This window comes from Diabrotica undecimpunctata, chromosome 8 (assembly GCF_040954645.1).
Source record: "Diabrotica undecimpunctata isolate CICGRU chromosome 8, icDiaUnde3, whole genome shotgun sequence".
Taxonomy (NCBI): Eukaryota; Metazoa; Arthropoda; class Insecta; order Coleoptera; family Chrysomelidae; genus Diabrotica; species Diabrotica undecimpunctata.
Genome location: NC_092810.1, coordinates 30071413 through 30359770, shown reverse-complemented (window position 1 = coordinate 30359770; position 288358 = coordinate 30071413). Strand labels below are relative to the sequence as shown.

The 288358-nt window shown below is 33.8% G+C and overlaps 7 protein-coding genes across 7 annotated transcripts in view; 5 read left to right on the top strand and 2 right to left on the bottom strand.

Moving 5' to 3' along the window:
• The window catches only part of LOC140448752 (rab GTPase-binding effector protein 1-like), a 35356-nt gene extending 12763 nt beyond the window's left edge, over window positions 1–22593 (top strand). Inside the window, exons 8-10 of the mRNA XM_072541866.1 lie at window positions 4662–4797; window positions 7919–8035; window positions 22199–22593. Coding sequence (XP_072397967.1) covers window positions 4662–4797; window positions 7919–8035; window positions 22199–22471 — 526 coding nt within the window. The 3' untranslated portion in view covers window positions 22472–22593. The remainder of the gene's footprint in view (window positions 1–4661; window positions 4798–7918; window positions 8036–22198) is intronic.
• A 6145-nt stretch (window positions 22594–28738) lies between these two features.
• On the top strand, window positions 28739–31165 carry LOC140447366 (uncharacterized). The gene is made up of 3 exons (XM_072539973.1): window positions 28739–28971; window positions 29372–29497; window positions 29870–31165. Exons 1-3 carry the CDS (start codon window positions 28755–28757, stop codon window positions 30247–30249), a joined length of 723 nt encoding a protein of 240 aa, XP_072396074.1. The 5' UTR covers window positions 28739–28754; the 3' UTR covers window positions 30250–31165.
• Window positions 31166–46632: 15467 nt separating this feature from the next.
• On the top strand, window positions 46633–67437 carry LOC140447365 (DNA repair nuclease APEX1-like). Its single transcript, XM_072539972.1, has 4 exons — window positions 46633–46827; window positions 49443–49677; window positions 54209–54518; window positions 61681–67437. Exons 1-4 carry the CDS (start codon window positions 46783–46785, stop codon window positions 61796–61798), a joined length of 708 nt encoding a protein of 235 aa, XP_072396073.1. The 5' UTR covers window positions 46633–46782; the 3' UTR covers window positions 61799–67437.
• A 15290-nt stretch (window positions 67438–82727) lies between these two features.
• LOC140447371 (uncharacterized) lies at window positions 82728–98546 on the bottom strand. The gene is made up of 4 exons (XM_072539982.1): window positions 98433–98546; window positions 93762–94745; window positions 89290–89613; window positions 82728–82824 (listed from the first exon to the last, which is right to left on the bottom strand). The coding sequence occupies exons 2-4, from the start codon at window positions 94732–94734 to the stop codon at window positions 82766–82768; spliced, it is 1356 nt and encodes a 451-aa protein (XP_072396083.1). The 5' UTR covers window positions 94735–94745; window positions 98433–98546; the 3' UTR covers window positions 82728–82765.
• A 17354-nt stretch (window positions 98547–115900) lies between these two features.
• On the top strand, window positions 115901–272127 carry sn (fascin domain-containing protein singed). The gene is made up of 8 exons (XM_072539981.1): window positions 115901–116181; window positions 167070–167317; window positions 174911–175070; window positions 190383–190660; window positions 198508–198741; window positions 268225–268381; window positions 268544–268842; window positions 270221–272127. The coding sequence occupies exons 2-8, from the start codon at window positions 167092–167094 to the stop codon at window positions 270421–270423; spliced, it is 1557 nt and encodes a 518-aa protein (XP_072396082.1). The 5' UTR covers window positions 115901–116181; window positions 167070–167091; the 3' UTR covers window positions 270424–272127.
• Window positions 225736–226227, top strand: LOC140448640 (uncharacterized). Its single transcript, XM_072541738.1, has one exon. It carries the CDS (start codon window positions 225736–225738, stop codon window positions 226225–226227), a length of 492 nt encoding a protein of 163 aa, XP_072397839.1.
• A 1600-nt stretch (window positions 272128–273727) lies between the features above and the next one.
• LOC140447364 (facilitated trehalose transporter Tret1-like) lies at window positions 273728–288018 on the bottom strand. Its single transcript, XM_072539971.1, has 2 exons — window positions 287692–288018; window positions 273728–275102 (listed from the first exon to the last, which is right to left on the bottom strand). Exons 1-2 carry the CDS (start codon window positions 287822–287824, stop codon window positions 273781–273783), a joined length of 1455 nt encoding a protein of 484 aa, XP_072396072.1. The 5' UTR covers window positions 287825–288018; the 3' UTR covers window positions 273728–273780.
• Window positions 288019–288358: the final 340 nt, after the last annotated feature.

Genomic DNA, 288358 nt, shown 5'->3' with positions numbered 1-288358 from the left:
CTTCAATCTCCATATTTTCCCCAAATTGAGTTATTGCTGTCATCTATATCTTTGTGTTTATCTGTACAACTTCACAAAATACTGTGTAGCAAAACCCTCAATATCAACGCATTCCTATATTTACAGATATTTAAAGTTGACGTTTCTTAGTAATTTTTATAGGAGAAAAAATGTACTGTCCTGAAGTGAAAAAAAATTTATTTTTGGAAACTGTAGCACCAAACCAATTTCATGAGTGGTTGTTAAAAGTTTATAAGGATTGTTTGGACTCTCTCCCTCGAATTTTATGGAATGCATATCAAACTAGCACGATAGAACGAACTTCGATCGTGATTGTTAAGGGTAGTGTATAAAACATTTTATAATAATATGAATGGCCTTATGACATAATTTTGAATATAATTTTTTGAACATAATTCTGAATATTTTGAAGAGCTCCTAATATCCAAAATTTCACTGATGAAAACAATGAAGATGGTGAAAATAACGTAGAACATGAGTATCAAACAGTCGAATTAGAAATACCCCCACCAAGCATGGAAGAAATTACGCATGCCATAAAAACGCTTAAAAACGATAAATTCCCTGGTCTGGACAATATTGATGCCGACCTCTTTAAAACAGGCGGTCATGAACTCATAAGTAAAATTCATCAATTAATAGAAATGGCCTGGCAACAAGAAATAATGCCGAAAGAATGGTGTGGTAGTATTATTGTACCAATACACAAGAAAGGAAAAAAGGAATCATGCATGAATTACAGAGGAATCTCACTAATCAACACTACATATAAAATATTGGCTTCGATATTATTAAAAAGATTAGTACCATACGCCGAAGAAATAGTTGGTGACTACCAGTGTGGTTTCAGGCCTGGCAGATCGACTATTGATCAAATATTTACAATAAGACAAATGCTTGAAAAGTATTGGGAATATAATCACGACGTGCATCAGATTTTTATAGACTTCAAACAGGCTTATGATTAAATTAATCGTGCAACATTATGGAAGGCAATGATCGAGCTCGGCGTACCCAAGAAACTAGCTGCGGTAACACAAATATGTGTAAGTATTTCTTTTGCACAAGTTAGAATAGGGGAAAAATATCAAATGCTTTTTGCGTAAATTCTGGACTGAGACAGGGAGATCCGTTGTCCCCATGGTTATTTAACCTGGCCTTAGAATATGTCATGCGAAAAATATATCCAAAAATCAAACCAGACATAACTCCTCGGGGATCAAAAATCATACTCGCCTTTGCCGATGACGTAGACGCAGTAGCACAATCAACATTAGAAATTAAGGATATTTTCTCGAGCTTTGAAGAAGCTGCATTAAACATCGGTCTAAAAATAAATGAAGACAAAACAAAATACATGGTCGTCTTAAAACAAGAACGACGACGAATAAGGCTAAACATCACTATAAATGATCACAACTTCGAAGTGGCTAAAGAATTTAAATATCTAGGAGCAACAATCACAAATGACAACAAATTAGAGCGAGAAGTTGAAACGAGAATGATGGCAGGAAACAGATCTTTCTTTGCAATGCAACATCTAATGAAGTCAAAACTTCTTTCACGAGATACAAAAATCTGGATATATAAGACCATAATACGACCAGCAGTCGCGTATGGAAGCGAAACATGGACGCTAACAAAAAGAGAAATAAATAAATTGCTGGTGTGGGAACGTTAAATTCTTCGAATGATATATGGCCCTTGCAGAGACAGCGTGACAAACGAATGGAGGGGCAGATACAATAACGAGCTAGAGTCTCTATTCGAAAAAGAAAATCTAGTCAGATATATAAAGGCCAATAGACTCAGATGGGCAGGGCATGTGATACGCAGTAACGACAATCGACTTATAAACAATGTGTTCTGGGAAAGGCCAGAGGGAAGAAGGTCTGTAGGATGGCCTAGAAAAAGGTGGAAAGATGCAGTCAAAGAAGATCTAGAGAAAATGGGAGTGCGAAAATGGGAATTACTGGCACAGGACCGACAAACATGGAAGGCAATAGTAAACGCGGCAAAGACTCACGAAGAGTTGTAGCGGCATTGTTGATGATGATTATGACATAATTTGCATACAATATATATGGAAATTTTCCGACTCTTTGTAACATTGTTGAAAGTCAAGTTGAGGTGATAGCCATTTTCTAATCGTTGATTGTTGTTAACACAATTTTTACTTACTATTCGGGACTTTACATGGTTTGTCTTTTTAGTTTTCCATATAACCGCTTAGAGAGCGCCACCAATAAAACCTTTCAACACAAAAGTAACCTCAATCTTTTGTTCACATAAATCGAGAGTTCTATTGCGATACAACAAGTGGTGTAGATACAGTGAATTTTTTAAATTAGAAATTCGGTCGAAAAATGGATCTTAGCCAAGAATATTTTCGAGCAATAATTTTTTACAATTTTCGGAGAGGATTATTCTAACAGCAATGTCCCGCTGAAATGGTTTCTGTGTTTGGGAATGAAACATCACACCAGCCAACTATTTCCCGCTGGTATTGCGAATTTCAACGTGGTCGCTCAAGTCTCAGCGACAAATCCAGACCAGGTCCACCCAAAACAGCAGTGTCACAGCAAAACATTGATCCTCACGCTTAATCAAGCCATTAAGAGCGATGCTGGGAATATTTATATTCCACTATCGCTCTTAATGGCTTGATTAAGCGTGAGTATACAGTTTACTTTAATTGCTATCGACACATTTAACTTCATCTTTCATCACTAGATGTCTCTAGTAGCATACTCTGGTAATTATTTTTTCTATAATTGCTAGAGTAGTCGGTGCGTTTTGGTTTAGTTTGAGTTTTCTTACAAGCTCTCTTTGATGACGGGAAGACCCAGAAACGCGTGTCAGGGAGTGGTAAGAAACTCAAATTAAATCGAAACGCAACCATTTTCGTATAAACATTGATCCGCTTCGTCAGCTAATTGAGGATGACCACCGTGTAACATACCGGGCATTTCAAAGACCTCTATCCTTCATTCTACATGAAGAACTGAGTGTTACGAAGTTGATTTCTCGTTGGATCTCTCATTTGCTCACAGAAGAGTAAAAAGCGGTTCTCGTCAATTGGTGTCGAAAAACATTGGAACGGTTCAATAAAGGAAGCTCAAAAAACGTTTATAGTATTGTTAGTGGCGATGAATCTTGGAATTACTCCTACGAACCGGAAAATAAACAAAAGTGATCCGTTCTCGAAGTGTGTCAAAGAAAATCACAACTTCGAATTTTTTGTGTCAAAATCTGATCATGTGGCAACAATTGCTTTAGAAAATCGAAGAACGGTTACTTCTGATTGGTATATAACCGTTTGTTTACCAGAAGTTACCGCGAAACTCCGACAAAGCAACACACAACGGCGAATCATCCTACATCAGGACAATGCAAGTGCTCACACTGCCCAAAAGACAATAGAGTTTTTAGAGCTTCAAAACATCGAATTGTTAAACCATCCACTGTATAACCCCGATCTAAGTCCCAACGACTTCTTCACGTTCCCAAAGATCAATAATTTAATGCGTGGGTAGTGGTTCCAGTTGCTAAAAGAGCCATGGATGCTTTTAAAACAGCGATTATGCAGGTATGGAGTGGAATAACTGTTTTACCAATGGGTTTGAATGTATGCAAAAAAGTGTATCGATCTTCGTGGGACATATTTTGAAAAGCAATAAAGTACTTTAAGTGTGTATATTTTTGTCATTAGAGCTATATGCAAAACTAAAAACTCTCGTACAAATAGCAGACGTAGGCCTTATTCCAAAGTTAAAAAAATCCGAAATTTTGGAAACACTTTACCATGTGCACAGCTCTAAAATCATCTCAAATTCAGCGAAAAGTGCAAGTTGATGGAACATCCACCCTAGTTGCCAGATTTAGCATCTTCTGATTTTGTCTCTTCACATATATTAAAAATACATGCTTGGAAAGCGGCTTTTATGGAACACAGAGATAATGGCAGCAGTAGAGATATGTTGATAATCTTACGGATTCTTACTTGTATGAGATCATACAAGTAAGGAGATCATCATAAGTATGAGATCCGTGGATTAGAAGATTACTGAAACAAATATATAGAAGTTCAGGGAACGAATATGATCCAGAAATTGCTAAGAAAGATTTAGTCAGTTTTTTGGGGTGCAAAAAGAAATTTGTGGATTGCTTGAAGCGGGTAAAACAATAAACTCAACTAACAATTAACTGTATCCTTTTGAATCATCTAAATGTAAATACTCGTGAGGAAAGAATTAATTTAGAGAAGAAAACATTATTTGTCACCAAGACAACGTACAGCTTCTAAATCATCTCGAAAATCACGTACAAATTCACGCAACATCCACCCTATTCACCAAATTTAGCTCCATCTCACTTTTGGCACCTGTCATATATTAAAAATGCATGCGTGAAAACGATGTTTATCAGAGAAATAATGGCAGCAGTGGAAGCGTATTTTCAGTTTAATTAATCTTAGAAAAGTTATATTTGAGTTTGGTAGAATTTGTCTAGTGATTCTAGTCCATCTGGCCATATGGAAAAGATATCATTCACCATATTGGGGTTTTTAAATCTTTTTGTACAAATATATCCTATATTATAAAATACTAAACATTGGCTAATAAATGCTTTTCTTACAGGAAACAGGTGGATCAGCTCCAAAGAGAGAAAAAACAGATATCAACCCATCAAGAAAAATTAGCCAATTCCGATAGTGTTAATCAAGAAAAAATTAGAGAACAGAGTAATAAAATAGAAGAACTTAGCGAAGCAATAGTAAGTTAATTTTGTATTGCTATAATTTTGTAGCAAAATTAATATGCACAAACTGGCTTCATAGCCCAGTCTGGTTAAAAAAAAGGTCGAAAAATTTCATAGACATAGGTGGGGGTTACTAGATGACGAATAGATGAAAAAGTACTCGTATTTTTACCTTGCGTTTTTTTAAACAATAATTTATGGTCACAATTTGATTTTTTGTCTTTTTTCCCTTTTTTACATAAACAATATTTATATAATTTTTTTTATATCAAGAATATCTTTATTTTCCCGTTTTGTAAATTCAAATTGATAAATAATTTACGGGGATATTTGCAAAAAAGCAGTTTTTTGCACTAATTTATAAATTTCATTAATTTTTTTATTAACAAAATAAAATATTAATACATTTGAACATCTAGGAATTACCGTCTTTTGAATTTGTGCGAAATTTCCCCCCGATCGGTCAAATAGTTTAAAAGTTATTTAATTTATTTATCACCAAGGCTAAATATTTAAACTATTGAACTTGCTCTATTAATGAGGCTAGACACATTTAGCAAATTTCATAGGATTCTTTAAGACTTAAACTATCTCAGAAGTTAAATGCATATTGCGTTTTCATCGAAATTATTTACAAAATAAACGTTTGAAAAAGGGGTATTATTTTTACTTATAAAAAATTGTAATAACTTTTATATTTTTCAAGCTACAGACTTGTATGCACAACCATTGGTTAGCTGGTAAAAAAACTCACATTAAAAAAAAACCTTCTATGACCAATAGTAACGAAGTTAGGGTCTATTTTTTAAAAAATCGTATCCCCATTGCTTATAAACATTAAGAATTAAAATGTGCACAAATTTTGAATGAAAATCTAAACTTTATATTGAAACTTATAGCTATAAAAAATTCATCCAATTTTTCGAACGAAGGTACTTTCGAAAGAAACTTTTTAATCTTATTCCTTTTTTTTTTAATCTGGTGTAGCTCGTCGAAATATGAATAACTACTTTCACTTTCCAGGAAATATCGGAAACCTCGGAAAAATTGAGTCCATTTGAAATTCACCGTAAAAACTTACTTTTTTTTTTAATTTGGCTCGAAGAATAGAAGTCTGTCGCAGTATTAATATGACATAATTTTCACCCCCATCCCCCCTTCCCGGGAAATCTCGGAAAATCCCATGAAATTAAATTTATAAAGTATATAAGTATTATTACATCATTTTCCGGGGGGGGGGGTGAAAATTATGTCATCATTAATAATACTGCGTCAGACTATTACAGACAAATTTCTCAATTTTTCCGAGGTATCCCATATTTCCCGGCCAAAACTATGTAGTTATTCATATTTCGACGAGCTACCCCAGATTAAAAAAAAAGCTTCTAGCTGCAATGGAAGCCGAGATAATGTTAATTTTTCCTACGTGTTTCAATTTGAAGTTCCGATCTCGAAAAAAAAAACGGAGCTGAAACAGTTATCCCCTCCACTTTCCTATGTCGATCTTTCGAAAGTACCTTCGCTCCGAAGGGCTGTAAGTTATTGAATACATTTTATAGCTATAAGTTTCCATATAAAGTTTAGATTTTCCTTCAAAATTTGTGCAAATTTTACTTCTTAATGTTTATAAGCAATGGAGATATGAGTTTTGAAAAAATAGTTTCTAAATTCGTTCCCATTGGCCATAGAAGGTTTTTTTTAAATGTGAGTTTTTTTACCAGCTATCCAATGGTTGTACATACAAGTCTGTAGCTTGAAAAATATAGAAGTTATTACAATTGTTTATAACTAAAAAAACATGCCCCTGTTTCAAACGTTTATTTTGTAAATAATTTCGATAAAAACGCAATACACATTTAACTTCTGAGATAGTTTAAGTCTTAAAGAATCCTATGAAATTTGCTGCATGTGTCTAACATCATTAATAGAGCAAGTTCAATAGTTTAAATATTTAGCTTCAGGGATAAATCAATTAAATAACTTTTAAACCATTTGACCGATCGGGGAGAAATTTCGCACAAATTTAAAAGACGGTAATTCCTCGATGTTCAAATATATTAATAACATTTTATTTTGTTAATAAAAAAATTAATAAAATTTATAAATTAGTGCAAAAAAACTGCTTTTTTGCAAATATCTCCGTAAACTATTTATCAATTTTAATTTAAAAAACGGGAAAATAAAGATATTCTTGATATAAAAAAATGATATACGTAAAAATACGAGTACTTTTTCATCTATTCGTCATCTAGTAACTTCCACCTATGTCTTAAAAGCTTCAGATATCTGCGAAAAATTTTGCCGTGAAATCGATGATTTTTGTATAACCAGACTGGGATATCAATGTTCAACACCCTCAATATAATTTTAGATCTATATTTCATTTAGGGGGCTTTGTAATATGTGTCTTAATATATTTCTCTAATTTTATATAGAGTAGTTTATGCTCAGTAAATGTTAAAAGGTAACTTTTACTTTATTTGTTATAGTTGTAGTTCACTGTATATGGTAGCAACAAAACACAGTGTAAAATTACATGTTTTACAAATATAATGGTAATTATATCATACCAACAGTAATGAAGGGGATGTGCATATAAACAGTAGCTGGATCTTACCGTTACCCAATACAAAACATCTCTCCATAGAATCACAGTACCGATTTACATTAATCGACAAATCCCGAAAGGCACAAAAGCTATAAATATCGAAGATATTCATGGAAGATCATCAATAACCAACGAAAAGTTATGACAATTTGCGCATAATCTTTGATAATGCTAGCCACAGTTGCAGCCGAAACGTCGGGAAGAAATAATTCCATACCACGACCTGTAAACCATGAAAACGGTGTACTATTACAAAATCCAGGCCTACATTAATTAATTACTAAAGCGTTAGGCATTCCTTTTGCTTTATTCCTTCTTAAAAATTGGAACTCGATTGTATGCTTAAATGTTTCTTAAGTACATTAAAGGCGGTCTGGAATTTGATGTAGTTCTTTAAGCTAAATGTCTGTGTAACTAATTAACCCAAGAAAAATAAACTGAAAAGCAAAATATGCATTTGCCTTAACAAATATTTTGCTTTTCATGTACTATAAACATTTTAAACCTAATATCACTTTTTATTTGCAGAAAACCCTGGAAAAACAAAATAGTGAATTAAAATCGAGAGTATTTTCTTTGCAACAAGAATTAGATAACACCGAAGCTGTTCAACAAGATTTTGTTAGATTATCTCAAAGCCTACAGGTTAGTTTTTTTTATTTGCTTACTTTGTTTAATTATTTAGTTGAGTAGTAATTAGACAGTAATCAAACAGGAGAATGGGTTAGGTTGGGTTTAACAGTGTATACAGCGTTATATATTATTAAAAAGTTCCAAAAACCGTTAAAAGGTATCGAAAAGGGTAAAACACTTCAGTACCATTTGACCCTTGATCCATAAACAGTAACTTGCGCATTGAAGGTGACGCGTCGTTGACGTAAAAACGTTGTAAACTAGAAAAAAGCGTTGTAAAATTATCGAAAAAGCGTTACACAATAATAAAAAGCTTTAAAAATCAAAGCAAAGAGTTGTAAAAAGTTTTAAAAAGAGTTTAAGGGCGTCGAAAAGGATAAACCATTTCAGTACACTTTGGCTCCTTAAACTAAAACCTTAAATAAAAAACGGGTGTGGCAGTCCAGTGGGACTGTCGGTAGAAGTTATACTTCTATACACGCGTTCGCCGTTACAAATTTATATGGGAGTCAATCTGCACAATCATTACATATTTAATGCTATAGGTAAGAGAGAGCAGAAAGAGAAAAAGAATTAGGTATATAGGTATATGGTGCATCGTTTGCTGTATATAAACATTTGACCTGTAATAGGAGTATAGTAAATGAAGGATTGTATCAATATTTTTATGAAAATATATATTTTTATTTTCATATATGTATAAAAGGAGTTGAACGCAAAAAAAATTTTTTACACATACTCTGCAGTAAAATTCATTGTTTATTTTGTTATTAATATAAAAATTACAATACAATAAATACACTGCAACATAATTCAATATAATAATACAATATAAATTAAAATGTAATATTCATAAGTATTTAAAACTGCCAATATACATAACTTACTTTACGAAGATAAAAATAAAAAACCAACAACTCGGATTATGTTGTAAATTTTCATTTTATTTTAAAATTTATGTTTTTTGCGTATATTACATATATTTAATAAGATTAACGTGAGGTTTTTAAATATTTCAAAAATAAAAAAGGAAATTCATAATTGGGATTCGAACTCACAACCACCAGCGTATGAACCAAACACGTAAAGGATTTGCCAATTAGACATGACACTAACGGATTTCAAAATTTACAGTTCTGGGTAAAACAGTGATTATTTTGAAATACAAAAGCCTAAAATAATTATAAACGTTTAATTTTAAATAATACAAAACATATCACATAAATAATAATATTAATACATATTATATTATATATAATATTATATATATATATATATATATATATATATATATATATATATAAATATATATATATATATATATATATATATATATATATATATATATATATATATATGTATATGTGTGTGTGATTGTGCATTATTGGCTTCGGAGTCTCTGTCCATTCGCCATCTTACCTTTATGGGATTATTTTGTATTTTTTATTCGGAAGCTATAAAGGAGTGACCCTTGCTTTCTTCTCGTTTGCTATACAATCATAGTCCTGCTCTAATTTTACAAAGAAATATTTCCTATATATCTAATTTTACAATTATACCTTAGATTTTTATTTCTCTTATAACATATTCAGCTTGTTTTGAATAATTTCCTTTTGTTGTGTTTTTTTTTTATTTTTTTTTTTTTTCTTTTTTTTTTTTTATTTTTTTATATATACATATATATACACACATATATTTATTTATTTGTTTTTTTTCCTATCTTTTTATCTTATATAATTTGGGATATTAGACTAGGATACAATTTGACGCTCAGGGGTCGATCAGAGCATTTAGACGAGACAGGTGGACCTCGGATAGACTTAGGGCTTTGCACAAAGGGAAAAAAACATAGGCTATAAACTTAATCTAATACATAAAATATGTTTATACAAAATTTGATAAATATTACAATCTTCTAAACTTAATAATTGGGTTAGGTTATATGGTTTGGTGATTTTGGGTATTTTGGTTATTTCTTCATTTAATACTTTTACTTCATTACTTATTTTAGAACAGCCTAATATCATGTGCTCTGTTGTACCTTCTTCTCCGCATGTACAATTAGGAGAATCACTTAATTTTATTTTATATTTATACTGCGGAGTTAAAACATGGTTGAACCTTAATCTGCACAATACAGAGAAAAACCGCTTACTTCCCGACAGTCTTGAGAACCAAGATTGGCTAGGAGGCTCGGTAACTATGTTTTTATAAAATTTTCCTTTTGGACTGCTTCTATACATTTCTCTCCATTCTGATAGTAATATGGGCTTTACGTGGCAAGCAATTTCATTGTGAGGACATTTATACTTTAAATATTCTCCTGTTCTACTTCCTATTTTAGCTTCTTCGTCTACTTCTTCATTTTCTTTTATTCCACAATGCCCTTTAATCCAAACAAGTGATACATTAACCTTTTGAGCTTGTAGTTCATGAAGTTTAGTAATTATTTTGGTAAAAATATAATTACTATTGACCTGGTGGATATTTTTTATTTTGATAACAGCACTTTTACTATCTGAACAAATTGCAAATGATTCTTCTGTAACTTTCATATTACTTATATATAGAAGAGCTTCTAATATAGCGATTAATTCTGCCGTATATATTGTTAGTTTTTCATTTAATTTATAAGATTTTTTAATGTTATTATGTGAATCAAATATAGCGCAACCTACTTTATTGTTACTCTTTGATGCATCGGTGAATATATAGCGACGCCTGGGAAGATACTTTTCTAAATCTTGCTTAAATATGTATTGCCTAATTCTTGGGTGAAATTTTGAATAATCTTGGAGAAAAACACAGTTAATTGGATGGATGTTGTAAATATTTATACTATATAATGGATCTATATCTGAAGAGTGTATTTCTTCTATTACGTTATGTATTACATAATATGACTCTGTAATAGTTAAACTTTTTTTCGACTTCCAATAACTGTGGGTAAGATCCGATGTCAACAGTATATTAATTTTTTGGACTAAGTCGCTTTTTTTGGAGCTTAATTTAGCTATAAAATTGGAAGCTAAAATCTTTCGGCGATATTTTAGTGGAGTTTCCGCTACTTCTGCAAATAAACAATCAATTGGTGTACTTTTTAAAGCCCCTAGGCATAGTCTTAGACACTTATTTACTACGTGGTCTATTTTTTCTAGTTGACTTTTTGAAGCTTGGTCGTAGAAGAAACAACCATAATCCAGTATTGACCTAATGTAGGATTTGTACAGAAGGATTGCTACATTTGGATCTGATCCCCATTTTGTTCCACATACTGACCGTAAGATGTTAATTCCTTTTTCTGTTTTCTTGATTAGATAATCTATGTGATTTTTCCATGTCATTTTTTTATCTAAATGCATTCCTAGGTATTTTACTGATGCACGTACGCTATACTTTGTTGTATCCAATGTTAATTCGGTTGGAATGTTTTTTCTTTTTCTCGTGAAAATGCAAACTTCTGTTTTTTTCCTGGAAATTTTTAGTCCATTTTCATTACACCATTTATTGAGGTTCTTATAAGCTATATTTAATTTTTTGCACCCTTCTTCAATATATTGACATGGTGAATATATACAAATATCATCGGCAAATTGTAATATAGAAATGTTCTCAGATTTAATTTTACATTCCAGATCTGCTGTGTATATTAAGTATAGTACAGGGCTTAGTATACTTCCTTGTGGTAACCCAATATTGGTCGTTTTAGGGCCCAATATTTCATCATTTATATTTATTGAAACTGTTCTATCGGAATATAGTAATCTGATACGTGAGGTCAAAGCTTGAGAAATTCCCATTTTTTCCATTTTTTCATAGAGAATGTCTAATATCACATTATCATATGCTGATTCTATATCTACAAAAATTGCTGTAAGTGATTTGTTGTTAGTAAAAGCGATATTTATATCACTTACTAGGTTACCTACATTTTCAATGGTTGAACATCCTCTTCTGAAGCCAAACTGTAATTTAGGTAATTTTTTATTGTTTTCAAGCCAATGAACTAGTCTGACTTTGATCATTCTTTCTAAAGTTTTTAAGACACAAGAAGCTAGAGAAATTGCTCTATATGAATCTGGATCTTCCGCATCTCGATTTGGCTTTAGAATTGGGATTGCTGAATATTCCTTCCAGCTTGTTGGAAATTCTGCCCGATTCCATGTAGTATTTATTATTTTGCGAAAAATTTCTATACTTGATTCTGACAAACTAGCGAGCATTTTATAATAAATGTTATCAACTCCGGGCGCTGTATTATTGTTAGTTTTGAGGCTTTGTTTTATTTCCATACTTGAGAATTCCCTATCTATATCATCCGTGCTCAGTAAACTAATCGGCCGAATATTTGTTTCCACCCAACTTGGAGCAATTTTATTGAAGAACATTTCTACCCACTCCCCTTCCTGGGTCCTATTTTTTGGAGGATTAAATGTATTTTTTATTTTCTTTATATATTTCCATATATCTTTTATAGGTGTGTTTCTGTTAAGTTGTTTACAAAAATTTTGCCAAGAATCTTTTTTGCTTTGTAATATTATTTTTTTGGCGACTGCTACTGAATTTTTATATTTTAAATAGTTAGTTAAATTTGACTGCCTTTTGTAAAGCAAAAAAGCTTCTTGTTGACATTTAATGGCATTTGCACATCTCTGATTCCACCAAACTTTGCTAAATTCTGATTTGATCTCTGTTCTCTTCTGTGGGATTGCTAGTTTTGTAGCATGATTTAGTGACTCTATAAAACTTTTATAAGATCTTTCGTTATTACTTTCATCTAAGTGTTCATCTACTATCTGAGAGAAAAGGGACCAGTCAGCTTTATTTAAATTAACTTTGTTTTTACACTTAAAGGATACTTGAGTAGTATTAAAATGTGTTTTAATTAGAACAGGAAAATGATTGGAAGTACCTAATGGTATAATATCAGTTTTCCAATCACAATTTAAAGTTATATCTCTAGAACATATTGTTATATCTACAGCAGATTTATTATTACTTCCAAATCTAGGTATTAATGTTTCGCTTCCTGTATTTAAATAATTTAAGTTACACTCCTCTATAGCACCGAGAAGCCTTGAACCCGATATATCTGAATAACTATTTCCCCATGCAGTATGATGACAATTGAAATCGCCTCCTACCAAAAATGGCTTTTCTAGGCTATCAAAAAAGGCAACCCAATCTGTTTCTCTAATGTTTAGTTTTGGTTTGGCGTATATAGAGTATAGGTGGATTTTGATATTTTTATTTATTGACACTGATACCGACACACATTCTACGAACTTTATTGGAGTAAATTTTGGCTTAGGAAAAAATGTAAGGAATTTTTTTAATAAGATTGCAACTCCTCCATAACCGTCATTACGGTCGTGTCTAAATATATTAAAATTATTAATAAAAAAATGTGAAGATTCCTTTAACCAGGTTTCCGAAAGCAACACTACATTAATCTTATTATCGAAAATGTATTTTTCAAAATGACCTTTATTACACAGAATTGATCTAGCATTCCATTGCAGTATATTTAAGTTACTCATAGTCTGATAGAATTTGCGTTATACTGTCTTTTATATTTTCAATAAGTGTACTATTTTTAATTTCTATATTTGAAAAAGTTAAAACATCTTTGATAAGATTTAATATTGATTCGCGAGTTTTTATCTGTTTACTTAAAGTGCTATTATCATCACAACTATTATTATAATTTGGTATATTTTTAAATTTATTGAAAACAGGTTCTGTTAAAATTTTTGGATTTGAAATTATTTCTTTGTGTTTTTCGAATGTTTCATCGATCTCTGGGGTTATAGCTAACCTCTTTCTTTTTAAAGTAACAGTATACCGGTTTGAATTTGTGTCAGTTTTTGCTACACTTGAAAAACTTTTTTCGTGCTTAGAAGAAGCCTCAGCGTATGATAAGTTTTCATATACCATAGTTTTTTTTATACTCTTTTGTCTACTAAATTCTAAACAATTTTTTTTATCAGTGGCGCAATGCTTTTCTTTACAATAAATGCATATTGGTTCATTTTTTTGGCAATTTTCTACTTTATGGTCTTCTCCACAATTTTGACAGCGTTCTTTTGATCTACACTGTGTACTAATATGGCCGTATCTTAGACATTTAAGACACTGCATTACTCTTGGCACGTATTTTTCGACTTCATACACCATTTTTTCTATTATTACCCTAGTAGGTAAAAGTTGACCTCTAAATGTAACTATAATTGTAGTTGTTGGAACAATTTCATTTTTGTCATTTTTACGTGAAATTCTTTTTACGTGACTTACTTCTAAATTATATCCTAATTTCGGTTTAATAATTTCTTTTAATTCCTGTTCCGATAATTCTAAATCTATTTGCCTTATGACTCCCTTTACGTGAGTAAAAAACATTGGAATGTATGTATCGTATTGTTTATCCTTTAATGACTGTGCTGTTAATAATTTATTTGCGCTTGCATAAGAAGTTAATTCAACCTTTATTTTATTAGCTCCTATTACCGATATGTTAACTATATCATGTTTAATTTCTGGTATTGCATTAATTATTAGTCTAGCCGTAGCTATTTTATGTAAATTGCCTATTTTACCTGTTTTACTTTGAATATAAACAAAAAATGGCCCATTATCTTTTGAAGAATATTGATTTATTGTGTTAATGACCGTGTTTACGTTTAAATTTTTTCCGGAAACAATTTCAGAAACATGATCAGTACTTATCTGTGAAATAGGGTTGATATTTTGAAATCCTCTAAATTCCTCCACTGGAGAAGGTGGAAGATCCGGATGGGACACATCCATATCACCTTCCAACTCATCTTTTTCGGGGGGTTTTCTACCCCCGCTACTAACACTCATGATCTTTAAACCACTTAAATTTTTCTTTTTTTTTTTTAAATCGATATGTGTAATTTTTATATGAATACACTAGTTTTTTTTAATTACAAGGTGATAACACCGATTTCGTTAATTAGATTTTAAGTATCGCACGTCTATTCGCTTTGACGAACCGAATCCAACTGGATATATATGTATATATATATACAATATTATATATATAATATATATAATATTAAATATATATACAAAAGGAACATTTTTATTCTCGAGAGAGGAAGAGAGAGAAAATATATCTTCTGTCTCTCTCTTACTCATTATCTTACATATGTAATGGTTTCACAGATTCACTCTCATGCAAATTTCCAACGCCGACCGTGCGTATAGAAGTATAACTTCAAAAAGAAAGCGTTATAAAAGCATTAAAAGTACCGGAAAATCTTTAAAACGTGTTATATACGATTAAAAAGATTTAAAAAACGTTAACATACGCCAAAAAAGATAAGACAGTTCAATATGCTTTGACTTTTGACTCGTAAACCGTCAAGGTCACACGATGTTAACAGAAAAGCCTTGTAAAACAGAAGAAAGCGTTGTAAAATCATTAAGAGTATCGGAAAAACTTTAAACCGTGTTACATTCAATTAAAAAGTTTTTAAAAACGTTATCAGGTTTAAAAAGTCACACAATGCTAAGAGCAAAGCGTTGTAAAACAGAAAAAAACATTGTAAACCCAAAATCAGCGGATTTAAGGTCACGTGTTGATAACAAGGAAGCGTTGTTAAACAGAAAAAATGGTTAAAAATGGTAAAAGTATCGGACAAGTTTTTATAACAGACCGCTTTCATAAAAAAGGCTTCATAAAAGAGTACTTCGTTAATGCAAAAGCGTTGGAAAAGAAAGAAGCTTTGTGGAAGCGTTAAAAGTATCCGAAAGGTTTAAAAAGCATTACACAAACTATAAAATAGTGTCAGTTTACCTTTAAACTTTAACCAGCGCATTTAAGGACATGGGTTGTTAACAGAAAAGCGTTAAAGCAGTGCAAAAGGCGTTACACAATAAAAAGGTTTAAAACGCGTTAAAATGTATCGAAAGAGATACACCACGTCAGTACTCTTTGACATTTGACTTCTAAACCTCAACCAGCCCGTTTTAGATCCTACGTCGATGATAAAAAAGAGTTGTATAACAAAAAATAGCGCTGTGGCGATTAAAAACGCAAACAATACGGATAAATGACTTCAGTATGCTTTGACTTTTGACTCTTAAATGTACCAACGCCTTTAATATCACGCAACGCTAACACAAAAAGTTGTAGAAGAAGAAAGTGTTGTTAGAAGCATCGGAAAATCTTTAATCCTGCTGTACCGTTCGAGTCAACTATGCAAATGTACTGTTCGGGTGAATATAACCCAACTATGGTTAACGGTAACAAATCTTTATTAACAAAAAATTATAGTTAATTAAACAAAAATTATGTTGCTAATGTAAATTAAACCTTATTAACAAAAATAAAAGGCATTTTTTTCTTTCCCAGAAAAGCCTAAGAACAAATACCTACAAAATTTAATTTAGTTTACCACTGGGACACTAATAAAAAGAATGGGTTTTACAAATATGTTTGTGACATATACAACATAAAATATTAGTCTTGTTATCGTTTTTAGAGCAAAATTTACAGCGTGCTCGTTTAGCAGGCGGAGTTGGATTGTCCATAGACGATTCACTAGAATTTCCATCTTCTCTTCTCGCTTGTGTTCGTGTTCTTTTTACCAGTTCTTATGAGTCTTAGTTCTTGGTAAATTTTTCCTGGAAAGGATAAGTGGTTTCACCAGTGTTTTTCCCAATTCCTCAAGAAAAATTTGCCGTTTTGTAAGTTTGTAGGTGGGGGTTTATTGATGTCCATAAAACGAACGCGTTGTAGGCAGAAATGTCCAGCATATTATAAAAAACAATCATAGGCCAGCGATTTGTCTTCCTCTTACATGTATGTATATGTACCAACAAGCTGATCTAGAGTATCCACTGCTCCCTTACTGGAATTATAATCTAAAATGATTTGGGGCTTTTTGTCATTTCTGTCACTAATAGCCTTATCATGATGTAAAGTACTCATAAGAATAACATTTTTATTCTTTTTAGGAATATATGTAGTTAACAACAGTGGTATCTTGCGTGAAGTAAAAAGACGAACTATGAACTTCTTTATTCGCAATTTGTGCTGGAAGCTCTGGCTTATTTTTTCTTATAGTCCCCAGCATTGTATTTTTTCTTTTTAGAAGAAGATGTCCTAAATTGTATGATGTAAAAAAGTTATCACAATATTGTGGCCTTTCAACTCACTACACAACTCGCACACCACATGCATTCCCTGATTCCGTTCCGACGCGGCACCTGCTTCCTTTCCTGTATAGATCTGCAATTTTAGTACTATACGAGCAACATCTGCTTCAAACTCTTGCAAAGTTTCACTTGCTCGTTGAATTCTACTTCTTAGTTGCGCCTTGTAGACTTGTTGTAGATGAGCATCTCAGTAACGTTTGTCTAGTCGAGTGAACAAGGTCTGGTAACATTTTTCTTGGCCCTTAGGAATTGATCTTAGGATATCCGCAGCATCACCTCGTAAAGCAGCAGTCAAGGAAACAGCTTTTTCTTGTTCTGTCCAATGATTGGCTGTCGCAATAGCTTCAAATTGTCTAAGGTATATGGACCAAGAAGACTTTCCATCAAAAAATTTAAGTAAAAATCCTTTATAAAAGGTATATAAATCAAGTCCTCGTAGACACTTCGTCTCAGGACCAGCAAATTTATTATCATTTTTTTTAGAAGTTTCTTCGATCTTAATTAAAACTGCTTCTTCTGCTGATTGAAAATCGAATGTCTCTGGGAAATATCCATTCTTGTTAAGAACATTCTTCAGTCGTTCTTGGAGGATCTTCTTGGACCCGCTGCAGTCTTCATCGCGTTCTTCTAGTTGCTCACGCAACTGTTTTACTGAAAGTTGAACTAGCAGCATCTTTGGTCAGGCACACACGTATTTTTTAAATGTTCTTTTTTTTACAAAGATCACTGCCGAACTACGCGGCTGTTCCCGACGAACAATACCTTTCAAAAGTTCAAAAGTCTTTTTTTTTTATTTAGCAATCACTGCTGAATTTATTTCTAAATCTCACACCGTAACACCAACTGTAACGTTTTTTAATAAAACGAGCGGTTCAAATTTATATAAATATATTTATTTATAAGTTTACAGTTCGGTAATACCTTATCAGCTAAACTTAACTCCTAGAAGGTAGGCTTTTATATAAAAGTCACTATGTACTCGAACAATCTGGAGTAGCCCACCTCCAATTCGTCTCATCGCTTGTCGGGTCAAACTTTCCAGCGGTCGACAGTTCCCGTCGCATCTAGAAGGACAGATCATTCTCGTCCCGGGCTGCAACCGTTATATGGGCTACGTAGAATGCATGTTCGTAACATTATTATAAACTCAGATGAAACTATGCAGCAAAATCAGCACTCTATAGGTCAATGTGTAGGTCAATCCATGACTCGCGTCATTAACAGAAAAGCTTTGTAAAATTAAAATAAAGCGTTAAAAGAAGTTTTTAATACCATGCGTTACATGGTATTAAAAAGTATTAAAATGCGCCGTAAAAGATACAACACTTCAGCACACTATGATCTTTGACCCTTAAACTCAACCAACCATTTATAGGTAATGCATCAATAACAGAAAAGCGTTGGAAAGCAAGAAAAAAGCATATAGAAGCATTAAAAGCGTTAAAACGCGCCAATACGGATTAATTACTTCAGTACTTTGACTTTTGACCTCTAAAGAAAAAAAGAAAGTGTTGTTAAAACGTTAAAAGCATCGGAAAAGCTTTAAAAAGTATTACACGATATTAAACACAAGGAGGTGTCAGAAAAAGATAAATCACTTCAGTAAGAAATCGCTCTAAACCACAATCGACGTTTCCGATGTCACGTGTCGTTGACAGAAGAATTGTAAAGCGTTACACAAGGCGTCTAAAATGGTAATATTTTAAGTACAATTTAACCTTTTACCTAGGGAACCGTATTATTGTTCTAAAGCTATTTTATTGGAACATATAATTTTTTAAATTTTTATACTCTTTGGGAATTTTTTTAGTTTGATCTGCCGCCAAATAGTTCACGTAACGTTACCCTTGGTGCACCACTTTGAGATGAAATTGCTTTAGACCCTGAAAATAACTTGATAAGTCACATTTTTTGGTTTTGTGCAGGAGAACATTTTCAAAATTTAAAACTCTGTGATTATGTTAAAATACGTCTTATAATTAATCAGTAATAAAAAGAAAAAAATTTGTTATATTGATTGTTGGTTAACGTTTTAGTTTTTTTTTTATTTATATCGCATATTACTGGTATTAATTGTTTTTTATTCGTCTACAAGGACTTAACAAATTTTTCCCCTGTGAATAAGGACATCACAGTATTTACCTACAAAATAAAATGAAACAAATATATTTTTGATGCAAAAAGTATCAAATGAAACATTGTCATAAAACATTTTACAATATAATTCCAGTTTTCCAGGTACTGACGATACCCTGTAGTCTTCTTGTAGTCACATACTTTTGACTATGCCCTGTATATATGTTTCGACATGCCCATGTCTATCAGTGAACGTTACCCTTTATATATGTTTACTCATACCTATCAGTGGACGCTACATACTTTGACATAATCTTGTTTTTCATTAGCTTTATTGTATTCGCTCCGTGCGTGACCATGGTAGGGGTACTTTGAAACGATAACAGCGTGCGTAGCGGCGAAACATGACAAAATTGGACCTACCTTTTTACACATAAATTTTATCAAAAATGTGTGCAAATACATATTGCGTATTTAATTGTGCTAATAATAGCAAAAATAGTAAGTGTAGTTTTTCTAGGTTCCCAAAGATTACATATAAATTATAGAAAAGAAAAAGATGGATCCGTGCTATTAATATGAAAAAGTAAATATCACATAACTTCATTTTTATGCAATTGAAATAGGAAAAATTTTAATTATTTACCTTAAATGATATTTTATAAGGCTTCAAGCTAACTGCAGAGTGCCTGATGACTTTAGCTTTTATTATCATAACTTTTACTATTACTGTTTTTAAATATATGCTCTTTCGCGTGAAAAACTTGATTTGCCAGTACTAGATTTTTCCTTTCTTTTCCGTTTGTGGTTGAAATCATATATTATGATGAATTTTGAGAAACCCAGTTTTTAATACTACATTTATTTTGTACACAAACTGAAAAAATATAATTAAAAAGTTAATTATTAATAATTGTCAATTTCGCATGTATTTAACAATGTCAAACATATGTCATATGTTTAACCTGAAAATTGGTAGGTCCAAAACTGTCAGATGAAGGCGGTAGGTGTCGCGTCAGTCACGCACGGAGCGAATACAGTCCATCTAATTTACTTACCGTTGCACGTCATTATCATTGACAGAGATCGAAGTTGACATAGTTGCCAAAGTATAAAAAAATCCTGAATCCATTTTAAATCAAATAGATCACATAATTATTGCAAAAGTGGATTATACAACAAAAGAAATTAATATTTAATGTAAATAAATAGAAACAAAACAAGAGTTAAAAAATAATCTTGTTAAAAATAATTTGAGCCGCTTGTAAGCGTCGTATAAAGATGTAAAATGGAGTACATAGATATTTATTTTATTTTATGTAAAATGTAAAATAAAAAGTGTCAACACCGCAACTGTCAAATAAGTGTTACCAATTTATGCCAAAATATCACCTTCGTTCGATTACAGTTACAGTGTGGTCTGATCAAATGTTCTTCATAAAAACGCTTTATAATGCATTTATACAAATTAAATACAAATACAAAAAATACAATTAAAAACATATTATTGTGTATTTCTTTAAGTTAACATTAATAGAAATCTTAAAATATTATTTCTACGCGTATATAATAAAATATGTCTAGTGGCTGTAATGCCAGTGTACTCGGCAAAGTGATTCTAAAAAAGAACACACCTACCGCCTAAATATTTCGTGTTGGTATCATGTGACCTCACGGGCTATGACGCGGATGACGTGCAACAGTATGTAAATTAGATGAGGTATACATAATTCCAATCGTTTGATACCTCAAACGATACGATCCAATAAAAATATGTCACAGTGGCTTTTTGACACGACGCCATGTTTGTTTTAATAATCGTCTTCATCCACCCTTTCCATCGGTACCTCATATCTTATGATCCGTCTAGCTGTTTCCGAGCTGTACGACTTTGTGACCAATTTTAACCTTAGATTTTCTTATGGAGATTTACTTGAGATAATGATCAATTTTGTGCTCGGATTGACGTTGTTACGCTTCTTTAAAGACCTTGTAGGTTCCTGGAAGTTTCGTTTGATTTTTTAAATTTATTTATAAGAATATCAACTTTACTTCATGCTGTACCATGAAATGACACAAAAGCAATCTTGTACACGTGGACATCTTCCACACTGGTTTCCCGTTTTATTTTCACATAAAAAAAACTTTGTAATCTCGGAAACTAGGTAACCAAGCCCGCTAAATATAAGTTTATTTCGTAATTATTTTTGAAAGAGTTCATATTTTTTATAGTAAATTGTCTTTAATGTTCAGAGATTGCATTAAAACATTTCTTAGCACATTTACAAGGTTCGCTAGTTGCATGAGACTTGCATGAGTTTTTCCCACGAACACAAGGTAATTGATCACTCGAACACTCAACCGTACCTGCCATGATTATTTTTATTATCAGATAAAAGTACCAAACGTAAATAATCACTTTCACTTTAAAATAAAACAAACTGAATACTAACATAACCTTCAGAACAAAGAAACTAAAAGCATCTGTAGAAATCAGGTTACCCAATGTAGCATTTCATTGTTGCTAAGTACTAGGATTATGTGGACCTATCAACGTTTTCCCCTGTTTGGAATGGTTATGTCAAGTTCGTTTCCTGTACAGAGTATTTTCAAACACTTATATCTTTTAACTTATTAAGATATTACTCTATATTGTGTTGCTAAAAATTGGTATTAAAACCGAGAAATGTCAAAAATTGAACTTATCAAGTTCTTTCCCTGTGGTCTTCAATTGTCGGAGGGAAGCATGTGGAGCCATACATGATAAGCAGCTGCTTTGTGAATAGTAGATGTTTAAAATCATCTCCAGTCATATGATTCTCGATGCGACCATCTCAGACAAAACGTACTATGCATACGCCGCTCTCTGGTAACTGTATGAAAATTTAAACTAATTCCACTGTTTTTTTGCAGGTCCAGTTAGAAAAAATTCGAGAATCAGACACGGAAGTGCGGTGGCAGCATGACGAAGACGTAGACGAATGTCCGAACTGCCGCCAGGGTTTTTCCTCGTCGAGGCGCAAACAACACTGTCGACACTGCGGTCAGATATTCTGCCAGAACTGTCTGGCGCGAACGGTGCTCTCCGGTCCGAACAGTCGCCCTTCTAAGGTATGCGACGTCTGTCACACGTTGCTGGACAAGTCGTCGGCGCCGTATTTTAGCGAAGCTGCGCCAATGACCTAAGGGCGGTCGTTGTCGTTTCGGAATTGTAGATGTGATGTTAATGTCTTTAAAGTCTAAGCGTGTATAGATTTATTAATTGTATCTATTTAAAATTGAAGCATTAAAGTTTTAAATTACCGATAGTCTGTGTTTTATTATTGGAAAATTCGTAGGCAATCAGGAGGGATTTAAGGAAATTTAAAACCGATAATATTAAATGTACTATACGAGAAAATAACAGCCTAAAAGTTCTACGTAGAAAGCTAACGAATGGGAAATGCAAAATTCATAAATTAAGAAACAAGCAAAATGAAATAATATCACGTAGACACGAGTTAATACAGGTCCTCGAAGAGTTTACTTACAAAGAAGATCATAAATCAAGGTTCCGAACTAAGCCCAGAAATAAAGGTAAATGAGATTCGACAAGCGTTAAGAAAAATGAGAAATAACAAAGCCCCAGGCGAGGATGGAATTGTAATAGAAGCTATCGTAAATGGAGAGATATTGTATTAAATAAATTAAGGAAACTATTAATTCTATGTTTGCACCAAAGAGAGGTGCATACAGAATGGAACAATGCTATAACCATCCTTTTGCATAAAAAAGAAGATAGAACGGACCTAGAAAATTATAGACCTATTAGCCTGTTGAACCACATATACAAGCTCTTCACTAGGTTAGTGACATCAAGATTGGAGAAAAAATTTGATTTCTACCGACCGAGAGATCAGGTAGGATTCAGATCAAATTATGGTACCAATGATCACCTCCATACAGTAAAGACGCTCATTGAAAAATCTATAGAATACAACAAACCTCTTGTACTCACTTTCATAGATTTTCATAAAGCGTTCGACACGATCGAAATATATAGCCTTATAGAAGCAATGAATGACAGCAGGATTGACCATAGGTATAGTGAACTTATTTACAATATTTACAAAAATGCCACTATGACTGTTAAGATACACGATAAAACCCTACCAATAAAAATAAAACGTGGGATAAGGCAAGGAGATACATTGTCACCGAAATGATTCATAACGGTATTACAGTATGCCTTTAAAATGGTAAATTGTGACCACAGAAGAGTAACAACAGACGTCGAAAAGCTTAACCATCTCCGTTTCGCAGATGACATTGTACTTATCACAGATAATTTAGGAGAAGCCACAGATATGTTAAATAAATTGGACTTTGCATGTTCGAAGGTGGGCTTCAGAATGAACTTGACCAAAACTAAGTTTATGACAAATAAGTTCCCAATAACCATTTAACTATTCAAAACAAAGTGGTAGAACTGGTGGAGAAATATACGTATTTGGGTCATGAAATAAGAATCAGCAGGGATAACCAAACATGCGAAATCCAAAGACGAATTACTTTTGGACAGCGTTTGGAAAACTACGAGACACATTTAGGGCCAACATACCAATTAGCCTCAAAAGAAAAGTATTTCACCAATGCGTATTACTGGTCATGACCTACGGGGCAGAAAATATGACTCTAACCAAGACTTTGTCTTCGAAATTGGAACTACAGTATACACAACCTTGGAACGATCTCTGCTGGGGCTGGGAGTGACGTAGCGGTACCGAATAAGAAACGAAGATCTGCGAAGAAGGACGAGTATTGCTGATGTTGTGGAACGCATAGCGGAACTGAAATGGAACTGGTCAGACCATGTAGCGAGAATGTATGACTCACGATGGACAAGCAAAATCACAAAATGGAGGCCAAGAGCAGACAAACGTAGTAGAGGAAGACCACCTACACTTTGGGCTGAGGACATCAGGCGTATCACCAAAAATTTGCAACAAAGAGCACAAAATCACAAAGAATGAAGAAGTTTAAGGGAGGCCTATGGCCTGCAGTGGACGTGATAAATGAAGGCTGGACGATAATGACGATGATAATTGAAAATTTTTACCCAATAACCTTCACAATTTTATGAAGATATGCTGCAAAGATTGTTACTGGAGAGATAAAGAAGGTACATTAGGATTTTTTCTTCTTTATCCTACAAAATTGTCCTATCAGGGTTTTCTGTACGTAGAAAACTTTATTATTTATTAATATTATTATTATACATAAGCGAGGACAAAGGAACAGGTCCCTATTATGCCCAAAAACAAAGAAATTTCATTAACTTCTAGTAAATAACAAAATTACAAAAAAAAAGAAAGAAAATTACAATTTTTGGTTTAACAGAAAAACAACATTTTAACTATAATATAAAACGGTCAAGTCTGTTTTTAAACGAGTTGGTAGAGGGAGCAGAGACAATGTTATCATTAAGGTTATTCCAGCACTCAAAAAGTCTATTTGGTAGAAAGTTCTGTCTTGATCTTGTAGAAAAATTTTCTTTCTTTACTTTAAACTGAAGATCTCTGAGGCGTTCATTTTGATTTATGGTAAACATTTCATCGAGATTTCCAAAATTTAATTTTAGTATTTTAAATGTTGTAGTTAAGTCTCCACGTTGTCGGCGAAGTTCAAAGGAAGTTAGGTTAGCCATACTAAGTCTTTCTGCATAAGAAGGTCTTCCCGGTCCCAAAGGAATTCGAGTGGCTTTTCTTTGAACGTTTTCCATCAAAGTCTTGTCTCGAACCAAATCAGAATACCACGTTGGTCCAGCGTATTCAAGTATGGGTCTTACGTAGAAAGTGTAAAGTTTACAGAATGATTGCATTGAAACTCTCGAAAAACACCTCCGAATAAGATACAGTCTGGAGTTCGCACGTTTACAAATAGATGTAATATGGTCGGACCAAGTTAGGCTGCTGTTTGCGATAACACCAAGGTCGTTATACGAAAACACAGAATCTAACGGCTGCCCGTTAACAAAGTACGGCACAAGTGGGTTATTTTTACCAATTCGAAGCATTACACATTTTTCCGCATTTAAGGGTAGTAACCACTGGGAACACCAATAGAGTCCAAGTCCATTTGGAGGGTTAGCTGGTTTGTGATTGGATTGACATATATTTTTGTGTCATCAGCGTAGAACGATATTTTACTTGATACATGATAAGGAATATCACTGGTATAAACCGTAAAAAGCAGAGGTCCAAGGACAGAACCCTGAGGCACTCCACTTTCCACTAACCTGTCCTGTGAGAAAGATTCGCCAACTCTAACTTTGTAATATCGATCTGTCAGAAAATCATCTATCCAACGAAGTAAAGTACCGCGAACTCCGAAATGTTCTAGCTTATGTAGAAGTCTGCGCTTAGGTACATGGTCAAAGCCTTTAGAGAAATCTAGATAAACAACGTCAACCGGCTGCGAACTGTTAAGGGATGACGTCCAGTCGTTAACACAATGTAGGAGATTAGAGCGACCAGAGACAAATCCATGTTGTTGTGTTGGAATAACATGTTCCTGGAGAAGGAATTTGGTCATCTCCTCGGAAATAATGGCTTCCATAATTTTGGCAACTACTGGCAGCAAGGTAATCGGACGATAATTGTTGGGGTCGAGTTTGTTGCCTTTTTTAAAAATAGGGGTGGCGGAAGCTAATTTCCAACTAGGGGGTAAGGAGTTCTGGATGACAGAAGTTTGCATAATTAACGTGAAGCGGCTGTGCGAAGTTTAATGAAGTATTGTTTGACATGATCCATTGTGAATTCAACTTGCTGTAAGGATATGCCGACACGATTACAGTTAATAGCAGGTAGAGCCATCATTCGATTCTTTAGTAAAAACCTGTGAAAATGCTAAAGAAAGAGTTTCGGAAGATTCTTTGTCAGAAGAGCATAAAGTCTGATTGGGTTTTTGAAGTAGAGGAATAGAAACTTTAGACGTCATGGAGGAACATATGTATTTGTAGACTTTTTTAATGTTACCACTTTCAATAACATTTGCTTCAAAATTTTGTCTTAGAGTTTTTAGAGATGTTTTTAAGTTATTTGAAAATCTGCGGTGGCTTTGGAAATCATTAAAAAGCCCAGTGTGTTAAAATTTCCGCCATAGATGTCATTTGTGATTAATTTGTTTAATTGCTGTTCGGTTTATCCAGGGTTTAAGGTTGTGTGTATAAGTCTTACGGAAGGTGGAGTTTGTAGAAGTTATATTGTGGACTTTATCGAGAAATGCAATCCACATTAATGAGGGGTCGTTTAAGTCTGCAAAAAATAAATGCCAGTTGATTTAAGAGAGTTCAGTGTCAACTTCCAAAAAGTCGGTAGTTGCATATGTTACAATATCATTTTTGCGGGGTAGTATTTGATTGAATTGGATGTGAGCCGTTATAACTGCATGATCTGACTTTCCTATAGGAGAACTGACTTCGAGAGATGAAATCAGCTGTTCGTCATTAATAAGCACTAGATCTAAAGTAGAAGGTTGGTTATTATTTCTAAATCTAGTAGGTTCTGTAATGAGTTGTATCAGGTTCGAATTTACTACAAAGCTTTTAAATAAATTATGAGCGTTTTCGACGTCAGATAACGAAGTTATTGGCCAGGTGATCTCTGGAAAATTAAAATCTCCAGTAATGATAAGATTATCAAGAGATGATAGTTCTTGTCTCCATCTTTATCCCAATTAATAAGTATTGAGTAAACGTCAAGAACGAATCTGCGGCTTTGGAAATACGTTTTAAGGACTCAGTATTGTTATTAGTAGCAGAGTTTTTGCTAATGTAAAACCAAAGAATATAGACGCTTATATATTCTTTGGTAAAAGCGTCTATATTCTTTGGTAAAACTGTGTCCATAAATGTGTGAGAATTTTAAATACCTACAGTAATTTTTAACTTTTTATACGCAACCAACATTACAGATATATATTTTCGTACCCTGCCATCTACCGAGAGATTGTTGTAATTATAATATGTAAGTTAAAAAATTTTGTTGTGTTTAGAATCTCTAACATTCTTAGATTTAAATAAATGACGTTCTTATTCATCAATGATAGCTTTTCATGCATTATGTACTGGAATATTAGTTGTGTTCTCATTTATACATGCCACAAACTTCACCAACATTCTTGAGCATGTTGAACAAACATCGATGAACAAGTCATGCTTCTTGCTTCTTTTCTAATTCTTCCATTTCCGAACATTTATCCGACATCCACTTTTTTTTAGCCGCTCGTATTTTTGTTGTATTTCTCTTTGTTTTCAATATGTTCTTCTTTATTTCTGGGTTTTCTTAACACTTTCGATTCACATTTCTTTTTGTTGACTTATGAAATAGTAAATTTTCTTTGCTTTTGTTTTTCTCTATCCATTTTAGCCGTTCCTCGTGCGTTTTTAAGGACATATTTCTCGATTTCCGATGTGACGAAAATTTCTACTTCATTTATTTGCTTCATTTGTAGTACCCCTTGACCACCAGGGGCCAGGGGCTGCCCAGGACTATAGGCCGTGATTTTTATTTTACTCGCCGTAGCAATCTGGGAAAGAGTTTACAGTGTGGTTTTCCGTTACCTTTACCGTTTAGGGTTCAGCTAGCGCCTCTAACATGAAAACAGACGCTGTTTGCACCGCCTATTCTGGATAAGCTAATGCGTAATACGCCTAAAAGCCTGGTGGTCGGGATTTTAACCTAGTTGAATATTCTTGTTAATAGCCTAGATATGTTTAGATAAGGAGCCCTTAGAAAGTGGTATCAACCGGGCCAGCTGAACCCTGGATTTTTAAAAGAGATGTTACTCATCCATGCCCATTTTCTGGGCCTGAGACCGGCTTAAACGGTCAGTTCACCTCCCAAACATCGTAGACAGAATTATCAAATCCACTACTAATAAATATTACTTATTAAATACATTAAGCAAACATTCACTTTGTAAACTACTTCGTGAACACTTCAGTAATACAGCTAAAAATTCCATATACACATTAGGACAAGAAGGAATGGCTAAATATAAGAAATAAATACAGATTTTGGAATCAGGTAAGAAATGAAAGACGTAAAACGTTAATCAACTTCTTTTTGTAATTTTTATGAACTATTAACCACAGATTTACTCATAATCTCAATTATTTAAAAAGCGATCAATGATCTAAAGTCTTAATTGGTCGTAAATAAAGCAAAACTAATAAAAAAAATGGAACAAAGAAGAATTTAAAAGAACTATACAATAATTTCCATGGTAACTGCTATACCGAAGATAAGTGCAAAAGAAATTAAACACAAATTAAGTAATCTCACTATATATAACGATAACCAATTAATCATGAACGTGAATCCTATACAACACTGTTTAATTGGTTGCTTGAATTTCGACAATCTCATGTGAAAAGGACCTTATAACGGTTAAGTTTGCCAAACTGATATTTTCCCGGTAAAAGCATATGATAGTTGGCAGGCTCATTGTTTATAACGTTTATGCCTCTCGTATTTTTTCATTTCATCGAGGGTGTTTTCTTGTTCGCGCATTTCAGCCGACTTTAGTTTCTTTTTTTGGTAAAGGTAAAACTTGCAACAGAACTTTATTTATTAACATGCCACCTAAAAGGAAAGTAGTCAAAGCGGAAGTAGACGCTGCAGCTACTTCAGAAGCCGAGCCTGGTGAGTGAAGATACATTTTTATCGCATTTCGATAAATTTCATATTTTTAGAGACGCATATTAACTGCATTTGTTCTTGTAGGAGCCTATCTTATATTATTAACCAAAAAATTTAAGCAAAATATATTTGTACTGTTTTATGAAATATCATCCCACACCTAGTTTTATTTTTGTAGTGATCATATCTCTCAAGATTATGTATAAAGTAATAGTACGCTTTCAGTTCATATTTATTTCATATAATATCGGTTGGGCGCCAAGCCAACCTCCTTGGGCTTGGCGCGCGTAACCTCAAATTTTTGATGCTTGAATGCCGGCATTTTCATTACTGATAAGTTTCAATTCAGTTTCAACCAGCTGTTAGTTCTATTCCAAAGATTTTACATGGTTTTAATTTACAGTTAAACAGAAGAGAGGAAGGAAAGCTAAAGAAGAGAAGGTAGAAGAAGCTAATGGAAATGTAGATGACGACATCCAGGATGAAGTTCCTGAACTACCAAAACGTTCTGGAAGGGCAAAGAAAACAGGTAAACTGCAAATATTATATACAATTGGTGTGTGATAATTTATGAAATAATGTTCTATTTTTTTGTTATTAGTATCAGTTTGACTAGTCTTTCTTTACTCATTTTTCTCAATTCTTTCAAGGGTTTTTATTTGTTAATCTTTTTATCATATCTTTAGTCTTCTTAGCTATTTATTCTTGTTAGTTCATCATATTGTTTTCTCATCTTTGTTGTGTTCATATACCTATGAACACAGATTAGGTAGAACATGTCTTTGGTATCTGCCTCTTTCATAAAATCAAGTTAAATCACTCTTTCATAAAATGTTTGTTTAAATAATTTTACTTTCACATTTTTTATTAATACACTGTTGATCATGCAATTATTGTGCAGTTCCAGAATACAATGAAACTGCAACCAAGGAAGCCAAAGCTAATAAACCTAAACGTGGCAAGAAGAAGGCAGCAAAAAAAGAAGAATCTCCTGTTCCAGAAGAAGTTGCAGAACCAGAGGAAGCTGATGAACTATCAGAAGAAGAGCCCAAACCTGTGAAGAAAACAAAAAAGGGAGCTGCTGAAAAATCCACAAAGAAAACAAAGAAAGTAGCTGCTGATTCTTCTGAAGCTGATGTACCTAGTAAGAAGTCGAAGAAGCCAGCAGCTGAAGCTAATGGTGATTCCAAATCAGCTGAAAAGAAATCCAAGAGGGGTGCAAAATCAAAAAAGAATGTTGAAGAAGAAAACGAAGATGAGGGTAATGAACTTTTGGACTAAACTATTCTAGGTTTATTTTTTATTCTGTTTTTTCAATTATTGGTATGTTTGTTAAAATTAGTAAAGAATAACTGTAACTGATGCCGTACACATCTCTTATCTACTGACAAGCAACCACTAATGATGATTGTTACCGTCTTAAAAGTATGTGTTTCAACTTTTATTGCCTACTATTATTGTCATTTGCAAAATGATCCCATATTCACAACTTACATGATAGACAAAGACACTTAACAAGGCAGTTCTTACTGTACAGTATTTTCATTGACTTTTATGTTTTTATTTTAAGGGATCTTTGCTCACCAAAATTAACTTTCTGTCAAAAATTTGTTGAAACATACCTAAATGTCATGTTTTGTGTGTACATCACATCTGTATTATTCTTGTATTTTTTATTTTTTTCACAAATGTCCACTTCATTTTTTCTGTACCAATAGTCTAATATCCATATTTAGTGATTTAGATTTTGACATATTGTTTTTTTTATTTATATACTCACTTTCCTTAATAATTTTGCTGAGTTACTTTTTTTCGTCTGTCATTGCGTGAGAAATGATTATTTTAGAAAGAACCATCTGGAGGTGTTTGATTTATAATCATTGGCTTCTATGTATTGAAAATGTAAAAATCTTATATTTTGATTAATCAGTGTTTTAATATAAAAATGAACAGCCATAAGAGTATCATTTTTTTTTGCGTATTGGCATCAGATTGTATGTAAAACTAGCATTTGAAAGAAATTAAAGGTCTTAAGTGGTGTAATGATACAAAAAATCTCGAATTAAAAATAACTCTGCAAATAATTTTGTTAATATGTGTACCAAAGGCTTTGTGTTTTAAAATTTTTCAGTTAAATTCAAATCTGAGAACAGTATTATGTTAACAAAGTGTTCAATAAAAACATTAATAAGAATAATCTGTTTTATTTCTTTCATTTCTCAACTAGTCACAATCATTTCTGAACAATGGAAAATAATTTGAAACAAATTACCAGTCTGTATAAAAAGTATTTACAATCTTAGACAGGATCAGGTGCCGGGTCCCAATTTTTGTTTTGCTTTATAGTTTTTGGAGTTTTGAGTATTTCCTAACTTTATGAACATAATATTTATCTTTCTCGGGGTTCTTTTAAATCATGCTATATGTACATATCTTCAACTATATACAATTCATGTATTGGTTTTAATACACAACTATTCAATACAACGTCTTGAGTGATATTTCAGTGTTTTGAAGAGTTTCTTGTTCTTGAAGTTCAGGATTTCATAAATTTTAGTTATAAATAATTCTATTTACACTTCTTACAGTCTACTATATATTATAAGTCTTTTATATATTTCTTGTATATAATTGTGGGGGTATTTAGTTTACCTGTCAAACAATACCTACATAATTTGTTATTCAAATTGTAGATCCATAAATGGGGATGTTTTTTAATTCAATTTATTTTTCAAATCATTTGTATTGTTGCACCACTTTCCATTTCTTTCAAATGCATATTCTTGAAAAATAACTTATGGAAGTATTTTGTTTTCATGGGGTTTATAGGCTGCAGTTGAATTATTTCTTCCTGAAGTTTCATCTGCAATAATGGCAGACATCAAATGATCATAACTGTCTTTCACACAGTTATATTTTTCGAGTGTCTATTCTACTTAGAGCCTTCGTGTCACCCCCAGGATTTTCCCAGTTGGTCTTAATTGGTATTGTGATTTTCTATGCTCCTAGGGGGAGGCTTTATATATCATAGTGCTGAAATACATCTTATTTTGATTCAGATCTTCCTTATAAATAAAGTTCTTCTTTTTTATTGGATGGTTGTTGCTTCTATGGAAGATTGTCACTCCTCATAACTTGCGCGACCACATACTGACTTGTCCCTTGCTAGTTTAACAACTGTTGTGTTCGTCATTATGTTCTGTATATTACATTACATTACTCTGTATGATGGGAAGCTGTAAGTGATGAGAGAAGTTACTAGCAGCCACTGAATTCAAACAAGTTTGATTTTAGTGAACATTATGGAGTAAGTAAAAATTCCTGTGACCTATTAGCTGCTATTATTGGACATTTATTGTAACTACTAGGGGGGACCTACTTTATGATTGCTTGTGATTAAATTGGGATTATTTTATTTAAAAAAAGTACAAATTCTGATTATCCAAAAACTGAACTGAAGTGGAGTGTGGACAATATTGGCACATTTTTTAGATATCTATTAGTTATTGTGCCAACGAAGAAGAGTCCAACGGTCCAGTTGATATTAGTTGAATCATTCTAGCTTGCAAGCGTTTGGTAACTGTGCTCGCCAAAATTCTTAATGTAACGTCATAAATTTTTCCAGGAATTTTCTTCAACATATTGACAAATGTTTCACAAATAACGCACCAAGTACAGCATACTGTCCTTGTATGAAAGTGTAGAGTCTGGCCAGTTCATTGGCTAGAGCTTGTGGATTATCTCAACAGCTATGTTGTTATATATATTTTTCGACTACTGTATATGTTATTCAGTAGAATAATATTTTGTGGAATAAAGATAACACTTGATTGTTTGAATAAGAGTGAGACACAATCCACGCATATTGGAGTAGCGTCAGTAGCGAGTCTAACTTTTAAATAGTGTTGCAAAATTTCTGTTACATCATTCCTTCTAAAATATTAGTCAGATACATGAGTGTAACATAATATTTAAATCCACTACACTTTATTGTAGAATGGAAATTAATATTGCCCCAACAATACCTACATGAAGTAATCATGTAACTATTATTTTTTAAACGATTATATCGTCGGCATACTGCAGAAACTGACCAAGTCAAAAATTACTGTTTTCAAGAAATTTAAAGTTTAAGCTAAAAGTTTTATATAAAATCGGATATAAGCTTTATATGACTGCAATTTTGATATCCTGTTTATTAAAAACGTCAGTTTCTAACCACCATATTTAAACATTTGGGACTTTGAATAATTATAAAAAAATGTACTTGGTACATAAAACAAAATTAAAATCTAATCAGTTTCTGTGTCGTCGCTTTCGGAAGAAGCTGGTTCCGGTACCTTTTTCTATTATCTACTGTACTGGAACAGAGTTATACCACTCATGGAACTTTGGCGGAATAATTTTGTTTCTACACAATTGAAGGAGGCTGTTTTTCTTTTCCTCTGGTATAGACAATAGCTCATTGTATAACATTGGAATGTTCTTTAGAATAACAGCTGGTCTTCCTTTGCCATATACTCTAAGAGTCTTATAGTTAGGATTACCATAATATAATACGGAATACCGTAATTCTTGAACTCTGTAGGCACTGCTCTTTTTGTTGCGTCTTGTAGAACGGGCTAACTTAACAGATCATTCATGGTAAAAATGGTAACATTTTTTTTGGCAGACTCAATGGCACTGTGCATTGAGTCTACTTCCATGTACGAATGTCCTTTTTCCATAAAATTATGCTGCAAAATCAAATGTGGGTATGTATTACAACATACAAAAATAATGCGGCAATGAACTGATTACGGTTTTGGCCGCTGCAAGTGTCAGAATATAAACTGATCTTTGTGATGTCTTTTGGCAGAGTTTTTATCCACTTGATCAATGCTGTTCCAATTTCGGAGGTGCCGCTTCATATATTGTAAAGTTGTAAGCACACACTTTAAGAGAATAATATATTTGTGACACATCTGAGGATGGCTTTATACTTTGTAAATGGAATGAAGCACTTAAAAATGTTTTTTCTTCAGCTGCTCTAAGTTTGTCAGATTTTTTTGCCTCATTGCCTCATTGCCTCCCTTCTTTGTAGATGTTGCTTATAATGTTCTTCATTAATAGTTTTGTTCTTTTACTGGTTACAAATTTCATACCGGTCTTTCTTGGGATTAAAAAATGACATTTTAAAATGTTTTCCAAATATTCTACGATAAGTAACTTCACGGTTCACGGTGATATCTCGACTTATACACGGTTCCATATATAGCACAAACATTTTGCTGATTGACAAGTTGGGATCCAAATATAACCTATTTGAACTTTTCCGACAATATTGTGATTCCATATTCGGAAAGCTCTCAATGTGCTCCTTAACTTTCTGTACAAGTTTATCTAGACAAAAAAACATTTGAGTATTGCTGTGAAAACACAATACCCAAAGAAATAGAATGTTTAGACGTGTGTATTCTTTAAATTCACTCTTATCGACAAAACAACCGGATTGTGATAGGAGAATATGTCCTCTCTTGAAGTTTTGGATGATATAGAATTTTTAGATCTTCTGTTGACGATAATATAATCTATTTGATTTCCGACTATTTTGTTATTGTCAGCTGGTGACCTCCATGTGTATAATCTATGTTTAGCAATTTTGAACAAAGTATTTGCAATTATGAGTTCCTCATTAATACAGAAATCAACAAGCCGATCGCCACGTTCGTTCCTCTCTCCGAGACCATATCGTCCCACACAATTCTCCACTTCTCCTTGGCCCACTTTAGCGTTTAAATCTCCCAATATAATATTTATATAATGTCTTTTAGTCAGCTTTAAGCCATTGCCAATTTGCTCATAGAGGTTCTCTGTGGTGTCTGCAGTGGGTGCATATATTTGGGAGTAGGGAAGAAAATTAGAGAAGAGTACAGAAGAAAAAAGAGTAGGGAACAAAATTACAAACAGCTTTTTGAGAATTCTTATCAACTATAATGCCAACTGCCTGCCTGTGATTGGAGTTGTTGTTACTGGAATAATACATTGTTCCATTTCTGGTGTTATATTTTCCTGATTCAGGCCATTGTATATCGCTAAGCTCCAGTATGTTAAATGTTAATCTTCATTTTGCACATTTCCGACGACACAGTGTTATCTAGTTTGCCAGATTGGTATAAACTTATTCCATGTTCCAATTTTCAAGGCTATAGAGTAGTGTTGCCCAAATGCAAGAACAAGACGAGACTTAGACAGTCTTGGTCTTGGTATTGCACTCCCGGTCTTGGTCTTGGTCTTGCAGCAAGAGTCTTGCAGTTACCCATTAGCCTATTGCTATTTATTAAACGTTACTAGAGGAGTTTGAAGCCACGATCTAAGCGATCCGTGCCTATGCTCTAACTAACCTAGCTATCTACCATGCCCCACGAAAGTCAATCAAACATGGTTAAAACACAAAAAACCAAATTAATGACATAAACTTGACTGTATTTTAAAGAACATTTTCATTGATGGACCTCCACCATATATGAAATGGAAATCTTAAAAAAGATTGGTACGTGGCAAAAATCCACATACAAGTATTAAGAGCACATATTATTTAGGTGATAAGATAACAAACTATAATCCACTTATTAAAGCAACATAAATGTTATTAACAATCTTAGCTCTACTTTTATATAAAAAACTAACTTGAAAAAATAAAGAATAGGTAAGAAAGCAATGATAATCAAAAGAAGTTATTTTAAATTAAGGAGATATCTACTTAATAAATACATTAATTTACCAAAATACAGTAGTAGGAACATTTTTTAGGAACCAGAATTTTAGTTTTTCAGGAATAAATATTTGTAATTCTTTTTTGTGAAAAGATATTAGATGCTTCCTTAAACCTGAAGTGTTTCTGTTTTTCATTTTCATTTTAACCTTTCTATGTAGGCACAATTTAAACAAAGCAATTTGGGATGCATGAATTGTCAAATGAAGTTTAGTGATGTCGAAAAAGTAACTATTTTACTACTATAAATGTCCGTTACTATTCAATACAATAAGTATCTAATAACAAACCGAGAATTATATATCGTTACTTCGTTATTCTAAATATTTCGGTATTTTGTTTACACTGTAAACGACATTACTTATCTGTTATTAATAAACTTTTAGTCGCGCTCTTTCAGCAAATTTGGTTTAACCGAATGATCTCATCGCACACTCAGCAGAAACAATGTTTAGTCTTAGGCCGATAAGATTTGTATATTTAGATTCCTCCTAACTAAATTATAATGGGAAAAAAATTGAATTATTAAGTGGGTGTCCGTAATAATAAGTGTTATATTTTTTATTAGCTAAGGTGACAAATTTTTAGAAATTTCGATACGATATTACTGTCGGCGTAGCAATGCAAGATTATTTTATGATTACGGGGCAGCTACTCTAAAAATCTGGACAATTAATTTCAGAGCGAAGAAGTCGTATGCTGGAAAAGAATGTACAAAATATTTTATTTTTACATTGTAATTATGACCTCTGAGCACGTGTCAAATGTGTTGTTTTTAATGAATATTTTGATTGATGATTTTGATGTATGTTTATGGTATTGTTCGTAATGCGCGTCAAAGTCCAGTTTTTCAAATTTGTATTACATATTTTTTTTCGTCTCATAGAGTCTTTAAGCATATACCCGAACTACAATACTCGCTAAAACGACACCCCGTCCTAACTGCAAGACGCAAGAGTCTCGCAGGCTCAATCTTGTTCTTGCGTAAATCTTGCACGGTCAGTCTTGGTCTTGGTCTTGCTAAAATTAGGCGGTCTTGGTCTTGCGAAAACGCAAGAACAAGACTAAGACTGCAAGACCAAGACCGATTTTGGGCAACACTACTATAGAGTTAATCTTATTTGTTTGACAGGGATTTATCTTTATGACGACATGAGAGGCCCTGTCATCTAAATCTGATTGTCCTCCCATGCCAGATATTGGATTCCGAACTCCATGATCATTAAGTAAATTATCGATTAGTGGGGTCTATTATGATTTTTACTAAGAATATCCATGCGGATCTTTAATGTGGTAGTAATCACGCGGGTTTCCACATCTCAATGCTGTTGACTAATTTAGCTCTTCCGCCTTCGGAAGGCACAAAGCTGAACCGTAAACCTTTTTAATGAAAAATGATTGGTATTTCAAAGATTTTTATACAAAGAAAAACAACTTAATAAAGTTCAACACACGAAGCAATTTGACAAATTATACGCCCTAAAGAGTATTTCCGAAAAGCATGGACATCCTATATTGAGACTTTCCCCTATTTTTGTGTGTTCAATCCTATGGAGGTAATTTGGGGACAATTAAAATCAAGTATAAAGCATGCAAATACATTTCCTAAATTTGACAAAAAGGTAATTGAGGTAATTAAAAAAGAAGTATCTAAAATATTACCAAAGACGACTGACAGAAGAGAATCGCCAAAGTGATTGAAGTTGAAGAATACTATAAGAATATTAGGTATAAAAAAAATGTATTAAAAAACATAAATCTTACATTACACTTCCTCTATCTGGAACCTTCTTCTGAGGTAATTAACAAATATTTTTACTCTACTGTTCGTTGCAAGATATTTTGGATTTATTATACATTTTGGATTTAATCTAGGTATATTTGTATACAGTGTCGGACTTATATACTGATACATTTTATCAAAATTACGACAATTCCACAAAGTAAAAGAAAAATACATATAAGTAATACTTTTATATTAAAATATATATTTAACACAGTGAAAAAAAAAATTAAACTTAACTCTCGTCTACATTTAAATCGGTATCACTATCATCGCTATCGTTTAAAACTATAACTACTCTATTTATAATGTTTTGGAACTGTAAGTATTTTTATTCTAGTTTTTTGACATGCTCTTATTTTTTCCAATTATCTGCTGTAATATTATTACACTCGGTCTTAATTAAATCTACAACAGTCGAAAATGATTTAAAAAAATTATTATTTTTCCTCACATTACTTTTCAATTGAGACCACAACAATTCTATTGGATTCGATACAGAATAGTAAGGAGGTAATCTTAATACTTTATGGCCATCATTCTTAGCTAGCCTGTCGATAACATAATTTTTTTCACATTCAACTAATTTTAATAATTCTACAAGTTGTTTTTCTTGTGCAAGAATCCATAAAATATATTTCATGTTTTGATAAAAATTCTTGAATTTCAGCTTTGTTTGAATTAGTGTTTAGAATTTTACTCTTTAGTCTACAATGATACGGAGCAATATCCAAATAATAACGCTATTTCTTTTTTAATTTAGGTAGTAATTGCTGTTCAAACTATTTTCCAACAAAGTACTGTCCATATCTTGATGATAATCTATAGTCGGACAATTTTCAATTAAAGGTGACTAATCTACAAAATGAAGTAAACGGTAGCGGCAACCATGTAAAATTTCAGCAGTAAATTCTTACCGGGGTCATTTTTATTGTGTATGATTCGCCCATGTAAATAAGGGAAAAATAAGTTAGTCCCATAAAATTTGCTCCCGTAACAATATAAGTTGGTGCGATTCACGAGCGTATAGTTAGACAAGTTCATTGAATAGTTTGAAACATCGGTAAACTTATCAATATTTTTCTGGTCTATATATATTTACGTTCTTAAAAAGAATGGGAATGAGAGAAATTTGATATTTTAGTTTATTCGTTATACATTAAATATGTGCATAGGCGTAGTGTGCTCTATTTCTTGGGAATATATTTATTAAATAGACTTTATTATTAACTTTAAAATAGTTTTGAGGTAAGTAAAGTAAATTTGAGGCAAGTTTATTCTTTATATAGTATTAACCCATTAACGACCGCTCACTATACAAAGAGAAATTCGACAATTAATTTATTAGATTGGAATAAAAACGCATAAGTTAAGACTAATTTACAACCAAAAAGATTTTTTTTCGCATTTTCAAGGAAACGGTACAATTTTTAGTAAAGGAACATATTGTATCTTAAATGTAAATTAAATTGCATATTCTACATTCTTGCACTATCGTCTCTTTTTGTAATGTGGCCAATATTGTCGAATCTGGTTTCATCTAGTAAAGCAAATTTAGATTGACGTCCATATACTAAGTTTGACACTGATGTAGCGGTTTCTTCACTATTATAAATTATAAATATAAATCTATGTCGGCTCATGCTTTCTTTTATAATATGCACTTCTTTATCCTCATTATTTGACCAATGCATATCAACTTGAAGCAGAGTGTGAACGAGATAACATATATATATATATATATATATATATATATATATATATATATATATATATATATATATATATATATATATATATATATGCTAATAATTTTTTTTAATCTATGTTATTCATTTCAAAATCGTGACGGTTATTCTGCGATGTATAAATATTTGTAAAATACAGAATGCTCTCAATTACTTTTTTATCAAAAAAGAGTGAAAAAACTTCAATATATGACTTTCATGGTTGGCTTTTATATTGTCTAAATATCAATCAGACTGATATTGAATTACTACTGAACACGAAGGAATATCTGTTGTTACAACTTGAGAGAAATTTGGATTTACTATTTTTGCCTGGTTTTTTCTTTGGACGTTTTATCTGTGGTTCAGAGGAGTATCATAATCAGAATCGTCAGAATTCCCAATCACTTGTATTTCAAGTTAAAACAAAACAAATATAACGTTTATAGCAGACAGCAATTCTATAAATAGAGAATGAAGTGCAACGACGAGATCGTTTGTTAAAGTTTCAGATTGTTTCGTCTAATGAAAAAATAAGTATTTTGCAAAGATTTCTGTTTTTTGAAGTACTGCATTAGGTACTCTATAATAACAATAAAATTTTACTTTATTTTGTTAGACAACTATAAGATACCTCTCAAAAGACACTTGATAATTTAATAATTATATCGGTCTTAGATTGAATTTTTACCTAATTATGTGTTTAAATAAAAAATTTTTTTGGTACGCCTCTGCAAAATTGATATGTGGAATATGATTTCGTTGAAAAGTTATCGTTACGAGCTTCGTTAAGTGCTATGTTGCCAAGTAATCACCTTCAATTAAAAATTGTTTTAGTATAAGCGACAATTATTTACACTCTTAGCAGAGAGTAATAAAGCTTCTTCTACCCATCCTGATTCTCCCCACAATGTAAAATACAAATTCTCTTCCCTCTAGAGGGAGGAACATTGGTGACACAATTTTTACTACCATCGGTCCATTTTTTAACTATATCGTGGGTGTGGAACAAAGTTTCATCAAAATAATACAAGTTCTTCCCTTCACTCCTAAAATACTTTAGACTCTCCAAATAATTAAACCTCCACTTTATTAAACGACTGGATTCCGTAATTGCCTGCCGTTTATTCACTGTTTTAAACATAAAACCATTAGATTTTAAAACCTCAAAAAGTAGTTTTATGACACTCAGGGACTATTTCTTTGTTTCGTAATTCACTCAAAAGTTTATTTATTGGTAAGTTATTCACTGAATACATATGATATAGTGTTTCCCGTATAGCTGATAAATGAAAATTCGGTAATACTCGATGGGCACCAGAATTCTTTCTTTTTTTTTTTTCGCAACACTGGACCGTCTTTTATAAGTTCGTACTCAGTGGATCGTGGCACTTGTGTCAAAAAAACCGTCTTTTTGATCGCTTCTGATTTAACCATCGTCGAAAGAAGACCTAAGAAAAAATATGTAATTTTACTTTTTAAGGGATTTTGCTCGGAATTCTGAGTTTTTTATGAATTCATTAATCGGTAAATATGATTAACCTTCCTAATACAGGGTGGGGCAAATTCTCGCCAGAGGTCTAACGTTTTTGTTAATATCTGTAATTAAGTTTAATCAATCGCTTTGACGGTTTAGGACATTGGGAGTTGAATTATTAAGAGCACAAAGAAGTAGTAAAACCCAAAATACCGCGAACAGAAAATTAAATATTCTCGTCGGATTTCACGGAAATGTATGTGGGACGAGAATTCGCCCCACGTGGTATCGAGTGTTTTCACGTTCTAAAAATTTGATTTTATCAGTTTAGACGAAAGTTTTGGAAAATGATTACTAGTGACTGTACTAATTAGTTGCCATGATGTGCAGTCGTATTCTTTACATATTAGCAGTTGATTGTAATGTGTTTATCTTTGAAATTCCATTCTTGCTATTACACAGTGGGAACTTCGAAGCATCACTTTCTAGTTGGGATTGTCTCTCTTAAGAATTTGCAAAGTGCAATTAGCCCTAAGTACGTCTGATATCTGATAACTGCTAAAATTACCTGTTTATTTGGTGAGTTTCTGAATGTGACTGTCTTCTGTCTTTGATTTTTAATTTGTTGAATTGGTACCAAAGTATACAGACAATAGAGAGTTAAAAAAATTGTAAGATTAATGAGATACACCTGGTACTGGTAGTTTTAAAATTCACCCGGCTTTAGGAAGGTTAACTAAAAAGTATTTTTAACTAGTACTTACCGTTGTAAACGTTAAGCACAATTTGCTTTGCATTGTGCGTGAGATGAATATAACCAGAACGTTTTTCAGGTTCAGCCTCGTCTTCACTTCCTGAAATAGTGGCAGGAATGTACAAAACATCGTCACTAATCATTTCTATATCACTCATATTTATAGTTATTACACTGACTTCTGTTCTAAATGAACGACAAAAGAAAAATGAAGTTCTTTTCAAATATACTTTCTGCTCACAGAAGCCCATTTAGTGATAATTTGGTATTAAGTAAACATTATCCTTTTACATGAATAAAATTCCAATAAATTTTCTAATCTCTCATAAACACTGGCTTTACGTACCTAGAAATTTGTAATTCTGAATTCCAAGTACAACACTGATTAAATTTAAATAGGTACACAAAATTATGCTTAAAATTTTATTTACCAATCGTTAACAACTCAAAATAATTGAAATACGTACCTGGCTACATCTACTTTGTATCATTTAGTAAAGTACCTTTAAACTTTGGATAGCATTTAAAATTGAACCTGATGTAACGAAAGACTAAGGGCGACTATTCGTTACAGCATTAAGGGAGTAGTCATTTTGTGCTTGATATCGGCCCATTCTCTTAATCTGAGGAATTCCGTCCGAATTATCTTGCAACGAATAGTACTTTGTTTTCTAGATAGAGGAACCGTAATGCAGTTTTATTTTTTAATAAATTTTTTAGTTTGAATGTAACTTTAATTTATTATTATTTAAAATTTATTTGTTTCCTTAAAACTAATTGTAATGTTAATAAAAAAAAGGCTTTTCGAAATTTTTGCAACTGCTAATAATAATAATAATATATTTGACTGTACTATATACCACTTCCATATGTACGATGACGATCATTCACTTTAGTCTCAAATCAAATGGCGACATTTTTAAAACGGTTAGTATAAGATCCACTACCTCTTAATATTCATCACTAGCGTCTCCGTCTGCAGGAGACATTATCTGCCACATTACTGTTAACTTATAAAAGTTGTGCGACGAAATTTCAACATACCTAATTGGAATTTTCTTTACCTACGTGGCACATAGCAAAATGAAACCGACGTATCATATATCTAGAGCTGTAGAGACAGACATTTCAACGAGAAAATGAATGTGATGGGTCCCAGACAATTGCCTAAAAACAGTTTCCCGAAAAACAATTTCCCTGAATAGATAATTGCCCGAATAGACAATTAGCAGATAAACAATTGCCCGAAAAGAGATTTGACCGAAAAATATATTTAAATAGTTATTACTTCATATGTATTTCCTATATACTAATACGGTAGCTTACGCGCTATTTAAATAGTTACTACTGCTTAGATTGTGTTCGACCTAGCTATCTCGTTAATTAATTTATTATTATAACATATATTTTGTATTCCATGTTCACTTCACACTTTACAGAGGCTTAGGACTGGCAGCGTACCGCTGGCGTGTTTAGAACTTGGAATAAACATCCAATTTGTCATTTTTTTGAGATTTTTAATTTTTTTGATTTTTTTTACAGTTTATTTTATTTCTTTTTAATATTTTTTAAATTTATTATTTTTAAAAATTTTTTCCCTCCACAAATGCCTCCACTACGTCTGCAGTAGGAACGAATGCTAAGGCCGCCAATAATCGGAGCTTTAAAGCAAAATCTAAATCAGTTTCATATTTTCTTTTTAAACCGTCTGACTGGATTCTTCTAAAGAGACATTGAGTGAAATGGAAAAAGCATCCATGATGTCTTGGAAAAACAATCTCTCTTCTATGAAGTGGTAAAGCCGGAGCGGCTTGCTGATTACTTCGTACATGCTTTATTGTTCTTTTAATGCTGCTCACTTTTGGAAGCGTGGCAGCTGTAGCTTGTCTAAGCTGAACATATGCAATGGATATTATATGATGTGGCCCATCTTGGGTTTGTGTAGCGTTTTCACGTATTCCATTGAAAAATTTTGTTTTTTCCACTCGCCTTACATCCGCTATATGGTTGTGTGCCCCACTTCTTTTTACTGCTGCATCTTGTAAGGTTATAACACGAGCTTTACACTTGAATGTCTTGTAGTAATCACATTTTCAATAAATGTTTTGCTTTTCTTTATCTTTCTGGTAAAGATAACCGTCGATCAATAATTTACTCTTACCCTTTTCACTAAGCACACACTCCAAAGCCATTTTGCATCGTGACCGTAGCTCAGAGTTGTGACAATAACGCAATAGAAAACTTTCGTATGTAAACGGAACACGGCTTTCTTTATTTTTTAATATCAGGCGTCTCGTCTAACCGACAAGACGAATCCCCAAGCTGAGGGCTGAGTCTCAATAGATCGCAGCGTGGAAACTGCTCTGCCAGGTACAACACCCTGCCAGGTACGTAAGTCGTCTACAGACAATTCCAAGTTCAAACATCGAAAAGATTATAATACCCATGTTCGTCCGTGTAAAGATCTGGTCTACTGGCAAGGATCGATCCCACCGTAAATCGATAATCTCAACGGAAATAAGGGCTCGTGCGAGAATCGTAGTCAACTACGATTGCCTAGTAAAGTCACATTGTTTTGAGCCTTTCGACTCTCTTCTTCTTCATGTACTATGTCCTTTCAGAACGTTGGTTACCATCATAGCTATCTTAATTTTATTCACTGCCACCCTAAATAGCATGCTTGTGTCAACACCATACCAATCTCGAAGTTCTTCAACCATGAGGTTCTTCTTCGTAATGGACTGCGTTTGCCTGCTATTTTTCCTTGCATGATATTTTGTAGCTACCTATATTTTCGACTCTCGGAACTTCAAGAGATATCGTTGCCACCTTTAACTAGAAAGGATACGGCCTTAGAGGCGTTGAGGCATAATCCCACGGATGGTAGCTTCGCACCATTACCCGCTCGAGTAAGTGCGTAAACCAAATGTCCGAACATGCGGTTCGTCTCATACTGAGCAGGATTACTATCGCAACGACGAGTCATCAGTAGCGTAAAACTAACCTGTCTCACGACGGTATAAACCCAGCTCACGTTCCCTGTCTATAGGTGAACAATCCAACGCTTGGCGAATTCTGCTTCGCAATGATAGTGTTATGATAAATATTATGACGCATAGAACTGTAAACATATTATTTTTAATTCTATTCTATTCTAGTAATTTCGCCGCTCAGCTGAAAAACCTGTTTGCCAACCTGACTTTTCGAGAGGGTCGCCGTTTGAATTCGAAGGGATTCTCGATTAACTGTATTTTATCTTTAAGGAGGAAATTTTGTTGAAAACAGTTAGTTCTAGTTCTAGTTTTGAATATCGAGTTTAAATTGTAAGCCGGAAATAAATATTGCGAAATAAATTAGTGAATATCGTAATAAAGACTTTAATAAACTTGTAAGTATTATAAATGTAGAACCTTTGATAATAAATAAAGACAATAAATTAGATTAATAAAAATATTACAATAGGAAGAGCCGACATCGAAGGATCAAAAAGCGACTTCGCTATGAACGCTTGGCCGCCACAAGCCAGTTATCCCTGTGGTAACTTTTCTGACACCTCTTGCTGAAAACTCTTCGATAGACCGTGCTTTCGCAGTCCCTATGCATACTGAACATTAGGATCAAGCCAGCTTTTGCCCTTTTGCTCTACGCAAGGTTTCTGTCCTCGCTGAGCTGGTCTTAGGATACCTGCGTTATTCTTTGACAGATGTACCGCCCCAGTCAAACTCCCCGCCTGGCAGTGTCCTCGAATCAGGCTGGAGGTAAGTTGACGCTCGAAACGAAGCACACGAACCCTAGCCAGGTATCCGAAAGGCGAGCCTTATCGGAACCACGAAACCGACGAACGGCACAACGCAACGAAACGTCACTCCGTGCCCTTGGCTCAAGAATACCGTGACAGTCGCCGCCTCGTGAGCGAACAACGCACTCGTTTCGCTTTACCGAGTAAGTAAAGAAACGATGAAGTATAAGGTATTTAAATGAAATGTAGTTGTTTTGGTTAGCATTAAGACTAAATGCACATATTGTAATCTCTGATAATGGGGTGTACTTATACTTATAAAGACTTTAAGAGTGGGATTTCCCAACTTCAAGTGATCAGGTAAAATATAATTTATTTTAAGATATTATTATCAAAAAGAACAGGAAACAAATAATAGAATATTTAGAAAGCTCGATATCAGTTTAATCACTTTGTTAAAGAAAATATTAAAATGCAATTATCAAGGGATTATTGAACATAACATAAATCATTTAAAAATCTGTGGCAAAAGGACTAGTTTCCATGCCAAACACACTATCATCATCATCATCATCATCAAGGGATTATTGCCCTCAATTCTTGCGGGGAATAGCACATAATTTATCGTATTAGTATATAGGAAATACATATAAAGATCAAATATATTATAATAATAAATTAATTAACGAGATAGCTAGATCGAACACAATCTAAGCAGTAATAACTATTTAAATAGCACGTAAGTTACCGTATTAGTTTATAGGAAATACATGTAAGGCAATAACTATTTAAATATAGTTTTCGGTAAATTCTCTTTTCGGGCAATTGTTTTTCTGCCAATTGTCTATTCGGGCAATTGTCCATTCGTGTTTCGGAGAATTTACATTCGGGAAATTGCTTTCTGGGATTTTGTCTTCCGGAAAACTGATTTCGGGCAATTGTCCTAGATCCGAGCTTGAGATAGAAACACGTGGAAAATAAAAGTATGAATGATTTAATATGTATGAAGAGTGAAATAGAAAAGAATGAAAAAAAAAATAGAGAAAACAGACCAAAACTTGTAAAAAAACACAAAAATCCGTACAGATTAAATCACAAATTTTGTTGAATGCGTACAGATCGTATAGTTCTCTTGTAATTCTGCAAATATCTTAGTATTTTCCACATAATGACGTTCAACATAACAAGGACGATCGATCCGGCCGGAACATTATCTCGTCCAACTGCTTTGCCCTTCTTTATTTATTGAAGTCCTTGAGCAACTTCATAGTTTGTTAATACATTAACATTTGCTTTACAATATATCACGATTGATAGAAGACTGAGAAGAACTATATGAATCTCTGCATATATGCCCTTATTGTTGTTCTAAAATTAATATTTATTAATTCCACAATTTTTTACACTTTCTTACAGAACCGCCGGTGAAAAAGACTAAAGTCCTTTTAAACAAGACTGCCACAAATTGGGAGTCGATAGATTTTGCTTGTACCAAGAAAAATAAGTATGATGTTTCCTACAACTTAATTGTAAGTACTTGGAATATTGGAGGCGTCAAAAGCTGGGTAAGCAAGGGCTGCATGGAGTATCTCAACCATGAAAGTCCGGACATATTTTGTGTACAGGTAAGTTTGTGTATTCCAAGAAGCAATGCAAATACATAAATTATAAAATAAGTTTGATATATTTCTTGTTTAAAACGAAAATAAATCTAGCAATATTTTTTTTATTATTTACAAACTCGCATCAGCCTGTAAGGCTATTAGCGATAAAAGAAAAAGTATTCACAATAATTGAATAGCGTAACAATTAAATTTTGTGTAAATAGTTTATTGCTTTTAGATATTGGATAATCACTTTGGCACCGCACTTTAAGAATAGTTCTCTCAAATTCCTGAGAAATACGATTGATGGAACTATCAGACCATGGTTGAAATATTGGTTTTATCTCAAGTAATTTTGCCTGTTTTTTGTGCCATCTGCTATTCCATATGTTAATCATTTTGCTGTGGAAATATGATTTGAGATCTGTCGCTGGAGTTTTTGGATAGAACTCAATAGTTGTGTCCTCTAAGGCTTCTCGTGCATATTTATCTGCCAGATCGTTTTCCGTGATTCCATGAGATTGCACCCACAGGAAAGCAATGTTTCTGTGATTTAGGTTGTGCAATTCTTGTCTAATGAGTTTGGCCACAGGACGGGAAGAATAGATTTTTCAGATGATTTCTAGAGAACTTAGTGAGTCAGTAATTATTAAGAAGTTAGTTTTAGGACATTTTGTAACGTGACATATGGCTTTATATATTGCAAAGAGTTTTCCTGTTAAAATAGTATTAGTCTCCAGTAGTTTATATTTCTTTATTTCATCCTTTGTTACAAAGGCAGATGCTACACAACGTTCTGTTCTAGATCCATCTGTGAATAACTGTTTGAAGGAAGAAAATTGAGAAATTGAGGTTTGATATTTAGAATTAATTAGATGACGATTGCTTTCTTTCTTATTTTCTGACAATAGATTCAAATTTATGTAAGGAGAAGATATTAGTTAAGGAGGGGAAGTGTGGCAGCCGTAGCTCAGTGGCTTAACAAGCTGGAGGGCCCGGGTTCGTATCCCGGCACCGACAAAATTTTCAATATCTAATTTAACTGAGCTGCCACCATGCTTCGGAGGGCACGTAAAGCCGTCGGTCCCGGCTACGAAAGTAGTCGTTAAGTCATGTTAGGGGCGCTTGCGAGACCTGAAAACCCTAACACTAGACCTGAGCTAGAAGGTTACACGAACTTTACTTAGGAGGGGAAGTTGGCATCTTGCTAGGATAGATTTCGGGGACTTTAAGGTTTAATTCATTTATGATTCGTCTGCATCTTTCATAAAAGGGAATGTGGGTTTTTGCGTGCTGGATATTCGAGCAGCGAATGGTTTGGTGATATTTTAAAGAATACAGTTTCGATGCATATGAGAGCATTAATTCCTGTCTTCTTAAATCTAATGGTAGTTCACCGAGTTCGGCCTGAAGACGTAACATAGGGGTTGTTCTAAATTCACCGCTTATTATTCTAAGAGCGTTATTTTGAATGGTGTTTACAACTTTTAAAGTTGTTGTTGAATCAGACGAGTAAGCGTGGCATCCATAATCGATCTTGGAGCGGATCAGATTTTTATATGAGTAGAGTTCTACCGCCCACTCCCCAGTTCGTACCAGAAATACAATTCAAGAGGTTTAGTCTTTTTTGACATATAGCTGATATATATTTGATGTGGTCCTTCCAGGTTAGAGGTTGATCAAATATTAAACCTAGATATTTAATTGTATTTACATATGCAAGTGTATGACCCCCAAGTTTTAAAGTAGGTATTTCTTTTATCTGTTTTGGTCTCTTTGAGAATATGATGCTGCGAGTTTTAGTTTGTTATATTGTTTAATAGATGTTTGGAAACTTCTATGTTTCCTTCTTCATGAAAAGAAAGTTATGTTTCTATATTTAAAAATGGTCAGAGAGACAACATTGAAAATTATCGTAGCATTTCTATACAATCTGCAATCCCTATGCTCTTCGACTGTCTTATAGTAAAGCAACTTTCTTGATTATGTAAAGGCTTAATATCTCAATCACAACATGGTTTTCATAGCAAAAAATCCACTGCAACACACTTGGTTTGCTATCAATCTGATATATTATCTCAAATGGAAGACCGTAAACAGGTAGATGCAATATACACAGATTTTTCTAAAGCATTTGATCGTGTAGATCACCAAATAATTTTGGGCAAATTAATTAATGTAAGTTTTTATGTCAGGTTTGTTGAATGGATTAAAAACTCTACATCTGGTAGAAGTCAAAGAGTCAAGATAGGTTGTCATCTGTCTGACAGTATCTCAGTAATATCTTGAGTTCCTCAAGGAAGCCACACTTCTTTTTATTATCTTCGTTAACGATATCACTTCCTGTTTCCTAAATAGCAAATGTCTAATGTTGGCGGATGACTGGACAGTTTTGGAAAGTTATAGATAGCTTAAAAGATATCTTAATTACTATTTAAATGGGAATAAGCCACAATTAAAGGTTAAAGTAAGTTTATTGACGTTTCAATTTCCATTTCGTAAATTGTTCTCAAAATACAAACATTTGTATTATACATGGTTTTAACCACTTAATAACTTTCCTAAGGAAAAAACATACTGCAGCGATGAAGTTTAAAAGTAGCGACGCGAGTACAAACTCATTCTTTCTATTTCAGGAAACAAAATGCAATGAATCTAAGCTACCCGAAGAGATAAAGAATTTAAAGCTTTACAAACAGTATTGGTGTTCTAGCAAGAAAGAGGGTTATGCTGGAGTAGGAATATTTAGCGTGAGAGAACCCAAAAGCGTTACCTACGGTATCGAAGATGACGAGCAAGACGAAGATGGTAGATGTATCACTGCCGAGTATGAGAAGTTTTACTTGGTTAACGTGTATGTTCCTAATGCAGGTAAGGTTGTGAGATTGTGACGTTTATTTTAGCTTTTATTTAGTCTTTTAACACTTAATTTATCTACAGTCTTTTTCCACTAACATTAAAGATACAATTACCCCAACTAATTTTAGACTAACCCCTGCAATTTAATTTATCTCTGTATATAGGCGCTTCAGTGGTTCGTTTTAATTATCTTTTAATTATCTCGAAATCGGTACGTAGACCCCTCGTGACATCGGGCCTTTGGAATCCCGCGCCTTCAATGAACACTTGTTTTGACGAGTATCTACTATAGTCCAAATTCAATAGGATTGTCAGGGTATCGCTTTAAAATGATAGACTCAGGAGGGGCACGAAACGAGAGACGAGTGTAGTTCAATGGTGGCGTATACATTTTTAAAATAAGGGAAATCATTGTGAGGATTAATTCGAAAGGAACCTTTTACATTAGACTTCTTTAAACGTACTGATATTGGAATAATAATCTTATGTACCTATTGATATTTTTAAAATAAAATTTATATTCAAATATAGACACCAACTGCTTTACAGAAAATAAACAGAGAAACATTGAGAAACAAATTTGCCATAATAATAATAAAGTTATTAGGTAAGTACTTCCAATAATATAACCTCGTAGGAGAAGGAAATGACAAAACAACAACAGCAACAAAAAACAAATTCACTAGAACTAAGTATATTAGTTATTATTAAAAATAAATCTTTTTATGCTGATTCACTTTACCAGATGTTAATTAAACATCACTACTGTCTTCTCCTGGAGTAATAATAATGGGCTCGATAATAACATCAACACGCGTGTCTGCGTCCCACATTTTATCTTATACTTTCTGTGCATGTTTAATGCATGACTGCCAGTTGGAAGCGGTTATATTTTGTATGGTTTGTTCTAATAATAATTTGACATCTTTTAATTTAAAGGGTATGTTTTTTTACGCTTCCTCATTTTTTATATGTGCCATATCATCAGTTTGATAGGATTTAATTCACAATGATACGGTGGAATCCTTAACACGGTGATGCCATGCTCACGTGCCATTTCGTCTACTGCAAATCTGATGTAGGAAGTCTTATGTTTCCGCACTACATTAAGTAATTGAACTTTTTTTCATGTATTCATCAAAATCTATATTTTTGCTTTTTTGTCAATCTACTATATCTGCCTTTCGAGAAACCTGAATCACTTCCTATGTGCATAATATTGAGGCGTCTTTCTTTGCCCGAAGGTGCTTTTAAGCCGGTTGAAAGTCCCTCATGAAAAGCCTGTCATGAACTTTTAATATTTAAGTCTTGCCATACTTAGGATTTCGTATGACCCTCATTTTACCACGTCTCGTCCAGATAATAAATTTTACGTCCCAAGACATCTAAAATCACGAATTTTTTGTAAATATTGTCTCCGCCATATCACTAGTTCGTCTCTCTCTCGATTAACAAACTTTTCCGACTTCTGTTTACATACCGAAAATCCATTTCACATAATGTTCTTTGTACTATCCGCATGGATATTTTATTTAAAGTATCATCTGCGTCTGCATTAATTTCTCGTTGAATAGCATTTAACGTGGGCATTTCGTTCCTAAGATAAAATCCATGAACTTTTCTTCGGATTATACTTTTCGTAGTATCGTCCTATATAATTTTTGTACGTCCTTTATGAATAGGTTTTTGAAGTGGTTAATTATCTTGAATTATTTGAAAAACCGTACGAGTCGCAATGTCCGACGTCCTCTATAAACATATCTTGATTTCTTCTACGTAATCCCTCATAAACCGATTTGATCATTTGTTTTTCTTTCACAGATAACCACCTCCTTTTATCCGGTTTATCAACAGATGTACTGCATGTTGGTTTTGCTGCCATATTACCCGACTGTGCGCTCATGTAATAATTCTGACTACCTGATTTTAATATTTATTTTCACTATTTGCCGTCGAGTTTTAACAATGTTGCCGTATTGCAATAAGAATATTATTTTCGAAAAAGATAACAATGTCCGCCTGTCCCTTTCTTGATATTCAGGTACACCTCAACGACACTGATAAGCTGCACGCGGTACTAAATAATAAATTTCGCAACAAAGCGAGTATTCTTTATCCAGTTCGGACTTATATCAGATGTAACCGGCAAAAACGATAATTGAGACGTAAATTTATGTGCTAATAAATAAATAAATATATAGCCGCTTACTATCAAGTGTTTAGGAACTACAAAATGTCTGCCCTGACAATCCTATTGAATTTGGAGTATAGACAGTCGTAGGTGTCATTGAACGCTGTCATAGGCAAGGGGCTGGCGTAACAATCTTTTATAAAATTATCTTCCTTCTGTCTAATTTTTGAGCATTTCCAAATTTTGCATCCATAACGTTCTTCTACAAAACTATTATGTATTGCTTTTTTAATTCTTTTTATAGTCGGTATGGCATAACTCCCGGTTCTTTCCCTTTTTTAATTTTAGTGAAAGTAGTGCCACTTAAGTCAATTTAAACTGTAAACTAATGATCCGATTGGGCTCAAATTTTGATAACTGAGGTTTGAATGTTGCTACTTTCTAGTTACTTCATGTGGCATTTGTGGTACTCATAAGGGTACTATATTCCGAAAATTTTTAGTATTTGTGTTTGCTGTTGCATTATAACAAACCTTTATGTAAACTAGGAAGTATACAGCACCTGCTCATATTATTACACCCATTTAGCAAATTCGGGTTTTCTTTTTTTCATAATCAATTATTAAACCTTATGAATCTTATACCAATAAATCAATACAATACTAATATTTTCTTAAGCTTCCCTTGGCTTTAAGAAGTTCAGCTATTCTCCTAGGTATGCTATTTATTCATCTTGCTGTCATATGTTTTAAATGGTCACTATGGTTTCAATGAAAAATGATTTTCTCTATCAAGTAAACTTTGTTCGTCATTACTTCCTCGGCCAATTTCCTTTTTAAGCACTCCCAGATATTTTCGATGAGGTTTATGTCTGGTAAGTTGCCGGGTAATAGAGGAATTTCTTACCGTATTAAAAACTTTTAGCCTGATGGTAAGGTGCTCCATCCTACATAAAGACCTTGTGACCATTACCATCCATTCGTTCATTTGTGGAACCAATCTTGTCTTCAAGACTGTTGTATACTGGCCCTGTCGAATGGTTCCTTATACCACACTGAAGTGTCCGATTACTTTGCTACTCATTACAGACCAGATCAGAGGTCCGACCGACTGAGGTGATATATTTAATTGTTTTTATTACACATCCCTTCTCAAATTTTTATCCTGAACTTCTTCAGACAAATTGGGCCTTATCATTTATAATTTGAAATGTTGCTCCATAACTAAAACAAACGTGCAAATATGATTAAAAATTATAAAGTATGATAACAAAATGATTTGTATTAACTTAATGTTTTGCCAATCATCAATAGCATCCAGTCTTTATGCAAATTTGCCCAAGCTAAGCGGTGACAGCTTCTAATGTATTCATTATATCTCTATGGGTGGCTCTTCTGTGTTTTATAGCCAATTTATTTCAAATTCGTTGCCCTCTGGGGATTACCGAAAGCTTTCTGTCACATCGACTCTTCTGGACGTATCTCTGTAAGTTTTTGACAACCTTCGAACTGACGATTGAGATACGCCACTGTTTCTTGCTATTTTCCTTTGACTATATATCAGGTATCTCCTCTAACCGACAAGACGAATCCTCAAGCTGTGGGCTGAGTATCAATAGATCACAGCGTTGAAACTGCTCTACCAGGTACAGTACCCAGCCAGGTATGTAAGTCGTTTACAGAAATTCCAAGTTCCAACATCGAAAAGATTATAATACCCATGTTCGTCCGTCTAAAGATTTGATCTACTGGCAAGGATCGATCCCACCCTAAACCGATAATATTAACGGAAATAAGGGCTTGTGCGACAATCGTAGAGAACAGCGTTTTCATAGTAAAATCACATTATTTTGAGCCTTACCATAGAATAATATCATCACTGAACTTCGCAAAATTGACAAAAGTTGAACACAAATCACTAATTTAAGTAATACATTGTTGGAAAAAGTCGAGTTACTGCACACTTTTAGCACATTATATTCTAATTTGTCGAGTTTCACAAACCAATTAAATATTTCCCTCATTTTAAACTTAATTATGTAACTTAGTTATTCCCTAATTGTTATGCAACCCGTTCAGCAGCTCTGTATCACTGATACTTTTAAGGCGCTTGAAATTAAAAAAAACTGAAATTTATAGGGTCTGTATAGGTCTTGAGCAGTAACTATATAGATCTACTACTAAATATCTTTTATTAGCAATTGTTGTCCTTCTTAAAGTCGATTATTATATCCGAACGACTGCAGTACTCGATCCAGTACCCATCCGTTAAAGATAACATTTTTTAAGTAAAAATTCCCATCCTGGCCATCGTGTTCAAACTCACGACTCCAGAGTTTTTAACTCAGTAAGTTGACGCTCTTCCACTGTGTCCTTGAGACGTATTTATTATATTTGTTTTAACGTTTTTTAGGAAGAAAATTGGTTACACTTGACAAAAGACTGAGGTGGAACGATTCCTTTAAAAAATATATCTTGAAACTTGACGAGAAGAAGCCAGTTATAATTTGCGGAGACATGAATGTCTCTCATCAAGAAATAGATTTAGCGAGACCTAAAAACAACACGAAAAACGCTGGATTTACTCCCCAAGAAAGGGATGGTATGACGGACTTCCTGAAGGCAGGATTTATTGACTTATATAGATATATTTACCCAGAAGAGAAAGATGTTTATTCCTTCTGGACCTACATGGCGAATGCTAGATCGAAGAATATTGGATGGTAAGTTGTTCATTAAACTAAATGTACATTTTGTTAACCATTCGAAAATACATAGTTAAATTCAAATAGAGACCAAATAAATTCTAAGAAACGGGGCGTAAAACAAATGATATTATTTAAATCAAATAATAACAACTATTTGCAGAAAGAACTGGCTACTTTTACCTGGAAATATTTAAATTTTAATAATAAATGCATATACAGGGTGAGTCATGAGGAACTTTACATACTTCTACCATATGTAGAGTCCCTCAGGGAGCATATCATGTTGCCACTAAAAAATGTCAACTCCTCTTCTTTATTAATTAACAGGGTGATTTGTGTAATTGATCATTTATTTCATTTTACTGTAGTGTTTATACGGCTCATTTGATTTTTTTAATTTTTGCATGATACAGTACATTACTATCAAGCATTCGACTGGTATTAGCTAAACTAAAAAATTCCAGGACTGGCTTTGGAAAAATTAATTTAGGAATTCGTATTAAATAATACACCCTGTATATATTTTTTTTAAAATGCAATAAGTGATTTTCAAACTACATAAATAGCCAATGAAAACGACATATGCGACAATGTTGTCGCACTTTTATTAAATTTTTAGTGAACGATCAAATCTTACCAAAAATAGAACAACCATAATGAAGTATCAAATTATAAGGTAATTAATTTAAACAAATGTTATAAATTTCAAACATTTTAATTGAAATGATAAACTGAGTCACTGCACAACAAAAAACAGTAACTACTAACAATAACGAAGAACAATTTAAAAAAAAACTAAAAATATGTACATAGTTATGATAAACCCATAAATTAGAACTGGAAAAGATACAACAATGGTAACAAAATAAAAATAATTCAAAATAGATTTTCGAAATGGAACCCTGCAGCCTGTACACATTTTTGTTGCCGAATTGTTAATTGACGTATTGAATTACGGATACTCTGGGGATCGTTTCTAATAGTATTACAACAATGTATAATTCTATCAATTAATTGTTGTCGGTTATTAATATTCACTGCGTAAACTAGTTGCTTCAATCGTCCCCAAATATGGTAATCAACGGGATTGAAATCAGGGGATCTTGAAGGTCACGAAATAGGACCTGCACGTCCTATCCACCTGTTGCCATAAACATTATTGAGATGTTGTCTCACTGCCAGTAAAAAGTATGGGGGTGCCCCATCATGCTGAAAATACATCCCTCGGATAGCAACGTTCGCGTTGGCAAGCAAATTCGGCAAAATATTTTGTAGAAAGTTCAAATAGACCTGCCCTGTTAAAGGACCATCAAAAAAGTGAGGACCTACTAATTGGTTATTTATGATACCAATCCACACGTTAACCGAAAACCTTAACTGAGAACGACGTTCTCGAATAGCATGGGGATTTTCTTCTGCCCACACATGTGAATTTCGTGAATTATTTATCCCGTCTCTGGTAAATTGGGCTTCATCTGTAAATAGTGTCCTGTATAGCGTTGGTCGATTATTGTTAATCCATCTACAAAATTCCAACCTATCGATCTCATCTCCAGCATGTAGTCGCTGAACCATTTGAATGTGATATGGGTATAGATTATTTTTTTGTAAGACTCTACTTACTTTTGATTGAGTAACATTGAGTTCTCGACTTACTTGTCTAGTGCTTATTGTAGGGTTCATAGTAACGGCGTCCATAATGTCATCTTCCTGCGCTTCATCTATATGTCGCTTTGTTGTTCCACTAGGAAAAGTGCCATTTTCTCGCAAATAATTAAAAACTGACCCAAATGTTGGATGACTGGGAGTTCGACGATTAGGAAATCTCCTGCGATATTCTCTACTAGCAGCCCTACCATTCCCATTACAGAATCCATAAACAAATATTATGTCTGCATATTCTGTGGTCGAAAACTGATGTGGCATTTTGAACGAAAGTAACAAAAGCTCTACCAAAACTAACACAATGTACTTAACGTAGATATGACAGAAGAAATATGTATTCTTGTACACATAAATAACAATTGATAATGACAATAATGACAATGGGTATAAAATATCAAGAAACGTCAAACGGTCAACGCCAACCTTCATTTTAAACTTTTTTAGATTTATTTTTATTTAGTACAGTTGATGCAATGTATTATTATTTGACATAAAATTTTAATCATTTACAATCAACAAAAACTAACACATACAAGAGGTTTGACTTTTTAATCAATTTAATTTATTATTTATCGAAAATAATGCCCCAATACGATCTACGAGTAAAAATTTAAAATTGAAAAACAATTGATTCTATCGTAGAGATAATACAAAGTGACAGTAAAGATGGTAATCTTCTACGTATTAGATTATGTTGTAGGAACTCATTTTAATTAAAATGTTTGAAATTTATAACATTTGTTTAAATTAATACCTTATAATTTGATACTTCATTATGGTTGTTCTATTTTTGGTAAGATTTGATCGTTCACTAAAAATTTAATAAAAGTGCGACAACATTGTCGCATATGTCGTTTTCATTGGCTATTTATGTAGTTTGAAAATCACTTATTGCATTTTAAAAAAAAATTATACAGGGTGTAATATTTAATACGAATCCCTAAATTAATTTTTCCAAAGCCAGTCCTGGAATTTTTTAGTTTAGCTAATACCAGTCGAATGCTTGATAGTAGTGTACTGTATCATGCAAAAATTTAAAAAATCAAATGATCCGTATAAACACTACAGTAAAATTAAATAATTGGTCAATTACACAAATCACCCTGTTAATTAATAAAGAAGAGGAGTTGACATTTTTTAGTGGCCACATGATATGCTCCCTGAGGGACTCTACATATGGTAGAAGTATGTAAAGTTCCTCATGACTCACCCTGTATTTATATACTCGTAAATATATGATATTAATTATAAATTAATACTCCAAATGTGTTTTTTTAATTTAAAATATGAAACGACTTATTTTTATAAGAAGTTTTTACGCTCTCTGAATAAATGGTTATAAAATAAATTTTGAAACGAATCTTTTAGTACTTTACAAGAAGAATTAATAATTATTATTATATATTTATATAGATAATATACAATAATCAATATAAAAACAATCAATGAGAATTTGGCAAATTTACTTTACACAACTTCTAAACAAAAACGAAGAAGAAAGGGGAACAATCCAGGAAATTGAAGATGATCATATAGCAATAGAAACACCTACGAGGGAAGAAATAGAAAATATAAATAAATAGGAATAACAGAAATATCGGCGGAAATGATAAAGGCAGGAGGAAAAAGACTACACATACATGTACAGCCTGATAAAAAGTATATGGGAAACAGAAAGAATGGAGATTGCCAGAAGTCGTGTACAAAATATTGACAAACATCATAAGAAAAAAGCTGAATCAATACACGGAAAAGATATTGGGCGAATATCAGGCAGGATTCAGAAGTAATAGGTCGACGACAGACCAAATATTTGCGTTAAAAGAAATCCAGACTACGTGCTACGAACATAGCAGTATACGCCCTGTTCGTCGACTTCAAACAGGCCTACGATACGGTAAAGCGGCAATAGATGTACGCACTAATGAAAGAAATGGGCCTACCAAGTAAAATCGTCAGGATGGTAAAGATGACTATGGATAACTCCACAAACGAAATAGCATGGAAGGCACATAAATCAAATAATTTTGAAACAAAGGAAGGATTAAGACAGGGAGACCCACTATCAACGACTCTTTTTAATGTAATACTGGAAGGAATAATTAGAAAAAGTAAAATAAACACACAGGAAACGATTTTTAAAAATGGCTATCAATGTATAGCATTCGCAGATGATCTAACACTATTAACAACAAGTAAGGAAGAGCTAAAAAATTAATGAGCAATATAATAAAAGAAGAAAAAATTTTTGGTCTTCTCATAAATAAAGAAAAGACAAAATACATGATAATGGGAGAAACAGATAAAGAAAAAGAAGACAATTTCACATTGGAGGTAGAAGGAGAAAATTCATGCGCGTTTAAAAGAGTTTCAGAATTTACTTACCTGGGTGTAAAAGTAGATGAAAAGGGACATGGGGAAGGGGAGATAAAAGCAAGAATAGCAAACAAAAAGTATGGAACATTGCGTCCATTAATGAAATCCAAATATGTCTCAAGAAAAACAAAAATAAGAATCTACAAAACAGTTATCAGACCTACAGCTACATATGCATGTGAAACATGGGTGCTTAAAAAATCAGAAATAGACCTTTTAGAAAGATGGAAGAGGAAAATACAACGAGCAATATATGAAGGCGTGAAAATAGATGGACAATGGAGAAGAAGAAATAATAAGGAACTTGAAGAACTATATAATGAACCAAAAATAACGACGGCAATCAAAGCACAGATAATCCGATACTTAGGACACATCAAAAGAATTGGAAAGGCGAGAATGCCAAAAATGGTTCTATTACGTAAACCAATACAAAAAAGAAGAATAGGAAGACCAACAAGGAGATGGAAGGACAGCGTATATGAAGACTTAAAAAAAAGTAATATTGTAAACTGGAAAGAAAAACCTTTGGACAGAAAACAATGGAAGTGGTGAAGAAATGTATGGAAAGACTATAAGGAATATTAAGTGTAGTATTAAGTGTTTTATATAAACAAATGTAATGTACATATTATAGTAGTATAGGAATAAGCATTATATATAATATGTAATAGTATTTGTGAGACTGATCCACTCAAGAAATAGGATCTAGAAAGCATTCGCGGTTTAACCCACGCTGGTGTATAGCCATTATATATATATATATATATATATATATATATATATATATATATATATATATATATAAATACGTTCAAATTTCATAAACGACATTACTTTTATATAAGGTTGGTACTGGGTCTTTGATTTTTGAAAATAGTTGTTTGCTGTTCATGGTATTATATTTAGCTATACTAATATTAGGAACATTTTTGAATATGGATATGACAGAATGAGTTAGACCATTAACTCAAAAATGTTCCTAATATTAGTATAGCTAAATATAATACCATGAACAGCAAACAACTATTTTCAAAAATCAAAGACCCAGTACCAACCTTATATAAAAGTAATGTCGTTTATGAAATACCGTGTTTAGGATGTCAAAATAGCTATATTGGTCAAACATCACAATGGCTAAAACAACGCATCACACAACATAAAAGTGATTGCCGCTTGAGAAAAAATACTTGCGCAGTGGTTGAACACTATGAAAACACTGGTCATATGCTAGACTATAACAAAGCTCACATTTTGGCACAGACTGATAACTACAAAAGTAGATTATTTCTTGAAATGTATTACATTAATAAAAATAAAAACACTTTAAATTATAAAACGGACACTGGACAGTTAAGTAACATATATTGTAACATATTGAACAAAATTTATAAATATTAAAAATAACCAACATTCATCTTAATAACAACTAACCTTAATAATTCATCAAATAAATATTATTCTTCTAACTTTTCTTTTATTGTTATTTTTATTTTTACATTTGAAATAATTTTAATTTTTTATCGTATAGCTGTAACGAACGTGCTTAAGACAATTTAATCTTGACATTCAATATTTCAAATACTTCAATGTCAGTTTTTATTTGCAAAATCTTTTAAATTCTGTAAGTGTTTTAAAATGTATTTGTACGCCATTTTTTGTAATGTTCAAATTGTTTTTAGTTTACTCCTGAGGAAGCTTTTAAATAAATAGCGAAATATTGAGTAATTTAGAAAAAAGAAAGATTTTTATTATAGACCACTATACCCGATAATTTGAACGTATTTATAAATTATTTTTTGGTCGAAATAATCACTTCTAATATATATATATATATATATATATATATATATATATATATATATATATATATATATATATATATGTCGTAGGCAAGTATGAAATGCAGGCATTCTCGCAAAGGCCTAGTCATTTTCGTAATGACTTGGCAGTTTGTATAACGTTTTCATTTTTACGAAATGACTTCAACCTTTTAGGCATTTGCGAAACTACCGGAAACGATAATTTCATGATATCATGGGTAATAATTCTATTTTGAAACAGTGTTGAAAGTTAGGCACAGATCATATAATATAAAAAAGGGAAGAGAAAATTAATTAAATTATTATTATATACTTGTATTTTTGTATAATTATTTTGCATTTTTATTGTTTTAGTCCTCTTTACGAAAATCACCCAAAGCATTGTTTCGATAGTTTTTAAAAGGTGCCAAATATTCTCTAGAATCAAGGACATTTGCACTGACTTTAAATTTTTATTCACCAAAAGAATATGATTTTGGAAGAGCTTTTAATAATTCTTTTAGGAAAGGAAAAAATTTCTTATATTATATGATCTGTGCCTAAATTGCAACACTGTTTCAAAATAGAATTACCGTTTCCGGTAGTTTCGCAAATGCCTAAAAAGTTGAAGTCATTTCGTAAAAATGAAAACGTTATACAAACTGCCAAGTCATTACGAAAATGACTAGGCTTTTGCGAGAATGCCTGCATTTCATACTTGCCTACGACATATATATATATATATATATAATATTATTTGTAAGAAAAAATTAAATCTTTCAGCTCTAGGCCTTCAAGGCCTGTTGAGCTTAATAAATAAATAAATATACAATAATCGATAAAATTTAAATATTTCGTACGAAATAATAGTATTTTGAAATTCCATTTAAATAAAAAAAAAATGAGCTCTAACAGACGGTATTTTATGAGAACTATCACTTTAACGGGTTATATCTTTTACACCTCGGCATATGCAATCACAAAGTTTATAACCCGTTCAATTTTCAGCTCTTAATGTTAATAAACGATTGAAATATGATTTTAAGAAAAACATTGTCATCTTGGTTACTGTTGGTCATATAAGGTTCTCTTTTTTAAGATTGTGTTTTCTCACCGTCTTTTCAGTGAGCCTACTTATAAGCGAATGTTTATAAGCTATTACTTTGCTCTCCGGGATAAACAAATTGAATAACAACGCCATTTGACAAAGAAAATGATATATTTTTTAAAACTTTTCTGTCTTTCAATTTGAATTTAACCTTACCAATTATTGTCATACCACATACTACAGAAACGATGTATTGATCTAATAACATTTTTTTTGTATTTTGCAGGAGATTAGACTACTTTTTAGTTTCCGAAAAACTAATGAAGGGGGTCTGTGATGTTAAATATAGAACAAAGGTATTAGGGTCCGATCATTGTCCCGTAACACTTTTCATCAATGCATAAATTCACGCCGAGCCATATTGCTAGCTAGATGCCCTTCAAAAGGTCATTTTTAAAGTGTTACGTGTACAGTAAAAGGTCTTTATTTGCGGTAGATACGTTCTATAAATGTAAAACTAATGTAGTAGAACATATTGTTACATTGTTCTATACGTTCAGAGATGAAGTGAAGCACAACTTGGTTTAAAAAACTTTATTTAACTCAAACTTAATTACAAATATCACAATTACTAATTACATTAATAATTATCGCTTAAAAGAATTCACTTCAGAGCCAGCCCCTGTTGGCTTATATAATAAGATAAATTCTCTCGAAATAGCTGGCGGAGGGACGGTCGAATCATCGCAAAATCCGGAATTCTTGAAGGTCATCTTTTTATCGGAGTTTTGCGACGGAGAGGCTTCTGGAATTTCTCTAACGTACAGGGCCGCAACCAGGGGTATGTGACTCACAACAATATGTTCATATTTTTCTCGACTATACTAATCGCTAGACATAAGTGTATTTTGTCAGACTGGACAAATGTCTAGTATTTCTTACCCTTCTTTTAGTAAGTAGAGAAATTATAATACATTAATTTTAACCCTGTATGGTATTTGAAAGTTTTGTCTAATATACTGTGTCTACTTTTCTTGGAGTCGGAGTAAAAACTTGAGTTTCATCAAATTAAAAATTAAATGCCGAAAATCTGCATTACCAATTATGCGTTTTAGCTGTTCTGGACGGAGAGATACAAACAGGACCACATAACTAAAGGAACGACTTTTTTTAAGTTTGAACGATAACCAGGGATTAGGATTTTCCCGTTTTGCTATTTTTTAAAAGTTCCTCCAAAAATCGTGATATATATTTAGCTGTAAAGGTATTTTGTCATCGCCTTTTGACAGTCACATAGCAATCTCGGAAGAAGAAACAGAAATAGGGAGAATGTGGACTGAGGCTCCACGGCAATCAGATCACTAGATTTCATAATGGAAGACTTATACAAGGATAACCGGATCATGTATACTCTCTCTCCCTTATTATGAGCTATGAAAATCTGAATCCTCCTCGAAGATTCTGCCATAATGCCCTTTGTTTCTATTTTTTCTTCCGAGATTTCTATTTGATTTCATCCAATTTGACGTAATTATATCACACCAACGTCTTCCCGTAGATGTCACCTCTTGTGGTTGTCATTTTAATATTTTTTGTACATTTTGCACATTTTCTTCGTCTTTAAACACGTTCAAACCAGTAGAGTCTTTATCTGCCTATCGGTATCTTCTCGTTTTGTTTGATTTTGTATCTAATGACAAATAGGCCATATTCTCCTTCTTGGATTTGTTTTATCCTTGTTTATTTCAGAATGTTTTTTTCTAGAAGTCTTAGTTTATCTTCATCTATCTTCTTTTTACACATTAGTTAAAGGGCAATACGGTATGACATAATTTCTCATATAAAATACCGTAAGGAATCGCTAAGGTTCATTCTGGTCATTTTTGGCTCTTTGTGGTTGGGGTAGAATAGTCGGATCGTGATATTTGTCACGTATTATGTCAAATGTCACGTTTTACGTCAAATGCCACATTTTATGTCAAATGTCACGATCCGACTATTGTACACCCGCCACAAAAGAGCCAAAAATCACCAGAATGGACTTTAGCGATTTCTCATGGGATTTGTTGCCCTTTTACTCACAGTTTTTATAGTTACAGTGCCCAATAACAACGATGGAATTAAATGGAATAATATGGTAACATTCACACAATTGCCATTGAATATGGAACGGTCGTTAATTGGAAACAGCTCGGCAGTATCGCACGAAAACCAAGAAGTATACTAATTGATACAACAGCTTTCAAATACTTCCATAATCCTGTTTAAAATCGTTTTCTAAAATGGCGCCTGTTCGTCATTTTGAATGATTACGCTACTAATACATCAGAAACACAGCATTAGTCCTGTTAGCCTCATATATTTTGATTTGGTATTGGCACATTACCGAAAAATAAATAAATATTTTAGAAATACAATAAATGTGTACTGTTAATGTTAAATTGGCGAGTAAGAAATTTTCGACGACGAATACATGAGCGGCTACCTATTTATACTCAGCTAATATTAAGACTGGAGCAACGGAAGCCTAAATAAAGATCTTTTACTGTGTACATGATATAAAACGGCTGCTTTTATCCTGTTGCTAAATAATGTAATCTCTGATTAACACAAGAATATCAACTTAAAAAGTAGTACCAATACATGGCACTTAAAAGTCTATTGGCTAAGTATTATATTGTTTTGCTCTATAGTTGTAATATATTTAGTGTTTGAATGGGCGAACGAACCCATATTCTTTATTTCTGTGAAGTATTCGAATAGCAACAGGAAAGTAAACAGTTGTTCTGTCTAGATCGGAAACTAAAATCCATTCCATTCAATTTGCTCATCCCAAGTGACAGGTACAGTAGTGATTTTGTTTTTTATTTTATAAATGTTGTCATTAGTTGAGAGTGGTTACCGACCAAAGTTAAATATTTATAGTGGGTAGCCCATGAAGATCCGGATCTTTATACTCGCCTGCATTGGAATCATTCGTCTGTCATCATAATTTTAAAATAACTGTCTGTAGGCGAACAATTTTTACACCTAAAACTTTTATGTTTTTAATATTCTTGTACTATTTTGTTGCTTTTATTATATATATAATTTTTCATGGTTAATTGTTAAGATTGACATTAATATTTTAAGCTTAATAATACATATAACCTAATCTAACGCAAGCTAACATAACCTAACATTTACATAACCTAAGCAATCTATTAACCTGCCGAGAGTTGGTTCATTCAACGAAAATCATTTACCTTTATGAACTTTTCTAATAAAAACAATAAGACAAAAGGTATATTTCATGTGTCCGTGAAAATAAAACATTTTTAACACTATTAGATTTGGCAAGTGACAAAGATGACGAATATTTATATTTATGTGGCCATAAGGTTATTTTTGACATCCACAAGGAGTTGCTATACAACCGAGCATGAGTGTCGAAACTAGATTTTAATTATTTGTGTGAAAACAAAAAGAAAAATAGGGAATGAGTACTTATTTGTATCTAAAAAGACTGATTATTTATTGCAATGTACTTATAGTGATCTTTGTGATATCAAAGTATAGTAGGTGTTCGCTTTATAAGCCAATGTTCCTAAGTTCAAGTTGTGTAAAGATTTGAGTGTTGCAGTTAAAATTTCTATGAAAATCTGCAACTTCAGTTATGCTCAAAAGATAAATTCACTGCCATCAGGCCTACCAATGCACAAAAATCACGAAAATTGATTGAAAAGCTTATACATAACACTATACTTATTTACAGTGCTTATTTTTTCCTGTACTTACACTTTTCTGAATATTACAAACTAATTCTACTTTGAATTTTGTTAGACAAGGTAGTATAATACTTTTAACATCATCTTGATGTGATATTAAATATCAACTTTTTTAATTTTATCAACTGTATGGCAATAGAGCCAATTTTTTCAATCCCCAAATTTTCCAGTAATTCTATCTTTCCCATCACAGTCCTTTGTTTTTTTTCTATATACTAGTCTTTTCAAAAATTTGCGTTATTCACTACTCTTCTTCATGTGAGGCTCCATTATAATATCTGATATATTTGGTACGAGCGTGCTGCCAGAGTATGTGTTGCTTTACTTAATATTCCACCTCTTTTTAATGTCTTCATTGAGATATTCTTTGCAAATCATGAATTCTTTTACCTATATTCTTTGCACTTTATCATCTTTTTCGATATTTCATTTCTTTATTCCGCTTTTTTGTATTTAAACTAGTGGTAGGGACCCGTAGTTGGTCTAATAAAATAATCAACATCTTTGTTTAACGCTTAGGCTTTCACAAAAATTATTTTTCCTGATCCCTCTTTATTAGATGTGTCGATATTTGACAGATATATAAGCAATAATAAATATCGTCTGAATATATATAATAATATTCTTTATTTTAATTCAGTTCAATTCCTACCCGTGTATTTGATATGTAGGATAAGAATTAAACGATGATTTTTTAATAAAAAAAGTGTTCTTACGAATAATTTAAGAAAAATCATGTGACAATCTAAAAAGTTACACAAAATACCCTAAAATAAGGACTGTGTAAACAATCTTACTATACACTTCCATTTAAAATGAATATATAACTAATTGTCATGTTCGGTCAATTTTATTATTAATACTCTATACTCAGTGCCAGATTTTACGGGTTACAATGGTATTATATGTATTTTTATCAATGGTATTATATGTATAACCTCGTTTCTTTTATAAAATTGTCCTACTTCTGAATGCTTGCTTAGCCCTTTATGTTGTGCACATCGTAAATCGTCGACGTATTTTGTCGAACTCGATAATTCTTTTAGTCCACCTGTTATCGTTAATTCATTGTTATTTGCACGTCATATTGTACTCCGGTTCTTTTTGGAATTTCTGTATTTGGAGTCCAACATTGCAAACTGTGTGATTAATAATTTATTAACTTTTTATCGGGATTAGGATTTCTGCACCGTAAGAGCAGACGGGGAGGACACATCGATTGAAACGTTTCCGTTTAGGAGATATGGGAAGCTCTGGTTACCAAAGGTGGCCCATGTCAGTCTTATTATTTTGTAGGATTCGCATGTGTCCTCTATTTGAGTTCCACCCAAGCTGAGAACCAAGTGTTTTTGAGAAATTTTTCTTTCGGCCTTCTTATTGTGAGGATTCACATAATATTTTTTATAATTTTTTGACATTATGAACACCGCCTGCGATTGGGACTATGTCATCGGCGAATCTCAGATTTGTTAGCACTTCTCCATTGATATTAATGCTCAAGTCATTCTAATTTGTCTATATTTGCATATATTTTCCAGTTTTGTGATAAAGAAATTGTGGGGAGATAGTGTTTCCTTGTCGTACATCTCTTCCAATTAAAAATTTTCTTAATATCTTCATGTAATCATATCAATGTAATTTCAAAAATTCGAATTTATCTTTGACAACGAACTATGTAGAGTCTCATATTCGGAATGTAAATGAAATGCTTATCCAAAAATACAAATCTTTAGATTACTTGCAAATTTGTGCCTATTAAATATGCAACCAGTAATACAGTGCAGCAACCACTTACTGCTAATTTTAACTTTTACTTGTAATAGCTAAAAAATACTGCCTTGAAATGAACATACTGCACAATAAAATTGTATCGCGAAGGTATTATTGTGCAATATATTGACGACAATATTGGTTGTCAAAAGAGTGCGTCACAAGACGTATTTGCCGCTCATTTATAACTGCCCTTTAGAATAAGACTGTTGTTATTTTTCCAGCTAAATGATTATATGCCAATCACCTATTGTTAATGCCTATTATGATTTTTTTCTTATGAGTTTTAGTGATATTGAAATGTAAAACTTCACTTGGGGTAGCGAATATTCTGTACTTTGATGTTTAACTAGTTGTTAAGGATTTTTTATCAAGTGATGTTCATATTTGTTGTATTTTGTAGTTCGAAATCTCCTGAATATTATCTTTTAGATCTGATGGTTGAAGAGTATTGTTCATATATTAACTTTTTTTTGCAAAAAAACTTAAATATATTTTTAGTAGAGCTAAAACAGTCTTTAATTTATAGTTACCACAAATTTAGAAACCGATTGATAGATATGCCGACGATACAGTAGTTTTTGCAGATAGCTTGCATGGTTAACAATAATGTCGTACATATCAGATATAAGTGATAGATAATATGGACTAAAATCAAATGGTAGCCAGTAGGCGCGAAACATTAAATACACGACTTTTGGTTAACCAACAGCCAATTGACAGGGTAAATAGCTACACATATCTTGGTACCAACATTAACAGCCAATGGCACCATTCTACTGAAATAAAACAGCGCATAGGGAAAGCAAGATCAGCGTTCGTAAATACGAAGTCTCTTTTCAGAAGTCGCGATGTACCACTTGGTACCAAAATCTCTATCATAAGATGCTATGTGTTTTCTACCTTATTATACGAAGAGAGGTTTGGACACTTTCCGAAGCTTCTTTAGAAAAGCTGGAGACCTTAGCAAAACTCTGGAAGCAAAGCTGAAAGCGATTTAAAAACCAAAGCGCCGCTACCCACGTTTTTGTTAATCTAAACCATGCTGAAAATAGACATATGAAATAGAGTATCTTTTAAACAATACAATTAAAATTGAAGCGTCAATTGAAATGGAACTCCAAAAAAGTCCATATACTACAATGCTCCTCATGCTAGCATTATGGATATACCAAGGCGTATTGTCATCTAAGACCACGATGTATAAAATGCACTGGTGATCATGTCACGAAAAATCTACTGATGGTAAGTGTGTTCTTTGCAAGGGATCTCATCCGACATACTAAAGGTTGCGTTTATAAGGAGTTGTATAACAAAAACTTTCTTGTACTTAGACCTAAGCAAACTCCGGTAGCCACTTGTAGTATTCTTGCACAATATGGAAAGCCTCGCATCAGCTTTCCCCAAATCACTAGTAATAATAGCACACAAGATACGTGTAGTATTTATATGGTTAAACAGAAACAAGTGATATGAAGAACTAAAAAGTATGTTAAAAATGGTAATGCAACAAATGAGCAAGAACAATGCTGTTTTCTCACCACTGTCTTCATAAAAATTAATTACTTCATAAAAAGAGCCAATAGACCAATTTAGCCTGTGCAGGAGGTTTGTTTATTTAGCGTCTGACACAACCACCGGCGTAGTCAGAAGAAGGTTTTTGAGAGTTCAACCCCCATCCGAAATGTTAATATATTAACATTAATAAAATTAAATGGCTTAACAGGCGAAAAGCCGTTGTCTTCTGAAAGAAAGATAGCAACAGGAAAACCGAAAGAAACCAGTCCCTATCGTAAAAGGAATAATTTTTTGCGGCGAACAAGGTATAACTTTAAGAAGTAAAACTGATTAGGGACGAATCCACTTTAGATCAGACTCTGAACAACCACTTCAGCCATTCAACCATTTTAACACCTGTGTTGGCAATGATATAGTTCCAGGAATAAAACAGCGATATAATGAAAATATCAGAAATGAAAACGGAGACCTTCTGACGGACCTCTGCAGCATAAACGAGGTAGGTATTAATAATACATTTTTCCCTCATAAAGAACAATACAAATACACGTTTGAAAACAGTACGATAGACTAGATTCTATCGAATAGAGAGTTACAGCTCTCTCAAATCTTGGATGTAAGAGCACATCAGCAGAAATAGGAAGCGATCATAAATTGGTATTATGCAAAATCCGAATGAAAACACCACAAAGATAAAAGTCAAAGTCGAAAGCTTATACGATGACTCCACAAGATAAAATACATATATCACAGAAAGTGATGGAGTCGAAGAAAGCTGGGCAAAAATTAAGTCTAATATCTGATCGGCCAAGGAAGTTCTTGGTGAAAGAAAAATGTAAAAAAAGCTTACCTGAAATACATGTGAACCAAAACTCAAGAGGCATACCATAATTACAAGACAATTAGAAACGAAACATATGCACTTGTAAGAAAAATAAAAAATGATCACTCGGAACGCTTTTCGAAAGAAATGGAACATAATTTTGCGGTCTGCAAAAGGAAATATGGCGCTTCGTAAGAGGTCAAAGAACGAAGGTAAAGGAACTAATAGAACCAAAACACATAGAAAAGGATACGTGGATTGACTACCTAAAAAAGCTGTATGCAGAGGAAGAACACACGACGCTAGAACCGGAAACACCAGAAATTACCACAAATGAAGAACTTAATATAAATGTTTAGGAAGTTCGGAAAATACTTGAAAACCTGAAGAAAAGAAAAACAGCAGGTAAGGAGTGGATACAAAACGAATTACTGAAATATTGTGGAGCAGCAATGACAGAACAATTAACAACATTAATTATTAAAATTATAATATACAATAAAATACCGGAAGTATAGAGAATGAGCGACCTAATTCTACTATTCAAAAAAGAGATAAAAAACAGCCGGAAAACTACATAGGTATAAATTTGTTAAATAATACGCTAAAACTTACAACTAAATTTTTACAAGTGCTAATAAATCAGAGGATAAGTTTAGCAGATGAACAACTGGGTTTTGTAGTGGAAGATCGTGTACAGATAGAATATTCGTAATAAAGCAAGTTACTGAGAAATCACTAGAGTATAATAGACCAGCATTTCTGTGCGTTTGACAAAGTAAGACCCAAAGATGTAATCCATCTTCTGTATAATAGAGAAGGTCAGCTAAATATTATAAAATTTTTCAATAGTCAAAATAGCAAGAGATAAGTCACCAATGGGCAGAAGAAGTATGGAGTGACAACCTTCCATAGAGGGATTGATCTGCCAATGAACAAGCAGATAAAGCAGATTGCTTATAAATAAAAAAGAGAAGAAGAAGATCATAGGTGAAGTAAAGGAAGCTAAACTTTTTGCGATTCTCGCTGACGAGTCGACCGACATTGCGCGTAAGGAGCAAGTCTCGCTGTGTTTGTGATATATTGATTTAAAAGATGTTAAACAACATAAAGTTAAGGTGTTCTTAGAGTATATTCTAACTGTTGATGTGAGGGGATCCGGTCTTGTAAATCTAGTAATTACAGCTCTGAAGAAGCATGGACTTGAATATTTAAATCTTATATGGTTGGTTAAGATCTTATTATCTTATATTGGTATATCCGTCAAGAATGTCCCCTTGCTCCTTATTTACATTGTAGTGCACTCTATCAACCTTGCTATTGCTGATTCATGTTCACAACCAGATGTGCGAAATTGCGTTGCGATCGTGCAGTCTGTTGGTTCCTATTTTAGATATTTGAATCAATATACTGCCATTCTGAAAGAAAAAATTCGAGATCTGTCACTGGCTAATCTTCAAAAAACAAGGTAGGTTCACAAGCATGAAGCCATTATCAAATTCAAGAAAATTTATTCAGCGATTGTGCATGCTTTCAAAGAACATCAATCTAGCCGTAATAAGGAAACATCGCAACAAGCCGTCCAAATGCTTAAAGCACTTTAATCTTCGAATTTTGTTATGTGCCTAGTCATTCTACAAAAACTCGTGAGATATACATTGTCGCTATCAAAATAACTGCAGGCAAGTAACACAGCCCTCATAACAGCATTCAGGTACGTGTATGATGTTATTCATGCTTTGCAACTATTGAGACATAAACTTGACGAAGAGTATCTCCATCTCTATGAAGAAACAAAGGTGTTGCTCGAAGAAAATTGTGGTAATGCTTATGCCACGTATCGTCGGAAAGCAGTTGAACTGCTCTGAACATTCCTGCGTCGGATATATCCACGTATTACAAAATAAATCTATTCATCCCATTTCTCGACTTAACAAAACGATTAAGTGGTTTACAGAACACCGTAAAGTAGTATCGACACTATTATTATCAAATTTTACAGCCGGTTGTGAAATTGAAGAGGCGTTTTTTATGTAGTTGGCAGTGTTCCCGAAAAAATTACATCTGTATCAACGCATAATTTGAATTGTGGAAACTAGCTATGACTCTCAGCTCCCCTACTCCAAAATCAGCTTTAAAATGCTTAGATAAGTACAATCAAAAACTAAGTATATCAAAATATTTATACATTGTTAGAATGTTCTGTCCCACAAAGGATGTTTTTAACCCTAAAAATATCTAAAAAATATGTTACGTATGCGGTACAGCAGACGAGCGCGAAGCTTGATGATACGTTTTCTATATTTCTAAAATTAAATAAAGTAATTTTATTATTTATATTTTAAACAAATTATATTCAAATAATTCAATGAATTACTATGTTTGCTCCTAACGCCACCTGTTGACGTATTAACAAAGCATACGTTGTTCACTTCTGAAAGCTCTGTCAAATAACTGTCAACTTCAAACATTCAATTATAATAAAATATAAATAACTCTCATTGGAAAGTAAATTTAATTATTATATAAACTAAATATTATGTTTAAAAATAATAATTAAATTAATATAAAATTATTTTAAACGATGACTTTTAAATTTTGACAATCTTTGCGAATCAAATCTTTTAATGACAAATATTCTTGTAATTTTTTACTTCTAATTAAATGTCTGTATTTTGTTAGTTCTTTTTCATGCAGTTTTTAATTTAAACCTGCTTATAATTATATGATGACTAGAAACGAAATGATCGAGAGTAGTGAATCGATGTGAGAGATTAGTGACCGCTATTTTGTGACGCTACCTGTGACGACGCCATCTTGTGGCGCTAGTTTCATGACGCTCGCCCCAACATTTTACCATAGAGAAAAAAGCAATACAACTTCAATATAGAAGCTTCGCTTCAAAACTACTTGCGGAAGACAACCAATAACAACAGACTAAATGGCTTGGCTTTTATGAACAGAGACTGATAGATAGATATGGGATAGAAATTGATGCGAATGTTATATTATGTTATGTTTTTTTATTTAGCCTGTACTGTCTTACTGCTCGAAAAAGATCTCCGCAATTCCGTCCAAGAACTTTTTTTATCTATTTTTTACATCTTTAAGATTTTTCTTATGAATATAAATGAGGGTTACTTCCTTTACTTCCCGTTCTCCTTCCTTTATTACTAAAACCTGAAATGTAGTGTTTACTTCATTTACAACCGAAGCTACAACTGAAGGTAGAGAAAGAAAGACAACAAAAAAGAACAGAGACAGTATATATGATGCATAATATTAAACTGAGGGAGATATAAAGAATAGACTAGTACAAACACAATAATGTAAGAATATCAGTTACATTTTTACGATGGCTTATTTAAATTTGAATTCACTGTCAACTTTTAATGTGTATAATACGTCAGTAATCATTATTTGGACGTGTAGTCATTTTCCATACCTCCTAATAAGAACTCAGAAAGTAATAATTAAAAACAAACTCCTATAAACGTTAAATTCAAATATACACCTCTATTAATGATATTATCTTTGCATGTGGAGTTAACCCGCTGACCGTGAAATAAAGAAATAAATTTTATAACCGTTTTTTCAAAGCTAACAATTCACAGTCTGATTGATTTACGTCGTTTAATTTGTTGTTAATTATTAATAATTGGGAGTGTTAATAACATATCGCATGTAAACGGAATTATTTTCCGGCCAAAGAAAAACTCTTCACAGAAATATCGCACAACGTTTTATAGATTCGAGAAAATTGTAATGTAGTATTTGTGCTGTCTCTTACGCATTTTTACGTATTTTTATTATAAATACATCGAATTGCCGAAGCTATATTCAAACTATTTTCAAACAGTTCAAATTACTCAGTGCTTTAAAAAAACTCTCAAAAGATTAAAATTTTCCAAATATATCTACCAACAATAGATAACGATGATAAGGAAAACGAATCACTTCTTGTTTATATACATTTTCTGACATTCAAAACCTTACGAGACATTTCTGGATTTTTCGACAACATCTAGAACATTCTAGAATTTTAATGCTTCTTCTCTTTCGTCAAGGGATTTTTCTATATGGAACCAATCTTACGGGAACTGTCGTAACAGTGCTCCTTCCTTTATAGTTATTCGCGTCGAATAACTAGTCTATTAGTGACGGACTGAAGCCATCGGGGTGGATCAGTTCCATTGTATGGTTATGAACTATATTGAGTTTCCTTCTAGCCGAAAACTGGATGCGGTAGATTAGATAGATTATTTTCTGCAGGGCGGTGTACAGGCCCTCCCAGTTTCGTTAAAGTTTCAGACAAAGTCCTTCCTTACGTTTGAGATTGTATAACGATACTGGGTCGCCTCTTTCGAAAGTTATCCCGGCAGCATGCATGTCGAGCCTGGCCTTGAATCTATTAATGTGAAGCTTCAAACTTTTACGAGCAAATTCGTAGACTTTTTTCAATTTCTCTTTAAAATTTTCGGTATACATCAGGGATGTAGGTTCTTTTTCACAAGGAGGTAATCTTCCGAAAATAAGATCTTGTGGAAGCTTCATTTCTCTTCCGGTGATCACCATCGATGGGGAATAACCGGTCGCTTCATGTTCGGAACTTCTATAGGCTAACAGGAATCGAGGAATTAAAGTAACCTAATCTTTTTGATTATCAGCGACTAACATTGAAAGGTATTGAAAAACAGTTCTATTACTTCTTTTGACCATTCCGGCTGATCGGGGATGGAGATGCATAATGCAAGTTTTCTAAATACCCAAGATTTCCATTAATTTTTGCCATGATTGTTTTCTCGCATGTTTTCTCTCTCTCTCTCTGTTATCGAAAGTGGAGCGGGAATCTAAACTACAAGTCGTTAAAAAGACTCTCCGGAAAGATATTGTGAAATTTTATCATAAATTCTTGTTCTAGGACCTTCTCTACCATTATATAAATCCTATTGCTTACACCAATCTCCTCATCTGGGTGACAATTGATCCAGTAAAATCTGTCTCGAACTGTGGCAAGTATTCTTTTGACTTCAATATGTCCTCGGATACGGACATATTGGAGTCAAATATGTCCAATATGTACGGACTAAATTGGGACTCTCCATTTCTGTTAAAATAGACAATTGAAATTATACAGAGATTTCGATTGAGTCCAGTATACCTTTATAGTTTCTTTGTATTTTTTTATTTCCTTCCAAATAGGTCTTACTTCATTTTTAAGCCATTCTCATATGACTTAAGTCATTATCTGTGATTTGACTTTTTTTAAGGCTTTCCAGGTAAGTCTGATCATTATCTTCTTCCAGTTTAACTGTGGTCATCTGGAGACTTATTCCTTCAGTTACATTCTTTTTTTTTTTGAAGCTGACACTGGCTTTGAACCTTTAATTCATTCAAAACATCTCGAAATTCTTGTAATTTTTTATGTAATACATTCTTCCCCTTCACCAAGTTCTGGCATTTAGATTCCAGACCGGGCTGTGTAATTTTTGCATTTTCAGTAAAATAATTTTTACTAATCGCTAGTTGTTCCTTTAAACGTGCAACTTTATATTTCAGAGTATCTTTTTTCTTTCTGTGGTCAGTTATGTGAACTCGATTTCTTAAAAACCTATATCTACTAGTATTTCTAGTAGGACTATGTGATGGCCTTTTGGATGTCGATCTAGGCGACCTTCTGACCTCATTCTTTGGTTCTTCTTTCCTTGTTTGGGGTCTGCCTCTACAATTATTTTGCAAACGTCCGCAATTAAACCATTTGGAATAAAATAGGTTATCGGTTATCTGCGGTAGTGACTTCCTCATTTTCTCGAAATTTTATTTCTTTTAATTTTGGGCTAGATCTGAAGATACTTTTCGCTGCTTTATATTCCTGGGCTGAGATGTGTGATATTGTAAACGGAGAGCTTGTTGCATTTTAACATCCTCTAGTCCATCTATGAATGCCTGTATACCAATTTGTTCCAGAAAATCTTAGGGTGCCTGAGGGTAAGCCAAATGCAATAATCTTTTAATATCGGCTTCAAATTATTGCAGGTTTTGAACTTTCAGCTGATTTTGGAAAATCTGCTTTAGCTGGTGCTGGCCATATCTTGTCTATAATGCTTAAACGAGAGAGGTGTAACTGGGTGCATCATGGGGAAGAAATTTCAATATGGTTGCTACCTGTCTTCGAAGCTACACTACCAAGGAAGCTCCCATTTCTTTCTCAGTCCAGCTATTTGGTCTTTGAATTGGAAACGATAAGTTTCCCATGCTGTTTGACCATCGATTATCGAATATGGATTGTTTTAAAATTCTGCTAGTTATAATTGTGCCTGGTTCAACCATGGAAGATGATGAGGCTTGAAACTTGAAACTTGAAACTTGAACTTGAAACTTGAACTTGAAAAACGTAATTCTGAAATTCAATCCAGAAGTGGAATTTGACCAAGAAACTCCTGATGGCCGTAGGATAAAATCTACCATTACCATTAATTTTAATTGATAGGGCATTTTCCGCTGACGAAATTAACTGTGAACAGCTTCAATGCTATCAGAATCTACAAAAATCAAGCCTATAGTTTATGTAGGTAGGTATTATATTGTTTAATAATGTTTTTGTATCGTTCTGTTGTTCTTCTAATTTGTCTATTCTATTTGTAATTTGACTTACCTCTAACTTAAAGTTTTCGTGAACTTGAGATAAACTATTTATGATTTCTACCTCTACTTTTCTACGCCTCTTCTCTTTATCTTCCTCTTTCATTTTAAAAACCATGCGGCGTGTTCGAAGGTATCCATTTGTTTATCAAATTCAGTAGATATGGTATGAACCGTTAACAATCACTTAATATTTCTTTTATTTCGCCCCCGTCACTAATGTTACACTTCTTTAACATTACTTTTAATGAAAAAAGCAAACACTACTACAATGTTTGATAACAACTTTAACTGAATGACAGAACTATTCAAATACTCCATCATTACTGTTACTTGAACTGTTGAACTGCCAATTTTCTGTATACATATATACATTTTATGACGTTCCAGACATTACTAAACATTTCGGGATATTCCGATAACACCTATAAGATTCTAGATTTTTTATACTTCTTCTTTTTCTTCATGGGACTTTTTCTATATGGAATAAATCTTACGGAAGTGTCGTAACAATATTATATAATACCCCGGAATGTTTGCTACACTAGTTTTTCTTGTACTTCATTTATTACATAAGATTCTGGAATGAGAAACTTTGTTATCGGTTATCTGTATCACATATATGTATATTCGGCATCATATTGAGGTATCTTGAACATAAGCGTTTAGCCTATGGGCCCTACAAACACTTCTGTGATGTCATTGGTTACTGTAATGATTTTGAAAGGATTAATATAATTTTAAGATAAAAAAAAATTAAAAGGGAAAATCTCAGTGGTTGGCTGTATATTGTAGTTTAAAAAAAACTTACAATAAAGAAACTTCTCATGTAAAATGGTATATATTTATTATAATTTAAATTTTATAATAAATATATACATTTTACATCAGAAGTTTTTACTTCATCGTACGTTTTTTTTTTAATTTTAAGATAGTTTTTTAGTATATATTCTTCTTAAGGTACGCGCGCAATTGACCGAATCGGCGGACAACGGAAAGCGCGGCTACCGTCCAGAATTAAATGCCGTAACGCGCATTTACTGGCAAAAGCATGCCAACTCAGTCAGTGAATTTATATTTACGATTCATGGAAGATAGATCCAAAAATTACTGCTGTTAGTTTTGTCGTGCGAGAAGGAAGAACAACAAAATAAACTTTCCAAAAGGAAGTGTAATAAATGGATTTATGAAACTTGTAAAAAGCGAAACATGGCAAATGAATTAGTACTTTAAAATGAGGTATGAAAAATATCTACAACTCTTATCTATCATAAAAAACTGATTTCACAGAACAAAATACAACATTTAAAAACTATTTCGTCCTGTCCGCGAAAATACTTCATTACGATTTTTCGCCACGTTGTGATGTGAATCGGTAAAGTGCACGCTGATTCATTTACCTAAATACAAAAATATATTAAATTGTCGATCGTTGTGGTGCGCTCCGTTACGGGCCGATCCGGACACGTGCGCTCTTACCTTTATTAGCCTCTACGGAAAGCAACATTCATCGTTAATCTCGTTTTCGGCTGACCACCTCGGAAATCGTTACCAAAACAGAAATTATTTCTTAAAGAACTTTCTCGAACTGATCATTATCTGAGAACGTCCATTTCCTCTTATTTATTTGCAATTAGAATGATTCTTTCGCCGCTCGCACATTTATCAAATTTAAACATTTTTAGCGTACATGTGGGATATGTTAATCTGTCCAATTAGCGAGATTTGAGGTAGCACGTGAATCAGAGTGTGAACTATTAAAAGCTTCTTAAAAATGTTTACTTATAATCTTCAAATTTATATTCCGGAAGTTCAAAAAAATTTGTTACCAGTAAATATTAATAAAACATCGATTAAAAATTTCTTACTCAGTAATTTAAACCTACTGGTATGTTTAAATTACTAACCCTAATGTTATTATTTGCGACAGTCGTACAAAGCTTTTTGAGGTGGATCTAAGACTAAATGCTAATTGGTATAATAAACAACATCCGTATTTGGTATATAAATCGTTTTCATGATTTCCCACTAACACTACATCATCAGCATACACTAAATATCAGGGACTGTTACTTTTTTTTCGTGAATTGCTCAACTCAAACTTTACAAACGTTTGAAGTGTTCGCTTGGTAGTTCGCTGTTAATATAAAATAAATTCTCATTTATTTAACACGTTAAGCACGGGTGTACTAAGTAAAAAAAGTTCCGCATGGACGGGAGTTTTTTTTTAATTTTTTGTTAAATAGAATGCTCAATAGGTAATTCTGACATATAGTTCAGTTCCAATATTGCAAAATTTTACGTATTTTTTATCATTTTTCTCGTGACACCACATTAATGTCTCGCCGTCTTTCCGAAAATATCGGCCTACAGAGACGGCGAGACATGAATGTGATGTCACACTTTGCGCATGTCAACAAGTTGGTTGTTTGTTTCTGATTTCATTGACTACGCACATTTCATCATTCTAAATTCTAAGTCGAAACATCAAGAGAGCAGCATGACTAACGGTGATTATGAACAAGAGCAACGTAGGCTGTAAACATTGTGGGATGAATTGTTATCTGATTAAGATGATAAAATAAGTGAATTTGGGGACGTTTATTTATTCGATGAGTATGTACCTGATAGTAGTGACACAACCTGTAGTGACGAAGAAACTCATACAAAACATGCAAAAAATTTTGAAACCACTGATGCGATCAATCTTGAAAGAGAACTTGCTCCATCCACGTCAGTTGAATGTATCAGTGAACCTACAACTGAACACGACGACAGTATGGTGAGTAAGCTAAGTTCAGATCTTTCTTTTTTGTTGGCGACATTGCTATTATAAATCAACTGAAAATTTTTTGGATCACAGCAGTTATTTTGTTACAGATTGATCAAACTATTGAAGATGTGATAGCTCGAAATATATCCGAAGACGCCGATGAAGAAAATAACACTACCTAGGGTACTCAAATAGTATGGGGACTCGTTGATGGTACTTCAGACCCGTTGATGGTACTTCAGACCCGTTGATGGTACTTCACTAAGAACGTTTGATTTCTCTAGTGTTGATATTGGAATAAAAGCTGAATTCTATGATAGATATGAGCAGACTTCATACGACTTTTTTAAACTATTTATTACAAATGAGATTGTTGACCACATGGTGTACCAAACCAATCTTTATGCCGAGCAAGTGTTGAGAGAGAAGCAGAAGCCAAAAGGCCACGTAAAGGGATGGGTTCCCACTGATAACAAAGAAATGGAAATATTTCTTGGTGTAATTATTTGGATGGGTTTAGTTCAGCTACCACGTCTAAAAGCTTATTGGAGCACTAATTTTTTATACGTTAACAAGGAAAAAGATCTCATGCCAAGAAACAGATTCGAGCAACTCCTTCAAATGTGGCATTTCAATAATAACGAGGATGTGAGCTTTGCAAATGATAAACTTAGAAAGTTGACCCCACTGATCAATAAGTTGATAGAAAGATTTCAGTACGTTCTTGTGCCAGGACCAGATGTTTGTATTGACGAAACTCGTGTTCCTTTTAGAGGTCGACAAATTTGGAATCAAATTGTACAAACTTTGTACAACTGGTGGATATACCTATAATCTACAAGTGTATTGTGGAACTGATGGTATCAGTAATGCAACAGCGAATATAGTCATGAGTTTGATGGACAATCTTTTGGACAAAAGGCGAACCCTCCATACGGATAACTATTATACTAGTGTGTATTTAGCATCTCAATTATTGAACAGAAAAACACATATTGTTGGAACTGTAAGATCGAACAGAAAACTGAACGCGGAAGAAGTTATGGAAAAAAAACTAAAAAGATATGAAGTATTTGCCCAGGAAAGTGGTACAGGTGTCGTTATGACGAAATGGAAAGATACGAGAGATGTGCTGCTGTTGAGCACAAAACACACCGATGAGGTAGTGGGAGTGAGACAACGTGGAAAACAGAGAGAAAAACTAAAAGCCATCGCGAATTATTACAAAGCCAAAGCTTATATTGATCTTTCGGATCAATTGAAAGCATATTCGCATTCTCTTAGAAAGGGAACGAAATGGTACCGGAAGTTAGCGCGATCGAGCTAATTTTAGGTTCTGCTTTAGTGAATGCATACTTGTGTTATAAGGGAATAACAAAAAATAAATTACAGATTACTGAATTCAGAGAGCATCTTGCCTTGACACTTTTAGATGTAACCGTTGATTGAATAACCCAAATGGGGTTATTCAGTTTGGGTTATTCAATCAACGATGTAACTCATGAGCTTGTATCGGCCAAGAACATCGGCCAAGAGCACGCTTAAGGTCGATGTGTTGTGTGCTATGCTTTAAAAAAAAGAAACTTTAGGATGGCAAGAAGCACAAAGCAAAACTCCAAGAACCAAATGGCAGTGTACATCTTGTAAAAAGAGTTTTTATGTTACATGTTTTTTTGAAACGCATTCTGCTACAAAATCAAAGTAATGCGATTTTTTTTTATTTAAATAAAAATATCTCTTTATTTTTGTAACCAAGTTTTTGCTAATAAATGTTTTGTTTACTTTATATCCATTTTATTTTTGAAATACAATATCTCCTCATTGATGCCACTCAGTTGACTAAGTACTGAATGTGTCCAAACATTCCAGACCTGTTCACATTAGATGTTTCTATAGATGGCTATTTATCGCCTCCCATAAATTTATCATTATCGTGTGACTTTACAGTGAGCCACGCCGTCTTATTTTCTGTTTGACATGAGACGTCTATTGATGTCACGCCGGCATAAGTTTACCGGATAGTGAGACATTGCGTTGATGTCTCACCATGCTTAACGTGTTTTAACAACGTGATCAAAGGATGCTACCTAAAGTCAAATATAAAACATAAACTTTATAAACCTATAAAATAAATGTTTAATTAATAAACAGTAGCAGTGCTTTTGGAATTCTGGTTGTCCTTCATGTTAGAAAGTATACCTATCCCATTTTTTATACTTTCCCTTATCCTTTCTCTTATAAAAAAAAAATGAACGTTTTTATTACTTATAGTTCATAAGTTAAGCTATTACACCAATTCCAACTTTTTTGAGCTATATATCTTTGGTAAAATAAATATCTTGCAATTTTCTCTATGGGTGTATGCTCAATTTATTACTGTTAGATGAACTGATGATTTGCTTAGATTCTTATACAAAAAGTCTTCAATAAAAGGATGAAGTAGCAGTGTTCTTTCTTTTATTCTCCAACTTTTAAACAATAAGTATAACAGTGTCCAGTATCACAATGAATTAGCTGCTTTGGTTTTTGGTTTTTACAAAAACCATTTTCTTGACGACGGCGACGTTTTCTTCAACGTTTCACAGGTCATTCTCAATCCAGATTGAACTGGTTCTTGTCGATTCTCGAAGAGAACTGATTCAGTTTGCCCACTTTGCTTGTTTGATTGGATTTTATCTATTTTATCGTCCAATAAGCTTTGAAGGAGATGACCTAGGCGAAAACAATCATCTTTGAAGAACAAGAAAGAGCCTGCAGAGAAATTAGTCTAAAAATAATTATCTCCAAAACAAAATACATAATGAATCTCGTGCCCAGTAACAATTTAAAAATTCAGAAAAACGAAGTAGAACTTGTTAATAAATACCTTGGAGACAAAACTAGAATAACATAATGGGGACAAGGATAGCCAAACAGGTGAGATATCATGAAGAATAGCACATAGATGAGCAATATAGGGAGCTCTTAAAAACGCATTTAAACGGTAATATACCCGATAACCTAAAGCGGAAAGTCTTCGATCACTGTGTTTTCTTCAAGATCTACGAAACATAACCAAAGTTACAGATGTTGGGGAGAGAGCTGGCAGATTAAAATGGACCTCTCCTGGAGAACTGGGTAGGATGCAAGTAAGTCATTAGAATGCAGACCAAGAACAGATAAATGAAACAGAGGAAGACCACCTACATGTAGGCAAGATGATCTTCGAAAGATGGCGAAAAATTGGATCCGTACTGCACAAGACCGTGCACTCTGGATACAAACAGGAGAAGCCTATGTCTTGCAGTGGTCTTAAAACTGGCTAATAATGATGGTGCTGACTGTTTGCTACAATTTGTAATGATGTCCCCCCGCTAAGTTCTACTTCCATCGATCGGCGATAGAGGTGGAAGACAGCCAACGGTATAAAATAGGGTATGCCGCAAAAGAGAATCACTTCTGCTAGAGTGTTGATCTATTGGTAGCTAGCTCCGAACCGATCTTAGAATGTTGATTTGAGACATACCTGTTCCTTGTCTAAGTGTTGATCAGTCACTTCCCGCTCCTTGCCGAATCGAGTGTTGATCGATCCGTCTACCTCTAACCCATCATTCCTTCTCTTCAGCCTATGTATATTATAACACCGTATTTTCGTTTCGATTTTTACGACATTAATTATATTTTATTTTTCGTAGATATTGAACAGTGGGTCATCGAGACGACGATAGTAATCCGTGGTCGCTAGTATTGACATTTAAATTATACATATTATCTAAGATATAATTGTTATTTTTTTATTATTTTATTTCGAATATATTTTTATTTAAATTAAATATGTTTTTTACTGAGTGTGCACTCTAAGAGTGCTACCTGTCACCAGTTGGAGCGATGTGCCAATTAAGTTTTCGACTGGCATGTATCTATTTTAACGGTGTTGATTTTTTGCAACTTGTTTTCTGACCACTATTTTTTCCTTGTATTTTATCCTGGTTTCAATACTGCGTTCAATGAAATTATTGTTGAATTTATCTAATACTCAAGTGTACAAATAAAAACAAAACAAGGACTGACAATTTATTTTGTGCGTACATTAGAAATATTATTTTAAAACCTTCTGTTTTTGAGTTGATCCTCTCTTACAATGTACTCGAGAATTTCCTGAAAAATAAATTATACAGTAGTTAATAACGTAGGTAGATATTTTTACTAGTTATAACATCTTTTTTATATACCTACTTTAAAAGATATTTTGTAATTCTCATTATTATAATAACAATAATTATTTTGTAAGCTGTGCATGCAATAGAGCTAATGATTTCTTTGTAAAATGACACTTCGATAGGTATATTCTGAGATAGAATTTTCTTGACGAACAGTCAGTGGCGTAACCTTACCATCTGTCCTTACAATCGTCACGTTGTAATTTGATTTTAATAAATCATTTATATAGGTACCCACAGTAACATTGCGTCCATTTTAGTTAAATATCTAATTTTCAAAAGCATAGGTATTACATATATTTATAATAAAATAATAGGTTTAAAAGATATTTATTAATAAAATTGTCCATATTTCTTGCCGTAGTTGTCTTCATAAGACGACTACGGTCTTATGAAGACGACTACGGCAACTACCTACTTCATAATACCTCTCTTCAAAAAGGGAGACAAATCGGACCCGGAAAATTACAGATGAATTAATTTATTAAACACAACACTAAAATTAACAATCAAAGTGATAACAAATAAACTGAATGAAATTATAACACTAGCAGAAGAACAACAAGGTTTCAGGAGGAAAGATCATGCACCGACGCAATATTTATAATGAGGCAAGTGCAAGAGAAATCGTTAGAATTTAACAAACCGGCACATCTATGTTTCGTGGACCTTAAGAAGGCATTTGACCGGGTCAAATTAAAAGACATTATCCACTTACTGCACGCAAGAGAAATACCTCTATAGGAATAATCAAAACGATCGAAAATATTTACCAAAACAACACAATAAAAGTAAAAGTAGAAGAAGAACTAACCGACCCTATTCAAGTTGGCACTGGGATAAGACAGGGAGATTCCCTGAGTCCTCTATTGTTTAACCTGATTATGGATGAAATAAAAAAAAAAGTAAGAACTAAAAAAGGATACCAAATGGGAGAAAAACAACTTAAAATAATCTGCTATGCAGACGACGCAATACTACTCTCTCAAAGTGAAGATGATTTACAACGTATGCTGCACCAATTTAATAGAACTGCCAGAAAATTTAACATGTTAAGTTCCCCAAAAAAGACAAAATGCATTGTTAAAACAGCAAATTTACTAAGATGTAAATTGGAGCTGGAAAGTCAGATAATAGAACAAGTGATGGAGTTTAAATATCTAGGCATCACATTATCTAGCTACGGAAAGCTCGAAACTGAAGTGGAAGATCAAGGGAATAGAGCAAACAGAACCGCAGGCTGCCTGAATGAAACAATATGGAGAAGTAAAAATATCGGGAAAGAAATGAAAGGCAGAATTTACAAAACAGTCATCAGACCAATAATGACATACGCGGCAGAAACAAGACCTGACACAGAGAGAACAAAAATGATATTAGAAAAAGCAGAGATGAAAACACTTAAAAAAATTGATGGTAAGACACTATGGGTCAGAGCTAAAAAGTACAGATATACGACGTAGATGCAAGGTGGAGAACATCAAGAACTGGATAAGAAATAGAAGAGTAGAATAGAACGCGAATGATAACAAATAGAGTAGTAAAGACGGCAAGAGACGATTCCCCAATAGGAAGACCACGAAAACGATGAAACGACGGACGACTTACTGGAGGCACATTGAAAAACAGACAGAGTCATGTATATATGATAAAAAGAAGAAGAAGATTAATAAAATTCTTTTTACGAGCTTTCGGTTCCGCAAACTTATTATAACATCATTAAAGTTTAAAGATCGTACAATAGATATTTCAATAGACAGAATAGCGAAGTTACGTAGCGCGTTTTGTCCAATATAGTTTCTTAAATAGGTTTTTATTAATTTCAGTTTCGAAAATGTCCATTCAGCACTAGTTGTAGTCACAGGTATTGTAACAAACAACATTAACCATCCGTTAGTCGCGGGGGTGTCAGACGTAAACTACGCATATATTTACGCTCATTGTACTCAACTGGCTCGGTTGGGCCTTGTCACCGCGCATGTACTTTTATATTAAGACTGAATAAGTAAACTCATCGTCTCAATTGTTTGAGATCAAATTGCCGCCGGGAATTAGTTGTTGTTACTGGATAAAGGTTATTGCTTGACGCTTGTCACCCGTGTGCCTAACTATGTTACGTTTTGATGTCAGGTACATATTTTATAATTTATTTTTCGAAATATTTATATATTATTCATATTTTTTCTTCAAAAGACAAGGTTCGTGCAACACGCAATGAACTAGATATTTTTGAGCTATTTTTGGGAATTATATTCACTTGTACGAATACCTTTATATATAAAATGGGAGAAAATTTTTTTCGTGAAAGAGATTCAAGACATACTAAAACTTTTGGAATAAAAGATTTCATTGGATTGCTTCATCTAATAAGTTCGTTGTGGTGTTCTAGAAAAGATCTCAGGGACTTATGGGATAATTCAACCGGAAAGGTCTAGAATCCTGTTATTTATCGATGAGCGAGAAGCGATTTAGATTTTTGTTGCGATGTATTCTGTTGGATAATATACACGATAGAAATCAGAGGCGAGAAATTGATAAATTAGCTCCCATCAGCGAAGTTATGACTATATTTAACAACAACTGTCAAAAATATTACACTGCTGGCAACTATAGTCGGTTCGCTATATTTACGCAGGTTTCGGATTAAAAATTTTATTGTAAGTACCCAGTTTTAATTACCTGCTCTTTGGCGAAATATCAACTGGTCAAATGAAATGAAAAATAATCCATAACTTTTTTTAATTAAATAATAATGGAAAATTCTTTTATATAATTGACAGTATAATAAGGAGAATTACTTCATTAATGGAGTCTAATGTGGCTAATATAAACCTAATAATAATTTTATATTACACTTCACACAGAAAATATGGTCTATGTATATTTGTTCCATGGAGAGAATTTCTAATGAAAAATAAAAAAATTTAACTTGCCAACCAAAATGAAAATCAGTCATTATCATCAAAAATATCATAATCGTCATCATCATCACTGTCATCACCATTAATTGTTATTATGATTGGACTTATTTCGTTTATTTTATTTTCACGAGTCCACCAATTCTCTATTAGTTTCTCGCACTTGAATATACAGTTGCACCACACTTCTGGAGTTACAATTGAAAGTGCCTTTCGACAAGTTTCCCGAACTGCGTCGTCGCTATAACCGTTAGGCCCAATATGGTTGTCATAATATTGTTTTGCTATTCCCCATATATATTCGATGGGATTAAACTGGCAATGATACGGTGGCAGACGTAAAACTTGATGACCGTAACTTTCAATAATCTGATCCACAACAAAGGTTTTTGGTTTTGCGTGGATATTTGCCAAGCGTAATAATTCTGATTTTAAAATATGTTGTGTAAATGGTATATGTTTTGTCAACCATTCTTTAATTTTATTAACAGTCCAAGAATTCGTTGGACTTTTGTTTAATACTTCAGATAAGGTGCATTGTCTAAAATAATTACGCTGGGCTCACTTAAACCTGGGAGAAGTTTTTCATGTAACCATTTTACAAACATTTCTGTGTTCATATTATCGTGATAGTCACTTGATTTTGATTTAGATAAAAATATTAAATCAGCACCTTCTATAAAACCCGATTTCCCCCCTGCATGTAAAATTGTGTGTCGCTTCCCTTCTCCATCAGTATGTTTGATGGACTTTACGTTACCATCTTGCCATATTCTCTTGGTTGCACCCCTAGGAAATATCCATGTTTCGTCTAAATATATAAAATTTGCCCTTTCTTCTTTTAATTTAGAATATTTTCTTAGAAAGTTAATTCTTTTATGCACAACAGAACTTCTTTCACAAAGGGCTTTTCTGTTATCCTCCTTTTGAAATTTGAAACCCAAATTATGTATCACTTGCCATAGACTTGTTCTGCCAATTTCGTCAAATTTTCTATCTTTTAATTCCGAGAGAAATGTATTTAAGATCACATGTTCCTTGTTGGCTCGCATTCGAGAAATGGTATCACGAATTTCAAATTTTTTTCCATCTGGAATATCTTTCGTTTTCAATGATAGGCGAGTTTTTCGGTGATCTTCTTTCGGCCGTTCATTATTGCGATTTTGTAATACTCCTCTTAGTTTGGTTTCACTAATTCCTAGAGCATCACATACGCGTTGTTGAACAGACATTACCGATTTTAAAGGACCGCCATTTTCTTTTTCATCCGTAAAATACTTATGTACACTACAAATTAGACTATCTACATCTAACACACGTCTAGGCATTTTTAAATATTTCCACCAAACATACAATATCAACACTGGCAAAGAATCAATTCAACTGCAATATTGTAACAAATTTATACCTACACTAATGTTATTTTAATGTATTTTAAAATATGACCATTAATGCAGTTTTTACCTAATTTTCTGGGAAGTCGTTTACTGCAACTGGTTATCAATAAGTCATAAGCATAATTTTGTTAATCCGAAACCCGCGTAAATATAGCGAACCGACTATATACAACAGTCGACTAACAATTACTGGCATTTGGAGGCAAGTGTTCATTTCGCCAGTACATTCTTAGTAAACCAGCTAAGTATGGTTTGAAAGTTTTTGCCTTAGTTGATAGCATACAGCCTATACTGTCAATCTGAAACCATAAGTTGGAACAAAGCCTGATTGACCTTATTTAGTAAGTAATTCGGCAGAAGATATTGTTTACGCTTGATAGAACCGATAAAATATACAAACAGGAACATTACCGGTGATAATTTGTTTACTAGGAAGAAATAACAAAAGAACTGTTACCAAGAAAAGAAAGACAACCATTGATATCCGTTTTTGGTTTTCACAATGATTGTACAATAGTATCATATTGTACTGTACCCTTAACAGTGGTTCTCTTATTATCTAGTATGACTTTTGACGATGCAATAGATAACTCCACATATGGCAAACAAAAACTAGAGATAGTCTCGTTCTATAATATAGGTAGGCGTTGATCTTGTTGATCAAATTTGTGCAAAAAATGGGTACTTTTGCTACTCTGGTTACGCTTTGCTACGCTTTTACGATATTTTGTATATAGCCGCAAATAAATTCTTTATACATTTATACGTACTATGCTACAGCGTAAGCGTTAAATAAAAAGGTGAAGAGGGTTGGTTTTTTGAAAGAGTTAACTTGGCAGCAACCGCTATACAATTTTGGCTCTTCCAAGCTAAAATTCGTAGACGTGCAAAACTATTAATAAATGCTCCAGAACCAGAGCTCCAGGATGCACCTATAGCATCGTCACGTGGGAGATGTTATGGTTGTGGATGGGGACGTGACCAAACAACCCGAAGATGGTATATAAAGTGCCGCAAGTGGGCATGAGTTGATCATTTAAAAGACATTTGTAATCAAAACCTAATAATGGACTGATAATATTTCTTGTTTTCATTTTTCTCAGATTTTTAATTGAAATGTGTATTGTTTTTAACTTTATGAATAAAAATTGGTTATTATAACCAGTATTTACTTATCTTTCATCCTATTTTATTTAAAAACATCTTTTTTGCAAAAATACGACAATTTAAAATGAGTGACGACTGTCCCCCACACGCCCAACCAAGTCATACTTAAACACGCGCCTAACGCAGGGTTAATGTAGCACATACTTTAGGAAAGCTGCGTGACATAAAATGATTCTTTATTATTAATAAATCAGCAAGTTCTTTAATGCACGACTACATTGACTTTTCTATTTCATCTCTGAAGGTGGACCGAAAACTGAGAATTTCTCTGGCAAATGATTCAGATATATCTTATTTATATAGTTCAACAAACTCTAGTACTTTATTTAATAGATGAGTATTACACTAAAATTGGAAACAATTTCATTCTTTGGTACTTTGAAAGAAAGCAATTTAATAATGTCCAATAACCATAAAATATTTTCATTTTGAACAAACTTTCTGGATTTTGGAAACGTTTATCTTCGCAAGGTTCGTCAAAATGGCCTCTTTAGACAGCTTTTTATCTTCTTCGAATAATCTTTTAAGTGAAATAGCTTAATTTATTTCACCTGATTTGCAATTTAACAAAATCGTCTTCGTTAGCGCTTTTTAAACTTCAACAAATTGAACTTTTAAAGCAAATATAGCAAATATATCCTGCTCATCTCTTAGGGTTCAATTTTTTTTACATGTTGTTGAAGTTGAAAACTCCATTTCTTTATCAGATATAAAACTTGATCCATCTTCTGATTCGATGTAATCAAAAAAGTAGATAATAGAGAAAAAGAAGACAGCTGAGGTTAGTGTCTGAAGATTAAGAACACTATAAAAAAAAATAATAACCCCACCGCAAAGAACATTGTAGACTTCAGGCAAAAAAAGAACAAACTTGCAATCATATTTGTATAATAAAAATAATAAAATAATTTTTCTGTTTACCTTTTGACGAAGGCACTCTATTTGCATAATGGTCTCCGATCGCGCAGTTCTCCTTAGAACTAGAAACACGCTCCATTGGAGTAGACACTGTAAACGGACCGATCTTCTTTTCCGCCCTTTTTATCGATATTGCTGGTTGTATAGTCAGCTGATCGTCGTTTTTTAAATACTTCGCTAAAGGTGTCCTTAGGAATTTTCTGGAGTTCTGTATCATTATTTCGACGGCTTCTTTTGTTTCTTTGGGGAATTTGATGTCTTCTGGCCTATTTACAGGCACGTCTGAGATCGACCAGCCTGTTTCTGTTCTGGACCATTCGAAGTGATCTGGAATGTGTTTTTTTGTCAAATATTAGATTTATTGGTACTTTTGAAAATAAAAAACAAGAATATTTCTCTATTACAATGGAATCTGGAGAACTCAAACTTATTTTTATCGAAAAAACCTTAGTACCACTAAATGTTCAAGCCCTAAATATGCTACATGTAAAATTGATTTAGATTTTTTAATTAACTTGAGCAAAACAATATTTTCCTACGACGTAGTTTTATCCATGATACTATGATTAAGAAGATAAGATATTGCGCATAAGTCGTGACGTAATTGGAGACTTGCACGTTCGTAATGTCAGTTTTTTGTATGTGTCAATAAATAATCTTTATTAAATAGTTTGGAGATATCCTTTTGTGTACGATTATTGTAATTATTAAACCTTTATTTAATATTATTATTTTGCTAATTAAATAATTTCATCACAGAATGCATAAAAATCCCATTTAACTTTAACAAGAATTCAAATCTGATCTCCAATGACGGCATGCGCGAACACGACCGATTTTGTGCTACGGGAAGATCCTATCTTGTTAGTCATAGTATCATGGTTTTATCCATTTAAATTTCGATCCAATAGACTACTAATCTACAACTAATCTTTTTAACTGTTTTCTCAATTTCCGAAGTGGAGATTGAAACGTTAATAAACGTATTTTAACCTTCAATTGTGGCTTATTCCCATTAAAATAGTAATTACTGGCTTAAAAGCTTTGGACAATCAATAAATCCATGTATGATCTTATGTATAAATATAGCTCCTGACATATCACGACGGTTCTTGAGTGAGGGTAAAGATAATTGGTGTTCGATACGGGAATAATCATGGTTTTCAATAGTAGTCTGGATATGGTAAGCACAATATCTCAAAAATTTATGCTGGACTCTTTCTATGGTATCAATATTATTCTGAAAATAGGGTGACCAAATAACTGAACAGTATTCCAAAATAGTTCGAACCCAGCAACAATACACTAATCTTGTTGAATCGATGGAAAAATACTTGAAATTCCTAGTAACGAAACTAAGAAGTTTAGATGTCTTTATTGAAATAGAGTTTATGTGGTCACAGAAAGTAAGCTTCTCATTAAAAATAATAGCCAAATCCCGAATAGAAGAAACCTAATTCAGTGGCTGATTATTAATAGTACAGTTTGTTTCAATTCTATTGACTTTACGAGAAACACTTATAAAAGAACTTTTTTTACATTTAAGTGGAGTTTGTTCTGATTGCACCAATTTTGTAGTCGGCGTAAGTCTTCTGCAACAAAACTTGATCTTTTAAGCTATCTATAACTTTCCAAAATTTTAAGATATCTGCCAGTATTAAACATTTGCTATTTAGGAAACAGGAAGTGATGTCGTTAACGAAGATATTAAAAAGAAGCGAAGAAGTGTCGCCTCCTTGAGGAACTATAGATATTACTAAGATACTGTCAGACAGATGACAACCTCTTTTAACTCTTTGACTTCTACCAGATGTAAAGTTTTTAATCCATTCAACAAATTTGACATGAAAGCAAACAATAATTAATTTGCCCAAAAGTATTTGGTGAACTACACGATCAAATGCTTTGGAAAAATCTGTGTATATTGTATCTACTTGTTGTAGTCTTTCATTTGAGATAATATATTAGATTGATAGCAAACCAAATTTGTTGCAGTGGATTTTTTGCTATGAAAACTATGTTGTGATCGAGATATTAAGCCTTTACATAACCAAGAAAGTTACAAAATGTCTTTCTGACCATTTTTAAATATAGGAACAACATAACTTTCTTTCTATGAAGAAGGAAACGTAGAGGTTTCCAAAGATCTATTAAACAATATAACAAACAGCATTACAAGGGTTCAGACACACTTTTTTAATAAAAAATTAGGCACTCCATCTAGGCCAGCAGTAAGCTTAATGTGCATGATCGGTGCGTGACCGATAAAAATATCGGTCATGATAATCTTAGAAGGACAAATATTTGTACTAAAGTTGCTATTTAATGGATGGATAGGTATGTAAAAGTTGTTGTTATTTGGTGAATACACAGTTTGGAAGAAGTTCATAAATAAATTAGCTATGTCTTGACCATTTGTAGCAGATTGGACCTAATAAAATTAGGAGTAAGGTAGGTTATGACTAGATCGCTTATCTTTGATATATTTCCAAAATGATTCTGGATCATTTTTTAGGCCAGTATCTATACCTTTGATATAGTTTCTGAAGCAAATTTCAGACAGTTGTTTATATTCAGCTCTTATGTGGGAAAATCTAATATAGTCATCATCAAAACGATTCATCATCAGTTGGCGCTACAGCCCTTCGTTAGCCTTGGCCTGCTTCAAAACATTCTTCCATCTTTCCCTATCGAGTGTCTGTCTTCTCCAGCCCCTCACTCCAATCTCCCTCAGATCTTGCTGTACATCGTCCAGATATCTGAGTTTAGGTCGCCCCCTTCTTCTTCTTCCGACCGGCATGTTTAGCATAGTTATTTTAGTGGGATCACTCTCATCCATCCGCATAACGTGGCCCACCCACCTTAGGCGGTTTATTTTGATGGTCTTCACAATATCTGCATCACCAAAAAGTCTATAGACTTCAAAGTTATATCGCCTTCTCCACAGACCCTGCTCGTTTACTCCGCCATATATGGTCCTCAATACTTTTCTTTCAAAGACTGAGCAGTAACTCTTCATCTCGGGTCGTCATTGCCCATGTTTCCTATCCGTATGTGAGCACTGGGCGTATTATTGTTTTATAAAGTTTGCACTTTGTTGCTATTGACATCAGAACGATTATTAGCATAAATATAGTGAGCATGTTTTTTCTCCATAGTCAGTCTTCTAAAACAAAACAAAAAACAAAATGCCGTCTATTGAACTGCTACATATTCACAGTTCTGCTCTACGGAATGGAAGCATGGACACTGACTGTTGCATCTATGAATCGGCTCGAAGCTTTCGAAATGTGGTGTTATAGGCGCATCTTACGTATATCCTGGGTTGACAGAGTTACTAATGTGGAGGTCCTGCGTAGAATGGGGAAAGAATGTGAAATTCTCATGACCGTCAAAACTAAAAAGTTGGAATATCTAGGACATGTAATGAGAAATCAAGAACGTTACGGCCTTCTACAGCTGATTCTCCAAGGGAAAGTAAATGGTAAGAGAGGACCGGGAAGAAGACGCATTTCCTGGCTTCAAAATTTACGAAAGTGGTATAACACGACTACCACTGTTCCGCGCTGCAATAAACAAAGTAAAGATAGCCGTGATGATCGCCAACATCCGGAACGGATAGGCACTTTAAGAAGAAGAAGAAGTCTTCTAAGATCAGCAGAGAACCGCTTGGGAAAAGTTGAAGTTCTATATTTCTTCAATGGCAAAAAGTAAGCAATTCCTATAGAAAGAACTTCATCGAATAATTCTGTAGCAATATCAATATCATTAACCATATATACCTGCCAGTCTATAAAAATAAGGAAGTTGTTAAGCACTATTTAATCGCCATTCCGAAAATCATAAAACAACTTATCATAAAACAACTTATTTCTATTTGTTTCTTTCACATCGAGGTTTAAGCAATATTCATAACCCACATGATGGATGCTTGGATCTACAAGGGAATCGCTTGCTTTTAAGATATTTAACTCTCTAATATTAGAAAAAACTACATTACGATTATTGGGTATATTATTATGTAGATACAATTTAAAAAAACCAAAGGCTTGAGCAATATTCACAGCTGGATCACCTACAGGACAATGCACCATCACATCAAACTCATCATCACTATTTAAGAAGTATATTGTAAATATAAACTATGCTGATGATTTATATAAAGCAGATTGCTCAATAACTAGGTGATACAAAAAACTAACCAACACTGGTGAGCAAAAAATATTAACTTAACTACCATTGATTGGAGACAAAAATTAAACGAGCTCATGAGCTATTATTAATTTAAGTAAGTCAAAAATATTGCAGTAAGACTAGGTTTAAGGCTTTTTAGATTTTACTAATACAAAGACTCTTTATGAATGCAGTTAACCAAGTCAAAGTAAATATGGTAGTCTCCAATGTGTATTAGGAAAAACAACCTGAAGAAGATAAAGAGAACCCTAGGAAGGGATAAAAATATTTTATAAATTTACCTGTATTAGTGACATCAGTCTTTGTCTCAATCTTTGGACAACTGTTCTTGACCGAATTCATCATAGCTATATAGTTTTTACTTAAATTCCTAGTTTTAGGCTCCAATTGCCGATGTATTGAATGTCTATTAATCTTTCTATTACCTATTTTATTAAGTTTTTCAGTTTGATTTCTGACAACATTCCTGTTGTTTTTTATTTTGGATTGCTCAATAACAAACGTTCCGTCAGATTTTTCACATAAAATTGGTTTAGATTTGACGAAGCTTTGAGTTTTTGTCGTTCTCTTTAGTTGTTTTTCTGTCGATACATGTGAGGTGTGCACAAATGATCGATTTCCTTGATGCAAGCACCGTCGGGTTGGAATCTTCGATGGTCTTTTCGAAACATTTCTCTTCTTATATACCTTTTCTTTTGTACCGCATATTTTTGCTTCAACTATAGGCCAGATTATACCCGTTGTACTTGTAGACTTATCAACTCTAGTACTTACATAAAAAGATTCTGATTTTTCGAAGTTTTGAAGAAGATCTTTCATAATTTTGTGATTAGGAATCACCTTGCCAAACGCCAGGTTTTTGTTTCTGTACAATGTTTGAACAGGCATATCTACGGTTGAGTTTATTTTTGACACATTTTTTGTAGACCCTGATTTCTTACCTTCAGGTCTTTTTGAATAGTTTACCATCCTCTTAGGGGTGGCGTTTTGAAAAGTTTGAATAATTTTCGGAGCTATATTCGTTTTAGGTTTAAGTGATATTTTGATCTCTTTCTCATTTTCTGGAATAATTGAATTGTTTATGTCATAATCAGATTTTATCGCATCTAGATGACTCATAATCGTTCGGAAAGATTGTTCAACGTGATGAAAGGACTTTCTTAATTGATTTCCATTCGTTTCTTTCTTTTTACGGTCAAACGGTGGCCTGTTGCTAAACTTCTGAACAACCATTCTTCTATTAACGTTATTCATAATCCAAAATACTGTAATGTAAAAGAAGAAATTAGTTTAGATGCGTAATAACAAGCCAACTGGAAAGCAAATCTTAAGGCAAGCTGCAACTGCAAATACTGCATGCTGAAGAGTGGTGTGAGGTTACTATAGACAGAGTCAGCACAGGTAGCCAGAGGCTGTCCACAGGACATTGCTTCAAAATATTTAAGTGCCATTAATAAATCAAATATTTTATTTTAATATGTGTTAATAAAGTACTTGTTCTCTTCATTGAAACGATTTCTGATAGGTTACAAATGTATTATTTTCGCGGAGTAATTAATATAAAAGAATCTTAAATCCAATTTTCTTTTTCTTTAATATGTTCTAAATTATATTTGTAGTTCTTAAAAATCTGTTTTTTTTTGTATAAATAAAGAATAGTACAATAAAAATATACCGCCTAAGATAGGTGGGCCACGTTATGCGGATGGATGAAAGTGATCCTTTTAAAATAACCATGCTAAATGGGCCGGTCGGCGGAAGAAAAAGGGGACGACCTAAACTTAGGTATCTGAACGATGTGCAGGACGATTAAATCCTTACATTACTGTGGGGTCATATATGTCCAAGCGGATTTCAAAAAATCTGCATATGTTTGTCCCCAAAACCCATGTTATTTGAACGCATCCGTATTTTTAGACATTCCTTCCTCATTACCTAGTAGTATGCAACCCACATATCACGTCTGTAACCTAGAAATTGATGTTAACTAAACACGTACAGAAAAAGTGGCTGCTCTGTTTTTTTAATCGATTATATATAATTTAAGATATATATATATATATATATATATATATATATATATATATACATATATATATATATATATATATATATATATATATATATATATATATATATATATATATATATATATATATATATATATAAAAATAAGAAAAAAGAAGTACTTGTGACTCGTTTGGAACAAATATATAACTGTTTTGGATGGGTTGGAGTCAATAATATTATTGATAATATTATTGACTCCAACCCATCCAAAACAGTTATATATATATATATATATATATATATATATATATATATATATATATATATATATATATATATATATATAAATGGGACTTTAGTAGTGTCCCAGTAGTAGTTTGTACCGGGTTGGATTTATCCCATTCGTATTGTTTGGATGGGGACTTACTATATCACGTAGACGTTTTGTAATACAAAAAGAGCTTCAAGAAGAAATTGAAAACCTCTCTAATATATCTGAAAATGAATCCGAGGAAGAACATTATGCTGCCTCAGATTCTGATGCAGTATCTGAGAATACTCCTGACCGTGTGGATGTAAACATCACTGCTTCCGACGAAGAAAGTTCTGATAACGGGGTAATATCTGAAGATGAGTCTGAAAGGAATCAATTGACTGCACAATGGATACCAAATACAAAACTTTTGTCCGAAAAAAGAAATTCCTACCCAGAGAAATGGGATAACAATATTAAATATTGATAAAGGTAATAATAATATAGATGATAATATAGATAAAGATAATATATCATGGTTATGTATTACAATAAATTACCATCTATCTCACACTACGAACCACTTTCGAATTCCCTCATAAAAAAAGCTCTTTCAATAGATCGCTGTTTACTCCTGCTATCTAAGTCCTACTATAATAACCCTGAAAGAAATGGTAATACATCAAAACCATACTACATCGATGAAGTTGTTTCTTGTTTGAAACTAACTTTTGTAATGGCAAGGACTGAGAGTTCCCATCAGTCCATCGACGAATCAATGACTAAGATCTGTCCTGAAATAGTATCTTCCCATGAAGCCAGTTAAAAGAGGTATAAAAATATGGCAACGAAGCGATTCTTTCACAGGATATATATACGATTTAAATATTTACTCGGGAAAAAAATCCACACCAACTACTGGAACTCTAGGAGAACGAATTGTTGACACTCTCGCCAGCACTATATAGTCACCAGATGTGTGTCTATGTTTTGATAGATTTTTCACTTTTAAGCTACTAAACACCCTAAATTTTCCATTTTGAAGAACCTATGTGACCAATCGATTAAACGTAGCCGGGTAATATGAAGTTTTAGTAATATCCGAAGGAATTTTAGCGACTAAATGGAAAGATACGAAAGAAGTGATGCGGATCCAATTGTCACAGTGCACCTATTGGAATTATCAACAGAAAGCTGAAAACTGGAGAAAAAGCTGAGTTCACTTGTCTAGAAGCAATTATTTTTTACAATAATTTTATGGGAGGAGTAGATCTCGCCGATCAAAGCGTTAGCACATATGATATGGAGCGAAAATCTGCGAAATGGTGGAGATAAGTTTTTTCTAGATTAGTTATGTACGCTATTGTAAATTCTTGGAAGATTTGGTTAAAAGAAATGTACAAGATAATACAAAAATTTCACTTTTGAATTTTCTGATGCCACTAGCAGAGCAGCTACTTGAATTAGGAAGATCGAAATCAAATGTAAAAAGACGAATAAGTGGCCGTTCTGGAAGAATATCTAAACGACAGAAACACATGATTAACTTTGGAGACCATTTGCCACAACAGATAGCTACTAGGAGAAGGTGCTTTAGATGTTCACAAAATAAATCAGAAACTCGAACTACGACTATTTGAACAGCATGCAATGTGCCTCTATGCAAAAATTGTTTTTTACCACAACATTCGTAAGAACTAATGTTCTTTTTGTGTAATGTACTTTTTTTATTTTGAATATAAGTTTGTTTCTTTACTGATGGGATTTATCTATCCCACCATTCAACAATAATGGGACATATATGTCCCATGTCCTTTCTAAGGATACAAGAACACGCAACAATGTAAAAAAATCAATCCTTTGTTAGGTCTTGATGTATTAACGAATATCATTAAAGTCATTTTAAACAGTTTTATTTAGCTACAATGAAATCAGCAATGAAAGAGTTAAGGGAGCTTAGAGTAAGTGGATGGAGAAGACTGACACTCGACAGGGAAGGATGGAAAAATGTTTTGAGGCAGGCCAGGACTCACGAAGCGCCAACTGATAATGATCACAATAGAAATAGTGTGATCATTCTCACCCTGCAAGATCAATCTCACCCCTTTATAAAAATTCGAAAAACTGTTTGACCGAATTAGTCAGGCTTGAGATTGATTATTGCTATAAAATCATCATGATCAATCTCATCCCATTCACGGGTCTAATATTTATCACCGTTCTTTTTATAAGATAAGTTAATTTTCTTAACAATTATAACAAAACTGTGTTAAATAATTACTCTTTAGATATTAATATAATACGTGAAGTGTTTAGAGAGAGTACAAATACAAAAATGTTTAATATATAAAAAAATAAAGTTAAAATTGATCAATCTCACCCCATTTAACGGTAAATCAAATAGAAATAAAGATTCCAACACAAAAACTTACAAAACCAGAATAAAACTACTGAGGGAGGCATTATCATAAACGTTATAGAATAGCTAAAGCCAATATCTTACTAAGAAATAAAGAAAACTCCGAAAACTATAAAATTAACAATTACAGCAACTGGAAATAATTCACGCCATAACACAATAAACCTTTCATTAAAATCTACACAAGGAATCATGCAGTCGTGTTTCGTTAAAGAATAAGAAGACCGTAAAAGCTTTTCTAAAACTAACTATAGTGGGTATTGTACTTACCTTTTTATAAATCTAATTCCTTTATTGGGTAATTTAAATAATATATAAATTACTATAATAAAACACTAAGTAAAATGCCATCCTCAGTTTGACAAACGTCAAGTCTACTAATGTCAGATTACAAATAATGCAAATAAAATGAAGGTAATGTCGAACATGTGTTTCGGCATATGTGCTCAATAAGCTGTAGATTTTACGCAGTCCACTGCGAATATGTTTTAATAAAAATTACAAGAGTTAATATAGTCCAGTCGTCAGAGAGTTGACCACAAAAATCATACGAACAAACTAAATTTTGCCATAATTTTGGGACCCCAAAGAAAGATGCAAAAAAGTTAACCGCTTTAACCCCCGGACTTCGCCTTAAGACCCCCAAAAACGCAAAAAAATCGATTTACCAAGAATCTGGACGCCGTAGAAAAAATGTTTTAAATAAAAATGTAGCTGAGATAATTTTAAACAAAAATATTTATTAGCACTTTTTGTGTAGAATGAAACGTTCTCTCACAAACAACGCTTGAAGCGACCGTTGATTTTGAATGTCAGTTACCCGCCTGAAATCAATGTTCAATAAAATTTTAATATTGTTCTGAAGCTAGTTTCTTGTGGCATTTTAAAGTAATTACTATTTAAATAGGAATAATCCACAATCAAAGGTTAAAGCATTTATTGACGTTTCAATTTCCACTTCTGAAATCGTTCTCAAAATACAAACATTAGTAAATTAAACAAATTTTGTTTTTTTGTTATTTGGGAAAAATTCTGCTAATAATTTAATTTTATCTGACTCATTTATATTGACAATTCAGACATACATTATACATTTTAAAGTAGACGACTATAAAATGATATTTCCAATATTGTTGAGTTGCGTTCCTGGGACGACTTTACTTGTAAGATAGTTCATTCGATTACATGAAATCAACTTTAACTTGAGAATATCCGTCAGAAAAAATCATAGCATGTAATTCGTCTTTAAAAAGACAAACACATGCCATGATGACAGTAAAATTCTCCTGTTAGTGATTCCATAGTAAATTATGAGGGAAAAACCAGGAAAAAAACCTCATAATACTATCCCGACATAGTAAGTATTTGGTCGTACATTTAGTTTACTTTCAATAAACACCAAATTCGGATTTAATATGTTTGTTATTTAAAAAACATGAATGATGTATCCTCTATATGTTACTAACTTACTAAAACTGGTATTTTCCTTTTAATAACTTCCTCTTTTAATATGGGTAACCAGATCCTACTACATTCTGTCGATAAATTTGCGACACAATTGGTCTCATTTGGCATAATTAGAGCCGCTTCTTTGATTTTTCTCTTTTTACCATCCGTTTCTTTTGGACTATATTTGAATCATTCCATTGAACCCTATGTTCATTATCCCATGCGTGATTACATATTTGAGATCTATCAAATTCTCTATTTTTAATATAAGATTGATGTTAACTTATTCTAACATTTAATGGCCTTGATGTTTCACCTAAATAAAACTGATCGCATTCACAAGGTATTTTATAAATGCAATTAAATACATTTCTTTCTCCTTTCTTGTTCATTGTTAGGTTCGGTTTTAGACAAAATAGATCTTAATGTGTTTGTTGTTTTGAATATTGACTGAATAGTACGGTGAGAGATAAGGCCCGTTGATGCTCTATCTGCTCTATCATTGATCTCTGCAAGGCAGAGTACTCGGGAAAGTACATATTTTGTCTATAAACCGCACCTTTTTTACACTTTACACACAGAAGTCGAAACATCAAACCAAATGTGTTTTGACATGATATAACTTATGTTTCAACAATTTTTCTTTAGTTTTGAACCTTGTTGAAAGGGGAGATTTTCCCATTCCCCCTCCCCGCCTGAGATCTTCTCTTAGAAAAACTATATTATTCGTTGTTTAGGAGAACAACAGTGTCCCGTAATAATTTCTGGGAAATCAAACAATCTAACAACTTTAGAATTTCAGATGTCAAATACCTATATTTATATAAATATATTATTATTAATATTTTGTCATAAATAAAGGGAAACACACAAACATACAGACTTGGTGATATTGATTAAACGTAAACTGCGAAATATGCGGAGAATTCGATGAATCAACAGGAATTTTTTTATGGGGACGGGGATTTTCTGAACTAATAGACAATTTCAAGTGTTATGGAATACTATGCGTTTATTTCTTCTCCGGACTAACTCTTTGTTTTGGAATTAAACAGAATATATTGACATGTATAAATTTATTATATTAGAGGATGAAAATTACACTCTGCTTGTTATTTCTTAAAACTATGAATATATAAGTTCTGTTATCTACAATTATTTAACGATGTTTCTGGATGGATTTGAGTACAAGAGATTGGACTCAAATATTAATATTAAAATAGCAAATACGGATAGCTTATCGAACAAAGAAATAAGAGAAATAAATTATTATTATTCCATAGATACGAAGTATTAGGTGAATAAACTAGCGAAACTTATTTATTCTAAATAGGAAAATATTTATGAAGAGTATTGATTCTGATTTCTAACAGCAAATAATTATTAGTGATTATACATGAGAACTTTTCATAATTGTAAATAACATATACCAGGTGACTAAAAACTATATAGAAATACATAGATACTTTAATTATCTTACATGTGAGTAGGTAGGTACATTACACCTCCTTTTGTAAGAATGAAAATAATTGTAAAATGAATTTTCATTTAAATGGTATAAAACATTTGTATACATTATTATTTTATTTTAACACATTTAAATAGTTTCTTTTAGTCTCGATAGTCTTTCACTTCGTCTTATCGGTGTAGTCTCTGTGAAACTAGTCTCTTCACACTTTTTGGATTCACTATAATTATTGTCTTTATTATGTTTACAATCTATACTTAAATCTGTCTCATGTACATGTTTTCGTTTACTTTGACATATATTTAGTGTTAAACAATTTGTAATTTGTTGACAACTATGTGACGGATTTCTACGAAATCGTCGGTAAAAATATTTAATTATCCTGTATAAAATATAAAGTAACATACATTTTATCAAAAATAAGATTGCATAAGTGAAATAAGAACTATTTTTTATTGTGTCTGAAAAATTAATATTTGTTTCTGAGGTCATTTTCTCTAAATTATCTAGTTTATGGCTTGCTAAATTTAATGCATCTCGATCGAGATTATTTAATTGTAAGGGAACAAGGTGTAATTTGGATTCATTATTTATCTTAATATCATCACAACAGACTTCTGGAAGGGATAAATCTGGAATGATAGACTGAAAATTACTTTCTTTTGGATTTGAGACAGATATCAAAATAGTTGATCCGGTGTAAGTTTTGCAATTATTCGAAGTAGAAAAAATACCTGTGTTTGAAAGAACAATAGATATTGGCGTACTAGTCTGACAGCTTAAAGTTAAATCTGTTGGTTTGGGTAAAACATATATCCAAGAATTTGGTTTGTTTAATTTATGCCAAATTTCATATTCTGTTTGAATTATACGAGTATCGCAACTAGATGGTATGTTTGTTATTGAAGTTAACAATTCAGTTTCACAAATTGGATTAGTGTGTGTAAATCGGAAAGTATCAGGATTTTTGCAAATAAGTTTTTCTTCATCTAATGAATAACAGTCTTCTAATGTATCAATAGTAACATAAATGTTTCTATTTTCTGAAAGAACAAGATATTTGACAGATGGAAGAATAAAGGTAAGTCTCTTTAATGTTGGATGAATTATAGGAAGAGATATTAGTTTAAAAAGAGAATAAGGAGTATTACTAACCAAAGGTATACTAACCGTAATTAAAATCTTGTTATCAAAATATATATATTTAAGTAAAATGATATCGAAATATTTATGAGCATAATCGATAGTCAATGGAAATGGATAAGTCGATGTACTAGGTAAATGCGTTACCGTTTTAGATAATTCTTGAATTAGTTGCTCAGGTGTTATAACAGAAGGATGAAGGTTATTATTTCTTGCAAATAGAATAACGTTTATTAAAGTAGAATATTCTTGTTGTAATTCTGTTATAAAGAAAGTTAGTAAGGTAAAATGTTCTTCAATTTTTTGTTTTAAATCTAAATTAAAATATTTATTATTCATTTTATCTGTGTAATTGGTAATTGATTCAAAATTTTTATCAAAAATCACTTTGTTTCGGTCTAGATTTGTAATAGAGTTATTAAAATTTGCAATCGTGGCTTTTACTACATGAATTTGTTGTTTTAGTAAATCAAGAAGATGATTTTCGTTACTTTCAGCTTTGTTAATAGCATTATTGAAATTTTCAGCATCATCACTGTCTAAGGTACCGAATAAGGTCCTGAAAACAGATCCAATTGCATTAAATAGAGCGCGTTTTGGTCTAAAATGTTCATGCAGAATTATGTTTTTTAAAGTTTGTTCATCTTGAAAGAGTCTAGGTATGATTTGTCCTAAGAGTTTTAGTGAAGTATCGCATAATCGTAATTCAATAAGAACTGGTTTGTTTTGACACAGTCTTAATGTTTTTTGATAGGTGAGATCTACAAAATTTAATTTGTCTGTAAAAGGTTGTAAAGGAATATGACTTAATATGTTCCAATGAGTTTCAATAAATTGAACATTTTTTATGTGTTCGTAATAGATTCCAGGTGATTTGTTGATAGGAGTATTGGTATATTTCTTGTGAATTTGTTCACTATTTGTCAGCCATATTATTGCATACCTGAAACAAAAGCATGTTTCAATCTATTCATGTGAACTTTTATTGGTTTTTTATTTACTAAAATTGTGCAATTGACAGGAGAATTTATCTCTAGAATTTTATAAGGTCCATTATAATTTTGTGTAAGTTTTTTGGTTTGACCCTTCTTTGTTTGCTCATTTTGGAGATATACTAATTGTCCTTCTAAGAAAACGGTGTCATTAATCTTTTGGTCATAATATTTTTTACTGACTACTTTAGATTCTAATAGATTCGTTTTTGCTAACTCATGAGATTTTCTAAGCTTAAGTGTTAAATTATCTAAATAATCTTCATATGTATATTTGAGTTCTACTGGTCGTATTATACTGCTAGGTAGATTAGGTGTATATCCAAATATTAGTTCATATGGTGTGAATTTGGTTGAAGTATGATTAGTTGTATTATATGAAAACATAGCAAAATCTAGCCATTCGTCCCAATCGGATTGATCAGCTTTAATATAATGTTTAAGGTAGTCTGCTAAAGTAGCGTGACTCCTTTCTAATGCAGCATTTGATTCTGGATGATAAGCAGTACAATTTATATGTCTGATTTTAAAAAGCTTGGCGATTTGAGAAAATAATTTGGAAGTAAAATCTCGGCCTTGATCAGTAACTATTATATCGGGTTTTCCAAACTTGCAAATAAATCCACGAACCAGATTTTCAGCGATAGTCTTGGTTTCATGATTCGGAATTGCATAAGCTTGAGAAAATTTTGTTAAGTCATCTTGTAATGTTAATATGAACTTATTACCTGACTCGGTTAAAGGTAAAGGACCTACTATATCTAAAAATATTTTTTCTAATGGATTTGAGCTTGTTGTTGTTATCTCCATGGGCTTTACGAATTTTTTTCTAACGAGTTTATTTTTCTGACAAGATTCACAGGTTTTTATAAAGTTTTTAATATCATTTTTCATATTATTCCATTTGAAATGTTTTTTTATACGATTGTATGTCCGATGAAAACCAGAGTGTCCAGCCGTAGGACTAGTGTGATTCTCTTGTAATATTGTAGTTATTTCCTCAGGTTCAGGATTTGTTAGTATATCATGATAAATGATAATAGATATATCAGTTTTTCTAAAAATAAATCTAATCATAGATCTAATTTTTCCCCAACTTAATTTATCGTAGCTAAAAGTTATTCTGGGTAGGCAAATTTTTAATATTTTATCGTTTAATAACCAGTCTCTTAATTTTATTAGGGAATTAAATATATCTTCATAAGAGGTATTGTCCCAATAATTATTTTTTATAAATATGTAATAAAAGTTTTTATTTTGATCAGAAATATATATAATGTCATTTAGTCTTGGATTTTTGGCTTTCAATTTTTCTATATGACTGAATTGTTTATTTATTTGTTTCTGAACGATCTCATTAAAATTTAAATCTACGGAAACAAACAATGCTAAATTTTGTGAAAATGATGTAATCTTTTCATTTGTTTCTTTTATATTATCATTTGTTATTAATATAGTTTCGGATTTAGATAAGAACTGTGAATAAGTGTCATTATTTTCTTTACTCATTTTGTTTATTTGTAAGGTGATTGTTGCCGGGTTTTTGTTTTCTTCGCAAATATTTGTTTCAGATATGGTTAAAGGAGGACGACTTAAACAATCAGCATTTTGATTTAATTTACCTGGTTTATAAATAATTTCATAGCTATATTCTTCTAATGCTAATCTCCACCTAACGAGTCTTGATCCGGGATCTTTTACATTAAATAGCCATGTGAGTGGTTTATGATCCGTATAAATGAAAAATTTATTTCCGTACAAATATGGTCTAAAGTGTTTAACACTCCATACAATTGCAAGTAATTCTTTTTCTGTTGTGCTATAGTTTGATTCCGCTTTGTTCAAGGTACGACTAGCATAAGCAATAGGTAAATCATCTGGTACTTTACCTTGAGAAAGTATGGACCCTATTGCATAATTACTAGCATCCGTTGTTAAGACAAAGGGTTTGGTAAAATCTGGATACTGAAGTATTGGTTCTGAACAAAGTATTGATTTCAGGTTCTCAAATGACTGTTGTTGAATGCTTGTCCAATTAAATTCAACATTTTTCCTCAGCAGTTTTGTTAAAGGTTGTGTTAAAGCACTGAAATTTTTTATAAAGCGTCTATAATAACCAGTGAGACCCAAAAAGCTCTTAATATCTTTTTGTGTTCTGGGTATAGGAAAATCTGTAACAGCACATACCTTTTTTTCGTCCGGTTTGACACCAAATTCAGTTATTAAATGTCCTAAATACATTACTTCGCGACGAAAAAATTCGCACTTATCTGGTTGTATTTTTAAGTTGAATGTAGACAATTTTTCGAATACTTCTTTTAATCTTTTATTATGATTTTCTAATGTATCGGCATGAATGACTATATCGTCGAGATAGACAAAACATCTGTAATTTTGTATTCCTGAGAGGACAGTATTCATTAGCCTTTGAAAAATACTGGGAGCATTTTTTAATCCAAATGGCATTCGTGAATATTGATAATGTCCAGACGGAGTTGAGAAAGCAGTCTTTGGAGAATCCTCAGGATCCATTTTGATCTGGTGAAATCCTGATGTTAAATCTATTGTTGAAAAATATTTTGAATGACCCAATTGGTCTAATATATCGACTATATTCGGAAGTGGAAATGAATCTCCTATAGTAATATCATTTAGTCGTCGATAGTCTATAACAATTCGCCATTTCTTCTTTGCTGAAGCATCGGCCTTTTTTGGCACAACCCAAAGGGGCGAATTCCATGGCGAAGTTGATTCTTCGATAATACCTTGATCTAGCATACCTTTTATTTGAGTTTCGACTTCATGTTTGTGTACTTCAGGATACCTGTATGATTTAGTGCTAATAGGTACATTAGAATTTAAAGGAATTTTGCAAGTTATGGCATTTGTACTGGTAAGTTGATCTCCTTCCAGATAAAAGATATGATTGTACTCCTTGCAAATAGAAATTAAAGATGATTTTTCTTCACTATTTAAATGATCTGTTCTCAAGGCATTTTTTAATTTAGCAATTCTGTTAGAATTCGTATTATCTTTATAAGAAGACATTTTTCGTATATTTGCATTGTTTTGTAAATTTGGAATTTTTTCTATTGCTACTTGAATATCGTTTAATTCAACATCCGTTTCAGTAGTGTTTACGATTGAGGTTAAAAAGAAATCATTTTTTACTTTAACAACACTAGGACATAAAAATACACCTTTAAAGATTTCGCGTTCGGGACATAATCCTTCGCTTAATTCATTATTTATTACTTTAATTTGAACAATTGTTTCAGTTCTTGCGGATAGAATAGTTTTATTACTTCTTGAGTTAGAATTAGAGTTTTGATTTAGTATAAGATCGTCTGAACAGGATTTTTCTTCTGAACAGGATTTTGATTTATGATTTCGTGAAGAGTTACAAGTTTTATTTGTGCATATCTCAGTGGATTTTACACATTTTGGACTTGAATTTTCTTTGGATTTAGAGTTAGATTTAGATTGAATTGGATTGGATAGTAGTTCTTCACTACTTAAGGTTATTTGGATATCATTGGTTTCTAAATAAGAATGATCCTCTATGGATTTAGCATCATAAGGAAATATTTCATCGATATTAGAACTTGTCTCGATATTTTGATCTCTCAGAAATTCGTCATTGTCATTGTTTAATGGAGATTTTATATATTCGATTGAAATAGAACAATTTTTAAAGTTTAATTTATTTTCTTTATAATCAATTTGGCATTTATTTATTTCAAAAAAATCGCTACCTAATATACCGTCGAAATGAAGAGGAAAATCGTCTTCTACGACATAGAAAACATGAGTTTGGACAAAATCTTTTATCTTGAAATTTACGTTACAACTACATATAGTTTTATTTGGATTTAAGACATTTTTATCAATGCCTCGTAGAGTAATAGACTTAGAATAAATTTTTGGAATGTTTAGTATTTTTGAATATTTAATTAAAGAAATATCTGCGCCTGTATCGATTAGAAACTTGCAAGAGGATGGATTAGAATTATTTACTAAGGGTAAATCTACATAGGAAGTGACTGAGAAGTTGATGGTTGTGATACGGCCTGAACTGAACGAACTCCTCGAGAATCGACCGTTGGTTGTCGAGGATTCTGGAAGTTTAAAGAATTTGTTGGATTTTTGTTTTTATTGTTAAATTCGCGTTTTCTACATTCTTCTATAACGTGACCTGGTTTTTTGCAGTATCTGCAAAAACGTTGGAAGTGTTGGTATTTTCTTTTCTTAAGTTTGGAGGAAAATCAGAATTGGAATTTGAATTTGAAGGTTTATAATTTTGATTTTGAGAATTTGACCTTTGAAGATTTGAATTAGGATATTTTGGGTTTTGAAAACTAGAATTTTGAAGATGTCTAACATTTCTATCTGAATTGTTTTTATATCGACAGTTATTTGAGGAATGGTTATTTCGTTTGCAAATATTACAGAATGGTCTGAAAATTTCTTGTCTTGATAACTGTTCTTGTTCTTCGGCAATTGCTATAGCAACAGCTCTTTCTAAGGAATCTGGATTTCGGGCTTTGATTAAAATAGAGAGGTCTTTGTTTAATCCTCTAATAAAGACATTTAGTGCTTGAGTTTTTAAGAGTTTAGTACATGCATTTCTTGCATCTGGAGATAAGTCTGGATCAAGTGTATTTATTAATTTTATATAGCAATTTTCAACTTTATTTGCAAATGACATTACATTTTCACTGGGCATCTGACGTAAGGAATGTAATTCCAATTGCCACTGACCTTCAGTTCGGCGTTCAGAATAAGCATCTAATAAGAAGTCTTTTAAATCTTTCCATTCGTCAAATGTTCTGTTTCTAGTTATGGCCCTAGCTTTATCGGTTAATTTAGTTTCTATAATGGCTAATAAGATGGGTTTGGATTGCGGATTTACTAAATTGTATGCTTTATCACAATTGTCTATGAATTCGTATAATTTTGATTTTGTACCATCAAATCGAATGAGAAGTTTTTCAGCTATTTCAATTGATACTGACATTTTATTTGAATTAGAAGTAGAAGAATTTGAAAGAGAATTTGAGTCGGGAGAAGGTATTTGTTCGTCAAATAAGTTACTTATATCAGGATATAAAGTAGACATACGTTTACAAGATTTTTAAAATATGAGACAGAATTTAAGATAGAATGTACTTACAAGTAGAATATTGTTGTTGGTCGCATAGTCTATTATTCCACGGGTTCACCTCTACTTCCGATGGAACTACAATTGGGTTATGACTGGAACTGGATTTCGAACTGGATGTACTGGACCCCAATGTAATTAGTTGTAGTGGCGATTTTTCCACACTGACAGTTTTTTTTTGAATGATTCCTCGAAGGAAACAAGTCAATTCAAAAATTCCTCAGCTCTCCTTCTATCAGCAATCAGAGGAACTCTGCTACTAATATCCCACGTTCTGACACCAAATTTTGTTATGGAATACTATGCGTTTATTTCTTCTCCGGACTAACTCTTTGTTTTGGAATTAAACAGAATATATTGACATGTATAAATTTATTATATTAGAGGATGAAAATTACACTCTGCTTGTTATTTCTTAAAACTATGAATATATAAGTTCTGTTATCTACAATTATTTAACGATGTTTCTGGATGGATTTGAGTACAAGAGATTGGACTCAAATATTAATATTAAAATAGCAAATACGGATAGCTTATCGAACAAAGAAATAAGAGAAATAAATTATTATTATTCCATAGATACGAAGTATTAGGTGAATAAACTAGCGAAACTTATTTATTCTAAATAGGAAAATATTTATGAAGAGTATTGATTCTGATTTCTAACAGCAAATAATTATTAGTGATTATACATGAGAACTTTTCATAATTGTAAATAACATATACCAGGTGACTAAAAACTATATAGAAATACATAGATACTTTAATTATCTTACATGTGAGTAGGTAGGTACATTACACAAGCATTTACCACCCTCGCGATGTGTTCGCCCACCAACGGGGTTGTATGGGTTTCGTGGAGTCTATCTCCCCCCTTCACCGAAGCCAGATTATTCTATTGGAATCTAAGGTAGGTGCGACGCGCTGTTGCCAGGTTAACGGCGTTGGATATCCTCATTTTTATCAGATATTCTGAATAATGTTAATCATTATGGAGGACTAAAAGCTACAATTTTGGTATGTGTTTTGTTGAGTACATTGAGTCTTCAATAACGAGAACATTGATTTTGGTAGTACACGGCGGGATACCACTCATCATTTAGGTATAGTAAGTAGTGACCTGTTACAGTTCTCTCAGATTTAAAACTGTAATCCTTAATGCATTTTTCCAATTCCCTCCTTATCAATGGAAGACTCCTGCCCTAGTATGTTCATATTTATCCATCCAGGACCAAAATTAGATGTATTTTTCTAGTTTCTCATTTCCTTGACCCTTCTTTTTTGTTTGTTATAGTTATATAATATCCATTTCCTGTTTTAATATTTCCTATTTTAACATAGATAATTAATTTTAGAATACAAACGAGTCAATAAAATCATTAGAAAAAAGTACAGAGATGCTAAAGAAAGGATGGCAACCAAATGCCTAGAAATTGAACAACTTCAGGAAAGATACGTCACATTTAATGTCTATAAAAAAGTGAAAGAAATGGCAGGTAGACAAAGAAAGAGACAGGAAACAATGTAAAGAAATAATAATAACGAGATAATTATAGGTACAGAAGACAAACTGAAAAGATGGAAAGAATACATTCAGACACTTTTTGACGATGATAGAACTTGTTCTCAATTATCCACGGATGATCGAATAAATGAAAAAGGTCCAAAAATAACAAAAGAAGAAGTTATTTATGCAGTAAAAGTTCAGAAGAACGGAAAAGCCACTGGTCCAGACAATGTCAATGTCGAAATAATTAAATTAATTGCAGACAACGCAAGTAAAAGCCTCGACTTAATAACAGCACTATTCAATAAGATATATGACAAAGGTAAAATACCATCAGACTGGCTAAAATCAAAATTCGTAACATTACCAAAAAAATCCAATGCCTCACTCTGCGATAACTATCGAATATTAAGCATGATGTCTCATGTCCTTAAAACTTTTCTCAGAATCATTCATACACGAATTTACAAGAAGTGTGAATTTCAGATGAGTGACACTCAATTCGGATTTCGAAATGAACTGGGAACACGAGAAGTTCTTTTTGCCTTAAATGTGTTATCACAACGATGCAGAGACGTAAATATAGATGTTTTATTGATCATCGAAAAAGATGATCAAAATTCTGAGAACAACTGGAATTGACGAACAAGACTTGCGAATTATCTCAGAACTATATTGGCACCAAACGGCAACAATTGAAATAGAGCACACAATATCCTAAGATATACGAATCCAACGAGGAGTATGACAAGGTTGCGTCTTATAATTGCTATTATTTAATCTGTATTCGGAATCTATATTCAGAAAAGCATTAGACGAAGTCCAAGGTGGAATCAAGATTAAGGAACCAGCATAGACCATATCAGGTATGCTGATGATACCGTCCTAATAGCAAGCAACACACAAGAACTACAAAATTTAATAAATGCTGTAGTTTGTCATAGCGAAATATTCGGTTTACATCTAAATGATTTCAAAACTAAAATTCTAGTATTTTCAAAAAACCAACAAACGTACATTTGTATGCCAAGGTACAAATAATAGAACAGGTAATTTCTATAAAATATTTGGGAGCAAATATCAACAGCCAGTGCAATCCAAAAAAAGAAATCCTATTAAGAATCGAACAAACGAGGAAAACACTCATAAACATGAAAACATTTTTTACAAGATCAGACCCTAGTCTAGAGTTTAGAATTCGAATGATCAGCTGTTACGTTTTCTCTGTTTTGCTGCATGGCTGTGAAAGTTGGACCATGGACTCTGAAACAGAAAAAAGAATAGATGCCTTTGAAATGTATATATACAGACGGATGCTGAGAATTCCATGGATACAAAAAGCTACCAATGGTGAGGTACTTCGGCGCATGAGTAAACAAAAAGAATTACTTAGCATAATCGAAGAGAGAAAAATACAATACTTGGGTCATTACATACATTTTGAAAGGTAAAGTTCAGGGCAAAAGATCAGTTAGAAGACGCCAGAATTCGTGGCTGAAAGACCTGAGGAGATGGTCTGACCGCTCATCTACAGAAATCTTTCGTGCAGCAGTTTCCAAAGCTACAATTGTCATTTGGATTACCAACCTTCAAAAGGAGACGGCACAATAAGAAGAATTTTAACATATTTATTTATGTTATCTTGTACATTCCACATAACAATTCTCAGCATCCGTTTCATGGGTAACTGGTATTGAAAATGAGTTGCTAACCCATCGCTCTAATTCGCAATAAGAAGAACCAGGATTTTCTTGCAGGGTTTAATGCCTTAGCAAATATGTTACTCACCTTCCACCCTCTCTCGCCAGTTACATAACGCACATGAATTCTAGGAATCTAGGAGTTACTCGACACATTGTATCTTTGATAACGGATATAGACAGAAGAAATTATCATGAATCCAAATTCATAAAAAAAATAAAATACATCATTACCACTAACAATAGTACTGCTAATGAAAGGTGACCAAAGGATCTACAGTGAAAGTTAGGATCAACGTCCCATCAGTAATAGGAAAAAGAAAACAACATCAGCACTGAAAGACAATAATTACTTCATCTCCAACAAAAAATCCAACAATCTAAAGACAGTCATACAATAAATGAAGACCCCGAAAGATAAAGGAGGCAACTCAAGAAATGAACATTCACCAACTAAGCAACAGAACATGAAATCAAAATTTGACAAAAGGCTTCACCTCTAATACACAGTTCAAGTGTCAAGAGATTAAATACAGGCCATCACTTATACACACAGACTTATACCACCACAACATTGTTTGTGTTCTCATTTTAATAAATTATAAAATACGCTGAGACCTGTCAACTTTGAAATATAAATGTATGCTTTTTAAACGTAATTCTAAATGTACGGGATGATTCACGCAAGTGTTGCATAGTCCATAATCTTTATTTTTAATGATTTTAATGAAACACCCAGTATATTTTCACATTTTTATTTATTTTTACAACAATTTTATATAAATTAATATGTTTACATTAATTTTTCCTTAATAACCTGATCTCAACGAACTATATCATGTAGGGTCTATTATAAATAGTACAGGGTGAAATTTTGAAATTATACAGTGTGGAAACCACGTATAAAATAACATTGTTTGGGACTTTATTTTATAATACGAAATAAAACAAAGCAGTTGGTAAAAAGAACAAAAAATGAACACTGGGAACAGTTTATAAAAAGGATGGAAAGCGACTTCTACGGTACACAAAAACAAATAATATGGAGATTCATAAGGAACCAACGGAAAGAAGTGGCAGAATTGAAGGAATACACTAACATACCAGCAAATGAATGGGGAAGATACCTGAGGGAACTGTTTAAAGAAAAGGAAAATAATAATCAACACAATAACACACCTGAATTAAGACACGAAATAGAAATCAGATTTATTTATCGATTTTTAGTGCAGAAGCTATAGCTATTAGGAAAGCTATAGATTGGTGCGAGATGAATTTACCTTTATCTGTGGTAATTGTAACAGACTCTCTCTCAGTTTTGCACATCAACGCCGTATTTGTACTAAGAAAAAATACAGAAAAGGCCATCGAGTACAATAAACCAGCATATCAATGTTTTATAGACCTGACAAAGTTTTTCGATCGCATCCAAGTCGAAGACGTCTTACACCTAGTGTATAAAAGAAACATCAATCAATATTATACAAACCATCGAAAACATCTACTTCAATAATCGAATACAGGCAAAGATAAATGGAAAACTAACACAGTGTATACAAGTACAAAGCGGAGTCAGACAGGGTGTTTCGTTAAGCCCACTTCTCTTTAATATAATAATGGACAAAATAATATAAGCAGTACGTAAAGGTCATGGTTACAGAATTGGAAACAAAGAAATCCAAATATTATGTTATGTAGACGACGCCGCATTAATCGCCGAAACAGAAGACAAGCTCCAAAGATTAACACATATCTTCAATACAACAGCCAAGAAATACAATATAAAAACATCAGCAGAAAAGACCAAATGTATGACAACATTTAAATACCCGTTGCAAAATCGAAATTGATGGGAAAATATTAAAGCAGGAAGCAAGGTTTAGATATCTGGGAACAGATATAACTCGTTACGGAGATATTGAAGAAAAAGTACGACAACAAAGCTTAAAAGCAAGTAAAGAGGCTAGATCTCTTAATAACACAATCTGAAAGAACAAACACCTAAGACAAGACACAAAAACAAGAATCTATAAAGCAGCAATTAGACCTATATTAACATACACGGCGGAGACAAGGCCTGACACATCTAAAACGAGACGACTACTAGAAGCAGCAGAGATAAAAATACTCGAGTATCAGGGAAAAGTCTGTTGGATAGGGAGAGAAGCGGAAACATAAGAAGAGCATGCAATATAGAAGACATAAATGAATGGGTGGCAAAACGGAAACAGGAGTGGAAAGAACACATTAGTAGAATGGCAGAGGATAGGATAGTGCGAATAGCACGAGTGTAGTCACCAAATAGACGAAGAAGTATTGGCAAACCAAAAAAAGATGGTGCGATAATTTAACCAATTTAGGAGGCTAATATTGAAGAAGAAACAGGCTTTAAGGCCTACATACACGAAGGAAGAAGTAGAATTTAAGAAAATTAAAAAAAAAAACGCTGGGACCCTTCAACTTTTAAATTCCATTGTGAGCTTCTTACAGATATATTTGAATGTACAGGGTGATTCAAGCACGTCTAGCATAGTCCATCTTTATTTTTAACGAAACCCTGTATATTTTTATATTTATAAAAGCTCCGTAATATTCTGATCTTAACGAAGTATAGTAATAGAAATTTATGAAATTACGTATAATTTTCGTCAAGAAATTAAATAAAAAACTAAATATATTGATACTTAGTTTAGAAAATTAATATCTGTATTTAACTAAATTTAAAAAAACAGGATTATTTAAAGCGTGAGCAATTATTAATTTCAAAATTTTATATACTTGTACAATATCTTGACGAAAATTATAAAACATTTTAAAATTGCACCTTTTATTATTCATAATAGATCTTATATAAGATAGTTCATTGAGATCAGATTGTTAAGAAGCTTTTAAATCATCAATATATGGGGTGTTTCATTAAAAATAAAAATGGTGGCCTATTCTAGACTTGCGTGTCTACCCTGTACATTTAGATTTTTTTCCCAGCGTTTTTTACAAATTTGTAAAATAAGGACACAAACAATTTTATTTCATAAGAGGTTTCTACACTGTATAATTTTATAATTTCACTCGTTATAATAGATCAGGTTATTAAGGAACTTTTAAAAACATAAAAATATACAGGGTGTTTCATTAAAAAGAAAGATGATAGACTATGTTAGACTGACGCGAATCACCCTGTATATTTAAATTTATGTTTAAAAAGCGCACATTTATATTTAAAAGTTTACGGGTTTCATTCTTCTCGGGTTTCTCGTTTTAAAATAATTTCATATAAATACAATTATTATTTTTATTTAACATTTATTATATATTTTAACATTTATTATTTAGTTTATATAATAATTAAATTTACTATCAAATGATATTTATTTATATTTTATTATAATTTAATATTTCGTTTGAATTTGACAGGTCTGTCAGAAGTAAACAACGTATGCTTTGTTAATACGTCAACAGGTGGCGTTAGGAGCAAACATAATAATTCATTGAATTATTTGAATACAATATAATTTGTTTAAAATATAAATAATTAATAAAATAACTTTATTTAATTTAAAAAATATTACTTATTTAAATTTTAAAAATATAGAAAACATATAGTATAAAGCTTCGCGCTAATACCTAATGCATAATTTTTAATGATTACTTTCTTCATCTAAACTATTGTTTTTTGTACTTTTTGAATTAAAATGTATCCAGTTTGTAGTAAAGCTTTTGCATTTCCTTTCTAGCTGTCCAATTACCTATGTCCATTTTATAAGGTGTAAAACCTTTAGTTCTTCCAGTTTTTTAAACCTTTTTAGTTCTTCCAGTTCGTGAAGCTTTTCTGTCTTAAGACAAGAGTATTGAGATGCTTAGTTCAGTTTTATTTAGACGATTCTTGCCTCCACCAAATCCATGACATTGGAATTAGTTAATATTTAATGTCTTGAGTACACAATAACTTGACATGACAAATGGATACCACCTTTGATGACATTATTGTAGGGAATCAAAGTAAAATAAAACACTAGATAAGGACCACAGAAATGGCATAAAGAAGTGTTGCAATCTTCATAAATTTTAAACAACAGCTGAATTAATAAATTGTTATTTTACAGTTTTTTTGTTATAAATACATATGCTTGTGCGTTTTGTTTATAAATTGTATATTTTAAATCTAAGTATATTTACTTTCTATATCTTCATTAATAAATAACAGTTTCTGTGTAAACTTCCAATAAATATTTATTATTCCTGTGCCATCCTGATATTTAGGGAATTTTGAAAAGCGCGGCATCACCGCCGACGTATAAAACCCTGTCTGTGCTTACAGGGGGGCGCAAAGCACAGCGAGCGATTTCTTGCGGGTCCATCGACATAGACATTAGCCATTGCCATTCAGTCGAAGCTCTAGAATCGCAGTAGTTGAGTGCGCGTTCAAACCGGAAGCCGACCGACACAAAATCGACAGAATCGCTATTGAACGATCAGTCTTGTTTTCACAAAAGCCGGGTGTGCAAAAAGTGGCCGGTCCTTGCAGATTTCAAATCAAACGGAATTTTTAGTGAAAGAAGTCGACGATCTGTCCTTTTTGGTCTCCGTTTTTATTAAAAGGTAAGATATATTGTCGGTTTTTGTTTTCTATTTTCGGTTTTTATTTGTGTGTTTTTGTTTACAAATTGAACTTTTTAACGTGTTCAGGTAGATTAATAAAAAATTCAGTATTAGAAACATGTCTTTAAATTTAAATTAAAAATAGTTCTTTAATCCAAGTGAATAATAGGGATATAAAGTTATGTTTGCATTGTCAAAATAAATACAATCAATCCTTTTGGCACTGTCTATCTGTCATCCAATACTTTCAAGCTCTTGTCAGTTGATTAAATAAAATATTGCTTTCTTTTTCGACCTTTTGTGTTTTTTATCATAAAATAACAGTCGGTAGAAGCAATTAAATTATTTTAGGTTAAATGTACATTTATATACCATGTATCTAGAGATTGTATTTTTTAAGTCGAGATCACTCTTTTTAAAAAATGTATGCGACTTTATCTAGTAGTGATCCACGAGTTTTTGTGCGTGTTTCGCCTTTTCCCAAGACAAATATAGACAAGAATAATCGATCCTACAGGAACCGAACAATGGAACGAAGATTTTTAGAAACATTTAACAAAAGAGCGAAATGAATTGAAAGAAAATAGGTATATTATTAACATTTCTATTTCTACTCGATTTGGTTAGCACAGCTTTGGTCACTCTGGTCCAGTTACCAGAATTTTTCTTCCTCTGCTATGGTATAGCTTTTTGCCAATTGGATAGAATTTGGAACAAATTATAATTAAAGCTTAGTTTAATATGCAACAAAAGTTGAATTACCTTAACACAAATATATTTACACAACAAAACATTAGTAACATAATAAATTAATAATTAAATGTTGTAATCACCTGAAATTTTATCATTAATAGCTACAACTAAATGCTTTTCAATATTTCCGGACTTTAAACATGTCTTCGATACCTTAAAATGAATTTGTACATTGGAAATGAACGTTCTACATGACGGATCTAATTGGAGCATATTACTTGTATTTTGAGAACGATTTATATAGTAAAAACTGAAGAAACGTCAAATACAATCAATTTTAAATTAAAATTGTGGCTTATTCCCAACAAAAATAGTAAACTTATTAACTCTTGTCAAAAACATATTTATTTATTTTTTAATTAATTAATTGACCATTACTTCCAGGTGCCGATTTCATTTTTGACTAATCTACTAATCTTATTGACTCACATAAATTTATCTGTTGTCTTTCTAATAAATTAATTATGGTAAATATTATAATAGTCCAGTCGTCAGAGATTTGACCCCTAAATATCATAAGAACAAGCTAAATTTTGCCGAGAGTATTATTTTTGGGACCCCAAAAAAGATGCAAAAAAGTTTACCACTTCAAACCTCCCTCGTAGGTGGGTAAAAAGGCAAACAATCGATTTCCCAAGAATTTGTAGGCCGTAGAAAAAAATGTTTTTAATAAAAAATGTAGCTGAAATAATTTTAAACAAAAATGTTCATTATCACTTTTTGCGCGGGATGAACCGTTCTCTCAGAAACAAGGCTTGAAGCGATCGGCGATTTTGAATGTCAGTTTTCTCGAGCGAAATCAGTGTTAAATAAAATTTGTATCAACTCGACGGTAAAGAATCGATATCTTTTGATTTGAGTGTCCTATCGACAAAAATAAAAATGCGTATGTAATTTTTATATTTTGCCGCAAATGAAGTCAGTTTCTATAAAGCTGTTCAATAAATAAACTTTGCCATTTTTTACGATTCTCATGAGATCAATAAAGTGTATTACTTCCATTGACTAGTCGTAGTGAAATTTCCATTGTTGGAGACCAGTTTTCAAAATCTGAAAATTTGATTTTAATTTTTAGTAACAAATATGAGGCATTTGAAGATTTTAAACTTTTACATTAGAAACGATCGCAAATCACATGAAATGCCTCCAAGAAGACGGTTTTGGGTGTAATATATAGCAGAAGTTAAGTACTTTTGAAAAACGTAATCGTATTTTTAAAAAAGAGCGGTTTCAAAAGATTTAGATGGTTTGTAATGTAAAATAAATTCGGCGTTTTTTAAACATATTTCAAATGTCTCACATTTGTTGCTAAAATTTCATGCTATAGGTTGTGAAGATTAGATTCTAGCTATGGAAACTATATTGGCCGGTCGATGAAAGGGATTCATTGTATGGATCTCATAAGAATCATACAAAATGACAAAAATCGCGCTACGTTAATTTATTTAACACCTTTATAAAAACTGAGATCATTTGCGGCAAAATACGAAAGCTGCACTCTTTACCTTTAAAATGTATCTTGATTTTTGTCAAGAGGATAATCGGATCAACAGATATTTAATTTTTACCGTCGAGCTGATACACATTTTATTGAGCATTGATTTCGGGCGCGTAACTGTCATTCAAAATAACCGATCGCTTCAATCGTTGTTTCTGAGAGAACAGTTCATTCTACACACGAAATGCTAATAAACGTTTTTGTTCAAAATATTAGCTACATTTTTTATTTGAAACATTTTTTCCTATGGCGTATAGATTCTTGGTAAATCGATTTTTTCCTGTTCCCCCCTCTACGTGGTGGGTTTTAGGGAAAAGCTTGGGAGTAAAAGTGGTAAAAAGATGCAAAGCTTTTTTACATCTTTTTTAACGTAGTGAAATTGACGTTTTCGGCAACATTCAGCTTGTTTGTATGATTTTTAGAGCTTTAGTGGCATTTTTGTTTCTGACGACTGGAGTATTAGTTTAATTTATATTTTTTTTACAAATAAGAGGGTTTTCAGACGAGGATACTGTATGCGAGATACAGAATTTTCGATGGCGGCTGTATCGGATTCACGGGCATGCTCGTCAGTATGAAAATAGTAGCAGTGCAGTGCGGTTATATTTTTGGATTATGGATGTAGAAGAGTGTGTTATGCTGTGGTACATATTAAATAAAAAGAAACTGAAAAGACGACGTAATTTCTGGGTTCATCCTATTGTAGAATTAAGAGAAACCAAGGGAACGTATAGTTTGCTGTATCAAGATTTATTGCAAGATCCATCGACCATGCAGTAATCTGGCGATGCCGTATCCCATAGACAGGGATTTGATTATACCAAACAAATAAATTTGTCATTATCAAATACAGCACGCTCTATTATTTAACTATATTCAGAAAACACCTTCTTTCTTTCGTTGCTCATTCACAATTATTCGACAGAAAATCGCGCGTCTATGGAATGTGGTGCAAAAGTATTCGTGTCTGAAAGCGTTCATTTAACGTAATGGTTCTTCTGTATCTGGCATACGCATTCAGTCGTCGGCGACAGGAAGGTCCGAGATACTGAATTCGGTATCTCGCATACTGTATCCCTCTTGCGTCCCGTCTGAAAAGCTCCACTTGAGTCTATGTAATATCTGCGTCTCGGATACGCGTATCTCGGATACAGTATCCTCGTCTGAAAGGGGGCTAAAAGGCAGATATCTAGCAGAGTTTTTTTATTAAATCTTGCCCAAGTACTTTCGCTCTCAAAGCATCTTAAGGGGCATCTGAAATAAGGCAAGAAACGTTTTTTCAAGTGAGAGAAAAGTAGCAAACTTGGGAAAAACTCGAAGTTGATGGCTGAGAAACAATTTTTATATAACGTTTTAGACTTACTTCGTTAGAAATTGTTGGCTATCAAGCACATCAATGAATGTTATAAACATTTAAATACTTCTACACAAAAAAACTAACACTAGACAAAGGACCAACCACTATCTAGCAGATTGTTTAGTCTAGTTCTTAGATTCACACTGTGTGACCACTACGTTTGCCCTCAAACTAACATTTGCCTTCAAAGTAAAAAAACTGCTTCGATCCATTTTATCCACCTTGTAATTATTGGTTTAGGTAGCAAAGGGACATCGGGTAGTCCTGCTTTATATATATCACCCTCAACGAAGCCTTTACGAAAACTTTGTTAATACAATTTATAAAGTCATTCACCAATAGAAACAGATTTCTTATATTCTGCAATTTATCCCGTGTGCCACATAATGCATGCAATGAATTAAGTTAGGATAAAAAATCTTTAAATTAACAGCAGCTTTGAACATTTATGCTGCGCGCCTACAAGCATTATAACTATTTTATTGACTGTAATGGGGTTGTGAAAAAGAGACTTGTTAAACTAATCTAGTTGCAGTTAGTTGTTTGTTTTTTCCAATTCTTTAACGGCAACTAAATAAGGTTTTCTCTCGTTTCATCCACGATAATATACAAGAAAGTGGTAGTTATATTGTTACACATTGGCGCCCAACGTGGGGCCACAATGATTCTGATGTCCTCGGTCGTAAAGTGGTCAAATCGGAAAAATAAGTTTGTCTAAGACAAATAAAAGAGGATATTAACTAATTATATTAATTAAGCGGAAAACATGGCGACCGCGATTCGACTCATCTGAAACAAACAATTTAATCAGCACATACTAGTCGTGACTTGTTGGCGATCAAATTTTCGTTTATAGCTGGTCGCGTCGATGCAAATAAAAATGGATATCGAAAAACTTATTGAAATTGTAAAAAGTAAAAAATATGACATATTGTTCGACCTGGCTTACCCAGATTACAAGAACGTACGTATTAAAAGTAAAATCGTTTTGTAGAATTAACTGGTTCCCTAAAATGTATTTGCTGTTTAGTGATTTTTTGTCTGATCTAAAATTTCATCAAAACATCTCTTCTTGTTCTGCAAAATAAAACGCCTGTGCACACCTTTTATTAAATGTTTGCAATGCTTCTTCTTGTAAATCGCACATTTTATAAACTATATTTCCAACTGTATTATTTGAAATCGCAGGTCGCTATCGGTCCAATGTATTCGCTTTCTACAGAAACCGAGATCGCCATCCTGGACGCGAACGCGATCGTGGACGCGAATGCGATCGTGATCGCTTAGATGTATTCTGCGTTCTGTTTATACACAAATGACATGACATTTTAATATTAATAATAAAAAACAAACCAAATTCTACCTACAAAAATATGGAAATAATACTTGTGGCATTGTTGTTGCATGTACTGTTGGCTTTGTGCAGTTGGATCACTTGTTGAATGTAATTGACTTTAGATACTGGTTGGAATGTGGTTGAATATGTGCATGTATGTAATTTCAGGCAGCTGTTGACTTCTTCACAGTAGCTGCCATTCTACTGCAGTTTTCATTACCTATGGTCGACCATGTCCTTCGGGAAATCTCACCTAAAAAGGCGGGCAAAAATTTATTAAAATGCCAAAAAAACTAAAACGAGAAACCTTGTGTTAGCGACTGCATAATTACTAAGTTCTCGGAAAGAACCGCGTTGAGAATTTAAAACTTGACGTTTGGGCGCCCATTTTGAAGCCATTATCAAGAGGGAAATGGTTTCGTTCGAGTTCTGGTAACAATCTACGTACTTCCCTCACATACGAACGGAACCATATTCCTCTTGATAATGGCTCCAAGCTTGAAATGGGTGCCCAAACGTTGAGTTTTAAATTCTGAACGTGGCTCTTCCCGAGAACATAGTAATTTTAATTTACCTGACCGCGCAAAGGTGAAAGAGAGATTAAGTGAGCAATGTGTTCGCGAGTGAGCTATTCGACGTTAATGTTAAAGTGCGCAGACTAAAGCGGTATAAACAAACATACTTACTTAAGTATTCTTTAAACATGATTTTCACGGAAAACTGCAATGTAAGTTCTCCCATCAAGACTTTAATGTAATAGACATACATTTGGACTTATTGTTTCAATGGAAGGAACAGTAAATAAATAGATCATACACCGCATACAGCCAATACAATAATCATGTGTGAAGAAATAATTAATACCTACCTTAAAATCTTAAAAATTAAGAGTGACGTTAATTATTTATTATAATGTAGAACTATGGAATTGTAAAAACAAGTTTCAGCTAACTCATTACATTGTCTATTTGTAAGTTGACCCATAGACAAGAGAAACAACAGCTATTTCTGCAACGCCCTCTAATTTTGCTGCCAGCACCTAATTGTGATCGATTTTCTTTACTGGCCATATGTCAAATAATATTAGATTAACAAAAACCGCGGTGCACCTGTGCCTTAATGAACCAAGGTACATCTAATTGGTTTAGAGAACAAAATCGATTTTTGGTAGCGGTCCCGACCGCAGATCTTGTTAAAATCGTCTTTAAAAATACTTTATTCATGAGCGCTACGGCGAAATTTTTATCTAATCATTTTTTTTCAGTCTACAAGGATTACAATTATTGTTTTCATAGACTTTATTTCTATTAGCAATCAATGACGTGTGACATTAGATGCTATTACGAAAATTTAATCTTACTTTATCTAAAAGATCGTCATATTCTTTGCCCTTATCACCATACTTAATCGGATTCTCTAATCTATTATCGTGAACTATTATTCAAGAACCTGTCTGTATTTTAATACCCTTTTAGTATTTCTTACTAATACTAAATGATCAACAAACATTAAGCATCAAGAAATGTTACCTCACAATATTCCTGTTACACAAGCACAAAATTTTACAAAAATAAGCAAAATATATAAAAAAAAAAGAAAGAAACCTTCACCCTGGCGAATGGAATGACCGACGTAGCTGGAAACTGGGAACCGGAAGGCGGAGAACGCTATAAAAAACCGGGAAAAAAATATTAATCTGACCCCACATTAATGAAAGTGAATAAGAACTAGGCATTGAGTACTGATATTTACACATAAAATTTATCAGTTTTTCCTAAACATGTCCCAACACAAATCGTTAATCGATCATATATAACTCTCACAGCCTTCAAAAAACTTATCGATCGGGAAGAACTTCTTTCTTGATTAGTGCCTATTGTAGACGTATAGTTTACAGAATTACATCATAGGGTTTTTCAAGATTTTATTTTTTGTTTCTCTATTTTCCATCAGCTGCTTTATAATAAACATGGTATGTGTTGGATAAGCCAAAACATATTTGAGCTCACTGTGACTAAGTAGTTTTATGGAAATCTAAGTTATACATTGTTTAAGATCTACTTTGTTTTTGTATAAGATACTTTATACTTCCATAATTCTATTAAACAATTTTTTAGCTACATTATTCCCAATCTCCATATTTCTTCAGAGATATATATATATGGTCTATCTGCTTTACTCTCCTTTCTCATCTTTTGTAGTATTTGAGCAACATCCTGGTTTATTTTGGTTACCATTACTGTTACTTTCTTCGTTGGTTCTATTGGTTTTCTGTCAAATTTTTTCATTAATAACCATCCAAGTATTTTTCCATGACATCTTTTTCGTACACTAATATTTTATTATTAGATACTAATAACATATTTATAGATTACAAAGCAGCCTATGACTATGTGAATATAAGAGAAATTTTCAAAGCAATGAAAGAGCTAGGAATACCAAATCAGTTGGTAAATATACCAAAACTAACTCTTGAAAAAGTTTAATGTAGAGTACGAATTCAGGAGGAACTGTTTGAACCTTCTAAAACAAATAACGGGCTGCGCCAGGGAGACCCTCTCTCCTATATACTGTTCAATCTGACTCTGGAAAAAGTAATACGTATGACACAAATCACAACCATTGGCTCGATATATAACAAATCAGTGCAAATCCTTGCCTATGCTGATAAAATCAATGTTGTTGGAAGAACGGAAAACGGTGTACGAGAGGCATATGTAGCACTAAAACAATAAGCTACAAAAATGGGTTTAATAATAAACACCAACAAAACGAAGTATATGAAAATAAGCACGCAACCACAAATTCTACGACTATTTGTTATAGAAAACGACGTCATCGAAGCAGTGAACGAATTTGTAAATCTGGAAGCTCTCCTTAACACTGAAAATAATACCACCGCAGAATTTGCACGGCCAAAGTGGAAGAAGAGGAAGACCCAGAACAAAGTTCCTTGATAACATCGATGAAGACATGAGAAATATGGGAATACGTGCCTGGCGCAGAAAGGCGATGGATAGGGACGACTGGAGAGAAATTCTTGAGGAGGCTAGGACCCACGCAGGATTGTAAAGCCAGAATGATGATGAATATTTTATTATTTTCGTCTCGAATACATCTAATTTGATTAAAATCATTTGCTTCCTTTGTTCTATGTTTGTCCATATTAAATGTTTTCCTTTTGGTGACAACCTAATAACCTTACAAATACATGAAGGTTTTCAATAAAAAGTTGCCCACAAGAAGACAAACGCAGCAGATGACGACCACCAACACGCTGGATGGACGACATTAGACGAATATCCAAGAAATAGCAACAAGAAGCACAGAACCGTGAAGAGTGGCGAAAAATGGGAAAGATCTATGTCCAGCAGTGTACAGAAGAGGTTGCGTGATGATAGGGCATGTTAACACTCAACAAGAAATTGGAACTTATTACAAAAAAATGTAGAAAAAACATGGGCATAATTAAAAATATTGTAAAAGTAGTAGCAGATGATACTAGCAAGTCTATTCAGAAACGATAAAAGCCATGGGTGAATGTAAATTAGAAATAATAGTAAAAGTAAAGTTTAATACTAAAAAAAAGCGGAACAAAAGAGGTTTGTTTTTTATTATTACCGTAAACTTAATACTAACAAAGTTATGGCTGTTTGAAAGTAAACTTTATTTAGTAAAACTTATAGAAACTTTTTTTAAGATCTTAAAAAACCTTTAAAATGACCACTGGTAAAATTGATTTGCATAAAAATTAAGTTAAGTTATAACTAAAAGAAAGACCGCCTATAGTTTTTATGACGCAGAAAGTAACATACCCACCACCGTCAAAACCATTCTGGTTGAAACCATTCCTTGTTTATTTACAATTTACTTCATTTATGTAAAAATATTACGTTCTGGAAGTTTAACTGGTTTAGACGATTTACTTTTGAAAAAAATCGGTGTTATTCCAAATGCTGCTTCCACGTTGGCGCAGCTCCGGCCAGGCTTTCCATCCATTCTTCTTTTCAATTACGAGATGGATGTCGCGGAAGTAGGCGTTGCTGTGCATATGCATAGTATAATCGTATAATAAAACGGAAGGAAAAATTATTGGGAAAATCCCATTTGTAAATAGTCCTATAGAACACAAACTATACAACGCACGTACAGATCACTGTCTGGTCGCATACTGACTGTCCGTCGTGCACGTTGTCCCATAAAAGTACATACTAACTTTGATCGCAACGACCGACTGGCCGGAAGCTTGTCGTATCGACGAAATGTGGCCGATGCAGCCTGCTAGCTACAACAACCATGTGTGCATTGGATCATTACAATCTATGTAAAATTGGCTTGATCCGACCAGCCACAATCCTGGCTGTAGCCGGAGTGCATGTATTCCGCTTTAGCTATGAGCTAAAAAGGGATCATTCCCAGCAGTTTGAAGTCTCTATAAAAGTAACTTCCTATAACGGAAGATATTACAAATCACATTAGGATGTGCTACAGTTGCAGTCAACCTTTAGCAATGAAAAAAGCAACTTTCGTGATCATAAATCATACTCACTGATAATATAGTGCATTGATGTAAATGAAGCCAATACAAAACAATAAAACTTATTTTTTATTAGTACCTACGCCAATGTGAGCGGTTACTTATTGTGACGACAAAAGAAATAATTGTCATATAAAAAATTCTCACGGTCGAGTTCCACCTGTGATAATAATTTTTCAGTAATTGGTTTTCAATTCATTCTTGTGAAGATAATAAAAACCCGAAAGACAATTATCAAAATCGGTAAATAATCTTCTTGAAGTCCTTATTCGGTCAAAATCGCTCGGTTTCTAATTTGTCGAAGAATCTAACAGTTAGAAACTGGCAAAAAAAAATGTGAGAAATAAGATTGATTGTTTTCTCGTGTTTCGAGTACAAAACGGGTCACGAGATGTTCAGTGGATAACATTGTAGCGTTTTTGTGTGTAATTGTTGTTTGAACTTAGATTCTGGCAACTTGAATGGAGTGATGAATGAATGAAAGAAAGAACAACACCGACAATCGTGACAATTATTATAAACCAGGCGTATCTAATTCACAAGTGACAATCTGAACGTATTGTTAAGATAAAAATAAAGTGATGTAATGGATTATAACCATATATTTTTCTATTCTAGTTAATCACTCTTATCCATCGACAAGACTCTTTTCTTCATACTGCTATTACAACCATTTCTGATCATACAACCGAATGGCAGCTATACATAAATCGAGTAAAACCTTTGATTAACCTCTCAGCTACCCATTTAATTCGATATAAGCGAAACCTTTGGCGAACATATAAACTTACTGGTTTCATTGATGATTTTCTAGCCCATTGTAATTTTTCTAACCGAGTCAAACAATCGTTACTAAAGTTAAGAACAGAATTTGAAGAATCTAGCATTGCAAGTGGTAATAGTAAAAAAGTTTCTTCTAAAGTCTCCATAACATTACTTCAAAAAGCTGACGGGTCTTTACGTTCTTCGAATAACGAATCTTCGTAATGTTTATCGTTATTCTTCTCTCAGGTTTTTACATATGAACCTAACGATACCATTCCTCAAATAATGTGCTCACATTTGTTTAAAACTCTTGATAACATATCTTTCACACCGGATGCAATTAAACATCATTTATGGAAACTACGCCACAATTCATCACCTGGATTAGACGGACCCACCTTCTTTTTCCTCAAACAATGTGCAGAATCTGTAGCCTTTCCTATATCTCTCACAATGAATGCTTCTTTTAATCAAGGTTCTCTCCCCTCGTCCTGGAAATTGGCTTCGATTACTCCTATATTCAAGAAAGAAAAAAAACTTGATTGCAATAATTATCGTCCAATCAGCCTGGTTCCTATTGTCGGCAAGGTCATGGAATCGATTATTTCGGAATCCGCTGGACTGAACCTTTCCTTTGATTATATTTAAGACACGGCACTTGTCAAAATCAAAGTGCATACTAATATCATTAGAGAAATTTTCTACTGTTTTCAGCATCTGATCCAGGTGGCTTCGAGTGGAAGCCAATAGTTTTAAATCATCCATATACAATAGATGACAAAGCTTTGCCACAACAGTAGTGTTATTTTTGATTCTAAAACCTGTGTCAGTTGAGTTCAGTAGCTGGGATAGGGGGTTCATCGCTAGACAAAACCACAGTGGGCTCAACGAGTCTCCTTGAAATAGGCCCCGGTTGATTGCAATATTTTCAGTTTCGATATTGTTTTCACCAGGTATTTGGAGGTGAATTTTTGTCTTTCAATCTGACATTATATGTTTTAAAAAGGTCACTATGTTATCATCGACTTTATATATTTTTAATATATCTATGAGCCATTCACGCGACACTGAATCAAACGCTTTCGTGTAGTCGATGAAAGCAGTAAAGAGATTCCTCTTTTTGCTATATGCATGGATAGAAAGTCGATGATAGGTTGTTCTTTGCAGCCCATGGAACCCTTAGCGTACCCCAGTGTTGGTAGATACGCCGGGCTACACAGGATGTGACCAATTTATACAGAGTTGGAAGACAAGTAATTGGCGATACTCGGCTGGATCTTGGGTGTTATTTTGATCTTTTGGTATTAAATAAGTTGTTCTAGAACTTCTTAAGCCAGAAGTTCTGAACGCCGTCTGGTCCAGGAGATTTCCAGTTATGAAGCTCTTTGATAATATTTAAAACTTCTTCAGTAGCGAGGGGTTCGTAGGGAGCAGTAACGTAGTGTTGGCAGTTGTGCGCCGTATCTTCGATCCATCCAGCATTGGTGTTAAGCATTATTATTATTACCATATAAAGTCTATAATAAGTCTATATCACTTTGAACACACACGTTCAATAAACCGTATCATGAGAATATAATTCATGTCTCTATTTTTATCGACATGTAGAGATAACACATTTTTTTAAATTTCTACATTTTCAGAATTTTGATCCGAAATTCTGAAAGTTAGTGAGAAAAAAAATATTAATTTGTATTTTTGTAATTTGTAATTAGTAGTTTTGTCTGCAGTTGGGACAGATAACGGTTTTGTTAGTATATTCTGTTCCAAATAACTCCTACTAATATATGTCCCAATAATTTTGATTGACCCTGTCGATTTTTTTAATAGTGGCGCCATCTACATGCCAAGCACACTTGATGAGCACACATGACAAGCAACTGATTTGATATTCATATTGTCCTTATCTCTTGCCGTAGTCGTCTTCATAGTATTAGTCCGGTTCCGAGGTTGTACATTGTTTCTTTCAGCAGTATTTGTTTTTACGATTGGTAGGTTGCTAACCTTGCCAATCACTCTCTCCACATTTTATCCGGGCTTGGGACCGGCTGTGGTAACCGCAGAGCTACTCAATCGACGAAGAGGTAAAGGAAGCATAAGGAAATTAAACAATAGAAAATCACCAGGAAAGGATAGAATACCGAACGAACTCATAAAGTAGGGAGGACCAGATCTGACCAAATAACTATTAAGACTAACCCAAAAAATAATAGAACAAAACAGAATTTCTCAAGAATGGAGATCAAGCATCCTAATACCTCTCTTCAAAAAGAGAGACAAATCGGACCCGGAAAATTACAGAGTAATTAATTTATTAAACACAACACTAAAATTAACAACCAAAGTGATAGATAACAAATAAACTGAGTGAAATTATAACACTAGCAGAAGGTTTTAGGTTGGGAAGATCATGCACCGACGCTATATTTATAATGATGCAAGTGCGAGAGAATTCATTAGAATAAAACAAATCGGCATATCTATGTTTCGTGGACCTTAAGAAGGCATTTGAAAGGGTCAAATTAAAAGACGTTATCCACTTATTGTACGCAAGAGAGATATGTACCTCTAGGAATAATCCAAACGATCGAAAATATCTACGAAAACAACACAATAAAAGTAAAAGTAGAAGAAGAACTAACCGACCCTATTGAAGCTGGCAATGGGATACGACAGGGAAATTCCCTGAGTCCTCTATTGTTCAACCTGATTATGCATGAAATAATAAAAAAAGTAAGAATTAAAAAAGGATACCAAATGGGAGAAAAACATCTTAAAATAATCTGCTATTCTGACGACGCAATACTACTCTCTCAGAGTGAAGATTATTTACAAGATTATTTACAAAAATGCATGATTATAACAGCAAATTTACAAAGATGTAAATTGGAGCTGGAAGGTCAGATAATATAACAAGTGATGGAGTTTAAATATCTAGGCATCACATTATCTAGCTACGGAAAGCTCGAAACTGAAGGGGAAGATCAAGTGAATAGAGCAAACAGAGCCGCAGGCTGCCTAAATGAAACAATATGGAGAAATAAAAATATCGGGAAAGAAACGAAAGGCAGAATTTACAAAACAGTCATCAGACCAATAATGACATACGCGGCAGAAACAAGACCTGACACAGAGAGGACAAAAAGGATGTTAGAAACAGCAGAGATGAAAACACTTAGAAAAATTGATGGTAAGACACTATGGGACAGAGCTAGAAGTACAGATATACGACGTAGATGCAAGATGGAGAACATCAAGAACTGGGTAAGAAATAGAAGAGTAGAATGGAATGATCATATAAGTCGAATGACAACAAATAGAGTAGTAAAGACGGCAAGAGACGGTTCTCCAATAGGAAGACGATCAGTAGGAAGACCATGAAAACGATGGAACTTACTGGGGGCATATTTAAAAACAGACAGAGTCATGTCTATATAAAAAGAAGAAGAAGAAGAAGAAGGTATTTATATTATTAACATATTAGATAAAAGTCTCATATAAAATCTGTTTTAAATAAGAACAATCCGCAATAAAATCACAAAAATAACTTAAAATGAGCATTTTTACGCAAAAGAAATATAGTTTGGCTAGTGTAATACCAACATCTCGACCTACAATAACAAAACATAACCACCGCTAACGTGCATATATCCGAAATAAAAGAAGTATGCAAGTCTAGTTCCCATACCTTTACCAAAATTCTTAAGATATGAACTGATGCAAGATACAACACAGTCGCCGAGTGCACTCGACAGAAGGTGTATTTTGAACAGACAGGAAACAAATTATCATAAGTTTACATATAAACAATAGACGTAAACAGTTCAGAAAAAAAGCTTCTCGTATAATCGCTTCCAACGTGGCAAGAATTAATTTTTATATCTCATGTTCAGTGTGTCTAAAAGATCATCAATCATTTGGTTTTTTACGAAAACCACAGAGCTGTACTTTGAAATGCTGGTATATAATTTCATCAAAAAAAGACTGCAACATTTATCCACTTTAACACGTTTTTATTACTTTTTTAATTATCAAAAAAGATATTCAGGTACGCCGCGCACAAAAATTGTCTTATCATCACATTTCAGCTTTAACGCAAGTAATATTTAGATGGATCTCTAAAATTACTACTGAGTAACTTATAATTATTATTACTGTAGGAGCCAGGGAGTGGGGTTAAGTATACACGTTTATATCCCCTCGGTACCATTGGTATTTTTTGACGGTACCAGGCTGAAAACCCGTCAGATAATTTGTTATTAATAATTTAATTGTTTAAATGATTATATCTCCCAAACTATTTCTTCTTCTTCTTAAAGTTCCATCTCCTATCGGAGGTTGGATATCATAACGGCTATGGTCACTTTGTTGGCTGCTGCTCTGAAAAGTTGTAGTGAACTACAGTTAAACCATTCTCTAAGGTTCTTCAGCCAGGAGATGCGTCTTCTTCCTATGCTTCTTCTTCCTTGGATCCTTCCTTGCATAATAATTCTCAGCAGCTCATATTTTTCTCCTCTGGTTATGTGATCCAAATATTCTAGTTTTCTTCTTTTTATGCTGTTCATAATTTCTAACTCCTTATTTAGACGTCGTAGTACCTCAGCATTGGTAATCCTTTGAACCCACTGAATTTTTAATATTCTTCTGTTACACCTCATTTCGAACGCTTCTATTTTTCTTATGTGTTGTTTCTTCAATGTCCAAGCTTCCATTCCGTATAGTAAGATAGAAAATATGTAACATCTTAGAGCCCTCAATCTGAGATGCAACTGAAGGTCTCTGTTAGTAAGCATTGTCTTCATTTTCACAAATGCTTGCCTTGCAGTTTCAATTCGGACTTTGATTTCTCTGCTTTGGTCATTTTTGTCATCAACCCAGGTTCCCAGATATTTATATGTCTCTACTTTTTCTATTTGGGTTTGCTCTATCATTAATCTTTCATTTCCATGTTGCGTTTTTGAGACAATCATAAATTTAGTTTTTCTCTTATTTATTTTTAGTCCGTATCTAATGCAATAATCGTTAATTCTATTTACCAATTCTTGTAGCGATTCCAGGGTGTCTGCCATTATAACGGTGTCATCAGCGAATCTTATGTTATTTACTATTCTTCCGTTTACAGAGATTCCATCACCCAGATCCGCTATCGCTTCCTGGAATATGGCTTCACTGTACACGTTAAACAGTAATGGTGACAGAAAACAGCCCTGTCTTACTCCTCTCTTTATATCTATATTTTCGGACTTTTGTTCTTCTATCTTTATATTGGCCTTTTGATTCCAATACATATTGATAATGATTCGTCTGTCTATATCTTTGTTTCTCAGTACTTCTATTAGTTTTTCATGTCGGACCCTGTCGAATGCCTTCTCGAAGTCGATGAAACATTAATAAATATCTAGGCTCATATCTAAGCATCTTTGAGAGAGGACATTAAAAGCAAACAATGCGTCTCTCGTTCCCAGTCCCTTGCGGAACCCAAATTGAGTATCATCCATATCATCTTCTAGTTTTCTATATAATCTTTAGAATCACCTTTAGAAATATTTTAAGGGTATGGCTTATTAGTGATATTGTCCTATAGTCTGAACAATCTTTGGCATATAATGTTTTTGGTATTGCTACGAAGGTGGACACCAACCATTCCTGTGGGATTTTTCCAGTTTTATATACTTCATTAAATAGGTCCAGAAGTACAGGTAGAGTTTCATCGTCTAGATATTTCAGTAGTTCCGCAGGTATTTCGTCTGGACCTACAGTTTTTCCGTTTGTTGCGTTTCGTATTCCTTGTTCGATTTCCTCTATTATGATAGTTATGATCCTCTCTGTAGTTCCTTGTATTTTGCTTTACTCCTGCCTTTATGTTTCCTTCTTTCTCCATTAGATCTAAGATTTCTGAAGTCATCCATCTCTGTTTTTTTCTTATTTTTGTCTGCAGTAGCTTTTCTCCTGCCTTTATTAAAGTTTCCTGTACCATGTTCCATTTGTCATTAACATCTGTTGTTTTTATCACGTCTTGTTTGATTTTCTTTAAGTTATCATTTATTTCTTGTTTTAAGCTCTGATGTATAGGTTCCCAAACTATTAGAGATATTTAATTTTACCAAAATGAAAATTGTTCCTTTTGAAAAAATGTACAAAAAGGCGTTTGGTAAACATTGATACGGTTGTTAGAACCGCAGTTATAACAAATTTAGTCATTCAATGGGGCAAGTATAACTCATCTTTCATACGTGCGATTAAGTTTCAAAACCCCCGCATTTTAAAGGTAATTGTTTCATCTTTATAATAAACTTTGTCAAATTACTTTATATCTATTAATAAAACAGTTATAACTATTACACATTAAAAATTTCACTAAAATGTTGCGAATGAATTTGTTTATAAGAAATTTAAACAAAATAAAGCTATAGACTTTAAAAATTTGGCTCATGGAAGTTATAGAACAACTCAAAACGAACGTTCTAAGCTTTTGTAAATGTTTCTATGTTAATTTTTGACCAAGATGGGGTTTAATAACGCACTCTCAGGCGGACGGTTAGCTTGCAGTGAATTAATTTTCAATATTTCATCAAAAAATGAACATAGAAACATTTACCAAAGCCTAAATTGTTCGTTTTAAATTGTTCTATAACTTCCATTAACCAAAATGCCAACGTTTATGGTTCAATTTTGTTTAAAACTCTAATAAACAAATGAATTCACCACTTTTTAACGAAAATTTTAATTGTAAACTGCTATAACATTCTTATTTATAATGATATGTTCCGACTGGACATAAAAGTGCATACTGAGCCCTCTCTCTGGCACCTAAAATATATCCAAATATTTGTTTATAATTATTTAAGAATTTTTCATAGCTCCGGTTAATGATAGTCAGTTTTAATGAACTTAAACGTTCTCTAGTAGACCTGGGAAGTAACGATTTTTCTCAGACACATATGTAATAAACATATTTTTACTACAATTCACGGTCTTCATATTTCATATTTAGAATGAAATAGCCATCTTACATTGTTCATGTAAGACTTTAAGTTGTAGAGTTTCTGTAAATATTTTCGATTTTTGGTGGTGACTGTTATAGTGGTATAAAAAGGAATACGGTGTTTGACAAACAACAAGAAAGACAGCAAAACGAAAACCGACTATGAGAAATAAAAAATTGGAATAAGAAAACGTAGAAAAACATACAGTGATAAATTAGACAAAATACTAAAATAACACCAATAGAAATGGTTAGAAATGGTTACAAATAAAAGAGGCAGCAGTAAAAACAGCCGAAGAAACAATAAGATGAAGTGAACAAAAATAAAAATGATTGGTTTGGAAAAGACATTCATGAAGCTATTAAACAGAAAAATAAAGCACAAAAAACATGGCTCAAAACAATCAATGACCATGACAAAGAGTATTATCAGAAAGAATAATAGCACAGTATCGTTGTACCAAAGTATAATAAATATAGATAAGAGTCCTAAGTCTTCAATCAACACCCAACAATAGAGCCAGAAACATCGGCCACCAATTTACGGTTGATAATTCTACCTTTGAAGTGGTGGACAAATTCACATACTTAGGCTCCCTGATCACCAAGGAGAACGTCATGACGGAAGAAATCAAGCGAAGAATAATCCTAGCAAACAAATGCTATTTTGGACTGAGTAGACATATGAGAAGCCAAAAAATAAAAAAACCATATACAAAACCCTTATACAACCAGTGTTGACATATGGGTCGAAGACATGGACCATTTCCAAGGCAGATGAAAATATCCTGCTTATATTTAAACGAAGGGTCCTGAGAAGAATATTCGGTGGCATCCTTGAAAATGGTGTTTGGAGAAGGAGGTACAACTACGAGATATATCACAGATATAAACATATATTTGGTGGTAAAGACGTAGTATCGTTTATAAAAATAGGAATACTAAGATGGGCAGGACATCTGGCAAGATCACAGCAGAACAACCCTCCTAGAAGAATCCTTATGTCGCAACCTGTGGGAAGTAGAAGTAGGGGTAGGCCAAAACTCAGATGGAGGGATGGTGTAGATGAGGATGGTAGACAAATAGGCTCAGCAAACTAGCACCAGTTGACAATGGATAGAACTGACTGGCGTAATAGACTTGGGAAGGTCGAGGCTCTTTTATAGGGCTGTAGCACCAATGATGATAATGAAGAGTCCTAAGTGAATTTTATGGTACGTATGCGCATGCGCAGTTTTTACTCAGCTATATTTTTGACTTGACAGCAGCCAAGTAAAAATTTCTCTTCTTATTGTTTACGTTTTTTATCGAATATTTTGGTAAGTTTTGCACATATTTCTTGCATATAATTAAAGTATTTTATGTGTACTTTATGTATTTACCTAAGAGCTGATTTTGGGTTATAAAAGACCGCGAACTTGCAAAAATTCTTCAGATTGATTTTGTTACCTTTGTAATAAAATTACCCTGAAAATACTACGAATCGTAATAACAGATCTGACCAAAGAAGCCTATGAGCTTTATTTTGGACTTCCTATCGATAAAAGGGATAAAAATTGGCTGCCAAAATGAGGATGTACCAGTTGCTCAAGAACGTTAAGAGGTTGGCTTGAAGGAAGTCACAAATATATGCCGTTTGCAATGCCAATGATTTGGAGTGAACCTCAGAATAATGAAAATAATTGCTACGTTTGTATGACATCAACACGAGGATTCTCGAGAAAAAATAAAGATAAAATTATATATTTGAACAAAACCAGTTCCTCATAATAAAGGCACTTTACTTCACCTCCAAAAAATAACGAGAAGATGGATGGAAAAGTATTTCTGGCCTACAGACTCAATCCAGTTTTCTTTCTGAATGTGTTTTCTCATCTTCTTACACTTTATCTGGATTAATCCGATTTGAATGACCTTCGAGTTCGAGTTTTAAGGCTATTAAAATCTAAGGATTAATTACTTGGATCAAAATTAAAAGTGGAATTTGTTAGACGAGAATCTCATATTTTCGTAAAAGTCAAGAAAATTTTACGAGTTACTTTCCCAGAAATATTTAAGGAATGGATATTTTTATTAGTGCTTTTAAGATTAGTTTGAAAGCCATCTTACTTCACAATGGTAATAAATACCCTTCGATACATTGGCAGAGGCTTCAATGGAAATGGCCAGCAGCAATATTGTTGATCGATTGTCTGTTGTCTGTTGGTCGATTTACCGAGAGAAACTCAAATTGAAGCAATGAAAAGAAAGAAAACTACAAAATAACTTGGATTTTATCATCATAATTTACCAGTTATTAGAAATAACAATTAACCAGTGGTATTAGAATGGGAACCAAGGGAATCAATCAAAAAGAAAGATCATTAATGCATTTTGAAATAGATATTGTTACGTTTTTCTGTGGGTTCAGAAATTAAGTGGAGCACAACGTACTTTAATTAACTCAAAGACTCACGAATCATCGGTAAAGTCCGAAATTCTCGAAGGTCATCTCTTTATCGAATTCGGAGTCGGAGAAGGGGCTCTCGACTTGAACATAGGGCCACAATCAGAGGTATCTGACTAACAATATACTGAAGGCAGAAAACATTGTAAGAATACTAAAAACAGAGAGGATTAGGTGATATGGAGATATATTCACGAAAGCAAAAACGCCATTCAACGAAGATTAACGGAATGAACACCAGAAGGAGAAAGACCAAAAGAGAGACCCAAGATACGATAGCAGGACCAAGTTGAATGATATTTAAAAACACTGGAATTAAAGAACTGGTATATCTTTATTGCTTTTAAAAAACAAAATAGATATTGATGAAGAAATACATTTTTTTCGAAAAATTAAAAACATTTAAGAAATCTCGTACAAAAAGACAAAGTGTGTAAACTAATAGTTTTTATCTCAAAGCTCACATTCCAGCACGTCCTTCTTTAAATATAAGACGACGAACATTCAAAAAATTTCTTAATAAACGACGAGGCTTAAAATAGAGCGAGGGTAATACGATAAAAGGCGAACAGCCTCATGTCCTTATAAATAATTTCTTATGATTCCGATCTATATTTAGATCGATAAATACAATAATGCACAGAAAAAGAATTCAGACGCTTTCAATGGCTCTTTTTGTATCGCATACTTTTCGTCGTCAACTAAGTGCTTAAGGCGATCGATCAATTTTTAAGATTAAAAAATGTTAAGAGGTCGAAGAAAATGTCGGTAGCTATGGACTATAAAAAAAAAGAAAATGCTCTCGATTCACGCCATGCAATATAAATTAGAATAATTATTAATCATGTATTGTATGATAGGTTAAAAATGTAACCACTCGCCAGTCGATTTAGATGGACCACAGCTCGAACTCTCTATAATCTTATTAAGACAAAATTGTCGCTGGCTAGAGGGCGGTAGTTTTGGCCGGAAAAAATTAGTGGACAAAAATTTGAAAATTAAACTTAACTTCTTCTTCTTCTTCCTTCTTGTATGTAGGCTTTAAAGCCTGTTTCTTCTTCAATATAAACCTCTTAAATTGTTTAAATTATCCCACCGTCTTTTTCTTGGTCTGTCAATACTTCTTCGTCCATTTGGTGACTTATCTCGTGCTATTCGTACTATCCTATCTTCTGCCATTCTACTAATGTGTTCGTTCCACTCCTGTTTCCGTTTTGTCACCCATCCATTTATATCTTCTATATTGCATGCTCTTCTTATTTTTTCGCTTCTCTCCCTATCCAACAGATTTTTCCCTGATATTCGTCGAAGTATTTTTATCTCTGTTGTTTCTAGTAGTCGTCTCGTTTTAGATGTGTATATGTGTCTTGTCTCCGCCGTGTATATTAATATAGGTCTAATTTCTGCTTTATAGATTTTTGTTCTTCCAGATTGTGTCATTAGGAGATCGCGCCGCTTTACTTGCTTTTAAACTTTGTTGTCGTAGAGTTTTTGTTGCTGCTTCTTCAATGTTGTTTTTAATTTTCTGTCAGCTCGCGTTTATATCTTCGATGTGGTCTATTTGTTTCAGCTGTATCTTCTGAAGCTAGCCGCCTTTGGCACATTTCTCTTGTAGATTCTACATTGAATTTTTCCTCGGTGATTGCCTGTAGAAAATGTTTTGGTGTTATTTTCATTCTTATCTTTGCTAGTTCTAGTTTGTGTTCACTCTCTGCGTCTGCTGAGTTTAAAGTTCGGATATCTAGAATCTGATTTGGGGGGATTTTTCTATTAGTTACTATAAAATCAATCATAGATTTGTGCCCCCTGGAGTTTTCAAATGTAAACGTGTAAAACATGTCGGAAAATGTATTATTGATTATCAGTTCATTAAAAGCACAGATATTAGCCATGAGTTCTCCATTTGCGTTGACATGGTTTTCATTAATGCTTTGTTTTACTCCTGGAACTATTTCATTTCCGATTCGAGCATTACAGTTACCCATAAGAATTTAGGGTTCTTCATGAGGTATTTCATCCAAGATGGTATGCAATTGTTCGTAGAATGCCTCTCGTATTTTTTATGGACAAGTATACCTACGCCTGCTCGTGCTCGTTCTTCTTTCTTCACTCCACTGTATGTTAGAAAATATTGGTTATATTCTCTTTGGCCTTTACCTTTCTTCTTGGTTTCTTGGATTGTACAAATTTCTATGTTTTTATTTATTAGCTCTTCTATTATCTCTTGGTCTTTGTTGTTAAAAGAAATAATGTTCCATGTTGCTAATCTGATTGTGGCCTTATTTTTCTTTCTCGTTTTTCTTTTCTTTACGTGGTTCGTCATCTTAGGTTCCGTCTGGTTCCGAGGATTTATATCGGTTCTTACTGAATATTTTTTTTGTTCATTTACGATTAGAATCTAGTCATAAATGACCAATAAGCAATTTCTATCCTAAATTATTAGTTGCTTCAAATCAAGAGTTTACCCTATGGTGTTCTCTTAATCTAATCTGATAAATAACGCACTAATATTAACATGCACCACGCCAAAAGTACCATGCTCTACTTTTTCACTGTCACTTAAACTAATTCGAAGGGCTTTGTCCTCTTCAGTCTTCCAGTTAGCCCTGTGTTGTCAAGGAGCTGGATTGCTTCAACATTCACATGGCCATTGAGTCGTTTCTTATGTTTTTCAGCCGTCTTTATAATTGTAGCCACAATTTCCATATCAGGTCCTTATGGTTGTCGCTGTTCCTCACGTACTAAGGAGCATTTATAATGTTTCTCAATACTTTATTCTGAAATTTCTGGATTATTTATTTTTTATGTCAAGTCTCTCAACTCAACTCTCAAGTATAATTTTAGTTCTCTTGCACAAAGTACCTTTCTCATTTTATTGAAGTTTGTTCTTGAGTTCTCTATTCGAACTTTGATTTCTTTGGAGTAATCGTTTGTTTGATTAATTATTGTGCTAAGATAATTGCAGTGTTCAACTTGTTCTAAAGTTTTACCGTTAATTGTCAGGATTTCATCATTATTTTGTGTTTTTGATATCCTCATAAATTTAGTTTTTCTTGATGAAGATCTCCATACTCAACTATCGTGTTCCTTAGCTTTTGGAGGTCTTGGAGGTTGTTTGCTATTATGATAGCTTCGTCCGAATATCTAATGTTGTTATTCCATTCCATGTATTCCATTGACCTTTATTCCTGCTGTTTCTCCCTCTAGAACTCTTTTCATAATTTCTTCAGAGTGTGCATTAAATATTAGTGGCGACAATACAACCCCTGTCGAACTTCTCTTGTAATTTCGAACTCTTCTGATGTGTGTTCAATAATGCGTAGTATGTTGTGTGCCTGCTGTTTATAATATCTTCTTCTTCTCATTGCGCCGTCTCCTTTCGAAGGTTGGCGATCCAAATGGCAATTGTAGTTCTGGAAACTGCTGCGCGAAAGATCTCTGCGGATGAGCGGTCGAACCATCTCCTCAGGTTCAGCCACGAGTTCTGGCGTCTTCCTACTGATCTTTTGCCCTGTACTTTTCCTTCCAGTATAACTTGAAGTAATTCATATCTTTCGCCTCTCAGCACATGACCCAAGTATTGCATTTTCCTCTCTTTGATTATTCTTAGTAATTCTTTTTGTTTACACATGCGACGAAGTACCTCAACATTAGTAACTCTTTGTACCCATGGAATCCTCAACATGGAATCATATAATATAGATTTGTTATATTTTCATAAGTACATTCATGGAGATTGAAGTATATTCATGGGTATTGACATGGACATTTCTGTTAATTATATAACATGCTATGGTATACGCTAATTTATGTTGTGTAGGATGGTATAATACATTGGACGGGTTTGAATTATGAAGAACCAATAAGAACAGTAGAGAACGGAGAAAAATTTGCCGAAATAATCGGCAACATTAATTAATTGAATAGAGCACCATAAGAAGAAGAAGAAAACTCGTTTTACTTTGCTTTAACATCAACCTTCCTGTATCATACCAATATTTAACAATAAAACCAGTCGTTCCTAAAATAGCCGTAGTTGTGTCTCAAGATAAAATGCATACCAAAGATAAAACATGAAATTTCCTATCGTAGGGTTATATTGAAGCCATTAGTATGCACGCCATATCTCAATTAACTTCCTTTTGATAAAGGTGTTGTCCGTTTATCAACACAAACCACATCCATGTAAAAGACAAGGAAAAATAACAATGTGACTTCGATGATTATGTATTTCATAGGCGTACGATCAATTAAACTGGAACTGTAATGAATGTATTGTCGATTGGTAATTTAACAATAGATATTGCCGACGATAAATGCCATTATATGCCATTTTAGGGAATCTTGTACTAATCAATCCAAGTTTCTCATGATAATCCTATTGTAAATAACTTTGGAGAATTTATGTAAAATATTTTGTTGAAATAAATTAATAATATTTTTGGAACACAAATCTAGCAAGCAAATGGAAACAAAAAATCAAAATAGTTCATAATAAACAAAATGATAGGTTTAAGGACGATGTAAGTACCACCAAAATCAGTATCATTGGTGCTACAGCTATAAAGCTCCGAGTTTCCCAAGTCTTTTTCCTTTAGATTGTCGCTTCAATTTTCCTAGTATCTTCATCCAATCTGTCCTCTGGATCTGGTTATGTTACGTCTGCTACATAAGGATTCGTCTGGGAGAGTCGATTTGTTTTCACATCTATTTTATGTATTTGTAATACATTTTATTTATTATACCGCGCTCTCCAGATAGCATTTTCATAAATCCCCTCGATATTCGTTTTAAGAACTTTAGTTGAAAGACGAGTAAAATATTTTCATCTCTCTTGAAGTGAATTTGAGTTGCCTACTTCAGTAGAAAAGCGTTAGTTCCAAAGTATATTAGAACTGTTTAGTACACTTCTTCTTTAAGCGCATCTTCGAACTCCACACTCTTATCTGTAAGACATCCAAGATTCCAAGACCCTATCCTAATTTTTCTAACTTGTAGTGTTCCACCCGGAAATGCGAACGGGAACTCATTTTGCATCTGGAACATTTTATCTCGGGAGATCCCATCATTTCAGTATACATATTTTTATTACATTAATATTACATTGGAGGTCTTTTCATTTTTATGGCCTGAAAAGAATTTTGGACATTTGATGCATGTCCTGCACGATTTAGCCAACACAAGCAAATTGCCAAAGTATCTGCCACTAAAAGACACGTGCTTTATACAAAATCCCGAGATTCGAGATGATAGTTTTAATATATACACTTGAGAGCAAAAAAATCGACCCAAAAGCAACATTTGAGATAACACCTCCTGTTACAATGTAAGAAGTATGAAAATAACAATTTGTAATGTGCAAACTATAACTTTATTATTGGATTTACAAAAAGTAATATTTGGAGGACGCATTATAAAAACAATTTGCAATACGAACAGAGATTTCTAAATATTCATCATTGGAAGGAACACAAGAAAGAAGTTATGAACAAAGAAATCATTAATTACAAAATGAATTTCTTTATTTTTCAGTATTTGATATTATCATCCCTACTACTAAGTACACTTTCTAATCGATTTCGCATGGAGCGGATGACTTTTCTAATAAATTCTTGAGGCAATGCAAGTCATATAGACCGATAAGCCTATCTTCCTTTCTATTAAAAACGCTGGAAAGGCTTCTTTATAGGTACATCAGAGAGGAAGTGCTAAAAGATAATCCTCCAAGCAATCGTCAATATGTATACCTGGTAAATCTACGGACTCTGCGTTGGATGATCTAAATAGACTTATCTCAAAGTCAATGGAAGACAAAGAGATAGCAATGGCTGCTTTTTTAGATATAGAAGGGGCATTTAATAATGTTATCGCCATCTCTTTGATAGGGGCTATGAGTAGAAGAGACGCACCTGCGGTTATATGCAGATGGAGAAGGGCATCAATGGAGAATAGGACAGAATAGGACAGTTGTTGTCAGGGGCAGGTTTGCTCAGGTAGTGTCAAAGAATGCAAGCAGCCCAAATATAGTTGACGACTGGTGTAAACAAGAGAGACTGATAGTCAATGCTCAGAAAACACAAATCGTCAACTTCAGCAAAAAAAACAGCACGACATTCTGAAAACCACACAGAAAGCTACTATGTCCCTGGGCAGATGTAGAAGAATGTGCGGTAAGAATTGGGGACTTTACTCCACTCTATGGTTATACATAAGGGTTATTAGATCCATGATAACCTATGGCTCGGTGACGTGGTGCACAAAGACGCAGCAAGTGGGAGCAATAAGGCTGCTAGGTAATACACAAAGGCTAACATGCTTGTGTATTACGATTGCCATAAAAACGACTCCTACTGCATCGTTGGAGGTCCTGTTGAATCTACCACCACTTCATATCTTTATACAAGCCACATCAGTGATACACAGATTAATCAATAGTCAGCAGCGACATATAAGCCAGATGCATGGTACTGACAACAGGAAGCTAATCGAGGAGCTAAAAGCCGATATTGTGATGGGGAAACCTATCGATGCAACAGCTACGAGATATAGCTTTAACAATAAGTTCACAATTAATATACCAGGCAGGGAAGACTGGAATAAAGGTGTACCTATACAAGCTGCTGCTACCTCGGAGCAGCAAAAACATCGGAGGGTGTGGGAGCCGGCATAGTAGGGACAAATCAAGGGATAGATTTCCCGGTAAGTCTATCTAAGGATGTGACAGTTTTCCAGGCGGAGATAACTTCAATCCATCACTGCGTGGAAGAAATAGAAAGGCAGAAAAGAACGTTCTGTTCAGTTGCCATCTTCACAGATAGTCAGGCAGCGCTTAAGGCACTCAATTCTGTAGAGGTCAATTCTAAGCTAGTATGGGATTGCGTGTGTGCCTTAAATAAACTAGGAGATCGTAGCAAGGTTACGGTAGCCTGGGTACCGCGGCACGAGGGTCATAAGGGCAATGAAAAAGCAGATTAAATGGCCAAACAAGGCTCATCACTGCCATTCATTGCACCGGAACCCTTCTGCGGCGTGCAAAGTCAGTAACAAGAACGGTTACAAGGAAGTGGGTAGCTCACAAATCTCTGGAATGGTGGAGGAATTCACCAGGACAAAGACAGGCGAAACAGTTCATTACAGAACATTTGCCAAAATTTACGGCAGACCTAGATCTAAAAAGGTCGCAGTGGAATAGGCCAAAAGACCACCTCTCTTATCTAATCTAAGTACACTTTCTAATCGATTTCGCATGGATCGGATGACATTTCTAATAAATTCTTGAGGCAATGCTTCCCATTCATCATTAAGCGCAGCTCTCAATTCCATTATGCTCCCTGATGCATGATTTCTGTCCCGGGCCCTTCGTTTAAGCTCATCCCGGACATCTCTATTGGATTTAAAACGGGCTCAATTCAGGCCAATTTCATCATCATCATCATCATGCAACCTTTTCTGTCCACTGCTGGACATAGGTGTCTCCCATTTTTCGGCACTCTTCACGGTTCTGTGCGTCTTGTTGCCATTTCTTGGATATTCGTTTAATGTCATCCAACCAGCTTGTTGGTGGTCGTCCTCTGCTGCGTTTGTCTTCTCTTGGGTGCCAGTGAATTAGTTTTCTGGTCCATCTTGGACTCAATTTCAGCTTGGCTATACGTTCGACGACATCACTGATACCTGTTTTTTTCCTTAAGTCTTGATTCCTTATTTTGTCTTTTTATGTCACGCCGAGAATCGATCTTTCCATGCGCCTTTGTGCCACTCGCATTTTTAGTGCTGTTGTTTTTGTGAGTGAGAGTTTCTGCTCCGTATGCCATAATAGAAAGAACGCATTGGCCAAATGTCTTCCGTTTCATAGCTATCGGGATGTTGCTCGTAAAGGTGTCTCTTAGTGAACCATACGCCACCCAACCAAGTGTTACTCGTGCTTCACGCAGATCTTTGGTAGTAAGTACTATATCGTCGGCAAAACGCAGATGATTATACATTTCCCCGTCTATTTTTATTCCTCTATTTCCTCACTTAAAAATTTGAAAGGCGTATTCGAGGACCGTTATAAATAATTTAGGTGAAAGTGTCGCCCTGTCCCACACCTCGCTTTTTATGAATTTTTCTGGCGGTATCATGTAGTTTTACACGCAATGTGTACGCTTTGGTACAATGTTTGTACTAACTTTGTAAGCCGTTAGTCTATTCTACTATTGTTCAGAGCAGTTATAATACTATCTAATTCCTCGGTATCAAAGGCTTTGTGAAAGTCTACGAAGATAAGCACCAGTGATAAGCACCACTGTTATATTTATCGATTTTTCTATTAAGGTTTTTACTGTTTGTAGGTGATCGTTCGTTCCGAATTTTAAGCGGAAGCCAGCTTGTTCTCGGGGCTGGTCGAAATCCAATTTTTTTCTAGTCTTGTCGTAATTATTCTGGTAAACATTTGATAGATGTAGTTCAATAAGCTGATTGGTCTATAGTTTTCTATGTGCGCCTTGTCTCCTTTCTTGTGTAGTAAAATTGTTACTGCATTGTTCCATGTTTCCGGTATGCAAGAATCTGTTAGACAAAGGTTAACCAAAATTTTAGCAACTTTATGCTTTGACGTTTGGACTTCCACTTCGGAAATCGTTATCAAAATTATTCGAAGTTAAAGTCGAAACGTCAAATAAATTTAATATCTAACTAATATTCAGCCTTATCTCCAATTAAAATAGTAAATTTGCATAAGATGCCACTAGAAAATAACTTCAGAACAATATAAAGAAAGTTACTTTTAATTTCAGTACAACTATGATTTAATTTTCGTTGTTTGTTGATAATTCTTCTGTAGCCAATCCGGAGTGTTGGAAATTGTACCTGTGTGGGAATGTCTGAAATAGATCTACAGAAAGGAAAATGATTTGTCCTAAAAAAAAGTAGACAATGACGAAGAATCGTGTATTTTATATGGGTAATTTTCGTGCAATTGAAAGTTTAATTTCTATTAAATATTTGCGAACTAGGGATCTTTGCGTAAAGTAATTCATAGAAATCTCATAACTAACAGGTGTCGAAGGTCAACTGACTGAGGAAATTTTCGATCCAACCTGTAATCCGACTTCCAACTTAACCATTCACGCTCCCACTTCGTCGCCAGTTGGAAGTCGGACCTCTAAGTTGTCCCTCTAAATATTCCGACTCGTACCACTAGTTGCATAACTAATCCAACCAGCCCAATCACGGTTCGATTTTAGATCCAACTGCGGAAGTTGACCACTAGTCGGACTAAAAATCGGAACGTGAATGGCCTGACCGTGAAGTGTCGTCTTTGGTATAGGCTCTGAACCTTGGTTAATGATATTGCGTGATACAGCGGCTTAAAAATTCGTTTGGTCTTCTCTTTGACTTGTGTATAGTTCTTGATAGAAGTATTCAACTATGTGTAGTAGTTCTTTTCTATTTGATATGGGGACTCCTTCTTTGTTCTTTAGTTTGTGTATTTCACATTTTCCATTGTTTAGCCGTCTTCTCAGGACTTTCAGATTTTTATTCTCTTCTATAGTTCGGTGGACCTTTTTATTCTTAAATTTTCTTGAAACTTTCCTTATAGCTTTTGATACTTCTTTCTTTATTTTTCGTAGTTTTTCTTCGTCAATGCTTTCGTTTCTTTTGATTTCTCTTCTTTAGCATTGTAGGCCAATTTATTGTAGGTATATTACCGAACTCATCACCAATAAATCCCGCGTATGGAACCACATTTTCCTCCAAAATGTCTCTGATGTAACGATCGCTGTTAAACCTCCTTCACGTCCTCCATCAGATATGAAAACCAACTCGGTTTTCCTATTCATGGAAATGCTTACCCATAACATACAGGAACCGCCTCCATATGGCACAGTTTCTTGTATACAACATTGAGCAAATCGCTCTCCTGTCTTTCTATAGACTCGACTCCTCTTGTCGTTGCCGTGTAGACAGATCCTAATTTCATCGGAGAATAATACATGACTCCATTGATAGTCATCCCAATTCTAATCGCGAATTTCAAGCCGGTCGATTTTTATTACCACATTTTGAAGCTATGTGGACAATTCCATTAAAAGGCAATCTTTTTCGAATTTAGCACATTAAAACTTGTAAAGTATTTGTTTCAAATGACGCTAATTAGAGCTCTTAATTCTTATAAAGAAAGCCTGTCAATTAAAAAAAAAGGAGTAACTTTATCCCAAATTGTGTTAAGAGAACTTTTTGTTTTTTAAATTTGTAGAAAAATACAAGCTTTCCAAATATGAAGAAAATTATCCTACAGACAACAGTTAAAACGTTATTCTAATTGTTTATAAGCAAAAAATTTATATGTTTTTGCAAAATAATTTTGCAATATTCAAAATCATTTTTCTTTATTTTTTTTTTAAAGTTGATAGAATGATCCACCTTCTGTCATAAGCTATCCGTATAATTACTATAACGTCATCATTTTTTGACTTAGGTTTTGCAAAAAAATTTAATTTGGGATAAACACATAAAATATCTTTTAAACAATTTGACAGATCGCTTTTGTAATTTTAATCATATTTTAAGCACTACAAGGCCCAACATTCCGTGTAATATGAAGGTTCTAAGTTAATTTTTTAGAAAAGTTATTAAACAATTATAAAAATCCGAAATTTCTGACTTATTTTGCAACTTTCTGAGCAATAAATAAGGATAAAACCATTTAAAAAACGCCAATTTCAAGGCTTTTATATGACTTATACGTTTATATAACTTTCAAATGTGTTTCAAATGCTTCACTTTTTGCTGGACGAAAAAAGCGAAAATTTACCGTTTTTTAACATTAATTTGTTAATGACTAATTAAGTCCAAAAAATCTACTGCAGGAAACATATAGCTTCTTTTTACAGAGGTTCATACATTAGGCCAGGTTATTTCCCTGGCCTATTAGAATATACAATATATTCTGTGCAACATATGTCTGAAAACAATATCTTTCGATTCTTGACAACATAGTCAAATCAAACAATAGTTTGCTAATGAAACTGTATCTATGAATGCTTTTAACCAAGACAAATGTGTCGTTGCTATAAATTTATCGATATTCTCGAACACCAACTTTTTTCGTTGTTACAATAAAATCACGGCCTAAGAAATACCAAATAATCAATAGGATCTCCTCAAAGCAATTGTTACGGCACATATTCCATAGCCATCGTAGTTAAGGTTAACGACTTCGAGAGCCTCAAGGCCATGGACAAAAGACCATCAATAAGAGCGCCGTGGTCACAGCCTTTTTCTAGACGTGGGTCGCGGAATTCTGCGCTTTCTGCTGTCGATGGAGATGATAATGATTGAGGCGGAATCATTTCGTTGCAATTTCGTGCATTTATAACGGTAGCTTGACTAAAATCGTCATCGAGATGATTCCGGGTAACGAATTATTATACACCGCGAAAATATTGTTTACCGGATGTTAACCAGATTCGGACATTTAATATGGTGGTTTTGTTAATATTTGGAATTTCCGGAAGAGTTTCCTTAATAATGTAGAAAAATAATATATTATTAATTATAAACAAATATAATTATTTATACTAGATTTGAGTTTCTTTGGTCTCAGTTTTGTACAAGAATTTATAAATACTATTATCATCACGACAAACTTCAAATAAGACGATAAAGTTAACGTTTCTGATAGATTTTAGAGAAAACTGGTTCTAATAAAAGTTGTAGATCTTGAAAAAGTTCTTTAATTTGCGTTCTAAATGAAAATACATACACAATTGATCGAGACATTGCAAAAAACCCTTATTTTTACAGTAATTTATAAATGTTAATAACTTTGTTTTTTGACAAGTACATTTATTATAACTACTTGAAATTATGGCAATTAATTAGTTATTGACTTGTGCTAAATCTCAGCTAGATCAACTAAATCATTTGTAAGTTTTTCAATTTGTTTATCCCGGAGAGATCGATTATTTAAACAACTGTACTTGTTCAAACAGTTACTCTATAGGTATTTAGCAGATCGCAATCGATTCTTTGAGGCTTCAGTTTTAAGATATAAAAGAAAAAAATTCAGAAGCAGCTCAAAAGCAGTTAGGTCAAATAAAGAAGAGGAAAGATGAAGAATGGTTTGATGCCGATTACAAGAGAAGCGTTAACAAACGAAATGAAAATATATGGACAAACCAAGAAAATAGAATGAATATGAAGCAGAGAGAAGACCCCCAAAAAAAGTGTGTTGGGGTAAGAAAAGGGATCATATGGATAAAAAGCTTCTAAGATTGAAGAACATTACATTAATAAATATGCGAGAATTTTTTATTGGGAGGCGAAAAGGAGCGGTGACCAAGGCGCAAGTAAGCAAAATTACTACAAGAGTAAAGAAGGGCATCTAATAGGAAATAAGCAGGAGAAGCTAGATAGATAGCAAGAGCATTTCAGAGAGCTGCTTGATGAAGAACCGGATGGAAATGAAGAGAAGCAAGTGGAAATGCTTCTAACAATGGAGACTTCCACCGTGGAAGAAATAAGAGAAATCATATATAGCATAAAAAACAATAAACGTACAGGCAGCAATGCTATTCCTGCAGAACTAATCAAGCATGGGGGAGAAGTACTTATAACGCGGATATGTAGCATGCTGACGAATATCTGGAAGCGAGACGAAATACCGAAAGTATCTTCTTCTTCTTCTTCTCGTGCCACTCCTAGCGGAGATTGGAAATCATCATGGCCACTGCGACTTTGTTAGCAGCGCGCCTAAAAAGTTCAATCGAACTACACCCGAACCATTCACGTAGATTACGAAGCCACGATATTTTTCTTCTTCCCACACTTCTTTTGCCCTTAATTTTGCCCTGCATGATATTTCTTAAAAGTTCATACTTTTCACCTCTCACAATGTGCCCCAAGTATTCCATCTTTCTAGTTTTTATCTCATTTAGAATTTCGCATCTTTTGTCTAAAGTTTGGAGTACTTGCGTGTTAGTGACGCGGTCCATCCATGATATTCTGAGAATGCGCCTATAGCACCACATCTCGAAAGCTTCGATGTTTTTTGTGGTCGACTGTTTTAGTGTCCAAGCCTCTACTCCATACAACAGGGTAGAAAAGACATAACACCGCAGCATTCGTATTCGTAACTTTATATTGATATCACGATTGCAAAAGAGTTTGCGCATTCTATTAAAGACTGATCTAGCGATTTCTATTCTACATCTAATCTCTTTTGTTTGATCAGTATCGTCTGTGATCTAAGCACCTAGATATTTATAACAGGACACACGCTCAATCGTTGTATTGTCTATTACAAGATTAGCTCTGATGTTCTTTGATTTCGTGATTACCATAAATTTAGTTTTTTTCAAATTAATTTTCAAGCCGTAACTGTTACAGTATATATTGAGACTTTGAACGAGATGTTGTAGTTCTACTAGCGTTCCCGTTAGGAGAACCGTATCGTCAGCATACCTTATATTGTTGATCGTCTCACCATTTATTATCAGACCAAGATCTTCTTCCTCGAGTACTTGTTCACAAATAGCTTCACTATACAGATTAAATAAAAGTGGCGACAAGATGTGATATGTATTCTGTCCATCGATTCATTTTTTGTTGTAAATCTGTTATGAGTAAACCATCTGTATCTTTGATCTGTCCTGTCTGTGTTGTTCTTCTCCTTCCTGTCATTTCTTTAATCTTTTTGTGTACATTAAAAAAGTCATATTTTCGCTCCAGTTGTTCCAACTCCTGGCATTGCTCAATTAGCCATCTTTCTCTAGCTTCTCTTATTTTCTTTTTTATCAGTTTATCTGTTTCTTTGTATCTTATCGGATTATTTGTTTTGTGTACCCTTCTTTCACACATCAACTGTAGTATTTCCTCATTCATCCATTCTTTATGTTTCCTTTCTTTCGGTGTTAAATTTTCTCTCCCTGCCAGCATTACCGCATGTTTAATATTCTCCCATTTTTGGTCTATGTTATCAGTATTTCTATTCAGTTTCTCTATATTTTGTAAATTTTCTTTGATGTTCACTATTGTTTTCTCTTTTATATGTTGTTCACTCAGTCTTCTCACGTCAATTTGTTTCTGTATGTGTTTTTGAATGATCTTTAGTTTTATTCTTAATGTGACTACTACAGGATTGTGATCCGAGCCTATATCTGCTCCTGGGTAGGTTTTAGCTGAGAGTATAGAGTTGAGGAATCTTTGTCTAACAAGGACAAAGTCAATTTGATTTCTGACTACTCTACCTTTGGTGTCACTCGGAGATTTCCATGTGTACAGTCGTCTGTTAGGTAACTTGAAAAGAGTGTTAGCAACTACTAACTCCTCCGCTTGACAAAATTGTACCATACGGTCTCCTCGTTCGTTTCGTTCTCCTACCGAAAGTATGGAGAGAGGCAATAGTGTGCCCCATTCATAAGAAAGGAGATAAAGCAGTGTGCGAAAACTGCAGTGGTATCACTCTTATGAATGTAACATATAAGGTCCTCACCGGAGTCATAAGAAGTAGATCGGAAAGGCACTTAAACGAGCAGGTTGGGAATACCAGGGAGGATTCAAAAAGGGCAGATCTACCATAGATCAAATATTCGTGTTAAAAATGATTCAGAGCAGTACGTACGAGTAACAGTTATAGTTAAACCTCCTGTTTGTAGATTTCAAACAAGCTTAACGCATGTCCCTAAAGTTTTCGGAAAAAATAAATATGTATTATCTAATTGTAAATTAAGTTTATTTTATTAACTAAATACAGGAAATTAAGTCTACATATTTAAGGTTTGTAATGTATTTTTATAGAATCGAAAGAAATCCGTCATCTTCGATGGTATGTAAATTTGGTCTTGCATGTGCAATAAACCTTTGCACTGTTTTTAAGTCGATCTCACGAAATTTTTGCAAAATTCTTCGCCTTAGCTGATCTTCATTTTGGGCTTCCCAGCCATTATTATACACCATTCGACTCAAAACAGCCCAAAACTCTTCTATGGGCCTCGCCTGAAGCACATTTGGAAGGTTGTCGCGCTTGGAAACAAAATTTATATTTTGAGCAATTAACCAATCTGTCGTTCTCCTGGCGTAATGGCATGACGCTAGGTCGGACCAAAATATGATTTCATCATTGGGGTGATGAGTAATTATAAATTGAACAAGCTTTGTAAGACAACTGTCAACGTAATTTTCAGCATTCACCGCGAACACGCCCAACAAGCGGCTGTGAAACGAGATATTCAAATGTTTTGTGTAAAACTTGAGGTCGCTGGTTAAAGAAAAAATGCAATATTCTGATTGTGAATAAATTAGCGAAAATACCAAATATTAATTGTGAATAAATTACGATAATTACCTGGCTTTACTCATTACTGTGATCTGTAAAAAGGATAGACTTAGCCTTTGAATTGGTCCCTGCACAAAATTGGTCTCGGTAGGAAGTGTGTATTTCTTCGTATAAACGAAGTAGTCCGAAACTCTCTGGTCATATTTCTAGGTGGTCCGTAGGGTAAGAGAATCAAGTGCACCAATAAATCACTCTATTGTATTGCGATTTTGAATGGCACTAAACTAAATGGTCACAGAAATATGCTATTTTACAGTAGTTTATGTGTTTGCGACGTATTTCCAAAATAACAAAGAAAGTCGAATCTTTGAACTTAAAAACAGACTAAATTGTTTAAGCTCGTTTAACAATGAGATTTTACTGAATAACAGGAAATAATAATAAATACTGAATAACATTAAATAAGACCATATAATAGTACAGTAAAAGAAAGTAAAAAAAATGTAAAATATGAAAATAAATACTACATACTTTCCCAAACACACACCATACCAAAATTTTATCGGCAAATTTCACTTTTCCCTTAAACCTAACCTCTACCGGTGCATCATGTACATTGCGTGTATAAAATCAGCCGTTTCCCTTTATTTCGGAATTGGATAAAGTAAAATTCTTTTCATCATCAACAATGAGAATTTTACCAGGAAAATGAATACGTCTCAATGCACGGTAACATCTAGAAATTTTTTCTGGGCTGGTGTGTATTTGGGAGCTTTTTGCTTTTATATCGTTTTAAATTATGTCTAGAAATTGTTCTACTTTTCGTGAAACATTATATCTTCGGCCAACATTTCGCAAAGACTTTTCTAATTGGTTCTCCATACTCTGAATTAATTGCTGTCCCCAAGCAGGATTTAAAACTCTTGGTCTTCCACTTTTGGACAAATTAAGGCATGGTATACCGTTTTCGCACTCTTTAATTGTCTGGTAAATCGATGATACAGAAATATTTTGGGCACTAAACATTCTTACAATATCGCGTTTTGGTACATGTCCAACTAAACGATAAATACTTTGACGAATATTAAGTTTGTACGACATATTAACGAACCGTATTTTTTATCAAAACTGACATTGTTTATATCGTTTAAGTTGTTTACCAACATTGGTTTCCAATGGTAACTTGATCCAATGGTTCCTACCAATAACACTTTTAAATCTAAAATTTTCCGAAAACTTTAGGGACGTACGTTACGATTCTGTGATAAGAATGTGTCTGTAGGTCTGTACCATGCCCTAAGACTATTTGGAATTCCGGAAAAGATAATCTGACTAGTAAAAATGACCTTAATGAAGACCGACAATAGAGTAAGGATAGAAGGAAGCCTAACAGGAAAATTTGAAGTAAGAAGGAATCTAAAGCAGGGAGATCTGCTGTCTACAATACTCACAATTTCTTGCTGGAGGCGATAATGAGAGAGAAAGGAATACGATAGAAAGGTATGATCTATGACAACAGAAACCAGGTCCAGGCCTTTGCGGACGATGTTGTGTTAATGGTAAGAACTCAAGAGGAACTGCTGAGGATTTTCAACCTCTTTGAAGCGAAATAGGTGATAGTAAAGATAGCAAAAACAAAGAAAGAATAGGACACGGGGTACTCTTAAGAGGAAGAATGACCTCCACGATCAAAAACTCGAAAAAGACGCTGCAGATGTTTGGTTAAATAATAATTACATCAAAACAAACAAAAATAGAAGACTTCTCTCTATTTGGCCATCCCAGTCTTAATTTTAGTTGTTACACATAAAATGCATTTTTTAATAATCACAAACAATAGACCAAAATTTATTTTATTTGATTCTCTTTGTTGATACTCGACGGTGACGTATCAACTATCTATTTTATATTAGAAAAGAACCAAATCGACCCTATTGTAGCGATTTCCTGTTCTTAATGTGTTTAGTTCCGTTTTTAAAATAGCTACCCTTTGGCGCACAAAAAGCCGGTAGCCCGAAATCCATTTTCACAGTCTGGCACGGACTAAAATAAGAATGAAACCCCCGGGACGGCATAAAGGAGGAAAGGAAAATCGGGCGGTGGCCATGAATATTCCAAACGAAATCGAGTGACCTGGGAGCGCAAGTTCACGGTCGATGCATGACTAAAAATATCGAGTTTCTTTCGGCAAAACAATCTAGACAAGGCAAAGAAATGCGCACTGGCAAATGCATACATATTGTATACACGGGAATAGAGGTGTGTGTAGTTTGTTACTGGTAACTTTTAAGGAACGGAATATTTCGGAAGATTGTGTATAATAAATAATTGCTAAATAGACCAATTATTAATTTATTAAAAAATAAGAATTTTTCGTCATAACTGTGTAGACGGGTTTGACAGATGAAATGTGTATGAGATATTACAAAAATTCTCTCATCTAGGGATTCTTCACTTTTTTAGTGGAAATACTTTTAAATAAACAGTCAAAACGTCGAACTCATTATTTTGCTCATAACTAAAAAACTCTATTTAGAGATTTGACGTTAACAGACAACTTTTTCAAAAAACAAAGACAGACAAAATGAGATATGCTAAATTAAAATCGGATACTAAACAAAAAAGTTATTGCAAAATGAACATGTTTTTGTTTTTCTGTTTTATTGTTAATAACTTTTTTATTATTTATTAAAATTTGTTTAAATGCACTTTACGAATGAACGCGAGGGTCTTATTGTATTTAAATTGTGTGCAAAAGATGGGCCAGATCGGTTGAATAGTTTTTGCGAAATTTAATTTGTAAGATTTTTTGAAAAATTAGCTGATTTCTAAGGCCGGTCCAGATAATTTGACTGAATGTATCTCAATAATCCGGGGCTTATTTTCTTTGTTGAGAGGTAATAATCTACCGAAAAAAGTTTAAAAAAATTACATTTATGTACACATAATGATTTAATTTTAAACGGCAAAAAATATTCAGAAAGCTGGTTAAAAAAACACAACTTTTAGAAAAAAAAAGGGTCCTACAACCATTAGGAACCAAGATAGCCCCTTTTTTTACTATACTTTGTCTCAAAGTGACTAGTCTGTACAGGGTAAGATATGCAATGCTAACCTTATGGGAATTTCGCCAAGACGTTGCCAGTTTTATGCAGTGAGCGATGGCGTTTTCTATTGTCTATCTTTCAAAATAAACGGAATAAACCAGGAGTTCTCAACAAGTCCTCACGTACAATTTTATGTAATTTACAAATATCGTTTGCTAATAATTTTACATAATTCTATACATTATTTGTTTCTAATAGTAACTTATCAACTTTTATCTTTTATTAGTAGCAGTAGTATAATAAAATGTGCATTAAATAAACATTTGTTTCAAAGTTTAAAATAATTCTGGTTATTTCTACTAACTGCCAAATTTAAAATGTTATTTATGTCCCTGCGGTGCTAATTACTGCCATGATGTGTAACGAATTTGTAATTTTTGGTTGATATCAACTGCAAATAGTTTCATCTAAGTTATTCAGTAATTAAGAAGCAATTAGAGTAATTCTTGTACAGAATATGTTTAAAAGCTTGATATATCCAGGGCCTTAATTAGGCTTTATTTGTTCTTCGGAGCGCGTAAACATATTCGAGTTACGATTATTTGTACCATCTTGGATGGTACTGTTTTGTTATTGTTATTATTTTTTGGTGGCTGTTGTTGTGATTTGCTGTTGGCAATTATTGTTATTTTCTATTGTTGGCTATTGTTATATTTGACGCCGAATTTTTACCGCAAAATGGAGGAAATTGTTCAATGGAAATGTGGAAAAGCTCTGAAACTTTCAGAGAAGCAGACACTAATGGATATTATTAATTATCATCTTAATCAGGATAACAACGATTCTGTATCAAGTGTAATTAGGAAAGTGTCAGAAATAAGTGGTATTTCGCATACGACAGGAATATTCATCACCTGCTGGATTACGATCTCCAAAGAGCAGGCCCAAGAAGCGAAAGGTTGGTAATTCTCGTGACAACAAGTACGATGAAGGTGTCAGAGGCCAAATTCGTAGAATACTTCATAAATTTTTTCGTGACAACATACCACCAACAATAAACACCATATTAGCTGTTGTAAATGTCGAAGAAACTTTGCCCAACTTTTCACGGGCCACATCGCTACATCGCTTGCTGACTGATATGGATTTTGTGTTTATAAACGTGGCAGAACTTCAATTTTTATTCAAAAACCAGAAATCATCTCGTGGCGTCATCGTTATTTACGAGCAATTCGTAAATACCTTGCAGAAGGATACAACATAGTGTATTTGGATGAATCATGGGTAAATATCGAGCCCACTGTGAAAAACGAATGGTTTGATAAAACAATTACATCTTATCGCGATGCTTTTGTTCGTGGTCTGACAACATAAAAGCTCCAACAGCTCGTGGTGCACGGTTGGTTTATTGCACTCAGGACCTACCAGTGGATTTGTTGATGGAGCAGAGCTGACGTTTTTGGCAAAGAAAAATACTCAGGACTACCACGACGAAATGGATGGACCGACCTTCGAAGATTGGTTCGAAAAAGAAGATGGTGTCAATAGAATTGTGGAAGAAATTAGAAAATGTTGTCCTCTTATTAATGAACTTGTATCTAAAATAAAAACGCCCCTATTTCAAAGCCATAAGGGACTGAAAAACTTTTTCAGCAATTATTTTCATCCCAACATAAAAATATAATTGACCAACAAGAGAATCCGTTTAAAGTTAGATCTCTATCTTCTTGAGAAAAAAGTTCTGACCCTGTAAATTTTGTATAAATTTAAGAATTTTTATAAAAAATTAAACGTATCCCGAAAAGTAATTAACTGATCGGATCTTATGAAGTCTTATTCGATTTGTAATTAAAAGATCGATAATTTTTGCTTAAATAAATGCTTTGCATGATGCTTTTGCATAAATAAAACTATGTTTACAAATGTTATTACTAAAATTAAAAACGGCGAAAAATTCACATTTTTGGAGTTTCCATTTAATTTTGGGTAAACTATTGGGTCAAATAGATATTGATTTGATACAGTAAAAATCAAAGTAATCATAAAACGCCGTTTTTTGCATCTTAAAAGTACCATAAAAAATTATTTCCATCAGTTTAGAGTTTCAGACACTTGGAGGTTACTCCAGACATTGCCCTTCATAACGCTGTGCTCGTTTCAAAAATTCACTAATTACCTAATACTCAAAATCATTCATTTTTGTGTCTACAGCTTGGACTAATGGTTATTTTTATGCCCCAGAAGGTTATTATTCTTGAATATTAACTTATGAACGAACATTTATTAGCCAATTTAAGAATTTTTCTATCTGAACATAACCGCGTTACATCCATTTACCAAACTGACCTGAAAACGATATATATAAATCCTCATAATGAATTTAATAAGAAGCCAAGTGTAACCAGTATTAGTATTTTTAGTACCTTCCTCTTAATGCTCCGCTGATACCGAATCCGTGATTCCTCGGTCTTATATGTTGTCTTACAGTTATATCTACACAATTAGCAGCGATATAGTGTTCTATTTACGGATGTTCTTATTGTTCTGATATGGTAATCGAGAATAAATTTGTAATTTTTGAGATGAATGCCATAAATAGCGTTGTGGATGCTAAGCCGGGGTAAATGACCAAACGAACTTGTAATTGTATACGAAACGTTACTTTTTATTTATGTCACGTAACAAGTTGTTATTTTTGATTCAGGGAAGATAATCTGAAGACATTACTTGGTAATAAAATATTTTATGGTGAGATGACTCATTGTACTTGCAAAATATTTAACACTATTTAATTACACAAGACTTATAACTTCGGTGCACATGTAAATTAATAAAAATATTGCAAATACAAGTCCTATATCTTCATCATTATTATGGTCTATTTAGTTTCTGTATTACTTTGTATTGGAATGTTTGCTCTCTTTCAGGCGTGTGTTTTACTGCTTTCTTTATTGAGAGAACTCCTTTCGATATTCCTCCTATTGTACCTACTAAATTTCCTGCAGGAATCAATGCATGAGTATTCAATAAATAAGAAAATATTGCATAGGAAAATATTATGTTCCAAACGCTTTTCTATTGTTTGTTTTAGGCAGAACACATTGTATAGACAATGTGTTCTGCCTAAAACAAACAATAGAAAAGCGTTTGGAACATAATATGGAGACACACATGGTATTTATTGATCTTTAAAAAGCGTATGACAGTGTCCCATTAGCCAAGATATGGCAGGTGCTAGAAGGCAAGAATATTCCACCGATTTACATTAATGCTGTAAGGGAGTTGTACGACGATATGACGAGTGTAATAAAGATTGGACAAAAAGTGACAAAAAAGATAACAGTGACCAAAGGACTTCGCCAAGGCTGCTGCATTGCACCTACACTCTTTAAGATTTATTTGGAGGGGGTTTTGGATATTTGGAAAAGAAAATGTGAACCTATGGGTGTTAAAATTGGAGGCCATACACTTGTTGTGAATTTATTAATTGTTAAGTCTTTAATTTATAATGTCTTGTTCTTATCTTAATTCATTAAAAAGCACAATGACTGATATTTATTTATTTTCACTAAACATACATAATTTATTAAAAAGCGAACGTAACATTTTATCGCGAGCGCGTCGTCCGAATTAACTGCCCTCCATATAAAAATGTTGTATTTATATACGAAATCCTGATATACTAGAACAGCATCGAAAGTTCGAGAAGCTTGGCCGGCTCATTCACCATAATTTTGGTTCTAGACTTCCACCGAAATTTCTACAATAAAACAGAATAATTAGTCATAAAAGTTAGGCCAGTATATTTATCGTAACATTGCCCCCCTCTTAAAAGATGGTTCCTCCTGGAACCTTGTCGGGACTGGAACCGGAACTGTATGCTGGTATCGGCAACTGGACCCTCTTTTACAACTTCCAGTTGTATAAAAATGACAAGGGACGGTTTTCTCTCCGCACCAGTAACTATGCGGATTGCAACAGACTAACACCTGGACTTCGGTGTCTTTAAAGATCTCCTCCACCATATTTCGGATAACCCTCCAATCTAATTGGCGGCACTCCAACTTTGGCATGGCTAACTTTTGCACGTCGGACTCTAGTACGTGCCCTCTCAATTGAAGTAAGGCTTCCCATACATCTCGGTAGGTAGGTTGGTCACGGGCAGTGTCTTTTGTTACCAGGTAGAAAAGGTAACGTGATGCATCTTGGAGTTTCAAGGTTTTACCGGACGCTGGCACTTGGCATTGAAGTTCTGCAACTCGACCAAACTTCCTTCGAAAGACGGATGCCAACCCTGGTGCGTCTTTGATACTGGCCGGGATGGTAAGGGCCAGCGAGTAGTCATCGGGGAGCGCGAGTAGATCTTGCTTTTCTTCAGTGGTAACACCATGTCTCGCTTTACCGGTACCTCCATAGGCACCCATGAATTCCTCAAACGTGAGGTCAGACACATCTTGGACTTGGTTTACTTCCACTTCTTCATCTACGTCGTGGTCACCTTCGAAAGATGCCAACCGGTTATGGTGTACTATCATCGGCTTTCCCCTCGGAATCTTGCTTATTCGGTAGATGACATCGTTGATCTTCTCCATGATGAGGTATGGACCTTCCCAAAACTGCTGCAATTTGGGAGAACAACCTTTTCGCTTCTTGGGATTATACAGCCATACTTTGTCGTTCTTCTTAAAGCAACCCTTTTCGGCTTGTGTATCGTACCGTTTCTTCATTCGGTCGCTAGCGATCTGAAGGTGGGAACGGACCAACTCATGTACATCGTCCATTCTTCTTCGTAATTCGATCACATAATCTTCACCTGCTACATCTTCTCCAGGTCGACACCCAAACTCTAGATCACAAGGTAGTCGCATTTCGCGTCCGAATAGGACTTTCGCTGGTGTCTGGCCTGTTGATTCGTTAACAGCAGATCTGTAGGCCATTGTGAAGAACGGAAGGTATTGGTCCCAGTCTCGCTGATGATCGGACACCATCTTTGTCAAATATTTGCCAACTGTCCTATTCATCCGTTCTACCATACCATCAGATTGCGGATGATATGCTGTAGTTCTTGTTTTCTTCATGCCTAGTCTATCACATATTCCTTGGAATAGATCGCTTTCGAAGTTCCTGCCTTGGTCACTATGGATCTCCAAAGGCACTCCAAATCGGCTGATATATTCTTGGATCAACTTATCTGCAACGGTGGCGGCCTTCTGGTCTGGAAGTGCGTAAATCTCGACCCACTTACTGAAGTAATCCATTACTACCAGCATGTACTTGCCTCCATTTTCACTTTCTGGAAATGGCCCAGCGATGTCCAAAGCTATTCTTTCAAACGGGCTTCCAACATTATATTGTCTCATAGGAGCTCTCCTTTTTCGGTAAGGCCCGTTACTCGTGGCACAAATAGTACATTTCTTACACCAGTCTTTTACATCGTCGGAACTGTTCATCCAATAAAACCGTTCCCGAATTCGCTGAAGGGTTTTCCTTACACCAAAATGCCCTCCCGATGGACTGTCGTGTAACTGACGAAGTACTTCGGCTATTCTGCTCTTTGGGATCACCAACTGTCTTCTCTTCTCTGAACCGTCATCATTTTCCAGGACTCGTTTAAGCAAGCCATCTTCGATGATAAATGAGTCCCACTGGGCCCAATACGTCTTAACTACTGAGCATAGGTTTGATATTTCCTGCCAAGGTGGTCGACGGTTTTCCTCTTTCCATTTTCGGATTTTCTGTATAACTGGATCTCTCTCTTGTTCTTCCCTGATCTTAGTAGGCGTCCAGTCGTCGTTGACAATCGTCGTTCTTAGCACTGCTGCTTCCTTGGATTCCGTTTTGTTGCAGTGGGAACACTCTGCTGAGCATGGCCTTCTGGAAAGAGAATCAGCGTTTCCGTGGCTAACTCCGGCCCGGTGCTCAATCTTAAAATCGTATTCTTGGAGTCGTTCGATCCACCTGGCTATCTGACCCTCTGGATTCTTAAACTGCATCAACCACTTAAGGGCGGCATGGTCGGTTCGGATTAGAAACTTTCTTCCATAGAGGTATTGATAGAAGTGCTCTACTGATTTCACTACTGCCAGAAGTTCTCTTCTCGTGACGCAATAATTCCGCTCAGGTTTTGAAAGAACTTTACTAAAATATCCGAGGACTCGTTCCTGTCCTCCTTGAATCTGAGACAGCACTCCTCCAATTCCCACATTACTTGCATCTGTATCTAAGATGAACTCTCCTTCTGGCAGTGGATACCCTAAAATTGGTGCTGTTATTAAATGCTTTTTCAAGGTCTCAAAGGCATTTTGGCAGTCTATATCCCAGCGGTATTCTCTTGCTTCCTCTGTAAGTCGCGTTAATGGCTTAGCGATATCTGCAAACTTCTTAATAAACCTCCGGTAGTAAGTACATAATCCAAGAAAACTTCTCACTTGATGTTTGTCAGTTGGTTTTGGCCATTCCTTAATGGAATCGATTTTTCCCTTATCCACGGCCACTCCTTCTTTACTGACTATATGACCCAGATAATTGACTTTACCTTGAAATAGCTGGCACTTCTTGGGGTTTAGCATCAATTGGGCAGCTTTAAGTCGATTAAAAACGTTTTCTAAATTCCTCAAATGATCTTCGAATGTCTCCCCCAAGACGATTATGTCATCTAAATAAACCAGGCATGTTTTCCAAGATAACCCTCTCAACACATTTTCCATAAGCCTCTCAAATGTCGCAGGAGCATTACAAAGTCCAAATGGCATAACGTTGAATTGCCACAATCCAGATCCTGTGGTGAAGGCTGTCTTTTCTTTATCTACTGGGTCCATTTCTACCTGCCAGTATCCAGACTTCAAATCTAAAGTGGAAAACAATTTACTTCCAGCCAATGTGTCCAATGTGTCATCGATCCGAGGCAGAGGATAACTATCTTTCTTGGTAACGTTGTTCAGCAAACGGTAATCCACACAGAACCTCGTCGTTCCGTCTTTCTTCTTAACCAGGACCACCGGAGAGACCCATGGGCTCGTAGAAGGTTCTATCACCCCGTCTTTCTTCATTTCCTGAACAATCGTTTCAGCTTCCTCTCTTTTCGCCTGTGGTAATCGTCGAGCTGTTTGACGAATTGGCTTAGCATTACCAGTATCAATTTTATGCTTAACAACACTAGTTCTTCCCGTCTTTCCTCCTTTCGGTACGAAAATATCGCGATACTGCCGAAGAAATTCCCTTAATTTCCTTTTCTCCATCTGATTTAGAGACTGTCCTGCAACTGCAACCATTTGGTCGAATTTATCGTTGGAATTATCAGATGTTGTCGCCTGACGGATTATGGATGTCACAGGTACACAAGTTCCTACTTTTGTCTCTTTCTTTATGGTCACTGGGTAGTCGTTGACATTGATAAGTCTCACAGGAATTTCCTTAGCCGAAGTCACCAATTCCTTTCCAATTATGATTCCACGGCCAACCTCATCGTCGTGGTTCCAAGGCTCCATCATAACAGGTCTCCCTTCGTCCACAAATCCCTGTAGCCGCGCTACTATGATCGTTTCGCTTCTTGCAGGCACGACTGTATCTTCTGTAATGGCTGCTTGCACAGTGTTGTCATTATGTGGATGGAGAAATACCTCCTCGTTGCCAACTTTGATTACCTTATTCTTAAAATCCAATTGGAATCCATGCATATTCATTACGTCCATTCCTAATATAACATCCTCTTCGATGTCAGCAACTATAACAGTATGGAGGAACTTTTCTGCTCCAATTCCCAATTGTACCTGGATTTCTCCATGAATGTTGGCATTTTCACCTGTAGCGGTCCGAAGTCGCAACCTCGTTGGTAACAGTTTCTTTCGGCTGTTTATAACTGTCGGGCGTATGATGGTTCTGGTCGCTCCGGTATCCACCAACAACGTATGCTTTTTACCATTTATGTCTCCATCTACATATACACTATCTTCACGACATTTCAAAGAAGCTATTAGTATAAGAGGGTCTTTGGAAGAGTTCCGGGTCGAAGCTGCCCCCCTAAGGTTGACTCGTTCTGGTTTTCCTGATGGTGAGTTTCTTGATTTTATGGTCTTCTTTTTCTTGCATGTCATGCTTTTCATCAAATTAAAGAGCTGGTCAAGTTTATCTTCGTCTCCTTCCTCTTTTACAGTCCTAACTTTACTGTACCCGCCAGAGGCCTGCGTAGCTGACTCGTATTCGAGGGCGGCGGATAGGACATCAACCAGCGTCTTGTGACGAGCTAATCGCAGTGTTCTCTGCATTTCATGATCACGAAGACCATCAATAAACGTTTGAACGGCCAATTTTTCCATCATGTCTTCGGGAGCTGTTGGATAAGCATATCGTACTAATCTGGCAATATCTACCTCATATTCTTGAAGAGCTTCATCTTTCTTCTGTCTACGATTTTTAAGCTGTGACTGATATACATGCTCCAAATGTTCGTGGCCATATCGCATATTTAACCTCTTCTTCAGTTGTTCGAAATTATCGGTCTCCTCTACGGCTATGGTCTGAAGCACATCTAAGGCATCTCCTCGAAGAGCGATAGTCAGGTTTACAGCCTTTTCTTTTTCAGACCATCCATTTGCTCTTGCGGCTGATTCGAACTGTTTCATGTAGTTGTTCCATGATGATTTTCCGTCGAAAGTTGGGACTTTCACATGGACAGAACCTCCACTTCCTTCAAATTTCGGTCGTGTTTCCAACTTACATTTCGTCTCGTCTTCTTTTGTCTCCACTGTAATTGGATTGTTTCCTCTCTCTGCTGTCCCTGTTTCCTCCATCTTCCTTTCCATCTCTTTAATCTTTTCTTCGAAGGCCAACATATCGGCAGCAACTTGGTTTTTTAACGAAGACACTCTATCGTCAAGAGCAGATATCTCTGAAGTGACTTTAGAGATGTTAGCAGAAACTTTGCTTTCCAGAGAAGAAATCTCGTTAGAAACTTTGCTTTCTAAAGAAGCGATGTTGCCGGATACTTTGTTCTCCAATGATGCGATGTCGCCGGAAACTTTGTTCTCTAATTTCGAAATCGACGAGATGACAGCATCTTCAAATATATAAGTCTCTGGATCTAGTCCTTCTTCTAGCAAAGCGTTCTTTAGTCGTTGGACTAACTCAGCCTTTTTTCCGGTAGAAGCTAATTCTCTGTCTTCGAGATGTCTTCTTAAATTAGTCACTGTCAGCTCATAAATCGTAGCCATTTTCACAATTTATTTTATATTCACTTGTATTATTATTATAAGTCTAATTTATGTTCGATCTCACTCTGACACCATTTGTTGTGAATTTATTAATTGTTAAGTCTTTAATTTATAATGTCTTGTTCTTATCTTAATTCATTAAAAAGCACAATGACTGATATTTATTTATTTTCACTAAACATACATAATTTATTAAAAAGCGAACGTAACATTTTATCGCGAGCGCGTCGTCCGAATTAACTGCCCTCCATATAAAAATGTTGTATTTATATACGAAATCCTGATATACTAGAACAGCATCGAAAGATCGAGAAGCTTGGCCGGCTCATTCACCATAATTTTGGTTCTAGACTTCCACCGAAATTTCTACAATAAAACAGAATAATTAGTCATAAAAGTTAGGCCAGTATATTTATCGTAACACACTGTACAGCTTGCATTTTGCTGATGACCAAGAAATACTTGCAGAAGATTAAGATGATATCTACTAGATGAAAGAAAAAATAGATGAAGAATATACTAAGTGGGGTTTATCAATTAATCCATCAAAAACAGAGTACGTAGTAGTGGGAGGTGAAGGAAAGCACTTAGAACTAGGAAGCAAACAAATTCAAAATACTGATAGCTATAAATATCTCGGTGTAAACATTACAAACAATGGTCGGAATACAAAAGAAATAGCTACTAGAATTGGTCAAGGAAATTCAGCAATACGTCAACTGAATAGTATACTTTGGAATAACCACATCACCCGAAACACAAAAATTAGAATATACAAAAGTATCATAGAAAGCATTGCTACATATGGTTCAGAGCTTTGGTTAATAAATAAAAATGACGCATCCAAAATAAAAACAATGGAAATGAATTATTGGAGATGTTGCCAACTCACTAGAAGAGATAGAGTAAGGAATACTGAAATCAGAGAGCGTATGGACATAGACACTGACGTCCTGGAAACTATAGAATGCAAAAGGCTGAAATGGTATGGCCATGTAGAAAGGATGAATGATCAACGATGGCCAAAGAGAATGTTACAGTGGATCCCCACCAACCGCAGGAAAAAGAGAAGACCAAGAAGATCGTGGAGACAAGAAGTAAAAGGTGCAATGGAAGATAGTGGTCTACAAGTAGATGACTGGAACGATCGCAACCGTTGGAAGCTAGGTTGCGAGAAACGGCGGCAGCTGTAATAAACTCGTTATATATATATATATATATATATATATATATATATATATATATATATATATATATATATATATATATATATATATATATATATATATATATATATATAACGAGTATATATATAGAAAATATTGCAACCATAGGTCCCAAACCTCATCATTAGGGACGGATTTATATGCAATTAATTTTAATGAAATATGCGCATACATATGCAGTAAAAAATTACGAAATATGCACTAGATATGCATAAAAATTAAAAAAAATGCGCATTTCGAGAAAGGCATATTTTCTCTTCTATGCTAGTGGGTTTTATCTTTTAAATAAAAACATTATTTTTTATATATAAGCAATTTATTAACTTTTTTACAAAAAGTGATATCAATAGTGAAGTAGCTACCTATTTAGAATAAAACAACAATATGACTACATAATTATCTTCTGCTATAATTAACTACAATGTGTTTTACAAATTATTTACGAGAAAATATTTTCTTTGATCTGATAAAATGTTTTTATAACTTGAAAAATATTCAACATCAACAGTGGTAATTGGGGCGTATTTAAAATGACTTGTTGAAGCCGAAAATTGTACATCAAAAACAATTTCAAAATGTCCATTAAAAATTACGTAAATGTCCTCCAGTTTTAAAACCGTAATATTTTTTCTAGGAGGAATACTAATTTCTTTTAACTGACCGATTTCACCGGGAACTTTCAAATGTTTGCTTTAAAGTTTCTAACTATTTCGACGGATTCTGTTAGATGGCAACTCTAGAACCCAATCAGACATCGTCTGAGAGTCAGCAGCAACCCCTAGTGGAACCCTTAGGTTGCCATGTAGGTTATCTGAGGAATACTCAAACATCACAACATATTTTTAAATAAAATGTAGAACATATTAAATTTTGTACCATCTAAAGGGTTTTTACACAGGTATTTAGGGCTTAACTCATGTGCACCGAGTAACGAAACAATGATGATGGGCGCTTTTTAGTCCGAAAACGTTCTGTGGTGTAACCCGAAAGGAATTTTTAATTATATACCTTTTATAAAGGATTTTAAATAAACTTTCCATAAAAAAATTATAACCAACAATTTGGAGGTGCACGCACTTGCAGGTTACTCCAAGCATTGCCCTTCATATCGCTCTGCTGGTTTCAAAATTCATTATTTAATGCTCAATATCATTCACTTTTGTCTCTACATGCAGCTTGGACTACAATCCAAAACACATACCGCCTGGTCTACACTGAGAATAAGGTAAATTGAAATTTGAGTAAAACAATTTCCGAATTTCAATAGTTTACTTAGAATAAATTACATTACCAAACGAATCGAGATGAATAGCCGATATAACAGCAGCGAAGTAACTGTAAAATTTAAGAATGTGTTCAAACGGATATTATTTACTAACAATAGTCACAGCGTGTTGCTTTCCACGCTTGTAAAATTTCGTTAATTGCCATTTTGATCTAAAGATGTAATTAGGATGCCACATAATTAATAAAAAGTAGCTATTTCCGATTTTATATGCCCATAGTGGTACGCTAATTACAAAAACCGATTAATATCTAATTTGGTGAACGATCTTTACAAATAATGGGTAATTACGTTTTTGTGCTAGCTGGGAAGATGATTTTACAGTTTAGATCGTCAAATGGCGGCGAAAATTGTGTTGTACAAAGATCGGTATCTTTGAGGATAAATCGTTTTCTTCTTTTAATGCTTACTCCATTTGGATGTAACGATCATATTTTGCCGATTTTTGAAAAGTTTTGTTGATAAAAACTTCACTACCTTTTTTTTTAAACTATTAAGTTTTTTTAGCTATGATGTTCTTTTCGATGTTTCACAACGCATATAAAAGATTTTCTGATGAGGAAAGATAAAATAATGATTAATTAATTTTCAAGTAACATGCAGAAGGATATCATGTTGCCAAGAATGGACATGTTCAAAAAAGTATTATTTGTAAAGTGTTTGGCAGCCTATCATGAAACCTTTGCACCTGTAGGGAGAAAAAGTAAAGAAAAAGTTCACTCCATGTTGTGGCATGAAAGAATTGCAGAACGCAATAAAGAAGACAATGCTAGTGCGTTGTACATGGTTTTAAAACAACACTACAAGTAGAGTTTTCTTAAAATTCTACTACTGTTACTTACTGCACTTTTCCTTAGCTGCGCAGTATAGTTCTATGAAGGAAAAACTTTGGATATTAAGTAGTTTTCCGTACAGAGACCGAGGCGGGTAGGATGGGCCACCCTGTATAAACAATTTAACAACGCTATTTGATTTTAAATAGTAAAAGTGAAGACCGGTAAATTATATGGAAAAGTACACAATTTTACTGAAAAGACATATAAATCCTTAAAAATTAGTTTTTAAGTTATTTTTGTTAATTTCTTGCTTAATTATTGCAAAAATAGCTTCAAAAGTCGATTTTTTGAAAATTACTTTTTTTTTTGTAATGTCAACTCTATAATAACAAAATACCTTTTGTTCCAGTTTTTGAATTATCCCTACAACAATGAACGGAGTGGATCATCACACGAACGGCGGAAGCGAGTTCAACGGTTGCGGAGACATTATCACCCAGAATCAACAGAAGGGTTGTTGGACCATCGGCATCATCAATTCCAAATTCAGATACTTAACGGCTGAAACGTTCGGTTTTAAAATAAACGCCAACGGCACGTCTCTCAAAAAGAAACAAATATGGACTTTGGAGCCAGATAATTCCGGAGCTGGGGATAGTGAGTATATTTTTTTTTATACAGGTAGGAGGGGTTGGTCTACATTATAGACAAATGTTTATTGCACGTTTTTGTAGTGAGTATATTTTTTTATATACAGGTAGGAGGGGTTGGTCTACATTATTTATAAATGTTTATTGCACGTTTTTGTACAGTAATTTTGTAATTGACAGTAAACGACATTTGACAAAGAATAAAACGAAAAAAAAGTTCCTAATTTTTAATGTATGAGCAATAGGTAACTCATGTTAAAATTGAAATGGAAGATTCAGTTTTCTTATCCGTTCTATGGCTATATGGAATTTTCTGGTTTTCAATTTTAGTACTATGTCTTCTAGGTTTTTAGGTTTTCACGTGATCGGCATCAGGAATATCATTTATTCTATACGTAGATTAATATCATCATTATCATCAACCTGTACGCATCCATTGCTGGACATAAGTCTCCCTCAGCTCTTTCTATCTGTCTCTGCCTTGGGCATCTTGCATCCAGTTATTGCTAACACGCTTCATTTCATCTATCCAACTAGTTGGTGGGCGTCCTTTGCTCCGTATTCCTTCTTGTCTTGGTCCCCACTCTAAAATACGTTTTGTCCATGGGTTGTCTGATCATCTGGTGACGTGTCCTGCCCAATTTCATTTTAACGACGCGATTTTTTCGATGGCGTCTGTTATTTTTGTTCTACGACGTATTTCTTTGTTTGGGATTCGGTCTCTCAGAGAGACACCCAACATCTGGCGGTTCATAGTCCTCTGAGTCACGCGAATCTTATTTACTATCTTTTTTGTGAGTGTTAATGTTTCCGTTAATGTTAATGTTTTAAAGAACATGGTTTAAGAAAACCTCAACGGAGTTGTTTCGGGCCGCAGCGAGCAAGGTCATGATTGCCAATATGATTTCAAACATCCGAAACGGATAGGAACCAGAAGAAGAAGAAGAATGTTTCCGCTCCATAAGTGAGTACAGGTAACACACATTGGTCAAAGATTTTCCTTTTGATGCATATGTATAGATCCGATTTAAATACATAATTTAATTATTTATCAAACGCTGCCCAAGCTCATCCTATGCGACGTGGGAGCTCACATGTCTGGTTATCTCTGCCCAACCGAATTTCATGTCCTAAGTACTTATACGATGTAGTCTGCATAATATCCCTTCCATCAACAGCAATATTTCGATTTAGCACCAGATTAATCATTATTTGCGTCTTGTTCATATTAATCTTTAGTCAGACCTTCAAGAAAGCATGATATAATTTTTCAAACATTATTGTTGCATCGTCCATACGATCGGCTATAAGGACGATGTCATCTGCAAATCTCAAATGTATGAGCTTCTCTCCATTTATTTAGGTATCTGGCCCGTTCAGATGTGCCTTCTTACAAGTATGTCCTAAAAGCGTAGGGAAAGCGCAGAGACGGTGTCTCCTATCCGCACTTCTCGCTGTATAAAGAATTTATTTGTTTCTTGTTCAGATAGTCTTACGCTAGCTGTGGCATTTTGATAGATATATTTGATCATGTTAGTGTAGCGATGGTCTATTCGGCATTCCGTCAATACTTTTAACATTTTTTGATGGCTTATGGTATCGAATGCTTTCTCGTAGTCGACAAATATCAGTGCCAATGGTTTGTTGTATTCTGCAGATTTCTCTATCAGGTTCTTTATCACTAGTAAGTGGTCGTTAGTGCTATATCTTCTTCTATTTCTTGGAGATCTTTCGATCTGTTTAATTCTGAAGCTGCCTCTGGTTAATTTCCTGGGAGGTAGATTGCCAACTATCCCTCCATCTTTTAGGTGGTCTTCCGGGAGGTCTTGAACCGGGCAGGTTGTTTTCTAGGGCAATTTTTGGAAGTCTATTCTCATCCATTCGTCTTAAATGATTGTACCACATCCTCTTACGCTGCCTTCCCCATCTTACAATATCTTGAATTTTGCACTGCTCTCTGACGTTTCTATTTCTCACCCTGTCTCTTCTTGTTTTGCCCACTATTGTTCTTAGGGTTTTCATTCCGGCAACCCTTAGAATCTGTTTCGTTTTGTTGGTATCTTCGCACACTTCTGTGCCATATGTCATAATCGGTCGTATGCAAGTCTTGTAGATTCTAATTTTACTATCTGTGCGCATATACGGATTTGACCAGACTATCTCCCGCTGACAATGCGGATGCTTTGTTGATCTGACTCCTTAGGTCCTTTACTGGGTCGTGTGTGCTTGATCCATGCTCAGATATCGGAATTGCATCACCTGTTCTGTGGGGTTGTTCTCAACCACTAACTTACATCTGAGCGCATCTTTTGCTATTGTCATACATTTAGTTTTGTTGGTAGAAATGGTCATATTTAGTTTTCGGCTTATTTGAAAGAACTGAGCTGTCTCTGAATATCATCTTCTGATTTAGCAATAATTGCTGCATCATCTGTGTAACACACCATACCAATTCTTTTGTTGTCCATTCTGTATCCGAGATTGAGAGATGTTACTTTGTTTATAATTTTGCCCATGAGTAGGTTAAACAAGAAGGAGCTTAAACTGTCGCCTCCCGGTGTTGGAATATTTTCAGTGAATTGGTCCTCCAGTGAAGTGCTATATCCAGATCTAAATCCAGCTTGTTCTCTATTCCGATAGAAGTCTAATTCAGCGTCCAGTCTTTTTTTTTTGATAATTTTTGTGAAAACTTTTTATATGTGTGAGAGCAAACTGATAGGACGGTAGTTTTTAGATCTGTTATGTCTCCTTGTTTGTGTAATAAAATAATGACTGCATTGTTCCATTGAGAAGGAGTTTTTCCTTGGTAGATGCCTTCTGTGAAAAGCTTGGACAAAACCTGGATAATTTTATATCCACCTAGTTTGATCGCTTGGATCACTACTCCGTCATCGCCAGCGGATTTGTTATTTTTCGCTAGATTAATATAGTGTTAGTAAAATATCATCTAGAGGGTCACTTGGATTTTGTTTCCTTTAAAGTTCTAAGTTTTTCAAAGAAGTATTGTGCAATTTTTTTAGGATAAAAGATTCTGGCTGTGAAAGTTTATAAGAACGCCATATAATATTTGTTTTTAAGAAAAATTTCACATGGGTTGATGTAATTTGAAATTATTAATTACCTGTAGGGCAGTGAAATTTATTTTATAAATGTTTATAGGTTTCTACGATACCATTATAATCCGCTTAATGCTATTTTTTATGCATTCAATTTGTTTTTCTTCATGTTTAAGATCAACGTGAAGAAATCTCCACGGAAAATAGATGATTTGATCTACCTAGGCTTACTGGTGAACGTAGATAATGATAATGCCTCTGGAATAAGATGAATATGGGCATCAACTGGCCTCACTACTGAGGTTAAAATGTATCAGAATCAGTAGAAGTACACAACTTAAAATATGTAAATCCCTGATAAGCGGTTCGTACATGCAATAAAAATGTGACCAAAGTAAGGACGATCTTCTTCTCATTGCGCCGTCTCCTTTCGAAGGTTGGCTATCCAAATGGCAATTGTAGTTTTGGAAACTGCTGCGCGAAAGATCTCTGCAGATGAGCGGTCGAACCATCTCCTCAGGTCTTTCAGCCACGAGTTCTGGCGTCTTCCTACTGATCTTTTGCCCTGTACTTTTCCTTCCAGTATAACTTGAAGTAATTCATATCTTTCGCCTCTCAGCACATGACCCAAGTATTGCATTTTCCTCTCTTTGATTATTCTTAGTAATTCTTTTTGTTTACACATGCGACGAAGTACCTCAACATTAGTAACTCTTTGTACCCATGGAATCCTCAACATTCGTCTGTATATATACATCTCAAAGGCATCTATTCTTTTTTCTATTTCAGAGTCCATTGTACAACTTTCACAGCCATACAGTAAGACAGAAAAAACGTAACATCTGATCATTCGGATTCTAAGCTGTAGACTAAGGTCTGATCTTGTAAAAAATGTTTTAATGCTCATGAATGTTTTCCTTGCTTGTTAGATTCTTGATAGGATTTCTTTTTTTGGATTACACTGACTATTGATATTTGTTCCCAAATATTTTATGGAATTTACCTGTTCTATTATTTGACCCTTGGCATACACCTGTACGTTTATTGGTGTCTTTGAAAATACTAAAGTTTTAGTTTTGGAAACGTTTAGATGTAAGGACGATGCTTTGAAATAAATGTAATAACTTACCATTGTATAATAAATTAAACGGAGCTACCTTATATGTATAGACCACGTATCGTGGATAGAAGAAACGGCCTCAACAAGAGTGACACTGTTACTCACTGAGCTATAGTTATGTGTTATGGCTCACAATGAACATGGTAGAACACGATGGCCTGCAGAACCAAAAAAGATAATGAGGAATAAACAGTACTGACCTAAGGATAACTCTTTATATTATTTTTCTCTGTATGCTTAATTCATCTGTGATATATGCTTTTGAATACTTTTAGTATATTTCCAGGGACTTACAGATCGTCTATTAACGACCATATTATTTATCTGTAGTACTTCTCTAGTAGTGAGATGAAAATACTATAGTTGGGCCGCCGAAAAGATTTAATTGTAACGTGAACGGCATGCGCTGTTTACGTGTTGAAATTTTTAACGTCAAAAGTTCGATTTACACCACCTAAGAAAAAAAATACAATCCTATATGACAAAAAGAGTTAGCATTTATTCTCACTTAATAACGTATTATGATTCAATTATTAAGAGGTTCTAACTGCTTCTCCACAATAAAATCTAGTTTCCACATCTTAGATATAATGTCATCTACATGGTTGATGACATTTTTCCAAGAATTCGATATAAGATTATTCAATACTTCATTGAAAAGTACTTTTACGTCACTCGATTTAATTGTTTTTTTCTTGCAACGTGACCTTTTACTTGTGCCCATATTACCTCAATGGAGTTTAACTCACCGTGGTAAGATGGAAATCTAAGCACACATCTATCCGATGACTTATAATTTCATCTACCATATACCTAAGTAATTAAGTACTTCCGCTTTGACCATGTTGTCAGTAAACATAACATTTTTTTGTCGCAACCCATCTTGAATATCAGTTTTTCGCATAGCACTGTTTTTTTTCACATTTTCACATTTTTTCATATTTGCTATGATAGGACGCATTATCTAAGACAATAACTGTCTTTTTTGCCAAAGTTGGAAAACCATTTTTTCAACCAAAAAGATTGGAATTCATGTCTTCATGGTACTTACCATTTTTTTTTTGGATTCAAACAAAAGCATCTTTAGAACCAATGTGTAAAACAATCAGCCTTTTGTCTTTCCCAGAAGGATGTTTCAGGTCTGTAGATAGGCCTTTTATATACGCTTGTCAAGCACTGTTCATTAGTGTTCATTGACATATCAGTTCATATTCTGTCAACAATATGGACTGACGATCTAAAACGTTGTCATAGGAATTGGATGCAAGAGGCACAAGATCGAAATAGATGGAAAATTATGAGGGAGATCTATGTCCAGCAGTGGATAAGCGAAGATTGAATGATGATGATGACCTGCGTTTACCCAAGTCTCATCCAAATAGTAAATAGTACGTCCCTACTGCATATATTCTCTTATTGATCGCAAGTATCGTCGCTTTACGGAACAAACGATGAATACAGAGCGTTATTGAAAGAATTCAGAAAACAGTGCCGCAAAGACACCAGCTGATTACATCTCTAAAATATGCAGAGAGATAGAGCAACATGGCTGTCGAAATGAACCTAGGGATTTATTTCAGATCAAACTGTTTACCACAAAATTTAAATCTCAAACGTGGTCTGTAATAGATAAGGAAGGTAATCTGAAGGCCGATACTGACGAAATAGTGGAAACATCGCGAAACTACTGTGGCGAGCTATATAAAAATACGAGGTACCATCAGAAAATCAATGGCCCTCTGACTACCCTAGAGAACCTACTGTCTTACTTACTGAAGTCAAAGATGCAATTAAATCGCTAAAGAGAAATAAATCCCCAGGCATTGATCCAATACCAGGTGAAATACTACAGTTACTAGGTAACAAAAGATTACATGTCATCCATTCTATCTGTGTCGTTGTTTGGAATTCAGGAAAATGGGCATCTGATTGGTGTACCTTAATTTATATTCCGCTACACAAAAAAGGAACTGCTACCAGATGTGAAAACTACAGCACACTGTCACTAATAACACATGCTAGTAAAATCTTGTTGCATATCATCAAAAACATATTAAAAACCTATCTACATTACCAAATACCTCAGGAACAAGCGCGATTTGTAAAAGGTAAAGGTTCACGAAAACAAATCCTGAACCTAAGATAACTCATTGAAAAGTCTAGAGAATTTTAAGTACCTATGATTATATGCTTCGTTGACTACCAAAAGGAATTTGATTGTGTAAGCTGGATAAATCTGTGGTATGTTTTAATAGAAATGGGCACACCAATGCACCTAGTGACACTTATTAAAAATCTGTACCAGTCCAATATAGCAACAGTACGACTAGATCAGAAATTCTTAAACCAATTCAAGACCGAGAGAGGTGTTACACAAGGATGCGTCTTGTCACCTGACTTATTCAACGTTTATGGTGAACATGTCATGAGGATGGCTTTAGATGGATGGACCGGTGGAGTAATAGTGGCTGGTAGAAAAATGTCCAATTTAAGATTTACTGATGACACTACACTTATAGCAACAAATGAGCAAGAAATGTTTAATATCCTGCGAAGAGTTGAGTACGAAAGCAATAAAGTTGGTCTCAAGATCAATAAAGCTAAGACAGAAATAATGGTGGTCGACATATTCCACACTATTCAACTGACTAACATGTTACAGGAATACCAGAAAGTACACAGTTTTGTCTATCTCGGGTCTAGTATAATTAACAATGGTAACTGTGAAGCAGAAGTTCGGAGAGGTATTGGTATGGCAAAAAATACGATGAATCGCCTAACTTAAGTTTGGAAAGACATATCTATCTCTTAAAATATCAAGATGAGACTGGTGAATGCCTTTGTGTTCTCAATATTTGTATACGGTGCAGAGACTTGGACTCTTCGCGAACGCGAGCACCAAAAAATTTATGCCTTCGAGATGTGGTGCTGGAGAAGAATGCTGCTCATACCTTGGACAGCTCATAGGACAGATGTTTTCATTCTAAACCAACTCGAGATTAAAAAAAGGCTGTTCACAATATGTCTCCAAGATATCTGCATTTTTTTGGTCAAGTGGGTCGCAGGGCTGACGATAGTTTGGAGAGATTAATTCTGGAAACGTTCCGGGGAGAAGGTCAAGAGGACGATCACCACTAGATGGTCCGACCAAATTAAAAATTCAGCTAAAAAAACATTCTGCGAAGCTCTTAGAGCAGCTGAAAATAGAGACCAATGAAAAAAAATTGTTAAGAATATTGGAAGAAATCACGATCCTCAGATTACTGAGTAAACGACAAGACAGAGAGAGATTGTCCCCTTCATGATATAATTTCATTTTTTTTTAAATACTATTTAGACATATTTTCTAAAACCAACAAAACAATAAGATGATGATCTTTAGTAGTGATAATTTCATATCCCTAAAAATATTCTTTTGTTTCAGGTTTGATCTACCTGAAATCGCATTTAGGTAAATATTTGGCTGTTGATTCTTTTGGTAACGTAACGTGTGAAAGTGAAGAAAAAGAGGCAGGTTCCAAGTTCCAAATTAGCGTGGCTGAAGATGGTACTGGAAGATGGGCACTTCGAAACGTAGTAAGAGGGTAAGTTACTCTCAATATTCACTAAATTTAACTTGCTAATATACAGGGTGAGTTTTTAGTGCGACTTCCATTGTGGTACAAAATATCCAAAAAACTTATTTAGAAAAAATATAGGCAATGATATTCTCCACACTTTAAAAATATGTGGAAATCTACAGGGTGATTAATAACTACGTGGTATAGCAAACATACAATTTTTTAAATGGGACACCCTATATATTTTTTTATATTTATATTTTTCTCACAACTCTTGTTCTTAAAATATTGTGCTTTGCATTACTATACAAAGTATTTAACAAGTTATGACCATTTTTATTTCGAAATCCCTATGAAATCAACACCATGTATATAAATAAATAATGTATAAACAATTATTTATTTTATATAATAAGGTGAACAATATGTTGTAGTTTTTAAATTAAGTTTAACTGTAATCATTGACTAAAATTTGTATACAGGGTGAACTATAAAATGAAATTACGATTTTCTCAATTTTTTAAATGGATCACCCTGTATTTTATTTTTTAGAAATATTTTATTTATGATACTCTTTCATTTTTACATATATAACATTCTCTATACCTAAACTCTATAATGAGGAAGTGCTGAGAAGGATGGGTCGAGACAAAAAATTGTTGAGAACGATAAAAGTAGGTACGCAAGACTGCATACCTTGGACACATAGTGAGAAATAATAAATACAGTCTTCTGCAGGTCATCATGCAGGGTAGAGTCAATGGCAAAAAGGGAATAGGTAGAAAGAGGAAGTCATGGCTGCGAAATATTCGAGACTGGACAAACATGACTGTAGACGAATTATTCCACGTTGCAAAAGACAGAGAAGCTTTTAAAAATGTGGTCGCCAACCTCCGTTAATGGGGACGGCATAGGAAGACGAAGAATACCTAAACTCATTATTTTCCGAGATATTTTTAGTTTTCTTCAAATTTCGGGAATGCATTCAATCTTTGTAATTAGAAATAAGTATTGAGTATTGAGTGATAATATAACAAAATTATTTTTATTCAATAAGTAACTAACAAAAAATATAAACCCTAATAATATGTAAAGAATGTAACAATTAATGTGATATTAAGGAAATGAGTCTAAAGTAAATGTCCAAAATGTCCACCTTCAACATCTATCTATACAAGTTTGTAACCGATATTCAAATGACCGAGCTACATTTCTTAACATTTGTAAGTCAATTTTATTAAAAGCTTCTCGTATTCTATTTTTCATATCATCTGGCGTTGTTGGAGATTTCTGGTATACAAGGTCTTTTATATAGCCCCACATGAAAAAATCAATTTTGTAGAATTCAGGTGATCGCGGTGGCCAAACAGTTGGTCCTCCTCTGCCTATCCACCTCTCAGGAAAGTTATTATTTAGATGATTGTGAATAGGAGCAGTGTGATGAACTGGAGTACCCTCGGGTAAAAACCACATTCATTGTCGAATATTAAGCGGTACATTTTACAGTAGAATTAACAAATGATTATTTGGAAAATCCAGATATATGGCATCATTCACACGACCGTCAAAAAAATGTAAGCCAATCACATAATCGACAACAATACCACCCAAACATTTATAGACCTCCCAGTGTGACCATGAGTGTTCACAAAATAGGGATTGCTTGATTCATAGTAATGAAAATTATGCCGATTCACCGTTCCATTTTTGTGAAATGTAGCCTCATCTCAAAAAAAAAAACATAATCGAAAAAAATCGGTCTCTTTACACTCGCTGCTGAGACCATTGACAAAAAGCTAATCTACGTTGATAATCATCGACTGTCAATTCTTGATGTAACTGTTAGATGCAGTTTATGTTTACGAAGGATTTTTGCCGCCCAAGTTTGACTAATGTCATGTTGACGTGAAAATTCACGAGTACTGATGTGAGGATCTTCAGTAGTAGTTATCAGTACATCATATTCCTTTTCTTAACTTAGAACAGTTTTGGTTCTCTCTTTTCTTTTTTCATATATAACTGACCCAGTGCGACCAAAACGATCCATTAATTTTTCAAAAGCTCTTGCGTTTGGCTTCCTCCGTTCAGGATATCGCTCGTGACATATTTTGGATCTTCTTCTTATGGTGCCTATCCGTTATAGATGTTGGACACTAACATGGCTATTCTGACTTTGTTGACTGCTGCCCTGAAAAGTCCGGTAGTGGTTAAGTTAAAGCATTTTCACAGGTTATGCCGCCAGGATGTTCTTTGTCCTGGACCTTTTTTCCCATGCACTTTACCTTGAAGTATGGTCCGAAGTAGGTCATTTCGTTGTTCATTGCGCATTATATGGCCCAGGTATTCTAGTTTGCGACGTTTTATACACATGGGTCTATAGCACCACATCTCAAATGCTTCGAGTCTCTTCAGTGATGCTTCAGTTAAGGTCCATGGCTCCACGCCATATAAAAGATCGGAGAATACGTAGCATTTTAGTAAACGAACTTTTATTTCTAATTTTATATCGTGGCTGTTAAAGATTTTTTTCATTTTGACGAAAACTTCTCGATCCTTATCTTAATTTCCGTCGATTGGTCCCACTGTTTATTTAAGTTTGCACCCAGATAACAAAAGTTGGTGATTTGTGTTATAGGTTGTTGGTTAACTAGTAATTGAGGAGGTGGTATCCTATTTTTGCTTATAACATAATATTTTGGATACAAGTAAGCAATTTCTCGAACTTTCTCCTATTACCCAGATGATATCTGTTAACTCTTCTACAGAAAAATTCATTTTTAATAATAAACACAAGCCACACATACCGATTAAAAAGGTAATAATATGAAAACTGTCATTTTCAAAGCCTACCGGTTATGGTTTAATAATATGAAAACTGTCATTTTTTCGAGGCCTACAATTTTACCTTTGTAACTGACACAAATGGCCTTTTACCTACTAATAATTAAGCATCACAGTTGGCAGTTAGGAATGTTTTTTTTTTAATTTCTGGCTTAGAATACTGTTGTATCTTGTATTTCATTAAGGAAATGTGATATTTCCATAATATCACATTTATTGATACATTCCTTGCAGTTTATATTTTTTGTTAGTTACTTATTGGGTAAAAATAATTTTGTTATATTATCACTCAATACTTATTTCTACAAAAATTGAATGTATTTTCGAAATTTGAAGAAAACTAAAAATATCTCAGAAAATAATGAGTATAGAGAATGCTATATAAAAATGAAAGAGTATCATAAATACAATATTTCTAAAAATAAAATATAGGGTAATCCACTTGCAAAAATTGAGAAAATCACAATTTCGTTTTGTAGTTCACCCCGTATATCAATTTTTGTCAATGACTTCAATTAAACTTCAATTAAATTTAAAATCTATATTGTTTACTTTACTACATATATAAAATACATAATTGTTTATGCATTACTTCTTTATATACATGTGTGTTGATTTAATAGGGGAGAGGTGGGATGGTTGATCCCTGTTTTAGTGTTTAAAGATTATTTCAAACCATAATAAATATTTTCCTAATTCCATTAAACAGGTTCATAATGTGGTTATCACCTTCCACTGGGTGTTCATCTAGAATCTCTTTCTTGTAGAACAAATAAGGTAGAACAGTTCTTGTAAAACACTAGTGCGGTTCAAGAACCCCTGTCCATGAGGGATACTTGATCCCTGGGATAAAGTATCCCACGTATGATGCATAGCATAAGTAATTAGTGCCAATTATGAAAGGTAATTAAATTAAACGATGAAACAAATTAAACTACCTACTTTATTAAATAAAAACATAGGATACAAAAATAAATTGAGCCAAAAAAGAACAATTATTTAGAAAACATTAGCATCAAATCTATGGTTAAATTTTATAATGTCAGCAGTCCTGGCCGTTCTGCTGACGGACGGCTGCGGCAGCTTTTGTACGTCTGTCCGGTCCACTTCGCTGACGTTCTCTATTGTTGGAGAAGTGAAACAGCTTCCTTCTAGTCTCTTCCGCCGTAAGAATTTAACATGTATTTTCTTTCAGGCACAAAACTTTTCCAACATAAAACTTCATTTTTTTTTAGTACAAAACTTGACTAAAACGTAGTCGTCTGGCTCAGGATCCGTGTCATCAATAAGCTCATCATCTAAAAGGAAATCAGAGCCACCGCTGCTATGTGGAAGGCTGGGAAGATCATCCTCCTCTTCATCAGCGAATCGAAAAGTACAGTGTTTCTAAGTGTTGTAAGCTTTTCTGCTCTTTTCTTATTGATTGCAACTTTCTTAAGAGCAAGTTCTTCAATTTCCGCTTTTTCAGGGGTATCAGTTAGGATGCGAAAGCGTCCCCATTTTCTACCTAGAGAAGATTGGGTACGAGGTGCTGCCTTGGGATAGGGCATGATGTCTTGTGGAGAAAAATGTTTCACAGACATTATATCCGATGTTGGAGTGCAAGGTTTTAGGGCCCCAGACAACGTTGGTTCTATAGAAATTGATGTACTAGTACTAGGCGTTGGCTGTACTGGATCCAAAACTGATTCTTGTATCTCCAAGCAGTTCTGTAATGTCGTAAATGGTAATAGTTCTCCCGGGAAATTTTAGCATAAAATTGGAAGCTGCTTGGGAGTAGTAAGTCTTTAGTGGACCAAAACCCGCGCGGTCCAATGGCTGCAACTTATGAGAGGTGTACGGCGGAATTGTGAGAAATCCGATGCCGTTGTCTCTCGTATAATTTATACTCTCCAATGAGCAGTGGCTCTCATGGTTGTGCATAACAATTAAATGTTTCCGATCTAGGCTTGGCTGAGCGAAACGAACAAAGTATTCCAAAAACTTCAGAAAACCAGAGCCAGTTATCCATCCACTGGGATATCTTGTTGCATTGCTGCCAGGAGGTGCATAGCTTAAAAACCGGTCCTGCCAGTTTTTTCTGGGAAGTATCATGTAAGGAGCCATGTGACCCCCTGCAGAATTGATGCCAGCACACACCGTAACCAGTTTGCCTCGTTCTGCAGATGTAATTTTGCCCACCTGCTTCGACCCTTTCACAGCAATTATTTTAGCAGGTTTGTGTACTGTAGTGGGGCAAGTTTCATCAATATTCCATATACGTTCAGGAGGAAACTGGTACCGTGTATAAACATCTGTTAATTGATTATTAAAGAATGTACCAACTGTGTGACGATAAAAAGCTGAGCTTCGTGTCAAGCTTGTGGCTTCCGGTGTCGTTAATGACAGCGTAGGGTTTCTATCAAGAAAACCTCGGTACCAGTCGCGGCCAGCTTGCTTTGTTTTATCCCAAGCAGGAGGATATGATATCCTATTTGTTGCAGCATAGGTTTATGCCAATTTGCGCAATTGCGATACAGTAAGACCGTAATACATCTTGGACATATCTTTCGAAAACATACCAAGTTCTTTTTCCTGGTCAAGTGAAAAAACCTGGCGCACATTGTAGCCTGGGAGAGATATCATGTTTTTCTGCACAACCTCTTCAATGTCATGACATTTATTCCGAACTGCCTAGCGGATGCTTTGTAGTTTCCTCCATTTTTTACCGCATTTACAGCCGCTTTAACATTTTCTGCATCAGGTGGAACTCTTTTCGTTGCTCCTATTTTAGTTGAGTACTTACGTGGCATCTGAAAAAATAAACATGAATAAAATTAATTATATTAAACACGAGATTAAAAGAAACTCAAAGTGGGATACTTGATCGTGAGATAAAGTATCCCCCATTTAATAGGATCAACTATCCCTGCAATGACATTTTTCTAACAAGTACAAGTTTTAGATTAAAACAGTTACAATTTAAATATCATATCAATGTTTTAGTATTTAGTGCCCAAATAGTTCACCTATTTGGGCAGTATAATTATAAACTAAACGAATTAAAGTTGTTATAACTTAACTCGCACGCGTAAAATAAACTTTCAATGTCACAAAATACGATTTCTCGTATAATAATCTTGATTAAAATGCCAAGCGTCTTCTGAAGTAGCAGCCACATTTGTCAAAACAAAGTAAACAGTATGGCCTCTACCCAAGTGGGTCAACAGAATAGTAGTAGGATATCATTGGGCGCCGAATTTAAATGGGGATCAAGTATCTCACCGGGATCAACTATCCCACCTCTCCCCTAGGGATTTCGAAATAAAAATGTTCATAACTTGTTAAATACTCTGTATAGTAATGCAAAACCCATTACTATAAGAAAACGAATTAAGAGAAGAATACAAATTTGAAAAAATATATAGGGTGTTCCATTTAAAAAATTGTATGTTTGCTATACGACGTAGTTTTTAATCACCCTGTAGAATTTCTTATATTTTCCAAGTATGCAGAATATCATTGCCTACATTTTTTCTAAATAAGTCTTTTGGATATCTTGTACCTAAATGGAATTATAGACCGATGTCGCACTAAAAACTCACCCTGTATGTGTACTACATTTAACATTTTAATGCAATTTTCTTAAAACCATATTTATTTGTTAGTAAGAATTCGTGGATGTTATTATATTAAGAGCTGATCCATGTTAAACAATGCTATTGTAACAGCAGTCCCTCCCGTCGTGATATTGCATCGCAAGCCAAAAAGTCCTGAAATTTATAAAGTCCTCGTATACGCTCAAAGGATGACGTGATGTTTACCAGGAATGTGACTATCCTACTATTGATTCTACCCGACTGTACCTTGTCACTACAAGTCTGTTATCACTCTCTGTATGTTTTTTATTCTCTATATTGGGTTGTTTAATAATCTATCCTATCATTATTAAAAACGCTAGTGGTTTAATCTAATCCAAATACAAAGTAACTCGTATCCTTATCTCTTGTAGCAAATTATTGTTAATGAAAAATATTACTTGAATCACATCCGGCTTAAAAAAATTCTGTCCGTTTTCCCGCAACTTTTAATATAACGGCATGCGACAAATTGACCTAGTGAATCCAGCATTTGGTATATATAATTAGTGAGAATAGTTGATTACATCTACGTTTTCAAATGATTGCTTTCTGCCATGTTGCAAATCAGTCAGAGGCGACATAAAGTTGATAAAAATCCTAGATTGATTAAGCTATCGGCGACACGGAGTGAAATAGCGTTCATGTCTTGTAATTATGCTCACAGATTGATAGTTCTGATGACATGTCCGTAACCGATGATTAACTCTTGCAATTAAAGCTTGTAATTACGGACAAAAAATGGTTGGAAACGTTTTAGGACTTTAAAAATTGATGTGAAAGGTTGTAGAGCAGGAGTGGATTGCGGATTTTATCGCATATTTACGTCAGAGCAACGAAAAAATCTGTAAAAAGAAAAAGCTTGAGAATAATATTCGTATTATTTATTAGTTCAGGAAAATAAGCAAAAAAGTACAATGTTTGTTGTATAAAGTAGTATAGACCTTTATAACAAGAACCTATTTGTTTCCTGCAGTCGATTTTTTGGACTTATCAGTTATTAACAAATTAAGGTCAAAGTAACTCAGATATTTTAGTTTTTTATAAACGTTAATAACTTTTTTAAAAATAAATGTGTGTGTGTCTGTTAAGGCGCGTACAGACCTACAAACGCATGCGGTGAGCAGCCACGAATACACATACGTGTGCAAATGTGGACGGCGCTTTCGTAACCTCTCGCTGCATGCGTTGCTTCTCGCGAATGACTTGAGCACACAATATGCTGCGAGCCAGAGTGGTGTCGGTTTTTTCGCACACATCAAAGAAACATACGTGTGCGTTCGCGCTCAGTTTAGACGGATAGCGTGGGGATTTGTTGCATTTGCAAGACAAGTTCGGATTTATTGAGTTTTATTCATTTTATTGATTGATGTGTAAAATGTAGTGGTCAAATGAACAATGTTTGCAATTAATAGATTTGTATAAAGAAAACTCTATATTCTGGGATCCAAAAAATACGTTTTATTATTCAAAAACAAAAAAAGAAGGTGCATGGGAGTCGATTTCAAGAAATCTTGATATAGATTCAGCAGTGATGAAGAAAAAAATGAGCAGAAATTGTCCAGTATTAGATTCTAACGCCAAATCTACTAGTAAATCGGACTTCATTTGTAGGGTTCTTCTTTTAAATAAATGCGTCGTCCACCATCGCCTATTTTTCCTTTGTTTTTTCTTTTTTAACGAACTAATAACCACAAACGCGGCACTAACCATAAGCAGACATTTTTTCACGAATGGATGGTGCGCCTTGAGCACGCATACATATGCGGTGATTTCTAATTTCAACGAATGCTCTGAGTGCGAATGGTTTGGGTACGCACGCATATGCGTGGCTTCTCACCGCATGCGTGTGCTAGTCTGTACGCGCCTTTAGTCACAGATTTTTATTTGTTATTTTTTTAGCATATTTAAAAAAATTATATCTATCACTGTTGGAAATACTCTAAACCAATTGGAAAACATACTTTTTCTTGTTGTAGACTGTAATATAATTGGCCTATATATCTCTCGTTAATTTTGCATTCCAGGAAAATATGATCCAAATCTAATAGAAACATTATCATAAAAGCAAACTGGTGAATTCACTATTAATAATTTACGCAGATATGTCGCATATTTTTCGTGTTGAGTTTTTAATCCCACAACAGTAGAAATATCTTGCTTTGGGAGGTTATATTTAAATGTATATATATATATATATATATATATATATATATATATATATATTAATGATTCTATCACACTATTTAATTTTCTTATCTCAGGGTTATACTCGTACTTCAATATCTATGCTTTACATATGATAGGTAAGGTCCAAAGAATACCGGAATAATAAAAAATTATATGATACGACATTATATATTGAAATAAATTTCACACTCAAATATCTTCAATAAAATATCTCATATAATGATTATCAAAATTTTATTCTACGTACGTGAACCTTCAAAAATTAATGGTATATACAATATAAATTAAAATTTCAAATCAAAATTGTTGTTCTATATCTCCTGATCAAAATATTCCTATCTTTTCTAGAGCAATTGTTAAAAAATGTGTTGTTAATAAAGAAAAACTGACGAATGGTAAAACTATCTCTGTGATGATGAGTTGTCTAAATCCTTGTTCCTTGTAGCCTACACTATCTATTCTTAGCAGTCCCCTAGGTAATCAGCAATCTTACAACAAATTATTGCGAGCCTATCGTCTTTAATGATCTACTTCAAAAGCACTTATCTTTCAAATGATGCTAGCCTCTTCTCCTCTCGATAAACTGAATCTCTCGTTCCGGCCTGAACAGTGACTCTTGGAATATAAGTAGAAAAATATAACTTACAATATTTTACTGGATCAGCTTCCTTCAGATACACTTACTCCACGAAAACTCACAAACATTCACTTCTACTGCTGACTACCTCTGGAGAAACACCAGAGAACAACGACTGTTCGCCTTGAACACCTTGAAAAAACTGATTATCTTTTCTCCCTCAAAAATCTAGCTAAACTCTCATTCCTACATACCTATCACACTTTTTTAAACCTCCTCCAATCAGAGTTCGTCACACTTATCCCCATCTACCGTTTAGATAACAAACAACAATTTTACCTACAATTATAAATTTCCTAAAAACTATTAACATGCTAATCGGTTTCTACAAATTCTTAAGAACTAACGGAGAATTATATTTTCTAAATATTTCTATTATATTGTCTTATTCACTGTATATCGACGTACACGTCTATTTGGAAAACCCGCTCGCATTGTTCACGATTTCACTAAGCTCACTCACGTCACTCAAATATATTTTACAAAGAAAATAATTTATGCATATCTTTAAATTTTGTTTACTACAGGTAATCCAGGATAATGGACTTTCATTTCTTCGAAATATCTTTTATTTTGTACTTTGAAATATATTAAAAGCAAACCAATATTATTTTTAATTTTACATATCTTAACAATATATATATTCAGGTGGCGAAGGGAGTTTTTTTGATGCAAAGAAAAATGTAAATTTTTTGACATGTTTGAAATATTGTTCCATTGTTTTTCCATATTTTATATATTCTACCTTTATTTATTCCATCATATATAAGTCATTTATTCCATCACTCGATAAAATCTGAGTTAGGATCTCACCCTTTGTTATTCCATCTTGGCCAAAAGGTCCACTTTCTTATTACCTATTATACCGGCAGGTCCTTTTGCCCATATAAATACCACTTCCTTCTTCTTCAAGTGCCGTCTCCATCAATGGAGGTTAGCGGTTATGGTGGCAAACGTTTGTCTATCTTCAGCTGTTCTTAAGAGTTCCTCAAATCCAAGTCCTGTCCAGTTTCTGATATTACGTAACCAGGACAATTTTTTTCTTCCAATTCCTCGCTTTCCTTCTATTTTGCCTTTTATTATCAACTGAGGGATGTAGTATTTCTCGTTGCGCAACAAATGCCCTAAATAACTGGTTTTTCTTCTTTTGACTGTTCTCAATAGTTCTTTTTCTAAATTGAGTCTAGCTAGTACTTCTTCATTTGTTTTTCGTGCTGTCCAAGGAATTTTTAAAATTCTACGGTACACCCACATTTCAAATGCCTCGATTCTATTCAGGCTCTTTATTTTTAAAGTCCATGTTTCGACTCCGTAGAGAAGAACAGACCAGATAAAACATTTTACAAGTTTTAATCTCAATTTAATATTTATATGTGTATCGCAGAATAGAACGCGCATCTTAAAGAAACTATCCCTAGCTTGAGCAATTCTCGCTTTACTTTCTTGTTCTGGGTCCAGCTTGCAATTAATCCAACAGCCAAGGTATTTGTATTGGTTTACCTGTTCTAAAATATTCCCATTTATTTTTATAGGTAAGGGGATATTCTGTTTTCTTTGGATCACCATTACTTTTGTTTTTTTTTCGTTGATCTTCATTCCAAACTCTCGACAAGCATCCTTAAGGTGGTCTATAACCCTCTGTAAGTTTGTGTCTGTATCAGCCAGTAGGACAGTGTCATTTGCATATCTTATGCTAGATATTGGTTCTCCATTAATTTTTATTCCTGTGGAAAGGTTTTCCAAGGCTTGCTTGAATAGTAGTTCCGAGTAAAGATTGAACAGCATAGGGGATAGTATGCATCCTTGCCTTACTCCTTTATTTATACTAATATTTCTAGATGTATGATCGTCGATCCTAATCTTGGCACTCTGCCTCCAATATAAGTTCTTAATTAATCGGAGATCTTTGCTATCCAAGTTGATGCTCTGCAAGGAATTTAACATTTTATTATGGTTTACGCGATCAAATGCCTTTTCAAAGTCTACAAAACATAGAAAGACATCCTTTTGTTGGTCGTAACACTTCTGCAGCAGTACTTGTAATGAAAACAAGGCCTCTCTGGTCCCCATTCCGGCTCTGAATCCAAATTGATCGTATCCAACTTCTTTTTCACACCTTTTGTATACCCTATTGTGAAGTATTTTTAATAGAATTTTAAGCATTTGGCTCATAAGACTTATTAATCTAAAATCTGCGCATCTCCTGGAGTTAGCTTGTTTTGGAATGGGAATAAAAATAGATTCTAACCATTCCTCTGGTATTTCCCCAGTATCGTAGATTGTATTAAACAAAATTACTAACAAATCAATGTTATTACTTTCGATCAATTTAAGTATTTCAGGATAAACTTCATCAGGTCCAGGGCTTAGTTTTACCAGTTTACCACTTCCACTTTAGACAAATTATTTTTGATATTATATAAAATTGTAGATTTATGTGAACTGAAATCTGTGTTTTTATTTGCAGATATCGCAGATCTGGAGTCTGTTATTATCACAGCTTTTTAATATTTCTTTCTTGAATCCATTCTAGAGCTTTTGGTGGCTATACATAAGTTCAGCTGTAAAGATGCTACTAACATTAAATAATTTTTAATTATTGTATTTGTGGGTATTTTGCATATACATAGCACATCCTACTCCTGTTTGATTTTTAGAACCGTCTGTGCAAATTACCGTGTAATCCACAAAGTCGCTCAGTATAGATTTTACTAAAATATTGTTTAATTGATTTGATTCTGCATATTTAGGAATTATGATTCTTGATTTTTTTTATCAAAGTTTGGTAAGGAAATTTATAAATTGGTAGTAATTTATTTTTCTGTAAATCTGTATAATTCCTGGTTCCAATAAATGCAGCTGTAAGTGACAGTGATTTTTTTATTTTCCAATATTTATTGGTTAAGTTTTCAGTGTTTAATAATGCCAGGTTTGTTAAAAGGTCCGACTTAGTGCTTCTCATCTTTATACAGTATTTTGTGCTAATAGTTGTCTACGTAATTCTAATGGGGTTTCATTACACGCTGCTAGCATAACGTTTGTTTGAGTTGATACCATTGCACTTTAACATATTCTTAAGTATTTTTGTTGTACGCTGATCCATATTACCAATACCCTTGGTCCACGACTGACCGAATATATGCATTATAGAACAATAAAGCTGTTTTTGGGGTCAGCAGCCCATTTTCTGTTCGTAATGCAACTTAGTATCTTTATTCTTTTTTCAAACTTACCTTTGATGAGTTGAATATGTTTAGTCTACAGAAGTTTATTATATATAATCCCTAGATACATATACTGATTCACCACTGGTATAAATAGTACGCCCACTCGAGGCTTTGATCCCCAGTGCGCGCAACCTATGCCTGGTGAAACACATATCGGATTTTTCCGTGAACATTGTCATATTATTTTTATTTTTAGATTGTATAATAATTTCAACTATATACCACAACGACCGTAGTCGTCGTAGGTTTTTTGGGTAGAGTCTTATATACAAATGTCATCTGCATATTGTAAACATTTAATGTTTTAGTCAAACAAACTGTGAATACTTGCAGAATATAAGTTAAATAATATTGGACTTAGTATTGAACCCTGTGACAGACCTTGATTTACAACTCTTGGTTCATGTAGAATATTTCTATGATCTTTTAACGATACTGTTATGTTCTATAGATTTAATATACACTCAGATGTAAAAAAACGCAACGGATAAAATTTTGGTCAATTCAAAGTATTTCAGTTTTTTTTTTATTTTTAGCTGTATTTTGATGATTTTTTTAACACACTGTGTAAAAATTTATAAATTTTAATTTAGTATCGTGAGTTTTTTAATAAAATTCTGTATTTGACTTATTATACAGGGTTAATCGAAAGGTGGTTTTTTATCATAACTTTGAAACATCCTGTGGAATAATTCCGTTAGCGGATTTTGGTAAAACCTTGTTTTACGACAAGGGATGCCATATCGACATCCCAAAAGCACTGTATTTAAATAATGATTAAAACAACGACATGATCTTGGTTTTAATGAACAAATATAACAATAACAAAACATGAAAAAAACAACTTAAATGTAACTTAATCTAAATTCGCAAATAACAAAGAAAAACTACTAAAAAATAATGTAAACTTTGTATTGCCTCCTCTAGCCTCTATAACTGCTTGTACACGTTGGCTCATGCTGTCTATGAGGTTCCGAATATCATCTTGCTGGATGTTTTGCCATTCCTCTTCCAGAGCCAAGCGAAGTTCGTTAATTGAGCCTGGTGCGACTTCGCGACCTCTATTTCTACCAAGCATATCTCAAACGTGCTCTATTGTGTTCAGATCTGGCGAACACGCTGGCCAGTTCATTTTATTAATACCAACTTCCTCTAAATATTGCGTGACACACATTGCATAGTGGGGTCCGCACATTATCTTGCATTAATAGAAAATCATCGCCGATATATTGAGAAAAGGGTACTACGTGATTCGATAAAATTTCCTTAATATACCGGTGTGCAGTCAATAAATACCAATACAGTGTGCGCCTCTCGGGATATTCCTGCCCATATCATCACCGAACCCCCTCCATGGCTAACGCGGGGACTGAAAGCGCACTCCATAAATCTCTCTCCAGTTCGATACCTTACTCGTTCTCTCCCATCTGATGAGTGAAGACAGTATCTCGACTCATCCGTAAAAAGAACATTACTCCATTGTCCTAAATTCCAATGTAAATGTTCCCTGGAAAATTATAGGCTAGCCACTCTGTGCCCTGGAAGTAATTTGGGCCCAGTTGCTGGTCTGCGACTTTGCAAACCAAATTCATGTAATCTTCGACGAACTGTAAATACACTTACATTATTGCCTCGAACCTCTTGAAGCTGATTTCTTGTTTGCTCCGCTGTTAAATGACGATCCCGCAAAGCGTTGACTCGTATAAAATGATCGTCTAAAGCGCTAGTTTTGCGCTTCCTGCGACTTCCCGCTTTACGTTTGTTTGTTTCAGTTCGTATAAAACGTTCCACTACCCTTTGGATGGTAGAGCGATGAGTGTGTAGTACTCTAGCCACATATTCATAATTTCGATTATCTTCAACCAGAGCAACGGCTTTCACACAATCTTCGACACTAAGAACCATGATCAATCATAGGTAAACAAAATGTAAGTGTCAATATGACATAATGATAACAGACACCGAAGCCACCTCGTCGTATTACAAAATAATTCCAAAATAATCATAATTAAAAAAGTCCTAAATTGTGGGTGACAAATTCATTTGGCTCTAAAAAATGAACCAAGGCATATTTTGACATGAAACAAAAAAAAAAACAATGCTTAGAAGACATGGTGCAACCGAAAAATATGGTTTTACGAAAATTGTTTCAAAGTTAGGATAATAAAACCACGTTTTAATTAACCCGTACAATAAGTCAAACATAAATGTTTATCAAAAAACTGACTATAACAAATTAAAATTCATAAATTTATACACACTGTGCTAAAAAATCATCAAAATACATTAAAAATAAAAAAATTTAAATACTTTGAATTTGACCAAAATTTTCCCCGTTGTGTTTTTTTGGATCTGAGTGTATTATTACAAAAATTAACTTAGAATCTTTATATTACATGGAATGTTGAGGCTTGTGATGCTGAAAATATAATCAAAATTTCAAAGGTCAAGGTTAAAATCCAAAATTAATTTTTTTTGCAACAATAAAGTCAGAAAATAATGAAATTACAGTAATTTTAAGGATAGCTTATGAAAGAAGAAGATTTATATATCAATTTTATGTAAAAAATGAAAAAAAACAATTTGGAATATTAGACTAAGTTGGTCCCTTTTATTTAATAATTCACAGCAGCTTTTTTTATAACACTTAAGAGATCTCTTTAGCATCATTTGAAAGAATATACTATAAAGTTTTAATGTGCTAAATTTAAAAAATATTGCCTTTTTTTTTCTTTACTGGCCTAATGTTTACCGTCGAATACTTCACTTGATGATATCTTTAAATCTGGTGCCGATAAAATCAATATTTTGCGTTTTGTTTCAGATACTTCCTGGGAGCTTCCGCCGACAAACTAACTTGCACGGCGAAAGTTCCGAGCGACGCTGAATTTTGGCACGTCCATTTGGCCGCGAGGCCGCAGATGAATCTGAGATCAGTCGGCAGGAAACGTTTCGCTCATCTCTCAGAGAATCTCGACGAGATTTATGTTGATGCCAACGTTCCTTGGGGCGAAGATACTCTCTTCACGCTCGAATTCCGGTTAGACGAATCCGGGAAGTATGCCATTCATACCTGCAATAATAAGTACCTCTCAATGAACGGTAAGTTATTGTTTTTTTAGATATGTGTCTTATAAAGCTTCTAATTTTTCTTCCAAATGCTTTGTGCATTTTTTCGTTTTCGTTTTCTACTGTTTTATTAACAAAAGTATTCAATTTTCAGTTCTTTCCTGGTGTGCTTTCTTATATTATTTATTATACCAGTCCTCTTTGCAGTTTTTTCACCACTTTGCACCCCTTTTTTTTCAAAATTTTCCAGCTAATGTAAACAATATTTATTTTTTCTTTCTTTTTTAATTTTTCCCGAAAATTCTATTTTATTTTTCTACTCGCAAAAGTTTTAGTTTTATATTTCCGGTTTTCTTTCTATTTCTTTAAATATTTCTTTGATTGTAATAGGTCAAAACACAATTGATTGTAATAAGAATTATTGTATTATATATTTGTTATAACGTTTCGACTTCTAGTCCGAAAATCCTTTTCAAGTGTATTTTCTAAAAATTAAAAAATTATTATATTTAAATTGTAAACCAATTTGACAGTTGATTTACTTGGCTCTGACTTTATAGACAAGTAGGCATATTTTTAGCAAAATTCTGAGAAGCACGACTGTCTTTAATTCATCAGGCCGTAATATTAGATGTGGCAACACTGTCGAGCTGTCAAATAGAGAGTCTATTTGAGCAAAGAATATAGACGCATGCCAGAATGCGTCTACATTCTTTGGTCCTAGTAACAAAGTCGGCAATCTCCATCATTTTGACTTTTGAGTAAAACACAAAACAGTGATATGACTTTATTTTAGGTGATATCAAAACAAATATAGTTTAATTTATAAGACAATGGCAAATGACAGCAAATAGTCAAGAAACTTATTTTTAAATTGAAAAAAAATATGGAGAATGCCGGTTTTGATACTACAATTCCGCAAGAAAATAATAAAAGGTTTTTATGTTACCTTGGAAAGTTTTACAGATAATTTTATTTATGATAGCTCATAAAAATAAAACAACATTTTGTTTTCAAAATTTAAGAAACAATATATTATATATTATACTAAAATTGAAGGAAGTTCTTCAAAAAACTCACAAGTTGCTTCCTCTATTATCACTTCAGTATCTGGATCTGTATCAGCACTTCCTTCCTGAACTGCTAGCTGCTCTAGTTGATTATTATATGGTTCTCCAAGTATTTCCAACGTGCTTGGTGAGAAGTTTATCAACATTTTTAAGCTTAAGTGAATTTACTTTTTGCAGACCACTTTCTATAATAACAAGGTCAATCAGTGGCGCACCCAGAATTTGTCTTAGGGGGGGTTTTAAAATTTTTTTATACTGCCTCCATTTTGAGTCCCTAAATTTTTGGTTTTAGTTTAATTTAAAATACTAAAGATAGCAGTGCCAAAGATTCAGGTATCTATTATCCTGCCTACCAACTAAAACCACCCTCTCTTACTTGTACGCAGTTGACTGTCGCACGTATCGTACTCCGAAAGTGAGGTGCCCACTGTAAGGCTGACGAAATTTTTGGAACACTCCCTTCTCTTTTCTAGATCTTATCTATTATTCTGACTCTATTTTCTTGTGACATTTTTAAGTAATTACTATTTTAATGGGAACAAGCCACAATTGAAGGTTAAAATAAGGTTATTGACGTTTGACATTAATCCAACTTGTAAATACAATACATTTTGAACACGGTTATCGTCGTATTTTCGTTCTCCTCCGTCAATCCTCCCGGTCCAAGGCATGCTCCTCCTCCAAACCTCTCGATTCCATCACTCTTCTAATTCCTTCATTTCATGAGCGTCGAGGTCTACCTCTTTTTTTTCTTCCAGGGGGCTTCCATGTGTGAAGTTTTTGGGGCCAACGTTCGTCAGGCATTTTCAATAGATGCCCAAACCATTTTGAACCTCTTCTTTCTATTCTGTGAATGACCGTTTCTGTAGCATTCATGTTATTTCTTACAGATTCGTTGGTTTTCCTTTCCTGCCTTGATGTTCTAGAACTTCTTCTCAAATAATCCATCTCAACTGCCAACAATCTTCTCTTGAGGTCTGCATTAATTGTCCATACTTCAGAGCCATAACAAAGAACTGATTCAACCATGGTTTACCCTATTCTTTTTTTGTTCCTTTTGGAAATGTTGTGATCCCACCATAAGGAGTTCAGACATTTCCCATTTCTCCCAAGCCGTTCTTAGCAATGAGTGGACCTAAATATTTAAATTTTTCCACTTGTTTGATTTGCACGTCCTCGTCTATCAACACTTCAAACCTTGCATCTGAATTGATAATTAAGTAAATATTTTGTTTTCTTCATGCTGACTTGTAACCCCCATTTTAAATATTCTCTCTATAGACGCTTTATCATAAATTCTAGATCATAAGAACCTTGAGCTAGGACTTGGTCATACGCAAAGTTCAGGGAGAACAGTACGTCATTTCCTATGGGGATTCCCATTCCCTGGCAGTGGTTTTTCCAATTTTGGAGGGCTGCCTCAATATATAAATTAAACAGTAAGGGTGACATACTGCATCCTTGTTTTAGTCCTTTAGTTACTTTTATTAGCTCTGATAGTCCATATCCGACTTTTAGGTAAGTAGTGTTATACCTGAATACTTCTGTGATTATTCCTAAAACTTATGGACTAATGTCGAGTTTTTGTTAAGCTTGCCACAATTTAAGTCTTCGAACTGCATTATACGTCTTTTCTAGGTCGATGAAGGCTAGATGTACTTCGGTACTAACCGCTATTCTTTTTTCTATTAATTGTTGGAGTATAAACAAGTTATCAGTGCAAGATCAAAGATCAAAAATTCAAACGTCAATAAACTTATTTTAACCTTCAATTGCGACTTATTCCCATTAAAATAGTAATTAGATCTGATCTCTGTCGTTAGCCCGGTTGGTGTTTCTCTTCGTCTTCTTTCTTTTTAATGACTGCTCGAGTGTATTTTTCAGCCATTTTCAACACATTCCAATTAGCGTAGTGTTCTTATTTTGGTCACTGCAGCCATCTTCGATTACTAATGGTGGTTACTTCAGAGTGAAAATCAATTTTGTTAAGCCTGTCAAAAGCGACGGAAGAAATTTCGTTGAAACCTTTTCCAAATTCGTCCTCTGTCCAATAATACGAAAATACACTTTTATAAATAAGCTTTGATTAGAAGGTTCCTTGAACTATGGTAAAATTATACGAATACAGTTGCCCAAGATGAAAATAGTCCGCAAAGACCGGTCCACAGATTTAACATAAGAGCAAAAGAATTTAATATGACAATTTCATCTCAGGAAATTAAAACAATAGTAGTCAGCAAAGAACCAACCAGATGTAAAATAAAAATTGATGGCATCAGTATTGAACAAGTAATGGAAATAAAATACCTGGGAATTACACTGTCTAGCTATGGAGACCTGGACAAAGAAGTGAGAGATCAAGTACAAAAAGCAAATAGACTGGGAGAATGTCTTAATAACACTATATGGAGAAACAGTCACATTAACGCTGACATGAAATCAAGAATTTGTAAAGCCAGTGTAAGATCAATAATGACTTATGCCTCAGAAACAAGACCCAACACAGCCACAACGCAAAGGCTACTGGAAACGGAAGTGATGAGAGTACTGAGAAGAATTATAGGACATAGGCTGAGAGATCGAAAGAGAAGTGAAGACATTAGACGAAAATGTAACGTACAGTGTATAAATTAATGGAGACAAAATATAAAAAAAAGAATGGAATAACCACATAAGCAGAATGTAGGAGACACGTGTCGTCAAAATAGCATGACATAAGTGCGTGCCCTCCAAGTAAAAACCTGGCAGGACCCTGGGCTACCTGGCCTTTCGGCATACGCCCGTTAGTGAAACCTCTGCCCCTACGAGTCCGACACCAAAGTGAAGGTGCCACGGGGCGCGCACCAAAGACGTCCCGTGGGTCCCCCCGTGGGGGTACCCCGTAGGGTTACCACGACACGTCTAGTACACGCGACCCGCGGGGGCTCCACCTTCCCCGTAGTACCTGTGTTGTGAGTACCTTGCCTACCCGTTACTCCCACACTACGGGCGGGTAGGTTCGGCAGGCGGAGGAATTTCCACCTCACACGTAGACAGGTCGCCGCCGAGGATCTCTCCTCTACCACTCTTGAATCTCCCGGTGGGTACGTGCCGGGACACCTACACCACTCGCAGGAGCGGTATATCCACACCCCTCCTGACCGAGGTCAGGAGAGGTATTTACGGGCCCAGCTCGTTCAACCTTACCAGGCTCTTTTGGAATGGGAGTAGAGTGGTCCCACGAGTAGTCTCGTCTCGGATACTAGGAATGTAGACCGGTGACCGTGTCGCCGAAGCGACCGTGTGCGTTTCTACCAACCCGACACCTCAAACGACGGCTCTCCACCTCCCTATTCCTACCCATTAGTCGCCTCTTACGACAGGCAGGGCTTTCTGACCCCGGCCGTATTCTTATCTCCGCGAGCCGGACGGAGCGTCAAAATAGCAGGAGATAAGTCACCAATCGGCAGAAGAAGTATCGGACGACCGCGCAAAAGATTAAGTCACAAGCTTTCATAGAGGTATTAATCCGCCAATGAACAAGACAGTTGCCTAGAGTAGTAGATACTTTAGTTGGGGACCTTAGGTTTTTTTGACAATCGAAAAATCACCTGGTGACTCTTTAAGCAACTCAAAATATGCATTAGCCCTTAGCCTATGAATTTTTCTTTCAACAATAAATTTTGTCTTCTCTTCTTCATCTATAGATCTTTCAATTTTTTCTCCAAACTCAATGCGTAGGGAACACCACGTACGGGGAATAGTAAAGCTAAGGTTATACTTAGTATTAAAAATCATTCTAAAGGATGATGGTTTTACTCTCTCTTCTAAAGAACACTGATTAACATACATTTGGTACATATTTTGTATTGACAAATCGGAAGAAAGATAGCGCGTACGTGTGGAAGAGCCACAGTAATGCGATTCAATATTTTTAAAAGTATTAATACATTTTTGAACTGATTCTTGTTTTCCTTTAAAATTTGCAGTTTTTTTGTCACCCCCTCTTTTTTTCCGTAGCTGCTTTTCCTGTTTTTACATGATTTCATAATGTATATGAGGCGATGTTTCGTAATATTTAAAGTATAATAATATTTATATATAATAATATTTTCGTAATATTTAGTATATCTAAAAAAGCTTTTTGACACACTGAAATATTTTTCATTACACTAGAGTTTTTTCGACGGCGACTTGTAGGTAGTTGAATTGTACATAATTTTAGAATAAAGGAATCTTGTCTAATCTTGTCCATAGCTGTATAAAACATAGCATCCTTAGCATTGTTAGAGAAGAACATTGATAAGCCTTCCTTTTGTTACCGCAAGTAGGGAATTGTGGTAACTGTGATGAAGAGTACCTGAAAAGATAACATTTTTCAAAAAATATTTGTAAGACTGACCTTATAAAATGAACAGTAGCTTGAACAAATCATTATTTTTTTTTGATAACATGTAAAATAATTTTAATAATAAAATAAATCAAAAAAATTATCTGAATAAAATCTAAATTCGGATCTACTCTTAAACCTAATGTTTCGAGTAAAAGCTACAGCTAAAATTTTAAGAACGTACAATCATTTTTTTCCGCACATTTTGCCGCCATGTGGATGGATTGTGAATTCGTTTACGAGCTTTGTTGTTTTCAACAAGAATTGTAATAGTTTCCATTTTAAAATACTAACAAAATAAAAATAAAACAAACAGATTGGCGCCTTGGTTGAAAAGAATTTACGAGAAATTATAACGACTCCAGCCGACTCCTATCACATGTTGCAAAGAGGGCATTGCCGACTTTGATTCTAAACCGTTCATGGAGATTGCCGTGTTTGAGTCTTAGGCTAAATGTATATGCTAGTTTATAGGGAGAAAATGCCGTTTTTGATTCTTATTCTCTTTATTTTTCTATAATGTTTTAAAATACGAATAATTTTATGTAACTAACTTCATTTTGGTAAAAAGTGAAGATTGTCGACTTTGTTACTAGGACCCTCATTTATAGATATAATAGTGGACCTATATTTGAATAAATTAACACAAAATCTTATTTTTCTTTACTTAGATAATGGATACAGTGGTTAGTACACAAAGTACACTAATTATAAATGTGGTGTAATAAAAATATTTTAAAAGAAAATGTAGGCAATCAAGATTAAACTCATATGAAAGAAATGTCTTGGGCACTTTGAAATTTAGATATTTTTCTTTTTTGGTGCACTTTTCTTTATTATCACATTTGTCTTTGGTTTGGCTTTTATCATATTGCATTTTATTTCTCATATATTTACCTTTATCAACAAACCAGTGAATTTTTATCGTTTATTATGTTACATTAATTATGTTACATGAGAAATAAACCTATAAAACAAACTATTGTGATCAGCAGAATAAATATATAAACACAAGCAGGTACAGTATTGTGCGAATAAATGGAATCATTGTGACATTTTCAATATTCACAGTTGGCAACACAGTCTACACATTTACAACTGACCAAGCATTGAAAACATAACCTTACTTTTCTCTGCCTTTTATTTGAGGGTGTTTTAGGACATTTCCCACGAAGTTTGTGTTGTTTTGAACTAATTTGTGTTGTTTTTGGTAATTAGTGAGTTTGTTTCGTTTAATTACATCATGGATATTAAGCGTGAAAAGATTATCAAGTTAATTGAACACATTTTTATATCACAAAGAGAAATTGCAAGAACCTGTGTAGTGAGTCAGGGGATAGTAAGCAAGATTTTGAATCGTAAACGAGAAACGAGATCAATGGATGTGAAAAGGTTAGGAAAATACGGAAGAAAGTGAAAAATAACACAGCAAAATGAAAGATTTTTACTTCGAAAAAGCAAATTGGATCCCCAAAAAAACAAGCTAAGGGCCCCAAGTGATTAGTGTTCGGAAAATACTTCTGGAGAATGGTAGAAGGGCAATGAGTCCACAGAAAAAAAAACAGCTTCTAACTGAACGAATGAAGAAACACAGACTATTGTGAGCCAAAAATACGCTAATTGGACTGTAGACAACTGTAGACATCCAACCTAACACCATCTCACATTGATCAAACAGTAAAACATCCAGTGAAAAAAAAATGTTTTGGGTATGTTTTTCATACATCTTTGGTATCAATTGAAGGCATGATGAACAGGCAAAAATACAAATCCATGTTGGAACAGCGTTTGGACACAGAACTCCAAAAATGTCAGCCCCAAGGAAGAGCGATTCTGCAACAGGACTCTATTCTCTGTCACAAGTAAAAGCCAATGATGGATTTTTTCAAGAATAAGAAGATTAATCTTTTAGATTGACCCGGTAGTTCGCTAGACCTCAACCCCATTGAAAATTTATGGGCCATTTGCAAAGCTTGACTCCGCAAAATCGACTGTACTACAGAAATAAAAATGATAGAAGCGGTCATTTAGGTTTGGTTTCGAGGTCAAAGAATATCTGAGAACTGTCAGAAGCTCGTAGAATCTATGCCAAAACGGGTAAAAGCAGTTCCAAAGGGGGACATATTTCGTACTAAATAATATAAGTTTACCTTTATGGTTTTGTCAAAATTTATTGTTTTTTAAATATACTGTTTTTTCAATAAAACAGCCTATGATTGCAGTAATTCGCACAGTACTGTATTTTCAAAGGCCCTCTATTCACCGTTGCCAAATTTCCATATTCTGGCCTCCTGTTACGGGGGCCATATGAGAGATGATATACCCTCATCACCAAATGTCAAAGAAACAGACCCTCTTCTGTTTCTTTGGCTATTCCTTTTACAAATCTATAGTAAAAAATAAAGGTAAACTATCTTCTTGAGTTTTTATTTCTATTCCAGGAAAATTAGTAGACTCCTGTAGCAAAGATTGCCTCTTTACCGCCGAATACCACAGCGGACAATTAGCACTGAGGGATCGCAACGGACAGTACTTGAGCCCTATAGGTTCTAAAGCAGTTCTCAAAACTCGGTCCAATACAGTCACCAAAGACGAGCTTTTCTCGTTGGAAGATTCCCTCCCGCAGGCCAGTTTCGTCGCCGCTTTGAACACCAGATTTGTCTCTGTCAAACAAGGTAAGTTTTTAAATACTTTTTATGTAACCGATAATGTGAAAAATTAGGAAAAGGTTGCGGTATAATAAAGAACTGTTTTACTGTAATATTGCTCTAGAATTGCGAAGATAAGGAAAATTACGCCTGCAATATGGTCTGTACAAATTGGTCTCTTAACAGATCCTAATAATTTTAATGCTATGTTATGAACAAGTTCATTAATATGAAAGCCAAAAGCTAATGAAGTATCAAGTGATACTAGCAATTCTTCAACTGCATTTTTAGATTTTAAAATTTCCCCATCAAGTTGTTAATAAAAGAGGATGCTACTACATGACACTTTCCAACATTTAACTTCACACCATTCACGTTACACCAATCACTAATAGTCCAGTTCTATGCGATTTGACCTTTAAAAATCATACGAACAAGCTAAATTTTGCTGAGAATATTAATTTTTGGACCCCAAAAAAGTTGGGGCCCAAAAAAAAAAATGTAAAAATTGCGTATGAAAGCTGCACTTTTCGCCTTTAAAATGCATTTTGTGTTTTGTCGATAGGGCACTCTGATCAAAAGATATGGAATTTTTACCTTGGAGCTGATACAAATTTTATTGGACATTGATTTCGCGCGCGTAATTGACATTTAAAATCGACGGTCGCATCAAGCGTTGTTTCTGAGAGAACGGTTAATTCTACACAAAAAATTCGAATAAAACAGTTGTGTTCGAAAATATCTCAGCTAGCCAATCTGATGGTATTTTACCTGTGTCATATATCTTATTGAATAGCGCTATTATTAAGTCTAGGCTTTTACGGATGGTAAATATATAATAATATACAGTGGGAGGCAAAACTATGGAATAAATTCACTTATGGATTTTATGGACATGATGAATTTTAAAGTCTATTTATATTGCATATTCCCAACATAAACAAATTATCGAGGCCTAAAACGCACGTGTTCCGACGGTATTCGCCTTCTCATTCGCAAAAAGACTAATAAATATGATTTATCGTCTTGAGCAAGAATGATTGTCATTTTACAGGTCCAAACTGCTCACACACGCTGAACAACGTTGAACAAAAAGTCGAGTCCAAAATGTGGAAATTGAACAATATAATAGAGACATATCGAACCAATAATAATAAATCCAAACGAAGAAAACAGCACATGTAGCTCCTGAGACTCTGAATAATTTAAATGATATATTTTTATTGAAAAACTTATGATCATACTACTTAAAATACTGTTATGTATATCTTAGTTAATGAATATTTTATTTTAGCAAATTTTTCTTCAATGGAAAATTAAATCTTACAGTTAAACTTCAAGCCATTCTTACATTCTTAACCCTTCGCGGCACGGGAGAATTTGTTTTACACCAAAGGTCGGGTGGTGTCTAAGAGACACACATTATGTATTTACATACTTTACAAAAAATGAAAAAAAATTTTTATGATACAATTTTTATTGTCTACCTTCTTTTATAACATAAAACATATTTTATCAATTTAAACAAACAACAATTCTCTATTTGGAATTGATACAAGCAAACCTAAAAAAAAGACAACAATGGTAAATTTTTGCAAATATTTCTCAAACTTCAAAATTTTGTGTAACACAATCTTGACATATTCCAGGCAAAGCCATTTTCTACATTTTTTGCAACAATATCTTGTTTTCCGATTTCGACAGTAGTAGCATCTTCCATGTTGTACACCGTCAGTTGATTGTCGTATGGACACTTTTGAACTCGTTAAACGCTGTGAAATAGCATGCGTTTCTCGTTTTAAGTGCATGTTTTTTGCTCGAGAATTAATGCTTTCTTTAACTAAATCAAGACCAACATTTTTGAGATAAATATTCCTGGCCAAATTTTCGTCGGGATTGTTTGCGTTGTAAACTACATGTCCATTGATGCCGGCAATGTTTATTATATTATATAATATTACCATAGGCCATCTTTTGGTGTTCCTGCTAACATTGTAGGCAGCTGATTTTTGATCAGCACAGTCTACACCACCTTTTGTGATGTTGTAAAATGTGATAATTTTAGGTTTATTTTTTTCACCAGTTTCGGAATCAATTCCATCATCTGTATGTAGGGAGGAGACAGCAAGAACCACTTTCCCTTTTTTTGGAATATGTGATACTAAGGTAATATTTTTCCCAAAATCAAACATTAAAGAATTTTCCACCACTCCCGGTCCGTCAGTTGACCAAAACTCCTTCAGATATAATCTACCTCCTTTTAAATAGAGATATAAATGTTGGTATTTTCGACAATTATGTTGATCATCGGATCGTCAAAAAAAGATTGAAAAGTTTCCGTAGACGTTCTAGCGTTTTTCGCACTTTCTATGGGACCAGGCAAATGTGACATTATATTGTGACTTCGAGTTCGCCCTTGCTGGTTTGTCACATGTTTATTCCATTTTGTAATACCATATTTTGCTGTATAATAAAGATGCCTATTACTACCTCTACAGATGCTAGTGCTAGCCGAAATTTCTGGAGTATCTTCAAAATCTAGCTCTTCTTCTGTGTCACTTTCATGGTGTAATGTTTCATAGATGTCTTCTTCGTCAGAAAAGCCTTTCTCTTCTAAATCATCCTCAGCTTCTACTTCATCATACAACTTGTGTAGTCTAGCTATTTCTGTTAAATAAGGATTCATTTTTAAAACGATTTACTACCTAAAATACTAAAAATTTGTTTCAACAGAAGTTACAGTAATAGTTTGAGTTAACGTACCGCTTCTCGATTTTGTAACTGTAAAGCTCGGGGAGTATCTCGTGGATAAAAATGCACTGCACAAACTCTCAGAGACTTAGAATCAAACTGCGACCTGGCGCATATGCTACTTCGCTATAATTCATACAGCTACTCAAGCTCCCGCACGTTAGAACTAACGGGTCTATTTGCAAATTGTAAAAATGTGATTGGCTTGTCTCACAGACACGCACCCGTGCCGCGAAGGGTTAATTCCAAGAAGTAAATATTTTTGTTTGGTTTTTACGCGCAATTGTCTACAGTTGGGAATATGCAATATGTATGAACTGGATGATATTTCTGTTTTTTAGTAAACGTAAAACAGATCTTTTAGAAATGCTTGTATCAACTGCAATTTGCGTTGAATTAATTTGAGGATTATCTACTACACTTAATAATACATCAAGGTTTACATTATCTTTTATTGGTGGACGACCAGCTGGTCTGGACATTTTAACCTGTCCAATTCCCCTAAATTTCTTCTCCATTTTACTAACAGTGGATTGTGTGATAGACGTATTCGGATAAGTATTTTATATTAAATAAATTATATACTATTGGTTGCGTTCTCGTTTTATTTCCATATCCAACCATAATTATTAATACTTTGATTTTTTGAGCCATTAATTATTTATTCATTTCATACATAAACTAGTTTATATAAGAAAATGCAAAGAACTAACTTTTTTTACTCCAACCAAGCCAACTCGACTTTTAAAAACTATACTTTTTGCTGTAACTAGTTCTTTTTAGTCTTAAATGGGAATTTATTTGTGTTTTTTGATAGTACTATACAGAACAGCAGTACTAAACATTTATTTTTAAATTTCAAGTGTTTTAATAGTAGGCAAAATGGGAGTATACAATTTCTTGTAATATAACATTGCCAATTCTGCAGTTACTGACGAAAAAAAGTAATATTGTAAAAAGAAGCATGAAATTTACATTCCGAACAACACCAGCAAGTCTAATTATATCGGATCCCTTTGTACATTTTGCAAAAAGTCTCGGCTCATAAAAACGTGAACAGGTTTTAAGAAAAGAGGATGAAATACGCCTCCTCTCATGGACTGAAAATGTCTTTATTTAGCATTGTCTTCAGATGACTTCTATAAAAGAGCAAACTTTATTATCCTGTCTTTTGTTTGATAAATAATGCGAGACGGGGAATTTTCTAATTAGCTAATTAATATCAATTAAGAGTTTACCTAAAAGAGAGCATGAAAGGTTTTTTTTATCGCCCAAGACGAATTGTTACATTTGTATGTAAATATTCACAACTTAGGAATATAAATCCGGATTTGAGTTTATTACATTATAATTTTAAAATATTGGCCAGATAGCCAAGTGGTCTAGACAGCTGACTCGCATTCGCTTGAGCGTCGAATCGTTTAGTGGCGTTGGTTCGATCCCTGGCCGAGGAACAGGAAAAACAAACATGCCAACATAAAAGTTTAAAATGGTAAATGAATCTGCTACTAAAAACACTCTGGTGTCTATGGAAAATTGTCACCCTATCTTTATACTACGCCATTTAGTAATATTAAAGCATTTATTTTCATTAATTATTCAATTATTTGATTGGATAGCATAGGGCTTAGTGAATCTCCCTGTCGTACTCCATTACATGTATCTATAAGTTGTCAATATAGACTGCAGACATTTTATCGGCCGATAGTTTGGTCGGTTTCTTAATCCGTACTGTAAGCTGTGAGGACGGAGAGGTATGCATACATATGCGCACATTAAACCGATTCATTATCGGCTGATAAAAGAGTTTGATGGGCTTCCCGACAACGATTGTTTATCGACTGATAGTTCAGTTCGCTCCTAGCTTTGGCGTCCGTACTTGCTCGGTGCTATTATTTTTGGAATATTTTTGCGAGAAAATGATATGCCCAATTCACAATCGTTGATTGAAGAAACGTTCGTGATAAAGTTAATAGAGGAAGTCGAGCAAAGACCTGTGCTTTTTTCACACAGATTTCCCTAGAAACCCTACAGTTTTCATATTTAACTCTCAAATATATGATTAATTGTATCAAATCTGATTGATTTTATAGTCACTAATAGAAATAATATTGGGATTCATAAGGAACCAACGGAAAGAAATGGCTGTTTAAAGGAAAGGAAAATAATAATCAACACAATAACGTACCTGAATTAAGACACGAAATAGAAATCAGTTTTCATGAAGTAGAGATGGCCATAAATTCACTCAAAAATAGAAAGTCACCAGGACCAGACGGTATAACCCTAGAGATAACAAAACTTATACAAAAACTAATATTGCACTGCAAGATACCAGACGCATGGAGAAGCAGCATAATGATACCAATGTTCAAGAAAGGAGATAAAAAAGACCCCAACAATTATAGAGGTATACATCTACCAAACACCGCACTTAAGCTTACCACAAAAGTCCTAACCAACAAAATCAATAAACTAACAACAGATGAACAACAAGGATTCAGATCCGGAAGATCCTTCGTAGATGCCGTATTTGTACTAAGACAAATCACAGAAAAGGCCATCGAGTACAATAAACCAGCATGTCTATGTTTTATAGACCTGACAAAGGCTTTCGATCGCATCCAAGTCGATGACGTCTTACACCTGCTGTATAAAAGAAACATACCAATCAATATTATACAAACCATCGAAAACATCTACTTCCATAATCGAATACAGGCAAATATAAATGGAAAACTAACACTGTGTTAATTACCAGTACAAAGCGGAGTCCGACAGGGTGACTCGTTAAGGCCACTTCTCTTTAATATAATAATGGACGAAATAATACGCCGAGACAAAAGATGAGCCCCAAAGATTAACACACATCTTCAATACAACAGCCAAGAAATACAATATGATAATATCAGCAGAAAACACCAAATGTATGACAACATCTAAATACCCACTACGATGTAAAATCGAAATTGATGGGAAAATAATAAAGCAGGAAGCAAGGTTTAGATATCTGCGAATAGATATAACTAGTTACGGAGATGTTGAAGAAGAAGTACGACAACAAAGCTTAAAAGCAGTAAAGCGGCGGGATTTCTTAATGACACAATCTGGCAGAACGAACACCTAAGACAAGATATAAAAACAAGAATCTATAAAACATCAATTAGACCTATATTAACATACACGGCTTAGACAAGACCTGACACGAACGAACACATTAGTAGAATGACAGGATAGAATAGTACGAATAGCACGAGATAGGAGCATAAGTCACCAAATGGACGAAGAAGTATTGGCAGGTCAAGAAAAAAATAATGCGACAATTTAAACAATTTAGGAGCCTATTATTGAAGAAGAAACAGGCTTTAAAGCCTACATACAAGAAGGAAGAAGGCGAAGAGTCTCCTTGATTTAATATTTTAGTACTCTCAAAGGCATAAGGGATAGAATCGTGGCTGAACTTACATTGAAATCCGACGATCAAAAATATTTTGTTAAGATTCTATATACCCATTCCCCAGTATACGAGCATTTCTACACAATAACCTCACATCCGACATACTTTCTTTGTAAATCTTAATTAGTAGACTGTTTTCCGAGCATCTATTCTATATATACATAGGTACATGTGTTTTACGTTTGGAGGTCGAGGAGTGACATTGAAATGCGCAATGACAACAAGAACAGCTGCAAAGCGGCCGTACTTAACCTAAGAATGCTGCTTAGACTTCTATTATGTTGTCTTTCATTTTTTATTTCGCATTCTGAAGACTGGATTGAATCAGTAAATCAACCGTTCAACTTGTGACGCCCTATTAACGGGATATTAAAAAATATGTAGATATTTTTTGCTCCTAATTGATTAGTTTTACGATAGAAATGTTTTCAGTAGCAAAATAATTAAAAGGAAGAAATGTTTATTAATTTTATTTAATTATATGCTCAAAGTGTCTTGCTTGTTTGGTTTGAAAACACTAAAATTTTATACAAAAAGCTGATTTCTTCTTCTGGTACCTTACCACTCACTTTCCAACGCCGCAGTACGATTTTGTAAGCAGAAACTGGTCAGTTTCTGCTTACAAGCGAAGCATCAACATCTCCAGAAGATGCCAACCCCTAGTGTTGGCGAAACGTCGAGAACAAATCTCAACAGAAGACAACGGCCCAACAACCCGAATAAACAGTTTAATAAGTATAGAGGGATTGTTTGATTTTATAGAACGTAAGAAAGTTTGCCGAACGCTGCCCATCCCATTCTTACTCGTCTCGATATTTCGGCTGTTTGATTTTCTCTGTTAGCTCTGATTGCTTGTCCTAGATAGATATACTCATTTACCTGTTCTATTTTTTCTGTTTGTATTTTTATTGCCTCTTGGTCTTCCGTGTTTGTCATTACTTTTGTTTTCTTGAAGTTAATTTTTAGGCCTTTTTGCAGTGATTTTTCATGAAGTTCATTCAGCATTAATTCTAGTTCTTGTCGTTCCAAGGAGATCAGGAGTATATCATCCGCATATCTAAGGTGATTTAGGTACTTTTCGTTAATACATATTCCTCTGTTTTCCCAATCTGTTGATTTTATTATATCTTCGAGGGTCAAGGTAAACAGTTTAGGTGAAATTATATCGCCTTGTCGGACTCCTCGTTTAACTTTTATATTATCCGTTATTAATTTGTCGTCCAGAATTACGGTCATGGTTGCGTTTTGGTAAATATCATGTATCAATTGTCGGTATCTTGAATCTATGCTACTATTGACCAGAGCTTCTTCCACCGCCCAGTGTTCAATGCTGTCGAAAGCCTTTTCATAATCTACGAATGCTAAGTACAGCGGAAGGTTGTATTCATTGGTTTTCTTAATTAAGATTTTAAGCGCATGTAGATGGTCGATTGTGCTGTATCCTTTCCTGAATCCGGCCTGTTCCACTGGTTGGTAGTTATCAAGTTTATAGGTTAGTCGGTTGTTTATTATTCTTGTGAAGGTTTGATATAGTTGTGACAAAAGGGAAATAGGACGGTAGTTGTTTAGGTCTGTTCGGTCTCCTTTCTTATGTATTAAGATTGTGTTGGCATTTCTCCATTGTTTAGGTATTTTACCTTCAAACAGACATTTGTTGAACAGTATTTTTAGCATTTTTTTTATCGTGTCTCCTCCTTCTTTTAGCAGTTCCGCCAGTATTTTGTCCTCACCGGCCGCTTTATTTCTTTTCATGTCGTTTATGGATTTTTCGATTTCATCTTCAGTTATTTCTGGTAATATCTCTGAGCCAACATTTTGTATTTTCCTCGAGAGATTCTGTTTAGATGATAGTGGTGGGTCATTTTTAGAACTGTATAGGTCTGTGTAATATCTTTCTGTGATTTTTACTATTTCTCCTAGATCTCTTTCTTCATTGTTCTCAGCTTTAAGCATGATTAGTTTTCTTTTTTCTATATTTGTCTTCATTGTTTTTAAACTTTTGTTCTTTATGATTTTCTTAATGCGATCTTCTTGGTATTTCTTTAAATCTTCCTTTATCAGTTTTCTTATGGTTTTGTTCAGTTCGGTAAACTCCACTGTATTTCTTTTGTTATCATTCAAGAGTTGTCGTCGTTTTTTTAGCATATCTTGTGATTTAGTGCTAATTTTTTGTTGTTTTCGCTTTTGTTTATTAGCAATCTTCAGGCCTGCTTCTAGTAGTTCTGTTGTTATTTTAACGTTTAATTCGTCTAGTTGCAAACCCTTTAGCTGTGATATGTCACTTCTTTTTAGCTGGTTTATGTATTGCTCTTTGCGTTCTTTAAGAAGTTCTGTATCTATCTCTTTTTTAGATGGTTTAAATTTTTGTCTGTCTGTTGTGGCGTTAATTTTGATTTTGGCTCTAACAATTCTGTGATCACTTCCTACGGAAATCATGTTTATGACTGTAACGTCTTGTACTATGTTCTTTTCTTTGGATAGGATGTAATCAATTTCATTTTTTGTTGAACCATTGGGTGCGATCCACGTTCATTTTCTCTGTGGTTTTTTATTGAAAAAGGTATTCATCGCATATAGACCGTTCGTTTCCATATAGTTCATCAATGTTTCTCCTCTTTTGTTTCGTGTTCCAAATCCAAAGTTGCCATTATTATACTTATAAAACATAAAATTCTTCGTCTTGAATCATACAATCCAACTATGTAACTTGCTTTGCTGTAATCTAAAGTTCTGGTAGCTAAAAAACCTTATAAACAAATTATATGCCTTTATTAATAAAAAATATTCGTTTATAATTGTTATGACTTTGTTATAAATAATATTTCGATTAGAATTAAGGTTTAATTTTAAAGCTGGTAGTTTTTTCTTTAATTTGACCTATTATTAAGTTATTTTACTCAAAATGCAGCCCAGTTACAAACAAAAAATCGCCTAAATGTCGTAATTTTGGCAATGTTTGTGCACGAACTTTGCAATATCTCCGGTTCTAAGTATTGGACAAAGGTTTACTAAAAATCATTTTATATACTCCAGTCGTCAGAGACGAAAATGCCACTCAACCCCTAAAAACCATACGAACAAGCTGAATTTTGCCGAGAATATTAACTTTAGGACCCCAATAAAGATGCAAAAAAATTATCACTTTTACCCCCGAGCTTCCCCCTAAAACGCCCCTCGTAGGCGGGTAAAAACACAAAAAAATCGATTTACCTAGAACCTACGCCGCAGAAAAAACTGTTTCCAAGAAAAAATATATCTGAGATAATTTTAAACAAAAATGTTTATTATCACTTTTTCTGTAGAATGAACCGTTCTCTCAGAAACAACGCTTGATGCGACCGTCGATTTTGAATGTCAGTTACGTGCGCGAAATCAATGTTCAATAAAATTTGTATCAGCTAACGGTAAAAATTCGATTACATTTGATTAAAGTGTCCTATCGACAATAATCAAGATGTGTTTTAAAGGTAAAGAGTTTAGATTTCGTATGCAATTTTTTTATTTTGCCGCAAGTAAACTTAGATTTTATAAAGGTGTTAAATAAATAAACGTGGCGCGATTTTTGCCATTTTTTATGATTTTCATGAGATCAATACAATCTATCCCTTTTATTAACTGTGTAGCGTTTTAAATTTTATAATACGTCCCTGTTCGTTTATCTCGTCAGTACGCATAAAGATTGCCATAAAATCTGTGTTTGTCTTTTACGAAAATCCTTAATGCGTAAATAACGCTGGATATATTTTTTGTCTATGTGTACTTTCAAATCCCATAACCTTTTGTTACAAAGTCAGGTAGAACTCCGGTTTAAAAACTACGTGCTATTTTGTTAATTTGTATTATGTTATATCTATTTCGATAAGTTTTTGTCGCCTAGAGGATTATATTTCATGATGCCCCCTAATATAAAAAAGAGTTTTTATAAGAATAAACTGGAATATTTAAAAAGTTGTTTTTGTCGCTTAGAACGAGGGTCCGAGGTATATTTGTTTGTTTAGGTTTTGTAAACGCAAGGGGGAGAGTTATTTTATGGCGTGGAATTTGTAAAATTTAACGCAAATAGGAGTCGACATTTAAGTTCCAAGCAGGGCAGACGTGCTACAATGTGAGTCGAGCTAAGGAAGTCTAACAAAAAATTTGAAATGTAAAATCTGGGACAATTTTTGAATCGAACAAGCGATTCAACTTTTTTGTAATGTTCTCATACCAGTGGACGTGATGATACTCTTTGCATAGGCAGTTCTGTCAGAGTGGTCACTGGAAGATTTGAACAGATACTGGAAATTTTTGAAAAATATTATATAGAATGTCCCCGTCGACAGCTTGATTCCTCCACCAAGTTCCTGTTTCAATAGTTCCTGCCTGAGTACGGAAATGGTTTCCTGTTTTCCATTTTGAAAATCTGTCCAAGTAGCTTTCCAGAGATGTAGCAAGTTTTTCCTTTACAAAGTTAAGTGATTATGTGAATTAAGGTAACAATTTAATATATTAATTCTCCCAAGTTATAAAGACATTTTTAATAATTTGCTTTCATTAAAATAAAAGAATTTGTAATAATTAAAGTTTTATATTATTTTTGTCGTAGCTAAAAAATGTCATATTTTATTCTGTCTTAAGTTGTTATGTTGACATATGACATTTCGCTTTAATCCATTGTTGTTATAAGACAATTTTAATTTGATTATTTTATATAAAAGATATTCCATATGTAAGATTAAATTCAATAATATTTTTCATAAAAAGGATATCCATAAAATTTTGATAATCTAAATTGGCCATATTATAACCTAGAAACCATTTAAAACATGTTGTATAATATGTTCTTGTAAAATCTGTATTTTTGATAACTGTTTGTTTAAGACAAAAATAAACGTTTAATTTGTTTCTCTGGTCTATTTTAAGTGTTATTTGAAAAATATATTTTTTTCTATATTTTTGATGTTCCATAATTATTTCCCTAGTTACAACTAGTGGTTGTAATAGGTATAATTAGGCACCTCAAGTGGCGCCCTATATTAAATTTCTTGAGGTGTTTCCGGTTTATTTTCATTCTGTTTGCCCCAAGAGATTTGTATAAGTACCCCTTTATTTCTTTTTTTTGTAGTTGCCCCAATCCAACCCTCATATCTTCAACTTATCCACGACCCAGCTCTCCAACAACCAACTGTGTGTCGTACGCACTAGTTCCGATTATTTTGTTTGCCCAATCTTGTCCCCATATTCTTACCCTGTGGTAAGCAAAAATATCGTTACAACTGGCCACTATAAAGTTTAGATTAATAGAGCCTAACCTTCAAAACCTTCAGTTTTGAGTTTTGGCAACAAATGTGACGCATTTGAAATATGATTAAAAAGCGCTGGATTAAAACTTTCACATAACAAACAATCTAAAACGTTTAAAACTTTTTTTTTCAATAAAACTAGTACGTTTTTCAAAAGAAACAAACTTCTGCTATAAACTACATCCAAAACGGCCTTCGTGGAAGCATTTCCCGTGACGTGCGATTATTTGAAATATAATACATTAAATTCTGCGTTTCTTTTATATTTCAAATGTCTGATATTTGTTACCACAATTGAAAATTGAAATTTCATGTCATAGGTTTTAAAGACTAATCTCTAAAAATCGAAATTTTACTACGACTGGCCAATGAGAGTGATCAATTTTATTGATCTCACGAGAATCTTAAAAAACGGCAATAATCGCGCCACATTTATTTATTTAACACCTTTATAAGTTTATTCGCGGCAAAACACAAAAACTGTATACGAAAGCTGCACTCTTTGCCTTTAAAATGCATCTTGATTTTTTTCTATAGGACACTTTGACCAAAAGATCTGGAATTTTTACCGTCGAGCTGAAAACAAATTTATTGAACATTGATGTCGCGCACGTAACTGACATTCAAAATCGACGGTCGCTTTAAGCGTTGTTTCTGAGAGAACGCTCCATTCTACACAAAAATTGCTAATAAACATTTTTGTTTAAAACTATCTCAGCTACATTTTTTAATTGAAACATTTTTTGTCTACGACATACAGATTCTTAATAAATCGATTTTTTTGTGTTTTTCCCCGCTACGAGGGGGGTTTTAGGAGAAAGCCTGGGGGTAAAAGTAGTAAATTTTTTTGCATCTTTTTTTGGGTTCTCAAAATTAATATTCTCGGCAAAATTCAGCTTGTTCGTATGATTTTTAAAGGGCAAATCTTTTAGGACTGGACTATTAGTGATTGGTGTAACGTGAATGGTGTGAAGTTAAATGTTGAAAAGTGTCATGTAGTCGCATCCTCTTTTATTGTCAACTTGGTGGGGAAATTTTAAAATCTAAAAATACAATTGAAGAATTGCTAGTTTCACTTGATACTTCATTAGCTTTTGGCTTTCATATTAATGAACTTGTTCATAAAGCATAAAAATTATTAGGATCTGTTAAGAGACCAATTTGTACAGACCATATGCAGGCGTAGTTTTCCCTATCTTCGCAATTATAGAGCAATATTACAGTAAAATGACTCTCTGACGACTGGACTAATGGATTTTTTTTAAAGGAATAAATTGAATTTTGTAAAAATGATTTTTTGTTAGTTTGCGAATAATAATCATTTAAGCAAAACAAATTCCCGTCATTTACGACGCAAAAGCGAGTGTGCGAAATTCAAATTCAGTTGGTTAAAATACGTAAGAATACACTCTGAAACTTCGTAGGTTTTGTTCGTCCACGAAACAGCCCTTAAACTATATGGATTTATCGAAAACTAAAGTACTGTTTGGGGGTTTGCCGCCTCTCGATTATATTTTATCAACCAGTTATCAAATAGATAGACAACGAAATTTGCATAAAAAATTTAAACTTCATTTGATAAAAACGTATTATATTATTTTGATAACGTCGTATTTTTTAAATTGAACTTAAAATTCAGGTTCGGTACATATACAACGTTCGGACAAGTTTTAAACGTTTTATTATTATATCTTTAACTTTTTGAAGATATATCGAATAAATAGATTACATAATATTTTGGTTCCGAACCATGTGTCATTGTAGACTTCAAGAATATTTGTCTAATCGTTTTTATTGACCTGTTTTCAGCCATTATTAGTCCATAAATAAAAATAAGTCCACGTAAATCCATCGTATGTGCCGATAGGATGTTATCAGATGAAGGTGTATTAATAGTAAAATCCCGTTAGGCTCGTGAAGTCATCAGCTCACAAAGAAATGCTTTTACGATACAAGAAGAATGGGTTTTATTTTATAGAGATAAGAGATCGCGATAATGTGTGGATTTTGATGTTCTCGAGGTAATTAAATAATCATGATGTAGGTATTATAATAGTGGTTGGTTCTGACGGTTATGTTGATGTTATCTTTGTGATTAAAGAGAGTAAATATATAATTACAAGTTACATATAACTATTATATATATATATATATATATATATATATATATATATATATATATATATATATATATATATATCTGCCTCTGTCTGGCACATAGAGAACAAAAAGAAAAAATCCTATGATTAAAAAGTAATTAGTAATTAACAATAATATAATATTAAGTACACCTAATTACTTTTTAATCATAGGATTTTTTCTTTTTGTTCTCTATGTGCCAGAGTTAAAACACACCAGCAAAAGATGACAAACAAAATTTTTACTATCTGTACCTAAATTTTAAAGAATTTTAAAATGTATTTTGTCCACTATTTTATATTTTATGTGTGTGTTATTAATGTTGAGTGTCTATGCTTTTACAAATAATCTCAACGACTAGTAAGTTGCACTGAAGATTTGTGATATTTTATAAATATTTACATTTTTTTTTTCTTATTACAGTGTCTTGAAAAAGGAGTAAAACCATTCCGAAAGCTAGACAAAAAGTCATAAGAGTGTTTCATTAACATCCCGGCCAATTTTCTGACTGCAACCCTAATAAACTGTGTTGTTTGTATATATATATATATATATATATATATATATATATATATATATATATATATATAGGTATATATTAAACCTAGAGCTAAGATTAATACGCATAAGTAGCTCGACAATCCGTTGTGGATCTTGGCCTGATCACAAAGAAGTCGCCACTCCTGTCGATTCCTCGCAACTTTCCTCCATCTTCTGACCCTTAGAATCTGTAGGTCTTCTTCCACATCATCAATCCATCTCCTCCGTGGTCGTCCTCTACTTCTTTTGCCTCTGGTTTTGAAAATGTTAATCTCTTCGTGTATTCGTGATCTGACACCTAGCATCTGACATCTGACACAATCACGAACATCTTAAAAAGATAAAACAATAATTTTCATTATGATAATTGCAGAAAACCGTATATAGCAAAAATTCAAAGGTATGGAAATTACATGGTCCTTCGAGCCAGAAAGAAAATTATTATTTTATTATTAACAACCATAAATACCGTCTTTCTGTTTTATTTTTATTTAACGAACAAACATAAAATACAATACAGATTTATACAGTAAGGTTCTTGTGGATCTTGATGAGAGTGAATGCGTGAATGATGTTGGCGCTCTTGCCCTCCCGTTCTTCACAACAGGTACACACGCGCAAGGATCGAATACACTGCTGTCGGAATTTCCAAAAACAGTTTTAATATATGGCGGGAAGCAACACCATCTTTATTGTAAAGTTTAACACATGTCAGCTTTAGTTATTAATACAATTTATTTTACAAAAGTTTTCAATAAACTTCACGTTATTGTTAATTTTAGAAATTAATGTTAAAATCACAGAATTCTATATTTACTGAATTACTTCAAAACTCTTTGCTACTAAGAAATTTTATTTACTTAAGACCTTCATGACTACATACATTACCAAGTGTTACATATGGTGGAACTCGTATTGAAGGACTCCAGTAGTAATACAGTGTTGGATTTAAAAAGTCAAAGTGACCAATGATATCAGAAGTCTGGCAACATTCCAAACATCAAATTTGAAATTTCCATATTGTAGAATAGGTATCTAGACTTTTGGTCCGCCCTGTATATATCTGAATTGTCAATATAAATGAATCACATAAAATTAAATTATTTTATATACCAATTTACCAAGATTTTTTTTACCAATTAACAAAAACAGAATTGGTTTAATTTATTAATGTTTTGTATTTTGAGAACGATTTCCGAAGTGGAATTCGAATAAATTTATTTTAAAGTAAAATTGTGGCTTATTTCCAATAAACACAGTAAATCTTTATTTTAGTTTTTCTAAAAACAAAAAATCTACTGTATTGTTGCATTGGTTTGCTTGTCAATTATTACATTTTTTTCTCCATCATTTTCTAGAAATAAACTTCAGTGTCAATTAGAGACCGTGTCATAAATCCACCATCGAGGACTCGTAAATAAAAGTAAAAGACAACCATATATACCCACCTCCCATCAATTATTCGACTATTCCATGTATCTCAGACGTAAATGTCGTAAAGATTGCCTTTGAATTTTATTTTGTCCGAAAATAGAAGTAAAATAACAAGTCGTACGATTAACAGTGATGTGAAATCATAAAAATATACAAATTAAAACAAAAGCACGTCTTATAGATTTTGCGATTTACAGAATTAGATTATAATCTGCTACCCTATTATAAAATATTGTTTTTATATTCTAAAGTTTGACTGCTATACTCATGCAAAAATATTCATAGTAATTTGATCAGAATATTTAGTGTTATGTATGTATGTTTAGCGTTAACAAATCTTTTGGCCCATTGCTGGATGGACAATTTCCATCGTTTTCTGTTTTTAGCTATCAGCTTCCAATCTCTGATTCCCATCTCTCTGACATCTTCCATCACTACATCTCTCCATTTCTTGGTCTTCCTCTCTGTTTTTGCCCTCAGGTACTCTCCAAACAATATTCTTGACTAGTCTATTACCTTGCATTCTTTCTAGATGGTCGAGCCATTCTAGTCTACGTTTTTTCACCATTTTTATTATTGTAGAGTTAGCATACAATTGGTACACTTCTGCATTAGTTCGCCTTCTCCATTCTCCCTCTACTACTTTTCCAGAAAACATTCTGCGAAGTATCTTTCTCTCCTATGCTTCCAATCCATCCATATGATCCATACTCCACTTCCATTTTAAAGGAGCCCCTGGTGTTTATTCCTTTTTGCTCGAGATTTCCATGTACATGGATTTATTAATATTAACTTTCAGTCCAATTTTAGAGTTTTCCCGAATCAATTTTTTTGCCATATTTGCCAGTTCTTTTCAATTTCTTGCAATGATAATCACATCATCAGCGTAGGCTAAGCATTGGTGCTCCTTGTATAAAATAGTGCCAGACCTATTTATCTCACTAACTCTTACAATTTTTTCTAGAACTATATTGAATAGCAATGTAGACAACGGGTCTCCTTGGCGAACACCTTTTTTCACTTCGAATTCACAGCACAAATGGTTTGTCTAAATGTCATTTTTATCAATCTTACTATTTTTTCTGGCACTTAAAATTCTTTTAGCGTTTCTATTAATTTGTTTCTGTCTATTATATCGTAGGCGGCTTTGTAATCAATGAAAAGTACTTGTGCTAAAATGTTGTATTCATAACAATTGATCAGGATTTGTTTTAGCATAAAAATTTGATCGGCTGTAGATCTTCCCTTGCGAAATCCTTCCTGGTGTTCTCCTAGATTTTTCTCTACATATATTTCTAATCGTTTTTTAATTAGTATTTCGAGCACTTTATATATTACCTCTAACAAGGATATTCCTCTATCGTTTGTGCATTCAGTTCTATCTTCCTTTTTGTGTATAGGAATTATACATTCTTGAGGCATTTCTTCGGCATCCAGCACTTCTAGTATTAGCTTACTAATTTGGTTTATTAAAGCCTCTCCTCCATATTTTAAGTTCTCTGCCACAATGCCGCTCTCCCCGGGGCTTTTTTGATTTTTCTTATCTTTTATTATTTCTTAATTTCTTCTCTTGTGGGCTTTGGTATTTCTTCTATTACTATTTGAGGTTTAGGAAAATTATAATTTTCTTCAGTAGTCACTCTGTAGCATCTCTTCGAAATATTCTTTCCACCTTTCACATATTTGATCTTCATCCACTATCAGGTTTTCTAGCTTATCTTTTACATTCATCGTTCTTCCCTGATACCCAATTTTAATGTATTTTACTCTTTGTAAAAATTTTTTATTTCATTTTTCTTGTAATTTTCTTCAATACGCTTTACTTTATCATCCATATACTTTCTTTTCCAGGCTCTTAGGATTTTCTTTACTTTTTTTCGTTGTTGGGCATAACTTTCTAGGTCGTCTTGTTTTTGCGATCGCAAACTTTTTAATCTTAACTATGATTTTTTTTAACTCTGTTCTACATTCGTCATCGAACGAGTGGTTTTTCTACATCTTTTTGTTCTTCGTATGTTCTTCGAAGTTGCTTCCTTTATAGTGTTTGTCATTTTCAAGAACTTTTGTTATAGGTTACTCACAGGAGTGAGTAGGTCTTTTTTGGGTCTTGTTTGGCGTAGGTTTCTTGTATATCCTTTAGATAATCCTGCTCTACCTCAAATTTTAGCAGTTTTTCGAAATCAAATTTATGTTGCACTTTCTTTTTCCGTTTATGCTTTTTAATTATTGCTTCTCTCATATTAATTCTAACCAAAAAATGATCAGAGTCTATGTCAGAACCTCTGCACGTTTTCACATTTGTTATTAAATTGGCGAATTTACCTTATATTAAGATGTGGTCTATTTGATTAGTTTCATTTGATTCCGAAATTTTCCACGTTCTATTATATATATTTTTGACGTGACAACGTCTTAAATTAGGTTGTGGCTCGGAGTCATTCATGAAAAAGTGTAACGCCCGCTCACGTCTGTTACAGTGAATCACCGAACGAGAGAGAGGCCCGCCGGACCGGCGAATGCCTTGCGTCTCTCTCCCACTCAAACATGATCGGTCCGCTGCGCGCGCAGCACTAGAGAATTAGGCGCGTTGAATCGGTGCGTGCTTCCGTGCTTGTGTCTCTGTCTTTCTCGAGCGTTCTTGGCGTTCAAGACACATTACAGCAGAAACACTTCCTTTCATTTCATATTTCTCCTATCATCGTCCTATCCTCAACAAAATCACTCAAATAGAAATTAGTTAAGTTTAAGTTTACATGTACAATGTTTTAGTAAACAAAATATATTTCTATAGTTAAAATTTGTGCAATTCTTATTTTCATTCAATTCCTTGTTCCTATTGTGCAATTTAATAATATTCATATCAATAAATATTCTACCGAGAAAAAGACGTTGTCACGTAAAATCTTCGCCCGTAAAACCGACTTTACAGGCAACCGATTTTTTTCTTCTGAAATGCGTACTCATTATTTTCATCATGTTTTCAATTGCAAATGTAATCAATCTTTGTCCATTATCATTTGTATTCATGTGTTTACTTTCGCCCCTGTTATGTTTTATATATTATATCTTCTCTTCCGACTTTTGCATTTGCGTCGCCTATAATAATTTTAATATCTTGTCTGGGCATTTCTTCAGACAATGACTCTAATTATTCATAAAATTAATCTTTTACTTCTTTTTCTTCTGTTGGAGCATGTATATTCATCAGCGATATCATGTATCATATCATATCATTATAATGGGTCGTCTTTCCCTTTTTACACTACTATATGCCGTTTTTTGGGTCCATATTTCTAGAATTTTCTCGTTTGAAAGTACCATTTCCAGCCCATTCCCATTTTATGCCATCCAGTTAGTTTTTTTGTACCCAATCTTCCCGTTTTTACCTTCAGCTCTTAATTCCTTGCCTTTATTTACAATTTTCTGCCTCATGTATCTTTCCTTTTCGGTCAGGTCATCGTTGATGATGATCTTTTCTCCAGTAAGAAATCTGAGTTTGCTTAATTATTATTTAAATGGGAATAAGCCACAATTAAAGGTTAAAGTACGTTTATTGACGTTTCAATTTCCTCTTCGAAAATCGTTCTCAAAATACAAACATCACTAATGTTTACAATGTTGACGTGTGCTGCCGAATTGAAGCGATGCTTCATGATGATTACAGTCACCGTGCGCTGTTGCCAGTAATTGTCATTCGTAAAGTAATTTAATGATTTCTTGAAAAACATATTTTATCTTTAAATATTTAAATTAATTTGAAATATGATTATGTAGTTTTAAGTACTGAAAATAAATTTTAGATTTTAGGGGATGCAATGCATCGCTTGCATCCATGCACCGCACGCCCCTGCGAGATTCTTTTTTCAGAAATTTCTCACTGCTCGATTACGAAGCCTTTTTAAATTCACATAAATATGTAAACAAACCGTAAATTATTTTTCGCTACTAATCGCGATATTTTGGATTTTAGTAAGAGAAAAATAAATTTACTTTTATCTGCTTAGTGCACCGTTGCCGATAATTTAGTGTTATACTGATTCTTAAAAATGAAAGCATATATTTTCTTGAAATATAAATCTGTAAGAAATAAATTATTAGATATCATAAAACTCTTTTCTTTTCCAGATGTTCTTAGAACAATTTTCAAGTTCTCTAGTTATTTTTCATCATTTATCAATAGAAAAAAAAATAGATAATGTCTCTAGAAATATCATATGCTATAAGTGCTAAGCAACTTGGAATCCGCGTGTACTGTATACTGGAATAACTATCCCAGCGAATATGAAAAAATATATTAGCCACCAGCGTCGAACACTTGTTTCTCAAAGGCCATATGTCGCGTCGTCCTATCAAATACCTCCTCTAAGATAGCAGTCGTTAATATCTGTAATAAAGATATGCTGCTGTTGTTGGTATCTCTAAGAAATTAGCGTTTTCGCGAAAATGCGCGCCAGATGGGTTGGTTACGTCGAAGAACGGTACCGCAAGAATATCGAGGGAAGCGAATTCAAAGATTTACAAAGTAACCGAGGAAATAGAAAATTATAATTAATTGGATATTAATAGTAGAAAACGTGGATTATCGTTGACTTATTAAAATAACTGTATTAATGTGCAGTCGCAGGTGCAGAGATGCTAAGAAACTGCTGTTAATATTCTCTATAACGTATATTTTGACGGAAATTTATTTAGAATTTTATTTCGAACCCACTCTAATAAAATTGTTTTGTTTTTTTCTATTAGGCCAGTAAAAAAAGATGAAATACGGCGAAATAAGTTCTACTTAGCCTCCACTTCACTTTTGGACTCATCCCATTGGTTGCTTTTTATTTTTTAGGGGTAAAAACTACCCCTATTAGAAAAAAAGATGTGTAATTGTAAATGAAAGCGGGTAATTGATTCAAATCATCTTTTAATGAAGTGAATGAATATCAATTAACATTAAACAGCATAATCTAAGATTTTATCGCACTTTAACCCCTAAATTTCACCCCCTTGAATAGTTTTAATTAAAACAATATCATTGAACACCTTGTTTCCACTTATTTTCATGGAAATTTGGATTTAAGTTATACTTACCCTCCACTTCAAAATTGGACTTGTGCCGTTGGTTGTTTTTTATTTTTTAGGGGTGAAAACCAGCTACCTATTAGAAAAAAATCATATAATTTTAAATTCAAGCATTTTGGAAATATTCAATTATACAGTGACATTAAATTTAGATTTCTTTACTGTTTTAATCTTTTACTACATAATTTCTACCCTTATAAAAACCACCGCTTGCGATGAAATTTGAATGGTTGTAGTATTTTTTTTTTTATTGAAACCATTAATTTTTTGAAAGAATTTTAAGCGCACAAAAAACTATAATACTAAAAAACTGTTGACAAATTGTTTTACAATCGTTTGACATTTATGACATTTATAGAGTGGGTGCATTTTTGTCAAAAGTGGAGTTAAATACTAAATTAAAAATATTTATAAATAGTTTTACATATTCGAATGGAATTATTCGAACATACGGCATAATCCGCCCTCATGCAAAATTCATGCCCTCAAATTTAACCCCCTACTGCCTCGCATCAACCACCAGTTTTTTTTTGAAATATCAAGAGTGGTCGAGTGGCACATCATTTGAAAGGTAATTTTTTTCTCTACACGACACTGTATTTTTTTTTTTTAATTTGTGTAATAACTGAAGATAATTTTGGATTTAACTAATTCGTTGGTTGAATACCAGTAATAACAAGAAATACTCCTAGTGAGCTCCAATACAATATCTGACCTCCAATGGCCTCCAATTCAATTAACATGTAATACGATATCAACACGCCACAGTGTTGAAGATAATATTTTTTCTTTTTGTAAAAATATCACTGTTTCATATGTTTTTTTAAAAGATAATGAATCCTAATTATCTTCTTTAGTGTTTACCAGAGATATTATTGTAAAGGCTTACAAAAACATCGATTGTACAATACGTGTTGTTCCTAATAGTGTATTTTTATGTTAAATGGCGAAGTTAATAGACATAATTGTCGTTATAGGAGTAACAGTAATCCTCATTTATTCTTGGAGACACATACACAAACATCTTAGAAATTAAATGCATAGGTCGGCATTTTACTGAATCACGTTATTGGACGATTATTTCTTGAAGGAAATTTCAACGAAAAAACCTATTTAAATTTGTTAGATCTTATTTACGCTGATCACTGACACATTGGAATCTGATAATCATCTTTTAGAGGATGAACTGACTTTCTAACAGAACGGGGCACTCCCACATTATGATATACGCGTAAACAATTTTTGAATCAACGTTTTTGGGGACGTTTGATTGGCAGAAGAGGCGCAATAGAGTGGCCGTCTAGATCACCGGATCTTTTGCCTTTGAATTTTTATATGGGAATACCTAAAATCAAAAAATACGCCATTCCGCCTGCAGATTTTGCAGAGTTGCGACAAATAATTGTGACAGAATGCCGATTATTGACACCGTAGGTATTTGAAAATGTACAAAGAGGCTTTGAAAATAGACTATGTTATTGTATGGAGGTCACAGGTCCTTCGAATATTTAATTGGTTAATTTGACGAAATTTGATGTTTTTTGTTATAACAAATATTTAACCAATAAATTAATTAAATCCGTTTCGTCAAGTTTGATTAAATTAAATTAATCAAACTTGACGAAACACTAACAAATACCAAATGCATATATGAGAACATAATATCAAGTATTCATCAAAAAGCACAGGAGGTCTTAGGAATCAAACAAAATAAAATTAGTAACAAGCTTTGGTGGAATGAAGACGTCGAAAATGCGGTAACAGAAAAGAAAAGATTATACCATAAGTGGTTGAATACAAAAGATGACGCAGACAAAGACCGATACAATGAAATGAAGAAGAAGACTAGAAAGATAATTATGACCGCCAAAAATGAGATATGGGATAGAAGGTGCAGAGAGATAGAATCTTATATTGGAGGACGACAATGCACTGAGGCGTGGAAGTTTATAAACTCTGTTAAGAAGCCGACTAACGAGAAAGTGATTCTAAATCCCATAAATCCCTAGGATTGGACACATTATTACAAACATCTATTAAATGAGAACAGAGACGAATTTAAAGAAGATATGAATTCATTAAGAATCGAAATTCTGGGAGAGCATATTACCATAGATATCAACATAGTTCAAAAAGCTGTAGCAAGGATGAAGAATGGAAAAGCAGGTGGACCAGAGGGAGTAACTACGGAATTAATAAAGAATGGCTCAGAGAAATTACACAGAATGATCACGGTGATATTTAACGAATATATTAATGGACATCCAACACCAGATGAATGGAAAACAGCATATATGACCCCAATATATAAAAAAGGTGACAGGAGAAATTGTAAAAACTATAGAGGGATATCGGTCACAAGCTCAATGAGTCGACTATACGGTCGAATACTACGGGACCTGATAGAGGAAGATTATCAATCGTCTGAAGACGAAGAACAAGGAGGATTTAGAGCAGGTCGTTCATGTACAGATAACATCTTCTGTCTTAAACAAATTATAGAAAAGAAAATTGTGACAAATAGAGAGTTACATATGACTTTTGTAGATCTTGAGAAGGCATATGACACAGTCCCGCTAAATAAACTATAGGAAGTCCTGGGCACATCAAACATACATCAAACATTGGTTAGTGCTCTCAAAGATCTATATTATGGTTCAAACTCCCAAATGAAATTCGGAAACCTCTTAGCTGAAAAATTTGCAGTTACTAAGGGTCTCAGACAAGGATGTTGTATCTCTCCGACTCTATTTAAGATTTATATCTCTGCAGCTCTGAAACAATGGAAAAGGAAAGTCAAAGGAATGGGTATACAATTGAACGATCAGGATTACATATTATATACTTTACAGTTTGCAGATGATCAGGTGGTGATCTCAAATGACAAAGATGACATGGAATACATGCTTAGAAAACTAATTGAAGAATACCAGAAATGGGGATTAAATATCAATTTAGAAAAGACAAAATACCTCTCAATTGGAGCTGAAGGACAACAACTCGATATCGATGACAATCACAAAATAAATCCATGCAACGAATATAAATACCTGGGCGTCATCTTCGACCGTAGTGGAAAAGACGAACGAGAAATAGAACATCGAATTGTACAAGCACGAAGAGCTATATCATGTTTGAACGGAGTTCTATGGAGTAAAGAAATATCAAAGAAAAGAAAATGGAACATCTATGAGACAATGGTTAAAAGTAGCCTACTTTATGGAGCTGAGACATGGAGAATAACCGAAAAATATAAGAAAAAGGTCGAAGCCACGGAAATGGATGCCATCAGAAGATCGATGAGAATATCACGAGCCGACAGAATACGGAATGAAGTGATAAAACAACAAATGGGTATAGAGGGCACTCTAGTTGAGGATATTAAGAGAAAACAGCTCATATGGTATGGACCTAACTCAAGACAGAATACAGTGGCGTTTGGGAGTCGGACAACGTCGTAAGACGTTATAAAAAACCGAATATATATATATATATATATATATATATTAATTAAATCCAAAGTTATCCCCAAAGTTATTCCGTAAACTAAAACAAAAATATTAAAAAAATATTGTAGAGTGTGTAGAGAAAAAAAAATCCTTTCAAATGATGTGCCACTCGACCACACTTGCTATTTAAACTGGGGGTTGATGCGTGGCAGTAGGAGGTTACATTTGAGAGCATGAAATTTGCTGAATTTGAAAATTCGTTCCCATCCCAATACAAATTGACGTGTTTGTTTTTTAAATTTGAAGAACCTCATGGTTTCTGAGTTTCTGGGGTGTCAAACTTTCGTTATAACACACTGTATTTGCTTTCTTTTCCAATGGATTCCATCCCGTTGCTTTTTTTTTAAATTCTTCCCATTTTCGGAGCTTTGGCTCATATTGAGCTGTAATGATGATAATAGTCAATAAATGCATGAAGAAAATTTTACCACAGTTGCGTGTTTGTTTAATTTAGTTAAATCCTATCAGTAGTTAGCACTTTTTTCTGGTACCTTAACTTGAAGTTAAATATCCTTTGTTAAATCAGATATAAATAAAATCTACTTCCAAGTGTCGGATGAAATTATATAAATATAGGTTTAATACGACAGTGATTTAATATACCAACAGATGTTTACCACGAGAGCTGTTATTTGAAGAATTCCTTGTACATTTCTCTGAAATTATTCCCAATTAAATCTGAAAAGTATGATAATATAAATTGTAAAACGATGTTTTTGTTGTAATTGTAAATATTTACGACGTTCCTGGTGTATACTAATCATCTCTTTCATTCAAGATTGCATTTTCATAAAAATCGCGTATAACAAATTATGGGTAACTGTTGCTTCAGCTTCTAACGTCTTTATTAAGACAGTTATTATTGATTTGATTGAAACAATATGTAGATGATCTCTTGAAATTCGTATTTGAGGATTAATTTTAAACATTTTCTACCAGATTATAGTATATTTCAGATTATAACGACTAAGGATTATATTTTTTCTACCAGTTTATGGTATATTTAAGATAATTACGACAAAAAAAAATTTTTTTTGAGGTTGTAGTCTCATTCATTCAATCTATTGATGTATATAATCTACATATGTTGCAATGGATTTCAAAACGAGTTATAAGTATTTATAGTAACAGGAGAGTTTGAATTTACCATTCTTATATAGAAGAATGGGATCATGCTAAGTGTAGATTACCTGATAATTATACTCATAAAAGCTATACGCTTTTGTAGAAGTCATTATTAGTAAGATGATCATTAGTAAGAACACCAACATAAACGCCCAAATTACAATAGGCATACACTGTTAGAAAGAGTGGAAAAAATATGCTATTTGGGCTGCAATATTAAGGATACTTGAGATCACAGCTACGAAATAAAATTAAGATAAGTAAGGACAACCAAACAAGTATCCAGAAGAATAATACAAGGATGGGCAGCATACGGAGCTCTTAGGAACGTTTTTAAGAGTGACATCCCAACTAATATGAAGAAAAAGTTTTCGACCAATGCGTGATACCGGTGATGACCTATGGTGCAGAAACATTATCGCTCACAAAGAAAAACGCGCAAAAACTAAGAGTAGCGCAGAGAAGAATGGAGCGATCAATGATAGGGGCCACTCTGCGAGACAGGATTAGAAACGAAGATCTACGAGCTAAGGTCAAAGTCATAGACGTCATTGAAAGAAGCTGTAACTTAAAATGGAAATGGGCTGGACACATTGCCAGAATGAAGGACGGAAGATGGACTCGCAAACTAGTTGAATGGAGACCAAGAGCCGATAAACGTAGTAAAGGAAGACCACCAACACGATGGCAAGACGACTTACGAAAGACAACAAAAAACTGGATACAGCAAGCACAAGATAGAACACTTTGGAGACAAACAGGGGAGGGCCATGTCCAGTCGTGGATTGAGAGAGGCTGATGATGATTGTAAAAGGCAGAAGCTCTTTTAACAGCCTTAGGAAGATTCGCTGCAACTTATCTTTAAGTATCAATATACGCATAAGAATTCTTAGATATTACGTCTTTAGTGTCTTCCTCTATGGAGTAGAAAGCTGGAGCCTTACAGAAGATACCATAAAACGATTAGAGGCATTTGAAATGTGGTGCTACCGTCGTATGTTGAGGGTCTCATATACACACCACACAAGTAATATAACTATTCTTCAGAGGCTAAGAAAAGACAAAGGAAGTAAAGGGGCAGTAAAGAGCGTTACAAGCTTAGTGTCGTTTTGGCAATATCTATGTTTTATTTTTATCTTAACATATTCGTTATCACCTCCCCTTTCCATCGATACCTTGCACGTTGTTGTACGTTGAGTCGTTTGGACGTTACAAGCTTAGTGCCGTTTTGGCAACGACTTTGCGGTTGATTTTTATCTTAACATATTCGTTACCCCCTCCCCTTTTCATCGATACCTCACACGTCACGATCCGATATGCCGTCGTGCCTCCACCAAAAAAAGCGTCAAAAATGAGCAGAATGAACCTTAGCGATTTCCCATGTTAATTTCCATAAGAGTTGGCCCAGTCCCCGTGCTGCCCCTTTACTAAAGGAATTATCAATACCGTAAAGAACATAAAATTGGCTTACTTCGGCCACATCATCGACTTTTACAGTTGATTCTAGAAGGCAAGATTGAGGGTTAGGGTACGTTTATGTTAGAGCTGCGATAAGATAAGAGCGGTTTAGCGAAGCAAACAAAATGATGTCATTATTTTATATGCAGGTGTTTATATTGGAGCGACGCGTTGAGCCATGCTTGGCAGCCGAGTACGATAAAAGCGGCGATAATTGTTCCGTCTATTTTCTTTGCGTTTATCAGAGGTGGCCGGCATGGATATCGACAACTTAATTAGTGAAATATTTATTAGGTCCCCCTTGTGGTACTACAAAAATAAAAATCATCATAATAGATTTGTTCTCGACAAATTATGGGACAAAGTAGCTGTAAAATTGAACACAAAACGTAAGTACAACGGCAATTTCCCCAGAACTAGTGACGATATTGTAGATGAGTCATCCCAAACGTTACAAGGTGAAAGTGATGAAGATGACGTAAGTGAACAGTCAGTAACAGACAACGTCCAATCTCCACTTGACCATCTTGAACATTTGGACTCAGCAACGTCTAGCGTTACGCCATCTTCGTCGCGAGCTTCAAGTTCTGCTAGAAATTATCCCAAAAAGCGTTTAACAAAAGAAGATATAGGTCAGGCTTTACTACAGGTAGAAAAACAAAAACTGAAGTTTATAGAACAAAAAAAGAATAAAAATGAAGAAGATGAAGATTTGAATTTTTTTCAAAGCTTACTACCGCATGTATGAAAATTCCCAGCTTACGATAAGCTAGAATACAGAATGAGGGTAATGAAATTAACTAAAACCAAGCGTAAATAGTTATGCAGTTGAAAACACTACGAACTCCAATTACGTCTAAACAACCAAGGGTTACGTCAATACAGCAAGAAATTTTTATAAGGCAGAAACACATTTAAATTTACCTCAATTACAGTCTCACTTTAATATGATATGATACTTTTGCTTTCTTGAATTAAACCTGGAGTGTTATATTAGATATTTGATATTCAACTCATTGAAAGGTTAAAGTTTACTTTTCTATTATTTTTCTAAAGTTAGCGTTACTACTACTTTCTTTTGTGTCTTTTTATGTTTTGCATTATGTTAGAATAAATTTTTTTTATAAAATATGACTACATTTATTACTTACCTGATTGTAATCATTAGCCGCTCTTCGGATAAAATAGGTCTACTATGACAGTTTCTCCATCTTTCTTCAATCCCATCAGCGATATGCGAAAGTATGTAATCAAAGGTATCTATTCTCATTCACATATACCTATATTCCATAAATTTTGTAGGATGTTGCCTTATTTGCTTGTACAGATGATGAAATTCTCCAAACATGTGCCTTTGGGTATTTATATGGTGTGCAGAGAATTTTCGCTTTTCATTTGCAGTTTCAACAATAAAATATTTAACAGCACTTGAAGTTGAAAGTATTTCTTCTTCAGAATCACTCATTTTAAGCAATATTTTCAATTAATTAGTTTGATCGAAAATAATAAATAAAACGTCACCTACGAAGCGGAGATCGTCGCTATTGTCGAAGCTACATTATAAACTGCATATCAAGAGAGGCCCTGGACGTAGGCGTATAGCCTGGCTGGATAATCTTAGGAAGTGGACTGGTCTAACATCAACTGATTTGTTTCGAGCTGCTGTAAATAGAATAAGATGGGTCAATGTGGTCGCCAACATTCTAGAAGATAGGCACATTTAGAAGAAGTCGTTGAAAATCGTCTTTAGATGTGGGACAGATATATGTTAGAGTCAGATATGAAAACAAATTCACGGGATGTATTAGCTTCCAAAACGTATTCGTATAAAATTTTATTACAATGTTGCCAGAAGTTTCCGCAAAATCGTAAAAAATGTGTAACATGTTTTTTCTTCAACGCCCTTTATCTCGAAAACGGACGCAGTTACAAAAATACTTCACTAAGCAAGCTCCAATTCTTTTTCAGTTTTTTACCTCTCCTAGAGACGATGTTACCTTTTTTTGAATCAGCCTGTATATGTATGGGTTTAAGACAGTTTTTTAGATTTTCTATCGAACACATATACACCTAGCATCTTGGATATATAGGCGATAATGAGACCATTTCTTGCATTTAATAAAACTAAATAAGTGATGTGATGAAATAATGATAATATTGATTTAAACAAAGTCTTTCTTTAATTTTGTATTTGTCTTTAAACATAATTTGTGGACTCTGATGTTTACTTTACGGCCAACTCAGTTGTCTTGAAACTTATTTTTCGAAATCAATAAATGTAAATTTACATCAAACACACTCTCCGATACATAATAAAAACGATTTAAAATATAATATAACAATGGGATAGGAGAAACTGAGAAGCTGCGTGGGAGAACGCTCCCTTTTCGAGAGACTATAAATGTCGAAACGCACAGTAAATCATGTCACGTCTGTTAAAAGTATGCTTGAAATGATTTTTCTTAAGGTAAGAAATAGGTTTTTTATTGTTGAAGTCCAGACGTTCAACAACTCTCGTTGATTTGATTCTCACATTGCTCTATATTCTCGGATACATTCAAATAGTTTGTGTCTGTCGACCGGGGGCCCACCGAGGATGAGGACGAAGATTTAAATAGATATAAAAGAATATTATAAGCAGGTTTAAATTAAAAATTGCATGAAAAATAACTAAAAAAGTACAGACATTAAATGAGAAGTAAAAAATAAAAAAATAAATGTTAATAAAGATTCGATTCGCAAGATTGTCAAAATTTAAAAGTCATAAATGCCATCCAATTAATATCAATATTGAATCTGTTTAAATTTGTATGACATTTCTCGTTTTAAAATAATTTCATATACATACAATTATTATTTTTAACATCTTATTTAGCTAACATAATTAAATTTACCATCAAATGATATTTAATTCTATTTTACTACTAATTTAATGTATCGTCTGAATTTGACAGGTCTGTCAGAAGTAAACAACATATACTTTGTTTATACGTTACCAGGTGGCGTTAGGTGCAAACATGATATTTTATTAAATTATTTTAATGTAATATAACTTAAGTATAAATAATAAATAAATAATAAAATTTATTTATTCAATTTTAAAAATATTATTTAAATTTAAAAACTGTACTGCACAGCCTACTGTAACATCTTTTTTTATTATTTAAAGAACAAAGTCGCACCTGAAAGTTATTAGTGACACTCCAGTGGCATTTGTGACAATTAAATTTTATGTAACATGTTTATACCATAGACATATAATACCAATAGACTGAGTGCTGCAATATATGCCCGTTCCCCAGTGCGACAGGGAAAACTGACGCAGAGCAGTCCCTGCATCTCTTTCTAATTTGCCAGATTTATCCACCAGGTGACCTAAATGACCAATGAGATAAACCCGGCCCATTAGAAAGAAATGCAGGGACTGCTTTGCGTCAGTTTTCTTTGTCACACTGGGGGAACCGGCTGGTATTGCAACGATCAGTCTATCATGTATTATATGTCTATGGTAACATTTCTTGGCTTCAAAACCTAAGGAAGTGGTTCAACACATCTACAACCGAACTATTCCGAATAGCTGCAATTAAAGTTAGGATAACTATGCTGATCGCCAACATCCGGAACGGATAGCCACCGTAAGAAGAAGAAGAAGGTCACATTTTAAGTAACCTTATAAATTGCCTAGAACACAATTTTTATCAAGTAACGCTTCCAGGTTATTTTGGGGAATTGTAAGAATGTCTTTTGTGAGAATGCTGAAAAATACGAACTATTAAGGAATGTAATGCAGGGCAAAATCAAAGACAAAATAAGCGGAGGCAGACGTAAAATCTCGTGGTTACGCAATCGCAGTGAATGGTTTGGATGCAGTTCAATTGAATTATTCATGTGCGTAACCAACAAGATTATAATTGCCGGAATGATTTACAATCTCCGATAGGAGTGGAACTTGAAGAAGAAGAATAATGTCTTTGAATTACATGTTTAGGACAATCTATCAGGAAGTGCGGTATACTCTCTACTGCATTACAAGTTTCGCATTTTGGAGGTTCGCTATTGGAGAAGAGATAGGCATGAGCATACCTACAGTGTCTAAGTCGCAGACGTGTAATAAACTTGTGACCTTCTACTTCTCGCAGTGGACTTCCACTAAAAGATGTCGCTTTTGATGTTTAAAAGTTTACAATTGCTATCCTTCCACTCCCTATTCCATGTACTTAACACCCTTTTTTTGGAGATAAACTTTTAAATCGCTAGCGCCACTCTGACACTCGGTTTCTGATGCGTCATTGGTGATAGCGTTATGCGCACTAGTATCTGCTTGTTCATTCCCTTCAGCGTCTATATGATATTCTATCCACAGAAAGTGGATTCTTCTGAAATTTTCTTGGGATCATTTTTTCAATGAGATGTTTATAGTATATGTTTTGTATAACTTTGACGGCACCGAGCGAGTAGGAAAGGACTAGACCAAAGCACTTAATGTTTTTAATATTAACTTGTTTGATGACTTTAAACAAATCAAATGGTTTCAGTAGATAGTTCACCAATTAGATGTTGGAGCATAGCAAGGCGATGAAAAAATCCATCAATATTCTTACTGCTTTTTTCCTTATAGGGGTGAATTTGCGTTTTATATATCTTTCCTTTAAGTGGGAGCAAATTTATCTAAGCATATTTGTCAAGGCCAGACATATTCTTGAACTACGCTTCTAGGATCTGTTGATCCAATAATATTCACTAGTAACATGTTAAGTTGGTAAAAGTTTACAGTGAAAGGTGGAAAGTGATTTTCTATAAAGTTTTTAGCAGGTTCAAGTAAATGAGATACTGATTATTTAGAAGTGTTTACTGAACTAACTTTAGTTCCTTTAACTTGGATGGATCTGCTTCAGGTGAAAGAATTTCATCAAAGCTACGTTTTGATTGATTAATTATGTGCCTGTCCTAGATATATTTGTTGTGATTTGTTTTTTTTTGTGGTAAATCTTCGGAAGATTGTACCAGGCCATGTCTTGTTAATGATGCCTGGCGTGTATTGGATTCAGGGTGGAAAGCTCCATCCGCACGCAGTGCTCTCAGAGGAGCCGTGATCACAGATCCAACCATAGCTGCCTGCCTACCAACTAAAGTCCACCCCCTCAATTGGACTATTCATGCGGTAGGTCCCTTTCAGACCGGTGCATCACATGAATAGCCACTTTTCTGTAGTATTTCTTTTTTTATAACGATTTGAGTTACTACTTCCAGTATTGCCGTGTATTCGGTCTTTCCCCTCATTGCCTCTTGCATTATTGTATTTGCGGTTTTGCACCATTGTGCATAGTTTCCATCTGCTACCTTTCCTATTCTTTCTAGGTAGGCCCTTTCTAGATCTTAAAAAACTAATGCAGTTTTAATTTAGTAATAAAGGTTTTAAATACTTTTCATACCTACAGAATTCATCAAGTTCCAAAATAATCCTGTTAGTTTCGGTTATTCGATATTATTGGAATTTTATTACAAGCCCTGTATATTTACCCGTATTGATCTATTAACTAAATTACATGTAGTCTGAAATTCGACAACGCCAACTGAAATAACTGAAAACAACATCAGGGTGTGACTCGTGTTATGGCACCCCAAAACGGGGGTGTGCAATAACCCTGCCCTATCCTAATTGCGTTTATCAGCCCTTAGGCTTTCTATTAGAAAACATTACTTGGTATTTTAGTGAATGACGAAGACCGGATACTGGTTTAAATTCATCATTCATTAGTTGTTGTTTTGCACAAAAAGAAACGTTTAATGTGAAACAACCCTTGAGAAGATATACTATTCTGTCATTTGGATACTTTTACTAGTAATAATTAGAACAAAAAAGTAATGTGGCTTTTATCTAAAAAATAAATACAAAATGTATATTGTTTACTAATAGTAATTATAGTCAGTTTCACTTTCTGGGCAGGTCAAACAAATAGAGGCCCAGGCACGCAAGCAATAGTTTAACTGAGTTTGAGAGACTTTAGGGTGATACAATTCATTGGAGCGAGGAGGATTAACTCGTGTAATCAGGAATCACTCCACCCTGTCCCAATGCTTCAGAGCATCCACTCCACCAGCCTCGATAGCAGTCTGTTGCGCTATAGAGGCTTCCTTATAAGCAAGGTGCTTGTCTCTCTTAAAGAAGCTAGAAGTTAGAACCTCTAAAAATCATACAAACAAGCTGAATTTTACTGAGAATGTAATTTTTGGGACCCCAAAAAGATGCAAAAAAGTTTAGCACCCTCATCCCCTTAAAACGTCCCCTCATAGGGGAAGGAAAAAACGGAAAAAATTGATTTACCAATAATCTGTATGCCACAGAGTTCCCGCAGAAACAACGCTTAAAGCGACCGGCGATTTTAAATTCCAGTTACTCGCGTGAAATCAATTTTAACTAAAATTTGTATTAACTCGGCAGTAAAAATTAGATATCTAATGATCAGAGTGACAGTTTATATAAAGATGTTCAATAAAGAAACGTTGCGCGATTTCTTACGATTCTCGTGAGATCAATACAGTTGATCATTTCCATTGATCGGTCACTATGGAATTTCCATTATTGTAGTCTAATCTTCGAAACGCATAGCATGAAATTCCGATTTTGAGCTTTTCCAACAAATGTGAAGCATTTAAAATATGCCTAAAAACGCTAAATTTAAACTTTCATATTACAAACGATCTAAAATGTTTAAAACTGCTTCTTTTCGATTGCATAAGGATCGTTTGTAATGTGAAAAATTTACCTGAGAAACGTCTGTATAACATTTTTTGCTGCAAATTGAATTTAAAGGTTAAATAGCAATAAGTACAGGTAAAAACACACATCTGCATCAGTGGCGTGCCGTGACATTTGAAGAAAGGGATGCAAATTATAGGAAATTATAAAAAGACTTACTAACCTTTTTACTTGTAGTGCAGCTCTATTCTTCTGTCATCCTTGGCAAACTCATTTATGACAGACTCGTAAAAACTGGGATTTTCAGACATTTCTTTAATAAGTTCTTTTTCAATTGATAAATTCGCTAAGTTAGCTAGCCTCTCCTCACTTGTGAAATTTCTGATTTCACAAGTGAGGTTTTTAATCTGCTTTAGTACAGAAAAACTTCGTTCTACAGACTCACTTGTAGCGGGTATTGTTATCACTAAGTCACATAATTTTGAAACCTCACTATATGCTTCATCCAGTTCAGTTTGTTTAAGAAATGTCAGCATTTTAGAACTAGTATCAGTTTGTACAGAGTGTTGAGAAGCTTACAAAACGCACAGTTGGGAATGCAGGGAAAGAATAATTACTATTTAAATGGAAATAAGCCACAATTAAAGGTTAAAGTACGTTTATTGACGTTTCAATTTCCACTTTGGAAATCGTTCTCAAAATATAAACATTAGTAAAGAATGCAGGGAAAGAATGTCAAAAAAGTTTGCATAATGTGCAAACTTTGCCTCTGCCGTTGCCTCTTCCGGAAAACTACAGTTGGCATATTTATTGAAGTTGCATAACTCCACAAATCTTAACTCACGAAGGTTTTTAAATTTTTCTTTAAGCTACTGGGAAATATTATCTATTATTTCACAAAAAAGTCGATTATAAAATATTTTTGTGCCGCCTACATCGTCAATTCTAATACGTTTTCTCTTGGGTTCCAACTCTTAGACGTCGCAAGTTTTTTGCCACATGATATCAAATTGCTCCCTCTGTCTGTTGATTTGGACTTCAAATTCGTTAACTTTTTTAATACAAAATCCAATATCATTCGATTTAGTCTGCAATACATCAAATAAAATATCTGTAAGGAAATATTTCAGAAAATACTTGAAGCAAAAAATTAAAATCAAAATCTTGTTTGACTAATTCCAAATAACCTCTTGAGGAATTCACAGTTTCAGGGTCCCAACGGTCTTTATGCTCCAAAATGCTTTTAAATAACTCTATTAGGGATTGCCGATATTGGGAAACTGTTTTTACCAACCTCCCATTGTAGTTCCATCTGATGGAAGCTGCTCGAGGGAACCTTTTCTGAAGAATGACATGTAAACTATGTGTCCTTTTGGACGATTTAGAAAAAAAAAGCAGCCATTCCGCTCAAGGTTTGGAAAAATACTTTGCAAGTCTTATTGAGTGCGACTGATTGCGCTAGAACTAGATTTAGCCTGTGTGCGAAGCAGAGCACAAAAATTGCATTTTGAAACCTCTCCTTAACTTTGATTTGAAGTCCTCCCAGGTGCCCAGCCATTACGGCAGCTCCATCATAACTTTGAGCGACAAGTTTGGAACCAAAGTCCAGTTCCTCAACTATATTACAAACATGTCTTTATATACCTTCTGCCGATCTATCTGCAGTTATATCCAAAAATCCCCAAAATCGTTCTTGTATTTCACCATTATTTTTGATGTAACGCAGAACAACCGACAATTGACTCAAATTGACGATATCTGTAGTTTCATCTAGAACAATGGAAATACATTGTGCTTCTTTTATTTCTTCTTTGATTTTTTGCAGAACAATATTTGCCACAGACTTAATCAAATCGTTTTGTATCCTATTCAAGGTACCTCGAAATACAGTAGATTGATCTAAATGACTTTTTAGTAGCTCGTCATATTCAGATAAAATATTTGCTAAAACTCCACAAAATATTTCTCCTATTTACAGATTCATAATTTTCATTATGCCCTCGGAAACTAAGTTCATGTTCACCAAGGAAACATGTAATGTGAATCAGTCTCTTTACTATTTCACGATTTTTTTTACTTGCTCATTATGCAAGCGGTGACTAACTTTAAGCTGATTATCTAGAGCGTGATCAATTCGTGTTTTCCCAAAAGTCTTTTCTTTTATAACTGCTTCTAAATGCGTTTTACTTAAAATGTGTCATTTTATAGATTTGCGCAAATTATTTAAATCTGAGTAACCCGTACTATTCAACACGTTTTTCTCACTTATAATAAATAATATACACGGAAAACAAAATAATCTCGAGAGAGTTTTACAACCTGTCAACCACTTAAAGTCTTAAAGGAACCTCGTATATATGTTTGTTAAAATAACGTGTACATTTCGTCGACTTGGTTTGAATTTCCAGTAATGGTTTTAGCCTGCCTACAGATATAACATTACACTTTTCTTGAAAGTTAAATTTTGAAAATCCACATTTTAATAAATCGCACACAATTAAGCACTGCCCATTACTGTTTTCCTGGCAGGATTAAGAACTTGTACACGGTTGGGGTAAATCAGAATTCATTTCGGAAAAACTACTTAAATTAATATATAAGTATATAAAAACACGTGAAACACAGCAAAAACTACTCGAATTAATATAAAAGCAAAAACGGCAAACGCGCTGTATTACAATGTGATATGCGAACTACTCCAGTCGCCTTGCCTATGATAAGCAAATCTAATATTGCATCCAATATTCTTAAAAATGCCGATCCAAACCTATACAAATTGGGCCCGAGAGTCGACGTGTCCTGCCGAATTGAAGCGATGCTAGCGCGAGCAGAATGGTTTCAGAAAATGCATCCAAAGATATTACAGTCACCGTGCGCTGTTGCCAGTAATTGTCATTCGTAAAGTAATTTAATAATTTCTTAAAAAACATATTTTATCTTTAAATATTTGAATTATTACAAATCAATATCAATATTTAACTACTGATAATAAATTTTAGATATTAGGGGATGCAATGCATCCCTTGCATCCATGCACCGCATGCCCCTGATCGGCATTATATAAATTTTTTCAATTCCATGTCAATCGAAGTGGTTCTTAAATTCTGAGCAAAAACCGTGAAAGAATGGACTACTGGGATATTGGACAATTAACAAATTTTAAGTATTACTTTCTACTTATAAACATTTACAACTGTTACTAATGTCTCAAGTGAACAGATGTTCTAAAGAATCTCTAACACAAACAACTTCTCCATATAATTGCCGCCCAAAGCAGAACTCATCAACAGAAGTAAATTCCACGCTCAGGCCATAAAACAAAGAAAATAATTTCCTTCAAGAAATTCGTGTAATTGAACACCGAATCCTATTGTTTCCTATACTCGTTACTTATTTCTGCAATACAAGATGCAAATAACAAAAGACAAATACAATGGTTGTTCTTCCTATCGGTAATGTTTCGCTTGTTGGGTTCGTTTATCTGTTTCTCGATTACCAAGTGGGAGTTCTTGACCTCTTGAATATAGATAGTGAAGTTAAGGAACGCAGAATTGTACAGGGGGTAGGGATTGGTATGCTCGTAAATTGTATATCTATAATTTTAATCTGTTTAAAAGTAATTACAATTTTTGCGAATTTTGCAATTTTAATGATGATCACATTATTAAAAAAAAAAAATAATGGGAATTTGTTGTAATATATAAATCTTATTTTTTATCGAAAAATAATGCAATACCGTATGCCCCGAAACACAAGTTTGGAGCCAATTTTAATGAGATCTGGTTTTTGAGCTCATTTTGGTGTAAATGTTCGTCGTTATTTAGATCAGACATTTCCCGGACGATGGATTGGTAATTAGTATTGAATGGCCTCCTCGTTCACCCAATTTGAATCATAAATATTATTTTTATTGGGGATACTTAATTATTTATTATTTATTTAAAGACATAAATAATTACGTAAAAATTAAATCTAAGACCGATATAATTATTACATTATAATGTGTGTTTTGACAGATATCTTATAGTTATCTAACAAAATAAAGTAAAAAAAAGTAATAAAATTTTATTGTTAGTGTAAACTACCTAATACAGTACTTAAAAAACAGAAAACTTTGCAAAATAATTAATATATTCCATTTATATAGAAGCAGAACTACAAAGCAAAGCAATAATTATCTAAGTAATGCTTATGAAGTTTTGGAATCCATGGACTCCTCCGAAGAGTAATCCCAGTCACACTTAAGTCTATTATTATTTTGTCGAAAACAGTGTTTACCATCCCGTCCAATTCTAACAAACGTTGGACAACAGATATTTTATCTGTCACGTTTTCACCAGCTACGTAACCCTTTACTAGAGCCCAGATTAATTATATCGGGTTTAACTTGCAATGGTAAAAAGGAAGTCTTAAAATAGTGATATCTTTAGCACGACCATTATATCTACAACATGCTGGCGGTATCTGTCACGATGCTGTCTAATGACACTTATACGCTTAGCCCTAACCATGCCCCCGGAAAGTGGAATTCCTTTTTGACCTAACCAACTCTGCATGTCTGCTTTTCTGGTGGCCATAGTTGGCAGACGTTCTACTAATCGGCTGTGATAAAAAGCGCTATCTATCACTCTTACCGAATTTGGCTCGACTTTTGGCTCTTTAGACGATTTCGACTCTTGCCGAAAAAGTGCACTATCGTCTGAAAAGCCACCTTCACTACGAAAATCCGTTACCCATTGGTCCTCGTAACCCTGTTAATAAACCGTCCACAAATGCTTGACGATGACTTTTCACAGTAGTATATTGCCAGATCTTAGATACTGTGTGACCAGCATTCACCCACGTTTCGTTTTTCGTCAATTTTTTTCTACCACGACAATGTACTTTTAGAGCTTGCACAATCCCAGTCATCTTTTTTTCACGTATAATGCGTTCAATTGTCAACACGGATACTCCCGTTAGAAATTAACACTGAGCTACAACTTCCACTGTAATAAGCGTATTTTCATATACTCTACACACAGTCTGCTTTTCTTCTACCGACATAAAAAACTTCCGCTTTCTTTGTACATTACTTCGACTCCGCTACGGCATATATCGTAATGCTAAAAAAGAATAAACATCACTTTTATTTCAATTTAATAAATATACATAAAATAAAATCACATTCACAAGAAACAGAACGCACTACTCCTATGCGGATATGGCCGCTTGGCTATAAACTATTTCTCCCATTCCCACTCTTTCCAAGGACGTAAATATATAAACCAGCGAAGTTTTGATAAGTTTACCGATGTTTCAAAGTATTTAACGAACTTGTTTAACTATTCGCTCTTGAATCGCACCGGTATGCATAAGATATATTGTTATAGGGGCAAATTTTATGAAACTGTCTTACTTTTCACTTATCCGCATTGGCGAAGCATACACAATAAAAATAACCCCGGTAAGTGCAGGTAAGGATTTACTTCTGACATTTAACATTGTTGCCGTTAGCTCTTAGTTAAATGTGTAGATAAGTTAACGAATATTTTCTTAATATTTTGTTAATTATTTGCTGTGGCAGTATGTTTCCATTAGTGATTGTACTATTATTATGTCAAATACCTATATTTTGTCAAATGTATTGGGGTTTGTAGTCAAAGAATGTATTGTTAATTCTTAAACCATTTAACAAACATAGATTTAGCTTAAGATCTCCATTATCATTCAAGTAGTCTTCATTGAATCTTTCTTTGGTCCCTGGAGTAATATCCTGTCCAATTACGGAGAATGAAAATCGCCCAACATAATTATTTGATCTTTTAATAGAAGACTCAAAAAGTTACTCATAAAAAGTTAATAAACTAAAAATAGAGCGTCAGTCTTCTGGACTGTACAACATGTCAATGAGACAATGAAATCCATTGGTGCTAGTTTTTATTATTTTAATGATAATACATACTGATTTGTATTTGCAGTCTTCTATATTATCTTTTATATTTTCGGTTGACTAGTATCATAACTTCTGTTAATGCTCTTTTTTCTTCTTCTGCCCCTGTATAGTGTATCAAAAAATCTTTTTATTTTATTTTTCCTTGCCCTTTCTTTTTAGTCTCTTGGATTGCGCAGATATATATGCGCTTATTTGTTAGCTCATCCATAAGTTCCTAATCTTTAGTATTAAGTGACTTGATGTTCCACGGTCCTAATCGTACCACACGTTCTATCTTCCTCTTCGTTATCCTTTTCATAGCTTGAGTCGTCATTGTGTAGACTGTTCTTATCCGAGGCGGAGTATAATTTAACAAGCTATCTAAGAAATATATGAATATTCAGCTCCGCGGGAGCTATTATTCGGAGGTGTAAAATTCCATAAACAAGAAGGGATCTACCTATTTTATGAAAATATTCCTTGTTTATGGAATTTTACACCTCTAACAATAGCTGAATATTAATGAGTCTCTAAGATAGCTTGTTAGACTATATCGGTTTTCTGAGTATATTGTTTTTACACATATTTATAAGTAAGCTACAAGTAATCGGAAATAGAAGATGCCATTGCAGCACTAAAAAACAATAAGTCAGCAGGTCCGGACAATGTACCCTGCGAAATATTAAAGATCCTATGTAAATCAGACAAACAGTTCCTTGATAATCTAGTTGAACTTTTTAACAACATATATAATAGCGGTAAAATCCCGGAGAACTGGCTGCAGTCAACATTTATTACAATCCCGAAGAAACCAAATGCCCAGATCTGTGATGACTACCGGCTTATAAGCTTGATCAATTATGTCACTAAAGCGTTCACTAAGATCATTCATAGAAGAATATATGATAAATGTGAGTCAAATATTGATAGATTGCAGTTTGGCTTTCGGAAAGCACTTGGAACTAGAGAAGCAATTTTCGCTTTCCAGGTGCTTATACAGCGGTGTAGAGACGTTGATAAGGACGTGTATTTGTGCTTTGTGGATTTTAGAAAAGCATTTGAGAATGTCAATCATGAACAATTGATAGATATTCTGCGAAAGACAGGTATTGACGACAAGGACGTTCGAATTGTGGGAAACCTATACTGGGGTCAAACAGCAAGAGCAAAAATTGGCAACGAACTCACTGAAAGTGTGCAGATCAAAAGAGGTGTCCGTCAGGGGTGTATATTATCCCCACTCCTATTCAATATTTATTCCGAAGAAATATTTAACAAATGTATGGAAAATGCAAATGAGGGCATAAAAATAAACGGCGAGTTAACGAACAATATAAGATATGCCGACACGGTGATCCTTGCCAGTACCATAGACGAATTACAGCAGGTAATGGAAAGAGTTTATTTAGTTAGTGAGGAATACGGCCTGAGCCTCAACTTCAAGAAGACAAAATGGATGCTGATAAGCAGGAAGCAACAGCCTGCTCGACAGTTACGGATAAGTAACATACTAATTGACCATGTAGAATCTTATGTGTACCTTGGCACCAACATAAATGCAAAATGGGAACAGGCCACAGAAATTAAGGCGAGAATAGAACGAGCTAGAGCAGCATTTAGCAATATGAAAAAGCTCCTCATAAGCAGGGATTTGTCTCTTCCCCTAAAACTACGTCTAGTTAAATGCTACATTTTTCCGATCTTACTGTATGGTGTGGAGGCCTGGACGCTGACGGAGACGCTCACGAGAAAACTAGAAGCATTCGAAATGTGGGTGTACCGACGCATTCTTCGTATATCCTGGACCGAACATGTCACCAACATAGAGGTAATTCAAAGAATCGGAAAGGAGAAAGAAATCGTGAATACAATTAACAAAGAAAGCTTGAATATCTAGGCCACATATTAAGACACGATAAGTACCGTCTACTGCAATTGATGGTCCAGGGAAAAATAGACAGTAAGCGAGGGCCAGGCAGGAGAAGACACTCGTGGCTCCAAAATCTGAGGAAGTGGTTCGGGCTCACATCGGTCGAACTATTCAGAAGCGCCGCAAACAAGATCAGAATTGCCATGTTAATAGCTAACGTTTGCAACGGACAGGGCACTTGAAGAAGAAGAAGCTACAAGTCTCGCTTAATGGTAACCTGGTGCTGGGATTGACAGCTTTGGTCTCCAGACATGCCAATTAAAGATTTACATTCTAATTGGTATGCGAAGAAATAATGACTTTAAGTAGTCATAAATTCGCCAAAAATTTTCTAAAAGATTGGGAATTATCTTATTCTTAAGTAAATGCTTATCGTCGGGTTTATAAATTTGTATTACAAACGGGCCTTAGTGCCAACCGTATATATCGCACAGCAATAGATACGTTAAATAAAACTTTCTGTATAATGCAACAATTTCAACACAACAATAACATCACTAATTATCCGTATCAAATTAATTCGTCCAATCTTTATTTACCGTCATGGATTATTGACTTTTATTAAACAATACCGTATTAATTGTGGCGATACTGCTGTTATAAAGTATATGTGATAATTTACAACATAAAAATTAACTATAAAAGTATAATGTAGTATAAAAGTAACTAGATCCTGTCGGTAATATTGCGGTTTAGAAATTTCTTTCTGGTATCTCGGCAAGCATTATTTTTATTTTAATTCATAATTTTCTTGGAAGTGGAGCGATTTCAACAATAAATATTAATATTTATGTGTTGCAATGCATAACTAGTATTTTAATTTCTTAAAACTAACAGTTGTTACCTTTTTGGTTGAGTGTTACAATAAAAATAAACACCAAAATGACACAATGGTACGTTTATTGGTTTTTGATTGTTGTAACGAGTCTACAGAAATTCGTACAATTAATGTTCATAAAAAAACAAAGATTTTTGAGAATACTCGACTTGGAAATGTATGATAGCCCACTCTTTATGATAGATGATTACAACGGTCTTTACGATAAGTGTGTTCTTAGTTTTGTACAAGAATTTATAAACTTAATATGATCAAACCTCGCCAAATTTCGAATACAATAGAACATAAAATACAAATGAGCAAGCGTTAAGGCTTTTAGCCAAAATTGGACCCTCAATGACGAACAATATGAGCTTTTTTGTTTCGTATTCATACACATTTATTACATTATCATCATCATCATCATCTTTACTCTCGACATCCATTCGACATCTTTACCTTGACATTTAGACCAGGATCCTCTGTGGTTCCTGGCCTACTCCAAGATTCGTTGTCATTCTGTTCGATTTCTGGGGACCTGTAGCCATCTTCTGATTTATAATACTCCTCTTGAAAGCACATTTCATTTCGGTACACGCCTTTCTAACAACAATCTCTACACCGGCATCATTTTAATTTAACTTGTCCGCAGACCTGAAGATGACCAGAAAATTATAGTGCTCGAAACCGGTCTTCCTAGACTTTATAAAATAGATTGGTATTATCCAGATTTATCCATACGGCTCACACTCCCTCTAAGGGAAAAATTCACTCATCCCAGATAAATACGGTATGAAAAGAATTGAGCTCTGGTGGGACTATTTCCATGTCATCGAGTCCTAGTTGACTAGGTATACTGAAGTATCTCCCAAAAATGTTCGTACATATCTGGACGTCGCGAGGAGTACAGCTTTCTGCATCGGCTTAAAGAGTTATAGAGATGTTCATTTAGACCCAGCTGGTTTATGTTCTCTAGGAGGTTTTTGGGAATATCACCAGTAGTAGATAGAATAATCGGTACTGTCTGGGTACTTTCCATTCTCCATTGTCTCCTGATTTGTATTTCTAGATATCTCTACTTGGCGATCTTTTCGTTGTATTTAACACGCAAATTATTGGTATTAGGTATTGCCACATCAATAAGTGTTGTTTGCCTAGTAAGTTTATTTTATTAACCATGAGATCCGGTCTATTATGTGCCACTAGTTGGTCTGTGAGCACAGTGCGGTCTCAGTATATCTTGTAGTTGTCATTTGCGAGCGTTCTGTAAGGGACGTATTGATAATAAGGAAGATGGTCGGTTTGGAGAAGTTCCAGTTTGTCAGCTAGTTCTTGGTGGATAGTTTTTCCTACTGAGTCATGGCGTTCTTTATAATCAGTACCGAAAAGTGCCTGACAGCCCCCGGTAAGATGTTGAATGATTTATTGGGCTTGGCATCTATATCGGCATTTGTCATTTTGGACTTAAGGATCTCTGAGGAACAATATATTTCAGGTTTACTCATCCAGGTGCGCATTTTTTCTTGCTTAGTCAGGTGGTGTATACGTATTTCTTGTTCCCTCAGTTTAAGCGGCGTTGTATCATCTACTGCGCAAATGTTTCGATGTAAAGTAGATGTCTCAGCTGCACCTGAATATAAGTTCTTAAATTAGCAACCAGTTTATCTAGTTGCTCAATTATGTCCATAAGTCCTCTTCCCCCTTGATATCGCGTTAATGTTGTTCTCTCTACTGCACTGCGTGGATGGTGTTTTTGAGCTTTTGTGTGAAATGTTCTTATTTTCCGCTGAAGACTCTCTATATCCGGGCTGAACCAAAACCCTATGACAGAACTAAAGTGGACTCAACGAGTACATCTGGAAAAGGCCCCGGGAATTGGGATATCTTTAGTTTCGATATTGGTTTCAGGTAATTAAAGGTGAATTTTAGTGTTCTTCTCTGCCATTACATGCTTCACAAGGGTCACTAGATTAACATCGACTTTCTATATTTTCAATATATCTAGAGGCCATTCATGCGGCACTGAATCAAAGGCCTTCTTGTAGTCAATGAAGGCAGTAAAAGGGTTTCTTTTTTTGGTATATGCCTGGTTAGAAATGACTGAGTTGATAATAAGTTGTTCTTTGCAATCCATGAACCCCTTAACGCATCCTTTCTGTTGAGGTTCTACGATACTGTTTAGAGCAGTGTTGGTAGATACGCTGTGCTACACAGGATGTGACCAATTTGTACAAAGTTGGAAGACAAGTAATTGGGCAGTGCTTGGCTGGATCTTGGGAATTATTTTGATCCTTCGGTATTAGATAAGTGGTTCCCTGTGTAAGAAATGGTGGTATTTTCTGCGGATTAGAGATAACATGATTAATCAATACTAAGAAACACTCATGAACACTCCAAAACTTCTTTAACCAGAAGTTTTAAACTCTATCTGGTCCAGGAGATTTCTAGTTGTGAAGCTCTTTTATAGTATTTGAGACTTCTTTAGTGGTGTAGAGTTCGCAAGGAATATTACTGTAATGTTGACAGTTGTTCGTTGTGTCTTCAATCCATTCAGCATTGGTTTTATGTGTGGCTGACGTTGAAAGTTGATTTCTCCAAAACTCATGAATTTCTTCTTGGCTTGGGTATACTTTATTTGCACTTTATACAGTGGAAATTAAGTTTCCTATAAAACACCTTCTCTGCATGCTCAAAAAGTATGTAAATTGTCGCATTTTCGGTTGTCTTACAGTTGTCAAGTTTTGTCTTACAGCAGTTTTAAAACACTCCTTTGCTCGAACAGAATTAATATCTAACCAATATCTATATCAAGTTGCGAAAATGCAACAACCACCAAACCCTACAAAGCGATGAAGACCTAAGAAAACATAGAAAACGAGAATAACAAAGCAATAAGTTCTAGGAATCTGAAAAAGTACCAATGGAATCAGTGAAACCAGTGGAATTTAGGCGTTGGACAAAGTCGTCGGACGTTTTGAAACCAATCCTATAATTTTATTTTTTTTTTAAGTTTCGAGTATTTCATTCTAATGAAAAATGCTTCAAAAGTGGCTCAAAACTTTCATGAAAACTAGTGTCAATATCAATATATTTAATTTCTACGATAAATATTTATTTTTACTTATATCTATTTATACTTGTAGTAAACTTTCTACAGTCTTTGTTTATAGTTTAATTTCATTTATTATCTGAATAGCATTTTATCGACAAAATAGATAGCAACTATGTAATTATGTACGAATAAAAGTCATCGACCAAAGGCGACAAGAGATAAATTGCAGTTGAGACCATAAATCGGTTTCTCGTTGTTCCTGACTTGGCAGATAATCGATTCACTAGTTAATAATGAAAAGTTTACGATCCACTAGAATAAATTTACATTGAGAGAGCTTATTTATAACCATTTCTATGATTTATAAACTTTTTATTAGCATAGGTGGTGGAAAAAATATCCAACGCGAGGAATAAAATATGACCGTGCAAAAGCTTGGTCTGAGATTTATTTTTTCACAATTTAAATATATACAGTAGATGAGTATATAAGTCTATACAGTGGTATAAATGAGGATTAGAGAGAAAAGACGGGCGGTTCTATACGCATTAACTAGAAAATAGCTAGATGTATCAAAGACCGGGATGCTGTAAATGAACGCGTACCAAATAAAAGTCGAATTCATAAAAGGTATTGAAATAATGGGGGTTTACGCACCATCCAATGATCACACGGCTGCCGCTAAAGCGACCATGACGAAAAACTAAATCAACTTTTAGATACTATCAGCAGTAGAAAGGAAATTTTTATGTTGGGAGAATTTAATGGACACACAGAACAAACGACACCGTTATAGGGTCGTATGGAGAAAATGATAACACTATTTTTAAAGTTCTCGTAGCATGTAATTAATGTCTTCTATACAGTTGGTAATAATAACCTGATCATCTTCCAAAAAATGCGTTGTCAAGCAGCGATCTTCAATGTTTATCCCCATTCATTTGCACAATTTCGAGGCTTTCCGTTCTTTTCAATATTTTTCGATGCCGCACTCATATCTTTTTCCACTCCCTGCAGCTTTACTAGGTTCACTCCTTCTTGTGGTTTGTTGTCTTCGTTATTATCAAAAATTTTTCCTTTTATCTTAACCGTATCTCTGTCAGTTTGAACATATTTTTTAGCAAAATTTATGTTGGCCTTTTTATTATCCCATTACTTTGACAAATAAGAAAAATCACCGATTTTTGCGGTACTCGTTAAGTTTTGTGAACGTTTGTGCTTATTGTCATTGTTATATGCCAAAACTACGAGTCTTATGTCTGTATCGGAAGATCCCACAGCATCGCGTGTTCCTCCAGACATTTTGTGTACTGCAAAGACTGTATCCGACTGTATCGTCTTTATATGCAGTGGTGTGATGAAAAGAATATAAAATGTTATCCCAAAGAAGCGTATTTTTCGGAAATTGGAACAAATATTAAAAGTTCTACCATGTGGTCATATTATTCAATGATATGATCCTTAATGAATATCAGGCAAAATATTGATATTAGCATATATCTTAAATTGCGTGCTTTAAAAAAAACAAGGGGAATGCTATAGGCCTAAAAAATCAAGTGTTTTTACTCGAGATCAAATTGCATCTCATGAAGAACTTCAGACAACTTTTGTTAATTTGTGGGGAATGAACAGTTTTGAAACACAAAATGCTTACTTACAAGGTTGTATGAGATCTAAAAATGTGACCAGGAAGAAAACTAAAGCAATAATGTCACAAAGATCTCAAACTATTATAAGTATAAGAATATAGGAAAATATGTTAAGGTATGCAAAATGGCTTGTCTAAGTATCCATGGCTTACAGAATGTGACCAGGAAGAAAACTAAAGCACTAATGTCACAAAGATCTCAAACTATTATAAGTATAAGAATATAGGAAAATATGTTAAGGTATGCAAAATGGCTTGTCTAAGTATCCATGGCTTACAGAAAAATCGAGGTCGAGTTGAAAATCTAGTCAAACAATAATTAAAAACTGGATCAAGTATTCCAGAATCAGATCTAAGAGGTCGACATTCAAATCATCCTAAAAAATATTCCAATTCTGATATAGATTTTCTAAAATCTTTTATTGAAAGCTTACCTAAGTACAAAAGCTATTACACCCATGCTAACAGCTCCAGACAATATATGAGTATGGAATATTCTATTCAGACTTGTTATAAGAAATATGTAGGAGATTGCATTTTGAAAAAGAAAACTCCAGTTTCTGCAGATAAATTCAGAAGAATACTTAGTGAGGAATATAAGTTTCAAAACTATAAAAATGGATACATGTCTAGCGTGCGATAAGTTTTCAGTAGATTTAGATTAGATTAGATTAAGAGAGGTGGCCTTTCGGCCTATTCCACTGCGACCTTTTCAGATCTATTGTGGTCCTCTAGTCCTAGATAACATTCTCTAGCCTGACCCTTTTTATAAAGTCTAGTAGCTTCGAGACTGTACCTTCCATGTAGCTATTTGCCGGTGGATTTTCTTCTCCTAATGCAAAGAACCGCACATTTGCCAGACTGTCACACTGACATAAAATGTGCTCTGCTCTTTCTTCTTCGAGGTGACAGAATCTGCACAGGTCATCATCTGATAATCCCATCAGCTTCAAGTGCCTATTCAGCTTACAGTGCCCTGTTAGAAGACCTACTATGACCTTGACTGTTTTCCTGTCTTTGCTTATTAGGTCTGCCGTAAATTTTGGCGAATGTTCTGTAATGAACTGTTTCGCCTGTCTTTGTCCTGGTGAATTCCTCCACCATTCCAGAGATTTGCGAGCTACCCACTTCCTTGTAGCCGTTTTTGTTACTGATTTAGCAACTCCGCAGAAGGGTTCCGGTCCAATGAATGGCAATGAAAACTGTCACATCCTTAGATAGACTTACTGGGAAATCTATCCCTTGATTTGTCCCTACTATGCCGGCTCCCACACCCTCCGATGTTTTTGAGCCATCCGTGTACCAGGTAGCAGCAGCTTGTATGGGTACACCTTTATTCCAGTCTTCCCTGCCTGGTATCTTAATTGTGAACTTATTGTTAAAGCTATATCTCGTAACTGTTGCATCGATAGGTTTCCCCATCACAATATCGGCTTTTAGCTCCTCGATTAGCTTTCTGTTGTCAGTACCATGCATCTGGCTTATATGTCGCTGACTATGGATTAATCTGTGCATCACGGATCTGGCTTCGCCCTGTATAAAGATATGAAGTGGTGGTAGATTCAACAGGACTTCCAGCGATGCAGTAGGAGTTGTTTTTAAGGCCCCCGTAATACACAAGCATGCTAGCCTTTGTGTATTACCTAGCAGCCTTATTGCTCCCACTTGCTGCGTCTTTGTCCACCACGTCACCGAGGCATAGGTTATCATGGGTCTAATAACCCTTGTATATAACCATAGAGTCATTTTGGGGTTAAGTCCCCAATTCTTACCACACATTCTTCTACATCTGCCCAAGGACATAGTAGCTTTCTGTGTGGTTATTAGAATGTGAGTATTCCATGTAAGCCTATGATCAAAATATACCCCAAGGTATTTTGTTTCTTTGGCAAATGAAATCTCTGTTCTTCCCAGCACCGGTGGTTTTAGGCCTTGTAGTGCTGTTTTTTTGGTGAAGTTGACAATTTGTGTTTTCTGAGCATTGACTATCAGTCTCTCTTGTTTACACCAGTCGTCAACTATATTTAGGGCTGCTTGAATTCTCTCAGACACTACCTGAGCAAACCTGCCCCTGACAACGATTGCTATATCGTCAGCATATCCTAGACAATAAAAGCCTTCTGTGGACAGATTTCTGAGGAGATCATCTACCAAGGTTGCCCAAAGTAGAGGGGACAGAACTCCACCTTGTGGACAGCCTCCACCTACTTTTGCTTTGATGGTTGCTTTACCCAGAGTGGACATTACTGTCCTATTCTCCAGGGATGCCCTTATCCATCTGCATATTACCGCAGGTGCGCCTCGTCTACTCATAGCCCTTATCAAAGAGCTGGTGGTAACATTATTAAATGCCCCTTCTATATCTAAAAAAGCGGCCATTGCTATCTCTTTGTCTTCCATTGACTTTGAGATAAGCCTATTTAGATCATCCAACGCAGAGTCCGTAGATTTACCAGGTTGGTATGCATATTGACGATTGCTTAGAGGATTATCTTTTAGCACTTCGTCTCTGATGTACCTATCAAGAAGCCTTTCCAGCGTTTTTAATAGAAAGAAGATAGGCTTATCGGTCTATATGACTTTGGTGTTAGGTCTGATACTTTACCTACCTTAGGCAAGTATATGACTTTGACCTTTTGCCATATTTCCGGTACGATCCCCCATGCTAAAGTGGCTTTGAGGAGCTTGCATAGGTGTGGTATCAGTTTCAGTAGCTTTAGAAAATGCTAAGTTACACAGTGATGAAACTGAGGTTGAAAAAATTGAAACTGAACAATAATTACATCAGAGAAAAGCTGAAGCAGGTCAACAGGCAGTCAGAGACGCAGTAGAGGAAGCAAACTTAAACCCAGATGTGCATGTCATAAGTTTTGATCTACAGCCTTTCCACACCAAAGCTTACCACTGGTCCCATCTTCTATAAGAGAAAACTGTGGTGCTTTAATTTAAGTATACATTCCCTTAAAGATGGCCAGGGTCACTTTTTTATGTGGAACGAATTCACTGCTAAAAGATGGTCGGACGAAATAGCTAGCTGTCTCAAAATGTACTTGGAGAAAAATAATATTCGTGGCAGAAAACTAATAGCTATTTCAGACAATTTCTGCGGACAAAATAAAAACTAGACCATCATTGTTCTTTGGCTTTATCTTTTACAAAATGACTATTTTAAAAAATATGTATTTGTCAGAAAATTATGTCAAAAAAAACTGTGAAATGGTCTATTCGCCCAATCACTGGGAAGATATTTTGATGAAGTGTCAGAAAAAAACCTTTTTATAATAACTAGGGTCCAGCAAGAAGATATATATGATTGTTCAGTACTGAAAAACTGTTTTAATCAACCGGTAGGTATTTTACAAAGTAGTGTGAAATTATGCCTATCTTCTAAAGTTCCCAAAAATATACAATATTCAGCATCATACAACGGATTATTTAATTCCATGTCCTTGAATCAAAGAGGAAGACCAATTGCTGCAGAAGAAAAATCTCCTACACTCAAAAATATAATCATCCCCTTAGTATTCATAAAAAAAAAAGATGTAAAATCATTCTTCGAATGAATTCGAGCTGTTTATCACGAAAGGTATATAAATTTAAAATAAACTCCTAGTACCTACCAAATTATGTTAAGTCAACACCAGTTAACATGTTACGTTAAATTTTTTCAAATATTTTAGGTAAATAATGTTAAGTTGTATAGTCCTTTTCCATCATATTGATAGCACATTATGTATGCAAATCCTCAACAGGTCAAAAAACCATAGGCGTCACCCTATACTTGTTTTGAAATAAATTAAAAAAATTAATATTTTAAGATGCCGTCAACAATTCATTATCTTTTAAAAAATCTTCTGTAAAATAAGTGTCCACTAATCTCACTATACCTTTTTTGTGCGTAAAAAACGTCGGTATATATGCCACACGATTATTGTTAATTATACACGGGTGATTAACGAGAGAATTCAATGTTTCACGAAATAAATTAATGTAAACAGTAATTTAAAGGTGATTATTGTTTTCTATACAAGTTATCGCCTGACACAAAAAGAATACCTTCTTTGAACGATTACCTGGAATTACTGATAAGGCTTCACTAATAATAGTTTAAGTAGTTTTTATGCCACATTACAGCTTATGCCAATAATATAAATTAGAAATTGTTTGCATCTTCCATTTAGTTTGTAGATGTACATTGTTCATGTCTTACCTACCTACGTTTTTGGTGTCGATATTTTGTTATTTGCATTTAAAAATGACGTTGACAACAGGTTTTATCCCGGTTAAGTGTAGTCTTAAAGGTGCCTTCAATCTAAGAGAGAAAAATATAATATTAAATGTCCACGATGCACTTGTACATCAACGCCCTTTAAGTAATGTTCGTGAAATCGTTAACATGTGTTCAAATATGACAGGGGTTGGAGAAACAACAATTTATAGATTCCTAAAAGAAAGAAAGGGAGGAACTGTTTCATCTCCCAAGAAGAGTGGAGGGAGTAAACCCTTGGAAATTGAAGAAATACATAAAAACATGATAAGACGCAGCGTCCACTCATTTTTTTTTAACAAAGAATTTCCAACATTGGACAAAATCCAAACATTAATTAGAGAAAACGAAGAGTTACCAATCATAAGCAACAAGAAATTATGGGGACTATTCAGAGAGATGGGATTTCGTTGGCAAAAGAATAGAAGAAAATCAGTTTTAATTGAAAAAGATTACATTGTATGTTGGAGACGAGATTATCTAAGAACTATTAAAAAGTACCGAGAAGAAGGGAAAACAATTTTTTATTTGGACGAGACTTGGCTAAATGAAGGTCATACTGTACCATATCTATGGGTTGATACAAATGTGAAAAGTTCCCGTCAGGCATTCATTGAAGGTGTATCTACTGGAATAAACAATATTCCCGTTGGAAAAGGGCGCAGACTCATAATAACCCATATTGGAAACGAATACGGTTTTGCCAATGGTGGATTATTAAGTTTTGCCTCAAAATCAACCAAAGATTACCACGAAGAAATGTCTGCTGACGTTTTTGAAGAATATTTTGAGCATAATGCTAGTTACCATTCAAGACTAGCAGAAAAATTGCCAAGAACGGCATGGAAAAAAGGAGAGATAATCGAATGGTTGGATAAACACGCAATTGAGTACAAGGAGAATTCGACAAAAAAGGAATTATTACCTATTGTAAGGCAACATAAAGCAGCTTATAAAAAATATATAATTGATGAAATGGCATTAAACCGTGATGTATATAATTATTTTACGTTTACCCCCATACCACTGTGATCTGAATCCGATAGAAAATATATGGTCTCAAGTAAAGGGTGAAGTCGGACGCAACAACAAAACTTTTAAATTAGAAGACTTACAACAATTATTAGAACATTCCTTATCAAAAGTAACTCCAGAAAATTGGAAAAATGCTGTTAGTCATGCTCACAAGGAAGAAAATAAAATGTGGAATTTGGATAATATGACTGATGCAATGCTGGAACCGGTAATAATTAACATTGGAGTTGAAGATTCCTTAGATTCTGAAGAAAGCAGTGAATCTGAAATGGAATTTGAGTAAAATAATATTCATTTTTTTACAAATCGGCCCCCGTTACGGCCACAAATTATTTTATATATAACCAATAAAATAAACATCTTACATTTTTTGTAAATTCATTAGTACCTGTTAATCTCCATCACTCCGACACTGGCAACTTTATTTAGGGATTAGTAACCCTCAAAACTATTTATTCTATTCTGCTTCAACCTTTATACCTGGTGGTCATACTCAATTTAAAATTGTTTTCCTATATACTTCTGTAAACTTGTTGACAAATATCTATTTGTCATCGAGTCACCCGTATCAACAGTTTAGGGATTTGCATACATAATGTGCTATCAATATGATGGAAATGGACTATAGTACATATTTTCCTCAATAAACATTGCAAAAAAAAATATTTGGTATTTCATATTTTGCCTACTGATTAACAACATAATCAGCTAATTTTAGCATGATTCATAGTCTTATATTTTGTAATAAAAAATATAAGAATATTTATTTAAAAATTCAACACTTTAAAATTCAAATCTTCTTTATTGTCCCTTACCATTTTTTTACTGCCGGACCCCTCATATATATTTTGTCATATAGTAGATCATAAATTCAGGTTCTCTTAATAAAAATATTTAGACAGGTAAGTTATAATTAATTCAGTATATGCGTATTATACTGATAATATATAAACTGAACCATCGATTAACAAGATAGTCATCTCGTAAAGAACTAAACTGATTATTACGTCAAGATCGCAGCAACAATTTTACGTACTTTATCAAAGTAGTCGTTTTTACCTGTTTTACCAGTCGAACGGTCGCCTGCCTTCCTGTAATTGATCATAGTTATCGGGAATTATTAGATTCAACAAGGTATTTCCTGCAAACACTTCAAGCCGCCATGTAAGAGTTCTCTTTTGGCACGTGCATAGCAACACGCAGAAACAAAATTTATAGACGTGTATAAGTAATATCACGTTAATTATAAAATTATGTCAATTTAAATACCAAAGTAGAAATGCGAAGATTTTTTTATTGACGAAAATAAACTTCAGATTTTTGTTTTAATCTGTGGCTTCTATAAATTGCAAGGCAAAATTGCATTCCACAACATATCTCCTCGTCTAAGCAAAAATCTTGTACTTATAAAGAACTGGTTCCTTGTACTCATAAAGAGTAAACCGAAATAAAAGAAAAGACAGTTAAGAGCTGTCTTTTCTTTTCTTTTATGTCAATTTGTCCTTAGTACCATTTTTCCTTTTACTATAGAACTACCTACCATTTAAAAAAAAATAAGATAATGTTAATTTGTCCCTAGTACCCTTCTCATTTTTGATGTACGATTACCAGTATTAAAGACATGTTTTAATGACTTCTTCTTCTTCCTTCTTGTATGTAGGCTTTAAAGTCTGTTTCTTCTTCAATATTATCCTCCTAAATTGTTTAAATTATCGCACCATATTTTTCTTGGTCTGCCAATACTTCTTCGTCCATTTGGTAACTTATGCTCCTATCTCGTGCTATTCGTACTATTCTATCCTGTCATTCTACTAATGTGTTCGTTCCACTCCTGTTTCTGTTTTGTCACCCATACATTTATGTCTTCTATATTGCCAGCTCTTCTTGTTTTCGCTTCTCTCCCTATCCAACAGACTTTTCCCTGATATTCGTCGGAGTATTTTCATCTCTGTTGTTTCTAGTAGTCGTCTCGATTTAGATGTATCAGGTCTTGTCTCCACCGTGTATGTTAATATAGGTCTAATTGCTGCTTTATAGATTCTTGTTTTTGTGTATTGTCTTAGGTGTTCTTCCAGATTGTGTCATTAAGAGATCCCGCCGCTTTACTTGCCTTTAAGCTTTGTTGTCGTACTTCTTCTTCAACATCTCCGTAACTAGTTATATCTATTCCCAGATATCTAAACCTTGCTTCCTGCTTTATTATTTTCCCATCAATTTCGATTTTACATCGTAGTGGGTACTTGGATGTTGTCATACATTTGGTTTTTTCTGCTGATATTATCATATTGTATTTCTCGGATGTTGTATTGAAGATGTGTGCTAATCTTTGGAGCTCGTCTTCTGTCTCGGCGATTAATGCGGCGTCGTCTGCATAACATAATATTTGGATCTCTTTGTTTCCCATTCTGTAACCATGACTTTTACGTACTGCTTGTATTATTTGGTTTATTATTATATTAAAGAGAAGTGGGCTTAACGAGTCACCCTGTCTGACTCCGCTTTGTACTGATATAGACTGTGTTAGTTTTCCATTTATCTTTGCCTGTATTCGATTATGGAAGTAGATGTTTTCGATGGTTTGTATAATATTGATTTGTATGTTTGTAACGTTCCAACGAACATTCATTGGACGTCAATCTATGACGTGCCAACGAATATTCATTGGGTGCCAATTTGTAACCCTTCGAGGCTCAATTTGTAACATCCCAACGTTGAGCTGCTGTTGTCAACTTGTAACCGCAAACCTTAATTTGCTGCTACAACCCGACTAACATTACTAACAACGTTGGAGCGACAAATCGTTTCCCGTTGGGACCAATTTTTAACGTCATAACCCCTATGTATCAATTGCAAAATTGCTACATTAGACGTTATACGAAACACTCCCTGGCTAGCTCACTCAGGACGTGAATATGGCCTACTCTGGAGCAACACACGCAAACAAGTAAAAAAAGAAACAATACACAGTTAAATTAACACATGGTTATTAAAATATTAAAAAAAAAATGACAGAAAAATACATGTTTAAATATGATATTGAATTTAAATAAAAATTATTCGACTTCTTGCTACAGTGTTACATTATAGTAAAGAAAAATGTTTGTCACCAAATCCTAGGTTTTATCCTGGTCTTTTCTGCTATGGTTGTTAGCAAGCCATGTTGTTAGCTGTGGATTTTCTTGCCCCGGAGTCAACTCTCCTATCGGAATGATAGTGCCATTCTCAGGCCGGTTGGTCTTCTGGATGTTAATAGAATTTGACCCGCACCTGAGAAATGTATCCCGGAGGTTGACTAAAATGAAGAAAAACACACCTTGCTTCAGAAAATGGTGAAACCAAAATGAGAGACCTTGCTTGGGGGATGAATAGGTGACCAATCAAATTTAACAAAATTTTATCATTATTCACCCAAGCAAGTCGAGAAACAATTCTTATTTATGTATTTATCAAAAGCAAATAAGTAAAAGTAAGGATATATAATATTTTAAAGCAAATGGTAATTACTTTTTACAACTGAAATATTCTAATATTAATTAAAATCGGATTCGGTAAAAATGACAAGATATATTTATTGAAAAGCTAGATAATTTAGAATTTAGAAACATTTCTATATAGAAATGGTAGTTTGTCAAAAGTTAATTATTATTAAAATCAAAAGATATTATTAAGGATTTAAAATTAATATTTAAAACTATAAAAATATTCGTAAAATTTTTACATACTATATTAAAGAAACTATATATTTCTTATCGCTAGTTTTTTATATAAAATAAAAAACATAAGAAATATCCACAAAAATATGTACCTACTTACATACCATAATCATATAATGATCTTAGAATTTTCAAAGTTAAAATTATAAAAAGATTTTTATACACCAGGTAGAATCAGGAAACCGATAAAATATATTATACTCTTACCTCCTAATCAGGAGACGACACAACAATTGGTTATTGTACTTTTACAGAAGTCATGAAGAAAATTGACATTTTTAGAAATAGAAGCCATTATATCGACTTTTGTATCGAACGGGAAGGGGGAAATGTCAACAAAAAGGAGTCTTTGACAGACAGTTAACCAACAATGCAATGACAATGTCACTAGCATTAAACTAAACAGAGAATAAAGATGGCACCTCTCGTTCCAAAGTAACAGAAATAGAGATGAAAATAAAATTCCTTCTTTAGAAACTTGAGTAAAAGATAAAAATGATGATTATTAAGAAAATAGGAAAGGTAGATACTGAAATATATATATAAAGAAGATAGATTTGGACGCCAACTGGTTTTTATACCAAATACCAGTAAAAATGAAAAGAGAATAATGAATCAATTAAGTAACGACATAATTCTGATACAATCTATATCTGAGAAAATATATAGAAAAATAAGAGATACAATGGAGGATATAGAAGAATATGAATTATGACAGAAGATATGGAAATTGGAGAATAGAATTAACGAAATATATTAACATAAGAAAGAAAGCAGGCAATGTAGCAGTTATAACGCTACATGTTTCTTTTATACAGTAGGTGTAAGACGTCTTCGACTTGGATGCGATCGAAAGCCTTTGTCAGGTCTATAAAACATAGATATGCTGTTTTAAAAGAGGAGGGTTGATGGGTCAGGTTAGTATCGTACCCATTGTAAAAGAAAACAAGGCTCAAAGAACCGATATAAAGCCTAGGTTTTAATGACCATTCTAAGAATAAACTACCGGAATATTTTCTGGATTATGTATTACTTCGATTTCCAGAGCTATTACATAACACTATTTTTAAAATTAAATGAAATACCTTGACGTATCTTCTTCTTATTTGCATTATCAAATTTTTCAATTATATATTGTAGTAATGTGTCAACGACCGTGTTACAGTGGCAATTTATATTAAAAAATACAAATTAAATGCTTTTTTAAACACATAATTTAATTCAATGACCACGAAGTTCAAATCTGCATTTTTGTTCCGTCCTGAATTGCGTCATTTTCATGGTAAGAGCGGTGAAAATCTTGCTGCCAGGCAGTTCTTCGTCCGAATCAATTAGAGTTGCCTTATTAATTTTTCGCGGAATCATAACTGCACATCTGTCGGTTCGTTAAAGCTTTTTTATTTTATGTAAAATTGCTTAATAATCGGAAATTATTGTTACATTGACTTACCACTACATAAATATGTACACCACGTACACATAGTTTTTAGAAATTAAATTTGGCAAATGAAAACAATAGAATAGAACAGAATATAAAAAATTAACGAAATCTAAATAAGTTGGAAATAAAATAATTATTTAAAAGCAATGAATAAAAAGGTAAAAAGGTCTGTATATATATATATATATATATATATATATATATATATATATATATACTATAAAAAAAATAGATGAATGTGGAAAGGTGGAAGGCAACCGTGTATATGTATCTCTGACTATTGGTCGTCATCAGTACGGTGCAGCCAAGTTAGAAAAGGAACAAATTAGTTTAGGAAAGGATCTACAGGAGATATGCGACCAATTGTGGTAGTACTGTTAGAAGTCCCTGCATTCCAGCCTTGTGACTCTGCAACACAGCCACGGAGGAAGCTACAGCTACCTGAGGAAAGGATCACTCAGAGGTAATGTTACCAATTGTAACAATAATCGTCAGAAGACTTAATGTTCTAGATTTCCCAAGGGAAGGGAAGGTCCCAAGATTTCTTCATTGGCAGAACCTGAGCTACTCATATTACCAGTGTCTATTATGATTGATTGAATATTAATGTCAACCATATTTTTTCTCGGAACTACCATTTTTTAATAATTCCATGATTATGTCTCACATATTTTTCCTAAATTTCTGTGTTACATTGGTTTAGTGCCTCTTTTCACATATTTATAGCAGCACCATCAGAATATCCATCTCTACCAAAATACATATTGTAATATGATTTGCAGTTTGCCCCAATTAATTCAATAGATACAGAAATTTGAAACAACAGGGTCAGTTTGCAATAAAAAACATAACCAACAGGGACTTGTAAATAACGAAGCAATCGAAGTAGCCGTTTTATGGCGAGTTAACTTAGAGGCTGAGCAGTCACAGTTACTGTAAAGATTAAGCAGACCAATCGGTGTTTCATCTTCTACAGCCTTCCTAGTCCTCCATAAATTTAAGCTTCATCCATACAAAATTAAATTGGTACAAGAGTTAGGTGATCACATTATCGGACCCTTCCTTATCACTGGAAACTTAAATGGTGCATCGTATCTTGAATTACTTAGGCAAGTGGTTGACCGTATTAGAACAATAGTAGGAAATGAAGATAACCTTTCGGAAGATTTGGTTATATTTCAACTTTGCTTTGCTCTACTTGTGCGACAATTTTTAAAGAAACTTTTCCCGCTCGTTAGATAGGTAGAAGAGGAAAGATGAAGGATTGGCCACCTAGGTCACCGAATTTAACACCCCTAGACTTCTTCTTATGGGAGCATTTAAAAACAAAAATTTATGCTACTCAACCAGAATCTCTAGATGATTTACGACAGAGAATAAAGGATGAATGTGGACAACTAAATGCAGACGAGATGATTATGCCAGAGAAGAATTTCAAACTAGATTTTACTATTGTATGGAAGTGAACGGCAGTCATTTTGAACAATTATTGTAAACATTTTTGGTAGTGAAATGTTCATTCTAAATGTTTGTAGTAAAATTTAAAAAAAAATATATTTTTTTCAATCCAGTTTTCTTGCTTTTGTATTTATTTTTCTCATAAACGAATCTCTTTAAGCATCATGTATTATATATTTCTGAAATCAGTACAAAGAGGAGAATCCAAATGTAAAATAAAAAAAGGTGGGCGTAATTTAAAAATAATTAAGGCAAGGGGGGTGAGAGGATGCCTTTCTCAGCAAGCTTAAATATGACCTAATGTCTCCCCCTTCAAATATTAATTGACGTATTTTTGCGATTTTCCTAAAAATTAGAAGTTCACAAGTTATTTAAGGGGGATAGTTTTATCTGAAAAGCACTGTATATCTATTATATAGAAAATGATCTAAATCTATTTGTTCAATCTATGATCAATGATTTTGATAGAAACATCAAATTGGCAATCAATTTTTGCAATATATATATATTATATATATATATATATATATATATATATAAACTAATCAAAATAACAATAAAGAAATAACGTAGCATTAAATACAAAGCTAAAATCTGTCTGTAACAAATTTCCATTAAATATGAAACCCCTGTATACAAACTTGCCTTGCTATGCGGTCTGCAGCAGCCAAAGAAAGAAGGTAATGGCACAGAATTACCGGTATGCGTTGACTTTTTCTTTCATTGCAGTCTTGTCTACTCACATATAGAGTAATCTGTAAATATCTACTGAGAAAAACTGTTTACAGGGTGTAACGAATACAAACGTGCTTGCTGGTGTTATTCCTTTCTTTTTTATTTGTTTGGCTATTTTTGTTAATATCTTGCCTGTATATGTAATCGGGCAAAACTGTATTGCGTTTTTTCTCAGGTACTGAAAAAGCTAATTTTAGGGACTTCTTATGCAGTTTTTGGCTTAAATTTTTTGTTCGTTGTATCCATTGTTGTCGAATTGTCACTTTGGTATTACGAAGACTTTGCAAAAGGTTCGAGAACGGTTCTATTGGGTGAACTGTAAAGATGATGTAAGAAGATGGTGCCGGAAATGTGAACTGTGTGCAACCAGTAATGGTCCAGTTGGTAAAAAGAGGGCACCCATGAAACAGTACAATGTTGGTAGTCCTATGGAAAGAGTAGCAATCGACATTGCAGGTCAACTTCCAGAGACGAATGATGGAAATAAATATATCCTGGTAGCTATGGATTATTTTACGAAATGGACTGAGGCCTACGCGATACCAAATCAAGAAGCTGCTACCGTTGCAGAGGTACTTGTTAAAGAATTCTTCAGCCGATTTGGTGTTCCTTTGGAGATCCACTCCGACTAAGGGCGAAACTTCGAGTCAACCCTTTTCCAAAACTTTTGTAAATTGATTGGTGTCAATAAGACCAGAACGACACCCCTGCATCCTCAATCAGATCTAATGGTCGAGAGAATTAACCGAACAATGGGTAAACACCTGTCCAAAGTTGTATCAGAACATCAAAGAGATTGGGACCAGCTCATTCATTTATTCCTAATGGCCTGCCGCTCAGCCGTGAATGAAACTACAGGCCAGACTCCAACCTGCCTGATGTTAGGTCGTGAAGTTCGTTTGCCCTGCGACCTAGAGTTTGGCTGCAGACCTTCCGAAGAACATGTTGCAAGCGAAGATTATGTCGACCGCCTGAAGTTAAGAATGAACAACATTCATGAAATAGCCCGACAACACATGCAGTTAGCCAGTGACAGAATGAATGATCAATACGATTCTCGATGCAAGAATGAAAGCTATGAAGTAGGTGATCTTGTTTGGATTTATAATCCACAACGTCGTCGTGGCTTGTCACCTAAACTGCAAAGACAATGGGAGGGTCCGTATGAAATTAAAAAGAGAATAAATGACGTAATATACCGAATTAAGAAGTTGTCGAAAGGTAAATCAAAAGTAGTTCACATAAATCGTCTTGCACTATATGCTGGCTCAAATGAAACAGAAGAAGCACGAACCCTTCAACATGAGATCAAAGATGACCGGCGACCAAGCTTTAATGAATTTATGTCAAATTACGCAGACAGAAAGAGTGCTAGATTCGGCGTGACGACAGAAGTTCAGCAGAATCTTTTTAGTGTTCCGCAGAACGTCTCTCTAGCCCACTGTGTTGCCCAAGATCTTGAGATGACTAAAGGAATCTCATTTGTATTCTATAGGAAGTTCGGTCGTTTGGACGAGTTAAAAAACCAGCAGCCTAAAGTTGGAAGAGTACTGAGATTAGAAGATGGTCCTCGATCTTTGCTGTATATGGTGACCAGGAAGTCGTATACAGACAGGGCAACCTACGAGGATATATGGCGTGCTCTAACTAATTTGAAGAAAATCGTCTGCAATATGACATTAAGAATTTGGCCTTACCCAAGATAGGCCATGCACTAGATAATGTGGATTGGAAGATTGTCAGAAGCATGCTTGAAGTGATCTTCCGAGAAACCGGCGTAAGAATTATTGTGTGTTGCACTAATCGGAAGATATCGTGTCCTTCAAGAGCTGGAGAGTCCTGTAGACTCCGCCATCCTGGGCTTACATATAGAGTTGCTGATCGGGACCCTCAGATCTAAGAGGGGAGCAGTGTTACGAACATGTATTCAGCGTGGCCCGTGTAACGGTTCCATCTCAACGCAAAGCGACTAGAAAATTCCGGGGATATCGAGTGCGAGAGAGAATAACCGGTCACGTAGGCGAATTAGAGGTGGGAATGTTATAGAACATAGTAACTTTGGTATATATATGTAACGTTGTTAGGAGTGAGTTTAGTTGATAAGAGAGTACCGAACTGTAAACTTATAAATAAATATATTTATATAAATTCGAACCGCTCGTTTTATTTAATCTCGCTACAATATATATTAAAACATTTACCTATACAAAGACCAGGTTTTTCTAAACGTAGGACACATTCATAAATGGAATCTTTCCTTATTTTGTTTTTTAAGCACACCCTACATTTCATTCTTTTAGTGTGATTGTTTTTATTTTTAGCGGTTATCTTAGTTGGAAAATGTTGGGTACTCTTAGGAATAACGGGTTCACTCAAAAGGCTTCTAATAACTTGTATCCGATATTCATAAAGAGGCATTGTTTTTCCAGAATAACGTATGTACAATTTATATGAATTTAATAAAAGTACCTGAAAAATGTGAATAGCGATTTTTTTTTACCATTTTAGTGTTTTCCTTTCGCAAGGATAGTATGACAGCATCTGACCCTTGCGGTTCACTCCGCACATATTCTCATTATACTTAATGATCGGTAAAGGTTTAATTTTCTCTTATCCTCTTCTATTTTCGGTCTCTGTTAAATTCTGTGGAAATGTATAACACGTCCCGTTTGTCCTTCCATTTGAAAATTAAAACTCCGTTTCGATATTTTCCCACACATTCACCTCTGTTTAACTTTACTTCCTTAATTTATTTGGGAATGCCTACTCGCTTCATATTTAGTGTTCCATTACAATAAGTTTTATTAATCAGAAGGTCTTCTGCTAAATCGATACCGTTGTAAAAATTATCAAGGAAAACTGAGTGACCACATTTAAGATACTTTTTCATTGATTCCAAAACTGCCTTCTTAGAGTTACCTTTTCCACCCATGGAATCTAACATCCCTGTATATACAACCATATTCAATACCATTGCATCAAACTCCGTCTGAATTTACAGTTTTATGCCATATTTGTGGCGTTTATTTTTAATGTACTGTCGGAAGATTAAGTGTCCCCTCCATAAAATCATAGATTTGTTCAAAGACAAATTTTTCCCCGGTTGGTACGTAGGATGTATTTTATCATTGAAGTATTATAACAATGGTCGAATTTTGTACAACCTGTCTTCAACGGTTTCTTCAGAACGAACATTTTCGACAAAATGTTAACATTTTAAAATAAGTAGGGAACTATCCCTACTCATAATATCAGCGAAACATTTTAAATTGAAAAGTGAATCTCTTTTCCAATAATCTTGCAACCTCTTTGTTCTCCAAGTACCCATATGAAATAACAATCCACTAAATTTATGGAGTTCTGGAACTGTAAGGTCTTTCCACCGAGTGACTCTTGATGGACTGGCACACCAGCTAAGAACACTTCCTGCTATTTATTGGTTCAAAGCTTAACAATTGTTTGTTTTTTTAGATATTTTCTTACTTGTTCTACTAGGAGATTTATTATCTTATTTGATAAATTTGTCTGATTAGTTAGTAGATTTAGTTTTTTTTTCTTTAACTGAAGCTCAGGTTTTTCAAAGTTATCTTCGGCAGGTGGGGTGGTTGGTTACACCTTCTAATGTTCTTTTTCCGGTTGTTATGGTTGAAATTGATTGAAGTTTGTGAGTATCTATAGTTGGATTTTTATTTGATTTATAGATATATTGTTGATCAAGGTTTGCTAGAACTTGTTTCAAGCTCTATGAAAAACTACCATAAAGAAATAATAAACTACCATAAAGAAATATTCTCCCGGCAATTACGGCTTAATCCCTTAAGGTATGGCTTATACGATATTTTTTATTTGAAACCAATTAATACAGAAGAATTATTATTAATTATTTAAAAAGTTAAACGCGCATAACTCATAAATTTGTGCTTTCTGTGTGTACTCATAACCCCACGATACCTAATTTAATTTCAAACGCTTATATTTATAGCCAGGAGTCGTGCAGAGAAAAAAACCACTACTTAAATCAATAATTTTCGTTTCTTTTCTTCGACGATACATATCTTTACATCGGTATTGTTTTGAAGTAGCGCCTGTAACTGTAAAAACTAGTAGGAACAGATGTGTACGTGATATCTTACATCAACATATGGTTAGTACGTAGCAGTACTACATGTAAATTTGTTTTTTGATTTTCTGCAATGCTGGAGATCTCGATTTGATTGATAGTGATATATAGTAGGTACATTCTAGTTTAACTAGCAATTTGTGAACTTTCAGAAAACATCATAACTACAGTTTTACTTATGATTTATTACACGTCGTAATACGAGGACATATGTGTAACAGCTTATTGAACGATCTACACAGAGTGTTACCTGAATGCAATTATATTTAATAATTAATGATTACAGGTTACGGTTAAGTTTAAAAAAATTAATTTGGTTAACGTTTACATTAAATACAAAATAAATATCATATGCCATGTGTTGAAATATTTTGTGGAAATTGGACAAGACTGATAATTTTATAACGTAGAATGCTATTATAAAGAAAATTGCATTGTAAGGAAGAAAGAAAAGTAAAACAGTCACTATATCTAATATATTTTTGTAATATAAACAAAATCTTATAGGTGGTCATTTGTTCCATAGTGTCCCCAAAACCCAGCTTGTTTCTTAGGCTGATACAAAACTAAATCTCGTTTTAAACATTTAAGATGATTTTGGTAAACCATTTGTAAATATGGGACAAGAGACTTATTGGCCTATAATTCTCTAGATCTGATACATCCAATTTTTTTTGTATATTACGATAGTGATTGCATTATTCCATTTTGTAGACACAATAATACAATTTAAATTATCAAGCTCTTCATTAGTAGTGATTATAAGAATTTTACAAGCGGTCCAGTCACTTACGAATAAAGGTAAACAAATTTTTTTGGTTTGTATTAAGGCCCATTATGGAATTAACAGAAATGAAATAGTGGATAGTCTAGCAAAGGGTGCTACTACAACAGGGGAAACGATAGAAGAACCATTAATGCCAGCCACTGATCTACGACAATGGCTTAAGAAAAAACAAATGGAACAGTGGCAACAGGAATATGACAACTCATTGAAAGGTGTAAGATTACATGATATCCAACCAAAAATTCATAGAAAGCCGTGGTTTTACTGTATTACAAATCGACACTTCATTAAGACCTTAAATAGAGCAAGGAACAAACATGGTTTATATCCATCCCACAAAAATAAACTAGGGTTGGTCAATTCTCAAAACTGCACTTGCGGAGAGTTGGGTACATTAGAACATGTGATTTTCGATTGTGCAAACTTACAGATGCTAAACCAAACGTTATACAAAAATCTACAAACAGCAGGAGCTACTCCCCCCACCAATTTAAATGCCATTCTGTGTACACGTAATAGGTATAAATTTTTAAAATATTGTTTATAACCATCTAAAAAATATTAAAATTGATATTTAATAAAAAAAACAAATATATAATAAATAAATAATAAAAAAAAATTAAATAAAAATAAAATTAAAAAATAAAAAAAAAATAAAAATAAAAAAAAATAAAAAAAATAAACAAAGAATAAAAATAAAATAATTATATACAAAAAATAAATAAACAAAAAAAAATTGATACAAAAAAAATACATATATGAAAAACAAAACACAAAGAGGGCTTAAACCTCCGAGGTGTTGAATCGGGTTTAGGTCTTAGCGCTGTAGAAAAAAAATATATTTACATATAGTTAGTATTAGTATTTAGTTTTCGCATTTAGTATTAGGGATTATTATAGTATTTATTAAAATATAATGCATCTGAGCTAAAGCTAGCTAATTTTAATAAAATTTTGAACTGGCCAATTGTTCTAAACCAAGGTCATTAATCTAAACACACACACACACACACACACACACACACACACACACACACACACACACACACACACACACACACACACACACACACACACACACACACTCACGCGTGATTTAGACAGATCAAGTAGTCCAGTTAGTTCTTCCAGGAGTTGTTCGTCTCCTAGCTTAACAGCTTCTTTTACTATTTGGTCATCTCCAGGAGCCTTGTGTTGTTTTGTTGTTATATTATCTTCCTTGTCCTTCAGATTTATAATTTCCTTTTTATGACCACAAAACTTTCTTCCGAGTATTTTCATATTTACATTGTCCTCAACCACCTTTGCATTTTCTTAGTATTGTACTTCTTTTGATTCTTATGAATTGCTTTTGAAATCTCTGTGTGTTCCAAGTGATATTATAAGACAAAGCTATATTATGGATCATCTAGAATCAAATAGTTCAAAACATCCCACATGCAAACAGTTTTTATACTGGTATAGATGCGTGGACGATATACTTTTAATTTACAGAAACTAACAGGGAACTTGACCAATCCTTATCTCACATTACTTCAGTCGCATTGAGTTTACAATAGAAATAGAACAAAATCAATCCATAAATTCGCTAAACTTAAAAATTACGAGACTTGAAAACAAACATGAGTTCACCGTATTTCATAAACCTACCTATACTGACACAACTATATATAATTCATCATCTCATCCTATATAATATAAATTAGCAGCCCACCATAGCAAGTTACCTAAGAAAGCTCATAGTTACATAAGAAAGCCCAAAAATTAGTCTTTCCACCACCAGAGAAAAAAACCCAATACTTTTAGCTCGATTACATATACAGACAATATATCAACAAAAATAGCCAAACACGTAAAAAAGAAACGAATAACAGAAGCTTTCAGAACAAACAATAACTTAAGCAAATAAGAACAACAAAAACCAAAAGACAAAGCACCTACACAGTAGTGTATAGAAACTTACATGTAATGAATGCCCAAAAACTTACATCGGACAAACTGGTAGAACTTTCAACAAACGTATAGCAGAACACAAAAGGGCATTCAATAATAGAAAAACAGATTTTACGTACGCATTTCACCTTCTAGATCATAATCATTCTTTTAAAGATCAATTTTAAATTCTCCATATTCAAAATAAAGGCCTTAAGCTATCTTGATTATAATCTATGGAAATTAATAAATTAAGGGGTATAGATGCAAAACCCGCCAAGTCACATTTTTGTGAAATTTTCAAAATACGGGAATTTTTTCTTTATGTGTAAATACATGGTTCAAACATAATTTAGGTGCAAATTCCGCCTTAAATAGAAGTAATTTAAAGGAGAATATATACGCTTAAGCTGCAAAACTTACCTTGTCCAAAAAAATTAGTTGCAAAGACCGCCAAGTCCGGCCTGACCAATGGTGAAACGTTTGGATTGACACATGATTTACCTGTTCCCCTGAAGTCGCATGTGGCAGCTTCTAACCATTGTAATGTTTTTAGTGTTATATGGATGTTATTCAAAGTAGGTTTACGTAAATTTCCTTTTGTTTTATTATAATGGATAACGATAATATTGGTATCTCTATAAAAAAAATGACTCCAAAATGTAGCCGGAAAAGAATCGTACAGCGTGCTAAACACAAAAGAGTAGTCACTATGAAAAATAGATAAGCATAGAGAGCTAGATAATGTTTTAATGCATCAAACTAATCATGTTTTGTTTTTAGATATTTAGCTAAAGGTTACCTGAAAAACCAAGATGTGTTCATAAAAATAAATTCTTTGTATAAAATAAATAAATAAATAAAATAAATTGGTTGATAAAAGATTTTATGAAGTTGCATCAAAACTTAAACAAGATGCTTTCATATTAAAGTGTTGTGAGGCTAAGACATCACAGAGAAAAAGAATACGAGCATAGAGATAAGTGAACACCACAATTTCTTAAAAACATGTATCAATAAATTATAGATTACGAAAGCAAGGTGGCGAATGGATTAGTGTAGGCAAAAGAGCCCTTATGCAAATTTTGGGCGTGAACAAAATAGAATTCAGGGTGTGGTAAGGCGATTTTTTTTGAGGGATTAACTCCATAAAAAAAACGAGGGGGCGACCGCGTTCTAGAAAAGAATTATCAAAAAAAGTTAGCTATGAGTAATTTTATTGAGAGTTTTAAACTTTACATCACATCAGTGGATAGCTCTCTTATGATTAAGAGCGTAGGCGCAAAATTTCGAGCAAATGCTTTTTTAAATGCAATCCTTTTTTCGAAACCTGAGAAAACTAACAAATATTTTTGAAAAATTTAAACGCAGAATGAAAGATTACATTATTATCGAGGGCCGAAAGTCCCTTAGAATAAACAAAAAGTTTTTTTGAATGAGATATTTGAAATTAAAAATCACACTAAATTTTCTCCTTTTTTTTTCACCCCTGTAACTTATTAAAATAAACATTATAGAAGTTTTCAGGGACTTTCGGCCCTCAGTAATAATGTATTCTTTCATTCTGCGTTTAAATTTTTCAATAATACTTAGTAGTTTTTTTAGGATTCGAAAAAAATGAATGCATTTAAAAAGCATTGGCCCGAAATTGTGCGCCTACGCTCAAGGAACATTATTTTCGTTCATATTTTGCAACGCACTCTGGTATAGGTTTTGGAACGCCTATCACAGACGCATGCTATCTTTGTTTAAGATATAAGGAAGAGGTAAGTAAGGAAAAGATGGGGAGCAAAAGAAAGAACTTGGTTTACAGGAATTACATAAACTTAAAACAAAATTTAAAAAATTTTATTTTACAAAATTCTTAAAACTAACAGCAGCAAGAGGAACATTTTTTCAATGGATTGCCAAAAAAACTTGGCTCTTCCTAAGTTACCTGATCAGAGAGCTTACTTCTCTTCCCAATATAATTTTTACAATTTTTCAATTTTAAATGGTACTTTTAATATGAAACTGAACTCAGTTTCATATTAGAAGTACCATTTAAAATTGGTGTCAGACACAGTTTCAGCTTATCGATTTGGATTTGCCAAAAAAATTAAGTGTTATAGCTTCAGCGTTGTTCCATAGATTATCAAAAGATACATTTTCCAAAGGTGTTAAAGAAATTTTGATTTATGCAGATGACTGTCCAGGTCAAAATAAAACTATTACAATGATCGGTATGATTGTAAGGTTTTTCCACAAAAGTCCAGTTGTAGTTTTATGCCGCCAGTAGTTATTGTCATTTCTGAAGGAAAGATTAAAAAAACAGAAATTATAACATATTCAGGGCACTACATAGCTATAATAGAACAAAACGCCTTAATCTATAAATTGATCGAAGGCTGGGACACGTTTGATTGGAAAACCTCAGTTTCAGAAGTTATTAAACCACCAGGAGATTGGCACTTTCAATTTCAACAGTGCAAACGCTTTAGGATTTTGAAGCGAAATGATAATACAATTGAAGTTCAGGGCGAAGTTAACTATAATACTTCCATTGGTGTACCAAAGGGCATTTGTAAGAAGGGAAAACATATTCGTTCGATTAATCCTGACAAATTTGAAACTGGTAGAGTAAGTGACAAAAAGAGGGGCCTGAGTGTTGCCAAACTATTAGAAACGCATTGTGGAACTACGCATTCTGAAAGTGTATTTTAAAAATATACGTTGTTCCGAATTTTTCGGGAATTTCCAATGCAAAGTTGCTAAATTTTGTTGCAAATTCCACAATGTACATTAATAAAACCAATTTTATACTGAACTGCACCTCAAATATTTTTTATTTTGTATTCTTCTAATAAAACATTATATTAGAATACAAGTATATCACGCAGAAATTTCAAAATATCGCAGTAGTCGTAGTTTTTCACGTCTCCTGATTATTTTGATAGATGTGACTTGGCGGATTTTGCTTACATACCCCTCAATTAAAAAACACATATATTTCTGAATAACCAACTTGAGACAAACAGCTCTCCCTTGCTCAACTGATTCAGTTAAAGACTATAAAAAAATACATCACTTAAGAAATGCGCTCGGCCGAGTTGTAGTGAAGATAAATTAATAAATTGTGTGGAAGTTTAGAAAAATAAAGTTTTCAGTGTTTTATTCATAGATAAAAATGTATGTTGCAAATTATTTTTTGTTACAGGTGTTGACGTCACAGCAAATCAAGAAGAAATTTCCGACCATGAAACCTTTCAACTGGAATTCGATTGGAATACTAAGAGATGGTACATCCGCACAATGCAAGACAGATACTGGACTCTTGAAACTGGAGGCGGAATTCAAGCTTGTGGAGATAAAAGGTATTTTTATTTATTTTTAATAAGTTGTAAGTAACGATCCCTGATATTCCGTATTTTGCCCTAAAATTGTGTTTATTCCCACTAAAAATAGTAGAAAAGAAAATAGCTTCAGAATCATTTCGTTTTGACAGTTCATTACATAGTTTTCTTGCTATTTTTTAGGTCTTCAAATGCATTATTCGATCTTTCTTGGCAAACCGACGGTTCGGTAGCGTTCAGAGCCAACAACGGCAGATACGTCATCACGAAACGTTCGGGTCACCTATACGCTACCTCAGACGCTATCGATGACACCTGCAAATACTTCTTCTATCTCGTCAACAGACCCATTCTGGTACTTAAGTGCGAACAAGGTTTCGTCGGATACAAATCCACTTCGAATCCAAAATTGGAATGCAATAAAGCTACATATGAGACTATCCAAGTCGAAAGAGGAGAGAAGGGAATCGTGTATTTCAAATGTAAGTATATAAAAGCATATAAAAAGTATATAAAAGCCATTAGAATGATTTTAAAGTCACAGCATGAGGAGCTGCAACAGGTCATAGAGTTTGTCCAGTTTCTTTTTTAGTCTCAAAATACTTCAGAACCCTTATCGCATTACAGGGGCGGCCCGTCGGGGTAGGCAAGATAGGCGCCGCTTAAACTTTTCAAATGTACAATAATAAATTATTTATTATTATAAATTACTAATTTCAAAATTGTAATTTATAAAATTTGGCATAATACCTATTTAAAATAAAAAACGCTATTTTTTATATTCTCTTCGAAGTTTTAGTTTTTTCTCTCCAAAGTAATTATTTTGCGCTTCTCGTAGTAGTTGAGGGACACTTCAAATTTTTGCCTTAAAAGGGAATAAAACGTCTATCTGTCTCTCTGTCTTATTACGCTTACGCAGGAGCAATCCGAGCAACAGGGCTTCACATGTAGTCAGTGAATATCTTCTCTTCGGTAATTCGCGCGCCTTTGGTGGGCTTCGGGCTGTAAATATTTTAAACCATATTAATGATCTCCAGTTATATATATATATATATATATATATATATATATATATATATATATATATATATATATATATATATATATATATATCTACATCTAAACGTATATGTGTCGTCTACCCACATACTGAGGTCACGTGCGCCACTGTCTCACTAAAAGAAAAATAAGGCACTCAAAAGACCGTGAGAAATAAAGTCATTCGTTTTGTTCTTCTTTGTGTATCTTTTATACCTAGTACTTCTTCAGCTGCTTTTATGACGTTTCTGTACTCTTCCCACTCCTTATGTTTGTTTTCATATTTTTGTGTGTTTTGTAGTTTGATGTATATATTTTGTTTATATTCTCTATTTTTGTTCGTACCTTTGAGTGTTTCTACATCGTATCATTCGTCTTTAGAACCTCTTTACCGTAATAACCCGTAATCTTGCTAAGTTTATTAACCTATTGCTATTATCATTTGTTATTTAATAGCTCATGGAGATTGTGCTTACTTATTGTGGAAGAGGTGGTCTCTTCCAACTTTTGCGTTTAGGTCTCCGTAGATTATTTTTATATCATTGTTTATCATAAAATTATTTTTAACTTTATCTTCTGTTGGGGCATGCGAAGTAATTAGACTATATCTTTAACTATATTTATTTAACTATAATTAGACTATAACTTTATCTTCTGTTGGGGCATGCGAAGTAATTAGACTATAGTTTAAAAAAACGTCCTTTAAGTCTTATAATAGACATTCTGGGGGTAACAGCCCTTTACCGTTGAAATACTCATGTCTTTTCTCAGCTAATATGTACGTAAGTACCACATGTTTATAAAAAACTTTTTTCATTTTAGCTCAAAGTGGTAAATACTGGCACGCAGATAGCGAATCCGTTACTGCTGATTCTGACGCCCCTGAGGGATTCTACCTAGAATTGAGAGAACCAACACGTCTTTGCATCAAGACTTCTGCCGGAAATTACCTAACAGCTAGCAAAAACGGCGTATTCCGTATAGGCGACACCAATATCGAAAGTGCCACCCAATGGGAGTACTAAATACGTACTGCTAATACTCTAAGCGAGGCAATATTTATATTATTTATAGAAGTTACATGTCGAATGCAATAGAAGGGATGATTTCTAGATCAAAAGGAAATTCGATATAACCTAACCTAACCTTATTTTATTTTATATGTAAGATTAAATTTAAACCTATGTAGTTTTTTTTTAAATACGTTATTATATGCTTTTACCCAAAAAGAAGTAGTAAGTTTATCTATTGGTAGAGATATATTTTTATGTCCACTAATAAGTTTAATCACAGACGTTTGCTAAGTGACAGAATCAGTTTTATGATCCATGACCGTAATCCTAACCTAACCTAACCTCAATGTACTCCAATTCAAATTATTTCTCAAAATAATTTCTTTAAAAGCTTATCTTTGTACGCCTGCGTAAAAACACTCATTCTGGTGGAAATAATAATGTATTTGGGCAAACAAAAAGGATAATATAATATAAGAAATGAGGGCATACATTTTATCTTGTCTTCACTTTATATCAACATTCTTGCTTGAGTGATTCAAGTACCTACTAAGACAATCCCTTACCGCCTTATGTTTTATATCATGAGTTCCTGCTCATATCTCTTTGTATATACCTACTGACTTAGAAAAATGAAGGTAAAAACGGTAAACGAAACTTCCCTTCTGTTGTATTGGTAAAGAACTGTGTCCAGTCTGATGCGTAATATTGTTATATTTTAATTTTATTTTGAAATTTTTGTGCACGTTATTTCCTAAAGTCTATTTATTTACAGTAGTTGATAGTATTTCTTATATTATACAAGTAAGTATTGAATGTGATGTTATTGAAATTATTTTATAAGTCAAACCCAGAATAACACTAGCCAAAAAGTCGCAACTGCCAAAACCGTATGGCCTTCCTTTCGAAACATTTACCATGCCGGTTTTTGAGCATATTTTTTTTGTAAATATGTGGTTTTCTTTAGGAGAATACACATTTTGTGGGGTGCTAGACCTACTAGCGTAAAGTAGTACATGGTGAACTCTATTTGTAAGTGTCACTTCTGTGTACATAAGGTGTATTCTGTACTAATAAGTATATGTATTTTTTATAATAACGGTTTTCATTGTCGTACTACCTCTAAGTGTACAAACAAAGCGTTTTTTATCAACATGATAGATTTTACACACTCCTTTCCATAAAACACTTCTAAATTTCGTAAGTATTTTAGAATTAATAATAATAAGTTTCACATTTGATATTTCTGTATTGTATTGGCATTTACCATATAAGTCAGTTTCCAAAAAAGACAAAAAATAATCGACCAAACGACAGTGATAATGATAGTTACATGTCAACTGTCGTTTGAGTTATAGGTCAACTGTCATTGATACCTCTATGCTGTATATATAGCATTGCAGCGTGTACCGATCACTGTAGACAATAAAAACGTTTTGTCTGTAGACACAAATGAAGAAAAAAATGTCTGGGCAGAAACTTTATGTCTATTTACCAGTTGTTGCATTTATTACTTTACTTAGGAGCTCAACATATAGATATACCGATTATTTTTTACATATCCGTAGGTGTTAAGATGCTTTTTGCAATTTTTTATAGCCCTGTTGTATTTTTATAGCTTTTTTTAGCGAAACATACGCGCGGGTCAGAGCCCTTTGGATATTTTTTTGTATGATGAATGTATAATCTTTGAAGTAAATATATAATGGTATGTAAGGCTTGTTTTATTTCTTCAAAACCAAAACTAAATTTAAAAAAGGTTATTATACTAACTCCAGGAGAATATACGCCGTGTACCTATATTATTATCTGAGTAGCGCTTTATGTAGACTCCGACCAACGCGTCGGATCAAGTGGACTCCGTACATAGTTATAATAAGATAAAACATTATAATAGGATAAAACATTTTTGGGACCCGTATACGAATTTGCGTACACTTCTAAACTCCTGCTATGTTGCCAATAATTGTATTAGTCGTAGATTTTCAAATTTTATAGCAGGTACATTTTGGAACTTATTAATTGCTTTAATTATTTTTAAACTTAAAAAAATATCTATTATAAACTTGGCTGGTTTCCATTTTATATATTATTATTTTTTATTAAAATGTATGGGCACTTAAATATTTAGTCTCTAAATGTACATCGAGTAGAGTAATCGTGTAACAATTTAAGAGAGTAGAAGCCCTTTGGTAGGATTATAATAAACCACATAAAATTAAAAGAAAACTCGGTAAACAGGAGATTTTTTTAATTTTTCAATTACTGCAGTTTATGACGTGCAATATTTGTTTCGTAAAGTAGTTAAATTTAAACTATCATAATTTATGGGAAGCGTTTAAAGAAGTAATCGCCAACCTTCATTAGAATACGGCACAATAAGAAGATGAAGCTTACTATATTTTTACTTATTATATTCATAAAAAGAATATCTAAAGTAAAATTTAACACGTTTCAATGGCCTTGTAGTAAAATTTTACTTCTTATTACGATACCGGATCCTGTAAAATTTTAAATACATTAAATCTCCCGTAAATTATAAAACTTATTCTTAGATTAAAATTACAAACTTCTTAGTATTTAGGTACAATATACCGTTCACAGTTATGTGATAATGTGTAGGTGTCAATATTCTTTTAAAAGAGATTTATAAAGACACTGCGACATTGCGCGGTCATGTGTCATACGGTTTCATCTTTCATATAAACATCGATTGTTTTTAGCTTTGCGTGTATTTGAGTCACACCATGCTGTAACAGATCTTAAAATGTTTTATTTTACATTATTTAATTAGCACGTTGGCTCTGAAAATGACCTATAAATATACATTGTTAAAAATTGTATACATTTATCAATTTAAAACGTTCTTTATTGTCTTCTGATTCTTCATCTCCATTCGTTCCTTATTAAGCACATGTTGTCCACAAGGTACCTCTCTCATTTTTAAATAATTACTCTTTTTGCCTTTTGTCATGGTTTTCCTCATTTTGTTTATTCATATCGTGTTCACTCATAACAAATATTGGGTAGTTCATTGCTTCATTAAACTTTCTCCTTATACTTCCGTATCATATAAGCTGTCTAGTTATTATAGCGTATATAATGTCGTATGTTAATTATTTATTATATATAGTAAATTAGAATTTACTAATGTTTGTAGTTTGAGAACGATTTCCGAAGTGGAAATTGAAACGTCAATAAACGTATTTTAACCTTTAATTGTGGCTTATTCCCATTTAAATAGTAATTACTTTAAAATGCCACAAGAAAATAGCTTCAGAACAATATTAAGAAATCCTTTTAATAAATCCAAACATTGTTTTATAGAATTTATTTAACTTAAGCTAATGTTATAAATAAATAACAAATTTACTTTTTTAACAACTGCTGAATTTCAGCTTCACTTTTTCCTTTTGTCTCCGGCACGACAAAATACACAAACAACAACACAAGTATAATAAACACAGTCAATCCACTAAAACAATAGGATAAACCGTACTGGGAAAATACTATTCGAAAAGCCAACGTAATTACAAAAGAAGTAAGAAAACTCGTAAATGTAGCAATGGATGCACCGCTTGCTTTGACACTGTGAATGAAAACTTCTCCCATGACTGCAAAGGGCATCGCGGATATACCCAAATTAAACATTAACATGTAGAAGAATAAGCTAGCTACTGGTAGCCATGATATATTTTCTACGTTATAATGCATCTGATTTAAAAAGAAATATATAGTAAGAATAATGTGGGAAATTAAAACACCGACACTTGAAAATATCAGTAACGTCTTTCGACCAAACTTTTCTGCTATCAAAACAGTGATTACAGTACCTATAACTTGAAGGACTCCTGTTAAATTTGTTGTTAAATAAACAGACATGTTGGAACCACTTGCCCGGAAAATGCCTTCCAAAAATGCCACTATCGGATTGATCCCAGCAATCTGCAGAGCATTTACCAACCCAACTACTATTATTAATGCCTTCCTTAGTTGTTTGTCTCTAAACAGATCCCAAACTCCTTTTTTTTCTGCTAAGTGTAGTTCCAAGGATTTTGTTATCTCTTGTAGTTCTTCCTTGACATCAGTTGTGTTTCTAAGCCTCTGTAGTACTTTCAGAGCTTCTTTATGCTTACCTACAGATACTAGAAAAACCGGAGATTCTGGTATAAATAAGCCAAAGATAAATATAAATATAATCAAGGGTACAGTACAAAGTAGGGTTAGAAGTTTTAACGAGCACAGAGGACCTATAAGAAGACAATATACAATCCCACAGTTTAGAGCCACGCTGAAAATTGATGAGATGGTACCTCTATTATGTATCTCGGAAATTTCAGCCAAATATAAAGGAAGTATAGCAAAGGTAGTTCCTAAGACCATACCCATAATAAATCTAGCGGCATAATAGATCCTAATATCACTCGCAAAGCATACAGCGATTAAGCAAATTAACTTTGGAACAGCAATTGCTAACATTGTTCTCTTCCTTCCCAAAGTGTCACATAATTTGCCTGCTATTAAGGGCCCCACGGCTGCTCCCAAGGGGTATAGCGATGCCACCCATGATTCTTGTGTTGGAGTTGCTGGTTTGCCTAGTGGGTTTACTGACATATCGTCGGACGAGATCTTCTGTAGAGCGGAAGAGGTCCAACTGAAGCCGCTGGCTACGGTGAAACTAAGTAAGTTCACTGAAAAAACACAATAAATTAACGCTAAAATGAAAGTGTGGTAATTATTTTTTAGAAAGGGTACAACGCTTATAATTTTTAGTGGACTTTTTTATTAATAAAGTTTACAAAATGAATCGACCGTACAAAAAAAAATATTGATGCACTGCAAAACGACTCATCATTTTTATATAAATTACGGTGTAGCCAAGGAACTAGGCTTAAGGAACAAAAAACATACTGCATTCTTGAGGTCAACTAATATCGAGAAATGTAGCTCACAACAAGAGTGGGTGCAAACAAATAACTCAGATGATAATGGAACATATACAAGATTAAACACAGAAATTGTAATATTTTTTATCCCAACTGTATATTATAAAAATCTCATAAAGTTCCTATTAAACCCTTGAAGAATTGCGTTTTAGAATTTCGAACGAGAAAGCATAATCTGAAGAATGTTTATTTACACAGCCAAATTGCTTCGGGTCTTTTTAATTCGTTAATAAATAATTAAGCCAACTCAGGTATAATTTTCCAATAAATCTAAATACTCTGAACCATTTCAGTTTCCCTTAATGAAAAAGGCACCAATTATTTTGTTGCCTATTATTCCAGCTCATACATTACATTTTTCTGGATATTGCGTGTGGTATTCATGTATCAAACGAGAATTACGTAATCAGTAATTTACGTTTCCATTAATTAAAAAAGTGGCTAAAAAAGAATATGAAAAATAATTAGTATTTCTTAAGGACTTTAAAGGCAAAAAATATACAGGGTGATCTATTTTAAATAAGAAAGTGCATTAAATTTCAAGAAAAACGGAAGATCTGACAACAATGTAAATACCACCATATTATCGGCCACACAAGATCCTTACACATCAAAATCTATTAAAATCGTGCATTTGAGATAATTGAGTCGTTCCATACATAAAAATCACTCTATGTATACGCCAAAAATGCAAGGCAGCAAAAAATAGTCCTGACTGACTATTCACCAAAACCACTAGTTATCTTGGGTCAAAATTAAGGGCTTTTTTAGAGAATAAAATACAAAAATGCAAATTTTTGAGGAATATTTTTCAAAATTAAGGGGTGCCAAACCATAACGTTGTAAGTGCCACTCGAGCTAAAATACGTTTTATATGATTAAACCGTTGTATGTGCCGACCATTACTTGCACTCTTGAAGCCAAAGCTCTGAGATGATCCCATCTTGAATACACAGAAAGAGAAAGTGCCTTATCAGTTGCAACCACAGTTTCTACAATCAGTCTACGCAAAATGGAAGACGAAGTACTTGAGTGTGTGACTGTCACGTCAAAAAAAAAGTGTTTTAAATACATTGAAAAAAAAACTTTGAGAAAAGGCAGTAAAAACAGACAACTTAAATATATGTATAAATACCAAAAATAAACAAGTAAGTGAAAAAAGTGAGCCAAAGGAGGTAAGTTCCGATAGAAAACATTTTTGTTGTGATATTAAAGTACCATTTAAAAAACACTAATAAACGCTATCTTTTGAAGAATATATAAAAAAAAGATTAAAAAGATTAAAGAAGCGGCAGGCTTATATAAACACAAGAACACTGGATTCGTGACAGATAATCAGGGAAACATAGTACTGGAAATAGAGCATAAAAGGGATATTTGGAATAAATACGTGGAAAAAACTTTTGAAGATATACGAAGTAACACTGGTATTACAACAAACACCAATTGCGAATCTGGACCACCATTTACAGTCGAAGAAGTAAAATATGCCATCAAAAGCACCAAAGATGGTAAAGCAGTAGGCCCTGATAATTTTCACTCAGAATTCTTAAAACTTATGGACTATGATGGCATAAAATGGTTGACAAATATATTTAACAATATATATGATACAGGCATAATTCCCCAAAAATGGTTAGTGTCAACTTTTATAAATCTTCCAAAAAAACCCAATGCGAGAAAGTGCGAAGACTATAGAATTATAAGCCTTATGAGCCATTTACTTAAAACATTTCTAAAGGTCATTCACAAAAGAATATATACAAAATGTGAGGAACAACTAACAAGAACACAATTCGGATTTCGTGATGCTCTGGGAACACGGGAGGCCCTTTTTGCTGTACAGGTGCTATTTCAGAGATGCAGGGATGTGAATTGTGACATATACGTATGTTTTATAGATTACCAAAAGGCATTTGACAGAGTAAAACATGACAAATTAATGACTCTAATGCAAGAAAATTGACAACAAAGATCTTAGAATTATCAGAAACATTTACTACAATTAAACGGCCAAAATCAAAATAGAAGACCAGTTAACTGATAAAATTGCAATAGAACGTGGAGTACGACAGGGCTGTATTTTGTCTTCATTGTTGTTCAATATTTATCCTGAATGGGTATTTAAGGAAGCTTTAGACGGTTGTGCGAAAAGAATACTAATAAACGGTGAATGGTTGAATAACATTAGATATGCAGATGACACTATAGTTTTTGCCGATAATCTGAATGACTTACAGATATTAACAAATCATATAACAGAAGTCAGCAACAGATACGGACTAGCTCTTAACATAAAGAAAACCAAATTTATGACAATTAGTAAAAAACCAATACTAAACGCTCAACTTACAATCAACCAACAGAATATCGAAAGAGTCGAGCAATTTACATATCTAGGCACTAATTTAAATAGCCAATGGGACCACTCAACAGAAATTAAACGGCGAATAATAAAAGCAAAAGCAGCATTCGTTAGAATGAGAACCATTTTCAACAGTCGAGACATATCATTAAAAACAAAATCCCGTCTAGCGTGGACACTGACTGTTGCATCTATGAATCGGCTCGAAGCTTTCGAAATGTGGTGTTATAGGCGCATCTTACGTATATCCTAGATTGACAGAGTTACTAATGTGGAGGTCCTGCGTAGAATGGGGAAAGAATGTGAAATTCTCATGACCGTCAAAACTAAAAAGTTGGAATATCTGGGACATGTAATGAGAAATCAAGAACGTTACGGCCTTCTCCAGCTGATTCTCCAAGGGAAGGTAAATGGTAAGAGAGGACCGGGAAGAAGATGCATTTCCTGGCTTCAAAATTTACGAAAGTGGTAAAACACGACTACCACTGAACTGTTCCGCGCTGCAATAAACAAAGTAAAGATAGCCGTGATGATCGCCAACATCCGGAACGGATAGGCACTTTAAGAAGAAGAATAAACGCTATATCTTTGGATTCTGCTATATTTTTTGCTTAAAGTGTTTATTTATTAATACTCTAACTCTAAGCAAATACAATTTATTTGGTCATTAGGGTTAACATTTTTTAGTTATTATTTACGTTTAAGGTGTCCTGGAAATGCCAGTTTTCATGTATGTGTATAACATTAGATTGCCGTAAAAAGCTTTTCCGTGACTTTTGGAATAGGTACGGGAAATTAAAAACCTCATTCGAGTCTGTTTTGCAAAAAGAGGAAGACAAGTCAAAATAGACACAGCTCTAACAGAATAAACAAAAATTGATGCTAAGCAAAAACTAGAAATTCCCCACAGGCAAGCTAACGTGTGACAAAACAACAAATGATTAAAGATTGCATACAATCCAGAGAAAACAACTCAGATATTCGAAGGGTTCAATTTGATCTCCAGCAACAGATGTATCTTCCAATATTAACTCATACCCAAATGTACTACAGCCATCAGCTCCTGTATTAATATGGGTATTCATGTAGAAGACGCAGGAAGGGGTGTCATGCTCTTCTTTAATGAAACTGTCGGGCAAAAGGGTCTAAAGAGATAGCTTCTTATCTGTACAGGTTTTTTACCAGTAGCGAAATAGGATTCACTACAGATTAGCAAAAGCTAATTTTCTGGTTAGATAATTTTGGTGGCCAAAATAAAAACCAGACTTTACTTGTTATGTATCTCGTTTTGATTGCAAACGGTTTCTTTTCAGAAATTACTCATAAATTTCCTGTGAAAGGACATACTTTTCTCGTGTGTGATGGCGATTTTGCCATTATAGAGAAAGCAAAGAAGCATGCCAAGTCGCTTATACCAAAAGACCTCATTGGAATTATTGCTAATGCTGAAAAGAAAAATCCGTTCTTAGTAGTGTATACTACAACATTTTTTGACTGGATGAATCAAGCTAAATAAACTCCTGGTCAAAATTAACGCACCACTCACCATAACGCACCATATTATTCTCAATAATCTTTATTTATTGATAATTTACTGTGCAAAAAGTTGCCTATAGACCTTGTTTGACAATGACAGTTGTTACGTAAGCTAATAATAGTCTTGATTTAACAATAATTTGTATTAAACTTCGTTTTAGACTAAAAGTGAGTTAAACTGCCAATAAAAGTGTTTATTGTTTAAAAGATTCTTAAAAGTGCCGATTAAAGCAAAGTGCTTGTGAGAAACAAGCTCTTTATTGTGATATTTTTTATCACATGCATGTTTGGAAGTTCATTTGCATAAAAATCCAATAAAAAATGAACCGACAAAGAAATTTGTCAATGGAAGAGGCAGTGCGAGCATCGACTCTCCTATATGAAGGATATTCAATGAGATACGTTGCAGGTTTGTTAGGAAGACATCATTCCAGCATCAGTCGCAAGGTGAGGTGATATAATGAAACAGGGTCGTACCATCGAAAACCAGGTCAAGGCAAAAACGTTACACTAATCAAATTGATTATCGTTTTTTGAGACAACTTGCTCTCAGAGATAGGAGAGTCACCAGCAATTTGCTAAAAAATGAACTAGCAGATGTTCGAAATGTCGCGATATCGTCTCGAACAGTTAGAAGACGTTTACATGAAGCAGAATTGAGCAACAGGAAACCGGCCAAAAAACCCTTGCTTACCAGAGAACACAGGGTTCAGAGATTGAATTTTGCAAGATTGCATCAAAATTGGACCATCGATGATTGGAAACGAGTTCTTTTCTCCGATGAGACTAAAGTAAGCCTAAAAGCTCCAGATGGTCGTGAGCGTGTCTGGCGAAGGCGAGGAGAAAGGTTTACCAGCTGCAATATCTCTCCTAAAGTACCTTTTGGTGGTGGCTCTAAAATGTTTTGGGGGGAATTTGTTTTGAAGCTCGTACTTAGTTGGTCCCCATACGTACGAGGTCTATGAATGCCCATTATTACTTAGACAACATTATTCTCGAACATGTAGTGCTTTTTGCTCCGTCTCTTGGACCTACTTTTTTATTCATGCAAGACAACGCTCGTCCTTATGTTTCTCGACAGGTTATTGGCTACCTAAATGATGTTGATATTCCATTATTAGAGTGGCCACCTAGCAGTCCGGACATGAATCCTATAGAGCATCTATGGAACTATCTCAAAAAAAAAGATTCTAAGTCGTAGACCCCCTATTGCCAACCACAACCAACTCATTGGGGCCGTTATTAAAGAATGGGAGAATATTCCGCAAGTTTTTGTTGAACATTTAATACACACGGTATTAGTGTTGACCCAGATGCATTTTATTGTGTTACTTTACTGATTTTTTTCCTTTTTGCAATTTTGAGTTATGCTAGCTTATTTACGCATTTCCGGCAAAAACAAATTTTTAAAGAAACAATTAAGGCAAATTAAGGTCATGATAAAGTCATGTTCGACTTATTTGTAGGTGTTTATTATTTTTTCAATGTAACTTAGTTTTATTTTGTGTTTATATTGTAAATATTTAGATTATTTAAAGTGGTGCGTTAATTTTGTCCAGGAGTTTATATGATAAACATTAAAAACTTGCAGATATCTTCGGCTACCATGATTCGAGTAACATCTGAAAGCTTTGGTGAAGTTTATATAAAGAAAAGTTACGGAGATTTTGCTCTAGGGCTTAAAACTTCAGTGAGCAAACCTTTAATCACTAAGGCGAGTTTTGAGGAGTTGGAAATCGAGGTGAAGGAAACCCCTGTGCCATTATCTACTGAAAAAAATAAAGATATCCAAGCCATGCTACCATATTTAGCAGGAGAAGCAAACAATTTTTACGAAAACCTTACAAAATGCTGATTTTTAAATTTTGAATTAAAGTTACTTAAGTAAATAAATAAAAAAATAAATAAATAAATGTTAGCTTTATTGTCACAATGCAAGTAAATACACACTTACAAAGTTAAAAAAGAAAAGGAAAGTTCGTGTAACCTTCTGGATAAGGTCTAGTGTTAGGGTTTTCAGGTCGCGCAAGCGCCCCTAACATGACTTAACGACTACTTTCGTAGCCGGGACCGACGGCTTTACGTGCCCTCCGAAGCACGGTGGCAGCTCAGTTACAAAGTTATGACTTGTATACATAATGGCACTTACAACGTTTTATTCTTTTAGTGTTTTTAAATTAATTAAAGCATCAACTATTTTATTTCACTAGACCTCAAATTTGTATGTCTATAGTGTTAATCGAACCAAAGTTTATTAAGAATGATCTAAAACAGTTTTTTGTCTCAACTGAAAACTTTTATTTTGGGCACTTACAACGTTATGATTTGGCGCCCCTCGATTTGTATTTCTAACAACCTTATATTAAATCGACCAAAAAGAGTGAAATGAACTCATATCATGATTTTAGATTATTGCGCACTAACAGAAAAAAATCAGTCTAACATGTAATTTTTAAACGATGAAAAGTACATATTTTAGGCAGAAACATCTCTATGACTTTCAGTAAAGACTTTTAACATCTTATCATTTAAGCGTGTTGGTAATACAGAACAGTTACCTAATCATATTTGTCGAAGAAATAAAAATAATCTTGCAGTAATATAATTTTAAATATTTGTATATATTTGATTTAAATTCTTGGCAAATTTTAGCTGATTATTTTTGCATTGTTAAAAAGGACTAAAAAGAAAGGTTAAAAAGAACCAAATATTTAATATAACAGAATATGATTTACAGTATGTCTTTTGTTAAACACTTTAGGTCAATATAAGTTTATACAGGGTGCGGCATTACTGCCAGGAAGGCTAATTAATCATTTGTGTTAGACATATAGAGACACAAGGGTAGATGACGGTGTAATATGGCAGATGTGCTATTATTTTGAGCTCTACTGTCTTTAAGGTAAACATGATTTTATTAGATCCATCACAATAAATACGCTGCGGTGGCTAAATGACATAAAGGATCTAGGAACGCGATTTAAAGAACCAAATATTTAATATAACAGAATATGATTTGTAGTATGTCTTTTTTTAAACACTTTAGGTCAATATAAGTTTATACAGGGTGCGGCATTATTGCGAGGAAGGCAAATTACTCATTTGCCTTAGACATATAGAGACACAAGGGTAGAGGACGGTGGAATACGGCAGAGACACTAATGAAAAAATTGGAGGCCTTTGTCATGTCGATTTACCGACGAATATTACGGATAGGTTGGGCAGATCAATTAGGAAATAAAATAGTTTTACACCGAATGAAAAAGAGAACAGAAATAACGATAGTTATAAAAATTCTAAAGTTACAATATTTCGGCAATGTACCTAATGAGACATCTATCAAAATGAAAGAGAATATGGACATAATGTGCAGCAAAATCAAAGATTCTGTTAAAAAGACACAGAACGAAACTCTAGAAAAGAAAGAAGAAAGCCGAAAATCTTGGATGACTCAAGAAATACTCGAAATCATGGAACAAAGTAGAAAATATAGAAACAAAAACCCAGACACATACAGAGAGAAAAACATAAATTAATAAGGAATAAAATAAAATAGGCTAAAGAAAAGTGGATGATGGAAACATGCTTGAAATGGAGGAATTGCAGAAGAGACATGATCATTATAATTTATATAAAAAAGTCAGAGAATTATGATTGAAATTACGAACAAACACACCTAACCGGTTAATTTACAAAAACAATAAACCTGTTAATAAGTAATAACCCAATTAAAATAAAAACAAGTATGGACTAAATATATTGAAGATCTTTTCATGAATACAAGAACGGAACCAACACAACAGCGAGGAAGCTCCAATAATATTAAAATCTGAAGTCCAACATGCTATAAACAACTCAAAATCTAGCAGAGCTTCTGGGTACGATAAATTTCACATAGAGCTGATTAATCTTATCGATGAAGACAATTATTTATACGCAATAACTATCGTCTCTAACAACATATACACATCTGGTGAGATACCTACAGAATGGCTACTATCGACCTTTGTTCCGCTACCAAAAACCAATAATCCCAAACACTGTAATGACTATAGATTAATCAGCTTAATTTCACAATTATGGGCTACCTAAGTCTGACGTCACAATAGGCGGGAATTTTTAAAAATCTTTCCAAACATTTCTAATTTGTGCGTATTTGTCCACTAAGAAGTTGGAAATATTGGTTTTTTTAATTCTTTGAAGAATAAATAATAATTTCATATATATTTCAAGGTATTTTGTTGTTGTTTTTATCAGGGTTATTTCAAAATAATTAAATAAATCATTGAATTTATTTACGAAGTTGAAAAAATTTTTAAATTAATGTTTTATTCTTTTTTCGTTTCCAGAGATTTTATCCTGTAAAAGACTAAAGATGATCTCGTAGTTTAACGTAGTTTAAGTTGTAATATAACATTCTGTGGAAATCTTTCTATCAAATTGCCATAATGAGTGTTTAAAAAAATGTTCTTTGAATGTTGTAATAGTTTTTAAGTTTATTTTTTAGATCTGGGCTTATAGTGGCTAGTAAACATGTGTTAAAGATATCCAGTATAACTAAATTTTTCAGTAATGACAAAAAAACTACTATTAACCATTTAAACTACGAGAAAACCAATATATTTACTCTTTTAGGGGATAAAATCACTAGTACAAAAAAAATAATAAAACATTAATTTAAATATGTTTTAACTTCGTAAATAAATTCAATGATTTATTAATTAATTTTGAAATAACCCGATAAAAACAAAAATGAAATACTTTGGAATACAGTAAAAATAATTAAAGTTTTAATCAAACAATAATATAACCTCAAAATATGAGCATTCATAGTAAATATCTTATACTTTGATATTCTTACCTCATAAATTCACTAACAACGAATAATACCAATAATAATACCAATCGTACAGAGTTAATGTTTATAACCAAAAGTCCTTGAAAGATTGTTAAAACCCCCGCTCATTGTGACGTCAGAGCTTAGGTAGTCCATTGAAAACATTTTTAAAGGTTATACATGCAAGAATATTCAGAAAGTGTGAAGCGAATATGAGTAATACACAGTTTGGATTTCGTAATTGCTTTGGAACAGTAGAAGCTCGGTATAGTTCTACAACTCTTACTCAAGAATGTCGAGACCAACAAAAAGATCTTTTCGTCGCATTTATACACTATGAGAAAGCTTTCGACAAAGTTAAACATAATATTCTTATGGAATGTGTAAACTAAAAAGAACTCGACAAAAATGATATAAACATAGTGAGAAATTATTATTGGAACCAACAGGCTGTGGTAACATTAGATGAAAATAGCATGGATGCGGAACAGATAAGTAGAGGTGTTAGACACGATTGTGTACTTTCACGATTATTATTTAATATATACTTCGAAGAGTTATTTATACAAATACTTGAAAACTGTACAGAGGGGAAGATAAATTGTGAAAATATAAATAACATTCGTTATGCCGACGAGTCATTATCGCTGAAAGTGAGAAAGACCTGTAGACGCTACTAAACACAATTTGTGATACTGGGGAACAGTTTGGTTTATCAATAAACATAAAGAAAATAAAAACCATGGTTATTAGTAAGAGGGGTAAAGTCATAACAAGGATCCAGTTAAAAAGGAAGATTTTAAACAAGTTGACAAAATAAAGTACTTAAAAATCTGGATTACTGAAGATATAAATCCGAAATCAGAACTTCTATCAAGAATAGAGCAATCAAGAGCAAGCCTTCTTGAAGGTGAGGAAATTTCTGAGTAACCAAAGACTCAATCTGCAAATCCGAGATCATCCACTCTATTCTTCTTTATGATGCCGAAGCTTGGCCTGTTTATGTTGATTTAATGAGAAAGCTAGAAGCTTTTGAGATGTGGCTTATTAGAAGAATTTTTATAATACCATGGACCGATCACCTAGAATTTCAAATACCGGTAAAGAAAATAAAATGGATAGAAAAAAATGGAATGTTCAAAAGCTGAAAGATGCGACAATTGCAGAACGGTACTCGGAAAACATCACCAACAGGCTAAGGATTCAAAATGTAAAGGAAGAAGTTTATAGAATACTATACAGATATAGACTCCTACTGGACCAGAATAAAGGAAGACGAAGATGAAATAGGAACAGAAATTTGTGCTTGTAAAAATCATAGGTTTGACGATGAATGCAAGAATGTAACAAAAGAAGAAAATAAAGCCTACAGAAAGATGCTTACCCGACGAACTAGAACAACTGTAGAGAATTACCAGACATAAAAAAAAGAAAAGAGAATACACAAAAGAAGAAAAAAACAACTTAAATAAGGAACTTAAATATATAGAAAACCTCAATAGAAAGAAAGAATTCAGAACATTCTATAAGAAAGTTAACATCAACAGAAAAGAATTCAAGGCAGACCAGAAGTCAGAATTACGACCTATTAACAACAAGGAAAGATGTATTGAATAGATGGGTACTTTAACTAGGCACTTAATATAGAGGAAGACGAAGAAAACCTGGAAGGCAAACAGACGAGAGGGAAGAGGAACCACCAACGATTCTTGAAGTTACAAATGCAGTTAAAAAACTAGCCAGAAACAAATCACCCGGAATAGATAATCTCCCAGTTGAACTATGTAAAGAAAGTGGCCATGATACCATAATGGCATTACAGCAGTTTATAAAAGAAATATGGACACAGAAATCCATCTCCAATGATTGGAATATTACCATAGAGGAATTACGCTTCTAAATGCATCATATAAAATATTTTTTACTATATTTATATGTCACTGTATGGCACCATACGCACAACGGAAAGAAGGAAAATACCAGGCTGGTTTCAGAGGTGGTAAATCGATAATTCAGATTGCAACCCTGAAACAAATTTTGGAAAAAACACTGGAATGTGGCATTGATACTCATTACATATTTGTAGACTACCAAACAGCCTACGACTCTGAATAGAAGAGAAATGTTCAAAGTAATGAAAGAGCTAGGAATACCAAATCAGTTGGTAAATTTAACAAAACTAACTCTTGAAAAAGTTGAATGTAGAGTAAGAATTTAGGGGAAACTGTCTGAACCTTTTAAAACAAATAACGAACTGCGCCAAGGAAACCCTCTCTCTTGTATACTGTTCAATCTGGCTCTGGAAAAAGTAATACGTATGTCACAAATAACAACCACTGGTTCAATATATAATAAATCAGTGCAAATCCTGCCCTATGCTTATAATTTCAATATTGTTGGGAGAACGAAAAACGCTGTACGAGAGGCGTATGTAGCATTAAAAGAATCAGCTACAAAAATGGGTTTAATAATAAACACCATCAAAACGAAGTATATGAAAATAAGTACGCAGCCACAAATCCTACGACCACTTGTTATCGAAAACGACGTCATCGAAGCAGTGAACGAATTTGTATACCTGGGAGCGCTCCTTAACGCTGAAAATAATACTACCACAGAGATAAACCGCAGAATTTGCACGGCCAACAGATGTTATTTTGGGCTCAATCTCCTCCTTAAATCAATTATATCGAAAAATACAAAAATAAAACTCTACAAAACAATAATACGCCCACTCCTAACATATTATGGTGCAGAGACCTGGACTCTAACAAACATAAAATAATGAAAACATGTTAGGATGTTTCGAAAGAAAAGTATTAAGGCGAATCTATGGAGCAGTGAATGGCAATGAAGTGTGGAGAAGACGCTACAATTTCAAACTTTATAGAATATACCAGGAACCAGATACCGTAAAACATATTAGGATAGGACGTCTGAGGTAGATAGGGCATGTAGTGCGGATGGAACAAAATGATCCAGCTAGAAAAACGCTCCTTGATAGACCCATTGGTCAAAGAAGAAGAGGAAGACCCAGAACAAGGTTCCTTAATAACATCGATGAAGACATGAGAAATATGGGAATATGTGCTTGGCGGAGAAAGGCGATGGATAGGAACGACTGGAGAAAAATTCTCGAGGAGGCTAGTACCCACGTAGCATTGTAGAGCCAGAATGGTGATGATGATTGACCTATCATATTACGAACGAAATAGTGTTGCATATAATGGGAAGAGATAGAGAAGTTTTGACCAAGGAGAAAGACAGCATATTTGGGGCACATACTTAGAAATAATAAGTACATGATAAGTACATTCGCGACTGGACGAGAAGAAGAATGAGAAATCCAGATAGGTATAATCTTCTACACCTCGTGATACAAGGCAAGGTTGCCGGAAGAAGAGACTGCGGTATCTCTGAGATTGGTGTCAATTTGAAATCCACTAATATGCTTCGAGCTGCCGTAAACAAAGTATCACCAACGTTCGATAATCGGACAGAGTACTGACGAAAGAAGGATACGGTACTCCAAGCAAAAAATTATGATGATTATAATAACGTTGCAAGATTATAAGTTTTAGATACAGATTTCTTACCTACAATAGCAGAAAGGTATAAAAACCAGCGACTTCTTTTCTCCTGCGAGTTCCCATTTCTTAAAGTGTCCCGTCTGTCTATGCTGAGACTCCTATAAACAGGATCAGTGAGTCGAGTATGCTCGTCAGTCATTTTTACAAAAATTCTCCAAATGCGACGACTGCACTAACAATACTCATTCATATTCAATTTAATATATCAACTTGTGTCGCTAGTTTCTTGTGAATAGATAATTATGTTTGAAAATATTTATATTCTTAATCTTTATTAAGTCATAATGTATTTACTTTTGATTGTTTGACATATTTTACCTCTTTTGTGTTTAGTATTTTTACATTATCTTGATAAGGTTTATTAGGGTGCTTAATATGCTTTAAAAAGACACCTAACAGGTACTGTATTTAACTTCTTTTGATAACACTACTTCTTCTAATCAGTTTGTTTTTTACAAGTTGTAAAAAGTGGATCTTTTTCCTACTTTTTGCTTCAGTCATTACTGAATAATTGTTGAAATAAAAGTATGATGGTATTAATATTTATATTAGGCACGAGGAGGAAAAATTTTAAAATTTGTTTTGTGTTAACACAGTGAATTTTGTATTAACCCTTAAGGACTGACATACGAATATTGATACACAATTACTGACATGTCGTCTGTGAGAGTAA

Coding starts and splice junctions, on each gene's coding strand:
- LOC140448640 (XM_072541738.1), top strand. CDS start 225,736: ATGGATATCGACAACTTAATTAGTGAAATATTTATTAGGTCCCCCTTG.
- LOC140447366 (XM_072539973.1), top strand. CDS start 28,755: ATGATAGTTGGCAGGCTCATTGTTTATAACGTTTATGCCTCTCGTATT. Junction 28,972..29,371: donor TACTTCAGAAGCCGAGCCTG/GTGAGTGAAGAT, acceptor TTTAATTTACAG/TTAAACAGAAGAGAGGAAGG. Junction 29,498..29,869: donor TGGAAGGGCAAAGAAAACAG/GTAAACTGCAAA, acceptor ATTATTGTGCAG/TTCCAGAATACAATGAAACT.
- sn (XM_072539981.1), top strand. CDS start 167,092: ATGAACGGAGTGGATCATCACACGAACGGCGGAAGCGAGTTCAACGGT. Junction 198,742..268,224: donor ATTTGTCTCTGTCAAACAAG/GTAAGTTTTTAA, acceptor TTTTTGTTACAG/GTGTTGACGTCACAGCAAAT. Junction 268,843..270,220: donor GGGAATCGTGTATTTCAAAT/GTAAGTATATAA, acceptor TTTTCATTTTAG/CTCAAAGTGGTAAATACTGG.
- LOC140447364 (XM_072539971.1), bottom strand. CDS start 287,824: ATGACTGACGAGCATACTCGACTCACTGATCCTGTTTATAGGAGTCTC. Junction 275,103..287,691: donor ATACCTTTCTGCTATTGTAG/GTAAGAAATCTG, acceptor GTGTTTTTTCAG/TGAACTTACTTAGTTTCACC.
- LOC140447365 (XM_072539972.1), top strand. CDS start 46,783: ATGGAGTATCTCAACCATGAAAGTCCGGACATATTTTGTGTACAG. Junction 46,828..49,442: donor CGGACATATTTTGTGTACAG/GTAAGTTTGTGT, acceptor TTTCTATTTCAG/GAAACAAAATGCAATGAATC. Junction 54,519..61,680: donor AGATCGAAGAATATTGGATG/GTAAGTTGTTCA, acceptor TGTATTTTGCAG/GAGATTAGACTACTTTTTAG.
- LOC140447371 (XM_072539982.1), bottom strand. CDS start 94,734: ATGAATAACGTTAATAGAAGAATGGTTGTTCAGAAGTTTAGCAACAGG. Junction 89,614..93,761: donor GACTGATGTCACTAATACAG/GTAAATTTATAA, acceptor AACACATTCCAG/ATCACTTCGAATGGTCCAGA. Junction 82,825..89,289: donor TAGAGTGCCTTCGTCAAAAG/GTAAACAGAAAA, acceptor TTTATTTTTCAG/GAAATTCTCGAGTACATTGT.